This window comes from Schistocerca nitens, chromosome 9, assembly GCF_023898315.1.
Source record: "Schistocerca nitens isolate TAMUIC-IGC-003100 chromosome 9, iqSchNite1.1, whole genome shotgun sequence".
NCBI lineage: Eukaryota > Metazoa > Arthropoda > Insecta > Orthoptera > Acrididae > Schistocerca > Schistocerca nitens.
In genome coordinates, this window is record NC_064622.1 from 113,929,213 (window position 1) to 114,217,570 (window position 288,358).

The 288,358-nt window shown below is 40.3% G+C and overlaps 2 protein-coding genes and 1 non-coding gene across 3 annotated transcripts; 2 read left to right on the forward strand and 1 right to left on the reverse strand.

Annotated features, from left to right (window-relative positions):
• The first annotated feature begins 71,771 nt into the window (after positions 1-71,771).
• On the forward strand, positions 71,772-74,753 carry LOC126203331 (innexin inx2-like). Its single transcript, XM_049937601.1, has one exon. It carries the CDS (start codon positions 72,323-72,325, stop codon positions 73,403-73,405), a length of 1,083 nt encoding a protein of 360 aa, XP_049793558.1. The 5' UTR covers positions 71,772-72,322; the 3' UTR covers positions 73,406-74,753.
• A 37,000-nt stretch (positions 74,754-111,753) lies between these two features.
• Positions 111,754-111,828, forward strand: Trnas-uga (transfer RNA serine (anticodon UGA)). The gene has a single exon. It is a non-coding gene; the product is annotated as a tRNA-Ser (tRNA).
• Positions 111,829-115,109: 3,281 nt separating this feature from the next.
• Positions 115,110-237,073, reverse strand: LOC126203329 (integrator complex subunit 10). The gene is made up of 13 exons (XM_049937600.1): positions 236,862-237,073; positions 230,947-231,014; positions 230,746-230,873; positions 217,000-217,115; positions 187,091-187,172; positions 182,199-182,326; positions 176,732-176,838; positions 176,491-176,642; positions 156,273-156,548; positions 149,203-149,402; positions 136,817-136,996; positions 127,322-127,578; positions 115,110-115,485 (listed from the first exon to the last, which is right to left on the reverse strand). The coding sequence occupies exons 1-13, from the start codon at positions 237,009-237,011 to the stop codon at positions 115,326-115,328; spliced, it is 2,004 nt and encodes a 667-aa protein (XP_049793557.1). The 5' UTR covers positions 237,012-237,073; the 3' UTR covers positions 115,110-115,325.
• Between the last annotated feature and the right edge of the window lie 51,285 nt (positions 237,074-288,358).

The window sequence follows — 288,358 nt, forward strand, 5'->3', positions numbered from 1 at the left end:
CAGTGTCTTAGATAATGCGTCATTACAGGTTCAGTCAACAAAGCATCTGGCTTGTGTTCTTGTATTAGAGTGTAATTCTGGTTTTCTTGAGTAATTATGGTATTTCTATTTCCTTTAATTAATTCAGTATAAATGATATTTAAAATTTCTTGTGTTGTTGAAGAAGAACCGTGCCAGATGCGTATGTTGAGTCATACTTCCACACACAGAACAGTTACACTTGTGCTTGGGTTTCGTAGGTTTTATAGTTGCTGGGGACTTAATTAATTAATTGTGTTAATGAGAATTTCCATTTCATTCTTTGTTGTTGTTCTATGCAGTCAGATTGCGTACAAATACTAGTCAGGGCCAACCGTTTACGAGACTTCGTAATCGGACAGACAGCTACTAAAACAAAAAATTAAAATTATTTTCATTGTATTTTAATTAAGCCCCCATGCACGTGGCGACCGCTGCTTCGGATCGTCCCTTGGAATTTTTCTGATTGTAAAAATAGTAGACAGTAGTATTGTTGTAGTAATTTGTAGTCTAGTAATTGTAGTCTATATTGCATGTGTAGATTTGGTAATTAGCATTCTTCTAATGGTATTTTTCAAAATTTAATTTTTATTGCCTTGTATACGCGTTTGACGATTTAGTGCAATTATTTCAATTGTTCGTTAATCGTGTTTGAGGGAAACATTTCGAGTGAATGGTATTGTTGGAGATAAGGAGTCATTGTGTGTAAATTTCCGTACAGTGACGAGTTTTGTATGTTTTGTAAATGATTACGCGGTCGATGAAAAAGGCAAAAATGATGGATAGTCAGAATGACGAAATTGTTAACATGGCGAACTCGCCAACAGAGGAAAACAGTATGATGGATAATGAAGTGGAAAACAATGTAATAAGTCGGGAAAATAGTCCGGGACCATTTCAAAATTTTTCTCAATCAGAAAATTCACAGAATACGAGATTAACGACAGAAGATTCTGGAATAGTATCGAACACAGATAGCTTTACAGCGATGACGAAGGAACCTGGTTTTGCGGGAAATGTTAGGGGCGAAAAGAATTTCGAACCAGTTACTATGGAGCAGTTGATGAGTGCAATATTAAATTTGGGATCTCGGTTAGACTCACAAAAGGGAACAATGGAATCATTGGGATCACAATTAGGAACAATTATAACTGAGATGAAAGCAATGACAACACAGTTAGGCTCACGAACAGGGACATGTTTCAAAGACATGAAAGATGAATCAAAGAAAGAAATTAGAGAAGAAGTACAACCGATTTTGAAGGCTCACAATAATAGCTTAATTTCAACAGAAATCAGACAAGAGGAACAGGACAGAGAACGGGAAGAAAGAGATCGCGTGATAGTACAAAAATTTTCAGAATTAAATTTACAACGTGCACACGATAAGGAAGAAATATTTTAGAGAATCGAGGAATCCGTACCAAATGACAGATTAAATAACCTAACACAACAATATGAACAGTTAACTACCAAATGTGTCAACACTGAAACCCGAGTCGCGACACTTACGAAAGACGTAAAGTTATTGGAAAGAGATGAGGAGATCTCAGATAAATTGACAAGTGTTAGTTTAGCAGAAGGGTTTGAAGAAAAAATTTGTTTCATTTACGTGATGCAACAAGAGAGCGCCAGGCGCGCGAACTTGACAATAATCGACATTCAAACTGGGACAGACGCGGTAGGTCTTTGTCGCCACGAGGCGAAAACTTTGACTATAAACACTTTTTGACTGTTCTGAAATTTAAGATCTTCCGCAATTCTAAGAATGACATACATCCATGTTCATGGTTAGATCAATTTACGTACGCACTTCCGCCAAATTTGCCACTGAGTCACAAACAGGAAATTATGTGCGGCTATTAAAGTCCTCAGGGGATTCACTACACTAAGTGAATATGTGCTGTAGCGTTCACAGGGCCCCGAGCTGTAGTGGTGCTATTTCCCTTTTAGCTTTCTGCACCGCTGCCTACTCTTATACTATTCTTTGCATCTATAAAAACAATTCTTCTACTATCCTTCTATCTAGACAGTAGGTAAAGAATAACCGGATTTGACTGTTTTACCCAAAAGTGACTTCGGAAATTACCGTTTGGACTTACTATATTTTCTGCAGCATTCATTCGTAGCTTAAATGAAATTTTACCTGTTTATCTTCGTGACAATATTACTTGATATGTTGACGATATTCTTATTGCTAAACATTCTTGGAGTGAGCACAACAAAATTTTGGATTCATTATTACGTATTTTTGCAAGAGTTGGCATTACAGTGAACTTGGAAAAATCTGAATTTGGTCGTTCTCAGGTGAAATTTCTCGGTCACATTATTTCTACAGACGGTATTCTTCCTGATCCAGAGAAACTAGACGCTATTCGTAATTATGCTGTTCCTTCCACAAAACGTGATGTTCGTAGTTTCCTTGGTGTCTGTAATTTTCTTAGACGCTTTGTTAGATTGGATGATTTGGCCACACCTCGTTTACACATTTCAGTTATGCACATTTTGGTCCCAGAAAATGCTTTCATAAATTACGAGAAAATTGCTACTTCAGTAATATGGAAAAACGTATTCGATCTGTTCTTGCCAAATGCAAATTATGTCAACAGGCTAAGCCGCCAACTATTTCTCACAGAGCACCGTTGTTTCCTATCATTCCAGCGAAATTAAAGGACATGGCTGCAGTCGATTTGTTCGGTCCAGTGGTTCGTTCTACTAATGGTTTTGCGTACATTTTCGTAGCAGTGGAATTGACATCAAAATATGTGTGTTTTACACCTTTACGCAAGGCAACAGATCGTTCAGTATCTAACGCTTTCATCAAACATTTTCTTAAAGAAGTTGGTCATGTTGATAAGGTTATATCAGATAATGGATCACAGTTTCGCTCTAAAATTTGGCTTCGTACTCTACGGCGTCGTAAGATTAAACCAATTTTTATTTCACTTTTTCACCCTCAATCTAATGCTTCAGAGAGATGAATGAAGGAAATCAATAAATTGTGCCGTCTTTATTGTCATCAGAATCACAGAACTTGGGATCAGTATCTTCATATTTTTCAAAACATTCTGAATGAACTTCCTAATGACTCAACTTCTTTACCGCCTCTATTGATATTAAAAAATAAAGCACCGACAAATCGCATTTCTGAAATCGTTCCTTTTCCGCCTACACGGAAACTGCGGCATTCTGAAGTTGTGAACCTGGCTCTGCAAAATATTGCATCTGCGGCTGCTAGAAGAGAGAAATCAGCTAAACGTCTTGGTCGTTTAAAAATCTTGTCAGTTGGTCAAAAGGTATTAATTAAGTCCCACCGTTTGTCTCATAAAGGAAAAGGCTTATGTCGCGAATTTTTTCTGCTTTATAACGGTCCATATAGAACTCGCAAAATTATTCATAGACACAAAGCCCATGCCTACTACAGTAGTACAAGTTTATATGCCAACTAGCTCTGCAGATGATGAAGAAATTGATGAAATGTATGACGAGATAAAAGAAATTATTCAGGTAGTGAAGGGAGACGAAAATTTAATAGTCATGGGTGACTGGAATTCGTCAGTAGGAAAAGGGAGAGAAGGAAACATAGTAGGTGAATATGGATTGGGGGGAAGAAATGATAGAGGAAGCCGCCTTGTAGAATTTTGCACAGAGCATAACTTAATCATAGCTAACACTTGGTTCAAGAATCATAAAAGAAGGTTGTATACCTGGAAGAATCCTGGAGATACTAATAGGTATCAGATAGATTATATAATGGTAAGACAGAGATTTAGGAACCAGGTTTTAAATTGTAAGACATTTCCAGGGGCAGATGTGGATTCTGACCACAATCTATTGGTTATGAACTGCAGATTGAAACTGAAGAAACTGCAAAAAGGTGGGAATTTAAGGAGATTGGACCTGGATAAACTGAAAGAACCAGAGGTTGTAGAGAGTTTCAGGGAGAGCATAAGGGAACAATTGACAGGAATGTGGGAAAGAAATACAGTAGAAGAAGAATGGGTAGCTCTGAGGGATGAAGTAGTGAAGGCAGCAGAGGATCAAGTAGGTAAAAAGACGAGGGCTAATAGAAATCCTTGGGTAACAGAAGAAATATTGAATTTAATTGATGAAAGGAGAAAATATAAAAATGCATTAAATGAAGCAGGCAAAAGGGAATACAAACGTCTCAAAAATGAGATCGACAGAAAGTGCAAAATGGCTAAGCAGGGATGGCTAGAGGACAAATGTAAGGATGTAGAGGCTTGTCTCACTAGGGGTAAGATAGATACTGCCTACAAGAAAATTAAAGAGACCTTTGGAGAGAAGAGAACCACTTGTATGAATATCAAGAGCTCAGATGGCAACCCAGTTCTAAGCAAAGAAGGGAAGGCAGAAAGGTGGAAGGAGTATATAGAGGGTTTATACAAGGGCGATGTACTTGAGGACAGTATTATGGAAATGGAAGAGGATGTAGATGAAGATGAAATGGGAGATAAGATACTGCGTGAAGAGTTTGACAGAGCACTGAAAGACCTGAGTCGAAACAAGGCCCCGGGAGTAGACAACATTCCATTAGAACTACTGATGGCCTTGGGAGAGCCAGTCATGACAAAACTCTACCATCTGGTGAGCAAGATGTATGAGACAGGCGAAATACCCACAGACTTCAAGAAGAATATAATAATTCCAATACCAAAGAAAGCAGGTGTTGACAGATGTGAAAATTACCGAACTATCAGTTTAATAAGTCACAGCTGCAAAATACTAACGCGAATTCTTTACAGACGAATGGAAAAACTGGTAGAAGCGGACCTCGGGGAAGATCAGTTTGGATTCCGTAGAAATGTTGGAACACGTGAGGCAATACTAACCTTACGACTTATCTTAGGTGAAAGATTAAGAAAAGGCAAACCTACGTTTCTAGCATTTGTAGACTTAGAGAAAGCTTTTGACAATGTTAACTGGAATACTCTCTTTCAAATTCTGAAGGTGGCAGGGGTAAAATACAGGGAGCGAAAGGCTATTTACAATTTGTACAGAAACCAGATGGCAGTTATAAGAGTCGAGGGGCATGAAAGGGAAGCAGTGGTTGGGAAAGGAGTGAGATAGGGTTGTAGCCTCTCCCCGATGTTATTCAATCTGTATATTGAGCAAGCAGTAAAGGAAACAAAAGAAAAATTCGGAGTAGGTATTAAAATTCATGGAGAAGGAGTAAAAACTTTGAGGTTCGCCGATGACATTGTAATTCTGTCAGAGACAGCAAAGGACTTGGAAGAGCAGTTGAACGGAATGGACAGTGTCTTGAAAGGAGGATATAAGATGAACATCAACAAAAGCAAAACGAGGATAATGGAATGTAGTCAAATCAAATCGGGTGATGCTGAGGGGATTAGATTAGGAAATGAGACACTTAAAGTAGTAAAGGAGTTTTACTATTTAGGGAGTAAAATAACTGATGATGGTCGAAGTAGAGAGGATATAAAACGTAGACTGGCAATGGCAAGGAAATCGTTTCTGAAGAAGAGAAATTTGTTAACATCCAGTATAGATTTAAGTGTCAGGAAGTCGTTTCTGAAAGTATTTGTATGGAGTGTAGCCATGTATGGAAGTGAAACATGGACAATAACCAGTTTGGACAAGAAGAGAATAGAAGCTTTCGAAATGTGGTGCTACAGAAGAATGCTGAAGATAAGGTGGGTAGATCACGTAACTAATGAGGAGGTATTGAATAGGATTGGGGAGAAGAGAAGTTTGTGGCGCAACTTGACTAGAAGAAGGGATCGGTTGGTAGGACATGTTTTGAGGCATCAAGGGATCACAAATTTAGCATTGGAGGGCAGCGTGGAGGGTAAAAATCGTAGAGGGAGACCAAGAGATCAATACACTAAGCAGATTCAGAAGGATGTAGGCTGCAGTAGGTACTGGGAGATGAAGAAGCTTGCACAGGATAGAGTAGCATGGAGAGCTGCATCAAACCAGTCTCAGGACTGAAGACCACAACAACAACAACAACACTGTTGAAGTAGAAACTCTTAAATCTCGGCGCTCTAAGGGAATACATCACATATCTAACGTTAAAATTTTTGTGGAATGACATACTTGTAAGAAACTAACAGCTACATGTAAACATGCAGAGAATACAAGGATACCGCGCTGTGTTTTGGCGGCGGCACATACTCAAAGCAACAGTCAGTCTGCGCGCCGCACAAGGCAGTCGTTGACCGCAAACAATTACTTCCCACGTCACGCGCCTACAGCTGATCGAGCGCTCAGTGCGAATGCACTGACAGACGTAAACAAATACACAGTCTAATTTCTCCGATTAAATTCAGTATAAAGCGATAGTGACTTGATGAATTATGTTATTAACGTTCAGTATTTTTCAGGGTACGGTTGTGTAAAATATTTAAGACCTTCAGGTAAATTCTGTGCGTGTCCGACGTTAAGACGACTTGCTATGGAGAAAATTTCAGGAAGAATGTAAATTCGAAGAAAAAAGTAATAAACTAAAAAGGGTAACTATTAATTGAGTTTATTTTTCAGGAAACATATTTCCACTTAGGTACGTACTTTAGACGTAATTTGCTGCTCGCGATTACGTGATTCATACTTTGTGCTAATTTCATGTTCTATGAATTTACTTGTGAAGCGACGTGCTTGCGTACATTAACTGATTTTGACAATACTTGATTAATGAACAGGGTTGTTATTTGTATATATTATGCATCGCTTGGCTGCTATGCTTTTTCACTGATGTCATATTTTTTAATTATGTGCCTGCTGTGCTTATTTATTTAAATTGTAATTGTCAACTGATTAATTGTGCTGATATGGTTATGTATGTAGGTTATACTTTGTGATTTATCTGCTTGCGCCTTCATGTTTACTTATTAAGGTCACATATGAACATTTATTTGCTTATGCTGATATGATGATGATGACCTGTTTATTATGTAAGATACATATTTGCTGCTGTGCGTATGGATTGCATATTTACACATTTCTGTTTTGTTGTCATAACTACTCTTCAATTTAGAATACAGCAATGCTGATATACTGTGTACGAACATAGAGTTTAGGTCACACTATTGTATTAATTATGGATTATTCGCTTGGCAGAGCCTCGTTATAGGAATTGTGCTGCATCCACTTGTTGACATTCTGTTCTCTACTGGTATATTTACTCGCTATTGCATGTTTTGCTTACGCTCAGTGCCTTATATTTTTAAGATAAGAAAATGAACTGCTAATTCTACGAACGACATTGGTACAAGAAACTGCATAGAAGTCACATGAGCTGGAGGTTTTATGGAAGCTGTATAAATTTATGTTACTAGGAAGGAAGCTATCGACATGACACACCAACATTAGGTTAGACCATTAACAGTTATTACACTGCATTCTTCGTGAGCAATTGAAATAGGAAGTGACACTTGACACAAAAAATACTCCACATGTTTGCTTCTGCCATGATTCTTGAAGTGGTGTACACACTGTGAAATATTATGATCATTCACACTCCGTAATCGTACTTAATTACTGAGAGTTATTCGAACTAAGTCTGTTAGAGGTCACGTATGCATTTCTTTTATTTAATGATGGACAAGGAACCAAAATGTATCTTATAATTTATAATGAGTAGAAAATTTGGGTCAGATGGATTATACAGAGGTTGTGTGTGGACACTGTGTCTTCGGATTGTATGGGATGCTGAATTGAAGTTGCACTAGGATTTTGTCTGTACTTGTTCGAGGAGACTGACTAGAGGAAAGAGTTCTTATGGAAGTAACATGATATTGGTGCTGAGGTTTATATGTATTGACGTATTGAAGAGGTATTCTTGAAGTATTGAGATTATGTGATGCTGATGATTATTGGAGTTTTGGTGGATTAGAGGTAAAGTAAGTGAGGAGCATTTTTTTTTTGTTGGTCTATATGGAACAAGAAGGATGAATATGGCAGACTAGAACACTCAAGTAGAAGGAGGATTGTCTACACACACACTTTGTTAAATCACTAAGCAGTATAAACTTTTTTTGGAGAGAGGAAGTAATTGCATATCTTGGCTCACTGACAGTTGTTCAGCAACTGTACATTTTGATCTGGCTTGGCAAACATTGGCCTTGACATGATGACTATGACGTTGACTAACTATTATTGACTGTTATACATTGCTGCTACTACTACTTGATACACATTATGAACATAAAATTTTGACAGAATTGCATTTACACAGTTAACACTATTCAACTACACAGTAGCACTAAATGTGGATGAAAGATGAGTGAGTGTGTTTTGTGTGTTTTCCTTTTATAATCCCAGAGAAGTGATCCCAACCTATCTCCTAAATATTATTTTACTTGTTTGTTGTGGCTTGCACTGACACCCATAAATATTATAGGTTTACTGCTATTTGTGTATTGTAATAGTTAATGTGACAATTATCTGATATCATTTGTGTGTTTATTAGAATTTATATGTTTAGTGTGTAAAGCATTTGTATGTGCATTCAAACTATTGTTCATGCCTGAACTGTGTGATTAGTGATAGGGAATATTATGGACTGTTATTTGCACTTTTTCTACATGATTGGTGCCACTAGGACATGGTTAATTTCTGCTGATGAACAGTGTGATTAGTGATAGTGAATTTTATGGACTGCGGTCAGCACCCGGTCAACATTACTGGGTGCCACTGATGGACTGCTTCTACCGAAATGATGTCACTTGTTGGTGTCTGCACCTATTCAACATTACTGGGTGCCACTGATGGACTGCTTCTACTGAAAAGATGTCACCTGTTGATATCTGCACCTGTTCAACATTGCTGGTGCCACTGATGGAACTGCTTATACTGAAAAGATGTCACCTGTTGATGTCTGCACCTGTTCAACATTGCTGGGTGCAAGTAATAGATCTGTTTCTACTGAAATGATGTTACTTCTTGCTGTCTGCACCTGTTCTACATTTCCTGGGTGCCACTGATGGACTGCTTCTACTGAAATGATGTCACTTGTTGCTGTCTGCACCTGCTCAACATTGCTGGGTGCCACTGATGGACTGCTTCTACTGAAAAGATGTCACCTGTTGATATCTGCACCTGTTCAACATTTCTGGTGCCACTGATGGAACTGCTTATACTGAAATGGTGTTACTTGTTGATATCTGCACCTGTTCAACATTGCTGGTGCCACTAATGGAACTGCTTATACTGAAATGGTGTTACTTGTGGGTGTCTGCACCTGTTCAACATTGCTGGTGCCACTAATGGAACTGCTTATACTGAAATGGTGTTACTTGTTGGTGTCTGCACCTATTCAACATTACTGGGTGCCACTGATGGACTGTTTCTACTGAAAAAATGTCACTTGTTGGTTTTTGCACCTGTTGACCATTGCTGGGTGCTACTGCTGGAACTGTCAACTGCTTATTCTTGAGCTATGGAAAGCGTTTATGTGAATATTTGTATAAACTGATTTTTTGTGTATTACTGTTTGTGAAAAGTTATGAGACTCTTACCTGCACATATTCGTCATTGCTGACGCTATTGATTGAACTGTTTAACCACATAATATTGTGTAAACTATTATGTAAAGTCACATGTATGAAAGAATTTGTATTGCTTACTGTATTTTATATATTAGGTTATTGAAAGGTCAGTGCAAAGCCAAAATTTTATCTAGTTATATGATATTTACGCATTAATATTATCTTTTATTTTTGTCTGCATTTTTTTGACGAATTTGGTGGTATTTTCACCACCAATGCTGGCAAAAATACCATCAAATTCTAACCCGTGGAGGAAGGGCATATGAAAGGTGGCTACACTGAGCCACAGCGCCAGAGATCGCGCTAGAGAGTACTGTTCCGCCGCCTCCACTGGCAGTGATTATTGGGATGTCGTAGTGGGCAGTGATTATTGAGATGTCGTAGTGGTCAGTGCTTGGGAAGAGCTCGTGGTAGTCAGTGCTTGTCGAGGACTCGTAGTAGTCAGTGTGTGTTGAGATGTGCTAGTGGGCAGTGTTTGTCGAGATGTTGTTCCATGTTTTATGTAGTTGTTTGATGGGTTGGACAGCAGATGGTTCAAATGGAAATACTGTAATGATCAGAGTGCTTTTCGTCAATATATATGAAGGTAAAATATTCTGTGTTTTTTTTTCATTATTTCAGTGTCTTAGATAATGCGTCATTACAGGTTCAGTCAACAAAGCATCTGGCTTGTGTTCTTGCATTAGAGTGTAATTCTGGTTTTCTTGAGTAATTATGGTATTTCTATTTCCTTTAATTAATTCAGTATAAATGATATTTAAAATTTCTTGTGTTGTTGAAGAAGAACCGTGCCAGATGCGTATGTTGAGTCATACTTCCACACACAGAACAGTTACACTTGTGCTTGGGTTTCGTAGGTTTTATAGTTGCTGGGGACTTAATTAATTAATTGTGTTAATGAGAATTTCCATTTCATTCTTTGTTGTTGTTCTATGCAGTCAGATTGCGTACAAATACTAGTCAGGGCCAACCGTTTACGAGACTTCGTAATCGGACAGACAGCTACTAAAACAAAAAATTAAAATTATTTTCATTGTATTTTAATTAAGCCCACATGCAATGTGTATAAGTCTTTATGGAAAAATATATGTGTATATAGAAAACTTGGGAACTGTTTATTACGTATATTACAATCTATATCCAGAATCCCTTATACGCTATTGCAGTTTCCCTGGTTGTGTAAATTCGTGAATATAATGAGATAAATTGTTGTAATAAAACAATTTTTCTACGAATATATGCAGCGAAACATCGTCACAAGCAATGTCTGCCATCTTGTCAAACTTTCCCTCAGTTAAAATTTCTGGCAAGCACATCAAACACGTTCTATGTTTGACAAACACGTCAAACAGCAGCATGTTGTTGTTGTTGTGGTCTTCAGTCCTGAGACTGGTTTGATGCAGCTCTCCATGCTACTCTATCCTGTGCAAGCTTCTTCATCTCCCAGTACCTACTGCAACCTACATCCTTCTGAATCTGCTTAGTGTATTCATCTCTTGGTCTCCCTCTACGATTTTTACCCTCCACGGAGCCTTCCAATGCTAAATTTGTGATCCCTTGATGCCTCAGAACATGTCCTACCAACCGATCCCTTCTTCTAGTCAAGTTGTGCCACAAACTTCTCTTCTCCCCAATTCTATTCAATACCTCCTCATTAGTTACGTGATCTACCCACCTTATCTTCAGTATTCTTCTGTAGCACCACATTTCGAAAGCTTCTATTCTCTTCTTGTCCAAACTAGTTATCGTCCATGTTTCACTTCCATACATGGCTACACTCCATACAAATACTTTCAGAAACGACTTCCTGACACTTAAATCTATACTCAGTGTTAACAAATTTCTCTTCTTCAGAAACGATTTCCTTGCCATTGCCAGTCTACATTTTATATCCTCTCTACTTCGACCAACATCAGTTATTTTGCTCCCCAAATAGCAAAACACCTTTACTACTTTAAGTGTCTCATTTCCTAATCTAATTCCCTCAGCATCACCCGACTTAATTTGACTACAGTCCATTATCCTCGTTTTGCTTTTATTGATGTTCATCTTATGTCCTCCTTTCAAGACACTGTCCATTCCGTTCAACTGCTCTTCCAAGTCCTTTGCTGTCTCTGACAGAATTACAATGTCATTGGCGAACCTCAAAGTTTTTACTTATTCTCCATGAATTTTAATACCTATTCCGAATTTTTCTTTTGTTTCCTTTACTGCTTGCTCAATATACAGATTTAATAACATCGGGGAGAGGCTACAACCCTGTCTCACTCCTTTCCCAACCACTGCTTCCCATTCATGCCCCTCGACTCTTATAACTGCCATCTGGTTTCTGTACAAATTGTAAATAGCCTTTCGCTCCCTGTATTTTACCCCTGCCACTTTCAGAATTTGAAAGCGAGTATTCCAGTCAACATTGTCAAAAGCTTTCTCTAAGTCTACAAATGCTAGAAACGTAGGTTTGCCTTTTCTTAATCTTTCTTCTAAGATAAGTCGTAAGGTCAGTATTGCCTCACGTGTTCCAACATTTCCACGGAATCCAAACTGATCTTCCCCAAGGTCGGCTTCTACCAGTTTTTCCATTCGTCTGTAAAGAATTCGCGTTAGTATTTTGCAGCCGTGACTTATTAAACTGATAATTCGGTAATTTTCACATCTGTCAACAACTGCTTTCTTTGGGATTGGAATTCTTCTTGAAGTCTGAGGGTATTTCACCTGTCTCATATATCTTCCTCACCAGATGGTAGAGTTTTGTCATGACTGGCTCTCCCGAGGCCATCAGTAGTTCTAATGGAATGTTGTCTACTCCTGGGGCCTTGATTCGACTCAGGTCTTTCAGTGCTCTGTCAAACTCTTCACGCAGTATCTTATCTCCCATTTCGTCTTCATCTACATCCTCTTCCATTTCCATAATATTGTCCTCAAGTACATCGCCCTTGTATAAACCCTCTATATACTCCTTCCACCTTTCTGCCTTCCCTTCTTTGCTTAGAACTGGGTTGCCATCTGAGCTCTTGATATTCATACAAGTGGTTCTCTTCTCTCCAAAGGTTTCTTTAATTTTCTTGTAGGCAGTATCTATCTTACCCCTAATGAGACAAGCCTCTACATCCTTACATTTGTCCTCTAGCCATCCCTGCTTAGCCGTTTTGCACTTCCTGTCGATCTCATTTTTGAGACGTTTGTATTCCTTTTTGCCTGCTTCATTTACTGCATTTTTATATTTTCTCCTTTCATCAATTAAATTCAATATTTCTTCTGTTACCCAAGGATTTCTATTATCCCTCGTCTTTTTACCTACTTGATCGTCTGCTGCCTTCACTACTTCATCCCTCAGAGCTACCCATTCTTCTTCTACTGTATTTCTTTCCCCCATTCCTGTCAATTGTTCCCTTATGCTCTCCCTGAAACTCTGTACAACCTCTGGTTCTTTCAGTTTATTCAGGTCCAATCTCCTTAAATTCCCACCTTTTTGCAGTTTCTTCAGTTTCAATCTGCAGTTCATAACCAATAGATTGTGGTCAGAATCTATATCTGCCCCAGGAAATGTCTTACAATTTAAAACCTGGTTCCTAAATCTCTGTCTTACCCTTATATAATCTATCTGATACCTTTTAGTATCTCCAGGATTCTTATAGGTATACAACCTTCTTTTATGATTCTTGAACCAAGTGTTAGCTATGATTAAGTTATGCTCTGTGCAAAATTCTACAAGGTGGCTTCCTCTTTCATTCCTTCCCCCCAATCCATATTCACCTACTATGTTTCCTTCTCTCCCTTTTCGTACTGACGAATTCCAGTCACCCATGACTATTAAATTTTCGTCTCCCTTCACTACCTGAATAATGTCTTTTATCTCGTCATACATTTCATCTATTTCTTCATCATCTGCAGAGCTAGTTGGCATATAAACTTGTACTACTGTTGTAGGCATGGGCTTTGTGTCTATCTTGGCCACAATAATGCGTTCACTATGCTGTTTGTAGTAGCTAACCCGGACTCCTATATTTTTATTCATTATTAAACCTACTCCTGCATTACCCCTATTTGATTATGTATTTATAACCCTGTAATCACCTGACCACAAGTCTTGTTCCTCCTCCCACCGAACTTCACTAATTCCCACTATATCTAACTTTAACCTATCCATTTCCCTTTTTAAATTTTCTAACCTACCTGCCCGATTAAGGGATCTGACATTCCACGCTCCGATCCGTAGAATGCCAGTTTTCTTTCTCCTGATAACGACATCCTCCTGAGTAGTCCCCGCCTGGAGATCCGAATGGGGGACTATTTTACCTCCGGAATATTTTACCCAAGAGGACGCCATCATCATTTAATCATACAGTAAAGCTGCATGTCCTCGGGAAAAATTACAGCTGTAGTTTCCCCTTGCTTTCAGCAGTTTGCAGTACCAGCACAGCAAGGCCGTTTTGGTTAATGTTACAAGGCCAGATCAGTCAATCATCCAGACTGTTGCCCCTGCAACTACTGAACTCGCATTCGGGAGGACGACGGTTCAATCCAGCGTCCGGCCATCCTGATTTAGGTTTTCCGTGATTTCCCTAAATCGCTCCAGGCAAATGCCGGGATGGTTCCTTTCAAAGGGCACGGCCGACTTCCTTTCCCGTCCTTCCCTAATCCGATGAGACCGATGACCTCGCTGTCTGGTCTCCTTCCCCAAACCAACCAACCAACTACTGAAAAGGCTGCTGCCCCTCTTCAGGAACCACATGTTTGTGTGGCCTCTCAACAGATACCCCTCCTTTGTGGTTGCACCTACGGTACGGCCATCTGTATCGCTGAGGCACGCAAGCCTCCCCACCAACGGCAAGGTCCATGGTTCATGGGGGGGGGGGGGGGGAACAGCAGCATACACGCTCAAATATTTGACGAGCACAGTTACGTTTGACAAAATGTTTGATCGTTTGCGGGATCGTTTAAAAACACAAACATGTAATTGTTTGTTTTATGCTATTAAAATTCACAAAAGTGTTTGGTAAATTTACACAAACGCCGATTTTGCAATTTGTAAGTGCTCGACTAAGCCAGTGACTAAAAAGGCCAGTCAGTCAAGACCAGTATAAGTCGAATGCGGGGAATAATTCGTGCAGTCGCAAATTTTTGTGCAGTGGTATCAGGAAGTACCATGAACGACATACTAGAAATCCTGTGTGACGGGGGCTGAGTGTAGGAGTGGGGGTGCTTCTGAAGGTCACTTTTCCACTTTTTTTTGTATAACTGGAACATTAAGGCTTCTACTGTAAACGTATGCCAGTACAAAATTTAATTACGTTAAATTTCCTACAAAAATGTCCCATTCAATTTTCCTGTAGGACTAAAGACTTGTGCCTAGCGAGCAAAATGTAAGAAACTTCTCTTTCATGGTTTTCTAAGGCCAGATATAAAATTGTGGGTTGCAAAAAGTGACATTAATAGGGGCAGCTGAATCGCCCTGTCGGCCTATAAACTGAAAATCTGCTATTTTTAATGGTGTTACTTCCTTATTTCCCAGGCAGTAAATGTGGCAGCGACTTTTCCAATAAGAATAGGTAAACGTAATTAGAGTATTGTCTTCCATTAATGTCAACACATGAAGGGTTGGAGGAAAAGCCAGGCAAGTAATTTTTTTTATATAAAACTCCAGAAAAAGGCGATTTCAATGTATGGATTGTGATTACACCAATACGTAAGTACATATAATAGGTTCGGTTCTATTTCATAGATTAAACATCCTTGGTGCACTGAACGTGGGAGCATCCTTCCTGGCATCCAGTGTGTTCCCAGAGTGAAGTAATTTCCCAAAATTCTGTCAAATGTCACTCTGTAAGACGAAAGAAGCAAGGAAGACAAGCGAAAGAAAGTTACAATTAATAGTTACGAATAAATGAATTTCTGACTCTGATAATACAGTAATAGTACTCTCATCACGAATTTGTGTATTTAGTTATGTGTGGCTACCTGAAGAACTTTACAGCACCAAGATGGCAAACTTCGTCAGGCTTTTCAAATGTTTATACTGTATTTCAGCCTGGAAATTGGAAGGTAATCTAGAATAAAAACCGGAATTGTTCAAGTTTGATTACGGTGAACAAAAGATAACTGCAAAGCTATTGTGTACTAGACAGGAAAGGAATTCTGAAGTTAAATATACTGTTGCACAGCAAAACAGTTCAGTTTGGGAAGACAGAAAAATTCTAAGTTCACCAGCTGAGTTTTGTGTCCACAGCGGGGCCAGTGTGTCAACAGCTACAGCAAGTGCTATAAGCGAGCACTCTTGGCAAACAGGCTGGCAGAAATAGCAACCTCAACAAAGCAGTATGTGACTGCGAGCAATTCAGTAGGGAGTGTGCGACCGAGAGAGAGCAAGGCATGCCTCAGTGCGCCTCCTTAAAATTATGTAAGAAGCTTGATTCACTTCACAAGTTCACTCATTTTGGGTTTACCAACATGACTAAAGCGCCAAAATGAATTGTTAAGCAAATGTGCAGTGGGAGTGACTGTTGATAGCTAGGAATAAAAGAGGACATTTCAGTCATTACAAATGACATCTCATAGCAAAACCCCTCCCCAACTATAATAAATACTCCTCCTGGCGGACAAGTAGTCACTTGATCAGAATGCTTGATGGCATTCACTTAGTTCTCTGATTACTGTTACCTAACAATTTGTACAAGATCATTTCAGTTCTCTGGTACATCTCATCTACACGATTGTGTGAGGATGACTGCATCTACATGAGCTGCCAGGAACCATCATTAGACCAGAGCGACACCTACCGCTGATGAGCCACTCAGGAGACACCAAGCTGTGCTAAGAGCTGCTCTAACATCATAGCCTCTGATCCACCACCGACTTGCTGAAGACTGAGTCAGGACTGAAGGAAGGGAATGACAGCACAGTGATCTGGTGGGCAATAGTGTTGGTCATCACGGCAGCATGCAGTGCCTGGTAGGGCAATAGCAGTGTCAGGTATCATGGCATCTGACAACTCCACAATGCAGTGTGGGAACATGAAGAGGAGATGCAAGAGGGACTGAGTATTCCTGCATCATCTGAGAGGTCCAGTCAGAGGACCGCAGCAGCAGATAGACGTGATCGTCTGTCTCCAGGACCTAACAGAGGGTGGAAGATGCCATCAGGATTGTAAGATTACTGAATAAACATGTCTTACAGTTGATCCTTCTCTTACTACTTATGCTGGCATGTCCACGAATCTACCAGGACCATCCTGAACATAATATGGGCACCAGCTGGGCGTGCTGGCCTCTACAGTTTGGCATCAGAAGTGCTCATATTGGCTATCACCACCATTTAAGAGCCTCATCTGTAGTAGCGCACCAGCAGCCAACACCTGCAGTAGTTGTTGGTTGAGAGGGCAATAACAACTAGTGCTTATTGGGGGTGTGTTGTTATACCATGTCCAGAATAACGTTTAGGGACTGGAAAGTTCCGTTTGGAAATCAACTAAAGCAGTAGACCTATCTCAGTTTAGTGAAAAATGTTCTCATGATTATTTGGTGTCAATTAGATGTGTGGTTTGTAATTTGACAGGTCACTCCCCTCCTTGTGATAAATTCGTACCTTCTACATGTACCACCTGCAGAAGATATGGTTATATAGCAGAAGAATGTTCAGAACATCTATGGAGTAAGACCAAGTACATATTTGCTTTGTCAATTTTCCAATAAAATACATTACTTTTACTAATTCTAACTATTGTTTTGCTAAGATAACTAATAAATTTTAGCCACAACATTTCAGGAAATCAACATCATAGTTACAAAATTTTAGATACTGTAAACTGAACGGATTTTATGAGGCATACGTAATATATGTACCTAAATTACAGAACATTTAATTGCAATAATTCTATGGTATGGGTCCATCATTTTATATATACGGTATAATACAGTCACTTAGCACAAACATATTCTAGATCCCATTTTGTTTACATTTATAAAAAATTTATCAGCAATAAAACTGTAGAAAAACAAAATCTTTAGATAAAACAATGCTGTTAAGAAGTTAACACATTTTACTTTTTCTTTTTCTCTATACTTGTGTCCATTTTTCTTTTAGTGTACTATGTCTGTTTGCTTCAGTTATTTTCGTTTGAAAGAAATTCTCTGATTGAATATAAGGGGGTCCGCAGCTTGTGGTCGTGCGGTAGCGTTCTCGCTTCCCTCGCCCGGCTTCCCGGGTTCGATTCCCAGCGGGGTCAGGGATTTTATCTGCCTCGTGATGACTGGGTGTTGTGTGATGTCCTTAGGTTAGTTAGGTTTAAGTAGTTCTAAGTTCTAGGGGACTGATGACCATCGATGTTAAGTCCCATAGTGCTCAGAGCCATTTGAACCACTTTTGAATATAAAGGGGTTTCTAATAGTAGTTGTTTGATTGACTGTTTCAGCTTATCCTTTGATTTGGCATTAGTGATGTGTGTTGGTAAAGAGTTGTACAACTTTACTGCCATGTAACCATTGCTTCTCTCATATTGAGTTGTGTTATGCTGCAGAATTCTTAATTTCTTGGTGTTTCTGGTGTGGTGGTGGTGGTGTTCATCTTTATTCTAGTTAGATTTATCTTTATGAACCCAAGTAAGGAGCAGAATTTTATATATATACAAGTTGTAGACGGTTAGAATCTAATATTTTTTGAAAACAGGCTTGCAACTATCTCTTTTACTTTTGTTTCCTATTATTCTAATTGCTCTCTTTTGTAATTTGAATATTTTAATTGCCTCAGTCGAGTGGCCCCAGATTTCTATACCATAGCTCATTATAGCATTGAAGTATGAAAATTACACCATGTGCACATCATCTTCAGTTATTAGTGGCTTGATTTGTCTCAAGCAAAAACAGCACTGCTAAGTTTATTGCTTATATTGGAAGTATGATCTGATATTGGAAATATGACCTGATTAATTTCTTAAATGTAAGTGAAACACTATTTTCTCATTACGAAGTTTTTCTCTGGCCACTGAATGTATTTTCGGTTTATGTACTTTAACTTCTTGGAGGCAATACCTTATTGAGCCCATAGCATTTACAGTCCCTACTCTATAAATATTGTAATACTTACTGTACATTTTTTGGACTTGAAATAAAAACATTTCATATGCTGACAAACTATTTTTCACCAGGACATTCATGGCAACATTTTATCAGTCAGCTATCTGTGTTCCTCTTGCTTTTGTTTCAAATGGTTGCTGCCATACCATAGAGCGTGATTTTATTTTATGGAAATTTGATCACAGCTGTCTCTGTACCTTTTGCTTTAGTTTGAAATGGTTGTTGTAGTACCCAACAGCATTAATTTATTTGGTAGGCCTTTGATGACAGTGAATTCAACTGGAAAGTTGCAGGTCATTCATTGCAAATATCTTGACATTTCAAAGCGAATCTTGAATACTGAACTAATACTGTAGTCATTACTTATTATTGACATTCGTTTTTCTTTTGGCGCTGACTGCAGTTACCCAAATCTCTACATATACGAAAAATAATGTTTTAAGACTGGGTTAAAGTTAATCATAAGGATAATGTAACTTTCTAAAATTGTTAAAAATGAAATTTTATTCTAAAAGCACAAATGAACTTGTATAAATGAAAAATGGTATTTTATTTTAATTTTTAATTACAAAATGAATAACTTTGCATATTAATTATGTATTAATTGCCACTGGCATTACTGACAAGTGATGCAAGTGACTCTGAACTGCTTCTGCCCACGGTTGCACAGTAATTGCTGTACAGCAGAGTGGAGACTGCACTCACATCGTAAATTGTGTGGGTGGGCTTCAACTGGCCCATTTCAGCCATGAATAGCATATCATTTATAATTTTTTCTGCACACCAGTCTTTGTTTGTGGTCCAGTATGTCTCTCATTTTAGCAGCACCCGATTTCCCAAAAATTTCATGGTGGTCCTCATCTTTCTTTTGTTTTGTCTTTGGAAATGTTCACTAATAACTCCCAGAACAGAGTCCATTTCAGTACCCCTTCTTTTACTATTTGGCCTACTCTGTTTATTTTTTGAAAGAAAAACTTCTGGTGACCCTCCATCATTAGTACATGGAACAGTGGAAATTTCATATTGCTGTGAATGAGGTAGAGGCACTACTTCCACCTCCAACTCTTCCTCCATATGCTGTGATATGGGGAGTGGCATGGTGGTAATTTTCATTCTGCAAATAATATTGAACACTCATGAATACTGAACATTGAAAATGCAAAAAATAGCTATATCACACAAAACAACATTTTTTTATAAAACAGTAAATAACAATGCATGCAGTGTTGGAAATCAAATGAGATTACTATTACAATGTAAGTATAGTAATAGGGGCAAATATTACTTTCATGTAGATAAACATGTTTCATGCGGGGGAGGGTGGGGGTGTTGGGAGAAGTCACGTAGATGTGTTTATAGTCCCAAAAAATTTAATAGATTTAAGAATTCTCTACAGTACTTTTTATAATAATATATTTTAATCTAACATGTTTAAAATTGTGGTTTTTCATTTTTCAGGTTCCTGAAACAGTGGATGAATGGGCCAGCATTGCAAAGGATTTTGAAAGTAGGTGGAATTTTCTACACTGTCTTGGAAGAATAGATGGAAAGCATGTAGAGATTGTACCTCCAGCTGGAAGTGGATAATTTTATTTCAATTACAAACATACACACAGTACAGTTCTACTTGAATAGCTGATGCAAATTATAGATTTATTCTGTACGATTTTGACACAAATGTCAGAATAGCTGAGGTGGTGTTCTTCGGAATATTGGATTTTTTAGGAGACTACAAAGTAACACCCTCAACATTCCAAAAGAGAAAAAAAGTAGCAAACAGTTCACGAAAACTACCATATGTATTTATAGGAGATGATGCATTTCCTTTGAGGACTGATATGCTGAAACTATTGCAACAGAGTGACTTGAACTGCATGGAAAAGAAAGTTTACAACTACAGATTATGCAGAGCTTGGCGCATTGTTGAGAATGTATTTGGTATCTTGGCAGCACGCTTTAGGATTTTACACACAGCTGTTAATTTGGAAGTCGGCCGTATCGATAAGGTGGTAAAAGCAACAGTTGCTTTACATAATTATTTAATGACTACTGTGAATCAAATTTATGCCCCACGTGATTCTCTTGGTTTGGAGGACATAGAATATGGCTTGTTCCATAATGGCTTAACAACAGAGGATTCTAATATGCTACCATTGCAAAGGTCTACTGCAGGAAACATTCCACTTGATGCCGAACATGTGAGAGAGGAGTTTATGAACTTTGTGAATGAAGGACAAGTTCCTTACTTACTTACTTACCCACTGGTCATACCGGACTCGAGAGTCCGTTACTGCAGCAATGTATTTTCGCCATCTGTCCCTGTCTTGGGCTATTTCCTTCCATTCACCTTCAATATCTAGGCTCCTCAAAGCAGCCTTCACATTGTCCACCCATCTACCCCTTGGTCTCCCCACTGGACGTTTTCCCTCTATGTGCCCTACCAGTACTCTTCGAGCTACGTGACCCGCCCATCGTAACCTACGGGATTTAATAATACTGGTTATGTCAGGGCTTGAATAGAGTTCGTGAACCTCTTCGTTATGCAGTTTTCGCCACTCTCCGCTAATGTCATCCCATTTGCTCCGAAAATTTTCCTCAAAATTTTGTTTTCAAATACGAGAAACGGCTTTTCATTTTGCACAGTGAGAGACCAAGTCTCACACCCATACAGCATAACTGGTAGAATAATAGTTTTGTATATTCTAATCTTTAAATTCCTAGACAATATCCGTGATGAAAGTAATCTATTCAGTGAGACGTAGCACGCATTTCCCACCCGTAATCTCTTCTTCAGTTCGAATTCAATCTCATTTGTCAAAGTGATGTCCACGCCTAGATACTTAAATGTGTTCACTTTTTCAAACTGCATGTCTCCAAATCTTAACATTTCCTGACCTACTGCCGTTGGCATTCTAGTAGTAACCAGGTATTTAGTTTTATCTTCACTTACCCTTAGACCTACATCTTCACTAGCCTTGATTAACGCATTCGCATTTGCTGTTAAAGATTCTTTCCTATCGCTAATGATGTTTAGATCATCTGCATAACCTAATATCTTAATATTTCCATTTAACTCCACACCCTCTGAATTATCTGCTGCCATTTGTACAATATATTCTAGGACTAAATTAAAAAGTAGCGGAGACAGGGCATCTCCCTGCTTAAGTCCATTCTTTATTACAAATTCTTCTGACTCCAATTTCCCCACGTGTACTCTACCTTTTGTGTTTTCCAAACTCGCTTCTATAAGTCTAACATACTTCTTTGGTAGTCCAAGTACCAAAAGAATTCTATACAATTTTGATTGAATACTGAATCATATGCTTTTGTAAGATCTATGAAAAGATTATGAAATGGGTTTTTGTATTCCTATTTCTTTTCCAAAATTTGACGCAGGGTGAATATTTGGTCTATAGTTGATCTGTTCCTCCGAAAGCCAGCTTGATAATCCCCCAGAATCTCATCTGCATATGGTGTGAGCCTGTTTAGCAGAATATTCGAGAAAATTTTGGAACATACTGGTAATAGCGATATCCCTCTATAATTACTACAACCCATTTCGTCGCCTTTCTTAAAAACTGGGTTCAGAATCTCTGAATTCAATACTTTAGTTATCAGTTTGTGAACTACTTCCACCAATTTCTGTCCCCCATTTCTTACTAATTCTGCAGTTATGCAAGCTGATCCTGGTGCTTTATGGTTTTTCAATTTGTTGATTACATCTCTTACTTCCTTTAACGTTGACTCAGGTATCTGGGGTTCTGCTGTGTGCATGTCGTACGCCTGCTCATTCCCTGCATCCTGGTGTACATTTAACAGATGGTCAAAATACGCCCTCCATTTACTTAATATAGCACTGGAGACTGTCAGTATTCCCCCGGCATCCCCTCTAAGTGCATTTGTCCTAGCCTTGAACCCCTTCCTATACCTATTTATGTCTAGGTAAAGCTCCTAATGTTTTTTGTTTTACTGTTTGTTTCCATTTTTTTAAATTTGATTGTTCAAATAATCCCTCTTCTTTGCCCATAGCCTATGACCAACTTCCCTTCTCATGTTCAAGAACTCCTCTCGTTTACTGTCTCCCATTCTATCCCAGTCTAATCGCGCTTTTCTCCTTTCCTCTACCAATTTCTTGCATTCATCATCAAACCACGGTTTCCTCCTGTTCTTCTTAATTGTACCTATTGTGACCTTCGCTGCCTCTTTGATATTATTCCTCACAGTGATCCACTGTTTATTTACATCCTTGTCTTGATCTTCGTGTGTCCTGAGAGCATCAAACCTATCTGAAATTTCTATCATGTATCTTCTTCTAAAGTTTTCATCATTTAGCTTGTCAGTGTCGAACCTAACAAGTTCTGCATTGTGACACCTTGATGTTGCTGTAGATAGCTGTTGGTGAACTTTGGCAACTACAAGAAAATGATCAGATCGCAGTCTGCTTCCCTGAAAGACCTAACATTTTCTGTACTAGTGTGCTGTCTCTGATCTTTAAGAACATGATAAATTTAGTTTCAGGTGTGTCCATCCAGAGAGACCAAAGTTGCTTTATGAATGTCCTTCCTTTAGAAATATGTGCTCTCAACAATCATGTCTTTTGAAACAGCAAAATTAACCACCCTTGTGCTATTATCATTCGAAATGTTATGAAAACTTTCTTTCCCAATTGTAGGCCGGAATGCTTCCTCCTTCCCTATCTTTGCATTAAAATCACCTATGATTAATTTTGTATCGTATGAGGAGAACTCATCCCACAGTTGATCTAGTTCTTCATAAAAGCTGTCTTTAACAACCTCTTCAGTGTCCTCAGTTGGTGCGTGTACATTAATTACTACTAGTCTATTCCACCTGCCAGACAACACTATAACTCATAGTCGGTCACTAATAAACCTTATATCTCTAATAAACCTTATATCTCTGACTGCGTGAAGCACTTTTCTCTGTACTGCAAAACCTGTTCCGAAACTGTGAGCTTCCGCACCTCCATAGGAAAATGTACAGTTACCCCTCTTTATGCTACCCTCCCCCTGCCTCCGAGTTTCTTGAATAGCTGTATATCTACATTGTATCTATATAATTCGTCTAATAACGTCTGGAACGTTCCTGGCCTGTTCAAACTTTTAATGTTCCATGTTCCCAACCTGTAAGTTCCTTTCGGCCTGAATCTCTTCGAAGTAGGTTCCGCCCGGAGATCCGAATGGGAACCTAGTTTACCTCCAGAATATTTTACTTCAAAGGGACGAATGCCCATTAATGTTGCTGATCCTTGATGAATAGATCTGATAGTAAGAGAAGAAGAAACAGGGATGGTTCATCACGCCATCGCCTGCTCCCCACCGGCTGTCCACGACTGCTTATTTTTTGTATACGCAGCTACTCTTCATATCTGAAGGCCGTATCCCCTATCCGCAACCTGGGACACGTTGTGCCGTGGTGGTAGGAGCCCATGAGACAGGACAGGTTCCTTGGCAACATAATTTTGTGCATTAGCAATAAAGAAAAATGTAAAAGAAAACAATGTGTATTGTAGTATAGTATAAACAAATAAAATCATAGGCATATATCTTAATTGTAACAGTCCTACTATAACTAAATACCAGTACCAACCTGTCTCACTTACCTCTATTGGTTCAAATGGTTCAAATGGCTCTGAGCACTATGGGACTCAACTGCTGTGGTCATAAGTCCCCTAGAGCTTAGAACTACTTAAACCTAACTAACCTAAGGACAGCACACAACACCCAGCCATCACGAGGCAGAGAAAATCCCTGACCCCGCCGGGAATCGAACCCGGGAACCCGGGCGTGGGAAGCGAGAACGCTACCGCACGACCACGAGATGCGGGCTTACCTCTATTCCTTGTAAATTACTCGAAGAGCATCTTGGTGTCTCCTGTTCATTTAAAAAGATGAAAAGATCAAAGTACCACAGAACAGATCTGTAAACTTTGTCTACTGCAGCCCCTGATTTGTAAGTGCTGTGACGTTTCATTTTTTCTCGTCTGTAATTCGTTCGTAATGTATTAATTTTCGTAGTAATAGTATCTTTAGTTTTCTGCTGGCTCTATTTCTTTGTACTTTGTGAGAAGCACCTCATATACCGCGTCTCTTTTCATTTTATCGTGCTATTCTTTCCTTTTAATATTCCATGAACATGGGTGTCTTTCGTAGCACCTAATAAATTCTTCCAACACTTCCCGGTCCGACATCAGAACGAAGAAGGAAACGACACAAAATCTAAATAAACGCGTGCTCTCCACAGTCTGTGTCCGAATGACAAATGTATGCTTGTTCAAGACTCCCTACTCTAGGCGCATACGAGCAAGCATGGACACGCCTGTTGAAGGCTTGCACAAGCACGCGTTATCGAAATTTGGTCAAGTGTCAAGCTGCTTGTGCAGGCCTGATGCTTGCGCTAATTTACCCTACACACGGTCAAGCAAGCTTGCACAAGCACTCTTGCGCAAGGCTGACTGCCAAGCATGCAGTAGCGTGTGTGGGGGCCTTTACACTATCTCTGCTATCCGACCAATCCAAACTCTGTAAGTGTAGCTAGCATGGCTGAAATTTGTGACATTTTCTTCCTTCCATGGCCTTCTATTTACCAGAGGCATAGAAGTAATAAGCTCTGACAAATATGAAATCTGGTGTAATATATCTTTGCTGTCACTGACTAGTGATGTGGCAGTCAGATCACTTATACAATTGCAAGGGAGGCCAAAAAGTTTAGTTTCATCTTTACCTCTGACATCTGCCCAGTCTTCTTCCGTTTTGTGCTTCATTGTGAACATTAACACAAACATCTGCACTTGGAGTCATAATTTCACTTGTGGCACACAAACAACACGTTAATACTGCATAATTGCTCTGCTGTCTTGTAGCCGAATGTTTCACCACTGACTTGCCCACTTTTTTCCTTAGCGTGAAAAATAGTAGCGAACGAAGGAAACAGGTAAGGAATCTCCCATGCTGCAACCAGCGATCACCTTCTACAGCGTCATCAACTTCTCATTTATACTCATCATTCGCTACACCAGTCTATCCTTCACTTTTTTTTATAAAAAAATCCTGGTGTCCCAGGCATGTTGAGGTACTGGTTGTTGATACAACAGCCCGCCTTGGTGACGAAAGCCTGCAGTTGCTACGTCGTGATGTCCCCTTTTTGGTGCCGGGTTGAGTGAGTGTCTCTTCCACTTAACGCTGTCGGCCAGTCGCAGTCGGTAGGTGTGCCTACCTGTTTACAACGTACTGCTCCCACCTTGTACTGGTAACATGGTTTGAATCGTTCAATATTTCTTGTTTCCCATTTACGTCTAATGTATAGATACTGCTTCCTTTGTTAAAGCTTTGTAAGAAGTCAAATAAGGTGGTTTTAGCGGGGATCGCATGGTGTCATCAAGAAGCCAGACGAAGGGGCATGTTTGTAAGTCTTTATGTAGACAACCTTTCCATCCCCATGTCTGACGGGTGGCTCTGCCTGTAAATGTCGCGTGTCATTGGCTGAGCTGCGTAACAACTTCTATTAACGGCTTTTGTGCTGCTGAAAGCGTCGTTGGCGTTATTAGTCCTCGAAGAACTCGCAATCCTCCATACACAAGTTATGCTGGCGAAGTTAGTATATCTTCCTTCCCTGCTGTGTACAAGCCCAGTAAATGCGATGTAACCGGCCGGTGTGGCCGAGCGGTTCTAGGCGCTTCAGTCTGGAACCACGCAACCGCTACGGTCACAGGTTCGAATCCTGCCTCGGGCATGGATGTGTGTGATGTCCTTAGGTTAGTTAGGTTTAAGTAGTTCTAAGTTCTAGGGGACTGATGACCACAGATGTTAAGTCCCATAGTGCTCAGAGCCATTTGAACCATTTTTTTGTAAACACAATTACTGGATTTCTAGTTTCGGCAACAAATATTTTCATCCTCAGATCCATAAAACCGGGCAGTGATAGAATGCTTAGACTATTCTGTCACATGAGGACTATACAATATGCATAAAAGAATCGAGGCGTTACAATGACATGTGAAATGAATGGAACGTTTATGGATGATAATGAGTCACGTCATCGAGTCAGAGTTCTTCGCAACTGGTTTGAAAAACATTTTGGACAGTTCGAGCGAATGATATGGCCAGCTAGTTCGTCCGACACGAATCCCATCGAAAATTTATGGGACGTAATCAACGGGTCAGTTCGTGCACCAAACCCTGCACCGGCAACACTTCCGCAAATATTCGAACAACTTGTTCAGTCCGTGCCACCTCGAGTTACTGCACCACGCCTGGCAAAAAAAGGCGCGATACAATATTAGGAGGCATCCCATGACTTTTGTCATCTCAATGTATGCGAAGATTGTATTTGAAATGACTCAGTGCACAATTCGACCACAGCTACTACTAGACTCCTACACAAGTTCATTCCTGACACGGTAGTCACTAATTTCAGTAATACCAGACACTGTGCTACGTACTATAGTTTGATTAACGGCGAACGAAGACTTGCTATCTGCTGAGTCCAGAAAATTTTCTCGAGACTTGTTTACAACATTTTTATAGCCTTGAAACTTATCCCTCTTCAGTTTTACAGTTTTAGTGAAGATGTCAGCTGTAGTTTCTTGTAAAAAAATTAAAAAGAAACATAACTTAGATAAAATTTTACAATGATTTATTTTTTATCCTATTTTGGTGTGGGAATGTTATGTGTAACAATAAGCTTATACAAAAGTAGATGTTCAAGTAGTGCAATACAAACTGTCTGAGTATCATAGAACTCAGCTAAGTGAACTAACAGCCGTGAAAGACACATACACTACTACCGGGTGATCAAAAAGTCAGTATAAATTTGAAAACTTAATAAACCACGGAATAATGTAGATAGAGAGGTAAAAATTGACACACATGCTTGGAATGACATGGGGTTTTATTAGAATCAAAAAGAAAAAACAAAGTGTTGCTAGAGGCGTGAAAGATCTCTTGCGCGCGTCGTTTGGTGATGATCGTGTGCTCAGCCGCCACTTTCATCATGCTTGGCCTCCCAGGTCCCCAGACCTCAGTCCGTGCGATTATTGGCTTTGCGGTTTCGTGAAGTCGCAAGTGTATCGTGATCGACCGACATCTCTTGGGATGCTGAAAGACAACATCCGACGCCAATGCCTCACCTTAACTCCGGACATGCTTTACAGTGCTGTTCTCAACATTATTCCTCAACTACAGCTATTGTTGAGGAATGATAGTGGACATATTGAGCATTTCCTGTAAAGAACATCATCTTTGCTTTGTCTTACTTTGTTATGGTAATTATTGCTATTCTGATCAGATGAAGCGCCATCTGTCGGACATTTTTTGAACGTTTGTATTTTTTTGGTTCTAATAAAACCCCATGTCATTCCAAGCATGTGTGTCAATTTGTACCTCTCTATCTACATTATTCCGTGATTTATTCAGTTTTCAAATTTATGCTGACTTATTGATCACCCGGTACATACAACGCGATGGATTTCACAAGAAAACCTTCCACAAGATTGAAAGCATTTCCCTGCAGTTCCTATATAATGTAATGGTACAAATCAAGTCAAATAGATCTTCCAGACAATACATATCACTGACGCCAAATTCGTAATTTTTAATGTTTGAAATGCAAAGCGGGAACGCGTAATAAAATATATCATTCAACGAACCGAAAGTAAATAATAAAATGAAATAGGAAATAAATCAAAGGAACTACGGGATTTATGCTTTGGTTCGATTGTTTTTACGACTGACTTCCCTTTTTTGTTGTTTGGTTCAAATGGTTCAAATGGCCAGAGCACTATGCGACTTAACTTCTGAGGTCATCAGTCGCCTAGAACTTAGAACTAATTAAACCTAACTCACCTAAGGACATCACACACATCCATGCCCGAGGCAGGATTCGAACCTGCGATCATAGCGGTCGCTCGGCTCCACACTGTAGCGCCTAGAACCGCACGGCCACTCCGGCCGGCTTTTGTTGTTTAATTCTCATTAACACATGTTAGTAAAGCACAAAGCAATATGTTGTTCAACAGCTCCACAACGTTACATACCTCACAAAATGTAACCTTTTCATTGCTTTGCCATCTTAGAGAAATACTGTGCTAATACGCCGATGTTTTACTAAAACGTTTCGCACATCTGCGAACGAATGGGGGTAAATTCCTACAATTCCCGAAGAAATGTAATGTCCTTTACAGAAGCTAATGCGTTTCTGGTCTCTCACACATTATGAAACACGTATGTCGTGCGGCAGCGATGCTGAGACATTGTAGAATCTCTGACCAGAGCAGTTGCGCTCGACTCGCAGTAGCGAGCAGTCAGTCAGTCAGTCAGTCTGTAGTAGTCAGTCCTCAGTAGTGCTTGGAGTCGGTTGCTAGCAGTAGCGGAGAGCAGTCGACGGGCGTCGGCATCGCAATGGTCGAGATTCAGGACGAGGTATAATTTATTTAAATAAATAATCATGCAGCTTTGCGCTCATCAGATAATGTAACGAACAGTCATTGTAATTTAACTTTCAAAAATCGCCCCCAATAATAATTTTGATTTAAAAGCAATTTTAGAGACAATCATTCAAATTTCCTTCCATTTCCTTTTAACAAAGATTTTTAAAAGGTACTTCCAATGCTTTTCATGCAAGCGCCAGAGAACAATAAGAGCAGAATTTTGACATGCAGTTTCACTAAGGTAAGAAATTTATTCTCGTTTCGCACAGGGCAAACACCGACTTTTCGGTTGAATTGAGTTTAGGTTATCATTACAGTTTCATTATCATGGGATTAGCGTTCATTATTTAATGGGAACTTGTACTTGAGTCAGATAGCGAGCTTTCATTTAATTGTCTTTGCCATTAGTATTCTTGTGGGGAGTTCACACTTAGCTGTGGCACCATTACTAATAAATATAGTATTTTTAGAATTTGTTGTGGGGAGGTTACACTTGGCGACCCTGCCAGGATCGTATTTCGTAGAGAATCTTTTGAAAAACAGTCAGATATCTGCTCTTATTTATTTAATATAATTAGGGTTTGGCGCAACGCTTTTACTAATCTTGTGACTTTCTTTCCTCAGATCATCGGCAATTCTTTGCTCTGTTGTATTTGTGTGTTGATTTTGCATTGTGCTTATTTGTTTTGTGATTAATTGTGACTATTGTGAAAATGCCGCGAAAGACTGTGAATAGTGTATCGCGAGGTATCATGAACGAAATGACCGAATTAAATAACTTCACCAATAGTACTAGTGACACGCAGTGCAATGATGACAATCCTGCGTTCACTAACAGTCAGTGCGTTCCAATCGCGAATGACGACTTTTACCTTAATGATGAACAAGAGAACTCAATTGTCTCCTCTGTTAATTTGACGACAATTGATGACGCGGGGCGTTCTGTTGGAATGAGCGCTGCCCAGCTTAATACACCCGGTTTGAAAAATTCAAATAACGTACAGACAAATTTGTGTAATGAAAATGGACAGTGTACTGAAAGTACGACGGATCCATTTAATTCCGGAATAGTGACCGACAGTGTAAATTCGACTGGCAAACCTTTTTGTAAATCTCAGAATAACCAAATGGTTACAGAAAGCGATTCAATTCCAGATCCACCATTAAACAGCAATGAGAATAGAAATGCTAATTTTGGCTCGGATCCAATTATGGCAATACTGCTACAATTTAGGGAAGAATTCAAACAACTTAATGAAAAACAAGACAAACAGAATAAAAAATTAGACAACAATGATGTAAATCTCAAACAACTTAGTGAACAGGTCAAACAACAGAATGAAAAACAAGACAGTCTTAAAGAAGATCTCAAACAACAACTTAGTGAACAGAACGAACAGCTAAATGAAAAATTAGATAACAATTCCAGACAGTTAAGTGAACAAATTAGAGCCGTTGCCGCGCAGTGCCATGACACTAAGGAACAGTTACGCGAGGAAATCGAGGCTTGTTCGCGAAAAAGTAGCGAAGAAATTAAGTCTGTTGCTCAGGAATTAAGGGAATTGCAAACAGCTGCAACAGAAACACTTAGAGCGGAAATCAATACAGTCGCTAAACAATGCTCTGAAAAAGCTACACAATTACGGGACGAATTTAAAGCAATGACAATAGAACTTTCACGCACAATGGATGAAAAGATTGACGCAAAATTCAAACAACAGAACACACAAATTAACGAACGTCTTAGTCTTCACATAGAAAACAGTAATACGCGTTTTCGTAAATTTATTGATGATCAAAATAAAGTAAAACGCCAGGTAATGGAAACAATCACTGCACAGAGACAAGAAGACAAACGTAAAATGTTTGCGAAGGCAAAAACGTATGTAGACAATAATATTGCCACAGTTTCGGACAAAATTAATACCATCAAACGGTCAAACACAGAATTACGTGACGAAATTTCTGATCTGAAATCGAAAACAGACACATACATAACAGATTTTCAAACAGTGACCGATAGACTCGAACAATTAGAACTAACACAGGATTCCGATGTCGTGAAAGCTGATGTTAAAAAACTGAACGAAACTACACGTAAATTGCAAAATCAGATTAATGCCAATGACACTAAAACCGATGATCAGGTAAAAATACTGACTGAAAAATGTGATGAATTGGCCAGTCGTATTGACGTCATCGAAACTACTAATGACAATAAATCAGACGATACTTCACCGGTTGCATTTAATCAAACACCGGAATTTCAAAATTTACAGCAGACAATTAATGAGATTGATTCGTCTAATAACACATTGCGTCGAAAACTGTCAAGTTTACAGCAAGAAGTAACAGAGATGAAAAACACTTCAGTTAATAACACAGCACAGCAGACACCACTTTTCGAACATTTGCCAGACTCGCGCAACGCGTATAATTTGGGTAATCTACAGAGAGTACGGGACTTAGATTCCGAACAATCACAGTTCAACAGATTCTCTTACAACCATGAACCTGTTCCATCACACAGAGACGATAATTTCGATTACAAACATTTTCTGTCAGTGAGAAAGTTTAAAATATTTAAAAACGACAGAACACAGATTCACCCGCTAGATTGGATCCAACAATTTAGCTTTGCTTTTCCACCGACTTGGCCTGTAACGCACAAACTGGAATTTATTTGCAGCTTCCTGGAAGGCGAACCGGCAACTCGTATGAGGCCGATCGCGAGACAATGTTATTCAGTAGAGGAATTTCAGAATGCTTTTCTGTCAGCGTACTGGTCGAAGACGACACAGCGCGGAATTAAAGATCAGTTAATTAGTTTACCAAATTATGAAAACTCCAATTTTCCCAGTGTGACGCAATTTTTTGAGCACATGGTGCAACAAAATCAGTACCTAAGTGAACCATACAGTGAATCTGCACTGATACAATTATGCATTTCTAAACTACCAAGGTCATTGAGAGTGTCACTCCTAACGGGTCAGCAAAAAGAAAACATTTCGGCATTCAGAGATCTGCTGCAGCTTTTAGAAGTGCAGCAATCTGATTATTCTTTTGTAAACAAAAAGTTTTCATATAACAACCAAGGCCAACAAACGTACAGCAATTACGGTCAGTCACGTAATTTCAATAGTAGAAGTAATAGACGTTTTAGGAATGACAACCGACCGAACTTTAATAACAGGCAAAATTCTCATTATCAACATAATCAAAATTTTCAGCAACAGGAACCACCTTTTAGTAACAATAAACGTTTTCCACCACAACAGCGTGAAAGTCAACCGGTTAACATACCTAACCAACAATGGAATGCACAAGGTCAACCCAACTTTAATGTTTCGCCGCGTGAACGTATAGTCCCAGATCCAACAAATAGTAACGCACGGCAGCAAGGAAACAACTATGTACAAAGAAGACAGTATTTCAATTCCTATCGCAATGCACCGTATAGGAATGACTATTACGATAGACGTAAAAACGATGAGCACAATTTTCAGCGTACATCTAACAACAGTCGGTCATACCAACAGCAAAATTATCCACAAGAACCTATTCTCATGAATGAACCCGACAGTAGGTATCATCCAGAGCGTAACACGTCTGGAAGAAGTAATAGAACGGTTCAAATTGTAGAAATGCCACATCCTTCTAATAATAATAACACGTCAGATAGAATCTGACTAGATACTGTACAGGACGCATCTTCAAATAACACAAGCACTACTTTCGACACGCAAAATGTTGTTCACGAAAATGTAATTACGTTTGACGACATCAGAGACACTCTTTTGCAGGAAAAACCAGTTATTCAGAAAACTATTTCACATCCTGTCATCGAAGTTAAAATAGGTTCATCGAAATTTTCAGCAGTAATTGATTCTGGCTCACCTATGTCAGTCATTAATGAGGAAACTTTCAACGAGTGCAACAAAGAGAATACTTATCCTACATTACCTTTAGGCAAAACGAAAGTGAAAGGAGCAGTATCGAGTAAAGGAGTAGATGTAAAATTACAGACGCATTTATCATTTTGTATTGGAGGTCATACTTTTCATTCAAATTTTTGGATTGTTCCCTTATTGACAACAGACGTTATTTTAGGTACTAATTTTCTCGTACAACACGATGCAGTGGTTGATTTCCAAAATTCTTATTTAATGTTGAAGGACGAAAATGTGCAATTGGCTTTAGAATTTCAGCACTTATTATCATCAGAAGAGGAAACAATTAATTGTACAGAGGTCATTTCAGTATTGCGTAACATAGACTGTAATCCCACATTGTTCACGGATACGTACGTACACAACTATAATACTCCAGACGAAACTGACTACGACGTAATGCAGATGATTACTGACAAAGTTAAACAGAGCAGTGCAAATACAGACGACGAACGAACGCAATTACACAAAATTCTTTTTCAGCAAGCTCCAGTTTTCGATAACATTCCTGGTACTATGTCCGGCTTTATGTACGAATTTCAAGTCAAACAGCACGATACATTTAAAGCAAAGCATTATCCCATTCCATATATCCACAGAGAACAAGTTAAAAAAGAATTGCAGGATATGCTCGACCAAGGAATTATAGAACCGGCAGTTAGTCCGTACATAAACCCGCTACATATTGTTAAGAAAAAAGATGGCTCACTTCGCCTCGTACTTGATTCACGTCACATTAATGACATTATTATTAATGAAACCGATCGACCACAGACACTGGAAGAACTGCTACAGAAATTTCACGGTACAGCTATTTATTCCACATTAGATTTGAAATCGGGATTTTGGCAAATTCAACTTCATCCAAATTGTAGAAAGTACACAGCATTTCTCTGTTTTGGTGATTGCTATCAGTTTTGCAAATTACCATTCGGCTTAACTATTTCCTCTGCAGCTTTTATTCGCGGTTTGAACACAATACTTCCGACAGAACTGAAAGACAGAATTACGACGTACGTAGACGACATTCTTATCGCAGAAGCTAACTGGTCTGAACACAATCTGATTCTTGAACAACTGTTGCAAACTTTTCATGCACAAGGACTTACAGTGAATCTCAGTAAATCACATTTTGGTAAAACTTCTATAAAATTTCTTGGACACGTAATTTCAGCAGAAGGCATTGCGCCTGATCCAGAAAAACTTCAAGCTCTACGTGACATTACTGTTCCCACAACGAAGAAACAATTACGCAGCTTTTTGGGGTTAATTAACTTTTTTCGCAAATTTATTCATCATTCTGCTTTAGACACGCCTAGATTATGCCAATTAACAGGTAAAAACACTATTTGGTCTTGGGATAAGCAAGCACATTCTGAATTCGTGAACCTGAAACATGCTTTGTTGAATGCTCCACTTTTATCGCACCCAGATCTTACCAGAAATTTTTCCATTGCCACTGACAGTTCCAACACCGCTTTAGGCGTACATATTTTTCAGGAAATTGAAGAACATGGCTCTACAGTAATCAAAAACATCGCATTTGCAAGCCGCATTTTGTCACCTGCTGAGCGAAATTATTCCGTCACAGAATTGGAAACGTTATGTGTTGTATGGGCTTTCACAAGATTTCGGCACTTTCTTTATGGCAGACATACCACCGTATACACAGACCACAGAGCGATACAATTTTTACTTTCAGCTAAATTCACTCATGACAGGTTAAGCAGATGGAAACTGTATTTACAGGAATTTAATTTTACAATAGTTCACATTCCCGGCACACAAAATGTAATAGCAGACGCATTATCCCGTTCTCTCAGCAACAATCAGCAAGACGTCGCAACCAACTTCTGCAAAGCAAATTTCAGCGTCATGTACATTCAGCAAGTCGCATTTGAAAATTTTATTTCATCGTCATTACAGGACATAGCACGAGAGCAAAGCAAAGACAATGTGTGGAAAGAAATTAAACACCTTTGGCAAGATAAGAATAATGTTACGATTAGAAACCACTACACTGTACGCAATGACATTCTGTTTCGCCGCTCTCATCCTGACAGCAACAACTGGTTATTATGCATTCCTGACGAACTGGTTAACAAATTAATATGGTACACGCATTTAAGTTACGCACATTATGGAGCTAGAAAATGTTTTCTTATACTGAGACAGAACTGTTATTTTTCAAACATGGAAAAACGTATACGACGAGTTTTAGCGTCATGTAAAATTTGCCAGAAAGCTAAGTCTGACACCACTTCACATATTCCTCCATTATATCCCATTGTACCTGTTAAATTAAGACATATGGCCGCAGTAGACATTTTTGGTCCAATTCCGAGAACTAATAGAGGTTTTTGCTACATCTTTGTCGCTGTTGAACTCACTTCAAAATTTGTTACTTTCACTCCGTTACGCAAAGCTACTGCTAAAACTGTTTCGAAAGCATTTGTAAAGCATTTCTTATTTCATATAGGGCATGTGATGAAAGTAATTTCTGACAATGGATCACAATTTCGTTCTGTCATATGGACACGCATGTTACGAGCTAGAAACATTTCTCCGATTTATATATCTAAGTACCACGCTTCTTCGAACCCTTGTGAACGACTAATGAAAGAAATTGGTAAACTGTGTAGAATATACTGCCACAAAAGACATGTTAATTGGGACACACACGTACACTCATTTCAAGATGTAATTAATTCCATTCCAAATGAATCCACTATGCTATCTCCGTCTGTTATACTGAAAAACGTTGAACCACCAAACAAAATCAAAGAATTAGTAACATTTCCTACATCTCGTCGATTACGACACCACGAAATAATTGACATTGCGCTGAACAACATCAAACGTGCCGCAGAGCGCCGGAGAAGACAGCAAAAACAGGTTTGTAGACACCGAGACTTTCACGTTGGACAGAAGATATTAGTACGTACACACTATTTATCGAGCAAATTAAAAGGTAAGTGCAGTAAATTTGAACTTCTATACGCAGGTCCATATCGGGTTCGCAGCATTCCTCACCCCAATGTTGTACACGTCGAAACTCTGAGAACTAGAAAATCGAAAGGCAACCATCATGTGTCAAACATTAAACCCTTTATCGAATGAAACCACTTTACGATGTAACATGCTATGAGGCCGTTTACACATTTTATGACCACTTATGCAATTATATTCACATGACTAATTACTGATGATTATCGTATTTTTTCTTGGCAAGTGCCCGGCAAGGTAAGGTTAGCAGGTCGCTTTTCTTGTCGTTACACATCAGACCGTGCACATTTTTTCAGATGAACTTACACATTTTATGACCACTTATGCAATTATATTGACATTACTAATTACTGGTGATTATCGTATTTTTTCTTGGCAAGTGCCCGGCAAGGTAAGGTTAGCAGGTCGCTTTTCTTGTCGTTACACATCAGACCGTGCACATTTTTTCAGATGAACTTACACATTTTATGACCACTTATGCAATTATATTCACATTACTAATTACTGGTGATTATCGTATTTTTCTTGGCAAGTGCCCGGCAAGGTAAGGTTAGCAGGTCGCTCTTCTTGTCGTTACACACTAGACCGTGCATTTTTTCAGATGAACTTACGCATTTTATGAATAATTATGCAATTCTCTATAATGACGCATTAATTTTATCAAATTCTCTCTCCATTGAAGTCTTTAATTATCGCATCTATTAACTACACTACATATAAGCTGAACACAACGAATGTCACATTTTGTCTTTCTTATGTATGTACGATTGTTTTCATGTTTTGTTTGTATGCACTGTGAACTAGTTAAGGTATAACACACACCATTTGACTTTGACATTTTGCCTTGTGATATCTCAACATCGTGACTGTTTTACATTTTCCTTTTTTGCTGCTGCATTACGATATTCTCTGTACACTTTTTGCCTTTAAACACTGTCTGTGCTTTGAGATATTACGTTTTCTGTCATGTTATGTTGTATGCTTAATTGAGTCACCATTAACCAGTCACTATTTAATGGGTATATGATTTAAATGCAAGACATTAATCTTTGTTCATCAATTTTAGAAATAAATGATGCGTACAGAAAATGAATTAAACAGAAGTGGGAATTTCACCTATGGAATAAACGAAAGAAGATGCAATAAGCTAATGAGGACGAGTAAATGGATCAGAATTAACAAGCATTAACCAGAATATATTATACACATCGCAGAATAGCAGTCTTAACTAATTTTTTCTTTCAGAATACAATGCGATTGATGCAAGCTGTCAGACAGAACTACACATTTTAGTTTTAAGTGATGAAATATGCTAGGGATTAGGAATAGTTGTGTGATGAATAATGAAATGATTTTTGCAGATGATAATGAATGCTGATAATGAACAATGATGAAGAATATGGTACTATGAATAATGAAGTTTTTGTTTACAGGTGATGATAATGATGGAGTTATGATGATATGAATAATGAAGTTTTTCTTTACAGATGAGGATAATGTTGAAGTTATGTATTTATGCTATGTAGTTATTTAAGTATTTGTTGCAGTTTACTTTGACAGCAGGTGTTATATTGCGTAGTAGGATGACTGAAGGTTTTGGAAAGGACAGCTATGGAACACATTTTTTTATACACATTTCACTACCTGTTAATTCGAAGTTCACTACTTTTCAGCATAGTCTGCGTTTCTTCTTTCAGCTCAATAATCCATTTTGTATTTTTCTTTCAGGAGAAGCTTTTTATGATACTTACTAAACTTGTTACTTATTATACCTGTTCTAGTACTTGCATTTTTTTTGCCCACTTGTGTCTATCATTTATAAATGTGATAACCTTGCTACAGCTGACTCATGACGAATGACGTTACACAATCCTTTCATTTATAGGAACAACCTAGAAGCAATTTTTTCTCTTATTTCTTCTTGCTTTCCATTGTAATTACCCAAAGCAATGCATTGCTAGCAGAAAAAACAAAATGTATTAACAGTCCCAGATAATGTCACTAGTTTATGATAATTCTGAATAACACTGATCAGCTCTGAATTGTATGTCACTTGAATAATGACTTCTTAATGATACCTAAACATAATTGCCACTATCTATTGTAATGAGAGTACTTATTATGCCCATGCTTACTAATGCTACTAATGTTTTATACTATTCAATACTTGCTGGCCACTGAGTGCCCATAATTAATGTAACTTATAATGCCCATGCTTATTAATGCTATGACTGTAATTAACTGATTTTTCTAATAATGATTTCTTAATGATATGAATAATACTGAATGATGAATAATGTTTTATACTATTCAATACTTGCTGGCCACTGAGTGCCCATAATTAATGTAATTACTTATTATGCCCATGATTATTAAGGCTATGACTGTAATTAACTGATTTTTAATAATGATTTCTTAATGATATGAAGAATACTGAATAATGAATAATGTTTTATACTATTCAATACTTGCTGGCCACTGAGTGCCCATAATTAGTGTAACTTAACGTTTTGTTAGTGTTTTCAATGATGACTTCCCATATTAATACTGAATGATGATAAATATTTTGTACTAATCGAAAGTTGCTAGGCCACTGAGTGTTAATAGTTACTTGTAAATATGTCATTTGAATGAGGAAAAATGTTTTGTAATACTCAATACTTGATGGCGATTGATTACCACTCTTGTCTTTAAATTAATTAATGAACATTTTTCTGTAATACTACATTCATGGTACAGAAATGTTCAATGACTAGAGTATGGATACCGCAAACTACTTATGTAATCACTAATCAAGACTTGTGTGTTAGTTAATGTCCTTCACCTTCTGACCTAACTACCTGAAATTATTGTAACATCCATTTGTCTTGTCCATCCTCATTATCATGGAGCACTATATTTGGTTTTTGCACTAATTCTACGTTGGTGTGCCGCCTCTTAAAAGCGTGGTGTTGACACGACATGCTGTCCACCACTGTAGGCGAAGAAACTACTTATGTAATCACTAATCAAGACTTTGTTATGGAGCACTGTGTGCCGCCTCTTAAGAGCGTGGTGTTGACACGACATGCTGTCCACCACTGTAACCGATGAAGACGTTATTATGGTCCCACTGTTTGGTGTACCTGGTATACTGCCAAATGATAGTATGGAATACTACTACGACGTTTCACTGTCTTGATACGCTGATAAATACTTCTGGGAACGGAACTGCAGATTGTATCACTTAGTTGTGATTCTGTGGAAAGATATGGACTTTCAGTGCAGCTATGTGCAAACTAAAGTGCTACAACCATGATGCAATCCTTTCTTTTCCTATCCTAATAGTGAAAATCAATTTTAACTAACACCATGTATGTTCATGGCCTATACATTTTTTCTCGATTTGTTGAACTCCAGTGCGAGTACACTTATGTCACTTGTCGACATGATTTTTGCCATTTGTTGTCAAAATACTAAAGACATTTTCGATTTGTTTTGAAGTGCAGTATGTGTGCACTCTTGTCATCTATATTGTATATACTTTTTGTGATTTGATGATTTTTTCTACTCTTGCGTTTATTTGTTATAAAAATGTTCAAAAGTTTTCAGTGCATGTGCACTTATGTGAATATGTTTTCAACTGAACTACAGTGCCTGTGGACTCTTCCCAATTTACGATATGATTTGTGTTCATTCTGTATACCTTTTATGATTTATGTCACTTGTTACTCATTGTATATACATTTCGTTTTTTTACTGATATGTTGTCCACTGCAGTGCATGTGCACTCATGACACTTGTCAACATGATTTGTTTTTGCCTGTTATGAAAATGCTACAGAATCTTACAGTGCGTGTGCACTTTGTTATTTGTCAAATAATTTGTATATACATTTTTCTGATTTTCTGATACGCTCTCTACTCATTGTACTTATATTTTGTCTTGTCTGTAATGTTTTGTAATTGGTGCATGCGCACAACATTTAATTCATGTATTACATCCAAATATTTTGTAAATGTTAATTAATTAAAGGAAAAATTTGTTACGATGGCAAGTCCAAATGACTCACCATCGCTGCCAAATTTTTGCCCCCCCAGTGGAGGGTTATGAAACACGTATGTCGTGCGGCAGCGATGCTGAGACATTGTAGAATCTCTGACCAGAGCAGTTGCGCTCGACTCGCAGTAGCGAGCAGTCAGTCAGTCAGTCAGTCTGTAGTAGTCAGTCCTCAGTAGTGCTTGGAGTCGGTTGCTAGCAGTAGCGGAGAGCAGTCGACGGGCGTCGGCATCGCAATGGTCGAGATTCAGGACGAGGTATAATTTATTTAAATAAATAATCATGCAGCTTTGCGCTCATCAGATAATGTAACGAACAGTCATTGTAATTTAACTTTCAAAAATCGCCCCCAATAATAATTTTGATTTAAAAGCAATTTTAGAGACAATCATTCAAATTTCCTTCCATTTCCTTTTAACAAAGATTTTTAAAAGGTACTTCCAATGCTTTTCATGCAAGCGCCAGAGAACAATAAGAGCAGAATTTTGACATGCAGTTTCACTAAGGTAAGAAATTTATTCTCGTTTCGCACAGGGCAAACACCGACTTTTCGGTTGAATTGAGTTTAGGTTATCATTACAGTTTCATTATCATGGGATTAGCGTTCATTATTTAATGGGAACTTGTACTTGAGTCAGATAGCGAGCTTTCATTTAATTGTCTTTGCCATTAGTATTCTTGTGGGGAGTTCACACTTAGCTGTGGCACCATTACTAATAAATATAGTATTTTTAGAATTTGTTGTGGGGAGGTTACAATTATTAGCAACATCGATAAAGAGTTTTATTTTGTAGGGAAAAGTAATGCTCGTGTGTATTTCCATCTATTTAATTTTTATGCCGCTAGACCCGTGTGTCTATGACTGAAGCTCTTACAGTAAGCCGTAACGTAGCCAGAAGATTTAAGAAGAAAAAACATAACAATAATAAAACGTTGAAATGCGAAATGTCAAAATGAAAATAACAATCACAATAATCACAGCAAGAATAATAACATCATCACCATTCTTATTTAGTCCACTGTGGCAATAATAACGAAATTATTACTAGCCAATTGTTTGTAGCGCTCTATTATCGCACTTATTTTCACAATGACGACCGGCTTCGTTCAGTCACAGAACATCTTAACATCAGTCGTAGGTGCAGAAAACCTGTCAGTTACGAATGTTGTACACCGTGTCAGTATGTGACTTCTGGACGCCAGGAAAAAACAGGTTGACCTACAACCAAGCATGATGTTAAGACATGCTGTGACTGAACAAGGCCGGTGATCATTGTGAAAAGACACTGAAGAGCCGAAGAAACTGGTATACCCATGCGTATTCAAATACAGATATCTAAACAGGCGGAATACGGTGCTGCGTTCGGCAACGCCCATATAAGATAAGGGGACTGATGACCTCAGATGTTTAGTCCCATAGTTGCTCAGAGCCATTTGAACCATTTGAAATGCGGTGTAATGCCTTGGTCCATGTCGACTTGTAGCACATTAGCACTGTCTTTGACGTCTGGTGAATCGTTTCCACCACCCCATTACTTACTGGATGGTAACTGGTTGTATATAGATGGTTGCAGTCACAGATATTTATTACTTCCGTGAACAGTTGTGATTCGGATTAACGACCTCTATCCGTTGTGTTCGAATGTGGAATTTCGAAACATGCGAACAACTGTTGTACTAATACCTTCACCACAGTTTCTGCTGGGACGCCTGCTACCGTTGTTGCTTCTGGGCATCTTGTGAAAAGATCCACGACTGTCACTATGTACCGTTGTCTATTAGAAGAGGATACTGACCGTACTACATCCACATGGGTGTGCGCGAATCTTCTAGTCAGTTTTGGAAGCTGTGAAATTGGTGGAACAGAGTGTTGGCTGATTATGTTATGTTGGCATTCTAAGTATGGTTGTGTCCAGTTTCTGCAATCTTTTTGAATGTCTTGCAGTACGACTTTGTTTGGTAATAGCTTTGAAGTTGCTCTAATACCTGCTCTAATCCATGCAAGTTCTTAAAAATACTCCATCTAAACCTTGACATATCACACCAAATCCTGATATCGCCGTAAGGCCCAGTGTGCACCGTAGCGACAACGCCATGTTTTTACTTCTTCACAGGTCTTGCAGTTCCCTATCCTCTTTTTATTTATCCACTATTTCTTACCACAGAATTTTACTTAAGGTGGCACTGTTTTGTGATATACAATCTGCCCTTTTTCTGTGCCCCTGAGATATTATGTATGTCGGCCATAAATTGAGTAAAGACTTCCGCCTCTCTGGAGTGTCTTAGAGACTTGTGGTCTGTTACGCAATGCTGGCCGCGGTGGCCGAGCGGTTCTAGGCACTTCAGTCCGGAACCGCGCTGCTGCTTCGGTCACAGATTCGAATCCTGCCTCGGGCATGGATGTGTGTGATGTTAGGATTAAGTAGTTCTAACTCTAGGGGACTGATGACCTCAGATGTTAAGTCGCACAGTGCTTAGAGCCACTTGAACAATTTGTTACGCATTGAAAAACACACGTCTGATACCGCGCACTGCGGAATTTGAATCCGCGCCAGACGGCATGGAAGACGAAGACCCCTAGAGGTGTCTGCACCATCGCGCCGTAAGCCGTGGCGGCGGGCGCCTCCTGGCCCACATTTAGTGTGAGGACGCCACAGTGGAACACGTGGTCCCAGCAGCCAATAGCGGTGCCCCCAATCATGTACACTCCTGGAAATGGAAAAAAGAACACATTGACACCGGTGTGTCAGACCCACCATACTTGCTCCGGACACTGCGAGAGGGCTGTACAAGCAATGATCACACGCACGGCACAGCGGACACGCCAGGAGCCGCGGTGTTGGCCGTCGAATGGCGCTAGCTGCGCAGCATTTGTGCACCGCCGCCGTCAGTGTCAGCCAGTTTGCCGTGGCATACGGAGCTCCATCGCAGTCTTTAACACTGGTAGCATGCCGCGACAGCGTGGACGTGAACCGTATGTGCAGTTGACGGACTTTGAGCGAGGGCGTATAGTGGGCATGCGGGAGGCCGGGTGGACGTACCGCCGAATTGCTCAACACGTGGGGCGTGAGGTCTCCACAGTACATCGATGTTGTCGCCAGTGGTCGGCGGAAGGTGCACGTGCCCGTCGACCTGGGACCGGACCGCAGCGACGCATGGATGCACGCCAAGACCGTAGGATCCTACGCAGTGCCGTAGGGGACCGCACCGCCACTTCCCAGCAAATTAGGGACACTGTTGCTCCTGGGGTATCGGCGAGGACCATTCGCAACCGTCTCCATGAAGCTGGGCTACGGTCCCGCACACCGTTAGGCCATCTTCCGCTCACGCCCCAACATCGTGCAGCCCGCCTCCAGTGGTGTCGCGACAGGCGTGAATGGAGGGACGAATGGAGATGTGTCGTCTTCAGCGATGAGAGTCGCTTCTGCCTTGGTGCCAATGATGGTCGTATGCGTGTTTGGCGCCGTGCAGGTGAGCGCCACAATCAGGACTGCATACGACCGAGGCACACAGGGCCAACACCCGGCATCATGGTGTGGGGAGCGATCTCCTACACTGGCCGTACACCACTGGTGATCGTCGAGGGGACACTGAATAGTGCACGGTACATCCAAACCGTCATCGAACCCATCGTTCTACCATTCCTAGACCGGCAAGGGAACTTGCTGTTCCAACAGGACAATGCACGTCCGCATGTATCCCGTGCCACCCAACGTGCTCTAGAAGGTGTAAGTCAACTACCCTGGCCAGCAAGGTCTCCGGATCTGTCCCCCATTGAGCATGTTTGGGACTGGATGAAGCGTCGTCTCACGCGGTCTGCACGTCCAGCACGAACGCTGGTCCAACTGAGGCGCCAGGTGGAAATGGCATGGCAAGCCGTTCCACAGGACTACATCCAGCATCTCTACGATCGTCTCCATGGGAGAATAGCAGCCTGCATTGCTGCGAAAGGTGGATATACACTGTACTAGTGCCGACATTGTGCATGCTCTGTTGCCTGTGTCTATGTGCCTGTGGTTCTGTCAGTGTGATCATGTGATGTATCTGACCCCAGGAATGTGTCAATAAAGTTTCCCCTTCCTGGGACAATGAATTCACGGTGTTCTTATTTCTATTTCCAGGAGTGTATTTAAGTGCCTGCCTCTCGCTCAGACCGTCATCTCCGGCGGTAATTCGGTTGAATACCGCCCTTCGATTGTGCTCTTCTGGTACCAACCGAAGTGTTAGGTGTTGCAGGTTCCCGCCAGCCAGCCAGCCCGTCGGCGTGCAGCAGTCCAGCCAGCAGCGGTCCCCGCCAGCAGCCAGCAGCGGTCCCCGCCAGCAGCCAGCTGCGGTCCCCGCCAGCAGCCCGCAGCGGTCCTCGCCAGCACCGGTCCCAGCCAGCAGCCAGCACCGGTCCCGGCCAGCAGCCAGCAGCCAGCGGCCAGCAGCAGTCCCCGCCAGCAGCCACCAGCGATCGCAGCCGGCAGCCAGCAGTGGTCCTAGCTGTCCCCAGCAGCAGCAGTAGCAGCAGCAGCAGCAGCAGCAGCGCCACCAGCAGCAGCAGCAGCAGCAGAGGCGTCCCCACCGTCCTGCCAGCTGGGTCGCCCACCCCGCCAGCAGCAGCAGAGTGGGACTTCGGCCCCAGTCTCCCTCGTCCTTCGTCATTCTCCGTCCCTTTCTACTCTGTGTCTCTCATCACCCTGCCCATCTCTTTATTGCTTCTTGTCTTGTCCTGTGTTTTTTTCCCCCTTCTCATAATGTCGACCCCCACCACCACTTCTACAGCGACCACCACTGCCATCATATACACCTCCCGCTCCGCCGCTGCCACCACTATCATGTGGTGTGCCGCAACACTCCCCCCTCAGTCCATCCCCCCACTCCTCACTCTCCCGTCTCCCTCCCTATTTGTCGCCCCATACCCGGCTCCTCCCTCCCGTGCCTCCTCTGATCCCTTCCCTCCACTCCCTCCCTCTGCTCCTTCCGTTTCTGTGGCCCCTGCTCGGGTGGTCGCCCAGAGTGCTACGGTCCACGCTCCACTCTCCCCTTCGCCTTCATCGACATCGTCTTCACCGTCGCCTTCGCCATCGCCCTCACCATCTCCGGCGCCGCCTCCAGCACCGGGACCTGCCACTCCCCGCCACATTCCAGTCGCTCCCATCCCCCACACCTCCTCCTCTACCCCTTCCTCCTACCGCTACCTCCTCTCTCGTCCTGATCCCTCCCTTCTTGAAGCCCGGAACCTCACCCTCTTCCTTCGCCAGAATTTTCCTGGTGCCTCCATCTTCCTCCTCACTCCTCGCCGTGATTCGGTGCTCATCTCCTCCCCCAGCCCTACCCTCCACACAGACCACCTTTCCCGCATCCCTGTCACCCGCTTTGGCCCTAATGCCTCCCTCACCCCTGCTCCTTCCCCACCTCTCTCCCGCCAACCCCATCCCCCGCGTCGCCCACCGACCCTCACCACCCTGATCACTCGGCTTAGTCCGACGATCACGGAGGAGGAGGTGTTGGCGGAGCTTCAGGCACATCCCCATCTGGAGGTGCGTGTGGTTCGTCGCATACACACCGCTGCCGGCCCCACCCGCCTTATGTGGGTCTTTTCCGAGCACGCCCCCTCCATAGACCATCTCCTGAAGGAGGGTGTCCTCCTTTTAACCAATGTTATAAAGTTGACCCCTCCCGTTCCCCTCCTCAATCCCTCCGCTGCCAAAGGTGCTTGCGGTATAATGCACACCCAACATCTGAGTGCCGCGAGGCCCCCACCTGCCCGCACTGTAGGCAAGCCCATTTTTCACGGCAGTGCCCCAATCTCCAGTCCCCCCCCTCCTGTAATACCTGTAACCTCCCTCATCCTACCTACTCCCAGAAATGTAAGGCCCGACCCCCTCCTACCACTCCTGAACTCACCGTTCTTGTCCACCCTCTGGACGCCCCCACCCCTCCCGGCAATTCCCTTCGCCCACCCCCTACCGCTGAGGACATCATCAGATTCCTCACCATCATCCTTCAGAATGTTCATCCATTTCAGTGCCCGCACACCCTCCAACAGATCTCCCTCCCCGCCCGTTCCATTTTCCAACTCAAAATGTACGCCACCTACTCCAACAACCAGGCCCATTTCACCTTCTCTCGTCTTGACACCCTCGTTTAAATCCCTGTCATGGCGCGACAGCACTGTATCCTTTTCAACAACATCCGCTCCCTTCCCACCAACAAGAACCTCTTCCTGCACACCCTTGCCACCCACCGCGTGGATGCATTCCTCCTCAATGAAAACTTCCTCCAACCCCACCACACTGTCCACACTTCGCCCTACCTCCTCCACCGCTCCGATAATCCCCTCCCGATTGCGCGTGGCGGAGTTGCCATTGGTCACCATCGCCAGATCCCTGTTCGGCTCCAACCTCTCCTTCACGACCCCACCGAACACCTGATCCTTAGTCTCTTCTTCCCCGGCCTTACCATTACCTGCGCCACCATCTATGTCCGCCCTAACGCCCCTATTCTCTTCGACTTCCTCTCCCACATTGACCGTACCTTCTCCTCCTACGTGATCGCCACCGACCTCAACATCCATAGTCGTTCCACCCCTCAGTTACGGCGGTGGCATCGGTTCCTCTCCTCCCTTCAAGGCGACCTCATCCCCATCCCCCAGCACACCCGTCCCGAATCCAACTCCACTCCTGATGTTATCCTTTCCTCCCCCAACCTCCTTGGCCACATAACGGTGGATGTCCTGGAGCCTATTGGTAGCGACCATCTCCCTGTCCTCCTCACCGTTTCAGACGGTCGTCGCCCCCGCCCTGACTCTCCCCCTAAGTACATCCATGACTATTCCCTTGCCAACTGGAATACCTACCGGGATACCCTTTCCACCCAGGTCGATAGCCACCCTTTCACCTACCACCACCCTGACGATGTAACCCATGCCGCCTCCTTTCTCCAGCAGACCATGTCTGAGGCCGTGGAGGCCCACGTCCCTACTGTCGCCGTCCACCCCCACCGTCCTTCCTTATCCCCACAGGCCGTCCTCCTCCTCTGTGAATCCCGCCGTCTCTACTGTGCCTTCCTCCGCACGCGTGACCCGGACACACTACGACGCCACCGGCAACTCCAGCGACACATTCGTAATTTGCTCGCGGCTAAGAAACGCCGGGACTGGCGACAGACATGCACCCATTAAAATGCTACCCTACCTATCAACTCGTCCAAGTTCTGGTCAGCCTTCCATCACCTTACTGGAACTAAACCCCCCCCTTCTATCCTCTTCTCCATGATGATCACCCCTTCCCTGACTCCCTTAGTAAGGCCAATCACTTTGCCTCTTACCTCTCCGATGTCTTTTCTATCCCCGATGATCCCCAGTTCGATTACTCCCTCTTCCCGGATGTCCGCGATGAAACTGACACCTCTGTCCCTCCCCTCGCTCCTGGTTTCCAGTACTTGGACAACATTGCACACACGGAACTCAGTGCCCCTATCACTACACAGGATCTCATTGCTACACTCCGCACGAAACACAACACCACTCCTGGTAACGATCGTGTCACTTACCGTCACCTTCGTGAAGCTCCTGTCTCTTTCCTCTCCACCCTGGCCAGGCTCTACAATGTAGTCCTGTCCACCGGTTACTACCCCGACATGTGGAAAACCTCCCGTATCCTGATGTTCCTTAAACCTGGCAAACCGCCGTCCGCCATCTCCTCCTACCGTCCCATCAGCCTTACCTCGGTCTTCAGCAAGGTCCTGGAATCTATCCTCACCAGCCGCATCCACCAGCATCTCCACCAGCACCGCCTCCTTCCCGTTACCCAGTGTGGCTTTCGGCCGTCCTTCTCTTCCGACGATCTTCTCCTTCACCTCACTCATCTCCTTTCCGACCAGCTTAATTCCCGTAGCTCCGCAATCTTCCTCTCTCTGGACCTCGAACGAGCTTATGACCGCGTATGGCATTCCGGTCTCTTCTTCAAGCTCCAAACCTTCGCCCTTCCCATTAACTACGTCCGTCTGATCGGCTCCTTTCTCTCCCACCGTCCTTCCTACGTCACCATCCATAACACCGACTCCTACACCTTTTTCCCCTCCGCCGGTGTGCCCCAAGGCTTCGTCCTCTCCCCCCTTCTGTACCTTTTGTATACGGCGGACATGCCGCCACCGTCACCCCCCGTCCACCTCCTCCAGTTTGCCAATGACACCGCCTTCCTTGCACTTGCCCCCACCCTGCAGCGCTCCCAACACCTTCTCCAATCCCATCTTGACCGGTTCACCTCTTGGTGCAACCAGTGGTTGCTCAAGGTCAATCCCTCCAAAACCCAGGCGATCATTGTAGGCAAAACCACCCCTTCCTTCCGCCTCCTTGATTTCTATCTCACCATCTATGGCTGTCCTATCGCCCTCACTCCCACCCTTAAGTACCTTGGCCTCACCCTCGACCGTCGCCTCTCCTGGACTCCCCATCTCCAGACAATCCAAGCCAAGGCACACTCCCGACTCCGTCTCCTCAAGCTCCTTTCCGGCCGTACGTGGGGTCTGGACCCCTCCACCATCCTCCACACCTATAAATCACTCATCCGCCCTATCCTTTGTTACGCCCATCTGGCCTGGATCTCCGCCCCCCCTCCTACCTTTTATAAATCCCTCCAAATCCTTGAACGCCATGCTCTCAGCCTCGCCTATCGCATCCGTCTCCCCTCCCCCACGCGGATCCTGTATGATCTCATCCCCTTCCCCCACCTCCTCCTCTTCCTTGAAAGGATACGGATCCTGTACACCTCCCGCAAACTCGATCCTCCTCATCCACTTGTCTCACCCATCCTTTCCCACCCCCGCCCGCTGCCGCGCCTGTATTCCCACGTCCCACCCGGTCTCCATCTCTCCACCCTCCTTACCCTCTCCCAAGGTGGCTTCCGTCAGCTCCCCCTCCCTGATGATGTCCTCCTTCCCTCCATCTACCCCTCCTATCAACTTTGATCCTCCCCCCCCCACTTCCTGTGTCCTTTCCTTTAGGCACCCTCCCTCCCTTCTCTTTCCTTTTCCCCTGTCCCCTCCCTCCACCCCTCTTCCCCCGGGCTTCCCCTTCCCCTTCCTCCCTTCCCCCTATCACCCCTGCTCTCCCCTCTCCCTCTCCCACCCCCCTCCTCCTCTCTTGGCAGGTCGCCGGACTCGTACACGGTTAGTGAACATTCACGCGCCGGAGATCAACACCTCGTGTTCTGTGTGTGCCGTCGTTTGTGCTTAAGTGGTTCAGTGTTATTCGTTTTGTGCACCTACGTTCACGTGTGACAATTTTCATCTCTGTCTGTGTCCAAGTGTCTGAACAATTTTATCTTGGACTCTACGCCTGTGAACGGCACCTTGTATTTTAAAAAGTGTTTGTCTCCGTTTATATGTCCACCATATTTTTTTTCTCTAATTGTCTTCATTTGTATCTTTGTGTTTCTCTGCGGCCAAAGAGAGTGTAGTATGCTGCTGCAGGCCTGCCTGTAAACAGGTTTCAAAATAACAATAAAGAAAAAAAAAAGCTCAGCCCGTCAGTTCAATCTTGCGTGCGTCTCTGGACGTATCGCCTCGTCTGAGACAGCGTATTTACTTTCTTGTTCTGTGTACGAGTAGATGTGGTTGTCTAGTTAGGTTTCCTTGTGACTTGGTTGTTCCAGCCTTGTTGTTGTTCTTAAAAAAATGGTTCAAATGGCTCTGAGCACTATGGGACTTAACATCTGAGGTCATCAGTCCCCTAGAATTTAGAACTACTTCAACCTAGCTAACCAAAGGACGTCACACACATCCATGCCCGAGGCAGGATTCGAACCTGCGACTGTAGCGGTCGCGCGGGTCCAGACTTAAGGTCCTTCGTTGCCTTGTCTGTCGTCTCCTGTTGTGTTGTTGTTCGTGGGCCACTCCATGGGTCCCACCATACTTTCCATCACGTCAAACCCGCCACCGTTCCGGTCGCAGTTAAAACAACATGTAAGTGGCTTATGTTCAGGAAAATTATGAAATGTCTGCCTTCCACTGTTGGACAGAAATGTTTAAATGTCGCAAAAATTGTCCATAGTTCACGATCGATTTGTGCTCTATTTTCTTTGTTGACATGAGAGATTTTGCGAACAAAAAATGCTAACGGTGCCATTGTACGTCTGCACTTTATTACAGCACTGTGCCATTTGCTTTCTTGTTCGCATCTACCATGAGAACTATTTGAGCCTCGCTACAGGGGTGGCCAGCCGCTGTGACCAAGCGGTTTTAGGCGCTTCAGTCCAGAACCACGCGTCTGCTACGGTCGCAGGTTCGAATCCTGCCTCGGGCATGGATGTGTGTGTTGTCCTTAGGTTAGTTAGGTTTAAGTAGTTCTAAGTCTAGGGGACTGATGACCTCAGTTGTTAAGTCCCATAGTGCTTAGAGCCATTTGAACCTACAAGGGTGTTCTAGAGTTGTGCCCTGTGCTAAATACAACTTGATCGCGTTAAAAGCATTTTCGCATGATGGCGTCCGCGGGATTTAACGGTTCCCTGAGGACTGTTTGCCAGAGAGTAATGCATTAAGCGGTTCTTGTTGTTGTGCCAGATGTTGAACATGACATCATTAATAATTGTCCAATCCAAGGAATCTATGTAATTCTTTGAAAGTTGCCAGTAGCTGCATAATTCATATTGCCTCTGCTCGGTTCGGAAGTGGCGTCAACCCTTCCTCAGATACCATGTATCCTAGGAACTGCACTTCACACCTACCTAGTATGCATTTGGCGACACTGACCACTGTTCCATACTGCTGCAGCCATTCAAAGCGTAGGCATAAATGTGTCCTATCTTTTTCCTTCGACTTCGAGAAAGGGGGTAAGTCATCCATGTAGCAGAATAGAAACGAAAACCCATGCAATACCTCATGCACGAATCTTTGCCTTGTTTGTGCTGCATTTCTTAACCCAAACAGCACGAAATTATAGTGGAACAAGCCAAAGCGTGTAATTTCTGCGGTTTTCTATATGTCCTCTTTGGCTACTGGTATCTGTAAACATTCTTTTGCAAAATCTATTACGCTAAATACTTTTGCCTGTGCAATAGCGCTAGTAAAGTCTGTGGCATTAGGTACGGGGTATCTGTCAGGAGTCGTATGTATGTTAAGTGTCCTGTAGTAACCACATAACTGCCAAGACGTGTCTTTCTTACATATCATATGTAATGGTGAAGCCCAAGGACTATTGGAACAATTATGATGTCTTTTATGGTTACTTTTCAAACCTGGCTTGTGCCACTCCTAGTTTTTCTGGTGGCCTTGTGCTCAGTCTGGCTGCTACTGGTCGTGTGAGTGCTCTGTTCGAGTGGTGCACCGTCGAGTGTCTGTATCTTCTTTTTGCTCTAAAGTGCTGTGTGATCTCTGAGTATTCGTGCCAGAGATAATAGAATCCTTTGTCATTTTAATTTGTGTATTCATTTGCTGAACCTTTCGCACTGTCCCCTTGATGGCTTTATTGCCCTGCTCAGAGGTTGCACCAATTGCGACCAATTTTCTATTGCCCAGGCCTGGTGTCAACCAAAAATGCGATAAAAAATCGGCCCCAATTAATGGATCTGTGACATTGGTGATGGTCAAGTTCCACTTTAGTTCATGCCAAAGTACAAGATCTACACTCCTGGAAATGGAAAAAAGAACACATTGACACCGGTGTGTCAGACCCACCATACTTGCTCCGGACACTGCGAGAGAGCTGTACAAGCAATGATCACACGCACGGCACAGCGGACACACCAGGAACCGCGGTGTTGGCCGTCGAATGGCGCTAGCTGCGCAGCATTTGTGCACCGCCGCCGTCAGTGTCAGCCAGTTTGCCGTGGCATACGGAGCTCCATCGCAGTCTTTAACACTGGTAGCATGCCGCGACAGCGTGGACGTGAACCGTATGTGCAGTTGACGGACTTTGAGCGAGGGCGTATAGTGGGCATGCGGGAGGCCGGGTGGACGTACCGCCGAATTGCTCAACACGTGGGGCGTGAGGTCTCCACAGTACATCGATGTTGTCGCCAGTGGTCGGCGGAAGGTGCACGTGCCCGTCGACCTGGGACCGGACCGCAGCGACGCACGGATGCACGCCAAGACCGTAGGATCCTACGCAGTGCCGTAGGGGACCGCACCGCCACTTCCCAGCAAATTAGGGACACTGTTGCTCCTGGGGTATCGGCGAGGACCATTCGCAACCGTCTCCATGAAGCTGGGCTACGGTCCCGCACACCGTTAGGCCGTCTTCCGCTCACGCCCCAACATCGTGCAGCCCGCCTCCAGTGGTGTCGCGACAGGCGTGAATGGAGGGACGAATGGAGACGTGTCGTCTTCAGCGATGAGAGTCGCTTCTGCCTTGGTGCCAATGATGGTCGTATGCGTGTTTGGCGCCGTGCAGGTGAGCGCCACAATCAGGACTGCATACGACCGAGGCACACAGGGCCAACACCCGGCATCATGGTGTGGGGAGCGATCTCCTATACTGGCCGTACACCACTGGTGATCGTCGAGGGGACACTGAATAGTGCACGGTACATCCAAACCGTCATCGAACCCATCGTTCTACCATTCCTAGACCGGCAAGGGAACTTGCTGTTCCAACAGGACAATGCACGTCCGCATGTATCCCGTGCCACCCAACGTGCTCTAGAAGGTGTAAGTCAACTACCCTGGCCAGCAAGATCTCCGGATCTGTCCCCCTTTGAGCATGTTTGGGACTGGATGAAGCGTCGTCTCACGCGGTCTGCACGTCCAGCACGAACGCTGGTCCAACTGAGGCGCCAGGTGGAAATGGCATGGCAAGCCGTTCCACAGGACTACATCCAGCATCTCTACGATCGTCTCCATGGAAGAATAGCAGCCTGCATTGCTGCGAAAGGTGGATATACACTGTACTAGTGCCGACATTGTGATGCTCTGTTGCCTGTGTCTATGTGCCTGTGGTTCTGTCAGTGTGATCATGTGATGTATCTGACCCCAGGAATGTGTCAATAAAGTTTCCCCTTCCTGGGACAATGAATTCACGGTGTTCTTATTTCAATTTCCAGGAGTGTATATTTCTGAAACTAATAAACATATACAATGAAAATTTGTTTTTTGACAAACAGGAAATTCAAAACTTTTTTCATACCTTTATATAGGTATTCAATACGCCCTCCTTGAGATGCACAGCATATGTCAATGCAGTATTCAAATTGTTTCCACATTGTTTGGTCCAGTGTGAACGATCCATAGCTCACCATTCCTTTGATTTAAAAATTCCTGCATTTCCAGATGCCAGTGTGGCGATGCCCCTTCCTGTTGGTCTCAAGGTGTGGCAGGGGGCGAAAGACATTCTGGAGGGCTGAACGGAAGGCCTCTCCAGTTTGTCTGACGAACCGGTTTCAGGCTCTGTCTCAGGCTGATACTGATCTTCGGCCTGACATGGCTGCTTGTCCTGTTCCAGAGGTTGCCCCTCAGTCTGCAAGATTCGGGCAGTCGCAGAGGGTGGGCTTACTGGTAGTTGGGAGCTCCAACGTCAGGCGCGTAATGGGGCCCCTTAGGGAAATGGCAGCAAGAGAGGGGAAGAAAACCAATGTGCACTCCGTGTGCATACCGGGGGGAGTCATTCCAGATGTGGAAAGGGTCCTTCCGGATGCCATGAAGGGTACAGGGTGCACCCATCTGCAGGTGGTCGCTCATGTCGGCACCAATGATGTGTGTCGCTGTGGAACGGAGGAAATCCTCTCTAGCTTCCGGCGGCTATCTGATTTGGTGAAGACTGCCAGTCTCGCTAGCGGGATGAAAGCAGAGCTCACCATCTGCAGCATCGTCGACAGGACTGATTGCGGACCTTTGGTACAGAGCCGAGTGGAGGGTCTGAATCAGAGGCTGAGACGGTTCTACGACCATGTGGGCTGCAGATTCCTCGACTTGCGCCATAGGGTGGTGGGGTTTCGGGTTCCGCTGGATAGGTCAGGAGTCCACTACACGCAACAAGCAGCTACACGGGTAGCAGGGGTTGTGTGGCGTGGGCTGGCAGGAGTCCACTACACGCAACAAGCGGCTACACGGGTAGCAGGGGTTGTGTGGCGTGGGCTGGGCGGTTTTTTAGGTTAGATGGCCTTGGGCAACTACAGAAAGGGCAACAGCCTCAACGGGTGCGGGGCAAAGTCAGGACATGCGGGGACCAAGCAGCAATCGGTATTGTAATTGTCAACTGTCGAAGCTGCGTTGGTAAAGTACCGGAACTTCAAGCGCTGATAGAAAACACCGAAGCTGAAATCGTTATAGGTACAGAAAGCTGACTGAAGCCAGAGATAAATTCTGCCGAAATTTTTACAAAGGTACAGACGGTGTTTAGAAAGGATAGATTGCATGCAACCGGTGGTGTAGTGTTCGTCGCTGTTAGTAGTAGTTTATCCTGTAGTGAAGTAGAAGTGGATAGTTCCTGTGAATTATTATGGGTGGAGGTTACACTCAACAACCGAGCTAGGTTAATAATTGGCTCCTTTTACCGACCTCCCGACTCAGCAGCATTGGTGGCAGAACAACTGAGAGAAAATGTGGAATACATTTCACATAAATTTTCTCAGCATGTTATAGTCTTAGGTGGAGATTTCAATTTACCAGATATAGACTGGGACACTCAGATGTTTAGGACGGGTGGTAGGGACAGAGCATCGAGTGACATTATACTGAGTGCACTATCCGAAAATTACCTCGAGCAATTAAACAGAGAACTGACTCGTGGAGATAACATCTTGGACCTACTGATAACAAACAGACCCGAACTTTTCGACTCTGTATGTGCAGAACAGGGAATCAGTGATCATAAGGCCGTTGCAGCATCCCTGAATATGGAAGTTAATAGGAATATTAAAAAAGTGAGGAAGGTTTATCTGTTTAGCAAGAGTAATAGAAGGCAGAGTTCAAACTACCTAACAGATCAAAACGAAAATTTCTGTTCCGACACTGGCAATGTTGAGTGTTTATGGAAAAAGTTCAAGGCAATCGTAAAATGCGTTTTAGACAGGTACGTGCCGAGTAAAACTGTGAGGGACGGGAAAAACCAACCATGTTACAACAACAAAGTTAGGAAACTACTGCGAAAGCAAAGAGAGCTTCACTCCAAGTTTAAACGCAGCCAAAACCTCTCAGACAAACAGAAGCTAATCGATGTCAAAGTTAGCGTAAGGAGGGCTATGCGTGAAGCGTTCAGTGAATTCGAAAGTAAAATTCTATGTACCGACTTGACAGAAAATCCTAGGAAGTTCTGGTCTTACGTTAAATCAGTAAGTGGCTCGAAACAGCATATCCAGACACTCCGGGATGATGATGACATTGAAACAGTGGATGACATGCGTAAAGCTGAAATACTAAACACCTTTTTCCAAAGCTGTTTCACAGAGGAAGACTGCACTGCAGTTCCTTCTCTAAATCCTCGCACAAACGAAAAAATGGCTGACATCGAAATAAGTGTCCAAGGAATAGAAAAGCAACTGGAATCACTCAACAGAGGAAAGTCCACTGGACCTGACGGGATACCAATTCGATTCTACACAGAGTACGCGAAAGAACTTGCCCCCCTTCTAACAGCCGTGTACCGCAAGTCTCTAGAGGAACGGAAGGTTCCAAATGATTGGAAAAGAGCACAGGTAGTCCCAGTCTTCAAGAAGGGTCGTCGAGCAGATGCGCAAAACTATAGACCTATATCTCTGACGTCGATCTGTTGTAGAAGTTTAGAACATGTTTTTTGCTCGAGTATCATGTCGTTTTTGGGAACCCAGAATCTACTATGTAGGAATCAACATGGATTCCGGAAACAGCGATCGTGTGAGACCCAACTCGCTTTATTTGTTCATGAGACCCAGAAAATATTAGATACAGGCTCCCAGGTAGATGCTATATTTCTTGACTTCCGGAAGGCGTTCGAGACAGTTCCGCACTGTCGCCTGATAAATAAAGTAAGAGCCTACGGAATATCAGACCAGCTGTGTGGCTGGATTGAAGAGTTTTTAGCAAACAGAACACAGCATGTTGTTATCAATGGAGAGACGTCTACAGACGCTAAAGTTACCTCTGGCGTGCCACAGGGGAGTGTTATGGGACCATTGCTTTTCACAATATATATAAATGACCTAGTAGATAGTGTCGGAAGTTCCATCCGGCTTTTCGCAGATGATGCTGTAGTATACAGAGAAGTTGCAGCATTAGAAAATTGTAGCGAAATGCAGGAAGATCTGCAGCGGATAGGCACTTGGTGCAGGGAGTGGCAATTGTCCCTTAACATAGACAAATGTAATGTATTGCGAATACATAGAAAGAAGGATCCTTTATTGTATGATTATATGATAGCGGAACAAACACTGGTAGCAGTTACTTCTGTAAAATATCTGGGAGTATGCGTGCGGAACGATTTGAAGTGGAATGATCATATAAAATTAATTGTTGGTAAGGCGGGTACCAGGTTGAGATTCATTGGGAGAGTGCTTAGAAAATGTAGTCCATCAACAAAGGAGGTGGCTTACAAAACACTCGTTCGACCTATACTTGAGTATTGGTCATCAGTGTGGGATCCGTACCAGGTCGGGTTGACGGAGGTGATAGAAAAGATCCAAAGAAGAGCGGCGCGTTTCGTCACAGGGTTATTTGGTAACCGTGATAGCGTTACGGAGATGTTTAATAAACTCAAGTGGCAGACTCTGCAAGAGAGGCGCTCTGCATCGCGGTGTAGCTTGCTCGCCAGGTTTCGAGAGGGTGCGTTTCTGGATGAGGTATCGAATATATTGCTTCCTCCCGAGGAGATCACGAATGTAAAATTAGAGAGATTAGAGCGCGCACGGAGGCTTTCAGACAGTCGTTCTTCCCGCAAACCATACGCGACTGGAACAGGAAAGGGAGGTAATGACAGTGGCACGTAACGTGCCCTCCGCCACGCACCGTTGGGTGGCTTGCGGAGTATAAATGTAGATGTAGATGTAGATGGTCAATGAAGTCATTCGAATCACTCTCCAACTGTGGGAGAAGAAAATTCTCAAGCATATTGAGATATGTGCCTGTTGAAACATTGTTCTTGGCAAAGAAAAATGGACCATACACATTTTCCCGTGAAAGTGTACAAAACACATTAAATTTTGGAGAGTCCCTCTCATGTTGTATAACTTCATTTAGTTGTTTTGTACCTCATACTCTCACATTACAACACTTCACCATTACATTTAAATGGAATGTTGCCACATTTCCATTTAAATGGAATGTTGCCACATTTCCATTTAAATGGAATGTTGCTCCACACGTTGTTGTTTGTCACCTTCGTGAAGATCTTGCAGTAGCTGAATTCTCTATGGTTTTATTTGTAAACATTGATGCATCGCACACCAGACAGACATTGGGGGCATGTTGAGCTGTCTAGCTGCACGGCGAACGGATTTTTGTGGACTCCTTCTGAAACCATGGCTGATGTGTGCAAAGTCTGTGTCAGACACTCGGGGATGGCCCAGTGGTTTGCCTTTACACCAACAACCGGTTTCTCGGAATTGTTCATGCCACTGTCCAATGCTCTGCACTGTAGGAGGATCCACGCCATACTTAGTTCGAAAGTCACGCTGAACAGTTATTACTGACCCCCATTGCGCAAAACATCGAACACAAAATGCTTTCTGTTGTGCCGACACCATTTTTACTAGAACTGAAGTGGGTGCACAGTGTTGTTACCTAGCGGGAACCACTTAAAACTCGAGAGTTTGCTCTTTCCAACAGTACATTGTTCACACACATATCATATATAACATAATAGTTATGATTTTTTAAAATCGGATTATTCTTTTTGATAAACCCCGTACTTTGTCTTACAGTTCTTCTTATCTTTAGTGTAAATAATAGTAGTGAAACCATCAGGGAATATTTTTATACGCAACCAAACACAAAAATCAACTAAGGTACATCAAAGAATAACAAGGACAAATTTCCATCCATAATAACCTAATAGTTCCATGCTGCAATCAGCAATCGTCTTCAACTACATCATCCGTTTGTCATTTATAATCGTCCATTGCTACAAGTTTCATATTTACCTCTGACATTCATGGAGTCTTCTTCCATTCTTTTGCTTCATTGTAAACACTGAGTCAAACAACTGAGCCAAACATCTGGGGCCTAGTGAAGCAGGGGATACAACCCGTCGGCTTTGACCAATGACGTCATACATTAGTCATAGATACTAATGTCTTCACTTCGAGGTCTAGATAATAAAACACTTCTGTGTTCCGGATAAGCGCTATCATTGTACATTAAAATAATTGAATGTGAATCTAAAAGTGATCGCTTGGTATTCCTTAAATTATTCATCGTGTGATTTAATTAAATTAATTGGTTGTTTCTTATTCAAACGGTACTTAATTTTATTCGAAATGATATTGAGGTAATTCGGAGTATTAGTTTGATATTGTAGCAATTTTTAGTGTCTTATTTTCGTTTATAGGAATGGATTTGTCTGTTACAATGAATCTTGACGATTTAAGAGAAGCTATGGGCGAATACATGTTGACCACAATTTGTTCCTTGCAGATGTGTGGTCTTATTGCTGAATACGTCCGATGTCGTGAGTGCGGCGAACATATGCGCCTCACCAGTGTATGAAGTCGCCGTACTCACGACTTATTTGTATGGAGGTGCAGCAGAGGCAGGTTGTGGCGATCTATTAGGAGGGTAACGTGGTTCGAGAAATCTAAGCTCGCCCTGAGAGACATAATGAAAATATCACTTACTGTTGGTGTTTAAGATATCCTGTGATGCTCTGTGTGCATGAATGTCGTGTGAGTAAGTGTACGGTAGTGGACTGGTACTCATTTTATAGGGAAGTTTGTGGGGAATATATGAAATACAGGGAGCCATTGCGGGGGTGTGGGGTGTTATGGTCGAAATCGACAAGTCGCATTTTGGGAAAAGGAAGTACAACAGGGGGGGGGGGGGGGGAACCTCCAGTGGGATTATGGGTGCTGGGGACAGTAATTTCAGGTCAGCATTGTGACGATGTAGTGTTCAGAGTAGTACCAAATAGAAGTAATGAAGTTTTGGTTAGGTTAATTGACGATCAGGTTTCAGAGGGTTCTATTGTTATTTCAGACGGGTTTTATTCATATAGGGATTTAGGGGATAGGGGTTATCAACATCTTGTAGTAAACCACAACATTGAATTTAGATCATTATCCACAGGCGCCTGCACAACAATATTGAGGGGTACTGGTCAGCGGTGAAACCTCTTATAGGGAAAGGGAAACGTCAGTTTTCGACACTTCAAAGCCACCTAGATGAGTATTCGTGGAGACAATGTATTCCACGGACATATTGCCCGTTTAAATGTTTTATTAAACATGTTGGCAAAATGTACCGTCCCAAACATCTCAGCTAATTTCGCAGTGAGGGGGGGGGGAGTTGGTGAATGTGTGTGTGTGTGTGTGTGTGTGTGTGTGTGTGTGTGTGTGTGTGTCGGAGAGGGAGAGAGAGGTTTCGTAATGTTGTGTTTGTTGTGAGTGTGGGTATGTGATTTTACTGTCTGTCTAGGCGAGCTTCGGTTATTCTTCGATATTTCCGTGTGGTACGTTCACTTTTCCATTTGCTTCTTTCACTATATTTCACTATTTTGACATATTTCACTGTTTTATTCCGCTAATATGTGTATTTTCGTGTTGCGAGTATGTAATAGAAATTTCTCAGATGTCGATCTTCTTTCGTTTCCCAGCTCTAGTATCAGTACGACATATTCGAATGTATACTTGCTATATTAAAGGCGAAACCCCCGACACAACTAAAATTTGTATCCTGTCCTTCACTTCGCCTTTACACTTCGCCTGCATATCTCAATTGGCGAGCAAGATACAAATGTTGCGTATAGCCATATAGCTCAAGTAACGAATGGGATACTATTAGCGTCCCATAGTGAAGTACGGGATACAAATTGTACATGTGTCGTCTTCTTGTTTCCGTGTAGTTCAATTGAGGTACAGGTTGCAAATGTAACGTACGTCTATTTCCACCTTTTAGTTACCAGTGTACATATATAGAGGTCAACGGAAGTCTGGTATACATATATTACATACCTAGGTCCTTCTGACATCAGTAGTACTGAAATGTACCTAAGAAAAGACTCTTAGTAATAGCGGAGACAAAATAAACAACACATCTACAATTTGTATCCCGTGTTCCATGTAGGGTTTACTGAAGCGGAGGATACATCGTACAGGTGAAGAACAGGCAGTAGTGCTAGTGAAAACGAAGAAATCGACTTACGACAAACTCGTATTCCGTACTGTACTTAAGCAACACAATTCGAATGAGCTTTTAATTTGTATCTGGTGTTTAATTTGCTGTTTAGTGAAGCAGGGGATACATAGTTCAAGTGAACAACAGGACAGCAATGTTAGTTAAAACTAAGAAATCGAAGTACGCTTAGCTTGTATCCCGTACTGCACTTAAGCAATACAGTTCGAAAGAGTTTCGAGATACCACTGACATACATGTAACGTGATGTATTCTTTGCTAGTAATATATTTCATTCATTTCTTTCCATTGTATTTTGCGGAGAAATACTTGCTTTAAATCGTCTGCTACAATGGCTACTGCACTGGATATACTATACAGTGCTCTAGCTACTGCAGTACTGTCACAACGACGTGTATTGGTGACTTCGAGAGTATATACTTTATCTTTGAAAGGATTGTAGCCATGGTGCCTCTCGTGATGTATATGCAAATAATCTTCAAAATTCTCTTACGCAACTGTAACATTTTGTCGTACAATATGTCCACTTGTGACGCTTTCTTCTCAGTTGTGTGCAGATAAACTGCAGCTAGAACATGTTGCATAACATTTAGCACAAAATGCAATTCCAGTTCATTTTCGGCTACCACTTCTGCATCATAAATTAATCGTATTGTGCTAATTTTCTGTGCATGACAAACAATAACAGTCCTTTACCTGCCTACCTCACTTTCTTTCTAAAGTACAAATTAAGCATCAGAGGTGACAATGAACGTCCTTGGACCATTCCTGGAGCAAATTAGCTCAGTAGATTGAAAAATAGAAAAGACTGATCCACTTATAACTGAACAAAGTATCTTAACTAGTAAGGAACCCCAAATTAATAAAAATTGAAAGTTAAGTTTGATGAGCAAGTTTCTTTTACATGAGACCACTTGTCCAACTGAACTGAACAAGTAAGCAAACAAATAATCGAGACAACTGATGACAAAGTTTCCTCTATGGAGCACGTTCATAAGGAACATATTGACCACTGGTGCTGTAAACAGAGCAAACAAATTTATAGCAAAGCCGGAACAGCAGTCCAAAATCGAAATATAAAAGTGTGCACTCCTTAGGTCACAGGAAAACGATCTGAAAAACTTGATATTGGCCACAAGAATCACACAGACAATCTGACCAAAAAAGTTAAATCTATTCACTATACAATTACAGAGCTAAAAAAATAACTTAAAACTGTTGGACACTAGCACGTCTATTTTCATAAAATATAGTGTGTACAACAAAGGTGGTCATGTCAGTGCAAAAAACTATATGCCAGTGGACAAAACCAAGCTGATGCAGCCCATTTACCACATGCTACTGTGATGCTACCACGTTGCCCTGCATATTTGATGGAGGAAAATTTTCTTTGACAATGACAGTGCACAAAATTTTCACTTTGACGACGTGAAACACATCACGTTGTGTCCATAAAATCAATTCAGGGTATCATTCCAAAAATTAGCATGATGTGCAGGAAATTAAGTTTGTAGCAGTGCATGTGCAGGGAGATTCATTTATTTTGGGCTACTGAAACATCAGTTAAATATTAAGTTTTCAATGATTTTGGGAAAGCATTTTCAGCCAAGTACTGATCAGAATTACATCAAGAGAGATTGTGTAAGGTAGTGTTTAATCCCATCATGTGACGAAGTAAGCAAGGCACTTTCCATGCTTACTCTGAGAATATTTGGATAAGACGAAATAATGGGATCAGGAGACAGCACCCACTGATGTATGAAAACTGTTAAAGTGAAAACTACCCATTAACATCAGAGAAAAATTAGAGACCATTTCTGATCACAATGTGGTCGAATTTCCGTCTACAATCCGTACCATCGATCTGATAAAGGAGAACTGATATGGCGCCAAAACCAAAGGTTGTGTGTCATTCGGTAACAATTGTGGGTGAAAAAACATAACAGACTAAGCTCCTGCAAAAGATAAAGAGAATGACAGGCATCACGAATGTATGAAAATATGTGTGCTGTGTGAGAATATAATAGGAACCATGATGAACGTAACTTATAGAGACCAAATAATGGTAGATGTAAAAACAAACACAATGGGCATTCCCACCCTAGTTAATAACAGGGCTCACAATCAAAAAGCAGTTCAGATAAATCCACTGATTGCAACTCACAGGAAAGCTAAATGCGACCAGGCAAGTTAAACTCAGTATGCTGGATAAAGGGAATGTGATGGTTGCATATTTAGACGCCTACAAGTTGTGCTACAGTGATGGCATGAACATGCTGGATGAACTACAGGCTATCCACGAAAGTTGGCCTTGGTTTGAACCCACACTTAGAGTGACAGAATTCCTACAGTGATAGTTATTGATTCCAGAGCTGAGTTGATATGAATCTCAATCACCCTGTTCAAATTAACTTCTCAACGCAAGAAGATGTCTACATTGTCTGTTAGCACATGCAGAATCCTCAGTCCTGGAGGTACATAAAGTAAAGCTGTTAAACTTGAGTACAGGTAGCTGGTGATACCTTCCTCATCGTCGACAGCCTATGATTGACTGCATCCTATGTGCCAGTTTCCTTGTGGAAGGAATGAAATGATCAACTTCACTGTTAGAACATTTATTCTAAAATTAGGGGGCTGTACCTTAAAGGTAAATTAGCTGGCTTCATCTGAAGGTCGTAGCTAGTTCCATCCACAGTTATGAGTGGAGAGGGTGGGGACCAAAGTGGACCTACACAGCACTTTCAAAACCTACAGTGTCAGTGATACAATAACAGACATTGAGGATAAAGCATCTGAATCAAGTAATATTGATAACCAGCAGCGATCTGATCTTTCAGGGATTGACTGCTACAAATGCAACCTAGAAGTTGTGTACCTCCAGAATCATTAAACCTGCTGTCACAATCCATCTATTGGGCAAAAGACGTGCTGCCTCGAAAGAAATAAACCGGATGTTTCATTGGGGAATTACTGAATCATCAAATAGCGCTTATGAAAGCCCATTCTTGACCTAGTAGTGAAATACAAGTAGTGCATGTTGCCAGGAGTATCAACAAAATACTCGTATCATTCAGGATCAAGCTTGAAAATTTAAAGAACAATTACAAAAAAATCACAGATCAAAGTATCTGAGGAGCATCAACTTGACGCGATCTTACTGTCAAATTCCGTTTGAGAGCAGATCACAGCAATACATTGTCTTTGATTATGTTGGTTGGAGCTACCAGTCTAAAGGTATGCTATTTGCTCTGTTGGTAGCTCATGTATACTTATTCCAGGTCTGGAAAAGGCACTTGGCCCTGAATATCTGGAATAAGTAATATACTGTTAATAATCTATTAATTACCACTACCACCTGGACAAAGCATGTTCCTCTTACCCAGTAAGTATTACAAGCCTTTAGGGAAGAAAGCGTTACTGCTAAATTGCATAAATCTAAGCCTGGGCAGGTCAGATTTAAATTTATTGGGTATCTCACTAATGAGCAAGGCATTCTGCCTTATAAAGAGAAAATTAAAGCAGCCACCAATATCTCATATCATCAAATGAGGAAACAACTCAACTCTTGTTATTGTTACAGAGATTTTGTCCATGGCCAAGCTCTTTGTAGGGTTGCATTCACCAATTTATTACAGAAAAATGCGCGTTGGTAGTGGACACCTGAATTCCAAGTGGTTTTTGAGAAATTCAAGACCAGCTTGTCTGAAAAACAGATGCTATTTCATAGTGATAAGAATCTAGATTTTTGTGTAGCAGCTGATGATTCAAAAATAGGAATAGTATGGTGCCTACTCCAAACTAAAAAAGTGAATGAGAAAAATAGTTGTCCAAACTAGAGTCATTAGCAGTGGTGTGGTCATTTAAATTTCTCCACTATTATATATTAGAACATCGTACAAAAGTTTACAGTGACCACAAGGCCTTATGATTTTTGCTTGGTTTCAGACTGCTACACCTGTGTCTAGTGCATTAGTCATAATCACTGCAAGAATATGAAGTTGAATTTTGAATACTGTATAAAAAGGAACAGACAGTTTAGTTGCTGAAAAACTGTTGAGGCTACCACAAGGTTTATAAAATATCTCCCATAACATAGGCAATGAAAACAATGTCCAAGGATTGGTCATGAAAGATGTAACACACTGGTGGTATTTTCTTGGTCTTTGCAAGAATTTGTCAGATCTGCAAAATGCATATCTTACATGACAAAACATGAAGGAAAAACTAATAGAAGGGAACCATGTGCCGCTCACATCCCACTGTTTCACTGTTTGGTAGAAGACAATGTATTGTACTAATGGAAAAATTCGAAAAATTAGCAATAGCGAGTGTGCTTTGCTCTTTAATCCATTGAAAAACTAATCTGGCACAAATAACAGATGGCACGTTAAAGTGTGCAAACAAAGTTAATGAAAATTGCTACTTTCCCAGCACACAATGCAGAACTCAACAGATTACCAAGACTTGTTTGATATGTCAGAAAAGAGAAACTCCCAACTTCTGCCACAAGGAAACATTGTGTGGTATTGATCCAAACAAACCAATACAACTTGTCACCATAGATATCTGTTGACCTCTCCCACAAATGAATAATGGTGTCTGCTATGTGGTAGAATTGTATGATGTGTTTAAGTATTTACGGCTGTATGGTCAGGAATGTGACAAGTACACTGTTCATTAGACCCATACAATGATTATTTTCTGAGAGTTAACAAGCCTGAGGTACTTCTCTCGAACAATGGCACACAATTTACAAGTGACAAAGGTAGGTATTTTCTTTGGAAAAATGGGATAAGACAAATGTTTATCACAAGATACTATCCTGAAGGGAATCCCACGGAACTGTCTCAGTTGATGTGCATGTATGTAGTGTGGGACCATTAACAGACTAAATGGTTAGAATATTTTGAACCATTTGAAATAATAGTAAATGATTTACCAAATACAACTAGTTACACATAATGTGAGTTGCTGCCTGACTACCCGGAGTTATGAATGGCGCAAATTCATTCCATAATTACTACAAGATAGACAGTCTCATGCCAATAAAGTTCCTTGAGTGTAACACCAATCAGCTGCAGCTGTGGGCTATTTGAAAATGGTTTACTATGTTGTTCTTTTCAGATGTGATTGTGCCCTGTCTTTCTTCTTATTAATAAACTTAATCAAAGGGAATCCTATTTTGATAAGAAAGTCATTCAGACCTGTGACTTTAAAGTCAGTGGCTTAGTCCTGGTTCACAGTTATCATAAGTCTTCCCTATTAGCTAAAAACCATAGAAATGGGAATTTCCATAGACTGAAATATTTGAGATACACATATCCAACATCCAGTATTGCCTTTACTCAGCTTTCCCAGTTCAGGGTAAATAAAAGGTTTGTATGTGTGTGAGAATATGAATCTGTATCATAAATAAAGAAGTGCGTTCTGACATATATTGATATTGTGATTTATTGTTTAGCATAACCTTATTTTTCATGACTGTGTTAGCAGGTAAGATTTCCTTTTACTATTTTGTCCTGATCGGACGAGATTGTGCCCCATCTTTCTTCTTGCAATTTCGAGGATAAACTTTGTGAAGAGTTTGTCTCAGAAGGACTGATAGCCTTATCAATACAAAAATTACGATTGTCTTTGTCAACTTGTAGCAGTGTGACAAAATATTAAAGTGGATTTTCCGACTGACAAAGAACTCTATGTACCAAGAGGTGTGACTTTATAGTAAGTTTGGTTTTGTTCGAATTAACCATTCCAGTTCAATCTGATTTGCTATGATACAGTAGGGCAGGTTGACATGTAACTCATTATGATTATCGCTACAGACGAAACGTTTCTACTGACAAGCATGTGTAGGGGGCTATGATGTTTACATTACAAGTGTCATTGTGTCCCAAGTCATACTGCTGTGCTTGTGTTTATTTTGCTGCCAGTACCGAGTTCTTGAAGCCTAACTTATTTAGGATGACCTGGTTCGCCATGTGAGGTTCGTAGATTGAAGACTCACTGGAAGTGCATGGTTGGTAATGAACTTGTGAACCTTCTCAAATGCAACATAACGAATCACCTGCCACATAACTTGCACACACATTCCTTCCATGCTGCAGAGATGGTTAAGTTCCAAAGATATGTCTGGAAATACTGTGTATGTGTTGACTGTTTTGATGGAGTGGTCGTGTTGTGTTTATTCAGCTGCTTTCAAAGTTTAGCAGGAAATAAGTGCGAGAAGCGAGCTGTAAATTCACATCTCAGTGATGAACAAATAGATGACGTGGAAATACGCTGAACTGTTTGTCTTTCTCGCAGCAATCAATTTTACCTACAGTTTCAATGATTGGAAAGCAATATACAAACAAATCTATTTGATAAACCAATGTTTAGCAGTATAAATTGCACCTTTATGTTATTTATGTTTATTGCATTTGTTTTTTATTTTGTTTTGCCAACTCTTGTGCCTCTTTTATGTAAAATGCGGTAGATGATAAGTATTTGCCTCTGTAAGGTCATTGAGACCAGTATATTACCTCTTATGAGTTAAACTAATGGTTGTTGTATTATTTAATTCATGTACACCACAGTGAGATGCAAAACTTGAAATCCAAATTACACTTTAAAAAAATCTTTATTGGTTTAATATGTTACTGTAACCGTGTATACTGTGCTTAAGTATGTTCGAAGTGGTACAGTAATATTTTAATATATTGTCTTTCCTTTTTAAAAAATTAATCATGAAAGTGTCTCACTGTACCCATGAATTTTTAATGGTAGGTACTCTGAGTCAGTGCATTAAATTCTAACGACCATCATAAGAAGCAAAGTTGATCTCAAATGAAACAACAGATTGTTGTCTTTTTGTCTTGCTATGTGTTGTAGTAGGGTTAGGCAATAACATTTTTATGCATTTTGTGTCAATGAACGAAATATCTGGAACTACAGGCATCACAAATTTGTTCCCTAGTTTCAAACTTCGCATTCAGATGACTCTCCTACAATTGAAAGAATTTTTCCTATATAATATATTTTCTTTTTTGCGTCAAACTCTACTAAAACGAAGTCACCCACTTTGGGTGACCGCTGTAAGTTTTCAAATCAGGTGTGTCTGATCAAAGGTCTCATCATCTGAAGAACCTTACAAAATTAATTCACTTTTGTCAGCATCAGTTTCATCAACGAGGAATAAAGTTCACTTTGCTTTAGGTCGCTTAATGTCTTTTCGTTTCCTTTTCATTTGTAGTTCATTCCTTTTTGGTGTGTCAGTCGCAATCATTGTTCTTCCTTTAGGCCGTCGGCGACTGCAACTTTTTCTTGGTTCTGCCTTTGGGAAACCTTGTATGTCTTCTGGAGAGAGATAAGACATTGTGCACATTTTCTATGTGATTGTGAAGAACTGGATGCTATAGACTTTGCTTCACTTTCATCATGTGATGGGTGTCCCACATCAGTTTCAGGTTTAAGGTCTTTTTCGGGTGATATGTGTGTTTCCAGGCTTTCATTTAGAGGTCTGTCAGTAACAGAGGATGGAAGAAAATCATTCTCATTGAACACATGGCGATCTAAAGGAAATATTTCTGTCTTCTTAAATCTGGCAATGATATTGACAGGAGTAATTCCTCAGGGACATGCTATCCCCACACAGTGAGTAACATTGTAAATTGAAAATGTTTCACCTGGATGAGACATAATACATGTATGTACAGCAGCATCATAAAATGTATGGAAAGATTTCATGACACTGACATCTAGAGGCTGCAGTTTATTGGTGCAATGAGGTGGAATTGTCAGAATCGTTATCCCATTCTCTTTGCACAGGTCTATTGCCTTTATTGAGAGGTGACTCTCATGATCATCCATTAGTAACGAAGATGGATTTGCTTTTGAGCTGGCAGAGAACTTGATGAAGTGATGAATGACCTTTACAAAACATTCTGAGTTCATCCAGCCTCCTTTAATGGCAAGCCCTAATGTGCCAGCAGGTGCTCCTAATAACATATGATCTTTAAAATTCATACATGGAAATATCATGACAGGGAGTAGGCTGTTACCGAGAGCATTTATAATACATGCCATAACCAGTGTTCCACGTTCTGCACTGGTTGCCTTGTTAACTTGTTTTATACCCTTTAAGGCCAAAATCTTTTGTGACTTCTGCACTGTTGTTGTTCCAGTTTCATCAAGACTGAAAATACGCGATCCATCAGCAAAATTTTGATGACGTTTGATTACTTCTTCCAGTTTATCGAAGAAATTTGACACATTAAATTTATTTCAGCCTGTAGCTCTAGATAAATAAGCTGTATCCTTCCGGGGTTCGAAGAGACAGTTGAAGGAATCTCTGTCAAAAACCTTTCATGCAGTCGATAGATGCTTTCTCACTTTCAGTCCACGTTTTGGGCAAAACAATGTTATTTTTAATACCTAATTCATAAGCTAAGGTACAGCAGTCATTCATAGTAAGTCCATAAAACATTTTAGAACACACAACTGGATATTCACACAAACTAAGGTCCAATTCTGGTGGAAAAATGGTTGGGACACATGTTTGAAGTGTTATCCTCACGATATTTCATAATGCATCGACTAAGTGTTTGAAAGGACAAGCCTTTCAGCTCAGATGCACTCCCGATGCTCATTTTATTTTCGATCACCAGCATGACAGCTTCCGTCACTGAAGATTCTGTAGTCCTTCCTATTTCCTTATCAGTCTTCTTTCTCCTGGGCATTTTATAACGTTGCACAATTAAATCTACAGAAATCACTGTTTTATACAGCAAGCACGCATTGTTAGACACTACGAACAAGCACTGAGAACAGTGAGACATGTCTCTCTGTACCGTCAATATTCATGTCTTAAGCCCGGTCCACACGCAACGATATGTCTGCGCAGACAACGGCGCAGATTTCTGTACATGCAAAAGATCGCTGCAAATGTGGTGTGTTCACACGACACAAACCCCAATCGAATACTCGCCCGCCATCTGTCGATGTAGAAAAGAAATACCAGTGGCAAGCGACTATGCTCCCCGTAAACGTCAAAAATATAATTCAGTTATTTTGAAATATAGAAATGGAGGAAGTTCTGTTGTGGTCTGTGTTCGCAACTTGTGTTGCAAAAAGAATTTTAATGAAGCCATATCGCCAAGAAAAATTATCAAAGGAAAAAAGAATCTTTAATTACCCCCTCTCTAGGGCACGCAGAGTTGTTGAAAATACGTTTGGAATATTGACATCAAGGTTCTGCATTTTCCATACAACCACAAACTTGAAGCTGGAGAATATTCACACTGTGGTATTAACTTGCTGTGTTTTACACTTTTTGCGCAGAAGAAACCCGCAATTGTACACACCATGTGAGTCACTGGATCGCGAAAATATCATAGAATGTTCTCTTGAACTGGGCGAAAGATGTGACGAAGAAATAATGCACACCCTGCAGCGTGGAAGGAGTGGACAAATTTTTGAAAGCGTAAAAAGTTTTAGAAATAAATATAAACATTATTTCAGTACTACTGGAGCTGTTCCATGGCAGGATGGATTTCTGTCGTAAGAAACTTTGTTTTGTAAAACATGGACAAATATATTCATGTTTCTTTTTATAACAGCTGTTAATTTTCTATTATGTTTGCACACAAATATATTCTTTTGAATAAACTTTTGATAAACGTATGTGAAATATATTGTTTTACATCCATTTCGTCGCACATTGACACTCCAATTTCATCTTCAATTGTACTCCTTCTTGGTCTTGGCGTTTCTTGACCACTAAGAAAGCCAAGCAGATCAAAATACCATAACGGTGGCTGGTATACTTGATCTACCTCTACACCAGATCTTCTAGATTTCTGAACTTTGGATAACTCTTTTCGGTAAACAGTGCGCAACGAATTTTTTTTTATTACTGTTTCTCTGTTTGCCGAGGCGTCAACTGCCCGCAATTTTTCAAGTAGAACATTGTATGCTGCTGTCTTTTTGTCTCGGTCACTATATTCTTTACTTTTAATCTTCCACAAACATGGGTGGTTTCTATATAGTGCAAATGAATTCACTTACAAACTCTCGAGAACACATACGAGTATCAACCATTTTAATGCCCTGTGCGCTGAAATACAAACACTAGACTGAGCAAACAGCTGTTTCGCGCCAGATTTGCGGCGATCTCCTGTCCACACGCTCCAAATTGTCTGCGCAGATGTGGTTTGAACCCACAGATTTGAGAGGTTTCGCTCAAACCTCCAACTCCAACTTCCAGGTTTGCACACACCTCAGGTTGGTGCAAATCTTCTGTCCCCACGCAACGATCTGTCTGCGCAGATGTGATGTGCACAGACATTTGCGCAGACAGATCGTTGCGTGTGGACGGGCCTTTACTGTTCCAAGTTGCAAACTTTTTTCAAAATGGTTCCAAACACATTCAGCTTAAAGCAACATTTCAATGAAGGGGATTTATATGTCTTGGAAAAACCGTAGTTTTGAGTGACTAATGAAATTATTTGAAAATACCAAAGGTCTGCTCAGAAACCAGCTACGTATATTTAGTAAAAAGATATTTTTCTTACCTCTGAGCACAAATATACCAACAACGAAATCACAACAACAATGCCAAGTACGAAACATGGAAATCTATAAACTAAATAATAGGTACCAACAACTGAAACCAAAATTCCAGAGATTAAACTTATGTCTCACTGTTTCTACTGTCTTACTTGTTCCCACTCTTCCTCTATACTACGAGAAAGCAGATCTACCTTCCTGATGGCACTGCATCCTGTCACACCAATTTGGTGTTATCATGACATCCTACCTGGCTGTTCTCTAAGCTGTACGAAGACAGTGTAACTTGATGAAACAGTGGTACCAGATGCCGCTCTGCTGTTGGTTTTTCTGATGGTTTTCCACTGAACGAATGCCGGGTAGAAGAAGGAGCTGTCATACACAAGCAAATCGACCTTGCCGATACCTGGCATAAATAAAAACAGAATTGTAGTATTGTTAAAATATTGTACAAAAAATACTCTTATAAAAACTTGTAACCGCAATATCTGAAACAGATGTAACGGAATGTTACTGAAAACCAAGAACCAGTATGGCCTCTAGGGCCAACAGGCTCTATGTATAATACGAATCTTCCTGTGTATTTACGTATCCTGCCCGTTGCCCTGTATGTTATTTTTGAATAACCCATTTCCAAACAAGCTATACGCTGCACAAGCAATATTCTTGTAATAGTGTATGCAGTGGAGTGCATAGAGAGTCATTCTCATTTGTGTTTTAATTGCAGTTACGACGTCCATTTTCAACAAGAGAAAACGCCAGCAAATATTTTTTATAATGTTTCTTCACATATTTCTAGAAATTTGTGTACATTAACTTTGATCGTGCAAACTCTCACATTAGTAATACGTAGCTTTGCAAGACCTTTCAAAGTAAACCGAATCCTGTCTGTACCTAACTACGGGAACTACATGATCGTTCGATTTCACTATGAATGTTCCAATTCCTCTCGGACTAAACATAGCTGAAACTCGATTATCAGGATAGAACTTATGACGTATATTTTATCTACTCTTTGACTACATATTTTACAGTTCATTGAGGTATTTGTGTTCACTTCGCTTTGTTCGTATACCGCAAATTAGGAAGGTTCTTTGGCGGAAGTGTGAAAGGAATGTTTCATAGATGAACAGGCAGTGGGTGAGTGCGGGTATTAAGGTTGTTGTTTCCTGTGAATACCATATCTACTGTGGAATTCTGCCAGTTTGATTTACATTGCGACTTTCAGCATACCTCGGTGCATCTTCACATTGTGTCTGAAGAACGTAAGCAGTTTTTCTTTTCTTTCTTCGAAGAACATTGGACGAGTCATGGACGATGTTAGCTTTGCGGTTTCTTTATGTTGAATGGAAGACGTAACTGCAGCTGCAATCCAGTTTCTCTGTATAACATAAAAGTGATAATTTTGCTGCAGCCACGAGAATAAGTGAATTGTGGAATATTCCTTTTTAAACACTGCAAACAGCTTATTCCTAGAAAACCATCATGTTTGATGTATTCGGCTCCGTGAAAGGGCTTCTAAAGCTCGATTCTATTTGTATTGACAATAACCTTTTCCGCTTGCATTACAAAGCCACGGTTATCATTCTAATTGCATTTTCTTTGCTGGTAACTTCACGCCAATATATTGGCGACCCGATAGACTGTATTGTAGATGAAATTCCACTTCATGTAATGGACACCTATTGCTGGATTTATTCAACATTTACCATTCCTAATCGTTTGAATGGAAAGGTAGGCAAGGAAGTTGCACACCCAGGAGTGAGCTCACACGTGAGTGGCGAAGATGAAGTGAAATATCATAAATACTATCAGTGGGTGTGCTTTGTGCTGTTCTTTCAAGCAATTTTGTTCTATATCCCAAGATATTTGTGGAAGACGTGGGAAGGTGGGCGTCTGAAGATGCTTGCCTTCGAACTGCATAGTCCAGTTGTGCCTGAACAGCATAAAAACGAACAAAAGAAGCTGTTGGTCGAATATTTTTCTACCACTTTGCATACCCACAATTTCTATGCCTACCGGTATTTTCTGTGTGAAGCCTTGAACTTTATCAATGTTCTTGGGCAGATTTATTTTATGGACTTTTTTCTGGATGGTGAATTTACAACATATGGTGCAGATGTTGTCAAGTTCACAGAGATGGAGCCTGAACATAGGACAGATGCAATGAGTAGAGTATTTCCTAAGGTAACCAAATGTACATTCCACAAGTATGGTCCTTCTGGATCTGTCCAGAACTTTGATGGGCTCTGTGTCTTGCCTTTAAATATTGTCAATGAGAAAATATATGTGTTTTTGTGGTTCTGGTTCATAATATTGTGTGTTCTGTCTGGCATTGGTGTTGCTTACAGATTTGCTGTTTTGTTTGGCTCTCGTATGCGTATGTATCTTCTTCGTGCCCGTTCTCGCCTTGCCCTGCAAAGCCAAATAGAAATAATAGCTAAGAATTGTGAAATTGGTGACTGGCTGCTTTTATACCAACTTGGGAAAAATATAGAACCTCTTTGTTACAAAGAATTCATTGCGGATCTTGCTGGAAAATTGAGTACCATGAAGCAACCTGCTTGAGACTAATGCTCCGTTTTACACTTGTGCCTCGGCTTTTATCAGAGCAAATTTTTTTTTAAAGGTTTAGAATCTGAAAGTGTGTTAAATTTTTGAGTCTTGTTAAATTAGTTTGAAAATGCTGAGATGTGAACATACAATTTTCTTTAGTACATTACAATACAGAAAACTTTGAAAGCTCAGCATTATGGCAAATGTGCAAAAGATCTGCTTAAGTTATTAATTTTTCTTTTGAGAACCATTCAGTTCAAATTTATTGTTTTACAGTTTTAGATGTCTCAACCCAAAATTCTTTTTCTAGTCACCGTCAATATTGCTGACTTAAATGTGTGCACAGATGGAATGTAAAAGTGTAAATCATTTTAAGTGGTCGCTTGGTTATATGCAGCTGGAATTTCCTACTTACCTGTTTTGTTTTATTCTTGCGGGCCACTGGCGTGTATAGTGAAGGAAAATTAGTGCTGTGATGAACTAAAGACTGTTGTATGCAATTTATTAATTTTTGCATAGATGTTGAAGTCATTATTGACACAAGGACCTGATGTCCTGGAATATTTTTTCTTTTATTTTTATGTTTTTTCTGAGTCATTTTTCCCTAATGCAGGGATATCATTAGAATATTAATCAGAATTTTAGCGCTTAATCTTGCTTCTATTGTATGTTCTTGCCAAAGTGTTAAGGGGCACATAATTGCTATTGGACTTCTATTGTTTTAGTTTAAATTTGTTAAAACTTTGATTCCTTACAATTACTTTTCATTGCATAAAGAACATTAACACATTCCTGCTTTTAAAGAAGTGGATTTACATGTCATTGTAATTATTTTGCTTATAGCTTTTATCCGTTTGGTGGTATACATGTAATACAAGTAATGAACTGTGCCGAATATGGTAAGACTGTTTTACGTGAAGCGTTTTACAAGGCAGCTGTTGATGCATTTTACAAGGCAGCTGTGTAATTCCAAAGTAGATTCAGTGGACTGTGTAACATTCTTAAGAATTTATTTTTGTAGATCTTGCCACTGATTGTTGTTGGTTATTTCATTTTTGAAAATGACTTTGTGTATTTTTGCCAAGATAAAAATTTTGTTGAGTAACCAATCATGAAAGTTTTATGTTGGTGATGAAATGTTTTTGAAGATCTGCTCATGTTTGTGTTCATCTGTTCCTGATTAAAGATGTACATGTAATCAGTATGTTTACATCTTAATGTCTTCCAAGCAATATCTTTACTTGTTAATCCATGTTTTACATGTAGGAAGAAAATTTTCTATAAATTTATTGAGACAGTGTTTACTTTTTGTACTTTTATATAATAAATTGTGTAGAAATAAATTTAATTGCTCATTTAAGGTGTTTACATTACTGCCCTTCCCATTTAACAGGCTAGTGCAGACATGAGTACACTAGATTAGATTAGACTTGAAATATTCTGCTCATTGCAGACTCCAAAAATAAGTACTATTGCAAGATTAATGAGATTAAACAGTTGGTCCTATATGTTTGATATATGTATTGTTGCAACGCCCTTGAAATGTTTGTGAAGATTATTATTTGGGCAAGAGAGTTATTTCTGAAATGTTACTTCTGTGTTGCACTGACAAAGTGGAATGTCAGTTTGTCCACAAATGAGTTTATTCTCTTTGCATATTTATGTATCCTATAATGAAACTGACAAAAATGTGTGTGGGACAGTTAGACAAACCTAGATCCTTGCTCTTCTAGCAACTGAGTTGTCAAAATGTGCTCTTTGGCTTGATGCAAAATGTCAGTCTAATGGCTGTCTTGTACTTTATAAATTCCACGTGTTATTGTACAGTCCTTGCTGCACTAAAATACTGTGAAAAAGTATACAGTAGAAAATGGTGTAGCCACAGGGTAGGGATTATTTTCAAAATGAGGTATTAACAGACTGAGGAGCTATGGTGCATGTGCAGTTGCTAATAGTGTTGAAGCTCAGGATTTTAATTCCAGAAAATTGCTTTGTTAAACAAAACTACAGTATGGTCGGTGCAAGGTCCCCAACAGCTGACAGTGCAGTTGACAGCTTTCATCATTGAAGCACAAACTGCTGTATGTGAAACATTTACAGAGTTCTGGCAACACTAGACGTGTTGTCACATATACGTTTACAAAATGTTATGTGGTTGGTGGAGGTGCTGCACGAAGCTCGCTGCAATTATCACAGGTTTTCTATGCCAAGTTGACTGTAGCTGTAAGTCATAAATCAATTTTTTTAAATTACTTTCGCTGTCCATTATGTCTAATTTTGTAGTTGGATTTTAGAAAATCCTACGAGTACTCAATCATTTCGCAGGTGCCAGGACTAAGGGTGTTGATATGTTATCAGTATTAATGGAACTGTTTTAAAAAGTAATTGCTGATTAATTTCATTGTGATCATGTCATTTGGAAGAAGATATATATCAAATATTATCCTTTATCATGTTTTCTCACTTTGAATGATTGTGGATTTTTTCCTGGTTTAAGAGGCTGTTGACTTCATTTTTATCAACATTTTGAAAACCATTCTTGACACTCTCTGAAGACGACTATGCCATTCATTAAAATACTGTGTGCCTCCTTGTGCACAATTATGTTGTAATTGATATGCTAAGTAGAAAATTCTTCTAAAAGATCATTTAGTGTGACACATTCAATGAAAATCTGACACTTATTTTCAAAAGCCAGAGAAATTTGAGCATTAAGTGTGAACCTATGCAATTTTGAAAATTTGGAACACTTTATTAGACACTTTTCTGCAACTTGAACTGTATGCAAAATAGCATACCATTCATATTGTTTCCATTGTAGTAGGACTTGGTGGTAGCCTACATATGAGTTTACATGTGGTGTCTGTGATGCATTTTGTATATGCTATAGCGTGCAAAGTATTTAAGAAAATTGCATATCTGTGGAATGTAGTTTGATACAAGAGTGAAGCACAAAAACCTCATAAATGCAGTGTTTAAAAAATGAGAGACTGAGGAGGAGGAGGGGGGGGGGTCATGCAGAAATTAGGGGACCAACTAGGGTGGATCCCATTTTACATTTCATTCTGTACATTTATCTCATATCACATCCACAAGGTAACAATCTTGATGGATATATAGTGGATGCAGATAATGCGGCGCATAAAGTTCTGCTGCCGATTAGGCTAAAAACATTGCAAGTTGCACAAAGACTGACTCTTAAATGAGGGTATGGACTGGAAGCTTGAGGTCTCTAGATTCCTGTGATTTCATCTCTGATGGGACTGAGTGACTGTACTTATTGATGTCCAAGTAGTGTTTTTTCCCCCAAAGTAGTAATCTAAACTAGAAAAGGATACAGTAAAACAGTGACTGCCAGTTTTTCTGCAGTAAACTATCTTTCATGAAATAGATGTGAGCCCATTAATAAATAGTTTACCTGACCACAATGGCCAGTGGCAGTAAAAAAGCATACCCATAAATCAGATTTAGCTAAGAAAGGTAAAGTTTCACAGAACTTTGAATATTAACTTGACTACATTATTCAAACAGAATTTACAGGATGAGCAATAGGAAGTAGTTTACCAAAGATGCACAGTAGATGAGAAATTTCATTAAATCTGGGAAAAAAAATGTTCTTGCATCATGAAACATAGTTTTCTTTTATAGTGGGTCAGGGACATTAACAGAAACTGAGAGAAAGGGTAGAGCACATTTTGCACCATGAAGTTAGGATTCTATTTTACACAGGACTTATGACCACTAGAAGCACTATTGCAAAATGCTGCTCTTTGTCCTAAAAGAGGCAAAGATCAGCTAATATGCACAGGAAATTAAAAATTCCAAGTACAAAAGCAAATTGGAGCATTAAATGAATAAACCCAGTAAGGCAAATTGTATTAAACTCACTGATGACATTAGTCAGAAAGACTTAGTTGAATTCGAATAATTTGCCAATGAAGTCGGTAAATTCTTAATAAGTCTTACAACTGGCTCACAGTAAGCTGATTAAACTCTACTTTTATATTGATACTACACAATTACAAAAAATTATGATGCAACAGTAGAAATTAATGACATACATTGGATAAGGCCCGCACTTACGAATCTCTCTTACTGTATTGACCTACATGTGGGATCACTAAGACCCTTTGTGCACTTTTACACAATGTTCTATTGCATTTAATAATGCAGTAAATGTAAAAAAGAAAAAAAGCATTTATTCCACAGAAGTGTGCAGTAGGTACTTTCTGTTTAGTTGATAACCAGTCATCTTGTGGGAATAGCTTTAGAAAGAGAGATTCGGACACTTAAGTGACAGGTATTTCCTAAAATTATTTGTGGTTAACAACACAGATGCATTCATGGCAACACTATTTTACAGAGGTAGCCTGCAGTGGATTCTGCTGCCAGTTGACTCACTCCAAATAGTTTTTGATGGAATCTGAGTAATACAAAGTGTTAATAAATGAACTAGAAGTACTCTGGTCTGGGTTGATACTGCTGAGAGAATAGCTCTGGCAAGGTATAGCACTGGTTGGATCAAGATAAATGTTTAAGGGTCATCAGCTTTGGCCAGTAACGTAATCTTAAAGGCTGTTGTCACATCATCTTTTGGTGCATATATTCACAGTTTTGTTCTTAGTTGGCAAAGCCAATGAATTTGAAAACTTAAAAGACTGGTTGTGGTGACAAATTGATATATAGCTTAGCCCGAGATATAAGTTAGGTTGGAAGGTGACAGTTCAGTTGTGAACTGGTGAAGCAAATGAATGTGATACTAAAAAAAATCTGGTTGTGATGTCACACATCTGTTGCTTAACCCATTTGAAAAAATTTCCAGTAACATCACATTAGTCACCATATTGTTTATGGTGTTTATCACATGTTGCCTATGTCACTGGTCAAAAGCCGATGGCTTGTATCAAACATTCCTTTATATCCAGCTGATCAATAGCCTTGCAAAACTCTTCATGCTCTGGTAGACTAGTATATTGCAGGTAGGATTCTTTGAGCCCTACTACCAGTAGGTATGTTAGTATTCATCCTCAAAACAGAACAGAAATAGTACTGAAGGGGAACTCGGGCAATGCTAGTTTTTTATTTAGGTATCAAAAAGTACAACTTTTATGAGCCAAAGAGAGGCAAGTGGAGTTGCAGAAATGCAATCACATCAAATGGAAATATTGTAGAACAGAATTGTGGTGAAACAAGAGGTACCAAGTATAATTAGAATCGGGACATGCTTTATTGTAGATGGCCAAAGTGAGGCTTTGAGTGTAAGAAAATTAAGAACATTACATATATTGATGGAATGGTAGACAGAATGGGAAGATTTATTTTAAAAATAAGATATTCCATGAGAATCATAGAAGTCTATGCCTAAAGACATGCTAATGAGGAGGTAGCAGACCGCTACAATGGGTTACATTAACTGTTAAATGAAAAAAAAATCGCACTGCAAGATAATAGCAGTGAACTTTAATGTGAGCATAAGATGAACATAAAGATTCGTCAGTGAGGAACTTTGAATGTGATGTTGGAAATGGCCAAAGTCAGTGGGGAGAGAACTTTTCTGAGAATGTCACTTTTGTCCTTCTCCTCCTCCTCTTAAAAGAAAACAGGCAGGAAATTGAATTTCCAATGACCAAATGCAACAAAAAATAAGCTAACTGTAAACTGTCAAACAGTAAGAAAACTGTAGATGATGTGATGGCCTTAAAGACATTCAGAACTTTGAATGATCATACAGAAGCAAAATAACTGATGGAAGTAGGGAGGATATAAATGCAGACTGCCAAAAGCAAGTAAAGTGTTTCTGGAAAAAAGAGAGATTTGTTAACCTAAAACATGAATTTAAGTGTTACAAACACATTTCTGATAGTATTTGTAGGAAGTGCAGTTTCGTATGGAAGTGAAGTGCAGATCATAAGCAGATCAGACAAGAAGAGAATAGTAGGTATGATGCTACGGAAGAAAGCTGAAGATTAGGTAACTAAATCAAATAACTAATGAGGAGGCACTTAACAGAAGAGGGAAAAAAATTGTGGCACAGCTTGACTAAAGGACACATCAAAGTACTTTCAATTTGATAATGGATGGAAGTGTGTGGAGTAAAGATTATAGAGGTAGACCAAGGGTTGAACAGTGGTATCCTGGCCTGATGACTTTGAAAGTTCATTGAAGAACACAGATTTACAGTGCCAGGCATAGCACTCCACCACTGATGACAATCTCTAATGAATGTTCTTCCTTTCTTCCCCCCCCCCCCTCTCCCCCTCCGGAGATGATTTCCTCACATGTGAATTTGGTGCCTCTCTGAAATTCCATTGCCCTCACATTTGCGAATGTGCACATATTACTTTCAAATTATTATTCACACAGATTGCATATTATTGTATTATGATTAAAATTTCATCAGTACTGCAAACAACCTAGCTTCTGGGTGATTGATTTATGGGGTTAAGCCGCTAAAGTGATTTCATTTGTGCAGGCTAAACATGCAAAACATAATATGCAGACCCCTTAACCCTTTACGTGGGCATAACGGGTATGTCAGTCATTGCCTGCCTGTTTTCAGTTAAATCAATGGATATGTTCTTCCGCAGCATTCTGTGGCTTGTAGCCAGCTTGGCAGGTGTTGTAGCACTATTAGTTAATGCATTCTCTTCTAAATTATTCCTCTCATTAGTCAAGGTAATGCATTCTTGGTCAGATATGATGTTTTTCATTGTTTATACTGGTAAATCACCGTTTGTTCAGTAAAGCTTATTGTATTTATGACGATGCCTGGGGCACTATCCAGATTTGGTTGCCAAACACACCATTGTTGTTGACACAGCGTAACAAAACAGGAGTTTCTCAATGTCGCAAAAAAATGAAAAACCAAAGAGGGAGAATAAGTGACAGTGTGCAGAAACAAACATACACTGGTGCAAAGGAAGGGAGAGAGATGTGTGATGGTCAGCATGTTCCACAACGATACATTTATAGAAGTAGCTTCAAAGAATGGTATTGTGTGAAGGCCTAGCATTGTCTTGGATTAAAACAAGAATTGGTAGACGTGGACAGGAGCGGTTTCCAGTTACAAAACTACCAAATGGACAGGAGCAAAATAGTAAAATTCATCAGAAGGTTTTTCACCATTTACTAGACTTTTAGGTTTGAATGTTCCATATAAAAACATTACAACAAATAATGAATGAACAGTTGCCTGTATCCTATCCACAACAAAAACCATTAGCTAGATGACCATCTCGAACACCAAAAGCAACTTGTCTTATAGCCACAAATTTTCCAGAATTTTAGCCAAGCACAATGAAGAAAAGAACAACTGGGAGGTGTAGAGTATGCATGAGTAGACATCAAAAAGAGACATCTCATTAATGTTAAGAATGTAAAGTTCTTCTCTATGCATCACTGTGTTTTAAAATATTTCACACAGAAATGTTGTAATGAGTGAATGGGGCACACAGTGTGACTACACCAGCCAATGCTAGGGGGAATTGCCTACTGAGGCAGAGAAGTGTGCATGGAAAGTACCCACTTAGGGGGTTAATTAGAGAGATATTGGTCTATTTGGCTCCCAAACCAGACGTACACGTCAGCCCTCAAACTAGGCAGCCCATCATTGGAAGATATTTTGACTATTGCACACACTTTCAAAATTGTACAGGCAGCAAACAAGTGCCACATTGTCTGACCACGAGTAGTATCCAGGATCTATGAACAGCCAGTCGTACTCCACATCACACCACGGGAACCGAAGTATCAGATGCGTTCCATCAGGTTCAAATCAGGCAAATGTGATGGGCAAGACATCAGCGTCAGTTCACTATCATTCTTCTCAAACCACTGCGGTACAGTTCTAGTCTTGTGTCACAGACAGTTATCAGCATAAAGATGCAATTGCCATATCACTATCAGGGAAGACATCAAGCACGAAGAGATGCAGATAGTCCACAATAACACAGCTGTCATGGCACCTTCAGTTACTACTAAAGATCCTATGGAAGCCTATGTTCCCAATAGCATGGTACTGGCCCCACAAGCTTGTGTCCGTGTTATGGTGCAAGTTTAAAGCAATTGTTCGCCTAGATGACAGTGTATCTTGAAACAACCATCAACCAGGTGTAACAAGAAATGTGATTCATCTGATCAGGCAACATGTTTCCATTGATCAACAATCCAATCTCGATGATCTTGTGCCCACTGCAACTGTTATTGATGATGTCATTGGATCAGCTTGGGAACGAGTAGCAGTCATTTGCTGCAGAGCCCCATGTTCAATCATTTTTACTGAACAATGTGCTCCAATACACTTGTGCCTGCACCGACATTGTACTCTGTCATACATCTGCCACAGATTGTTGTTTGCCCGGCTGTACAGAGGGGGCAAGCCTTTGACCTCATCATTCTGTAATGAGGTGTGGACTATGTCACAGCTTGTAGGACACCTTGTCACCTACTTATGGTTTCACTGTCCTTCAGGCATTATATATATATATATATATATATATATATATATATATATATATATATATATATATATAAAGAAAGATGATGAGACTTACCAAACAAAAGTGCTGGCAGGTCGATAGACACACAAACAAACACAAATATACACACAAAATTCAAGCTTTCGCAACAAACTGTTGCCTCATCAGGAAAGAGGGAAGGAGAGGGAAAGACGAAAGGATGTGGGTTTTAAGGGAGAGGGTAAGGAGTCATTCCAATCCCGGGAGCGGAAAGACTTACCCTAGGGGGAAAAAAGGACAGGCATACACTCTCGCGCGCGCGCGCGCGCACACACGCACGCACGCACACACACACACACACACACACACACACACACACACACACACACACACACACACACACACACACACACACACACACACAAGCGGACATATTTAAAGACCATATAGAAGCTCATGACAGTAGATTGCAAACAGCCGACCAGCTTTGCCATTTCTGAGATGTTCATTCCAAGAGCTGAGCTGTAAAAGTGTGCCCTATGTTAGATTTGCTTATGTCAGTGGATTTCATCATTTACGCCCTGTATCATCACTAGAATGATTCTCCATTTATCTCGCTTCACTTACATGCATACTTTGTTTACCACATCGCGTGTCTGCAATGCCCCCAGGCAGCATTCAGTCTCGTGGTGGGCTGTGGTAAAAATGTTTTGGTTCAGCAGCTTATAAGCATATGATTTGAAGACGTTAATCCATTCTAGTCAGATTTTCTGGCTGTGGGACCATGTCATAATATGGTAGCTTTATCGTATTGGGCAATTCCATGTCAAATCAACAAGTGCTACAACCTTACCCTCTTGGATTTAAATGAAATTAAGTATGCCTGTAGTACTCATAAATAGTACCACAAATTAATTTTTTCACATTTTTCTGATAAAATGTTACCGAGTAATGGACTTTCAAAAATTGAAAAAATGACAAATTTTTGACTAGTGGAACAATGTTGTTTTCTTTATAACTCGTGTTCTAATTAAGCTAGAACAATAAAATTTACTTCATTGGAAAGCTCTTTTAAAGAGCTTTTATACGATACCAAACATCATTAGTTTAATACATATATACACATTGTTTATAAAAACAACATTGTTGAATTTATCGAATTTTGAAAAACTGTATTTTTAACATTCTCAAAAAAATATATGTGAAAGATACATTTTACATCTACATATTCTGAAAGTTTCAACTTGGGGTGAGCATGGGATCACTATCAAAAGCAATTTTACGTTAAGGGTGGTGCTTTAACAATTCGTAAAAACTAATTTATTTTAGATATTAGGCCTACTTCTCACCAGCTGTATGTTGTTGTAAAATGTGGAAATTAAAAATAACTTATAAATGACAAAAGAACATATGTTTTGTGCTTCTGTAATTAATAAATATAAAATGAAAATTTAAAAATAAATAAATAAACACAGAAAGATGAAGACCTGAGGTCAGACCTAGATTCTGTTAGTAATTACTATTATTTACAAATAGGCATCCTATTAGTGCACTTCTTCATACTTCAAACTAATCAGTCTGTTGCACATCAACATTTATGCACTGGATAACTTATATGTTCGCCCTGTAGCAGTTTCAGGGTTCGCGATTGCCACTACTTCCCTACTGCTTATGGAACGAATGTCTGGATGACTCAGAAATTTAAAAGATGGTGATGGTCCATGTGGATGTAAGAAACAGTGATTTCATCCTTCTGATTTTTTTTTCAAGTACACAGGTTAACCACCAGTGTCCATTATAATCACAAGCAACATATCCTTTTATGTCTTTGAACGGTATTGTCACTGTCAGAAACTGTCACCAGTTCAATTTTACTATCATCAGTTTGAATACACTTTTGTTATTATTTTGTCCTTGCTAACAGGAATAAAAGTGTGAAGTTTTTGTGTCCCTACAATTTTGCAGCATTTCTCAAATCTCTCCAAAAGTTTCATTTCTTCATTTTTGTGTTCTTCTTTAGTAGCATATTTGAAGTTCATTCCTTCTATGTTATCCTTGGCAAACACATAAAGTTGTTTTGGTGTCATTATTTGATCACTGTATGGCCGTTGCAGACTTGCTCGAGCTGCAAGTCGTTTAACTGTTCCAAGAACGCCATCACTAGCTCCCTTCCCATGCGAGGTGGCTGAAAAATGCCATTCAGCTTCTGTTTGTCATGATGGCACAGGTTGATAAAGTTCTTCCTATTTTTATAATGAGCTGCTGCTCCATCAGAGAAACAATATATTTTTCTTGGTTTTCTACCGAATTAACAGTCAGGAAGTCCAAGTACGACTGGGACAAATGCACAGCAACAGTGTCATGCGTTAGGCATTCTGATATGATTACAAGACTTGTGTGCTCGAGTTTGTTCCCATCCTTGTAATAAGCAACAATGGGATGAATCGTTGCTTGCATGTTTGTCCAGTGATAGCCTTGAACTTTGTCCTGGATGACAAAGGAGTAATTCTCAGAAAAGTCACAGATCGCTAAGACCTCGCCTTCTTTCTCAGTCTCTTTTGAAGGTTGATTGTTGACTAGCAACAAATGAATGTCATGTAAGCGATTTTGATTTATCAAAAAAACAATCAATAAAGTTGTCAGATGATTTTATGATTGTTTCTAGAGATGTGTGATAAACAGAAACCCATTGCTGATAAGTTATATTATCAATATCATTAGTATTCAACAAATCTTGTAAATATGTCTTAAATGTTTCTGGGCCAGGGCAGAATTTACATTCACCAAAATGACAAGCAGGTAATGACAGATTACATACAACTCTTGCAATGCAGTCTTTGTAAGTTTTTATTGGATTATCTTCATCCTTTGCCAGCTGAGGAATGTTACATCCAGTCAGCATGAGTTTGAAGTTTTGATGGGTAGTACATACACAGACACTATGTGTACCACTAGTTCCAGCTAAAACACAATTTTTGGGACGTAGGTCTGCAAACTTTGAAAATCCAATGTGGAACTCCGGATGGTTGTCTTTCAAGTTCGCGTAAATTTCTTTCAATTTACTTAAAACAATCCGTTTTTGTATTTGCAGTTTTTCTCCATTATCTCTCACAAGCACAAAATCTTTTTTTGCAGGCATTGCCCTACTTATCTCATCAGAACAATAAAAGTTTCTAACAAAATCAGCAGTTGTTTGATCAAGAGTCTTGCCAGGTTTTGGGTTTGGTGAAGACAAAATTCCCTTGGCCTTCACCAAATCTTTTACTCTTCGAGCCATGTAATTTTTTACGTTAAATTCATCATGAAGCTTCTTAATACTCCAGCTTTTGGGAAAATTGTAAGAATTTCCATGTGTTTACTTCGAGATGTACATGTACGAAATTTATCTTTTAGCTGACTGATCATCTCAGATTCTGCATGATCATGTACCTCTTCTTTTTCGGAAGGAAGCAATAATACCTTTGTTTGAATTGTTGAAATTAATTTAATTAGTTTTTCCTTAGGATATTTTGCTTCACACAGTCGTTTCTTCTTAATTGGTGATTCACCAACAGACTGCAAAGAAGCATTCAGCCTTTCTAAGGCCTCACTTGCCGCAATACCTTGTATGTCACTATCACATAAAACCTTTTCACTTTCTTGTTTCACCGCAGAATACAGTAGATCATTATCATTTTCTGTGCTAGATGTATCACAAATTTCTACTCTTGCAATTTTTTATGGCAGGTGTCTCACACTTTTTGATTTAAAGTTAAGAAAGGTTTTCTTGCTATCATCCATTGTGAAATAGGCCGTAAGTTTTTCTTGTGGTTATTGTGGCCCTTTTCATTAAATGGATTACAGCACAAAGCTGAAATTTTAGGCATTTTATATTTCTCAAGTGAACAAACTAATTTAAGAAAAATGTTTTTGAAGTTGAATGCCCCAGCTTTCTATATTCAATACTACACACTATTACTCCTGTATTCTTTCACTTCCTGTAAAAAAATGTTTCATTATGTTAATAGTATGCAAATATTAACTGGTTGTAGGCATACAAACTTACAGACTCTTGTGAGGTTTGTACAAAAGTACCTTTAAGCTAGATGCAAAACACATTTCAGAGTTAATCACATAATTTCACTACAGCTGCCTCACAACAAAAGAATGTGTGGGTCACTTTCAACAATAGCTGAAAATTGCTGACAATATTAACCAGAGATAAAATACTGAATAGATTGCAGATAGTAACACCAAAGAATCATTTTATATATAATCTTTAAAATGAGAGATAGCTTCCTTTTTTTTCTTTTTTTCCCGTGATTTTACAGCTATTAATAAATAGTTAGCACTAAAGTTTAATAAGCAGTTATTCATTTCAAAAGTACAATTTTTGAACCATGCAACAATATCTAACACTGTAATATTTTCATGTGTAGCAAAATAATAGAAATTCACCTATCTGACTGATTTTGGAGAATCATGGTAAACATAAAATTGCTTTTGATAGTGATCCCATGCTCATCCCAAGTTGAAACTTTCAGAATATGTAGATGTAAAGTGTATCTTTCACATATATATTTTTTTGAGAATTTTAAAAATACAGTTTTTCAAAATTCGATAAATTCAACAATGTTGTTTTTATAAACAATGTGTATATATGTATTAAACTAACGACGTTTGGTATCATATAAAAGCTCTTTAAAAGAGGTTTGCAATGAAGTAAATTTTATTGTTGTAGCTTAATTAGAACACGAGTTATAAAGAAAACAACATTGTTCCGCGAGTCAAAAATTTGTCATTTTTTCAATTTTTGAAAGTCCATTACTCGGTATCTTTTTCTCAGAAACATGTGAAAAAATTAATTTGTGGTACTATTTATGAGTACTACAGGCATACTTAATTTCATTTAAATCCTAGAGTGTAAAGTTGAAAACAATGGTTTCATTTGTTGTTTTGACGTGGAATGACCCTATTGTGACATGGCCGACACTTAGAAGAACCTTATTGAAATTAGTGCTACGACTTCATGAAGGTAGTAGGAAATTCAGAAATGAAAGAGGGGTTGGCAAAATAGCACAACAGTTCTCAGAGGCCTTGTAAAAAGTTTTCAGAATCCTAAACTGGGAAAACAGAGAAGGGATGTGTGTTAATGGTGTATTGCTGAACCTTGCATTTTGTTGATGATACTGTGTTATTCACTTCTAATGCAGATAGAAATCAAAAGTGTTGGTCTGAACAACAACAACAACAACAATAATAATAATAATAATAATAATAATAATAATAATAATAATATGAAAATAATTCATAATCAGCACATGAGAAGGAAGTCCATAAATATTTATTGTAAAAATGTTATTATAGTATAGATGAATATCTCAAAACATAAAAATTTATTTCCAAGGTTAAATACAATGTATGGAAGCTGAAACTTTAGTTGTGATGATATTAAACCTAAATCAATGTAAATATTCTCGTATGATTTAAAAACATGTATTGTAAATCACAATGACTTATCCAAATCATATTGTATACCTTGTACAACAAATGATCAAAAGGACCAATAAAAATGTAATGTAATGTAATGAACAGAGCCAGCTGCGCAGTTTTTGAGGAAGCTGAAGATGATTGGATGAATGGGCAGCAAAAGAAATCAACAGGAGAGTAAAAACAGTGTAAAGTGATTTTGGTACACTAAATAGCTTCCCTGGGCCCACCTGGATAGCTGACTATGTTAAAGCACCCACTTCTGGGCACAGGGAGATGCACCGGCCTGGATCAAAGCGGCCTTGTGGATTAACGATGGAGGCTGGCGTGCTCGCCAGGATGGATATTGTTTATGTGCTATTTTCTACATCCACTTGGGTGGTTACTGGGCTGGTTTCCAGATTTGCCTCAGTTGTGTATTGTACAAACATTTTGAAAAAAAAAAAAAAAGAAACAATAGCACATTTGAGCATGCAGTTTCACCAGATGCAGACAGGAGGGGTGCATTGTTTCCTCCCCGCATTAAAACGCCTTTGGCAACAGCATCATAATAATAGCTTATACAGAAGTATTGCTTTCTGCAAGTATCATACGAGTCCTGATCCAGCATTGGCTGGAAATGGGGCACCAGAATAAATGGGTGGAAATAGCTTCCCTTAAATGGAATATTCATCATCCCTGTGTATTCCCATTCCTGACATGAAGTGAGACATAGACTTTTAATGTCAAAACCATTCAGAACTAAGGGTACTCGCTGAGCAGTGGAGAGATGGATGTTGGGTCTTTTAGGAGAAACATGAGAACAAAGAAATGGATTTGGAAACCAAGTGACATAAGTGATTATGACTGTAGGTTGGTGGAGCATGTAATCAATTGAATACATGATAGATGGACTGAAGAAGTATGTTGCTGAATTTTAAGAGAAAAGAAAAGACCACAGCATCTCAAGAACAGTGGATATATGATGTTAGAAAATACTGTACGCAGTAGCAACATGGGTGTATATGGTGTGCAACATAATGCTTGGAGAAGTCACAAACTGATAATGACATACTTGGATCTTTAATTTGTTGGCTTCATCACGGAATAATTCATTTATGCAGCAAAGCAGGAGGTTGCTGAGAGAAGGTGAGAACATACAAGAGACCATTGGGATGCAAAATGCACAATAGATGTGCATCCCAGCAGAAGATGGTAGTGATTTCAGTGGTGCTTTATCTTGGTAAAAACAGTGATCTACATTGTATTTCCAAGATTTGCAGCTAAAGTATTCTCTGTTTGTGTCCTTTCGATAATAATGTGAACTGAATGTGGCAAAATGTGCACAAACTCCAGGTTACAATACACACATGGACAGGTTAAATTGTTGACAGTCACTTATTCTCATGAAGTTTCCGATAATGAAACAACAAAACTTTGCTAGTTTAATTTGAATCTGTCCAATAATAATATGTCAAATGACCACTGTTAAAGATAATGTAGCTGACATATCCACTTTTGTTTTTCAAATGGTTGATATTACCATTATTTGAAACAAGAAATGACAATCTAAATATAGTATTGCTCCATCAGTGCATTTTTTTGTTCCCCTTCCCAACCCCTCACCTCGAATTGAGATGCACGAACTGTGCTTCTCATCTATAATGTCAAAGAAGTCTTAAGAATATCGGCTAAATTTGTAATAATATGACTTGTATCTTTTTTTAAATATAAATATTGTCATCTTCAGTGCTTCTTTCTCTTTTGTCACTATTCCATAAATATTTTACTTCATAACTAAATCTGTGAGTATAAATGTGATCCAGATACAAAAGAAGTATGATTGGCAAGGCATTTAGAGTGCAGAGAGAATGAATCTCTCAGATTTAATATATTATCAGGAAAATAACTGAATGCATACATTTATAAGCAAAAAGTAATAATAAAATAAAATAATTTTAATAAGAAGATAATAAATCTGTTATCCTGATCATTTCATCTTGTCTCCATTGACACATGAGGTACCGAAATAACGTCTAACAGAAATACTTGCACCAGATGGCAGAACAAACTCCGATGGGGTCTTCCAGCCAATAATGTCATAAGGTCATTTCATTTTAATAAGTTCATATGCACACTGTCAAATTTCAGATGTAGAGTAAGCAAAAGTAACACAGAATTAAGAGGAAGGCAGACATGAATTTGTATTAAAATTAAACAAGGCTCTAGAACCCAATGGAATCCCTTTCAGATCCTATAAAAAATGTGCAAGTGAATTAGATTCCATTTTAACTATTGAAATATATTGTAGATCCATGGAACAAAAAATTGTGCCCAGTGACTGAAGGAAAACACGTATCTCAATCACTAAGAAGAAGGGTTGCAACTGTGATCCACAGAACAATCGTCCAATTTAATTGATGCCCATCTGCTGTAGAATCTTTGAACATAATAATAACTCAAACATAATGTGTTATCTCAGACTGAATGTTCTCCTCCATGCCAACCTGTATGGATTCTGGGAACATCAATCATACACAGATCTTGGCGGCCGAACTTCCTCGAATAGGGCCTCCTGGCCAACGATGCCATACGCTCATTTCATTTTATTTCATACACAGATATCCCAGAAGCCATGTATTAAGGCAATCAGCTGAATGCAGCATTTCTTGACTTACAAAAAGCATTTTACTCGGTATGAGATGAGCATTTTACTCGGTATGAGATGAGCAAACACATGTGGTGTTAAATCAAATTTTTGAATAGATTTTAGGATTCATTTGTAGGGTGATGCAGCATGTTATCATGGATGGAGAGCCATTAACAGAAGTAAAAGTAACTTCTGATATGCTCCAGGGAAGTGTATTGGGATACTTTCTGTTCATGTGCAGTCAGTTCCACAGGAAAGTGTACAAAGTTACCTGTATGAAATAAAAGACACTATTATAAATATATGTTTACATGAAAAATACATGTTATTAATAATTGCACAAATACCAAATAGTTCATCTACATCTACATTTATACTCCGCAAGCCACCCAACGGTGTGTGGCGGAGGGCACTTTACGTGCCACTGTCATTACCTCCATTTTCTGTTCCAGTCGCATGTGGTTCGCAGGAAGAACAACTGTCTGAAAGCCTCTGTGCGCGCTCGAATCTCTCTAATTTTACATTCGTGATCTCCTCGGGAAGTATAAGTAGGGGGAAGCAATATATTCGATACCTCATCGAGAAACGCACCCCCTCGAAACCTGGACAGCAAGCTACATCGTGATGCAGAGTGCCTCTCTTGCAGAGTCTGCCACTTGAGTTTGCTAAACATCTCCGTAACGGTATCATGGTTACTAAATAACCCTGTGACGAAACGCGCCATCTCCTTTGGATCTTCTCTATCTCCTCCGTCAACCCGACCTGGTACGGATCCCACACTGATGAGCAATACTCAAGTATAGGTCGAACGAGTGTTTTGTAAGCCACCTCCTTTGTTGGTGGACTACATTTTCTAAGGACTCTCCCAATGAATCTCAACCTGGTACCCGCCTTACCAACAATGAATTTTATATGATCATTCCACTTCAAATCGTTCCGCATGCATAGTCCCAGATATTTTACAGAAGTAACTGCTACCAGTGTTTGTTCCGCTATCATATAATCATACAATAAAGGATCCTTCTTTCTATGTATTCGCAATACATTACATTTGTCTATGTTAAGGGTCAGTTGCCACTCCCTGCACCAACTGCCTATCCGCTGCAGATCTTCCTGCATTTCTCTACAATTTTCTAATGCTGCAACTTCTCTGTATACTACAGCATCATCCGCGAAAAGCCGCATGGAACTTCCGACACTATCTACTAGGTCATTTATATATATTGTGTAAAGCAATGGTCCCATAACACTTCCCTGTGGCACGCCAGAGGTTACTTTAACGTCTGTAGAGGTCTCTCCATTGATAACAACATGCTGTGTTCTGTTTGCTAAAAACTCTTCAATCAAGCCACACAGCTGGTTTGATATTCTGTAGGCTCTTACTTTATCGCCATTATCAATGACAGCTTGCCACCTCAACCCTTTCTCCGGTAAATCATCCACATTTTCAACCTCTAAATATAATTTGATCACTTCACAATGAATGTCTTTGACTTTCTAGGAATTTTAGCAGCAGTTTCTTATGAAAGATTTGGCCCCTTGGGATGATTTACAAGGAACACTGCCTCATGACACTTCTGATGTTTTGAACTCAGCTCAAACTACAATCAACAAAATCAAACATTCAACTGTCACACTGTTTATCTGTACACTGTGCAAAAGCACATGGATTACAGATTCGAGACCACTACCAGAGGTGTTTTTTGTGGACATTCCATTTAAAATTATTGTGTACACTTTTTTGTGGAACTGACTGTAGTATATTAAGGGTGTGGCAGATAATATTCATAGTAATGTCAGTCTTTTTGCAGATGATACAGTTATTTATAATGAAGCACTATCTGAAAAAACACTGCACAAATATTCTCTCAAATCCCAATAAGATTTCAAAGTGATAAATAGATTGGCAACTTGCTTTAAATGCCTTTGTCAAAAATAGACAACATACACACACTCCTCCATCCAACTATGATTACCCTCACTGTCCCCAAATGAACCTCTGTTAACTTTCCATAATTTCTTAACCTTGAACCTTGTCTCACCACCCTTCCTCAAATCTCTCAACATGCAAACTAACCTTACATCCACAAAAAGATCCACAATCCACCACCTAAAAGCTGATCCCGACCTTATAATCCAACCTGCTGACAAAGGCTCCACCACTTGTTTTGAACCGCAAGGATTACCTGGCAGAAGGAATCCGCCATTGGTCCGATTCATCCACCTACAAACCCTGCCACAGTGACCCTATTCCAGAAATCCAGCAGGATCTCCAGTCTCTTCTCAAATCCTTAGGTGCATCCCAGAACCTCTCCCCAAAGTCCATCTCTCTGCTCACTCCTACCAATCCCCACGCTCATATCTTTTGCATGCTTCCTAAAGTCCATAAACCCAACCACCCAGAATGTCCCATTGTGGCCAATTACTGTGCCCCCACTGAGAGAATCTTTGCTCTCGTAGACCAACAACTTCAGCCTATTACTTTCAAACTACGTTCTTATATAAAACATACCAACCATTTCCTCCGCCAGCTCACCACCATTCCTGTTCCTTTACCACAATGCCCTGCTCATCACTATTGATGCCACCTCCCTTTACACTAACATCCCCATGGCCTTACCACTATTGAACACTACTTTTTCCAGCACCCGATGGAATCCAAACCAACCACCTCCTTCCTAGTCACCATGACCACCTATATCCTCACTCACAATTACCTACAAACAAATCTGGAGTACGGCTATGGGCACCCGCATGGCACCATCCTGTGCCAACCTATTCGTTGGCCATCTAGAGGAATCCTTTCTAAACACCCAGAATCCCAAACTCCTCATCTGGTTCAGATGCACTGATGACATCTTCGTGATCTGGATCAAGGGTGAGGACACTCTATCCACATTACTTCAGAATGTCAACCCATTCACTTCACCTGTCCTCCTCAAGCCATCTTCCTCGATGTTGACCTCTACCTCCAAGATGGCTATATCAGTATCTCCGTCCACACAAATCCTACAAACCACCAGCAATACCTCCACTTCAACAGCTGCCATTACTCCATACCAGGAAGTCCGTTCCATACAGCCTAGCCAACCATGGCCATCACATCCATACTGACAAGCACTCCAGGGCTACCTGTGAAACCAGTCATGTGATCCACAAGCTAAGCTGCAACCACTGTGCTGCATTCTACATGGGCATGGCATTCAACAAGCTGGACCCAACAAACAACTGAGCGACTCTGTTGCTGAGCACACAGCCCAAAACAATGTTCTTCATTTAAATGTTTGCTTCACAGCTTGTGCCAACTGGATTCTTCCCATCAACATCAGCTTTTCTGAATTGTGCAGGTGGGAACTCTCCCTGCAATATATCTTAAGTTCCCATAACCCTCCTGACCTCAACCTTTATTACTCATTGTCCTTACCCATCTATCCCCTTCCCTGTTCCCATTCCAGCACTACACAGCCCTCTATTCCACCAACACACCCAATCTTTTTACTTCTCTCCTTTTTCTGCTACTCCCTTCTCTCCCCTGCCCTCTGTCTAACCTCCCGACTCCACCTAGCTGCCCTACTGTCCAACTCGTCCCTGCATGCTCCCAGCAGCACTTTACCATCCCCCACCTTACATCCCTCTCCCTCCCTGCCCCCCAGTTGCCTCTCCCATAATGTGCTGCTACTCACAGTCTGGCTCTGGCTGCCAGATACTGTAGTTATGTGTTTGTAAGTTGCATTTGTATGTGTGTGTGATTGTTGTCTATTTTTGACAAAATCCTTGTTGGAGTTGGCCAAAAGGTAACGTTCCAACAGTCTTTTTGTTGTACCTTTCTGGAACTCAGCATCTCCACCGTATGGTGAGCAGCAACTATGCTTTTCATTATATTGTAACATTCCTTCCTGAATTTTCCATTGTTTGATTCTGGCAAAAATGTAAAATTGTGCACTTCACAGAAAGGAAAAAGAAGAAGAAACAAAAGTGTCCTCTGCCTACTGTATCAGTGAGTCACAAATGAAATCATTCAATTCATACAAATATAAGGGTCTGGCAATTTGTATCCTGTAGGTAAAGCAGTTGGGAGACTTCCCAGCAGTTGTGCAAAGTGTGTATACAGATAGATGTAGATAATATGGCGATCAGCCTCTGTGCAAAGAGCCATTGGGTGTGGGAACAAAATGAGATATGTCTCTAAAGGAGTATTTATTTATAATTTAGAAATAATATAACAACTCACTGGATAGTGGAGGCATTGAGATGCGAACAGGCACAAAAACAAGACAGGAAACTTTATTATGAAAAGGATAGAGTGTTACTCATCATATAGTGGAGATGCTGAGTCGCTGACAGGCACAAGAAAAAGGCTGCTAAACAAGTAAACTTGTGGCCAAAAGGCTTTCTTTTGAATTGGACAACATGCACACAACACATATTCATGCAAAAGCAACTCCCACATACATGACCATATCTCTGGCTGCCGAAGCCAGACCACAAGCAACAGTGCATGGTGGGAGAAGCAATTTGGGTAGGAGGCGTAAGGAGGTTGGGGCGAGGACTGGGAGGGATAGCAGGGTAGGGGTGTGGGATGGTAAGTGCTGCCTGTGGGACACACAGGCCTGAGGTGGAGAGAGGTAGGGCAACTAGGTGCAGTTGGAAGGTAAGATGGAGGGGAGGGCGATTGGGGGGGGGGGGGGGGGAAGAAGTTGAAAGACTGTGTTGGTGGAATAAAAGGCTGTGCATAGCTGGAGTGGGAACAGGGAAAGGGATAGGTTGATGAAGGACAGCGACTAATGAAGATTGAGGCCAGGAGGATTACGGGAACATAGGATGTATCCTATTTTGCTCTAACCCTCCTGACCTCAACCTTCATTAGTCACTGTCCTTCAGCCACCTGTCTCCTTCCCTGTTCTCAATGTAGCACTACACACCCTTCTATTCCACCAACACATCCACAGTATTTTTAATTCTCTCTCTTTCTGCTCCCCCTCCCTCCATCTAACCTCCTGACTGCACCTAGCTGTCCTACCCTCTCCCCAGCTCATCCCTTTATGTTCCCACAAGCAGCATTATGGCATAATTTTTTGGGGAAACTCAGGAAATGTTACACGAATTTTAAAGTTGCAAAAAAGAATCATTCACAACATATGTTCTGCACAGCCGAGGGCATCATGTTGACCATTATTTAAAGACCTAAAAATATTAACTGTCCGCTCTTTATACATCTTTGAGGTGGTTTCTTCCTACACAGCAGATCTGATCTATTCAGAAAAATCATTTTGAACACTCTTATGACACAAGATATAAAGAGAACTTTATGCTCACCTCTCATCACTTAAAACTGCGTGCTCAGACTCCTCAGTATATAGCCATGAAAATTCACAACACAATAAAAGGGTGTGACACAATGAATAAGATGATAAATATTTTAAAAAGCAAGTTACATTATTTTCTAATTGAATGATGCTCCTATTCTGTGGAAGATTTCATGAAGGACGGAGTGATACTTTGCGCTGGATACCTAAAATGGAATAAAAGTTTATGATAGTTATAGTAGATGTAAATACTGTAAGTTTGACAAATTTCAAGTAAGTAAACTCTACACAAAGTATTATTGTAAGTGTGACAAAATTTTAAATAAGCAAATTGTAACCTTGATATGTCTCCTGTACATCAGACATATGTTCTGAAACTGTGTATGTTATGAAATGAATAAAACACATTTCACATTTATCACCCCTCATCCCTAACCTGATATCCCTCTCCCTCCCTGCTCCAACCTCCCCTCCATATCTCCACCACCAGATTGCTTCTTCCATAATGTGCTGTAGCTTGCAGTCTCGTTTTGGCAGCCAGAGACAGTGTTCACATGTGTGTGAGTTGCATTTGCATGACTATGTTTGTGTATGTTGCCTAATTTAAAAGAAGGCCTTTTGGCCAAAAGCTTTCTTTGTAACAGTCCTTTTGTTTTGCCTGTCTATGACTCAGCATCTCCTCTATATGATGAGAAACAATCTATCCTTTTCATAATATTGTCATTCTTTCACCCTGGAATTGTTCAATTTAGACAGAAAACTTAGCTAGCTTTTGAACAAATCCTTTTTCAAGCTAGAGTAAACACACGCATCGGTAATGTTACATTGTGCTGAATACAATGTGCTAGGACTGCATTTCTGCAACTTGACTGGGGTAATAGATTGGGTGCAGGGTTATTACAATTTGTGACCCAAAAAAATGTGAGTATTATTAAACAATATTTTATTATGAAAATATAATTAGCATATAAAATATTACATAATTAGCCTTACAAAAATTAAAAAGAGCTACCCTACTTATTGAAGACAACTATTTACAGTCAAAGGAATTTATTTTATTAATATTGTGTCTTAATTTTTCTTGCAATGTAAGAAACATAATTAAATAACATTTAATTTCCAGAAAAAACTTCAACTTGATGTAGAATCATGATGGCTGTAAAGTACAGTTTCGTCCTTTTTGGAAGCAGGTAGAAATTTATAGACTTTCGCTAATTCCTCGGGTATTTTCTCTCCTAAATTATTCTTTAATTTTGAGCAAATGAGCCCATAGATGGAGAATATTCTCTCAATAGATGCAGCACTGGCAGGGGAGGAAATGAGGTTTTTCACAAAATTAATAAATTCTGTAGGCAAGTTTCCTTTTTTTTCCAGGTCCATTGTCTTCCACCTTTTGTTTGGCTGGAACTGTGTTATGACTGGATCAGAAAACATTGTGGCAGGAAAAATATCAGAAACAGCAATCCTAAAGACATAACACTTGCAATCCACTCTGGCTGCATCTCTAAGAGTCAGTTTTCTGCACTTCCTTCTTGTTCAGCAGTTAATCTTCTGCCCTTAAATGTTGGATCTAACATATTAGCAAGATAGTGAAATGGTTCTAGTGCCATTCTGTGTCCGGACTTCTTTCTAAAAGCACATTTCATAGTTTAACAGTGCGTGCAATATTTATGCTATCTGCTTGAAAAGGTAGTTATAAACTTACTTTTTCTCAATAAATGACAATGCCATCACTTGTCTTATGGAATCTATGGCGGGATGTTTCTAGAGTATAATGAATACTATCCGATGATATCTGGTCTAACAACAACCACATGATTTTGTTACCAAAGCCTTATACAGGAAGCAAAATTGATAAATGACTTTTGTGAAAATTTAAATCTGTGTTAATATGTTGTAGAAGACAAAAAAATAATTGTGATGTGGAACTAGAATTCAATAGTAGGAAAAGAAGTAACAATAGCTGGAGAACATGGACTGGGGGAAGGAAATGAAAGGGGGAGCCAGATGCTGGGTTTTTATATGGAGCACAACTTGTGAAAGAAGGTTTTGTGCATAGAAGAGACCTGGGGTTTCTGGAAGATTTCAGATTGGTTATACAGTGGTAAGGCAGGGAGTTGGAAAACAGATTGTTAACTGCAAAACATTTTTGGGAGCAGGTGTTATTTCTGATCATAATTTATTAATTATGAAATGCAGATTAAAGCTGAAGAAATTCTAGAAAGGTAGGAAACCAAGGACAGGAGTTGAAACAACCTGAGATTGCTGAGAGTTCCAAAGGGAACATTAGGCAATGACTTGATGGAAGCACGAAAAAGAAATACAATAGAAGATGAATGGATAGCTTTGAGAGATGAAATTGTGAAGAGAGCAGAACAACACCTAGATGACAAGACATGGTCCACCAGAAAGGAGATAACACAAAAATGCATTAAATTAAGCATAACTAAAAGAAATGAGATTTACAGAAAGAGCAAAGTGGAAATGGCTAGAGAATAAATGTAATGCTGTAGATGCATGCATGACTATGGGAAATATAAGAGTAGTGATCAAAAAGTAATACAAAACTTTTTTTTTCTGAAAGCAGGTTGGTTTATTTCAGGATTCCATTACGCCATATACTAGGTCTACAACTTTGCTTCCAACGTTTTTTCTCAAAGTTCGGGGCTTTATTGCGAAAAACCTCCCAAAAAAATATTATGATTCATAATATTGCCCATCACTGGCCACTACATTCTCCCATCTTTTGGATAGCATACTAATCCTGTGGCGGAAGAACTGGGCGTCTTTTGTGGGATTCCAGGAATCAATTCAATTTTGCACTTGTTCATATGATTGGAAGTGCTGGTCAGCCAGACCGTATGCCACTGATTGAAAAAGGTGGTATTCAGAGAGAGCAACGTATAGAGAATACACCGGGAGGGATAGGACTTCTCATTTCAACGTTTCCATGTATATTTTGACGGGTTTTGCGACATGGGGTCGAGCACTGACCTGCTACAAAATTACCTGTACGTGTCTATTGCTGTATTGTGACCGTTTGTGTTTCAGTGCTGGGCTCGAACACATCAATTGCTTTCGATAATGATGTCCTGTGACTGTCTTCATATGTTTCAGTAGCTACGAAAACGTTTGTCTTTCACCACCATGCCAGTCTTTGACATCAAAATCACTGTTCATAAGGCATTGAAAACATTCTCTGCACATTCTTCCACTAATAGCTTCCTCACCATAGATCTTACCCAGCATTTTAAGAGCCACAGCTGCAGATTTCTTCTTGTTAAAGCAGAAAATTAAAACTTCCCACAAATTGTGAGAAATGGGTACGTAAGTTGACGTATTTAATCAAGAATAACCTTATGATGCAATGACAAATCGACTAATATTTTTATGGCATTATGTTTACAGATGCCTAAGCTTATTGTATTACACCTATGACCAACCACCTGAACCCCACTTGCCACTACTGCTGTCTATTGCAAAACAGCAGAAGCAAAGTTGTAGACCTAATATTATTCCTCACTCTTTTGGCCACAAAACACTATTCAACGTAAACTCCATTCATTCAATGTGATGTCCTTACACCACCTTATCGCGAGGGCCTGTATGCCTGCATGGCACCACTCTACTGGTCAACATGAGATCTTGCTGCATCAATAACCTCCCTATCACCCACATACTGCTTTCTTTGGGGTGCATTCATCATTGAGCCAAACACATGCTTCAGTGTTAATTGTAGTCTTCTGTTAGCAGTGAGGAACCCAGCGGGCAGGCACACACTTTTGAGTACCCCAACTGTTGAATGAGTGCAGCAGCACTATAAACTGAGGCGTCCAGTTATGCAGTGAGGAAGCTGATTGTGATTCCTTGATAACATCAAATGAGAGTGTCTGCATGTTCCAACATTGCAAGAGTCACAGTTGGGTTGGCTGGCCGGCACGAGGAATATCAGACAGGTTTGCATGACCTTGTTGCGATGATGCTTTCCTCAGTGACTCTTCCATGCTTTTGTTTAGTGTCAGGTCTCTGCAGACATTCTACAAGCAATTATGAATATCTATGATGCTCTGGTTGTCCGGCAAAATAAACTCAATGACACCTCTCTGCTTGCACCTGTGTTGCAGAGGCCATTTTGAAAGCTAAGTATAGTGCAGCCACCTGTCTGAACTTCAAGAGGCTGAAGTGGGGATATTCCAGAATGCCCCACAACAAATACTGCATTGAAATTGGCTGAGAAAAAAAGTGTTGCATTACTCGCTGAACACCCTTCATAGACATCATATAAATGAAAACTAAAGAAATCTTTGAGAAAACAGAAGCAACAATTGAATATTCAAATTTCTACTGGATGACCAAGGCACAACTATGGTAAGCATGTTCAAGTGGATGTAGGTTGCAGCTGTTATTCACAGATAGACTAAAGTATGCAGCTGCATCAAACCAGTCTTCATGTTCTTCAGTGTCCATCCCTCACTGCCTAGCTTCTCCTTCAACATGACTGTTAAAGTGGGTTTTATGAACGTATCTCTTCTATTACTTTCCCCAAATTAGGATAACACACATGACAAGCATGAGGTCTGATGACATCTCAATCATGAGCTACGCTGAACTATTTCATGCACCATGGTAACAAGGGTGCTCACTCCAACAAAGCACCTACGTCTTTTTCAACTGCTCATGACTGTAGCTCCACATGTTTTATCCAGTGATGCTCATAGTTACACAGATTTACGCATGCAAACATCTTCCTGAGCACAGCAGATATCTTTGTAATCTCTGTTTTCATTGTTAATGATTCAAAGAAGCTTCACTTTTGTTGCAATACCCTCGAACAGCTGCACTAATTCAGAGTAAAATGTTATACAACTGTGTTGATTGGTTGGTAGAATTGGCGGGGGGATATTAAACAGCGAGGTCATCGGTCCCATTTGGGAAGGATGGGGAAGGAAGTCAGTTATGTCCTTTCAAAGGAACCATTCCCACATTTGCTTGAAGTGATTTAGGGAAACCACAGAAAACATACATCAGGATGGTCAGACGTGGGTTTTAACTGTCGTTCTCTCGATTGTGAGTCCAGTGTGCTAACCACTACAATCAGTGTGATATAGGCAGCAGATGCATGTGATGGAAATGTGGAAAGGAGAGGAAGTTGTTGCATGGCATAAGAATGTGTAGCTTTCTTCCTCTCTCCTACTCCACTTGACACAAGCAGGGTTGAGAACAGTTATTTAAAAAAACCTCTATGGTTTAAATTGGTTTTTAGGGGACTTTTTCAGGTAGACAAGTAGTTTAACTTAAATTCTAGTGATTAATTTATTCATAACACAAACCCAATCTAACAATTACCCAGAAATTGTAACAGAGCATTTTGAAGAAGTCCCTAGTAGCATTAGCAAAATCTTGGACAATGTCATAATTTATAAAGATGCCACTCATGTTCTCTGACAACCATCAGAGATTTGTAGAGTCCTGTGAATGCGTGGTGTCTATTCTTTTGGACAGGTCTTAAACAACATAAACCATATGGAATCTGCAGCTGTGATACTTTATATGTACACCCAGGATCTCCTGCTTACTAGGCTGTTGCGTTAACACTCTGCGCCAACCGGACACAGTGTTTATCGCAAGTGTGTGGACTGTCAAGGAATGGCTCTTGGCCAACCCACACTACCACTTAGCATGCCGAGACAGTCTGCGCAGTTGTGATAAACACTGATTCATGTGATACAGTGGTTAATGCAACTGCCTAGTATGCAGGAAATCCTGGATTCGAATCCCAGTCCAGCACACGTTTTCACTTGTTGCTGCTGATTCTGTGTAAACTCCCGATGCAGCTCACATCAGTAGCCCCTTCCCTTTCATTTCCTTTCTCCTCTATCCACATGTGGAAATCTCAATGTTTATAATGTAAGAACATGAATAGCATGTGATGTAGTCTCAAATTTTAGTGAATTAAGGGATAAGAAACTCAACAAATGCAAAAACAGTACACCCTGTGAAGCATCAACATTATTTCACAAGATAACGGAATAAATGATGATTACGAAACAGTGCTACTGCAAAAAATGTCCTACTAAAGGTGTAATGTTCACAACATGTAAAACAGTGTACCAATAGTTGTGTGATTGTGAATCCTGGATTTGCACTGTATGCTTAAACTTCACAACAAAGAAATAAATCAGAAATTACATCGGTGTTAATTCAAGAGAGTCATGCTTTACAGCATAGATGTGGGTTGTTATTGCAACAGAAACAACAAAACATAGCTGAAGTACAAGATGAGTGCCTCAATTAGCAAAATGCATTAGTTAATCAACGCAAACAAATCACAGAACTACTCATGAAAAAAAGGTAAATATCAGAAGCAAAATAACAATGTTGGCGAACAGCCACGTTGTTGTGGACTAGCGGAAATTTTCAATAAGTCAGTTTAGCTAAAAGCAACAAGTGTTAATACACCAAACACCCCATTCTCAAAAGTAGGGAAGTTAGTGCAATCTGCTGATTGTACCAATCTTAATCAAAATGATTTTGTTGTATTATTAGGAGGATCGAACAATGTGCATAAAAATGAAACTCAAAAAGCCATACAAAATTTGAAAAGATGCTTAAGCCACCTTACTCATATAAACATACCACATAGATATGACTTACAATGGTCCTGTGTGAACAAAGAAACTGAAATGGCAGATAAACATCAGAAATTTGCAGATTATAGACATTAACAGTATTGGGCAAAGATTTCATACTTTGCATGGCCTGCATCTTAACGATTATGGGAAACAGATGATAGCCAAACAAATAGGCAATATTGTGTTAGAAAGGCAGAACAAATCCTGTGATAAAAAGCTGACCCTCTGTTGTTGCAATTCAGGTACACAACAACATTTAGCAATCGCTAAACCACAACTACAAAATCATTCTCCACTGGAGAAAATAAAAGAACCAGAACAGAATACAGAAGTGCAAACTGATCAAATACCTCCAAAGAAGTGAAACTGGCATCAGAAACATCAACTAACCTTCTGCACAACAGAAAGAAGACAACATCAAAATCACCATCTAATGAAGACCAGCAGAAGCGGAGAAAGACACAGTTCCAGCACAGAGTGTGAAGATACAGCCTCACCAGAAGTGAAGTTCTCAACATAAAAAGAGCCACCAATAATTCATTTACAGAAGAGTAACTCCAGCTCACTTAAGAGATTTCTTCTGATGGGAGCTATAAAAATGGCAAAAAGTTAAGTACAGGAGAAGTAAATACATCACTTAATCAGATAATAACTACACATCAAACCATAAAGTCCATTAAAAATAAGCTTGTAAACTTACAATTAGCTATAGAAAGCAGTGATATAGAATTAAGATTAGATTAGAGTAGTACTTGTTCCATAGATCATGAATACGACACTTCGTAATGATGTGGAACGTGTCAGGTTAATAAAAGGTGTCTATACAAGATATTACTTTTTTTTGGGGGGGGGGGGGGGTTGGGAAATTACCCACTTACTATATCCAAAAATTCATCTAATGAGTAGAAGGAGTTGCCATTAAGAAATTCTTTTAATATTTCCTTTTAAATGCTATATGGCTGTCTGTCAGACTTTTGATGCTATTAGGTAAGTGACAAAAGACTTTTATGGCAGCATAATTTACCCCCTTCTGAGCCAAAGTTAGATTTAACCTTGAGTAGTGAAGGTCATCCTTTCTCCTAGTGTTGTAGCCATGTACACTGCTATTACTTTTGAATTCGTTCGGATTGTTAATAACAAATTTTGTAAGTGAATATATATATTGTGAGGCTACAGTGAAGATTTCTAGCTCTTTAAATAAGTGTCTGCAGGATGATCTTGGATGAGCTCCAGCAATTATTCTGATTACATACTTTTGTGCAATGAACACTCTTTTACTCAATGATGAGTTATCCCAGAATATGATGCCATACGAAAGCAGAGAATGAAAATAGGTGTGGTAAGCTAATTTACTCTGATGTATATTGCCAAAATTTGCAATGACCCTAATAGCATAAGTAGCTGAACTCAAACATTTCAGCAGATCCTCAGTGTGTTTTTTCCAGTTCAACCCCTCATCAGTGCATACACCTAGAAATTTTGAATATTCTACCTTAGCTACCGATTTCTGATCGAAGTCTGTATTTATTAATGGGGTCATTCCATTTACTGTGTGGAACTGTATATACTGTGTTTTGTCAAAGTTTAATGAGAGCCCATTTGCAGAGAACCACTTAATGATTTTCTGAAAAACATCGTTTACAATTTCACCAGTTAATTCTTGTCTGTCGGGTGTGATAGCTATACTTATATCATCGACAAAAAGTACCAGCTTTGCATCTTCACGAATATAGAATGGCAAGTCATTAATATATATTAAGAACAGCAGAGGACCCAAGACCGAACCTTGCGGCACCCCGTTCTTGATTGTTCCCCAGTTTGAGAAATCACCAGTTTTTTTGCATATTATGTGAACTGTTTATATCAACTTTCTGCACTTTTCCAGTTAGGTATGATTTAAACCATTTGAGCACTGTCCCATTCATACCACAATACTTGAGCTTATCTAGAAGTATTCCATGATTTACACAATCAAAAGCCTTTGGTAGATCACAAAAAATCCCAACGGGTGACTTCCGGTTACTCACAGCATTTAATGTTTCATTAGTGAAAGTATATATAGCATTTTCTGTTGAAAAACCCTTCTGGAAACCAAACTGACATTTTGTTAAAACTTTATTTTTACAAAGGTGTGAAGCTACTCTACAATACATTACTTTTTCAAGAATTTTGGATAAGGCAGTCAGAAGAGAGATTGGGCAGTAGTTGTTGACATCAGATGAATCCCCTTTTTTATGCAGTGGTATAACAATGGCATACTTCAGTCTATCTGGGAAAATACCCTGCTTCAGAGAGCTATTACATATGTTGCTAAGAATCCCACTTACTTCTTGGGAACAAGCTTTTATTATCCTGCTGGAAGTGCCATCAATCCCATGTGAGGTTTTATTCTTCAGAGAGTTTATCATCTTCCTAATTTCAGATGGAGAAGTGGGTGGAATTTCAATTGTATCAAATGGTGTGGGTAAGGCCTCTTCCATTAACTGCCTTGCTTCTTCTAATGAACATTTAGATCCTATTTTATCTACAACATTTAAAAAATGATTATTCAAAATGTTTTCGACTTCCGGCTTGTTGTTTATCAAGTTTCCAAATTGTGCTGTTGTTTGTGTAATGGAGCACAGGTTCAAAGATAATGAAGTAATTTGTACACTGAAGCACCAAAGAAGTGCTGTCACAGGTTTATCCTATCCCATCAGAGGCTGGACCACCTGTGAAGGGAGCCATGTAATTTACCAGCTCTGCTGCAATCATTGCACAGCTTTTTATATTGATGTGACTACCAACAGTTGCCCACTAGGATGCATGGCCACCGCCAAACTGTGGCCAAGAGCAAAATAAACCCTCCTGTGGCTCAACATGCAGCTGAACATAACATGTTTGATTTCAATGGCTACTTCACTACCTGAGCCATATGGATCATCCCCTCTACCGCCACCTTTAAAATGAAAATCTATGTTGTTGTTGTGGTCTTCAGTCCTGAGACTGGTTAGATGCAGCTCTCCATGTTACTCTATCCTGTGCAAGCTTCTTCATCTCCCAGTACCTACTGCAACCTACATCCTTCTGAATCTGCTTAGTGTATTGATCTCTTGGTCTCCCTCTACGATTTTTACCCTCCACGCTGCCCTCCAATGCTAAATTTGTGATCCCTTGATGCCTCAGAACATGTCCTACCAACCGATCCCTTCTTCTAGTCAAGTTGTGCCACAAACTTCTCTTCTCCCCAATCCTATTCAATACCTCCTCATTAGTTACGTGATCTACCCACCTTATCTTCAGCATTCTTCTGTAGCACCACATTTCAAAAGCTTCTATTCTCTTCTTGTCCAAACTGGTTATCGTCCATGTTTCACTTCCATACATGGCTACACTCCATACAAATACTTTCAGAAACGACTTCCTGACACTTAAATCTATACTCGATGTTAACAAATTTCTCTTCTTCATAAACGATTTCCTTGCCATTGCCAGTCTACATTTTATATCCTCTCTACTTCGACCATCATCAGTTATTTTACTCCCCAAATAGCAAAACTCCTTTACTACTTTAAGTGTCTCATTTCCTAATCTAATCCCCTCAGCATCACCCGATTTAATTTGACTACATTCCATTATCCTCGTTTTGCTTTTGTTGATGTTCATCTTATATCCTCCTTTCAAGACACTGTCCATTCCGTTCAACTGCTCTTCCAAGTCCTTTGCTGTCTCTGACAGAATTACAATGTCATCGGCGAACCTCAAAGTTTTTACTTCTTCTCCATGAATTTTAATACCTACTCCGAATTTTTCTTTTGTTTCCTTTACTGCTTGCTCAATATACAGATTGAATAACATCGGGGAGAGGCTACAACCCTGTCTCACTCCTTTCCCAACCACTGCTTCCCTTTCATGCCCCTCGACTCTTATAACTGCCACCTGGTTTCTGTACAAATTGTAAATAGCCTTTCGCTCCCTGTATTTTACCCCTGCCACCTTCAGAATTTGAAAGAGAGTATTCCAGTTAACGTTGTCAAAAGCTTTCTCTGAGTCTACAAATGCTAGAAACGTAGGTTTGCCTTTTCTTAATCTTTCTTCTAAGATAAGTCATAAGGTTAGTATTGCCTCACGTGTTCCAACATTTCAACGGAATCCAAACTGATCTTCCCCGAGGTCCGCTTCTACCAGTTTTTCCATTCGCCTGTAAAGAATTCGCGTTAGTATTTTGCAGCTGTGACTTATTAAACTGATAGTTCGGTAATTTTCACATCTGTCAACACCTGCTTTCTTTGGGATTGGAATTATTATATTCTTCTTGAAGTCTGTGGGTATTTCGCCTGTCTCATACATCTTGCTCACCAGATGGTAGAGGTTTGTCATGACTGGCTCTCCCAAGGCCATCAGTAGTTCTAATGGAATGTTGTCTACTCCCGGGGCCTTGTTTCGGCTCAGGTCTTTCAGTGCTCTGTCAAACTCTTCACGCAGTATCTTATCTCCCATTTCATCTTCATCTACATCCTCTTCCATTTCCATAATATTGCCCTCAAGTACATCGCCCTTGTATAAACCCTCTATATACTCCTTCCAAATTTCTGCCTTCCCTTCTTTGCTTAGAACTGGGTTGCCATCTGAGCTCTTGATATTCATACAAGTGGTTCTCTTCTCTCCAAAGGTCTCTTTAATTTTCCTGTAGGCAGTATCTATCTTACCCCTAATGAGACAAGCCTCTACATCCTTACATTTGTCCTCTAGCCATCCCTGCTTAGCCATTTTGCACTTTCTGTCGATCTCATTTTTGAGACGTTTGTATTCCCTTTTGCCTGCTTCATTCACTGCATTTTTATATTTTCTCCTTTCATCAATTAAATACAATATTTCTTCTGTTACCCAAGGATTTCTATTAGCCCTCGTCTTTTTACCTACTTGATCCTCTGCTGCCTTCACTACTTCATCCCTCAGAGCTACCCATTCTTCTTCTACTGTATTTCTTTCCCCCATTCCTGTCAATTGTTCCCTTATGCTCTCCCTGAAACTCTCTACAACCTCTGGTTCTTTCAGTTTATCCAGGTCCCATCTCCTTAAATTTCCACCTTTTTGCAGTTTCTTCAGTTTCAATCTGCAGTTCATAACCAATAGATTGTGGTCAGAATCCACATCTGCCCCTGGAAATGTCTTACAATTTAAAACCTGGTTCCTAAATCTCTGTCTTACCATTATATAATCTATCTGATACCTATTAGTATCTCCAGGATTCTTCCATGTATACAACCTTCTTTTATGATTCTTGAACCAAGTGTTAGCTATGATTAAGTTATGCTCTGTGCAAAATTCTACAAGGCGGCTTCCTCTTTCATTTCTTCCCCCCAATCCATATTCACCTACTATGTTTCCTTCTTTCCCTTTTCCTACTGACGAATTCCAGTCACCCATGACTATTAAATTTTCGTCTCCCTTCACTACCTGAATAATTTCTTTTATCTCGTCATACATTTCATCAATTTCTTCATCATCTGCAGAGATAGTTGGCATATAAACTTGTACTGCTGTAGTAGGCATGGGCTTTGTGTCTATCTTGGCCACAATAATGTGTTCACTATGCTGTTTGTAGTAGCTAACCCGGACTCCTATATTTTTATTCATTATTAAACCTACTGCTGCATTACCCCTATTTGATTTTGTATTTATAACCCTGTAATCACCTGCCAAAGGTCTTGTTCCTCCTGCCACCGAACTTCACTAATTCCCACTATATCTAACTTTAACCTATCCATTTCCCTTTTTAAATTTTCTAACCTACCTGCCCGATTAAGGGATCTGACATTCCACGCTCCGATCCGTAGAATGCCAGTTTTCTTTCTCCTGATAACGACGTCCTCTTGAGTAGTCCCCGCCCGGAGATCCGAATGGGGGACTATTTTACCTCCGGAATATTTTACCCAAGAGGACGCCATCATCATTTAATCATACAGTAAAGCTGCATGTCCTCGGGAAAAATTACGGCTGTAGTTTCCCCTTGCTTTCAGCCGTTCGCAGTACCAGCACAGCAAGGCCGTTTTGGTTAATGTTACAAGGCCAAATCAGTCAATCATCCAGACTGTTGCCCCTGCAACTACTGAAAAGGCTGCTGCCCCTCTTCAGGAACCACATGTTTGTCTGGCCTCTCAACAGATACCCCTCCATTGTGGTTGCACCTACGGTACGGCCATCTGTATCGCTGAGGCACGCAAGCCTCCCCACCAACGGCAAGGTCCATGGTTCATGGGTAAATCTATACCCTTTTATTTAAAACAAGAGATGAAAGGAAAAATGGAAAACATGGATAGGTTGCACAGACAAACTGCAAGTTATATAAAGAACTCTGTGAGCATAGTAAATATCAGCTCTGCAAATAAATCAAGAAATTAAAAGCAGAAAGAATTAACCAGCAGAGATGAAGCTCAGATAACATTTCAAAGTCTTGCTGGTCAATTGTAAATAAAATCTGAAATGATGCAAGAGAAAATAAAATGAATAAAGGAATATGAGCTGTGAATAATTAAGACATTTCTGAACCTCTAACAATTAGAATATTTTTAATGATTACTTTACATAGACTGCTAAAAGTGATGTCTGCATGAACAGAATGCACAGCATTCGTATGAGACAATTAAAAAATCGAACTGCAGTACACTATCTGAAGTATACACTGACAACATCCTGCAGCTTATCAATAGCCTCAGAAGCAAAAAATCAGCAGGATTAAATAAAATTTCTCTGTTTCTACTGAAGAAATGTTAACACGAGTTAGAGAAACCATTAGTAAATATAAGAAACTGTATTTTTGAAGACAATGTGTTACCTGACTGGTTAAAAGTTGTTGTTGTCAATGTCTTCATAAAAAAGGGTAAAAAGCATGTTCAGTATTTCATGCCTATTCCCCTAATCTCAACATTCAGAAAAAGATTGAGTAATGTACCACACGTAAGATTTTCAAATTAGGTTTGAAAATCTATGGTTCATCATTCAAAATTTTCAATTCTACTAAAGGCCTACAGAAAATGCAACCTGCTGAATAATGGATTATGCAAATGTTAGTTAAATGCCAATAATTGTTTTGGTGAGTGTATGTAGAATGAATGTCGCAGTTCCCTGTGATGAGTCCTTGTTACTAGCCACAAATGCTGTGAGAGCGCATTTCCAAGGTGCAGAGGTATCTGGAGGAAATACTCGGTTGAGTGTGTACAGCATGTGTCACTAAATTAAGGAATATTCTTCAAAGAATCCCAGGTATGACACTATTAAGAAAGTGACCACCACTGTAAAAAGATCCTTCTCAGCCTACAAAAATGTACTGAGAGAAAACACAAGAAGTTTAACTTTACAAAACTTTTTGTTGTTGTTGTGTTCTTCAGTCCAGAGACTGGTTTGATGCAGCTCTCCATGCTACTCTATCCTGTGCAAGCTTCATCTCCCAGTACCTACAGCAACCTACATCCTTTTGAATATGTTTAGTGTATTCATCTCTTGGTCTCCCTCTACGATTTTTACCCTCCACACTGCCCTCCAATACTAAATTGGTGATCCCTTGATGCCTCAGAACATGTCCTACCAACTGATTCCTTCTTCTAGTCAAGTTGTGCTACAAATTTCTCTTCCCTCCAACTCTATTCAATACCTCCTCATTAGTTATACGATCTACCCATCTAATCGTCAGCATTCTTCTGTAGCACCACACTTCAAAAGCTTCTATTCTCTTCTTGTCTAAACTATTTATCATCCAAGATTCACTTCAATACATGGCTACACTCGATACAACTACTTTCAGAAACGACTTCCTGACACTAAAATCTATACTCGATGTTAACAAATTTCTCTTCTTCAGGAATGCTTTCCTTGCCAATGTCAGTCTACATTTTATATCCTCTCCACTTTGACCATCATCAGTTATTTTGCTCCCCAAATAGCAAAACTCATTTACTACTTTAAGCATCTCATTTCCTAATCTAATTCTGGTAGCATCAGCCGACTTAATTCAACTACATTCTATTATCCTCGTTTTGCTTTTGTTGATGTTCATCTTACATCCTCCTTTCAAGACATTGTCCATTCCATTCAGCTGCTCTTTCAGGTCCTTTGCTGTCTCTGACAGAATTACAATGTCTTCGGCAAACCTCAAAGTTTTTATTTATTCTCCATGGATTTTAATACCTACTCCGAATTTTTCTTTTGTTTCCTTTACTGCTTGCTTGATATACAGATTGAATAACTTTGGGGATAAGCTACAACCCTGTCTCACTCCCTTCCCAACCACTGCTTCCCTTTCATGCCCCTCGACTCTTATAACTGTCATCTGGTTTCTGTACAAATTGTAAATAGCCTTTCGCTCCCTGTATTTTACCCCTGCCACCTTCAGAATTCGAAAGAGAGTATTCCACTCATCATTGTCAAAAGCTTTCTCTAAGTCTACAAATGCTACAAACGTAGGTTTGCCTTTCCTTAATCTTTCTTCTAAGATAAGTTGTAGGGTCAGTATTGCCTCACGTGGTCAAACATTTCTACGGAATCCAAACTAATCTTCCCCGAGGTCGGCTTCTACCAGTTTTTCCATTTGTCTGTAAAGAATTCGTGTTAGTATTTTGCAGCCGTGACTTATTAAACTGATAATTTGGTAATTTTCACATCTGTCAACAACTGCTTTCTTTGGGATTGGAATTCTTCTTGAAGTCTGAGGGTATTTCACCTGTCTCATATATCTTGCTCACCAGATGGTAGAGTTTTGTCAGGACTGGCTCTCCCAAGGCTGTCAGTAGTTCTAATGGAATGTTGTCTACTCCCGGGGCCTTGTTTCGACTCAGGTCTTTCAGTGCTCTATCGAACTCTTCACGCAGTATCATATCTCCTATTTCATCTTCCTCTACATTCTCTTCCATTTCTATAATATTGTCCTCAAGAACATCACCCTTGTATAGACCCTCAATATACTCCTTCCACCTTTCAGCTTTCCCTTCTTTGCTTAGTACTGGGATTACATCTGAGATCTTCGTATTTATGCAAGTCATTCTCTTTCCTCCAAAGGTCTCTTTAATTTTCCTGTGGGCAGTATCTATCTTACCCCTAGTGATATGCTCCTCTACATCGTTACATTGGCCTCTAGCCATCCCTGCTTAGCCATTTTGCACTTCCTGTCGATATTATTTTTGAAACTTCCTGGCAGATTAAAACTGTGTGCCCTACCGAGACTCGAACTCGGGACCTTTGCCTTTCGCGGGCAAGTGCTCTACCAACTGAGCTACCGAAGCATGACTCACGCCCGGTACTCACAGCTTTACTTCTGCCAGCTGTGAGTACCGGGCGTGAGTCGTGCTTCGGTAGCTCAGTTGGTAGAGCACTTGCCCGCGAAAGGCAAAGGTCCCAAGTTCGAGTCTCGGTCGGGCACACAGTTTTAATCTGCCAGGAAGTTTCATATCAGCGCACACTCTGCTGCAGAGTGAAAATCTCATTCTGGAAACATCCCCCAGGCTGTGGCCAAGCCATGTCTCCGCAATATCCTTCTTTCAGGAGTGGTAGTTCTGCAAGGTTCGCAGGAGAGCTTCTGTAAAGTTTGGTTGGTTGGTTGGTTTTTGGGGAAGGAGACCAGACAGCGTGGTCATCGGTCTCATCGGATTAGGGAAGGATGGGGAAGGAAGTCGGCCGTGCCCTTTCAGGGGAACCATCCCGGCATTTGCCTGGAGTGATTTAGGGAAATCACGGAAAACCTAAATCAGGATGGCCGGACGCGGGATTGAACCGTCGTCCTCCCGAATGCGAGTCCAGTGTCTTACCACTGCGCCACCTCGCTCGGTTGTAAAGTTTGGAAGGTAGGAGACGAGGTACTGGCAGAAGTAAAGCCGTGAGTACCGGGCGTGAGTCGTGCTTCGGTAGCTCAGTTGGTAGAGCACTTGCCCGTGAAAGGCAAAGGTCCCGAGTTCGAGTCTCGGTCGGGCACACAGTTTTAATCTGCCAGGAAGTTTCATATCAGCGCACACTCCGCTGCAGAGTGAAAATTTCATTCTGGATATTATTTTTGAGACGTTTGTATTCCTTTTTGCCTGCTTCATTTACTGCATTTTTATATTTTCTACTTTCATCAATTACATTCAATATTTCTTCTGTTACCCAAGAGTTTCTACTAGCCCTCATCTTTTTACCTATTTCATCCCTCAAAGCAAGCCATTCTTCTTCTACTGTATTTCTTTCCCCCATTCCTGTGAATTGTTACCTTATGGTCTCCCTGAAACTCTGCACAACCTCTGGTTCTTTCAGTTTATCCAGGTTCCATCTCCTTAAATTCCCACCTTTTTGCAGTTTCTTCAGTTTTAATCTACAGTTCATTACCAATAGATTGTGGTCAGAGTCCACATCTACCCCTGGAAATGTCTTACAATTTAAAACCTGGTTCCTGAATCTCAGTCTTACCATTATATAATCTATCTGAGACCTTCTAGTATCTCCAGGCTTCTTCCATGTATACAACCTTCTTCCATGATTCTTGAACCAAGCTATGATTAAGTTATGCTCCGTGCAAAATTCTACCAGGCGGCTTCCTCTTTCATTCCTTACTCCCATTCCATATTCACCTACTATGTTTCCCTCTCTACCTTTTCCTACTGTCGAGTTCCAGTCACCCATGACTATTAAATTTTCGTCTCACTTCACTATCTGAATAATTTCTTTTATCTCGTCATACATTTAATCAATCTCTTCCTCATCTGCAGAGCTAGTTGGCATATAAACTTGTACTACTGTGGTAGGTGTGGGCTTCGTATCTATCTTGGCCACAATAATGCGTTCACTATGCTGTTTGTAGTAGCTTACCCGCATTCCTATTTTCCTATTCATTATTAAACCTACTCCTGCAATACCCCTATTTGATTTTGTATTTATAACCCTGTATTCACCTGACCAGAAGTCTTGTTCCTCCTCCCACCGAACTTCACTAATTCCCACTATATCTAACTTTAACCTATCCATTCCCCTTGTTAAATTTTCTAACCTACCTGCCCGATTAAGGGAGCTGAAATTCCACACTCCGATTCGTAGAATGCCTTCTTTCTCCTGATAACAGTGTCCTCCTGAGCAGTCCCCGCCCGGAAACCTGAATGGGGGACTATTTTACCTCCGGAATATTTTACCCAAGAGGACGCCATCATCATTTATCCATACAATAAAGCTGCATGCCCTCAGGAAAAATTACGGCCGTAGCTTCCCCTTGCTTTCAGCCGTTCATATTACCAGCACAGCAAGGCCATTTTGGTTAGTGTTACAAGGCCAGATCAGTCAGTCATCCCGACTGTTACCCCTACAACTACTGAAAAGGCTGCTGCCCCTTATAAATGTGATTATGTACTGCAACACCAAAATGTAATATAATATTCCATGGAGCATGGAGAGATGCATCAAACCTGTCTTCGGACCGAAGACAACAACAAGAAGCTGAAATTCCTTCTTAAGTGTAGCATTAGGCCATTAATTGTGGTCATATATAGGTACACATATGAAGTGTGCGTTTTTATGTGAGTGACACATGAAAAGAATTTTTCAGTAAAAGACTTTTCATTAAAATATTATTTAAAAAGAAAATAACTGTAAACTGGATAAACATCCCCATTATTTATGCTTTTTTTTTTAGTGCCAGTATAAGGAATTGTTAATTGTTTATTTTTCACAAAGGACTGGAATAAATGTGTCAAAATCATAAAATTTTCTATGCTAATCTTAGTGTTCGTTATATTTTTCATTGAATGACTCCAGAAAGGTTAAAATAGTTTGTTTGAATCTAGAAAGGACTATTCCTAGAAAATAAAGGGGCTAAAATCCATTTTATAAAAACCTAAAAATCCGAGCACTAGTTATCAGCTATTATGTACTTTGCACATCTTTACATTTTTTTAAGTATCAGCTTTACTGTCTATGTGTTAAAATGCTGGCTGAAAGTATATACACCTACCACCAATAAACAAATTAAAAATATAAAAAATCCTCTCTCATACATTGCCGTGTTCAAAACATTGGAAAATACAGGTTGTGATTGTTTACATTATCCCTTTCACACTTTTTATTAATCTAATCTATTAATGAGGATTTTAATCTATCTGGAAACTGATTGAATTGGAAAGATGCTTTCCATAGGTTACTAACAACTAAAGTGCTAATGTATGGCACAGATATCCTTCATCAGCATACTGAATGTTTCATCACATCGATATTGAGTTTTGACTTTTCAGCGGTTTAAGGGATTAAATTTGCTTCTTGCTGCCAGCAGGTGACATAATTATCTTGGGACATCAGCTTTTAAGGGTGTTGCATATTTTCATGTATCAATAAAATTTTGCTTTAATTTGCCAACCAATGACAGGAAATGGCTGTTCAATATTTTGCACAACTCTGATCAATCGCTGACATTCCTTGCATAGAACAGATGTATTATCTTTAAATGGCCACAATTTTCCCTTACACTTTTTCCACAACTGACCATATTGTTTTAGTATTGTTTGGGTAGCTCTCTATTCTCTTAGTAAGACTAATGATTTCTTTAAGCCTGTCACATCATGTTCTTCAGCATTTCTCATTATTGTCTAGTAAATTCTCTGCTTAATTTGTCTCTGGCCTTCAGACTATGATGCAGCTCCCATTCTCCCTACATGTCATTAGTTATCCAAACTGATTGCTGATTAGTGTTACATACTTGCTGCATTTCTCAAATACAAACAAGTTGTCATAGAAATTGACGATTTTAGAAATGCACTATATTGTCATTTAAGTTGTCTGAATTACAGACTTCTATCAAGTGTACCCTTTGAACTTTTAAAAGGTTTTCATCACGAGTGAACCTCAACATCTGTAGCTGGTGCCAAGATTTTTTCTGCCTCTTAGACAGAGTTTCACTTAAGATGAATCAGGTTGTTTTATGTTTTATAAAATGGAGAGTTGTATTTGATGAGGGTATGACTATATAATTGATATAAATAATTGTTAATTCAAATATTACTGACAATATTTCTGGCACAGACAGCTACTACTGATAACACTATTGTAATGTGCTAAACTAAATCTAGGGCAGTTTATCAAGAACGATAATTATCATGAACAATACTGGCATTATTGCTGTAAGTAAAAGTGTCTGCATACAAGATAAGTCTGTAATATACTGTATATTTAAAACAACATGATAGAAATAGAAATGAAAACACCTCCATCAATGACATATTTTGTTTACTCTTCCTGGATAAATTCATTTTTAATAACAAAATATTGTCAAATATACTGAGCAATGACAATGAAATTCTAATCTTACACTGGAAAAGATTTCATTGTTTACAATAAAACTTTATGGTGACAAAATCTGTGTTTATGAGATTTTAAACTTTGATATCAACTGGAAAACTGTCTTTATTTAAGTATTCTAAATATACATTTTAGCTTTTTTGTAGTTTGAAGACAAAACTACTGCAGAGCTTGAATTAGTAACGTCCTCTCCGAAGTAAGAAATCTGATGATCAGTGGTTCCAGTGGCTCAATGCTTCTGGCTGCTTGTCGCCTCATTGCTTGCTTAAAGTCTTCTTTCACACCCTTATCCGCTCCTCGTGTAGAGATGCGCCGCTGACTGTAGAGAGAATATAATTTGCATCATTTTGATGAATTTGATATTTTATGAGAAATATGAACTACCTCGGGAGTATTTGTTATTGTGTCTGGCTCACTAATTACCCAGAGCATGACACTGCAATAAAGACTGTGGCGTGATGAGCAGCCTCTACATTCTTTTTACAAGTCTTTCTTGAGTGATGTTATTTGGCATTATTGCTGCATATTTCCAACCACAATCTCATTACTGCAAGTTCTACATCCTATATTACAAAAAATACCAGCACAATAAGATCCAAACAATCTAGCTCTGATATTTTTCTTCTCAGGTCGTTGGAGCATAATAGGAACTGCTCCACATGTCATAAAGTATACTGACGTGGTTAAGAAGGCCAATCTTGTACAATGCATGGTAAACTTACTTCTCTTTTTGTTCCCCCTCCCTCTTCTCTCTCTCTCTCTCTCTCTCTCTCTCTCTCTCTCTCTGTGTGTGTGTGTGTGTGTGTGTGTCAGTCAACATCTGATGTGGAAAAATCCCCTTAACAATTTGTTGATGTTGTATTATCTAACAGCTTGTTGGTATTCCATTAGTTCAGTTTCTACACAACACACAACGCACCATTCTTACCTTGTTTAGAAAGGTTTAATAGAAGCCAGGAGTACTGAAGAATTCTGCATTGGCCACGGTAAATGACATCCCAAAAAGCTTGTTTCTTCGGTGTTCAGTTCTCATAAGGAACTGAATATAGTCAAAAACAATGAGACAACAGAATAAAATTTCAAGAAGAGTGTAAATCATCTCTTAAAATGTGTGCAAAATATTCCTCCAGTTTCTGTTCAGACATGTTGGCAAAAACTGCAATTAGTCTTGACCCCAGCCCAACTGGAACCAACCCTGATCTTAACTAGAAACAGTGGATTAACACTTTAACACTTGTGAAAAAGAACTGGATTTATAGTTTCACGCTAATGCTGTAACGGTGACTTCCATGAAGTTACAACATTCTCACAAATAATTAAAATATTAAGAACTTCTATTCAGACAGAACAAAGTGTGTCTGTCTGAAAAAAGAAAGAAAAATCAGCCGACATACATAACCAGCTTTATGATGGTATCATATGCAGCCTGAATTTTCACAGTGGAAATGATATTAATAACAAAACATTTAATATTTTTACAAAGTTTTATAAATGAATATTACTTGTTATTGTAATTGTGGTGGTGGTGGTGGTGGGTCTTCAGTCCAAAAACTGGTTTGATGCCACTCACCACCCTAATCTATACTTTGCAAGCCTCTTCTGCATAACTGCTGAAAAGTACATTCATTTGATCCTGGTTACTTTATTGAAGCTCTGGTCTCATTCTACAAGTTTTATCCTCCAAGCTTCCCACCATTACTAAACTGACAATTTCTCGATGCCACAGCTTGTGTCCTTCCAACTGGTCCCTTCTTTTTGTCAAATTGTGCCATAAATTTAAACCTCCTCATTAGCAATGTGACTTACCTTTCTAATCTTCAGCACTCTTCTGTACCACCTCACGTCAGAAGCTACTATTCTTTTCTAGTCTGAACTACTTGTGTGTTACACTGCCCTGCAAGGCGTCACTTTAGACAAATAGTTTCAGAAAAGATTTCCTAGTACTCAAATTTATTTTGGATAAAATAGTTTTGCATATTGGGGCATGACACTGTAAACTACTAAAACAACTAAAAACTACTAAAACAACTAAATTGCCGACATTTTGACCGACTTGATGTGGTCTTCTTTAGGGCTATTCACTGTTGTGTGCTGCTGAATGCCTTCCTTTATATACTGATGAAATTTCTTTATATACTGTCATTTTTGGTTATCTGGTGGATACCAATGTCACATATTTAAAATGTCACTCCACAATTTGAAGAGGTTGTTATGGAGGGGTGACTGTACATTACACTGTTGCTTCTGTTACCCTCATGGCTGACTGGAAGAAAATCTAGTAGATGATTGGCAGAAGGCAGTGTATTGGTTGTTTGTTGCCTGTAACACTCTGATAAGCGATCGGTGGGAAAACTCTTGTTGACGATGTGAAGGCAATAACAAATCAGCAGCTTGCATCTGGTGGTAGCATTTTCCTGCGACGAGGCGTTAAAACCGCACAGTATTTCTCTCACAGCCGCTTTTTATATTATTAAACTGTGTCAAATGGTGCTGCTGGCTGGAAAACACACACTGTCCACTGGCCTGGAATTGCTGGCAGCCAGGCCATAGGTAACCTGTAGCCATTCTCTCTGTTCATTCTGTTAGGGGGTTTAATTATTTCAATAGCCTCTCTTATTTTCTGTTTCCGTGTCCACAGCTGGGGAGCAAGCACACAAGGTTCTTGAAAATTTATGGGACAGCTATATTCCTGGTAGTGTTCTGCTACAGCTGACTTGCTATTCTGTCCCAGTTGTACATAATGTTCATGCTCTGAAACTAAGGATCCAGTGAATGGTCGCCACACTGCAAGTGTCTACAAGCTTCAGTGTGAATGCAGTGCAGTCTATGCTGGTGAAAGGGGGAGACCTATTAGCACTTACATTTAGGAACATGAACTTTACATGTGACTGGTACAGAACAACACGTCAGCTGTAGCAGGACACCACCAGGAATACGGCTGTCCTATCAATTTTCAAGAAACTCGCATGCTTGCTTATCAGCCGTGGATGTAGCAATGGAAAATAGGAGAGGCTATTGAAACAATTAAAGGCTCTCATAACATGAACAGGGAGAATGGCTACAAGTTACCTATGACCTGCCTGCCAGCAATTCCAGCCTGGCAGACTGCGTGTGTTCGCCAGCCACCAGCACCACTTGACCTGGGTTTAACAGTATAAACAGGGTCCGCAAGAGAATTGCTGTGCGGCCTTAACGCTTTGCTGCAGGAAAACACTACCCCCTGGATACAAGCTGCTGATTAGCTATTGCTTTCCAGTCACCAATGGGAGTTTGCCAACCAATCAGTTACCATAATGGCAAAGACAACAGACAGGCAATATCCTACCTTTTGTCAATCACCTACTAGAGTTTCCTTCCAATCAGCCACCGGGATAGCACAGGCAACAGCGTACCATACAGCTACCCTGTCATAACAACCTATTCAAATGACAACTCAGATATGTGAAGTTGGTAGCCAGCAGATAAATAACATGACAGTACATAAAGAAAGACACGGCGCTGAACTGCTCCGAAGAGGACCAAAGCAAGTTGGTCAAAATGTCAGCAGTTTAGTTGTTTTAGTATATAACAATGACACAGCCCAATACCCAAAATTATTTTATCCAAAATGACACCGGCTGTGGAAACCTGTGTACTGAAATTTATATAAAATGTCAACAAATTTCTCTTTTTCAGAAATACTTTTCTTGATATTGCAAATCTGCATTTTATCTCCTCTCTATTTTGGCAGTTGTCAGTTACTTTACTGCCCATATAACAAAACTCATGAACTTCTTTTAGTGTCTCATTTACTAATCTAATTTCCCCTGCATTGTCTAACTGAACTGCACTGCTTTGTTTTAGCTTTTGTTGGCATTTATCTTGTAACCTCTTTTCAAGAAACTATTCATTCCATTCAGCTGCTCCTGCAAGTCCATTGCTATCTCTGACAGAATTACAATGTTACTGGCAAAACTAAAGTTTTTACTTTTTTCCTTGCACTTAATTCCCTTTACAAGTTTCTTCTGTGTTTTCTTTACTGCTTGCTCTCAATAAATAGATTCAACAACACTGGGGATAGATTACAACCCTGTCCCACTTCCTTCTTGACTACTAGTTCCCTTTCACATTCTTCAACTCTTATAACTGCAGTCTGGTTTCTGAACTAGCTGTAAATAAAGTATAGCTCCCTGTATTTTATCTCTGCTATCTTCAGAATTTCAATGTTGGTATTCCAGCCAACACTGTCAAAAGCTTTCTCTAAATCTATAAATGCTTTAAACGTATGTGTACCTTTCTTCAGCCTGTCTTCTAACATAAGTCATAATGTCAGTATGCCTCACATTTAACTACATTTCTCTGGGACCCAAACTGATCTTCCGTGAGGTCGGCTTCCACCTGTGTTTCCATTCTTCTGTAAATAATTCATGCTGGTATTTTGCAATCAAAACTTATTAAACTAACAGTTTGGTAATATTATTAAATGTCAGCATTTGCCTTCTTTGGAATTGAAATTATTTAATTATACTTGAAGTCTGCAGGTATTTTGCCAGATTCATATACCTTGCACACCGGGTGGAATGGTTTCATTATGTCATGTTTTTTCTAGGTTTTCAATAATTCTAAGGGAATGTTATCTACTACTGGAGGCTTTTTTCAACTCAGGTCTTTCAATGCTCTGTCAAATTCTTATTGTAATATCAAATCTCCCAGCCCATATTCATCTACTTCCTCTCTCTTTCTATAATATTGCCTTAAAGTTAATTTCCCTTGCATAACTTTTATACTTATTCCTTCCACCATCCTGCTCCCCTTTCTTTGCATAGTACTGGCTTGCCATATAAGCATGATGGTTGGTTGATTTGTGGGAGGGAACCAAATAGTGAGATCACCAGTCCCAAGATCTGGGATGGCAGAAGTGAAGGGAGGAACAACACAAACAGCACAGTCCAGTCAAGGGGAACGGAGAAAGTGCAAAGAGGGAAAAGGAATGTTAGGAAAGCAGGAAGAGGGCAGAACAAGAGGAGATGGGTGTGAACGGGGAAAGCTGGGATGTTCCGAAATGCTATGCGCAGTGGAGCACCAGCACTGCCACTGACTCATCCCAACACCAACACCATATCATACCTTTATCACGACACAAAGAGGCAACATGAGGGGAAGAACACAAAAGAAAAGAGGAAACAAAACAGCACAACAGATCAGACAAAACATAGGGAAAAGGTGGGGAGAACCTGTCCAGTATAGAGGCAAGGCCAAAGACTCTATAACCACCACCTACACTACTGAGAAACTCAAATGCCAGAGGAAAAGTCAAGGACTTATATCTGCAAGTACAAACCACTTTTGTGAAGAAAGCCAAGGCTGGACATAACCACACGAGGATCGTCCCCTGACACACGAGACAAGGAAGGTGGGAGGACATATTCAGTATGCTGGGCTGAAAAGCGGCATAGTCCAGCAAAATATGGATAATTGTGAGCGGAACCCCGCAACTACAGAGGGGGATGGGAGGGTGGCTCACTCATTGCAGAGTAAAACACAACGGGTGAACCTAGTACAGCCAATATAATGATGACAGAGGACGGTAGATTCCTGCCGGGAGAGGCAGAGGGAAGAACAGCACATGGTGGGAATTTCTTTGGTGGCACGAAGTTCATTAGACAGAGGGTAGCTTCCCAGGAGTCACCCCACGATTGAGCGAAAAGAGAACTGATGTAAAGCCGCAAATCTGCTCCTGGAGGGGTCACGGAGAATGGGGGTAGTTGGCTGTGGTCGCCCTCCAGTCAGATTATCAGCAAGTTCATTACCCAGGATACCCGGCAGTTACCAGTGGCTAAATGGATACCACGATGGTGAACTGAGTCCAAGAGCAGCAGTGTGGAAGGAGCAGCCAATCTATAAACTTGACAACCACAGTCTGGGTGCAACAGAACTAATGCCCAGTAAAGACGGAGAAGAGTTGAATGATTTGTGCCCCACGAGGTGGTGTGGGCAATGAAGTGAAGAACATTGAGTTTACAAAAACTGCCAACCTTCAGATGACGAATCTGAGGGAACCAAGTAAGCTGTTCTCAAAAAGAAGACCCAAGAAATGGAACTGGGGGACCACGGTCAGTTGTTGGGCATCGAGATAAGAGACCTGGATAGGATGGACCTTAGTCTGGTGGCAGAAATGCACCAACCTCAACTTAAGGCAAGAGAATTGAAAATCATGAGTGTGTCCACAGGGAAGCGCACTGGAAGGCACCCTGGAGCTGTCGTTCCACAGAGGCCACCGAGCAGGAGCTAACACAAATATAGAAATCATCCACAACAGAGCAGAGTTGACCGCTGGTCCAGCAGAGGCCCCAAGTCCATTAATGGCAATTAGAAAAAGAAGGACACTTCATATGGATCCCCATGGGGTGCCATTTTCCTGAATCTGCAGAGATCTGAGAACAGTGCCAACCCAGACTCGGAACAACTAGTGGGACAGGAACTGGCGAATAAAAATCGGGACGGCGGCCCAAAGACCTCACTCATGAAGCATAAGGAGGATGTGACAGTACCAAGCTGTGTCATAGGCCTTACGGAAATCAAAGAAAACTGCGACAAGATGGGGTGCTGAGAAAAGGCCTGCCAAACTGTGGATTCTACTCAAAGCAGATGATCGATCGGAGACTGTCTCTTTCGAAAGCCGCACTGGCAGGAGATAAAAGGTCCTGAGCCACCATCTGTTCTAGTAACTTGCAGGGGACATTTGTCTGGCTGATGGGCCAGTAACCATAAAGAGATGACGGGTTCTTGCCAGGCTTGCGGACAGGAACCACGATACTGTCTCTGCATCGAGAGGGGAAAACATCTTGGAGCCAAATACAGTTAAACACCTGGAGGAGATACTGACATTGTGAAGGGCTGAGGTGTTGAAACAATCGGTTGTGGATGGAGTCAGGGCCAGGGTCTGAACTGTGAGAAGAAGAGAGGGCCAAAAGCAGCTCACTTTCAGTAAAAGCTTCATTGTAGGATTCCACCTGACAAGCAGTAAAACAAAAGCGGGAAGCTTCAGGCAGCTATTTCAGATGGAGGAAGGCAGCCGGAGAGGAGGCTGTCGCCGATGTTATTGCAAAATGGGTCAGAAAGTGTTCCGCAAGAATGGATGGATCTGTACAAAGGCCACTTGGAAGGGCAAGGCCCAGAATGTAAGACTGCCACTGACAACCTTGGAGGGTGCAGACTATAGCCCACACCCATGATGAAGGGACAAATGAACCGAGACAGGGGACAAAGCATTCACAACACACCAGTTTGCTCTATTTGATCAAGTAACGGGCTTTGGCATGAAGACAAGTAAAGGTAATAAAACCGGCTGAGGATGGGTGCCACGTAAGATGCTGCAAGGTGCAACAACAATCATGGACAGCAGTGGCAATAGCCATGCTTCAATGTGGAACTGGCTAACAGTGAATGGGGCCTGTCACGCGGAGAAAGGCAATGCCAGCAGCAAGGATTATCTTATCAGACAGATCACAGACAACTTCATCAATACAACCTGACGAAGAAGGCAGATACATGACCTGGGAGGCATATGAAGGCCAGTCAGCACGTTGGAAAGCTTGGCAGAGAAACCTGGTCATTGGGGGGAGGGAGGGGGGGGGGACGAGAGAATCAATGGGGAGTGGTCACTATCACAGAGTTCATCGTATGATGACCAGTGTAAGGTAGGGAGAAGGGGAGAGGAAGAGAGTGAAAGCTCAATGGCAAAGAAAGTGCCATATGCAGCACTAAAATTAGTACGGGAACCATCATTAAGAAGGCACAGGTTGTGGTCCACTAGAAATTGGTCAATGAGGAGTCTCCCCCCGACTAGATGAAGAAGCAGTGCCCCAGAAAGGCTGATGGGCACTAAAATCCCCAAGGAGGAGGAAGGGAGGGGCAGTTAGGGTAGCATACGCAGGTGGCCTGTCAGGAGGGAGATAGAGATTGCAAAGATTTCAAACTGTGATGGCAGAGTCTAAGTGGACCAGATCAGCAACTGTTTCCAACATGGTACAAAGTGGGATCACTGTACTAACAATATCCATATGGACCAATGTTCAGGCACCACCGGAAGTTCTCACAGGGCCAAACTGGTACCATCAGAAATACAGTACCCACAAAGGGTCGGCGAGAGACCATCAGTAGAATGAGATTCCTGGAGAATGACACTGACAGTAGTATCTGTTAAAGTTTCATTGAATAATCACAACAGCTGGGTACCTCTCATTGCCTGTGTGTTTGGGTGATCTGCCCTTCCTTCTTCTTAAACTTCCCTGACCTACCTCCCTCCTTCCTTGAGGGAGGAATTAAGAGCTCTGAGAGCTAGGATACTGCCTATCGTCAATACTAAATATTATGCTTATTGAAGGTAAGTACTTGCCAGTACTTCTGTCTTAAAATTTCATACTTTCCTTAAATGATATAACACAATTAATTATTTCAAAAACAAACTGGCAGTGAGGAAAAAAGCTGTATCCATCACTATGAGCATGATTACATTCCTAGATGCCATTGAAATATTAATTAAATAGCATTTTTGCTGTCACAATAAACAGAACAATCATGAGAAGCATCACAATTCACATATGAAAGAAGAAAAGAAATTTTGAGGGAGCTATGACCGCCACAGAACGCTGCAGAAGCAGAATGCTGGCTCCGAGTACAAATGTTTCAAGTTCCCATTTTTTTGGATAATTCCCATGCTTCTATACACCAGCAGTGCACTTAGTCACAAGCAACACTCATACATATTTAAAATTTTCTGCATATTCTATGTTCTTTTTCAGTTTCACTAATATCTGGCTACCCTGATTGGGGTTTTTGTAGTGTTTTTACAACATTACAGACAAATGCTGGGATGGTTCCAAAATTCACCAAAACTGTGGCCAACTGCTTTCCCTATCCTCCATCAGCTAGTTTTCACCTCTAATGATCTTGTCATCAATGGGAAACTTAATTCTAACATATCTTTCTTCTAGCCACACATGTGAAACTGAGGAAAAGCCATCTTGTGAGCCATACATGTAACCTGTCTTGGAAGACTCATTCAGCACAATATTTACATGATCATTACTTAGCTATGAGAGTGAACTGCCACACTGGTTATTTTGCTGCAGAGTTTTGCCTTTTTCCTCTTTTACATAATTCATAATATTCTGTGGATCCTATCAAAATGGATAAGCTTCAGGGGTCTGGTGTGAGTCAAATGTGCATTAAGAAAGAGAAGTAACTGTTACAAATTGCATTAATAGTTAACTACTGTTAAAATACTTTATTTGTGTTTACTCAGGCTAAATTCAGCGTAATACAGTCAGCAGAAAAACTGCCATTTTGGGAGCAAAAAGAAAAGAAAGGAAGAAAAAATGCTCGTACTGTTCTATTGTTAGCTTAATATCTACATAGTCTCATTGCTATTTATCATAAAACCACACTTAGCTATTTGCCGCAAGAAGAGAGGCTTTTTTACCACGAGTATTGCTGCTAGTCACCTATCTAACAAAAATAACAAATCCTTAATTAAATTCTTTGTAAATTTACAAGTAGGCTATGTTTTTAATCATTTAGTCGAACAATAGAAACTCCAGATAGGAATATGAGCAATGTAGGAAAAGACAGATTACTACTTGAAGAATGAGATTTTCACTCTACAGCGGAGTGTGCGCTTATATGAAACTTCCTGGCAGATTAAAACTGTGTGCCCGACCGAGACTCGAACTCGGGACCTTTGCCTTTGCCGCGAAAGGCAAAGGTCCCGAGTTCGAGTCTCGGTCGGGCACACAGTTTTAATCTGCCAGGAAGTTTCATATCAGCGCACACTCCGCTGCAGAGTGAAAATCTCATTCTGGAAACATCCCCCAGGCTGTGGCTAAGCCATGTCTCCGCAGTATCCTTTCTTTCAGGAGTGCTAGTCCTGCAAGGTTCGCAGGAGAGCTTCTGTAAAGTTTGGAAGGCAGGAGACGAGATACTGACAGAAGTAAAGCTGTGAGGACCGGGCGTGAGTCGTGCTTCGGTACCTCAGATGGTAGAGCACTTGCCCGCGAAAGGCAAAGGTCCCGAGTTCGAGTCTCGGTCGGGCACACAGTTTTAATCTGCCAGGAAGTTTCAGATTGCTACTTACCGTAAAAAAGACACGTCGAGCTGCAGGCAGGCACAATTAAGACTCACATAAAGCTTTCAGCCATAGCCTTTGTCAGTAAAAGACACCCCCCCTCCCCCCTACACACACCACAAAAAGGAAGCACACCTCACACACACGAGCACCAACTCCAGCATCTTGGGCCGGAATGCTGCATCACGTGGGATGCAAGCAGAAATCTGGAGGGGGCTGGTGAGGAGAAGAGATATTAGTGTATGAGTGGAGAGAGAGAAAGAGAGAGACAGACACTTCCTGGTGGAGAGTACAGGGATTAAATTGCCAACAGGCACAGTGTCAGGAGGTTGTGGGACAAGGAGGTGGGGAAAAAAAGAAGCAAACAAGGAGAGGAGTGGGGAAGAACAGGCAGATGCATTGGCAGAGGGCCACAAATAAACAGGGTGGGAGACGAATAGGGAGGAGATGATAGGACATCCTGATGCTGCACCTGTTGGCTGTCTAGTCCCTGCACACTCCACAAGACAGCATTCTTCTTTCTCCCCACCCGTACACTACTATCCCATCCCCTTCCCCGCCCCGACCAGATTGCTGCTTGCAACCCACGTGATGTTGCATTCTGGCCCGAGCTGCTGCAGTTGGTGGTTGTGTGCGCATGAGATATGTTTGTTTGTGTGTGTGTGTGTGTGTGTGTGTGTGTGTTTTACTGACGAAGGCTGTAGCCGAAAGCTTTATTAGAGTGTATTTTGATTGTGACTGTGTGCAACTTGACATGTCTTCTTTACAGTAAGAAAAAAATATTTTTTCTTACATTGTTGTTTTTAATTATTTATATATGTGGACTGAAGTGACAAATGAAAATTCGTACCAAGGCTGGGATTCAAACTGAGGTCTCCTGGCCATTAGGCAGATGTGCTTACCACTACATCATCCCAGCACAGTGGCTTCGCACAACTGCACAGACTACCCTAGTGTGTCTCCCTCCTCAATCCAAATTCCCATTCATGCTTCAGTCTGATTCTTACACAGTTGGAGAGCCGTTGCAATGCTGCTCTAGTTAAGGGAGAATACTAAGTGGGCTGCAGTGTGAATGGGAATTTGGACTGAGAAGGGAGGCGTGCTAGGGTGGTCCGTGCAGCTGTGCAAAGCCTCTGTGCCAGGGTGGCGTAGCGGGTAGCACATCCGATTAGTGACCAGGAGGCCCGGGTTCTAATCCTGGCCTCAGCACAAATTTTCATTTGTTGCTTCAGTCTGCGTGTATACATCACAGATGTTTGAGACTTTAAAATATCTCTGGAACCATATAGTTCCACTTGGTTTTTAATTATTGTTTAATTTCTAAGGCTTCCCATTTTCCTGTTGTATGACTGTATAAATAAGAAAACAGCAAGGGCACTACAGCACTTGCTTTCTGCTGTCCACATCATTGCTAAGCTTTCAACATAATGTTCTTTTAAACCTGAAAACTGAAAGTTTCTTTCTGGCATACCATTCACAGATTCAAAAAACCTTTTTAGATGTGCTTTTTGGGTGGAGTCCGCCTTTAGCAAAACACAATTTTGTCTTCTGTCCCAGACATGTTTCACTGTAGTTGCAGCATTGTCAGGTTTATTTTATTATTATTATTATGGATTCTTACCACATGGTGTGGTTTTCCTCCTGTATTACGTTTTTACAGTGTCTGTTTTTCTTTACAGTTTGTCATCCGCAAGCTTTCTTTTTATGTCATCTTCTTCACTGTCAACTTCTGCGTATTGAGAAGCTCTGTGTATTGGTAAGAAGCCATAATAATAAAAAAACATTGATGATGCTGCAACTGCAGTGAAACATGTCTGGGACAAAAAACAAAATTGTGTTTTGCTAAAGGCGGACCCCACCAAAAAACATCTGTTACTGTTAAAGCAAACACAGACAAAAGAGCTTCATTCTCAAGATGATTTTTAGATGTGTGTGTTTATAAGTCAGTTATTTTTGTTTCACAGGCTTCTAAATAAATAGTCACATTTTAGTACATGATATCTAAAAGAGGTTAAACACCACTTTCCATGAGAATATTTAGATTTATTACCTTGATGGTTGTGTGCTGGGCACAATTTCAAGTGGAATAGCTCCACCTTGTTCAGTAGTGAGGTACACAAATTCTTCAAGGAGATCAATGGAAATAACATAGTGCTGGAACGGAGAGTAAGTAAAACTGCCCTTGTGATGAATCCGTTGCACCAGTTGATCCATAAGCTCTTCTTCCAGAGGCCAGTCTAACTGAACAAGAACTGTCATGTGCCCAATTATTAAATCCGTGTCACAGTCAGGTCTTTGGAGACATTTCTGTAAACAAATAATCTGTCACAGTTAAAAGGAAAAAAAGCGTGAATTAGAAATATCACCAATCAGTTATAATCTTACAACACATTTCACTTAGCATACCTGCCCACTTGTCTTACAGTTCCCTCATTATCAATCTGAAAACCACATTGGGACTTCCATTTCCAACAACAGACAAGTAAGATAATGCATATGTTGTGTGTCTTTTTCATGTGATTCATCTTATGTACGAAAAAATGTGCAAATCATCACTGAAAAGGATCATATAGTCCTAAAACTTCAATCCTGTTAGATAGTAGCACAGGAAGAATGAGGACATGTTTCCAACAATAATGTTAGTGACTGATGACATAACAGTGCAAAAGGGGATGGGGGGAGGGGGAGGGAGGCATAAATCAATGATAGACCTTAAAATACAATGACTACAAAGAAAGTTCTTTTACTCCATTTTCATCTAGGAATTCAGAAATAAACCAGCTACTGGATACCACACGACACGTAATTTTAAGAAAAGTACTGAGTGATGTCAGCAGTGTACAAGTTCTCTAAGGAAATAATTTAATAATGAAGACTTGCTATCATTATTTGAGCAGAAGTCAATGTGGCCTGGTACCTCAATTATTCAATGAGGACAAACATCGGTAGTCAAGGTCATTTCACATTCCAGGTTACATGGCATCATTAGTTTTGTATGTAGCTCACCAAAGTCTAAAATATACAGAAAAGAGATATATTGCTACTCACCATAAGGATTACATGCTGCATAGCACATGTCATGCATGCATGAGTGCCATCTCCGGCAGCTCAGAGTGGAATGCAATTTCACTAGAATGAAAGCAGCAATCTGGAGTCGGCAGGAAAGGGAAAGGGGTACCAGGGTACAGTTGAAGGGAGAGGAGGTCTCCATCCGGCAGAGCGTGCAGGGACTAGATGTCAGGCACAACGAGACTGTCACCAGGTGCAGCATGTAGAGGCAGTGGGGCAGGGAGGTGGGGAGGAAACAAGGAATGGAAAAGGAGAGGAGCAGGGAAGAGGAAAGACGGGTGCACTGGCAGAGGGTGGCACACAATGAGGGTGAGTTGATGTGAACAGGGAGGAGATGCTAGGACAGACGGGATGGAAACTATTGGGTGGAGGGTACCGGAATAGTAGATTACTGTAGGTTGAGGTAAGGATAATTTTGGGGGTGGAGAATGTGTTGTAAGGATAACTTCCATCTGCACAATTAAGAAAAGCTGCTGGTGGAGGGAATGGTCAAGATGGTCCAGGTTGTGAAGCAGCCACTGAAAAAAAGTACATTATATTCACTGCATATTATGATACAGGGTGGTCTACTTTGCTCTGCCTCACAGTTTTGTGGTAGTTGTTCATCCTGGTGGACAGCTCGTTGGTTGTTGTTGTTGTTGTTGTTGTGGTCTTCAGTCCTGAGACTGGTTTGATGCAGCTCTCCATGCTACTCTATCCTGTGCAAGCTTCTTCATCTCCCAGTACTTACTGCAGCCTACATCCTTCTGAATCTGCTTAGTGTATTCATCTCTTGGTCTCCCTCTACGATTTTTACCCTCCACGCTGCCCTCCAATACTAAATTGGTGATCCCTCGATGTCTCAGAACATGTCCTACCAACCGATCCCTTCTTCTAGTCAAGTTGTGCCACAAGCTCCTCTTCTCCCCAATTCTATTCAACACCTCCTCATTAGTTATGTGATCTACCCATCTAATCTTCAGCATTCTTCTGTAGCACCACATTTCGAAAGCTTCTATTCTCTTCTTGTCTAAACTATTTATCGTCCACATTTCACTTCCATACATGGCTACACTCCATACAAATACTTACAGAAACGGCTTCCTGACATTTAAATCTATACTCTATGTTAACAAATTTTTCTTCTTCAGAAATGCTTTCCTTGCCATTGCCAGTCTACACTTTATATCCTCTCTACTTCATCATCATGTTATTTTGCTCCCCAAATAGCAAAACTCCTTTACTACTTTAAGTGTCTCATTTCCTAATCTAATTCCCTCAGCATCGCCTAACTTAATTCGACTACATTCCATTATCCTCGTGCTGCTTTTGTTGATGTTCATCTTATACCCTCCTTTCAAGACACTGTCCATTCCGTTCAATTGCTCTTCCAACTCCCTTGCTCTCTCTGACAGAATTACGTCATCAGCGAATCTCAAAGTTTTTATTTCTTCTACATGGATTTTAATGTCTACTCCGAATTTTTCTTTTGTTTCCTTTATTGCTTGCTCAATATACAGATTGAATAACATCGGGGAGAGGCTACAAACCTCTCACTCCCTTCCCAACCACTGCTTCCCTTTCATGTCCCTCGACTCTTATAACTGCCACCTGCTTTCTGTACAAATTGTAAATAGCCTTTCGATCCCTGTATTTTACCCCTGCCACCTTCAGAATTTGAAAGAGAGTATTCCAATCAACATTGTCAAAAGCTTTCTCCAAGTCTACAAATGCTAGAAATGTAGGTTTGCCTTTCCTTAATCTTTCTTCTAAGATAAGTTATAGAGTCAGTATTGCCTCACGCGTTCCAACATTTCTACGGAATCCAAACTGATCTTCCCCGATGTCGGCTTCTACCAGTTTTTCCATTTGTCTGTAAAGAATTCGCGTTAGTATTTTGCAGCCGTGACTTATTAAACTGATAGTTCGGTAATTTTCACATCTGTCAACACCTGCTTTCTTTGGGATTGGAATTATTATATTCTTCTTGAAGTCTGAGGGTATTTCGCCTCTCTCATACATCTTGCTCACCAGACGATAGAGTTTTGTCAGGACTGGCTCTCCCAAGGCCGTCAGTAGTTCTGATGGAATGTTGTCTACTCCGGGGGCCTTGTTTCGGCTCAGGTCTTTCAGTGCTCTGTCAAACTCTTCACACAGTATCATAGGTCCCATTTCATCTTCATCTACATCCTCTTCCATTTCCATAATATTATCGTCAAGTACATCACCCTTGTATAGACCCTCTATATACTCCTTCCACCTTTCTGCTTTCCCTTCTTTGCTTAGAACTGGGTTTCCATCTGAGCTCTTGATATTCATACAAGTGGTTCTCTTTTCTCCAAAGGTCTCTTTAATTTTCCTGTAGGCAGTATCTATCTTACCCCTAGTGAGATAAGCCTCTATATCCTTACATTTGTCCTCTAGCCATCCCTGCTTAGCCATTTTGCACTTCCTGTCGATATTATTTTTGAGACGTTTGTATTCCTTTTGGCCTGCTTCATTTACTGCATTTTTATATTTTCTACTTTCATCAATTAAATTCAATATTTCTTCTGTTACCCAAGAGTTTCTACTAGCCCTCCTCTTTTTACCTATTTCATCCTCTGCTGCCTTCACTATTTCATCCCTCAAAGGTAGCCATTCTTCTTCTACTGTATTTCTTTCCCCATTCCTGTGAATTGTTACCTTATGGTCTCCCTGAAACTCTGCACAACCTCTGGTTCTTTCAGTTTATCCAGGTCCCATCTCCTTAAATTCCCACCTTTTTGCAGTTTCTTCAGTTTTAATCTACAGTTCATAACCAATAGATTGTGGCCAGAGTCCACATCTGCCCCTGGAAATGTCTTACTATTTAAAACCTGGTTCCTAAATCTCTGTCTTACCATTATATAATCTATCTGATACCTTTTAGTATCTCCAGGGTTCTTCCATGTATACAACCTTCTTTCATGATTCTTGAGCCAAGTGGTAGCTATGATTAAGTTATGCTCTGCACAAAATTCTACCAGGCGGCTTCCTCATTCATTTCTTAGCCCCAAACCATATTCACCTACTATGTTTCCTTCTCTCCCTTTTCCTACTCTCGAATTCCAGTCACCCATGACAATTAAATTTTCGTCTCCCTTCACTATCTGAGTAATTTCTTTTATTTCATCATAAATTTCATCAATTTCTTCATCATCTGCAGAGCTAGTTGGCATATAAACTTGTACTACTGTAGTAGGCGTGGGCGTCGTGTCTATCTTAGTCACAATAATGCGTTCACTATGCTGTTTGTAGTAGCTTTCCCGTACTCCTATTTTTTTTATTCATTATTAAACCTACTCCTGCATTACCCCTATTTGATTTTGTGTTTATAACCCTGTATTCACCTGACCAAAAGTCTTGTTCCTCCTGCCACCAAACTTCACTATTTCCCACTATATCTAACTTAAACCTATCCATTTCCCTTTTTAAATTTTCTAACCTACCTGCCCAATTAAGGGATCTGACATTCCACACTCCGATCCGTAGAATGCCAGTTTTCTTTTTCCTGATAACGACGTCCTCTTGAGTAGTCCCCGCCTCGAGATCCGAATGGGGGACTATTTTACCTCCGGAATATTTTACCCAAGAGGACGCCATCATCATTTAATCATACAGTAAAGCTGCATGCCCTCGGGAAAAATTTCGGCTGTAGTTTCCCCTTGCTTTCAGCCGTTTGCAGTTACCAGAACAGCATGGCCATTTTGGTTAGTGTTACAAGGCCAGATCAGTCAATCATCCAGACTGTTGCCCCTGCAACTACTGAAAAGGCTGCTGCCCCTCTTCAGGAACCACACGTTTGTCTGGCCTCTCAACAGATACCCCTCCATTGTGGTTGCACCTATGGTACAGCTATCTGTATCGTTGAGGCATGCCAGCCTCCCCACCAACGGCAAGGTCCATGTTTCATGGGGGGAAGAGCTCGTTGGTAGTCCATTGGAGTCCGGGCCACATATGAAAGCAGCCGTGTGATATACCAGCTCTGTTGCGATCATTGCACAGCTTTTTATATTGGTATAGCTCGTTGGTAGTGATACCAATATAAAAAGCTGTGCAATGATTGCAACAGAGCATGTATATCACACGGCTGCTTTCATATGTGGCCCGGACTCCGATGGAGTAGGGTAAGCTCGTGACAGGACTATAGTAGGAAGTGCTTGGAGGTGGATTGGGCAGATCTTGCAACAGGATCTTCTACAGGGAGCGGCTGGGGGTTGGGACTGGGAGTGGCATAGGGACAGACTAGGATTCTGTGGAGACTGGTCACTTTAGGAGGGATGGGAAGGACCTCGGTTATCCCTCATTTCAGGGCATGATATGTAGTTAATCAAAGCCCTGATGAAGGGTCTGGGACAGTACTGGGTGAAGAAGAGGGCACTCTTTAGTAGCTGTTTCTTGGGGATGGTGGGAGGATTGGGGGTATGTGGGGAAATGACATGGAAGATCTGTGGACTAGGTCTGAGGGGTAGTGCCTGTCTGTGAAAAGGTGTTGGTGAAACCTTCAGCATACTGGGCAAAGGAGTACTTATCACTGCAGATATGCCTCACCCAGGTGGCCAGGCTGGTGTAAAAGGGGTAACAGTTGTTGAAATGCAGGTACAGCTAGGAGGTTGGCGGGTTTAATGTGAATAGAGGTGTGGATGGAGCCAGCAGAGGAGGAGGCCAACATGCAGGAAAGTGGCACACTGAGTTGAGGAGGATTGAGTGAAGTGGATAGGAGAGTCTACATCTGAAGAATATGGTTTTAATAATTACTTGCATCTTAATTTGTTAGATATAAGGCTTGTAGGTACCTAAATTATGGAAAGCGTTCAGTGTTTTTTTGGCACTAATTTCCAGTATTTCCACACTGCTAAGCATATAGTATTGTTAGCAGATTTATTTATTTAACCTGGTCTCATTAGGTCCATCAAGCCCTCTCTTACATCAGACCATGGTTTCTCACACACAGTACTTCTTTTTATTCACTTTGGGAATAACAATTTTAATATGACAAATAGTATTAAAATGATTTGAATGTTTACAGAGACAAGTCAGTAAATAGTACTGACTATGAACTAATAAAGTTAATACTGGTAGTACGTGTACTACTACTGCTGCAGCTGCCACTAATGGTGGTAATAGTAACAGTTATAATGACAACAATAACGATAGTAGCAGATATAAAAAGAATTTAAAGGTGTACAAAATAGATGTTTTCTGATATAGCGTGTTCTGAGGAAAGGAAATTTAAGGAGACTAAGAATATTGGAAAATGAGGAAGATCTGATTGGAAAGAAGGGTGTACATGGACAATGACAATCATTACTGGAGCTTCAGCAGATATGTCATTAACTGTCTTCTGATGCTGGAGATGTTATTGGTTTGTGGGATTAAAGGGACCAGACTGCAATGGTCATCGGTCGGAGATGTTATTCAGTTCTGTAATATAATGTGGGAGGTTATTCCAGAGTCAGGTTCCTGCTACTGAGGACTTTGAGGAAGTGGCTAACAACAGAGTGGGACACAGACGATTTTACTCTGATGGGAAGGGATTTTTCTGCCAGAGCATTAAGATCAAGGAGAGATATGGGAGACCTCTGCATATTTGAGGTCTTTTAAACAAGACCACAACACAACTCATCAATAAAATATGACAAGATAAATAAAATATCTCCTGTATTATCGTCTTTGCAGTTACCTGGAAATTGAAGCATTCAACACCAGGGATTCAATATATTTCCATATGATTATACAGGTGTCTCATGAAAGACAACCTGGAGGAGTCTGCAGGTCTTGCTGCATGTTTGCCAGCTGCTGATGCTGCATCTGCCAGTTGTCGCTATGTGTAGTTCTCGGACGCCAATAATTTGCGCATGCTCCCTACACTGCCCATCTGGTATACTGGTGTTTTCTTTTGAGTTCTTTTGTTGTCAATTTTAATCTCTTCAAATATTGTTGCTAGATGTAATTATTATAACTATGCCAAATCTGTGGTGCTCATATGCCACTGGGCCCAGCCCTCAGACAGAAACCTTGCGCGCGTCTTCTACACTGAGTGTTAAGGTATTTTGTTTTGGGTTTCCTGTCGAGTTTCCATTCGGTACGGTATACATGAAGGATCAATGAGCATTTCTTGTGTTGAACTATGCAAAAACAGAATCGTATGTGGAATGTCAGCTTGAATTCATACAAAAATTTCCCAGTGTACATGTTCCCAATGATTCAATGATATGCAGATTAATGAAGAAATTTCATGAGACTGGATCTGAGTTACAGAACCGTATGTGGAATGTCAGCTTGAATTCATACAAAAATTTCCCAGTGTACATGTTCCCAATGATTCAATGATATGCAGATTAATGAAGAAATTTCATGAGACTGGATCTGAGTTACACAAACAAAAGGCCTATAGAACCTAATCTTTTAACCAAAAACAAATTAGATAAGATACGGGAGGCCTTGAAAAAAATCCAAGTAGATCTCTGCACCATTTGGCACTTCAGACTGGTGTGTCACGAGCATCTGATCACAGAGCTGTGCACAAACTGAAATTGAAACTATACAAAATAACGATAGTGCATTAATTGAGGAAATCAGATACTGTTGCGTGACATCATTATTGCAACTGGCTGTTACTGTCTGTGCACAATGGGGAAGTTGATCCTGAGAGGCTTTTTTTTTTCCGATCAAGCATGGCTGCATTTGTCAGGGTATATAAATTCTCAAAACAATCGATGTTGGAGCTCCAAAAATCCTCACGAATTACATCAACAGCCTGTGCATGATGTGAAATGTGAAAACAGGAGTGTGGTGTGCAGTTAGTGCAAGATGAATTACTGGATTAATCTTTTAACATAAAGCAATACATTCTGACAGGTATGTGCACATCACCAATGCTTCTATGACAGCAATACAAAGTGTGTTGATGATAGGACAATTGACTGGCGTCCTCATTCTCCAGATCTAAATTGGTGTGATTTTTATATATATAGACTGAATAGAATTCCAATGGAAAGAGAGATACACAGAATAACGAAACATAATTTAAAAGGTTGGCACAGAAAATTGTTACAAAACAAACATTGTAGATACTCTGAAACACAAAATAAGAACACAACTAACATGTAATACACGCAACATATTACAGCACAACACACCAGTAACAACCACACAGAAGAGAACACACACAGAATACAAGACGAAAAAACCACAATCAACAAGAATACATATCATGTACCATGATTTGATAACAAAATAACACAGAATTGGAAACAATAAAAGAAATATGGTATAAATGTGACAAACAGAACAAACAATACTCTGCAGAAAAAATTAAAAATACCCAACATCACCATAGATAAATATAACACAGTAGGTATATACTAATTAACCTGCAAAGACGATGCTTCAGTATACATCAGACAGATAAGTAGAAATTTCAGGGCAAGACACACAGAACATTTAAGAACACTTTCTTAATTTTTTTTGCAGAGTACTGATTGTTCTATATGTCACATTTATACCTTGTTTTCTCATAATGTTTCTGGTACTGCATTATTTTGTTGTCAAACCACCTCATTAAAAACAGCCACTTCTCCAGTGGTATAGAAACAGACATACAGATCCTAAAACAGCAATCATTTGTACCATTTTTTTACAATAGAATGAAACTATGACATCCACAGAGCTATCACACAGGGCTCAACACTCTAAATGAACTACATACCCCTCATCTCCCCCCCCCCTCCAATATACAAAGAAAACAAATGAAACAAATCAAATTTTGCAGCTTTCAATCGAAAACAAAAGAGTGAACCAAAGGCCGTCAAACGCATATCAAAAAACTGTACAGAAAAATTTGTGCACAAGCCCAGTAATATAACAAGACACAGAATACACCAATTAACAAGACAAAACATGAGTAAACTTTGTTAAAAATGAAAAATAATCCATGAATAACAATCACATCAAACAGTTCTCCATACCAACTGCTCTCAAAAATTTTTTACCAATGTGCAGAAGTAATTCTAAACACACAAACAACAACAAGAACATGTTTGGCATGCAAATAAAAACCACTCACAGAGCAGGAAAGCCAAACACAGCAACTGTAAAGCTAAAAAAAGTGCACAATCTATGTTTTTACCGGAATGTGTTTCTAAACAAAGATTTAGTGCAATCAATGCCCTAACATCCTTTATGTTTCCAGGTGATACAGTGTATTACTTTAAACCTGTGGCTGACTTTGGTTTGCAGCTACAGGAGACACACAATGTAAATCAAAGGTAAAGTGCATAAGATTTAAATAACAACAAAATCCAATGTAACATATTTCTTAACCTAAATAAAATCTGTATGTATCTCAGGAAAAAATAAAAGAAAAAACACACTGAGGATGTCACAATTGTGGAAAAACATGTTTGGATATTAAAGAAAAACACTAGCGGACCCTATTTAATTCATTATTAACTAACTAAAGCTAATGAAGTACCTTAAGTGTAGCTAATACTAGCTTCACACAGTAGTACAGCAGATGAGACCTCCCTATGGGAAGGAAGTGCAGGTGACGACCAGAGCGGGATACTTGCTGTAAGCTTCCCGGTACAAAAGGAGAGGAAGCAGGCACTGCTGACAAAATAGTGACCACTTGCATCACCTGTTCCACTGCTGCCTGGAACAGAAATGGGGAACACATTCTATCAATGCATACCATAGAGAAAATACATGCCTGACAAGCTGTGTTGATTAAATGAAATATTCTGCAACATTTCAACAAATGCACAATTAACAGGGATATATTAGTTCTTAATTGGTTCACAGTTAACCGAAGTTTACTCTTCCACATAAAAACGAACAACAAACATTGAAGCTGATACAAGTAAACAGTAAGAATACAATCTGAGAGCAAGTGCCTGCTGCATTGTACTTATATGGAGGAGGGCTCCAATAGATGGAGTGGTGAAAGTCAAGCCATGCACATGAGACATGTGGACCACTGCAGACAGCCTCTGGTGGCCAGTCCGCACAGTTTCCATTGGTGGACTATTGGTGGTTTAGCGCACCGGAGGCCTAGTTTTATGCCACGTATCCAGGTATTATGCACAGAGTTATAACATCCACCCATCTTTGGGGAAAGGGCACTCCTACAATAAGGGCATCAGGGCGACTGTTGAAACAGGCACAGCCTCTGCGGCGGGTGCCGCAGGTGATGACGATGGCAGAGGTGGCATGAGATTCCTGGTCAGAACTGGTGAACAGGAGTGGACATTGCGTGTCCAAGGACATGTGCAGTGGCCAGTCCCCCTTGAAGACATGTAACAAAGGGAGTAGTAGTATCCTGAGGTCCAGGTCCTTTATGTGGTGGAACTGCACTGACAGAGAAGGTGCCAGCCACTTTGGCGGGGCTGCCAGGGATGCCAGAGTTGGAGGACTTGACAGCACCAGTCCTGCCAGTGGCAGAATAGCAGGACGGGCTGGCAACAGTTACATGAGGGCCAGACTTAAGAGGAGAGACAGGAGGTGGTGACATCCACAAGGAGGGCAGGTCTGCCCCCACAGCAGGGATGCCTCGTGAGGCCTGGATAGGCGCTGAGGGAGAAGGTCATGGTGGCAAAAGACGATCCGCAGCCCTCGCCATGGTGCGAGGATGCAACTGGCCACGGTGGCATGCCACCAGCCTCTCACTGTTGCACACCATACAGAGTGACACCTGTGGCAGCTCTGGACTTTGACCAGAATCCACTTGGATTCGTTGCCAAACCCTTCGAACTCAGACTGTGGATCCAAGAGCAAACCATGACAAGGAATATGCCAACAGTTGGTGAAGCGGCATCAGCAGATGCAGGAGGGCGTGTGGCTGATAAGTGTGGAGCATCTCGACTGGACTCGGACCACTCACTGGCGTAGACCTGTAGGTACTCAAGAAATGAGGCACGGCATCATGAGGCACGGCATCATCTGTGGAGGAGTCTGTGACATACTTCTTCATGGATGAGACATTCTGTCTTGCCATTATATTAGGGGCAGTCACTTGGCGAATGCATTGATGGGTGCAAAATTGTGGAAGGTCTGAACACAGACTGTGGGCCATTATCTGTCATTAGCATATAAGGCAATCCTTCCAGGAAAAAAAAAAATCAGAGATGGCCTAAATAGTAGCTGCAGCTGACATTGAAGGACAGCAGATAACGTATGGAAATTTAGAGAAAGCATTGACAACCAAAACCCAGTAAGAATTTAGGAAGGGTTGCACGAAATCAACATGGACGCATTCCCATGCATGCCCATGGCTCTGTCTATTGGGTAACACATCGAGGGGAAGCCATGACAAGAGCAAAATGTTGCTATCAATGACGGGTCAAAACACTTGCCAACAAGCCAATGATTTGGTATGTGACACTCTCTAATGTCCCTGATGTAGGAATTCCCCAGGGCAGTCAGAATCACAACCCTGGGTGACAGGCTGTCCATAACTAAGAGAACACTATCAAATACCGAAAGGCGGTGACAAAGTGCAAAATAGTTACGCAAAGGATCAGAGGGCCTGGCCAACCATTCTGATTGAGGCAGACAACTTAACACAAAACCGGATAAGATGCAATCTGGGAATCCGTAATAGGAAACACTTTCACTGTACATTGTGCTGCATCTAAGTGGAAACAAAGGAGTTCAATCTGGTCAAAAGTTGGATCCAGTCCCATCAGAAGCTGGGACAGTGCATTGGCATAGGCATGTTGTACACAAGGTTGAAAATGTATTTTATAGTTGTAGCGAGACAGAAACAAGACCCAATACTAGAGGCTATGTGCCACTGTGTTGGGCAAAGAAGCAGAAGGATTAAACAATGAAACTAAGGGCTTGTGGTCAGTAATGATGTGAAATTCAGATCCATACAGGAACACATGAAACTTTGTTAGGACATAGACAATAGAAAGCACAGCCTTTTCCACTTTGGAGTGATGTTGCTGAGTGAAGTTGAGTGTTTCTGATATGTAATGTATTGGACATTTGGAACCATCTTCACAGCGATGTGCTAGAGTGGCCTCGACGCCACACTAAAAGGCATAAATATCCAAAACCAGCCATCAGTCAGGATGCAAAATAGCCAAACAAGATGCAGAATGTAAGTTAGGTTTCAAAAGTGTGAACCTGTGCTCACAGGCTGGCAGCCGTCAAAAAGGAATGTTCTTGTGGAGCACCTCAAGGAGAATATTGGCCAATGTGGCTGCACCCAGAACAAAGTTATGATAGTATGCAATTTTGCCTGAAAATTCTTGGAGTTATTCGATATTGATAGGGCGAGGCAGAGCTGTGACATGGGCAACATGATGATATAAAGGCTTAATGCCTGAAACTTCAAGTACACAATGGATGGCTGAAAAAATTTGACTGGCCAAGTAGCATTTCAGACCTGCAGTATGGATGACTGCGAACAAGATGCTTAAGTTATGTAAATGCTCCTCAATGGATGCACCCATAACAGCAGTATCATCCAGATAGTTGTTGCACCCTGGAATGGTTATCATCACTTGTTCCAAAACACGCTGAAAAATCACCGGAGCACTAGCTGCACGAAACAGGAGGTGCTGCCATTGGCACAACCCGAATGGTGTGTTAAATGTGAGGTTTAGTATCCTCATCCAACGGAACCTGTAAATAGGCTCCAGATACATCAATTTTGAAAAAAATTTGCCCCCCCCCCCCTCCCCCAGTGAATCTGGCCAATAACTCATCCTGACAAGGCAAAGGGCAGGTGCCAATTGAGTATGAACTGAAACTTTAAAGCTGTCACAGAAGTGAAGCAGACTAGTTGCTTTTTTAACAGTCACAAGAGGGGATAGACCAATTACTCAACATAATAGGCTGTACAACCTCCAATGGCATCGATCTGTCCAATTCTGATTTCACTTTATTGCACAAAATCAATGGAATACAGAACGCATGGAAAAAGTGCGGCTGCACCAGAGGTTTCAGGTAATGTGGGCTACAAAATTAGTGGACCATATTAACACACCCAAAAAAGAGATGAGAACTCTGAACACAGGGAACCTAACTACTGGTAAGGGACCTAGTCAGAAACAAGGTGCATCGTATCTGAAATGGAAAAACCAAAGGCACAGAAAGCATCCAGCCTGAACAAACTGTTGGCTAGTGGATGGAACTGGTGCTGACAGTTTGACAAGGAACGAACCACAGTTTCATAGCTAGTGGGAGCTATAAATTGTCCCAAAATGGAAGTATGCTGCTTCTCGTAACCCACCAAATGTTGAGTAACCGGAGACAACATCTGAAATCCCAAATCTACACAAGTTTGCGAGTTCAGTAAAGTCACACCTGCACCAGTGTCCACTTCTAGTCCAAGCACTTTGCCCATCAATTGCACTTCAATAAACAGTTTTTTTTTAGTCATAAGCACTGGAAACACATAATTGACATTGACGTCATGTCTACAGGAAGGGGCCAGGAATGACACACTGACACGTAGTAGTAGTAGTACTATTAAGTGGTGGTGTTTGGCATGTTGCTGTCCAGTGCAGCATAGAGGGCATGTTTGTATGGTTGTTACATTGCCTTCCCCCAGAGAGTTAACTGACGTCTGGCAACTACGAACAGAAGCCGCTGCACTGATGTCACACCAAGCCTCAATCTGATTCACAAGCAGCATGAGATACCTCAAATGACTGAGCAATATTTAACACTTCAGCTTAAATATGGATTCTCGCACAGTAGTGTGCACTGATGCGTGTCCTCATCAAGAGTCAATCGAATGATGGCATCTTCACAGACCATAGAATCAACATCGGAGCCCGGATGAGAAATGGTAACAAAATGACATATGCTACTGCGGCCATGGAGTTTGGGCACCCAAGCCCTGTAGGACTGGAGAGGCTGTTTATGACAACAGTTCAACTCTGCACACGCTGCAATGACATGCATGGGTTTATGGTCATAATTTGACAACAACTTACACATTTTGTTGAACAAAATCAATGTAGATTCCTGGAGTGGAGGTAACTGGTACACCTGAAGAAAAATTCAGAAAGGAACAAAGCCTAATACATGTTCTCATCAGTGACACAAAAAGTGAGGAAGTGTTGCAAAAGTCACTTCGCGTAAACCTCCCACTCTTCAGCCACAACATCGTAAGGGAGACAAGGTGGCAGTAAAAAATGCCGAGAGCCTAGAAGCCTGCATTGTGGCTGACAAGTTTGTGATAGCAGCCATAAGAGCCTCCACTGATGGAATAACCAAATAGACTGAGCACATGAAAGTGAACACCATCCTCGTCATCAGTTGCGTTGTAATGCAGTACACAAACAACAGTGCAGCTGCAATTAACCCAAGTTTATTCTTCTACATTCAAATGAACAGCAAACTTAGAAGCTGATGCAAATAAACAGTAAGAACACAATCTGAGAACGAGTGCCGGCTGCACATTGCTTATACAGAGGAGGGCTCTCGTAGACGATGCAAAGGATGTCTTGAGGTTGAGGTTGTTGTCGAGGAGGAGACCAGACTGCAAGGTCATCGGTCTCATCGGATTAGGGAAGGACGGGGAAGGAAGTCGGCCGTGCCCTTTCAAAGGAACCATCCCGGCATTTGCCTGGAGCGATTTAGGGAAATCACAGAAAACCTAAATCAGAATGGCCAGACGTGGGATTGAACCATCGTCCTCCCGAATGCAAGTCCAGTGTGCTAACCATTGCGCCACCTTGCTCGGTAAGGATGTCTTGCCGTGTGCACTAGTTATGTGGCCTCTGCTGGCTGGCCCATGCAGATGCCGCTGGTGGACTGTTTGGAGTGTAGTGCACCAATGGACTGGTGCTGGGGCATGTATCCAGGCATTATGCATTGGGTTATAGCAAAAAATTATAATTATTATTGAATGTTAATTACTACAGCAGTCTATGTTGTCAATATGCAGTGTCATACAAAACACTCTTTGGAACACATCAATATGAAGCTGAACACTCTATTTAGAATCTGAATCATTAAGCACCAATGTCCCAGCAGCCATACTGGAAAATCCTGTGTCCTGGAATACACTCTTCCATCGATGAACTAGACAGACTTTCCTAGACTTTCCTTTCTCTGTCTGTTCAGTTTTACATCTCTTCCCTTCATCCTCTTATCATTTTACCCTAAAACGTTACTCCCTATTTCACTATCTTTTTATTTTTGCATATTTATAAATTCAATACTTACCTACATTGCCTATCTTTGCATATTCATATTCTGCAGTCCTAATATCAGTCCCTCCCAATCTGCTTCTCTGCACAATGTGTGTGTTTTCCACATACCACGTCTTGCTGCTAGGCCTTCACTGAATGCTCTCATTATTGAGTTGTGTGTTCCTCAAACTTTACTCTTGAGTGTCTTTTCCATATAATATTTGTGTAGTTTGCAACAGAAGTTCTGTTTTATTTATTTATATCGGTTTTGTAATTTGATATACTAAAGCAGGAGTGCTCCATCTTTGTATGCTTTAGATTTACTACACACAATTTAGTCCTAGAGATCTACTGACTTAAAATATCATAAGGGTTTAAGCAAAAAAGAAACCCCATAGCCACAATTAACACATAAACCACATGAAAACATATAAAAGGTAATTTTCTCTCTGTAACAAGTTGCAGGCCTACTACTAAATTTTCAAGATATTACACATTTACATCATCATAAATGTTGAAAAAGTTTAGTGAAATACTTGGCTTTGCATATCACTGGCAAGTTTATTATAATCTGGTAAATAATTTGTTAGAGACAACCTTACTCAGTCAGTTTATTTCACTATGTTCATCACTATTTCACAATGTTCATCGTTGAAAACACTGTTTCACATAGATAAGTTGATCCAAAAAATGATAAAACATATGATGCCTCTTTTGCAATGCTAGGGTGGGTCTTTACACAAACACTAATTTATAAAAAGTTATCTTCATTTTATTCTGACTTTAAGGAAAAGTCATTTTGAAATTGTATTATTTTCTCTTCAAGTTCAGTCTCACTGCAAGAGAAAAAGAGTACTCATTTTTCCTGAAATATCTTCGACATCCACTTTTTGGAAAGGTTGATTTATGAAAGCTAGAACCGGTTCTACTGCCCTGAAATCTGAAACTCAGTTTTAAAACTCTGTCTTTAGTGCTAACAGGTTGGCCATACACTTCTTTACAGCTTCGTGATCCAGCGATGCTCATTGATCCAACAGTTTTGACTGTATCTGAAGAAAGTGTTCCACATTTAATTTCTGTATCTGCGCAATCCAAAGGTCAAGTTTTGTAAGAAACACTTAACAGAAGACCTCAGAGTTATGACAATTATGTTTTTCCCTTTAAGTTCTTTGTTTAGTTCATTTAATTCAATTGACATATCTGTTACAAATGCTAGGTCCAACAACTAGCTCAGCTAAAGCAAAATTGTTGAGGCTTTCGTGGCCACTTGTTGACAAACTGCCTATTGGCTTCTGTCTCGGGTTCTTCGGCCGACGTTCATCTAATGATTTTTCTGACGTTTCGCCAGCACGAGTGGCTGGCATTGTCAAAGCTTCACCCTCCACCACCGGCAATGGAGGGTGAAGCTTTGACAATGCCAGCCACTCGTGCTGGCGAAACGTCAGAAAAATCATTAGATGAACGTCGGCCGAAGAACCCGAGACAGAAGCCAATAGGCAGTTTGTCAGCTAAAGCAGTTGTGAGTAGTTTTCCTCTATTTCAGACACAAAAGAGTTTATAACTGGCAGAAGTTCTCTAAATCTGTTTACAAGCACGCCTCTACTCGACCATCAAACTTGGGCTTGCAGATAGCAAGCCTCCAAAGCTGGTTATCCAATTCTTCTAATAGCACTCTGAACTTTCTTTGCTGTAGTGACTGAGAGTGAACTGAATTCATAATTTTTGTGACAGTACTCATATGTGCCAATTTAAAAATAGGTCCACAAAGCACTTTCTGACACACGATACAATTATACTTAAAGAAAGACAGGAAAGATCGTCATTCACACTCAAGGTAATAAACCCTTTGTGTTTGTCTACCATGCAAGGCACTCCATCAGTAGTAACATGTGCAAGTTTCTGAATTGGCAAATCACCTTCAGAAATGATTTGAATGCAGTGCAAAACTTTTTCTTGTGTAGAGTGTTTCAAGGTCAAAATTGGAAACAAGTCTTCTTTTACATGGAAATCTGAAAACATCAATCTTACAAAAATCATAGCTTGAGGTGAATCAACTTCATCTATGGACTTGTCGAACCACAATGAGAAACGCATGCAGGATTCGAAACCTATCATCAGCAGACCTTTCATAATTACTGCCATTAAAGGCACTTTTCTTATTATAGTTGACCTGAAAGAGGCATGTCTTTGATGGTTGATACTCTGACTTGTTTTTGCATGTGGAAAGAAGGACTCACCAGCTGCCAGAAAGCACTCTTTAACAACTGAGCTATCATCAATTGGTTCATGTTTCATCAGTACTTCTGATACACAGAATAATGCTATGTTTGATGAGAGACTCTTTCCTTGAAAAATTAAGCTTATTTTTGTTTTGTTGTTGATGGCATTTACTTAAACTTATGGACTGATGTTTTTCGGGTTAATAAACATTTATTTTTATCTGTTATTACTTTTATGTTGTAATTTCATGTAATGACACGTTCCATGACCTTGGAGATTTGCTCCTCAATTTGGTCCTACGGAACATGATGGGTAAATAATAAAATAAATTCATACAGGCCTTATAAAAAAACGATTGCTGTGATTGTAATATACTTTTAAGATTAGAGAGTTTCTTCTTCTTCTTCAACTCACTACCAATAGCTGCTTCTGATTCTTTGTGACTTGTTCTAAACTGGCATACAGTATTTATCTTTTTAGGTATGGCTAAAGTAGCATTACATTATCAAACATATACACCTATCTTTACACAGAGTAACAAAAAGCTATTCTCCCACTCACAACAGAAGTGGTATGTTTTCCAGTGTTTAGCTGTACTCATTTTTCACAAACATGTTACTGTGGGAGAACTATAACATGGCGTGTGGATTCCCTAGTTCTGATCAAGAGCACTTGGCAGTAATCAGGAGACTTCACGCTGTAGCGGTTAGGATATGTTCACTGCCAAATGTACAGCATACTATTCACCGTATTTGACTGCAATGTTGCTGTTGCTGTGGTATGTACTATTGCAATATTTTGTTCGCTATTGTTTCAAAAATGAGTGATGAGGCAATTACCTGACATGTCAATACAAACAACAATCTCAGTTTTGATAACACAAAGTTTTTAACTGATCATTACTTCTGTTGTGCGCATTATTGTTTCATGGAAGCTCAAAAACAGCAGTTTGTGTTGCCTACTGGAAGCACTGTGTGTATGTGTGTGTATTCCTAAAGGACCAATCTGCTGAGATCATCGGTCCTTAGAAGTATTGTTGTCACAGTTACCTCCTACAAATACAGTGCAAAATGCTCATTGTCAACAAATTGGTGTTTTACCAAAACAGCTCATTTAAACAGAGTGAAATATCGCCTTCCCCCCATGAACCATGGACCTTGCCGTTGGTGGGGAGGCTTGCGTGCCTCAGCGATACAGATAGCTGTACCATAGGTGCAACCACAATGGAGGGGTATCTGTTGAGAGGCCAGACAAACGTATGGTTCCTGAAGAGGGGCAGCAGCCTTTTCAGTAGTTGCGGGGGCAACAGTCTGGATGATTGACTGATCTGGCCTTGTAACACTAACCAAAACGGCCTTGCTGTGCTGGTACTGCGAATGGTTGAAAGCAAGGGGAAACTACAGTCGTAATTTTTCCCGAGGGCATGCAGCTTTACTGTATGGTTAATGATGATGGCGTCCTCTTGGGTAAAGTATTCCGGAGGTAAAATAGTCCCCCATTCGGATCTCCAGGAGGGGACTACTCGAGAGGACGTCATTATCAGGAGAAAGAAAACTGGTGTTCTACGGATCGGAGCGTGGAATGTCAGATCCCTTAATCGGGCAGGTAGGTTAGAAAATTTAAAAAGGGAAATGGATAGGTTTAAGTTAGATATAGTGGGAATTAGTGAAGTTTGGTGGCAGGAGGAACAAGACTTTTGGTCAGGCGAATACAGGGATATAAATACAAAGTCAAATAACGGTAATGCAGGAGTAGGTTTAATAATGAATAAAAAAATAGGAGTACGGGAAAGCTACTACAAACAGCATAGTGAACGCATTATTGTGGCCAAGAAAGACACGAAGCCCACTCCTACTACAGTAGTACAAGTTTATATGCCAACTAGCTCTGCAGATGACGAAGAAATTGATGAAATGTATGATGAAATAAAAGAAATTATTCAGATAGTGAAGGGTGACTGGACTTCGAGAGTAGGAAAAGGGCGAGAAGGAAATGTAGTAGGTGAAAATGGAGTGGGGCTAAGAAATGAAAGAGGAAACCAGATGGTAGAATTTTGTGCAGAGCATAACTTAATCATAGCTAACACTTGGTTCAAGAATCATAAAAGAAGGTTGTATACATGGAAGAACCCTGGAGATACTAAAAGGTATCAGATTGATAATATAATGGTAAGACAGAGATTTAGGAACCAGGTTTTAAATAGTAAGACATTTCCAGGGGCAGATGTGGACGCTGACCACAATCTATTGGTTATGAACTGTAGATTAAAACTGAAGAAACTGCAAAAAGGTGGGAATTTAAGGAGATGGGACCTGGATAAACTGAAAGAACCAGAGATGAAAGGAGAAAATATAAAAATGCAGTAAATGAAGCAGGCCAAAAGGAATACAAACGTCTCAAAAATAATATCGACAGGAAGTGCAAAATGGCTAAGCAGGGATGGCTAGAGGATAAATGTAAGGATATAGAGGCTTATCTCACTAGGGGTAAGATAGATACTGCCTACAGGAAAATTAAAGAGACCTTTGGAGAATGGAGAACCACTTGTATGAATATCAAAAGCTCAGATGGAAACCCAGTTCTAAGCAAAGAAGGGAAAGCAGAAAGGTGGAAGGAGTATATAGAGGGTCTATACAAGGGCGATGTACTTGAGGACAATATTATGGAAATGGAAGAGGATGTAGATGAAGATGAAATGGGACCTATGATACTGCGTGAAGAGTTCGACAGAGCACTGAAAGACCTGAGTCGAAACAAGGCCCCGGGAGTAGACAACATTCCATTAGAACTACTGATGGCCTTGGGAGAGCCAGTCCTGGCAAAACTCTACCATCTGGTGAGCAAGATGTATGAGACAGACGAAATACCCCCAGACTTCAAGAAGAATATAATAATACCAATCCCAAAGAAAGCAGGTGTTGACAGATGTGAAAATTACCGAACTATCAGTTTAATAAGTCACGGCTGCAAAATACTAACGCGAATTCTTACAGACAAATGGAAAAACTAGTAGAAGCCGACCTCGAGGAAGATCAGTTTGGATTCCGTAGAAATATTGAAACACGTGAGGCAATACTGACCCTACAGCTTATCTTAGAAGCTAGATTAAGGAAAGGCAAACCTACGTGTCTAGCATTTGTAGACTTAGAGGAAGCTTTTGACAATGTTGACTGGAATACTCAATCTGTATATTGAGCAAGCAGTGAAGGAAACAAAAGAAAAATTTGGAGTAGGTATTAAAATCCATGGAGAAGAAATAAACACTTTGAGGTTCGCTGATGACATTGTAATTCTGTCAGAGACAGCAAGGGACTTGGAAGAGCAATTGAACGGAATGGACAGTGTCTTGAAAGGAGGGTATAAGATGAACATCAACAAAAGCAACACGAGGATAATGGAATGTAGTCAAATTAAGTCAGGTGATGCTGAGGGAATTAGATTAGGAATTGAGACACTTAAAGTAGTAAAGGAGTTTTGCTATTTGGGGAGCAAAATAATATGATGATCGAAGTAGAGAGGATATAAAATGTAGACTGGCAATGGGAAGGAAAGCGCTTCTGAAGAAGAGAAATTTGTTAACATCGAGTACTGATATAAGTGTTAGGAAGTCATTTCTGAAAGTATTTGTATGGAGTGTAGCCACGTATGGAAGTGAAACATGGACGATAAATAGTTTAGACAAGAAGAGAATAGAAGCTTTCAAAATATGGTGCTACAGAAGAATGCTGAAGATTAGATGGGTAGATCACATAACTAATGAGGAGGTGTTGAATAGGATTGGGGAGAAGAGAAGTTTGTGGCACAACTTGACTAGAAGAAGGGATCGGTTGGTAGGACATGTTCTGAGGCATCAAGGGATCACCAATTTTAGTATTGGAGGGCAGCATGGAGGGTAGAAATCGTAGAGGGAGACCAAGAGATGAATACACCAAGCAGATTCAGAAGGATGTAGGTTGCAGTAGGTACTGGGAGATGAAGAAGCTTGCACAGGATAGAGTAGCATGGAGAGCTGCATCAAACCAGTCTCAGGACTGAAGACCACAACAACAACAGCAACAACAAAGCATGGTGATCAACCAGCTGATCATGATTTATGGCTTGAGAATCCCTGTATTAAAGACACACATGGATTTTGAAAATAGGAGTAAAAATAATTGATACAGGTAAGAAATTTTAATAGCATCAACTGGAAATTATCACTGTGTCCTTTAGAAAGAAATAATATGTTGCACACTATAAAGCTGGAAAATCTTTGTATTCACAAAAAAAAGGGGCCATTTTACTAGGCACAAATTCGTTGAGGCTTTCATGGGCACTTGTTCACAAATTGCCTGTTGGCTACTGTCTCAGGATCTGCTGTTGATGTTTGTTTAAAAATTAGTTTTAGCAAGACATCAGCAAAATTATGAATCAAATGGCTGAAAATCTGGAGACAGAAGTCAAAGGCAACATTTTACTTATTACTATTACATTCAGTCATCCTTACCTGATACTGGCCAAGACAATAGCAGATACTCGCAAGTCGAAGATGACGACGTAAGGCAGCAAGTGATGTAGGAGGGGGTTCTGGTTGACTTCGAACAAGAGACAGTGCACTTTCAAAATTTCCACTGTAGAGAGCAGCATCCATGAGAAAGCCTTGCAACCACACATCTAATTTCAGGTGTTGTGCTAAACGCGAAAACTCTGTTCAAATGTAAATAGTTCTGTTAGTGATGACATATTCCATTCAGGGAACACTACTACTAATTCAATCATGAAAGAAAGACATGTCTAACTGATGACATCAAAATAGGTTACAAGAACAATGAGTCATTAACTGCATAAAATTGTATCATTGTCTTTGAAGGTGCTGTTCCACAGATTCTAAGTAATGGAAAAAAGAATACATGACTGCTGAGATGCTGAAATATGAATGTTATGTTAGTTAACTTGTTCTCTGTTGGGCCCACACCTTGCGTAAGATCACAATATGACATTTTCTTTATACTTTTACAAAATTAGCTGCAAATATTTTTATTGTTGTTTTTACATACGTACATTACAAGCCTGTTTTGGCAGTTGCGTCATTTTGAAGTGTTCCTGATGACATTACATTTACAAAACATTTTATTCTACATCTATGTAAACTATTATGAGACTTTTCTCTTATACGTGGGTGGTTTTGAAAAGTTCTCGGAATCACCACGAGAGGGCTGCCCTAGTGCAACGAGTTGTTCATGTGATATTCATTGGACTGTTGCCTGTAAACACGTGGCACGTCAGTGCTCTTGGAAGACAGCTGGGGTGGTGACATGGCTCTGTTGTCCCAGCATACTGATTTGCGAAAATGGAAAAAAAAAAAAAAAAAATCAAGATTCAGGCAGTGATTGAGTACTTGGTAAAGAAAGGTGTGAAAGCAAAGGACATTCATGCTGATTTCCAGAATACACTGGGGGACTCTGCTCCTTCATATTCAACTGTTGCCAAGTGGACAAATGAATTTAAATTTGGTCAGGAGAGCTTAGATGTTAATCCGTGCAGTTGTTGGCCAAGATGTGTCACTACTCCAGAAATCATTGTAAAAGTGCACAAAAGGCTCATGGAGGACTGCCGATTGAAAGTGCGTGAAATTGCTCACGCTTGCCAGATGTCATCTGAAAGAGTATATCACATTTTAAATGAAGAATTAGAGATGACAAATTATCCGCAAGATGGGTGCCGCGGCTCTTGATGCTGGATCAAAAATGCATGAGAATGGACATATTGGAACAACGTTTGGCCCATTTTAGAAGAAACAAACAAGATTTTTTGCCCCGTTTTGCGACCACAGATGGAACTTGGTTGCACTACTATACACCAGAGGGAAAACAAGAGTCAAAGCAGTCGAAACATGCTGATTCTCTGCCACCAAAGAAAGCAAAGACAATTTGTTCGGCAGGAAAGGTTATGGTACTAGTGTTCTGGGATGTGAAAGGAATTCTGTTAGTAGATTATCTCTCCACTGAGCAAACAATTACTGGAGAACACTATGCTAAACCCCTGGACAAATTGCAACAAAAGATATGTGAAAAAAAGTCAGGTTCAGAAAGGAAGAAAGTCATGTTCCATCAAGATAATGCGTACCCGTACACATGTGCTATGACAAAAAGAACTAAGGTATGAATTGTTCCACACTCACCTTATTCACCTGATATAGCTCCGTCAGACATTCATCTCTTTCCAAAACTGAAAATTTTTCTTGGAGGATGAAGATTCACTTCAAACGGAGAATTGATAGCCAGAGTTGACAACTATTTTGCACACCTGGAGGAAACTCATTTTTGAGATGGGATCAAGGCACTGGAACATTGTTGGACCAAGTGCATTAATCTACAAGGAGATTTCATTGAAAAATAAAAAATGTTTCAGTGATGTAAGTACTTTTTTTTCTATTCTGTTCTGAGAACTTTTCAAAGCACCCTCATATTATTCTCATATCTAGATGGAGTGATGTCCATAAGACATCTTGGAACATAATGTCTTTTATTTACAGTGTTGTTAAGATAAGTCATATCTTCATCTTCTATAGAAATTTTGTGTTACTTTTTGACAGTTGCCAAATGACAAATTGTTCCATTGATGCATAGTGTTTACAAGCAAATTATGTCAAACACTGGAAATTCTAGTCCGGAATATAAATACTGTAAGAAAAGATAGAGTGCTATTTATCGTAAAGATGACATTTTAAGTTGCAGGCAGGCACAATTAAAAGGTGCCAACACATAAGCTTTCGACCACAGCTTTTGTCAGAAAAAGAGAAACATACACCAATGATTCACACAAGCAAGAACACCTCACGCACACAACACTGCCAACTTCGACAGCTCCGAACAGCTGGAGTTGTTGGTCACGTGTATGTGAGGTGTGCTTGCTTGCATGAATGAATGGTGTGTGTTTGTCTTGTCTTTTTCTGACAAAGGCTTTGGCCAAAGTGTAAGTGTCTTTTAATTGTGCCTGTCTGCAACTTAATGTGTCATCTTTACAGTAAGTAGCAGTCTACCTTTCTCTACATTGTTGGAAGTAAATTATATCCTAGGTAGTCAGAGACTTTTTGCCAGAGATAATTTTGCATATGTATTTATTGTGTTGTGTTCACTCCTTTTTCTATATTGTTAATAAAGTCTTCTAGATAATTTTTATGTTTGATGTCAATTTGTTCGTTTAGGATGTCACTCAGATATCTGTTTGCATGTGTATAAATTTCTAGTTCTTCGAGAATGTTTACGGTTTGACCTTCTGGTAGCCTTTGCAGAATTTTCAAAGTGTTCACTTTATGATTCTTATTTCTTAAGAGTAGATAAAAACTTGAATGGTTTGATAAGAAAATATACAACTGGAAGATGGAGTAGCAATGGGATATTGTATAGTAGGTTCTATCACAAACATATTTCTCAATGCATAGAAGAAAAAATTTTCCCCTCCAATTCTCTATCCCTTAACAAAACTATCTACTACTACCAGTACATAGATGATACATCACTACTAATAAATGGAGACAATAAGGATATACACACTATTCGGCAGCAATTAAGCAATCTGCATCCAAAAATAAAATTTACAACGGAAACAGAAAGCAACAAATCCACCAGTTTCTTACACCTAATAATAAGCAATGGTAGTAACCAACAAAAATTTGAAATTTACACGAAACCTACAACAGACACCATAATCAATAATAATTTATGCCACCTGATTGGATAAATATGCATACTTTACATCAGTGATCAACAGAATTATAAATTCACCAATGGAAGAACAAACAATAAAAAATGAAACCACAACACTACAAAAAGTGGCACAGAAAAATAATTTTGACCCAGATACAGCACTCAAAAACTATCAAAATCATACTAAACCTAAAACAGACAACATACATACAGAAATAACAAAAACAAGAGATAACAAAACCGACACCAAACTGATATATACAGGGTGATTATAATTAAAGCTAAACTTTCAAAACGTTGTAGAAATAACACCACTGGTCAGAATGACGTCAAATTGCAATGGAATATTATTGGAGACGAGAGAAAACGTACGAAAGTGCTGGCAGGTCAATAGAAACACAAACAAACACACGAAATTCTAGCTTTCGCAACCAATGGTTGCTTCGTCAGGAAAGAGGGAAGGAGAGGGAAAGACGATAGGATGTGGGTTTTAAGGGAGAGGGTAAGGAGTCATTCCAATCCCGGGAGCGGAAAGACTTAAGAAACAAAAACCAAAGAGTGAACTCCATCAAAAACAATTTGAAAATTCAACATAGGACAGAAAAGGTCAGATCATGAACATTTTGAAAGAACTGGAAATTTACACTCACACATAAACTGATATCCGATTGACATCCTAAATGAACAAACAGACTTTATAAACATAAAAATTATCTGGAAAACTTTATTAACATAATAGAAAAAGGGATGAACACAATACAATACACAAAAAACAATTAACAACATTGAGATCACACAATTGCATAATGCAAAATTCTCTCTGACTACGGTACCTAAGATATGATTTACTTGTACACATAACGCATCAATGGATTGATCTCTCATTTGACAACTGTCAAATAGTAACATGAAATTTCTATAGAATGTAGGTATGTGACCTATATTGACAATACAGTAAATAAAAGAAATTATATTCCAAGATGTTTTATGGACGTCACTTCATTTGGACATAAGTATAAGATAAAAATCTAATAATAGTGTTACACAAATGTAGAATAAAATGCTCTATAAATGTAAAATCAACAGGAACATTTGAAAATGGTACAAATGCCAAAATAAGCATGTCATGTACCTGTGTGAGAAAAACAATAAAAATATTTGCAGCTAATTTTGTGAAACTGTAAAGAAGAATGTTGCGTATTCAATGACTACTTCCAATACCATAATCATCTTCTGGTTGGCATTATCACTCATACTAATTTTCTAAGCTGAGCCACAGTCATCATACACCATGAAACATTCAACGTTTACAGATGCTTACAACTTTTAATGCTGTGTGGTATATGACGACAATGGTTCACCCTATCAAACCAGTCAGATCACATCAACCACAAGATGATAGCTCTATTGAAACCAATCACTGAATAAAGGCATACTGCAGCTTCTCAACAGTCACATTTTCCCTTTTTATCTCATGCTCTGGCAAAGACATTATGAAGATCTATATTTGTTAAAATATTTATTACAGCATTGAAATCTGCTCAGATGATCAACATACTGAAATTTTAATTCAACCTCTCACCTACAGTAGACTGATGCGTGGAGCACAGCAACACATAACAGAAAATAGCATTTACGCTACCTTTTTAAGCACTAGCTCTTTTTCTAGCAAAAGTACGCATTCACATAGACAGCAACATAGACACCCAAACATGCAGATCCTTGACCATGATAAAACTAATTACAGGTACTTCATTACTGAAAGTAATTGCCTGAGCTGATGAAAGTGGAGAGGGAGTAGGACAGGATGCAGGGGCGGGGCGGGGGGGGGGGGTTACGGGAAAGATGCAGGTCTTTGAACAGATGGCTCTGTGGCTGTGCAGTAAGATGAAAATACAAGAGAATACCGTACTTACTCGAATCTAAGCCACACCTGAAAAATGAGACTCGAAATCAAGGAAAAAAATTTTTCCTGAATCTAAGCTGCACCTGAAATTTGAGACTTGAAATTCAAAGGGGGAGAAAAGTTTTAGACCGCACCTCCAAATCGAAACAAAGTTGGTCCATTGTAACACGAGACACAATTTAGGTAGAATGGATAAAGATACAGCTACAATAGTTTGGTTCGAGTCATAAGCTTAACAGTTAAGCTTTACCAAGTAGCCATTGTTATGTGTCAGGTGCTCCGTCCGTATTTATAAGGATATCCTTCCTTTTTAATGTGCTTCATCTGGTTTGAATTGATTGCTTATTTTGCTTTGATCTGATAAGTGCGTTCTGTTTGTTATAGGTGTTTGTGTCACTCTAAGCTGAAAATGCATCATTGTACTGTGTCATGCATTGTTTGTCGCATTCTGATAATGAGTGTTTATGACCTGTCGCTGCTTGCGGCAAGGCTTGCTTTTGTGCGCGCTACCGCGGCTTACAATAAAACAAAAGAGAGGAATTGTCTCGTAAGCGAAACAATGGCAATAGACTGCTATTTGTTGCTACTTACACTGGTACTTTCTTTGATAATGATCAACAAGAACCAAATAATAAACTGCGTATAATAGAAGATGTTCTGAACGAGAGTTTAGCGAAAATTTTTCTCCATTTGAAAATCTCTGCAGACGCCTCTTTAGTACATTACATTCTGCACAGAAATAAGTGTTATCTTAGATTTAAAAATCTAGTCAGTTGCCGTGCTTCATTTCTGACTGTACCACTATTCAGCATAAGAATAATACAAATATAAACATGACATGATATGTATATTCTTCTGTGTTTGCCTGGTTAGTGCAACCATGCCGACTGCTGTTCATCGGTGACAAATGTTGGAATTTGCATGCCAATACTGCAACTGGATGTCCACTGAGTAGTGACAGGTGGCCTTTTCAGATTGATCATGTTGTATGCTCCATTGGACAGATGGTCATTGGTGTACACAACATGACACACCCAAAAGCAAACACTCTGCAACAATTGTCGGAAGGGTCCAGGTCAGAGGACGGAGCATTATGGTCCAGGGAATGTTTTCATGGCATGGAAGACACAATGGATCAACACAAGTATGCATCTATCATTGGGGACCTACATGCCACTTGCTTTTCCTCAGAATGACAGCATCTACCAGCAGGACAACACAATGTGTCAAACAGTTCACAGTGTAAGTGTGTGGTTCAAAGAGCACCAGGATGAGTTACCAAACTCCCTGCATTTAAAACCAATCAAGAATCTGTGGGATTACCTCAATCGAGCTGTTCGCACCATGGATCCCCCCCTGTGAGAAACCTAAGTGCAGCTGGCCACAGCAATGGAGTTGGTATGGCTCTACATCTGCATCGGTACCTGCTAGAACCTCACTGACTCTCTTCCTGCACATCTCACAGTTGTCTGTGCTGCAAAATGCAGTTATTCAGGCTTTTGACAGGGTGTCACACTAATGTTGCAGGACAGTTTAGTTTGCAGTAGCCATATGACAACACTAGAAGTTGAAATCAGGAATGAAATCAGGTAGTAATATACTTCAGAGTAATAATTTATAATTTAGCACAAATTTTTAAAGTTTGAAATAAACTTACAGGAATAACTGAAGCAATTTTCATTACGTACAACTATCAACCTGGTCTTAAAAGAAACATAAATATTTTACATTTGATATAGAGAATGCATATGAATATATAAAGTCACAGTTGCGATCAGAAAGTGGAAAGTACACATTAATTCATCTTCGACATTTTCTTTTCTCCAATCAGATTGTGCACTACTAACATGCAAACAAAGTTGCATGCATTGTGAAAGTGGTGTGTAAAATTGACAAAAGCATTATAAATAAAGATACAACTGCAAACCAGAGCACTTTATACAACAAAAAGCACAAACTAACCCCTCTCCAGGCTTTCTGTACTGTAAAGTAATTCCCAGCATCGCACAGCCATAAGGAAACTATGCACAACAGGCGATGATGTCAGTCCTGCGCCTACAGTAGTTGCCGTCGAATTCCCGACAGCACGTGGTGGGCCTGTCAGTATAGGTGCTGCAACCTCATCAGAAGCTTCCAGCTTCCGACGCTTTGCTTTAGTTTCTCCACTGTCATCACTGGATGACGATGCTGTAAGTGGTGTGAAAGCCTCCAACAAAACTAATGACTGTTCTCCACCACCTGTTGAGTAATATAATTTATTGTATTAAAGGATGACTTGGCCAGGTTATTACATGAAAGGTAATACCTCTGTTGTGTCATGTAATACCAATTATTTTTAACAAAGCTATATGAAGAATGTACATCAGGTATGAACAAGGAATGTATTATTTTCTAATATGCTGATCTTAAAATTAACATGATGTTCTGGTATTTCTATGCTATCTTCACCTGTTGGATTTTATATTAATCTCCTGTTCTGCACATATGTACAGCAGACGCACCCTCTCTTCCATCGCCTGCTTACTGTAGGTTGCCAGAACTGTAGTGTCTACTATGTAATTATAGGGAGCACAAATTGTGGCACTGTGATTAAAAACTGAAGAGCTACATACCTAAGTTAATAAGACCAGTTTGTTCCGGAGCTCTGAAATCCCCTTTTTATTTATACAAATTACCAAACTATCAGTTTAATAAATCACGGCTGCAAAATACTAACACGAATTCTTTACAGACGAATGGAGAAACTAGTAGAAGCCGACCTCGGGGAAGATCAGTTTGGATTCCTTAGAAATATTGGAACACGTAAGGCAATACTGACCCTACGACTTATCTTATAAGCTAATTTAAGGAAAGGCAAACCTACGTTTCTAGCATTTGTAGACTTAGAGAAAGCTTTTGACAATGTTGACTGGAATACTCTCTTTCAAATTCTGAAGGTGGCAGGAGTAAAATACAGGGAGTGAAAGGCTATTTGCAATTTGTACAGAAACCAGATGGCAGTTATAAGAGTCAAGGGACATGAAGGGGAAGCAGTGGTTAGGAAGGGAGTGATACAGGGTTGTAGCCTCTCCCCGATGTTGTTCAATCTGTATATTGAGCAAGCAGTAAAGGAAACAAAAGAAAAATTCGGAGTAGGTATTAAAATCCATGGAGAAGAAATAAAAACTTTGAGGTTCGCCGATGACATTGTAATTCTGTCAGAGACAGCAAAGGACCAGGAGGAGCAGCTGAATGGAATGGATGGTGTCTTGAAAGGAGGATATAAGATGAACATCAACAAAAGCAAAACGAGGATAATGGAATGTAGTCGAATTAAGACGGGTGACGCTGAGGGAATTAGATTAGGAAATGAGACACTTAAAGTAGGAAAGGAGTTTTGCTATTTGGGGAGCAAAATAACGGATGATGGTCGAAGTAGAGAGGATATAAAATGTAGACTGGCAATGGCAAGGAAAGCATTTCTGAAGAAGGGAAATTTGTTAACATCGAATATAGATTTAAGTGTCAGGAAGCCGTTTCTTAAAGTATTTGTATGGAGTGTAGCCACGTATGGAAGTGAAACATGGACGATAAATAGTTTAGACAAGAAGAGAATAGAAGCTTTCGAAATGTGGTGCCAAAGAAGAATGCTGAAGATTAGATGGGTAGATCACATAACTAATGAGGAGGTATTGAACAGAATTGGGGAGAAGAGGAGTCTGTGGCACAACTTGACTAGAAGAAGGGATCGGTTGGTAGGACATGTTCTGAGGCATCAAGGAATCACCAATTTAGTATTGGAGGGCAGCGTGGAGGGTAAAAATCACAGAGGGCGACCGAGAGATGAATACACTAAGCAGATTCAGAGGGATTTAGGTTGCAGTAGGTACTGGGAGATGAAGAAGCTTGCACAGGATAGAGTAGCATGGAGAGCTGCATCAAACCAGTCTCAGGACTGAAGACCACAACAACAACAAAGTTAATATGACCAGTTGACTCTGAAATCCACTTTTTTATTGATATAACGGTTGTACTGAAGGCTAAGCAGCTTCTCTGAAGAAACTAGCACAGTTTTTTGGAAATGACAGTAAGGAGGAACCCAGAATGCTTTCTTATTTCACAAGATTCTGAAGGCTACAAATATTACACAGTTGACTTCAGTGTTTGTTAAAGTTAAAAGGCTGTCACACATTTCCAAATTATCACATTTATTATAAGTATTTACAGAATTTATGACTAGATATGCCTCAGATTAAGGATTTCTTATTTTGTACAGTAACATTTGCTGTTGTAACCAGTCATATTTGGACTCACTGTAACCCACTATAATATGACAGCATTAGATAAATAACATTCATTTAAAAAAACAATCAAAAGAAAGAATTAATAATTTTTTAAAGCTAACAACAACTCATTTTTCTATGCAGTCTTGATATAAATTCAAACATCTGTCACACAATTCAGTGGATTTTTGTATTAAAGTGTCCTCTCCCACCTACTTGTCAAAAAATACAGTAACTATCTTCTCTGAGTCATCATCATTCTGAAAACATTTTCTTCTAAAGAACTACTTCAATTTTTAAAAAATAGTTTATCAGAAGACAACGAATCCAGACTGGAGAGTAAGTAGCCACATCAACTTAAAAATTTGTCAATGAATATTGTGCTTGAGTTGTTACAGAGGAGGCTAAGGGAAGTTGCCAGAAGACATAGGAACCAATTTTGAATGGCTCATTGCAATTTCGTTACAATTTTCTTTTTCAAATCATGTTATAAGAAATCACCAGTAGCACACTGCATCAAAGTCTTCCATTGTTTCAAAAATCTAAATAAGTTAAAAGTGGCACCCTTTTCATATTCATTTTAAAATAAGAGGAAAACTGACATTATAAAATATTTCAGGTTGTCAAATAGCTCACAATAATTGCAGGACTAATGGTACATGAAATATGTGTGACTCAATCACTTATGGCATCAAGTGTAGCATACAAACATTCTTCAAAATTCGTCAACTGAACCCTGAACACCTAGAGAGTGATTTAAAAAAGGCCTTGAAGACATGAAGCCAATACAATGAGTGCAGAAGAGATGGATTTATCATTTTAAAAATAATCTTGCAGAGTGATTTATTTATTCATTCATTGCATTTCACAGATCCCATCAAAAAGGAGAACCTCCAGGGATGTGGAACAAATGTAGGTATACATTCACATAATATAAATACATCATAGAAACAAAAATATGAATTTACAGAAAATTACACCTACAGAACTTACTGGTGTATAACATTCACTCACCCAATCTGGGAACTAGAGCAAGTTCAAGGAGGATGAGAAGAAGAAGAAGAAGAAGAAGAAGAAGAAGAAGACAGATGTCCTGTTACTTCTCTGATCTGGAGTTGAAATTTCAACACCTTAGCCGAGAAAATGACTTATCAGTAACATGGTCCCCATAAGCTACTTTGATTCCATACCAAAAATCTCTGAGACCTTAATAACCCAATCCCTGCCACCCCATCGTTGAAGTGTTCCGAATAGGCACTGCATGAAGAGAGCTGCATGCCACCTAAACAGCTGGATGAGACAATCTGACTATTGAAGCTGTTTGCAGAGTACACATTTGTTCTTAAGAATTAGAATATGGTGACAATATCAATCAATGTTTCTTTTACGTATACTATTTTTTCTACACAGTCTCAATCATATTCTATAGCCTTAGCCAGAGACGTTTAAGAGCAAGTATTCTGTGTTGGTTAGAGCTCTTGTCCTGTGTTCATAGCTGGTTCGCCATGCATGACTTATACTGTCATCATCTTCAAAGAGTGTCCCACATAAAGACTCCTATAATGGATGGAAGTCTTAGGGCGCCAGGGTTGGAATATAGGGTTGGGGAGATAATGATGTCCATCTAATTTACTGATTTGTTTCCAGGCTTTGAGACTTGAGTGTTTGTGTGCATTTTTGTGTTGGAGCATGATTTCTTTTGGACTCTTTTCAGACTGAACACCTCAGAAACGGTTCAGACTCTAAATTAACAGTTGACCCTTCAGGCAACACATTCATGAGAATGACACCATCACTATCACAAAAGACTGTCATTGTGATTTTGCCAGCAGAAGAAGCTGCCTTGAATTTCTTCTTTTTTGGTTATCTCTGATAGTGTCATTCCAGTGACATCGTTTTTGGGTCAAAAAACGATGCACCTAGGTTTTGTCACTTGTAATGATTCATGACGGAAAGGCCTCTCCACTGACCTGAAACTACAATAACAGGTTTTCTTTGAATTTTGTGGCTTACTGTGATAATTCGAAGACCCCCTTCTTGAGCGTATCTTTGAATATTCAAGAATCCCAATCACTTTACATGCACTTCCAATGATCGCCAATAACTGTAGAGTCAACTGTCTAGTCATGGTGCACAGGTATGCATGAATAATGACTCCCTGCAATTCATAATGTTGGGAGCAGTGATGATGATGATGATGATGATGATGATGATGATGATGATGATGATTGGTTTAAAGGGACTAAATATTTTGTTTGTCAGTTCTTCTTTTCACTGCAAATTCACATAAAATGATGTGAAACACGAGAACTATCAGCTCTAGGGTCTGCGACCTAGTCATCACAGTTGAAAATTTGCCTGACAGTAGCTCAAGTCAGATGGTTAAAAGTGAGATAAAACCCAAGCAGCTAAAACTGTAGCTGGGCACTGAAAATTATACCAAGAAGGCTCATCATAGTCAGTATGATGAAAATGAGGTGAGAAAAAGAAGATTGTTTGGATTTGAGAGCTAATTAGCTGAAACAATTACATTAATAAAACATATACATAAACATTTTAAAACATATGACAGTGCAGAGAGAGAAAGTAGCTTGAGGCCAAGAGGGACGCATGCCACAGTGAGTGGTACCCCCCACTTCCATACTGTGATGGTCGCCTGCTTTATTTCCTCATTGATTGTCCTTGGTGTCAATGTACTGCATTGCTATATTGGCTGAAAAATGGGGGAAGGCGGGGGGGGGGGGGGGGGGGGGCTGGAAGTTCAACACTGATCACTTTAAATGATGAAGCCAACAGATGCATATTTGCATTTCACAGTTCTTTACTTTCACTGTCCACAAACCCCCAATAATATATAGTTATATGGCCAGCTACCTATTGGCAACCTCCTCAGGGGACACTGCCTTAACGTAGCACTGTCCGTGCGGGCGAGGAGATTTGTGTGCTCTGGATCCGGAGGGCTATTCTGGCGGTAGTGTAGCTACCACCAGGGTCACCAATGCCGGACAGGCCAAAGGGGAGGAGCCAGACGAAGTGTGTCCCACAACGACCTATCAAGCTTGTTTCCTGTCTTATCCTATCCTAAGCCTATCCTTTTCCCTTGTTATTTTCAATTCCCTACAACATAGGGCAGGGAGGGCTCTAGAGATGTGGTGAAGCCAGTCTCCCTAAGAGAGTAAACCCAATACAAATCCAGGTTCTCCAGGATGGGGGTTGATCATGGGCCTAACAACCCCATATCGGGAAAAAAAACTCACTGTTCAGCAATCAGTTCACAGAGGGAACCAGACTGCCTCAAAGTTACAATAACCAAGGCACGTCAAACGGCAACAATTTTGGTATATCGGAACATGGAATGTAAGAAGTATCTATCAGGCGGGAGCCAGAAGGAAGCTTGAGGAGGAATTATCAAGGTACCAAACTGAAGTTGCAGCATTGCAAGAGATAAGACGGAAACAAACAGAGGTGGTTGATCTCCAGCATTATACCTCGATCAATAGCGGGGAAGAAGAAAATAGACTGGGAATAGGTTTTATGGTAAAGAAGTCCATCAGTCATGCCATGGTGGAATATGAAACAATAAAGCCTAGATTATGTCGATTGAGGCCAAAGGGAAAATTCTCCAACTTGTCGCTGATTAGTGTGTATGCCCAATGGAAAACGCAGCTGAAGAAGAGAAAGAAGAATTTTATGAGAAATTGGAGCAAGTATATGATAAGCTGCCAAAGTATGATGTCAAAATTATACTGGGGGATTGTAATGTTAGAGTAGGTAAAGAGAAAGAGAATCAACCGGTGGCAGGTCTTGATAGTAAAAACCTGGAATCAAATAACAATGTCTGTATATGTGTGTGTGCGCGCGAGTGTATACCTGTCCTTTTTCCCCCCTAAGGTAAGTCTTTCCACTCCCGGGATTGGAATGACTCCTTACCCTCTCCCTTAAAACCCACATCCTTTCGTCTTTCCCTCTCCTTCCCCTCTTTCCTGATGAGGCAATGTATGGAAACTGATTGAATTTCCTTTTAGGAAAGGACTAGTGATTAAAAGCACGTGTTTCCCACGCAAATACATTCGAAAGGAGACTTGGATATCACCAGATGAGTTGACGAGAAATCGAATAGATCATGTACTGACAGATGGATGGCATGCCACAGGTATTTTGGATGTGATTAGCTGCCGAGGAGTGGATATTGACTGATACCATATTTTGGTAAGAATAGAAACCTTAGAAAGGATTGCAGTTAAATCCAGAAGGGATGGGTTGGAGAAAAGTAAGCTCTACAATGTGGAGATGCTCAAATATCAGAAGAAAAAGGAAGAGTATAGGAACAAAGTGCAAGAGAAGTTGCAAAAGATCAGCGGCTTGGAGTGAAAGGATATCAACGTACTATGGGAGGAAACTAAGATAGCTTTAAATACAACAGCTCAAGAGGCACTTGGAGAAAGAGGAGAACAGAAAAGAAATGGATGGTTTGATGAGGATATGTCAAAGGCGCTAGATGACAGAAATCAAGCTCGAAAAAGAATGTTACAGAGACCTACATGAAATAATGTGGCTATGTTTAAAGAGAAGAGAAGGGTAGTGAAGAATTTAGCATGGATTAAAAAGAGAGTAGAGGAAAGGGAAAGGATGGATGAAATAAAGAAGAACTTTGAAAATAAGCAAGGGAGGAAATTCTTTTATGGGGTGGGACAAATAAAGAGAGGATATCAGCCAAGGGTGGACATGCTCAAAGATGAGATGGGCAGTTTGATAGTTGGAAAGGAAAAAATAACAGAAACATGGGCACAACATTTTGAAGTGTTACTGTCAAACAGACACATCGCAAGTAAAGAAAGAAATGGAGGGGCTAGAGAAGAAACTGAAGAAGAACAAGAGGTGGATGGAGATGATGATGCAGTGGACACAGAACCACCATCAATACAAGAGATAAGAGTAATTATAAAGCAACTTGGGAATAACAAAGCTCCTGGACACGACCTGGTAAAGGCGGAAATGATAAAACACGGAGGTGAAATATTAGTACGGAGGATACGTAAAATAATTACAATGGCCTGGGAAACAGAGAAAATGCCAGAGGACTGGACATTAGCAACCATCTGCCCTACACATAAGAAAGGATCACACATGCAGTGTAAGAACCCTACCGATGAATATCTCTGCTTAATATCTTCTACAAAATTGTTTCCACGGCTATAACAAGGAGAGTAAGTAGTAGAGCAGAAAAGATTCTAGGTGAGTACCAGGCAGGCTTTAGAGCTGGGAAGTCTACAGCTGACCATATCTTTACAGTACGTATGATGCAGCAGAAGACTTATGAATATAATGTAAGATTAAAACATCTCTTTACAGATTTTAAACAGGCCTATGACGGATTTAAAAGATCAGCACTGTGGGAAACAAAGCAGACATTCGAATTTCCTAAGGAGCTACTAAAAGTAACTAAGATGACTCTGGAAAACAGGAAAACAGCAAAAGCCTGGTTAAAGTTCAGGGATGTCTGTCGAGATCGTTCCCAATGGAAGAAGGACTAAGACAGGGAGACCCACCATTCCAATTACTATTCAACCTCGTATTAGACAATGCAGTAAGATCAATAACCACAAACCCACAAAGCAATATTTACAATAGCTTCTGCAAATCTTAGCCTATGCAGATGATGTAGTAATAAGTGCTGGAAGTACAGAGGTGCTCATATCAGCCTTCAAAAAGATTGGAGCCGCTGCCACGAACCTTGGTTTAGAAATTAGTGAGACAAAATCTAAGTATATGGTAACTGAGAGAGATAGAAGAAACACAGACGATCTACAGTTAGAAGAGCACAACTTTGAAAGTGGCTCGGTAATAACATCAGAAAACAAAGTGGAGGCAGATATAACAAATCAAATTATGGCTGCTGACAGATCATATAGAGCACTATATACCATGCAGTAAAAACCTAACCACACAGTTCACAGTCTCTCAGAATACTATGGAGTGTATTGAACAGATACTGTCATTGTTTTAACACATGGCCTATTTGTGTTACACTTATTTCACAGTTAAGTTCATGCACTGTTGTTGATCTAACCATTATGTGTTCCTCGTCTGAAACTCTGCCATGGACTGACTGTCTTGGGATTAAAAATCAAGCCCTTATATATACTCACAAAAATAGGCACTGAAACTATACATTGTTCAATGTTTAATTTACAGAAATTACAATTAAAACATAAATCATTAAATTAAATGAATACATTGAAAACTTCCTTCTTTTTAGCAGTTTCTTCTACTACAAAAGTTAAGCTGAATTATTTGTTTAAATCATGAAATTAACAGATATAGTTACGCAAACAATACTTTTGCCAAAACTGGTAATTACTTTGGAATTAATTAAGGGCTGGCTTTGCTAACACATTTTTAATAGAGCCAAACAGATCCTTTAGGAATACTATTAGTTGTTCCTCCAAATCTTTATAATTAGTACAGAATTTATATTTGTTTATAAGTCAACAATAGAATTTAAATTACAAAACAATTACTGACTTCACCCTATAATAAAAGTATTAACTAGGTATAGTCAAAATAAATCAAGAAATCAATTACATACATAAAATGAAGCACAAAATTAGATCTGGTGTTATATTCTTTGAAACTGAGGGCCAACCCTTCTCTTTTATGTAACTGCAGACTATACTCACATATGTTAATGGTTGTTGTTGTTGTGGTCTTCAGTCCTGAGACTGGTTTGCTGCAGCTCTCCATGCTACTCTATCCTGTGCAAGCTTCTTCATCTCCCAGTACCTACTGCAACCTACATCCTTCTGAATCTGTTAGTGTATTCATCTCTTGGTCTCCCCCTACGATTTTTAGCTTCCACGCTGCCCTCCAATACTAAATTGGTGATCCCTTGATGCCTCATAACATGTCCTACCAACCGATCCCTTCTTCTGGTCAAGTTGTGCCACAAACTCCTCTTCTCCCCAATCCTATTCAGTACCTCCTCATTAGTTATGTGATCTACCCATCTAATCTTCAGCATTCTTCTGTAGCACCACATTTCGAAAGCTTCTATTCTCTTCTTGTCCAAACTATTTACCATCCATGTTTCACTTCCATACATGGCTACACTCCATACAAATACTTTCAGAAATGACTTCCTGACACTTAAATCTATACTCGATGGTAACAAATTTCTCTTCTTCAGAAACGCTTTCCTTGCCATTGCCAGTCTACATTTTATATCCTCTCTACTTCGACCATCATCAGTTATTTTGCTCCCCAAATAGCAAAACTCCTTTACTACTTTAAGTGTGTCATTTTCTAATCTAATTCCCTCAGCATCACCTGACTTAATTTGACTACATTCCATTATCCTCGTTTTGCTTTTGTTGATGATCATCTTATATCCTCCTTTCAAGACACTGTCCATTCCGTTCAACTGCTCTTCCAAGTCCTTTGCTGTCTCTGACAGAATTACAATGTCATCGGCGAACCTCAAAGTTTTTATTTCTTCTCCGTGGATTTTAATACCTACTCCAAATTTTTCTTTTGTTTCCTTTACTGCTTGCTCAATATACAGATTGAATAACATCGGGGAGAGGCTACAACCCTGTTAATGGTAATTACTCCAAAATGACAAAATGAATTTAAGAAGGCAGATGGCAAAACAAGAGGGGAAGTAAAAATATCCCAGCTTGCTTCATCACAACCCCATACATCTAATGTTGAGATGCATTGAATTTTGTTGTAAAATTCACTTTCCCTCACAAGTGTATCACTTTTTTACCTGCTATCCCATCATCTGCAAACATCTGGGGTAGAGAGATGGCTCATCTCAGATCAGTCAGCAGAGCACACATCGTGAGAACAAGGGCTATCATGAAATGACTATCTCAGCTGGATTGGAGGAGAGTCCTCTTGACATAGAAGAAACTCATGTGTAAGTCTGGCATGGCCAATACACAGTTGGCACAATACGATGTCATCTTTCTGAGAGGCTCAGAGAGGAGTATATCGTATCTTGTTGGCCACTTGGATTGTCCTCGACTTCACGAGAATCACAACTCTGCTATTTCATATTCTAGATTTTAAAAATTTTATTGCACAATTGCAATCTGAGGTCTGTGCCCAGTACTCTGAGTTTGAGTTTGACTGTAGTTGCTTCCTTAGACAATTTGTCAGAAAGTTGATTTCCCCGAATACCCAAGTGGCTCAGTAGACAGATGAACGTTATATTGATTCTGGAGCTGTGAACATCAACTGATAGGTCTTGGATGTTAGTGACCAAACGTTTTGTGGGGTAGCACTGAGTTATGCCTTGTAAGCAGCCCATGGAGTCACTACAAACCAGGAAGTCCTTTGTTGCAGAATCGTGAGCAACTCTGCCGTGTACACACTGCATGCACTTGATACAGAATACTTGTCATACCCCGTATGTGTGCAAAAGCATAACCAACCATATTGTGTACAAGTATACTAAATTGGTGTAGCCAAGGAGAACTAAACAGAATAACACTCTTGAGAATGGTGGGCCGGTATTTTTCTTTGGATGGCACAATAGGTCCACCCTCATTAAAGGACTGAGTATACACCACATGGGAGTTGGGGGAGGTAGAGGGGCATGTCAGGAGGGAACCCTATGTATACAAACAAGGGGTAGCTGAAGGTCCTTGCATAAAGCATCCAATCGTATTCCAGCTGGTCTATTCATTATTCATTTTTCGGCGAGACAGCAACAGTCTGAACTAATGGCTGTGAAATAAGAGTTGAATAACAGAGATGGGTAGGCATCTTAGAGATTGTGACCACACAGTTCACCATGAGTTGATGGCACCTGACCTTCAGTGGTGGGACACTAGCTTTCACCAGGAAGCTGTGTACAGATCTCAAATAAGAAGGCGCTAGTTGCCAACCAAACACCACTTTATGGACACGGTCTAACATGCGCAGTACTGATGGTGCTGCTGACCTTTGTGTTTTACGCCGTTGTTGCTAAGGTGTTCAAGCAATTGATTGTGGACTTTTCTCGCATCCACGGACTGTGTGTTGATACTCTGCTAAAGTGCTGCAGAGCTCCCATTCGCTAAATGGAGCACTGTATGAGTCCAGGCAAGGCCTCGTGTATGAAAGGATAAGCAGTTTCATTCTGCCAGGCATTTCTGTATTGGGAAATTAGTAGGATGTTAGTTGCTGCACACGGATGCTTTGGCAAAGGGTACCATGAAACATTCAATGATGACTGGGATCAATACAGACGTCACCACTGTGGGTGATGCCAGGAACTACCGTGGGTGTTGTGTGGACCCAAATGCAATGATCATAGATTATTCACACTGTTCTCAATGCAGCTACTTTCTCTCTCTTTTTTTTAATTAAAACCTGTGCCTTCATTTGAAGTTCCTTGAGTCTATTAAATGCTTCGTAACAGAATGGTGTTTGTTCACTGAAGCATCCTTTGATGATCTCTAATACTTACAGCTATTCCTTCAGGCTGTCACAGCACAGGCATGTGGTGAGGAGGTCCTGAAGAACAGGGCATTGTTGCTTTTGCAGTGTGTATAACTGTGTCAATATGTACCATTTATTCAAAATATCCTTCCTCAACTGGTTTCAAAATTTGCTTTGGAGATGACAGCTTGACTTTCTGAGGTGACCAGTGTGGTGTGTATACCAGTGGTCAGTGGTTTGAGAACGAGTGAGTGACAGGAAACCGGTCACTGTTGCGCACATCGCCATGGAGAAGCTACTGCATCAAGTGTGAAGTGCTCGAGCTGCAGACTGTAATATCTATGGCTGAATATGTTTCATGGGCTATACTGAAATGTGTTGCAGGTTCAATGGGGGCACTGAAGTCCCCCCGTAGGAGGAAGGATGGAGGCAGCTGTTCCACTAGCACAATCAGCTTGTGATAAGGTATAAATCTGTCTTGGGGTGGATAGATTTTACCTATTGTTACTGTAACTGATAGGTGGACACAGACAGCAACAGCTTCTAATGCAGTTATTAATGGGACCTGCTCACAGAAAGAGTTGAAGCGTATGAGTGTGCATACTCTTCCACATGCCCCCTCAGCAGTGAAATGATTTTTAAGGTAGGATTTATAATTTTTAATAGTGGTGAGTTCAGTTTCTGAAAACCGAGCCTCCTGAAGATCCACACCAACTCCAAAGCAATTAACCATTAATTTATGGAGTTTGGCCGGATGGCAGCATTAGCCGTTGCAGTTCAAATTGAAGGAACATCAGACTGGGATCTGAGAAAGCAGTGAAGAGGAAACAGGAGAACAAATTAGTTTGATGTTGAGTCATTCTTCTCCTGTGTTTGTGATTCTTCATCGGTATTCACAGGCTTGACCTCAGGGGAGGACGGATATCAGATCAACTGGAGCAGCAGAATTCAGTTTAACTTCTAATTTTTCTTTCTTGTCCCTGTGAGGTTTTGGTTACTGTGGAGATATTCCTATCTTGATCTTTTCTTTGATCTGCAGTGCATGGATCTTTCAGCCATTGCTTGATGGTAGGCTGCTGGTCTGCTTTGCCCTGGGAGGGACCACCTAGGCAGGTGTCCTCTCCTCTGGTGACAAAGGAGGATGAGGCGTCTTTGGCTGTGCTGATGGGGGTGGTTATCACTGGTGCAGTGAGCTTGTGGGTCAAGGGAGTTGATTCCCCCTCCACGACTGACAAACAGGCATTGACATGTGGCTAGGGTCATGAGCCACTGTTTGAGACCATTTCATCATGCTAGCTGCAGATTTTGACACATTGTTTTCAAATTTTGGCATCACAACAATTGGATGGAGCTGTTCAAAACTTTTTTCTTAGCATCTTGAAAGACAGGCAGTCAAGTATTTTATATTCCTGGATTTTCTTTTCCATCATGAAAACTGAACATGTTGGTGAATAAGGTGGGTCGTGTTCTGGGCAATTTACACATGTAGGAGGTTGTTTACAAGGACTGCCCTTATGCATTGTCCTTCTGGATGTACCACGAGTAGCCTCATTAGTAGAGCAGGAGGACCTGTGTCGAAGCCTCCGATGCCTAAGACAAATAATGTTGTTGTTGTTGTTGTTGTTGTTGTTGTGGTCTTCAGTCCTGAGACTGGTTTGATGCAGCTCTCCACGCTACTCTATCCTGTGCAAGCTTCTTCACCTCCCAGTACGTACTGCAACCTACATCCCTCTGAATCTGTTAGTGTATTCATCTCTTGGTCTCCCTCTACAATTTTTACCCTCCACGCTGCCCTCCAGTACTAAATTGGTGATCCCTTGATGCCTCAGAACATGTCCTACCAACCGATCCCTTCTTCTGGTCAAGTTGTGCCACAAACTTCTCTTCTCCCCAATCCTATTCAGTACCTCCTCATTAGTTATGTGGTCTACCCATCTAATCTTCAGCATTCTTCAGTAGCACCACATTTCGAAAGCTTCTATTCTCTTCTTGTCCAAACTAGTTATAGTCCATGTTTCACTTCCATACATGGCTACACTCCATACATATACTTTCAGAAACGACTTCCTGACACTTAAATCTATACTCAATGGTAACAAATCTCTCTTCTTCAGAAACGCTTTCCTTGCCATTGCCAGTCTACATTTTATATCCGCTCTACTTCGACCATCATCAGTTATTTTGCTCCCCAAATAGCAAAACTCCTTTACTACTTTAAGTGTGTCATTTTCTAATCTAATTCCCTCAGCATCACCTGACTTAATTTGACTACATTCCATTATCCTCGTCTTGCTTTTGTTGATGATCATCTTATATCCTCCTTTCAAGACACTGTCCATTCGGTTCAACTGCTCTTCCAAGTCCTTTGCTGTCTCTGACAGAATTACAATGTCATCGGCGAACCTCAAAGTTTTTATTTCTTCTCCATGGATTTTAATACCTACTCCGAATTTTTCTTTTGTTTCCTTTACTGCTTGCTCAATATACAGATTGAACAACATCGGGGAGAGGCTACAACCCTGTATCACTCCCTTCCCAACCACTGCTTCCCTTTCATGTCCCTCGAATCTTATAATTGCCATCTGGTTTCTGTACAAATTGTAAATAGCCTTTCCTCCCTGTATTTTACCCCTGCCACTTTCAGAATTTGAAAGCGAGTATTCCAGTCAACATTGTCAAAAGCTTTCTCTAAGTCTTTAAATGCTAGAAACGTAGGTATGCCTTTTCTTAATCTAGCTTCTCAAATAAGTCGTAGGGTCAGTATTGCCTCACATGTTCCCATATTTCTACGGAATCCAAACTGATCTTCCCCAAGGTCGGCATCTACCAGTTTTTCCATTCGTCTGTAAAGAATTCGTGTTAGAATTTTGCAGCTGTGACTTATTAAACTGATAGTTCGGTAATTTTCACATCTGTCAACGCCTGCTTTCTTTGGGATTGGAATTATTATATTCTTCTTGAAGTCTGAGGGTATTCCGCCTGTCTCATATATTTTGCTCACCAGATGGTAGAGTTTTGTCAGGACTGGCTCTCCTGAGGCTGTCAGTTGTTCTGATGGAATGTTGTCTACTCTCGGGGCCTTGTTTCGACTTAGGTCTTTCAGTGCTCTATCAAACTCTTCACGCAGTATCATATCTCCCATTTCATCTTCATCTACATCCTCTTCCATTTCTATAACATTGCCCTCAAGTACATCGCCCTTGTAAAGACCCTCTATATAATACTTCCACCTTTCTAATTTCCCTTCTTTGCTTAGAACTGGGTTCCCATCTGAGCTCTTGATATTCATACAAGTCGTTCTCTTTTCTCCAAAGGTCTCTGTAATTTTCCTGTAGGCAGTATCTATCTTACCCCTAGTGAGATAAGCCTCTACATCCTTATATTTGTCCTCTAGCCATGCCTGCTTAGCCATTACGCACTTCCTGTCGATTTCATTTTTGAGACGTTTGTATTCCTTTTTGCCTACTTCATTTACTGCATTTTTATATTTTATCCTTTCGTCAATTAAATTCAATATTTCTTCTGTCACCCAAGGATTTCTACTAGCCCTCTTCTTTTTACCTAGTTCATCCTCTGCTGCCTTCACTACTTCATCCCTCAAAGCTACCCATTCTTCTTCTACTGTATTTCTTTCCCCCATTCTTGTCAATTGTTCCCTTATGCTCTCCCTGAAACTCTGTACAGCCTCTGGTTTAGTCAGTTCATCCAGGTCCCATCTCCTTAAATTCCCACCTTTTTGCAGTTTCTTCAGTTTTAATCTACAGTTCATAACCAATAGATTGTTGTCAGAGTCCACATCTGCCCCTGGAAATGTCTTACAATTTAAAACCTGGTTCCTAAATCTCTGTCTTACTATTATATTATCTATCTGATACCTTTTAGTATCTCCAGGGTTCTTCCATGTATACAACCTTCTTTTATGATTCTTGAACCAAGTGTTAGCTATGATTAAGTTGTGCTCTGTGCAAAATTCCACCAGGCGGCTTCCTCTTTCATTTCTTACCCCCAATCCATATTCACCTACTACGTTTCCTTCTCTCCCTTTTCCTACTACCGAATTCCAGTCACCCATGGATATTAAATTTTCGTCTCCCTTCACTATCTGAATAATTTCTTTTATTTCATCATACATTTTTTCAATTTCTTCGTCATCTGCAGAGCTAGTTGGCATATAGACTTGTACTACTGTCGTAGGCGTGGGCTTCGTGTCTATCTTGGCCACAACAATGCGTTCGCTGTGCTGTCTGTAGTAGCTTACCCGCATTCCTATTGTTTTATTCATTATTAAACCTACTCCTGCATTACCCCTATTTGATTTTGTGTTTATAACCCTGTATTCACCTGACCAAAAGTCTTGTTCCTCCTGCCACCAAACTTCACTAATTCCCACTATATCTAACTTTAACCTATCCATTTCCCTTTTTAAATTTTCTAACCTACCTGCCCGATTAAGGGACCTGACATTCCACGCTCCGATCTGTAGAACGCCAGTTTTCTTTCTCCTGATAATGACGTCCTCCTGAGTAGTCCCCGCCCGGAGATCCGAATAGGGGACTATTTTACCTCTGGAATATTTTACCCAAGAGGACGCCATCATCATTTATCCATACAGTAAAGCTGCATGCCCTCGGGAAAAATTACGGTGTAGTTTCCCCTTGCTTTCAGCCGTTCGCAGTACCAGCACAGCAAGGCCGTTTTGGTTAGTGTTACAAGGCCAGATCAGTCAATCATCCAGACTGTTGCCCCTGCAACTACTGAAAAGGCTGCTGCCCCTCTTCAGGAACCATAAATTTGTCTGGCCTCTCAACAGATACCCCTCCATTGTGGTTGCACCTACGGTACGGCTATCTGTATCGCTGAGGCACGCAAGCCTCCCCACCAACGGCAAGGTCTATGGTTCATGGGGGGAGGAAGACAACTCATAAGAGGAGAAAAATTGGGTTTGACATCACACCTATAAACCGTGATCTTAATTTCTTAGGTAAAACATTCCCACTGAAGGCTAGAATGAAACCTCCAGTGTTCACCCTATCATACCAAGGTTCATCTGAGTGTGATGAACAAAATGCGCTCCACACTATTCTAAGTTAGCGTGCAGTTCTTCATCTGTTTATAGCATTAAGTCTCAATAGAAGATGACACCTTGAATCCGGTTGAGTTTGTTATGAGGAGAGATAGTAACTGGAGCACCCTCGAGCTTGTCACAGGCCTGAAGTGCCTTCAATTGGTTGGTATTCAGAGTTTGCATCAGCAAAGAACCATTTCTCATTTTCTCTACTGCAGCAACTTCTCCAAACTTATGGTCAATATTTTTCAGCAAGAAACAATTGGCTTCACTGTTGCAAGAGTATCTCTGTCCCTTGTGGAACATACCAAGAACCGGGTGAGCAATCCACTTTCCTTTCTCCTTGTCATCCCTTAGTGTAGCCAAAGACAGAAATGCCACGGGGTTGTAAGCCGCTGCATATAAAATCTTGTTTTCTATCTGCTGAGATGGTCACGTTTGACACAGTCACTAGTATGGGTGAGTTTAATCTGTTTCAATGCGGATCATTTGTCCTGATGCCACGCTCTCTGATCGGAAGCTCTCCCTGTGGGCACCAACCAACCCACCACGGCAAAGACTACCTGGCTTAGTAGCTATTGCCTGGAGTTCCAATGCTCTGGATTGGACAGGCACCTACTTCTTAGCATACATATGGAGATTAAAAATCAGACATCAGTAATGCAACCCTCTCATTGTCAGAGGATACAACCATGAGGGTGGATGACGACCCTCCACAATGGACTGGCTACCACACTTGATTTTGGATACAAACATAAATCCATTCAAATAATAGATGCAGAAGAGCACTGTGCATTGTGGATGGATGATGCATCATGCAAAACATCCTTCCCAAAGAGGTCCACACATCTGTAAAATTTAGAGAAGTGAGGACAAAGCCTCAAAGGGAACCATAAGTAAGCAATCCAACAAGACTGAGGGAAAGGTTGTAAAATGAGCTAAAATTGATTGGTGGTCTAATAATATCAAGTTGTCAATGTAAAAGCTTCATTATGTATAAGACTCCTATGAGAGGCAAGGAATTACCATGGGTCTCTTCTACTCCTGACACTGCAGGTGAAATTGTGAGAGGGCATCCTGAACATGGCTGGTCAGGGAGCTCAGTTTTTGCACCTCCTGTTTCTCTTTGCCCATGGCCCAGCATCAACTGCATCATTACAATACACTGCACACTAACTTTTAGGGAAGTTCATCATAGTTTCTTTTTCCAAAACCAAGAACAATTACAGCAGGTTCCTTGTAACACGTGCCTTGTGTAGATGCCATTTTGACAGTTCGATGCAGCTCTGCCATCTGTCGGCATTGTTTGAAAATTTGCACACACACAAAAAGTATCATTAAATACAGAGTACCTAAAATGAAGTTTTCCTATACATATTAACAGCTGTAAAACATTATTTACCGAATGACCCTCATAAAAACAGATTAGTGAGTAATGCAGCCAACTTTCTAAGAGATTCTTCAAAGGTAATGTTGTTAATTATTGCTCATCGTGTATTCAGCCAAACTCTTACTTTCTCCTCTGTGAATTAAGAGTACTGCAGTCTAAAATATCTTGCCAGATTAAAATTATGTGAAACATCAAGCACAGATCCAGAACCTTGCTTTTATAGACAACACATTTAGCAAACTGATCTATCAACTCATGACCCTATTCAAGGCTTCAATCTGCTAGTATCTTACTGCCAATTCAAGCTTTGAAACCAGTTATGAGTTACACTTGAATATTGTGAGTTGTTAAGGGCATTTCTCATGAGAACAAGGGTTTGCATTCAAGTGTCAGTGCAGGAAACAGATGCAATCAGTCAGAAACAGTTTGTTTGCCCTGCTGCTGAGAGCATCACAAAGGGCCTTTCAGTAAAAATACATTCACATCTGTATTACAGGATATGTACTTAACCCTTTCTGGCCCAGTGGTTTCAGTCTGAAACCATATTTTTATTTCACTTCCTTATCTGCCCCAGCCAGCACCGCACCTGGTGTCACGTTGCATCAGCACAGACAACTAGCTGCAGTAGCAAAATGATTGCTGAAAGTGGACCGCCTTTTCAGTGTATTGTTGCAATGAGTACAGGGGTATGCACCACAGTCTTAATTACATACTTAATTTGTAACATCTCTACAACAGATGTTTGGAATTTCAGGTATTGCTTTGATCTTATACTTCACATAGCAAGATATTTTTATTGATAATTATAATAACTGGTTTCTTTTCTTACAAAGATGCTGGTGGTTTGATTCTGAAACACTGGGAGGTAATGACCTTCATGTAAACACTGGGAGGTAATGACCTTCATGTGCAGCCATTAAGATCATCATAACATCCCAGTGGCTTCAATTTGAAACCACCAACAATATTTCATTATGATGTTCAAGTTTTTATTGTTATTCAATCAAATTACTGGTTTTTGTGACAATAAAGCCAGATTTGGTTCCAGGGAGAATTCCAGTTTTGATGTAGCAGCCAAGATACCACAACAGTGGTTTGGCAAGATTGCACACTATTACAGTTTGATTCAGATTTCCACAATATTTAAAACAGTAGAACAGCATCTCAGAAATGTACAGATGGTTATCATGTAGAAACTTCATCCCCAGATATTGCAAAGGATTTCAATGCCTATATGTTCAAATCAATCTACAAGCTTCATAGGAAAAGCAAAAAGTGGTGGCACAGAATTTTCTGGCACTTTCTTGATGTCACTGCTGTAAATGCCTTCATCATTTATAATGAATATTGCAATCATGAGCAAATATGCTTGAAGTAATTCAGACTGTCTATAACTAGTGGTCTAGTTGGAGCATCTTCATCAACTCCTACTCACACAAGAGGTCTCAAGATTCAACAGTACAGATTCAAGCCATTCGCTGCAACAGAAAAGCGCTTTCACAATGCATCCCATACGCTGGAAAGAGGACCATCTCAAATATGTGTGCACTGTAGTACTGCTCAAGGGCCATATCAAACAAGATCAGTGTGTAAAATATGCAACATGGGTATGTGTATAACAAAAACAAAGAATTGTTTCAACAAAAAAATATCACCATTAAACTCATCATAGCAGCCCTTCAACAAAAAAATATCACCATTAAACTCATCATAACAGCCCAGTGGTTTCACTTTGAAACCAAAATATTTTATTATGAAATTAAAATTTCACTGTTATTATATTGCATTATTGCTTTCTGTGACAATAAAGCTAGATTTTGAAAGCAATTGTTTAATTTTTCTTCTTATGTTAATTCACAGATCATAAAGGATTAAAACAAAGAGTATGTATTAGTTCTAAATGTAAAAAATAAGATGAATGTAGACTCAGTAGGCTGTAATAGCCCTCATTTATACTTTATGAGTGGAAGAACACCACTGTTACATTTAGCAATGACCAGTTATCCTACTTTTATGTACTTAGATGAATCATACCTGGATCCAACATCCCAACATACTCATGTAAGCAGTACAAGAAAAATGTTGTGGTGCAGTACAGCATCTGCTTATGGTTGGCATAATCATCAGGAGTGAGGGGGTGGTCTGCACGAAACTGAACTATCTTCTGCCAGTAAATCTCTTTATTCCTGCATACACAGTAAGACAAATGCAGGCTGCAGAATTTGAAATGAGACACTGGCTGCTGAGTTAAATGATAAATATTCACATTACTTACCAGAATACAGTACTTAATTCCCAGTTCAGTTTCTTGCCTGTCATCTCTTGTATGGCAAATAAGTTTTTCCACGGATCTTCAATTTTGCTCTCCAGTTCAGGCAAGTCCTGAAAATTATAGCACTGTAACATTGCTTACAGACACAAATACAAACAAAAATGATACTGTTTTAACTAATGTTTGATATATAAACTCTTTGTATAGGTTGCTTGGACAATCATTGTTTAAAAACTTGATTTAAAAAGGAATATTACAACATAGGGAATGCCAGAATGGGAAAAGTAGGATAGATAATTGTTCATCTGCAGCTGTTTGATACTTTGTGCACAGAATTAAGTGACAGCATAAAACTTTTGATATATTTTTTTCCAGTTTTAGATTGATTGGTTGGTTGGTTAGTTAGTTAATGTCCCCCCCACCCCCTCCCACTCTCTCTCTCTCTCTCTCTCTCTCTCTCTCTCTCTCTCTCTCTCTCTCTGTGTGTGTGTGTGTGTGTGTGTGTGTGTGTGTGAACTGGAAATAGAGTGGTAACTTGAAAACACAAAATTTGCTATCCTGTTACTCATACGTATGCATCAAGGATCAATTATTTGCAAGCGAGTAGCTGCCTACTTTAGAAATTCGACGAACGAATTATAAGTTAAAAAGTTTTTGTGCCAAATTTGTAAATGTAAAGCTCATAGATATTGATACTTACGAAAGAAACTGTTTAACACGCCATGGAATGCATCACAACGAACATGGTAGGGAAAGATTAGCTGTGAATATTAACGATGTACTTGAACTGATATCTCATGATAACGAAAACAGACCTGTTATTGCAATGGAAGCTCCTTCACAGGGAAACTAATACGGCGGACCAATTCCTATGGAATTAGGTCCAAAATAACTAACAAAGCGAGGGACCATAAATTTGCAGTAAAAACTCACATCGGTGTAAACTTTGCCGACAGTTTAATAGATACTGTAAATTCTTTAGTCAGTAAAAATAGCTTCATAATGCTCTTAAACATAGGTGGTGTGTCGGGAGAAATGATGAACAAACTATATGACTTAGAAATACTCTTAGGGCAAATTAACTCTGTAAAAGTCATACGTTTGAATGAACATTGGCTTAAATGGGACAATGTCAAGCTACTAAATTCACTCTCAGGATACAAGTTAGCATTGAGTTTTGCAGGAAAAAGGGGTATGGGGGATCATGTACATTAGTTGAACAGACACACAACTTCGAAGCCAAAACGACATTCGATTGTTTAAATGAGGTATTCGAAAGCTGGTGCATTGAGCTGTCTGAATACGGTTTACTAATCATAAGCATATATCATGTCCCGGAATATTGGGCTACTAGGGCATTTCTAGAGAAATTTGAAACTCTGCTAAGTAGGTTGCCGGTAGGGAAACCATATAAACAGATTGTAATTTGTTCTGATTTTAATATAGATATAAGAGACGAAAACAGATTTGTTACCACCCTGAAGGATTTGTTGGCTACAAACGGCTTAACATTAAATTTTACTGAGTATACCAGGGTAACAGCCACTTCTGCCACAAGCATTGATAATAAGTGAGCAGAAAAAATTATGGGAATACACAAAAACATGTATTAGACTTAGGAATATCTGATCACTCAGCACTTTTTATGTCATTGCCATACATAGACAAACCATATAGGTCCACAGTGAACTTGGTCAGAAATTTCAGCCAGCCAAATATAAACACATTTATCTTGAAATTAAAGGAAACCCATTGGAACTTCAGCAACCATTGTTCAATAAACAATAATTACAACACTTTCATATCTGAATTCAAGAACATTTTCAATGAATGCTTTCCCCTCATATCAACAAATGATAAATACAAAAAAAGTAAGACATGGATTACGGAAGGTATCAGGATCTCTAGCATTAGAAAGAGGGAAATGCATAAGGAAGCGAAAACCAACCGTGATGCTGAATTTATTAGGTACAAAACCAAATACAAAAAAATATTTGATCGGGTAGTTAAACAAGCAAAACAATTGGCAAACAGAAAATATATAGCTAATGCCTCAAATAGATCAAAAGCAGAATGGCAGGTTGTCAAGAAAGAAACAGGTACTGAAGAAACAAAACATTTTAATTACAAACTAGAAATTCGTGGGAATACTGTTACTAACACTCGGCACATCTGTGAAGAATTTAATAAGTACTTCATAACCACAAACAAAATTCATAACTTCTTACTTCCACAAATAAGACCTGATGCAGTACTGCAAGAATCAAGAGAGTTTAAATTTACTGCAGTATCATGTCATGAAGTAGCTAACATCATACAATCCCTAAAAAATCTTAAATCTGTGGACTGGGATGAAATTCCAACAAATATCATAAAGGCAGGAAGTGACAGCATTGCACCTCAACTCTGTAAAATAATAAACCAATCATTTGATGAGGGCTGCTTTCCAGACAGACTGAAATATGCTGAAGTCTGTCCAGTCTACAAAAAGGGAAAACAAGATGATTTAGTAAATTTCCGCCCAGTGTCTATACTCCCAGTTTTCTCTAAAATAGTTGAACGAATAGTATGTAATCAATTAGAAAAGTACAATAAGGAAGGCAATATTATTCTCAATAACCAATATGGGTTTAGGAAGGGACGAAACACTTTACAAGCTGTAAATGAACTAATCTCCAAAGTAAGTAAATGCCTTGACAACAAACAAAGTGTATCTGGTATTTTTTGTGACCTCTCAAAGGCGTTTGACACAGTAAACCATAAGCTACTGCTCCAAAAATTGGGTACCTATGGCTTCCATGGAAAATCTATAAGATGGTTTTCATCTTATCTCAAAAGCAGATACCAAAGGGTGGTGATACATCAAAAGGGAGAGAAAACTTGCTCTAGCTGGAAAGAAATTCAAGCAGGCGTGCCTCAGGGCTCGATATTGGGACCACTTCTGTTCTTATATTACATAAATGACATGCCTAGCAAAGTAAATACAGATACAATACTTTACGCAGATGACTCAACTGCTGTAGTCTGCTGCAAAAACACTGACGAATTAGTAAGGACCACGGAAAAAACTCTACAAGAACTTTAACAATGGATAAAAGATAATGCTATGAAATTAAATCTTGAAAAAACCCATATCATACACTTCAGGACCAAACAAACTACTGAATGTATATCGCAAATAGAATATTCAGGTAAAGAACTGACCACAGCTGATTCTGTAAAATTTCTTGGGATAACTTTAAATAAAAACTTGCAATGGACCGACCATGTGGACCGTTTACTGAAGAGATTAAATAGTTTAGTTTATGCAATGAGGGTACTACACAAAGTAACGGATTTAACAGTGAAGAAAACTGCGTATTTCATAACACTTATAAGATATGGAATAATATTTTGGGGTGCTGAAAAGACAAACCTCCTTCGAATCTTCAAACTACAAAAAAAAAAAAAAAATAATCAGAGTAATGACAGGAACCAATAGTAGACATTCATGCAAACCACTATTCAAAAGCCTGGACTTCATGACAATCCCTTCCATCTTCATATATGAAATACTTCTCTTTGAACAGAAAAACTCACATCTGTTTGAAGGAAATACATTCACACATGCCTATGAAACTAGACATAAATTGAAATACATGCTACCTTGTCACCGACTCACAGTATATGAAAATACTCCATATTACATGGCTCTGAAGATCAGAAATAAGATAAGGTCAATATTTGGTGAATCCACATTGGGAACCATTGGCACATACGTAAAAAGTAAATGTTATTAGAGTATAGAAGAATTTCTAAATGAATATAAAGAAATATTACAGTTTAGAAGAATTTATAAATAGGAATAGGGAGTAAAGATGCAAGTACAAATGGTATACTTTCGAAGCCATATAGATTTAAAGTATACACGTTCACTTTATATTCATGTTTATATATAGAATTATAGGGCGGTTTGTATCCCGTTCAGTACATCCATACTTCATATAGGTGTGTGAAGGCTATAGTAATGATTCGATGAGTTACGAAAAGATTTAAAATATAATGTTGTATTTTTATTATAATAAGCAATGTATGTATGACGTATTTCCTGTAGTATATAAAATACTGTAACAACTTAGGTTAAAGACTGACGAGTCACCAATGTTCTCAATCGAATGATTGTATAAAAACATGTTATGTGACAATAAAGTATCTTATCTTATTTTTTGCTATGATGTAGAAGAAAGGTTGCAAAAGTTCAAGAGACAAGATGAAAGCAATCGAGAAGATTATAGGAAACACAGCAAAACTTTTTAGCCCTCTCCCCTTTGCATTATGGCTACAATGAAGGATGAAACAAGTTTTACAATCATGTATATAAGTAATTCATTTCACATCATTCTTCTCTCAGTATAAACACATTTTCCATTACATCATGTAGCTCCTTCCACAAATGGATACACAATAAATGCGGTGGTGGTTTCTGGGTTGGGGCACTCCACAATGAGATTCTCAGTGTCCATACGAAAATTAGGAGAAATGAATGTGTTTACAATAAAAGAAAGAAAAAGCAATCTGACATAAAATTACACTCACTCTTTCCTAGTCTCACCCAAGATCATCTGCACAGTCACACATCATGTAAGACAATGTTAAAAATGGTCAGATGTTCTAAAACTTTCAAGTAAAGCACATGTAAGATAAGAGGAAAACTAAAGTAGATTCACTGGAATATGTGGCTGGCTGATCACTTCTGCTGTCCTCTTGTCTGAATACAAAATACAGTCTACTTTTTCTTCACCCTTCTTCCTTCCCCTTAAATCCTTCTGCCTGAAGTAGGAGCCACTGGCTCCGACAGCTTGCCAATCACAACAGTCTTTCATGTGTGTGTTCTGCCGCTGCTTGGTGAGTAAAGCTTTTTATCTATCCAATTAAATAATTTTATCAATAATTGATTGTTTTCATTGTTAGTCTACTGATATGTGGCACACTGTGATCTGCACGCCACATGCACCACACATAGGGGGTTCTCTCACCAGAGCATGAAGCCATGCACCAGAGGGCTGTGTTCTATGTGAACCTGAGTGAGGAGGCCCTCTTCCTGTCTGTGTGCTTGAAAGAAGGTTCACCATGGCCACACTGTAGACTTTACTGGACACAGTTTGCATAATAAATCAATCTTTTTTTATAAACAATACATATTTATATACAAAATTTCCATCCTGTTCAACAAAATGGTTCCTTTTACTGGACTTACAGTTTGACGAACACGCACAGGCATTTGCCTTACTCAAGTTCTGACTGTGCACATAATGGAAGCAAAAATCTTGTCAGTTTTAAACAGCGTATCACTGGCTTCATTTACAAGCAATTCTTTTTTTTGTGATCTATAATACTGTACACAGTTTCTTTCCCAAGGTATTTGCTATTGCTGAGCACATATTTGTTACACACAAATAAATTTCAATAAATTTACTCAAATGCTGATTACCGGTATTGATTTATTTGGTAGCATGAGGTAAGCCAGATAGAACTCAATAGACTTCTGCAGCATTCGGAAAAGATGTTTTGGAGGCAAATCAACTTGGCTGGTCCCAAGCAAAGGCAGCAGATCATAAACTGAAAAGCAAATACCAGATTCAATACATTATAACTGCATAAAAATTTACAAATAAAGAAGCAACAAACAAGAAACAGCACATGTAATTACAGTTTACAATATATGACACATACAAATTGTTTCATGAGATGGCATGTCCTTACTCTCTAGAATAATGTATGCTTCAACACATGGTATGTTAAAACTTTGTGCTGATCTTTTCCAGTCACCCACCACCTGCACATTCCCACTATCCAGCCACAAAGGAGCAGACCTCTCAGCACTGGAACAACCGAGTCACATTCTCTGCTAGGGTTTAGACTACCTCTCGTCAAGCCCTGAAACACAAAATATCCTACCCACTATCCCTCCCACAGTTGTATTCCACTGCCCACTGAACCTATGCAGTATCCTTGTCCATCCTTAAAGCACCCCTGCTCCCAACCCCTTGCGTCATGGGTCATATCTCTGCAATAGAACTAGATGCAAGAAGTCTTCCATACATCCTTCCACCACCACCACCTACTCCATTCTGGTCACGGGCACAACCTATCCTATCAAAGGCAGGGCTACCAGGGAAAGCAATTGTGTGATCTACAAACAAAGCTGCAACCACTGTGTTGCTTCCTATGTGGGCTGTCTGTCCGCACGAATGGCCACTGAAAAACTGTGGTCACAAGACAGCTGGATCACACAATTTGCTGAACATGCTGCCCAACACAATATGATTCACTTCATTTACTGCTTCGCAGGTCGAGCCATCTGGATCCTTCTTACCAACACCAGCAGTACACTGCCTTCTATTCTACCAATGCACATGCTTGTCTTTTCCCCCTCCTCTACTTCTCACCTTTTCCACCTCCCGCCTCCCAAATAAAGCATTCTGACTGCACTTAGCAGCCCTACTGTGTCCCCACGACATCCCTGCATGCTCCCACAAGCAGCAGTACATCCCCAAACCTACCCTGCTATCCCTTCTCCTCACCACCATAGCATCCTCCTTACCCTCACTACAAACACAGACTGCTTCATCCATTCACATATCAAGCACATTTTCCGTACACAGTATTGTGTCAGTGACCAAAGACAGTCATCTCGTGTGTGTGTGTGTGTGTGTGTGTGTGTGTGTGTGTGTGTGTGTGTGTGTGTGTGTGAGGGTTGGGAGGGGGGGGGGGGGCCATGCGCGTGCATGCACGCAGTTGCGCATGTGCTTTGTGCTGGTGTGATTGTGTGTGTGTTTCCTACTTTAGAAGAAGGTCTTTTGGTTGAAAACTCAGAATATATAGCAGTCTCTTTGCTTTGCCTGTCTACGACTCAACATCTCCTCTATATGGAGAGCAGCAACCTAGTCTTTTCAAAATACTACCATTACAGTGGTGCATATGTTAATTATTGATATTAAACTACCACCTAGCCCAGGACATCCCCCCCTCCCCCATATTTCATTTATTCCTGTTGACCTATCATTTCCGTGATCTTTCACACGATATTTTCCCTTCAAACAATGGAAAATCCAGGATGGAATAAAATAATATTATGAAAAGGAAAGCTGCTACTCACCATATAGCGGAGATGCTGAGTCACAGATAGACACAACAGAAAGACTGTTCCAAATAAAGCTTTCAGCCGTTAAGGCCTTCACCAACAGTAGACAGTCATACGTGCACACACACACACACACACACACACACACACACACACGACTGCAGTCTCAGGCAACTGAAACCACACTGCGAGCAGCAGCACCAGTGCATGATAGTGAAGTGCTGCAGGTCAGACGGTGAGCAGGGGAGAGGTGGGGGGGAGGGGGGGGATTAGTGGAAAAGAAGAGAAATAAAAAGACGGGTTGTGGTGGTGGAATGACGGCTGCGTGGTGCTGGAATGAGAACAGGGAAGGGGCTGGATGGATGACAGTGACTGACGAAGATTGAGGCCAGGTGGGTTACAGGAATGTAGGATGTATTGCAGGGAAAATTCCCACCTGCACAATTCAGATAAGCTAATTTTGGGTAGGATCCTTATCACACAGGCTGTAAAGCAGTCATTGAAATGAAGGATATCATGTTTGGCAGTGTGTCCCATACATCCACAGCTGCAACCACTGTGCTGCGTTCTATGTAATCATGACAACCAACAAGCTGCAAGTCCGCATGAATGGCCACAGACAATCTGTGCCCAAGAAGCATCGTGCCCAAGAAGCAAGTGGATCACCCTGTTGTTGAACATGCTGCCAAACATGATATTCTTCATTTCAGTGACTGCTTCACAGCTGGTGCCATATGGATCCTACCCACCAACACCACCTTTTCTGAATTGCGCAGGTGGAAACTTTCCCTGCAATACATCCTACGTTCCTGTAACCCTCCTGGCCTCAACCTTTGTTAGTCACTGTGCTCGCCCACCCAGCCCCTTCCCTGTTCCCATTTTAGCACTACACAGTCGTCATTACACCACCACACCCAGTCTTTTTATTTCTCTCCTTTTCCACTTCTCTCTCTCCCCCCCCCCCCCCCTCCACCTCTCCCCTGCTCACCGTCTGGCCTGCAGCACTTCACTGTCTGCCACCCCCAGCATATTATCGCTCCCCCTCCCTGCCCAAGACTCCTCCGTACCTCCACCCAGTCACCACTCCCATCATGCATTCGTGCTGCTGCTCACAGTGTGGTTTCAGTTGCCTGTGTGTGTGTGTGTGTGTGTGTGTGTGTGTGTGTGTGTGTGTGTGTGCACATGTCTATGAGTGTCTAGTGTTGACTAAGGCCATAATGGCTGGAAGTTTTAATTGTGAGAGTCTTTTTGTTGTGCCTATCTGAAACTCAACATCTCCACTATATGGTGAATATCAACCTTCCTTGTCATAATATTATTAATGTTAATCTCCTGTGTTGTATGGCTGTTCAATGTGGGAAATAACAGTCATAATGTGTCAACACTGTTGGCACTTTCTTTAAATGGTCATATGGTCCTTTTAAACGTCCTAGGATCCATGTTAACAAAGAAACACAATATGTGATTGTTTCAGAGCAATTGTAAAGCAATACTCTATCACATAAAGTTCCTGCACTTTTCTTGATAGAAATTCTCTTAAGTGAAGTTACAGAGTGAGACAAACATAAATTACCTTTGAATGACTTTAAAGGGCAGTTAAAAAACTGTAATGTTTGCTGATGACACAATCACTTAAATTATGGGCTCAAATTTTACCATAGTAGATGCAGTTCAGATGACAGCTGAACACACCAACAAGTTGCTTAACGCTAACAGTTTTAGTCTTAATTTCACAAACACTCATATTAAATAACAGAAAGTCCAAGAAGGAATAATCTTAGCACATAAAGATATTGCCCAAGTGTTAGTCAGTTACTTTCATGCTCCATGGATCATTTGTATGATAAATAATAATGACACAGAACAAGTCATTTTGTTTATAAGTTGTTCCTGTGTGAATGTCAGTGAGTTTTTGCTTCTGCATAAGAACTTTGTGCACAAGCTGAAATATTTCTAGCATTCTTTTTCATTGTGCCTGTCTGCAACTAATACCTATACTAGTCAATGAGTAGCAAGGGCACGTTATGCAGTTTCACATAAGTATTAATGGTCTCTCAACACCACAAGCAGATAATAATGGTCATACACTGAATGAAATACAGCATGTAAAATTTCTTGGTGACTAGCTGTATAACAAGATCAGTGCTGCATGTTATGCCATTAGAAGCAAATATCATTGTGTTGACATCAAGACAGGAGTGTTAGATTATTTGTGATATTTTCATTCGCTGCTGTGCTATGGAATCATATTATGGGGCAGTGTACCTAAAATAAATAAAATGTTTCTTCACTAAAAGTGAGCAGTGAGAGTTTTGTGTAACATAGGTAACCATACATCTTGCAGAAGCTTTTTTTAAGGATCTTGGAATTCTTACATTCATTTCCCAATTTATTTGCTCCTTAATGGTTTCTGTTGTTTACAATAAAAAATACATTTCAGTTGAACTGTGATTTACACAATCACAATGAGGATGCAAAAATAATTTTCATACAGACTTAAGCTCCTCTTCTGGGGTGCAGAACGGAGTTGTATACTCTTATGGAAAGATAATTAGTAAGCTTCCACCCAACATACAGCAAGAAATTGGGGATTCCTAAAACTTCAAAGGAAGATTAAAAAGATGTGTTATTATGCAATTATATCAATATCTACATTCAAGAACTGGAAAGGTCTGTTAGCTACATGGGGAGTAGTGGTATACATTGAAAATCTGCATAAGAATTAGCAATGTATTGTAAATAATAACACTGACTTTGAAAAATCCCATTGCAACAAAGTAATATGAAGCTACCAATAGCAGGTAAACAGCAGCTATGTAGTATAATTGTGGAGGCAGCACATTATTTAAGTAACAGCTTTATTTCTAATTTACTCGAAACTAAATTTGGCTGTCATAGGCATGAACAGCATTAAGCAGTACAGTGACAGTTTGCTGTTGATAGAGTATACAGATCAAGGTCCTATGATTTTCTTATCTTTTGTTAACATATACCTTGACTCATCCCACATCCCTGAAGGTTATCCTTCTAGTTGGGATCTATGGAGAACAATGAACAAATGAATGAATGAATGAATGCAAACACAAAACAAGACATACAAAAGAACAAGCAGATCAAGGACAGTATTTAATATACAGTTACACTGAACAAGAGGACCAAGGACGGTATTTAATGTACAGTTTCACTGAATCTAGTAATTACTTTAGCACTGAATTACAAGAGAAAATTGTAAGTCATACCAAGGAGCTTCCTGTAACAGTTCACAGCATTCTGGTAATGACAATGCTTCTCTGCGGTCATCAATGTCTCCACAAGTTTAGGCTAAGGGGGGAAAAAACAAAAAAATCTGCTCTTTAACATGTTCTTGTCAAAGCAAATGTTACTGAACCTCTCAGGTTAAAGTGTCAGATGTGTTAATGAAACACATCATCACTGTTTTTGCCTGAAGATCATAAACAAGCACTCTACTGAAACAGTGAAATGTTTCTGTGACACCATCTGACATTACACCCAAGAGCCTCACCAATAGAGTGGTACAAATTAAACAACTGTAAAGATGCGCTTCTAATAACTGTGTGGGCACATTAATCAGGAAGCCAAGTAGGAAGTCAAATGATGGACCTATTATTGCAATGGGTGTTTACATTAACACATCAATATGGTGCACAAAGTAAAAAATAAGCTTTCAAAAGACATTTCCACTTATCTGACAAACTCCCCCCCCCCTCCCAATCACTCTCTCTCTCTCTCTCTCTCTCTCTCTCTCTCTCTCTCTCTCACACACACACACACACACACACCTACCGTATGGGCAGTAACCTTCTGTTTATGTGCTTATCCACAACTCTACTTTTCTTTTACATAGTAAGTGGTTGTCTATGCTCCTTGAACTCATTACCCATCCACCTCTCCCTCTTTTGTGAAAATATTCTAAACCATCTTAGAAAAAAAACTGATTTCAACACGGGAAAACTTTACACACTGTCAATAATGCAGGTTATTTTAATTAACAGTGTACAAATTTCACAAAAACTTTAACACTTACATAAGAATTTCAAAGGAGTAACTGCCTTGATAAATAAACTGCCTGTTGACTTCTGTCTCAGGTTCTTTGGCCAACATTTGATTCAAGATTTTTCTAACGTTTCACCAGCACGAGTGGCTGGCATTGTCAAAGCTTCACCTTCTGTTGCTGGTGTTGGACTGGAGTCAAGCTTGCAGCTGCAGGTTATATGCAGCTGGCACGCCATGTCCAAGGGCTTTTCCAAGGACATTTCCAGTGTGGTTCTCTCCTGACTATCTGCAGTGGTCATTCGCTGCAGCATGGGAAGCCAGGAACCGTTCACCTTGAGGCTTTCTTCTTTAAGCTGTTCTCATATTTTTATAGTTTTTCTGAACAAGCAAGTGTGAAGCTCTTCTGTACAGAGCAAGAACTTCCATGTCAGTGAATTCTACTGTGGTCCATCTCACACAGCGCATGTTCCACCATGGCCAGTTCCTCCACCTGCCACAACCTGCAATGCTGCTTATGATGGAGATTCTGGTACTGATTGATCATCCAGTCATTCCAATATAGATTTTTCCGCATGTACATGGTATGTGGTATATTCCTGATATTGCAAGTGGGTCCCTTTTTTCCTTTGCTGATCTGAGATGCTTTTTGATCTTCTTTGCCAGTTTATAAACGGTCTTTACACCGTATTTGTGCAATATGAGGCCAATTCTGTCCATTAGTCTGGGAATGTATCACAGGAAGGCCGTACACAATATTTCTTTTTCTGGTGTATCACTTCACCAAGTTTTTTTTTTTTTTTTTATTCTGTGACACTTCTTGTGTAACTAGTATAATATCTATTGCTCATCAGAATGCTTTCCAGTTGCTGCATTTTGTGTCTGAGGTGCTATGGCTCACAGTTGTAGTAGTAGTAGTAGTTGTTGTTGTTGTTGTGGTCTTCAGTCCTGAGACTGGTTTGATGCAGCTCTCCATGCTACTCTATCCTGTGCAAGCTTCTTCATCTCCCAGTACCTACTGCAACCTACATCCTTCTGAATCTGCTTAGTGTATTCATCTCTTGGTCTCCCCCTACGATTTTTACCCTCCACGCTGCCCTCCAATACTAAATTGGTGATCCCTTGATGCCTCAGAACATGTCCTACCAACCGATCCCTTCTTCTGGTCAAGTTGTGCCACAAACTTCTCTTCTCCCCAATCCTATTCAGTACCTCCTCATTAGTTATGTGATCTACCCATCTAATCTTCAGCATTCTTCTGTAGCACCACATTTCGAAAGCTTCTATTCTCTTCTTGTCCAAACCATTTACCGTGCATGTTTCACTTCCATACATGGCTACACTCCATACAAATACTTTCAGAAATGACTTCCTGACACTTAAATCTATACTTGATGTTAACAAATTTCTCTTCTTCAGAAACGCTTTCCCTGCCATTGCCAGTCAACATTTCATATCCTCTCTACTTCGACCATCATCAGTTATTTTGCTCCCCAAATAGCAAAACTCCTTTCCTACTTTAAGTGTCTCATTTCCTAATCTAATACCCTCAACATCACCCGACTTAATTCGACTACATTCCATTATCCTCGTTTTGCTTTTGTTGATGATCATCTTATATCCTCCTTTCAAGACACTGTCCATTCGGTTCAACTGCTCTTCCAAGTCCTTTGCTGTCTCTGACAGAATTACAATGTCATCGGCGAACCTCAAAGTTTTTATTTCTTCTCCATGGATTTTAATACCTACTCCGAACTTTTCCTTTGTTTCCTCTACTGCTTGCTCAATATACAGATTGAATAACATCGGGGAGAGGCTACAACCCTGTCTTACTCCCTTCCCAACCACTGCTTCCCTTTCATGCCCCTCGACTCTTATAACTGCCATCTGGTTTCTGTACAAATTGTAAATAGCCTTTCGCTCCCTGTATTTTACCCCTGCCACGTTTAGAATTTGAAAGAGAGTATTCCAGTCAACATTGTCAAAAGCTTTCTCCAAGTCTACAAATGCTAGAAACGTAGGTTTGCCTTTCCTTAATTTTTCTTCTAAGATAAGTCGTAAGGTCAGTATTGCCTCACGTGTTCCAGTATTTCTACGGAATCCAAACTGATCTTCCCCGAGGTCCGCTTCTACTAGTTTTTCAATTCGTCTGTAAAGAATTTGTGTTAGTATTTTGCAGCTGTGGCTTATTAAACTGATTGTTCGGTAATTCTCACATCTGCCAACACCTGCTTTCTTTGGGATTGGAATTATTATATTCTTCTTGAAGTCTGAGGGTATTTCGCCTGTTTCATACATCTTGCTCACCAGATGGTAGAGTTTTGTCAGGACTGGCTCTCCCAAGGCCGTCAGTAGTTCCAATGGAATGTTGTCTACTCCGGGAGCCTCGTTTCGACTCAGGTCTTTCAGTGCTCTGTCAAACTCTTCAACGCAGTATCGTATCTCCCATTTCATCTTCATCAACATCCTCTTCCATTTCCATAATATTGTCCTCAAGTACATCGCCCTTGTATAGACCCTCTATATACTCCTTCCACCTTTCTGCTTTCCCTTCTTTGCTTAGAACTGGGTTGCCATCTGAGCTCTTTATGTTCATACAAGTGGTTCTCTAATCTCCAAAGGTCTCTTTAATTTTCCTGTAGGCAGTATCTATCTTACTCCTAGTGAGATAAGCCTCTACATCCTTACATTTGTCCTCTAGCCATCCCTGCTTAGCCATTATGCACTTCCTGTCGATCTCATTTTTGAGACGTTTGTATTCCTTTTTGCCTGCATCATTTACTGCATTTTTATATTTTATCCTTTCGTCAATTAAATTCAATATTTCTTCTGTCACCCAAGGATTTCTACTAGCCCTCGTCTTTTTACCTACTTGATCCTCTGCTGCCTTCACTACTTCATTCCTCAAAGCTAGCCATTCTTCTTCTACTGTATTTCTTTCCCCCATTCTTGTCAATTGTTCCCTTATGCTCTCCCTGAAACTCTGTACAACCTTTGGTTCTTTCAGTTTATCCAGGTCCCATCTCCTTAAATTCCCACCTTTTTGCAGTTTCTTCAGTTTTAATCTACAGGTCATAACCAATAGATTGTGGTCAGAGTCCACATCTGCCCCTGGAAGTGTCTTACAATTTAAAACCTGGTTCCTAAATCTCTGTCTTACTATTATATTATCTATCTGATACCTTTTAGTATCTCCAGGGTTCTTCCATGTATACAACCTTCTTTTATGATTCTTGAACCAAGTGTTAGCTATGATTAAGTTGTGCTCTGTGCAAAATTCCACCAGGCGGCTTCCTCTTTCATTTCTTACCCCCAATCCATATTCACCTACTACGTTTCCTTCTCTCCCTCGAATTCCAGTCACCCATGACTATTAAATTTTCATCTCCCTTCACTATCTGAATAATTTCTTTTATTTCATCATACATTTCTTCAATTTCTTCGTCATCTGCAGAGCTAGTTGGCATATAAACTTGTACTACTGTAGTAGGTGTGGGCTTCGTATCTATCTTGGCCACAATAATGCGTTCACTATGCTGTTTGTAGTAGCTTACCAGCGTTCCTATTTTCCTATTCATTATTAAACCTACTCCTGCATTACCCCTATTTGATTTTGTATTTATAACCCTGTAGTCACCTGACCAGAAGTCTTGTTCCTCCTGCCACCGAACTTCACTAATTTCCACTATATCTAACTTTAACCTATCCATTTCCCTTTTTAAATTTTCTAACCTACCTGCCCGATTAAGGGATCTGATATTCCACGCTCCGATCCGTAGAACGCCAGTTTTCTTTCTCCTGATAACGACATCCTCTTGAGTAGTCCCCACCCGGAGATCCGAATGGGGGACTATTTTACCTCCAGAATATTTTACCCAAGAGGACGCCATCATCATTTAATCATACAGTAAAGCTGCATGCCCTCGGGAAAAATTACAGCTGTAGTTTCCCCTTGCTTTCAGTTAACAAATTGAAATAACATCACTATAGCCATCATCAAAACATTGTTGAGTTTTACTCTTTAGCAGAATCATGTATTTTACAACATATGTGAGCTGCAGCACCTCAGATGCAAGACGCAACAACTGGAAAGCATTCTGATGAGAAATGGATACTCCACCTGTTACATAAAAAGTGTCACAAAATCAAAAACTCGGCAAAGCAACACATCAGAAAAAAAAAGGTCACTTAAGGCCTTTCTGCCATACGTTCCCTGAGTGACAAACAAAATTGGCTGCATACTGTGCAAACGAGGAGTAAAGACTATTTACAAACTGACGATAAGACTAAAGAGTGTCTCAGTTTCGTAAAGGTAAATACGGACCTACTTGCAATATGAGAACAGCTTCCACAGGAAAGAAGAAAGCCTGAATGTGAATGGTCCCTGGATTTCCATGTTGCAGCGATTGACTGCTGCAGGTAGTAAGAGGGGAACCACCCTGGACTTGTCCACAAAAAACCCCTTGGACGTTTGCGTGCCAGGTACATATAAACTGCAGCTGCGAGCTTGACTCCAGTACACTACCAGCACTGGAGAGTGAAGCTTTGACAATGCCAAGCACTTGTGTTGGCGAAGTGTTAGAAGAATCATCAAACAAAGATCAGTCAAAGAACTCAAGATAGAAGCCAACAAGCAGTTTGTTAACAAGTAGCCATGAAAGTCTTGGCAATTTTGTGCCTTAAATAAAATTCAACATCCATAAACATTTAACAAACTGGGATAACATTATATATCCCTCATTAAAACACTGTTCAGTTTTACTCTTTAGCAGAAACATGCAATTTGTTAAGTAGACAGTTAACTAATGAAAGATAAATTATTTCTGAAGTGAAAGACAAATCAGATCATTAAGGCTAAAAGAAATATTAAAATTAACAGGAAAAAATAATTTAAGGTGAGAGTTTGATTAATAATTGTATAAAAACTAGTAACCTCATTCTGAGACAGTGAAGCAGTGAAGAAAATATTGGAATGTCGAACATGTTAAGTAAGACATGATGCAGATTCAAGCAGTTGTTCAAAGATTATAATTAACGATTCACTCTTTACCCAGCTTATTGACCAGAATTTCTTTAAATTTCCAAAAATATCAGTGAAGTACTCAAACAGTCTTCTTTGTAAAAGCAATTGGTGTTTTCTTTCTTGAAATGTGATTAATTCAACTTCACTCCCCTTGTTACTAAACCAAATTAAGCTTACGCATCCCCCTACTCTACTACAGGCCATTAACTGATCTCACAAGTAATTTGATTTAAAACATAGTCCATGACATTTAAAATGTTTAGTAGTGACAATCAAAGTAATCTACAGGAGCAAAGAGAAACTTTCTCAGCTTCATAATAAAAAAGAATGATTTTTAGTTATCAAATACACTCATTTTTTACTGTAAGCTCCTTTCAGATCAATGCACTTTGTGAAAAATCTCTCAGGCAAGTAGAGTCCATCGCTGGAGGAAGATTCTGACAGGGCTGCCAAAAACCCATATATAAGGTGATCCACAATTGTGGACTGCAAGGTTTACCAGTGGAATCTACACTAAAACGTAAACTAAAAGTTTCTCTACAACTTATTGCCAGTAATGCTTAGTAACAGAATGAGACTGTCGCGTATATACCGTGAATTAATTCTTCTCGGCTAACAATTCATATCATTTCAAATGAAGAATTTGTTTTATCTGAAATTAAGTTGCTTGTGAACCGAAAAGAGTCCCCCCCCCCCCAGGAATGCTGCCACCACAAAAGACTCCAAGGATGTGGAGGTACATTATTCATCATACTGAGAGATTACATGTGACACTGACAGGATGCTAAATTTTCTACAGCAGATGTCAAAAGTATCCACCATTGCATTCAGAAAACAGCTCTGTTCTTTTAAATCATAACTGACAGACATGTTACAAAATCTTTGGCATATCCTGGATTGTATTTGCAACAGCTTCTATTACATTTCACAGATTTTCTCTTAAATTACATCACTGGGAGGACACTAGGTCTTTCATGTGGCCCCATATCCAGAAGTCACAGAGTGTGAGATCAGGAGAACATGATGGTCATATAACAGGTTACATTCAATCCACCTTCCGAGACAATGATCACTCAAATATCGAGCCACGGCAGGCTGATTATGTACATAGGCTCCATAATGTAGCAACCACATGTTCTGTCATGTTGCCGCCAGTGCAACATCCTCCAATACACCCGAAAGAAATGTCTGAAGATACTGCAAGTAGTAGACACCTCATAGTCATCCCGGCAGTTCAAACTTTCCAAACAGCTATCACCAACGATTAGTGCCTGAACACTGATGAACAGCTGATGCTGGGAATTTACCTCCAAGATAGCGTGTGGATTTTTGTCAGTGCAAACATGGTAACTGTGTTGACTGAAAATGCCATTTCTGGTGAATGTTGCTGCATCCACTGCCAGTACTCTACTGAGGAATTATTGATCTGTGGTGTGTTGGTTCAGCAGCAAATCAAAATGTTGTACGGCATTGAAAATCAGGATTTGGATTCATTGCACATGGAAGGGATACAGTAATTGTTCATTTACTGTTCTCTACACAGACTGCTGTGACAATTGAGGTATGCATCTAATCTCAAAGTACTGGTAATTAGTCAGAGTTCCACAAAATGCAGAGATTCTCCCTCAACTGCAACTGTCCTGTGACACTGCAGCCTAGCAGCATTGACTATTACAGGTGCACAGTGACCTATGCCTCTCTCAAACACAAATGTTCTTGGAGTGGGATGTCGTCTGCCAGGTAAATGGGCAGCATACATACATACTGACATACATGCAGCAGCAGCAGAATTCTGATGTTCCTAACTGTAAATCAAAGCGACATCAGTCAATTCAACATTTCCATATCCATCATCTTCTGTCAACCACAGCAACTAACTGAAAGTTAACAGTACATGCCAGTGTACTGCAGCTGTGTGTTGCATTAACGTACATAGTACCAATGACAAGGCCATACATTAAAACACGGTGTTTCCAGCAATAACTTATAATGACACTTTCAGATCATTTTCAGTGTAGATCTCACTCTTAATCTTTGTAGGCAATAACAACAGATCACTCTGTATAGTAGTCATAATGTCTTTATTGGTCAAATTACTTATGCTTTCCAACTACAAATTTCTTTGGGTGTAGTGTACATCAAATACCCTGAGTTTGCCGAAACACCCTTGTCAGGATGTGAATTGTCCGGTCTGTTATCACAATGTTTTTCCTCTAGTTGATCCAGAAGACTTGCATAGCATATGCCAGCTAATTTGTTAATAATTCTATGTTTATAAAAACAAAGAACAGATTAATCATACCAGAAAATGCTGGTTATAGAGATTGGAAATTTTCCTGTGAATGTATAATTTCATTTCTTCTCAAGTGTTCTGTTTAATTAAATTTTTGGCAATGGGGCTTGCGTCATCTTCAGACTGCTAAGGAATTATGGGCTGGTCCACTGGTGTGGACTTCTACACAATTATTGTTTCCCCTGGGGTAGTGCTATGGAGAATTAATTGCTACCATATGCTTTCACTAGAGTCATATCCTCATTTGTGTTGTGCCCTCAGTATTCCGAGGTCTCCGTCTTTAGCGGAAGCTGATAAACAATGACAGTAGATTATGTTGCAATGAGGTACGAGATCGAGTGTTTGGCTTACTGATAGTCCAGAGAGAAGTCAAATGTGAACTGAGTGAAGTCACAGCAACAACAAATCTTCAGAGTAGGGACCCATTCCCTCATCACAAGGCACCTGCCACCTGTGTGCTGACAGAATATCCTTTCCGGTACATGAGATTAACTTCACCTTTGTTGCAGGACCGTAAGCTTCAACCCATTGCTTTGACTGCTGTTTCACATGTGATGTGAAGTAATGGACTCATGTTTCATATGCAGCAATACATTGGTGCACAAAACCAATTGGGTTCTTTTTAAAATGGTACAATTTTTCCTGAGAAACTCATTTTTCATTTGCTCACTGTCAGCAATAATTAACAACGCATTCACTTTGCACAAAGATTCCTCATAGTTCACATAAAATAGACCATAATATTTCTTCTGATATCTCTACAGTGTCATGCATTTCATATACCTTCAATTGCCTTTTCTCCCCTACCATATAAAGCACTTTCTTGGTGTTTTGCTCAGTGGTTGCCATTTTGGGACACTGTTTGTATGAATCAACTACAAGATTAGTATAACATACAATGTCTGCCAAAAAAAAACAAAAACCCAGAAGACAAGGTTGGATGTTAATGTAACTTTGTACACATACACACCTTTGGTGCATATGTAAATGATTGAGAGTTTCAACTGTAACAGGTAGAATGGTCACCAGAATGCATTAGTTTTGTTCATGTTTAGTATTGTTGCCAGCCAGGTAGATTATATAAGAGGCGTGAACAGCATCAGAAGTTGTGTGAGCACTGTAGACATCAAGATGCTGCATACTCGTATGAGACAGCATTATGAGCACCTGACAGAGTTTGAAAGACGTATCACTGAAGGTCCCCCTTTTGGATGTGACAGCAGCATTATGTTGGACTGCACGAAAACGTGAGGGCAGGCATACTCTTCATCAAGGTCCTGGTAGATTTTGTCGGAGCGACACAGGGAAGTATCGCTGTACTGTGTACCTAGCACATTGTAATCACTTCACATCTGTGCCTGGCATCTGAGTACAAGTAATGGACTCCCTGAAACATTCTGTGTCATCCCACATCATTGACTGCAGTTAGCAGCAGCTGGACTAGGGAATCACCACTCTATGCGGAGGCTGCCATTAACACTTTTCAGGAGCATATACTGTACAAGGGGATGTCACACCAGCTATCCTGCCCAGTAGCAAACACAAAGACAAAGAATGAAATGTAAGTAATTCTGTAACTTCAATTACATAAATGCATGCTTACTAAATTCTGAGTTGACTGATACTATGTGCACACGTGTCAGCTAATTAATTTAAAAGCTTTCAAATTAAATTAATGATTTTATATACCAAGATTAATTTTCCCCAGCCAAGAGACCCCACCAATACCTTGCCTGCTTAGAGGACTATAGCTTTGATAGGACACAGTACTTTTCTCATTCTTCAATTAGTTAATCTAATACATGACAAAAATGCTCAGAATTTGTAGGCTCTGCATTCAAAATTAAGCAATTGCCACGCCAACATTTAGGAACACCAACTGTTTGCATTTTTGGAGAAATGGCATCAAATCATGCCTCCCAACTTGAACTTCAAACAGACAGACCATCCCACTGACCTGGGGCACAGCAACTGGTACCTCCTTCACCCGCGGTTATGTTTGCTACAGTAATCTTTTTACTACCCGTGGAAGCACACTACAGAGTGGCACCACAGTTTGCATAAGCATGGAGAGGTGGCCTCTGGCCCCCATGCGAGTGCAATCAGTTGCAGAATTTGGATGTATATCATTTTAGATGGCAGAATAGCAGAAATTACTGTCATCTTCAAATGCCTTTGTTGTTTTCCATTCTTTGGAACTACCTATTGTGAAGACTGGCTGCTATTGTACAATGTGGCAGGAAACTAGCAGCAACTACACTGGGTGCTACTGTGCGTCATACCAACTGGACCAAATGCATTCGGTATAGCAACTGCACTGGAGTAATCTGATAAGCTTCTATGTGCCACCCCTGCTGCTGCATTCATTTCAGAATCTATGGCTTGCAGCTCTTCGTGCTCCATCTCCTATAATCTGTTCTCACTCTGTTTTGGGACAGGGCTAAATTATTGTGCCTTTTCCCCACACATTTGACTTTTTTTTAATAATCTGTCCTACAGCAGGTCAGTAGCTTGCCAAGTCACTCAGAATTGTGGGTGGGCTATTTGTTTTTCAACTTCTCCAGTTGCTACAGAATATGGCGAACATGATAGGACTCTAATCAGTTTCACATGACAAAATCCACTAGGCAGTCTTTGCCAGGTGTCTTTTTCTCATGGCTATGGGAAATGGAATTCACTGTTGGCCATACCTGACCGAGCCATTAGTGCTATTCCCATTATAGATGGCAAGAGCAATGTTTTTCTTAGTCCAGAAAAATTAAGAAGAGAGATCTTTGTTTTTCCTTCATTGCTCATTGCAACCTTTTCTGGCACAAGGTAAAGATTATAGAGCAGCACAGACATCTCAGCTGAAAAAGACAGGGACTGGTCATATGCTCCATGAGGGTCACTGTCTTACACAATGCCTTTCGCCGAAGCCAATGTTATTATCGAGGCCATTCCTGCTACCTGTGGCAGTGTAACAGCCAATGCTGAAGCACATATGCCCGGAGCTCAATGGCTCACTTTCTATTGACATCCTGTCTAGTGACAGCATGTCGACCAGCTGTGTGTTCAGCACTGATGTTGCAACCGCTGCTGGAGGTGTCTACTTTGCCACCAATGCAGACTCCTGTGCAGATATTGTTGCTGATACTGACACCAACACGTCGCAGCAAGCAGACAGTAAGGGGACTGTTGCATGGCCGTCAACACCACCACGTGCAGAAACAACCATTACCAAGGCAAGTACTGCTTTGCAACCAGCTGTTGCTGCTGATGTGATGCAGGCTATGTCGGGTCAGCTGTTGGCAGCTATGGGCGTACTGATCGTGAAGTTAGACGAAATGTTAAATGCTCAAAGTAGAGAATTACACACATCTCTGGAAGAAAAATTAGGGAAACAGTGTGACAAGCTAAGCTCAGCATTAGGCATAAAATTCGAATAGCAGTTGTGAGTACCTGGAGCAATGAAAACCCGATTTTAGGATGCTCACCATGATGAATTTTCGAGGCACCTAGACAATCAAACTCAGGGTCTTCAAAACAGGGAGAGCTTTTGGATCAGGTGCTTGTGGCAAATAAGGAGGCACAGGTGAAAGTCTGATCGAGATTGATGGATGTGAGGATAAATTTCAGGGGACTGACGAAACATTGTGACAGCTGCTTTCCAAATAGAGGAGCAAAAAGCTACACTCGAGACACTTAGTGAACGAGTTGGAGAAACTGGTATGACTATTTCAGGGCACACAGAACCCCTTTCATAATAGAAATAAAGGTTGAATTAACAGAGGGAATGATGGAGAAATTCCATTTAGGAGCTGCAAAAAAGATGAAAGATGATGTTGCAGTATGCTGAGCGACAAGTACGATTAGTTGATAATATCATCCATATGATACACAGCACAACAACTGAATGGCGAGTCTCTGAACACGGTGCGGACAGGCCTATCTATAGGACGTCAGGTAATGCCTCCTACAAAGCTGCTACTAACAACACAGAGAAAGGCAATGGATTGGCAGTAAGGGCACTGCTGATAACCCCTGTGTCTGATACCAGCAAGTGTACAGGTCAGCTCTGAACCACACTCACCAAGACACCATTAAACTTACTCTCTACAGTAGTAGCTGCCCCCTGAGTGGGAGGAAAGAACCAAGCAGGTTAGTTTACAAGAACAGAAAAAGCAGCAACTGTTCCTGCAGGAAACTATTTGTGAAGTGTAATCAGAGAAGAACCATTCCATGGCCAAGTTATGAACAGTTCACAGTTTTGGCACTCCAGCATACCGTTCACTTCTCCTAACTGGGAACATTTTAGTGGCCTATAATAAAAAATACACCCTGTTGACTTCTTACAGAACTACTAGACCTGGTGCAACACTCTTAATATCAGCTACTGTCAGTTGACGCATGCCTTCAGACAGCATGTTGTTTCCAAGGTGAGTCTGTGGTGGCATATAATGGGGTCATTACTGTGCAGACTTTGCACAACTGAACAGGGAATTCTTAGGCCAGTTCTGGAATGGGGCATGTCAGTAGAGAGTTAGATGCTCTTTAATGACTGGTCCAGCATACAGTCCTAGTAGCGGAACTCTCCTCAGTTCTTCCGGTGCAACATGTCTAAAATGTGACACCTGGAATGACCCATAGGCCCCAGAGAGACTATTCCTTTAATATGTGGGCAACGGACAACTACTCATTGTTCCAACAGTTAACACTAAGCAATCCCTAAAAAATTTGTCAAAATTGGATGATTTCTAAGAGAAGAGAAATTGTGAGCTAACGAACAATGAAGGATTAAATCACAGCAAATAAGGGCCAGAATACAGACAGGTTGGCTCCCGCTGTTCTACTTTGTATGCAATCCTATTTAATGTGTTAAGGTCTATATAAAATTTTCACTAAGTTTTTCTTTCAAAATTCCGATGTTACAGTTCTTGCACTGAATACATGGTGTGGAAATTATCAAAATTCTAGAAACAAATTCCCTCGCAAAACTTTATTATTCAGTTGGTTATTCAGATTGTAATGAATTAAAAAGTTTCATTAGAAATGATGGTGACCAAAAGTTATCACAGTTACAAAATTTTATGCAGCTAGTCATAGGCAAAATCTTATGCACTTACACATAGATTCAAAATGAGGCACTACTTAATTTTTCCTCTTTTCAGTAACATATTTACATTAGCCCAAAACTTAATGGTCAAAGGATGATGTTAATTAATGATATCACATGGTCTGGACTTTCAGTGCCAATTATACTATTGTAAATTTCTAGGATGTGTTGATAAACTTTTGATCACCTCATTTTTCTGAATCCAGTGACACCCATATAGATGAGCAAGAGTCTCTGATGAAAAACTACAAAATTTTAACACACAAGATGAACCCCACGTTAATAAACCAAAGATTACACAGCATGAGCATAAATTAGTACTGTATATTTTAATAGATGTTGCTCCTGTCAAGTAACGTACAAACAAAACACAATGACAGGCTTAATAGCAAATAAAAGGCGAACTTTCTAACATGCAGAATTTATAAACTATTATAAATTAACATAGTTCATTAATACCATGGAGTGAATCTTTATAAGGTCAACACTCATGCCACTTCAGTCAGTCTGCTCTTAGTGTTTGTTTAGTTCTGCTTTAATCTTCTTCAGTCTAGCATCACTATTAGCTTGGCATCTGTTACGCACAGTCCAACCGTGGGACCTGTTTATGCTCCTTCTACATTTGGTTTAATTAAGGCTGAATGGACATATTTCATTGATATGAGCAGTATCCATTACAATGTGCAGGTTTGGTTCAGCTGCAAAACATTGGTAATTATAAAACCTGTTCATTAAGAGTGATGCAGTCTCACAGTGTTTCATATGTAAAGTGCTCAATTCTATTTCTGAAAGAAACAGTGACTATTAAGCTCCAAATATGTCCATACTAACTACCTGTGTGTAAACATTGTTAGACTGCATGAGACCTGGGTTTTACTGGCAGGATCTCAGTGAATTATCATTTCGAACTTCCAAAGGAGACTTTTGACTTATTTTGGTGTAGAGCCTGTAATATTTAATTTCAGATGCTGATTCAGTGAAAGAGTGTGGCTACCAAAGGTTTGTACCACAAAATGTAGGTCTAGTAATGTGACAAGGTCAGGTCAACTAAATGACCAGTCTGGATGGAATCAATGCAGTAATTACCTTCAAACCAATAAAAATGGTAGGAACTTCATCACTGAACAATTTACAAACACCAAATATACTGTTCAATGAGACAGATGAAACAGGGTCAAATTTATCCCACAGTTTCAAGACATCATATATAATAATTTATACATGACTCCACTGGTTGTACCCTGGCAAAAACAATTTTGGGAAGGTCTGTAGTCATGCAATTACAGACGAGATACCCCATACACAAGAAGAAGATGTTCAAACAAAGCCAACAGTTGCTCTAAGAAGGCTAAGGCACAAAGAAGCATTAGGAAGGTCTGGCACGACACAACTACATAGAAACCTGCCATCAAGGAAGGGGATTTTGGTACTGGTGACCAACCAACATCGATCTGATTTAACTGAAAATAAAATTGCAAAATTATGTTATATGAGGGACACTATCAAGTAGAAAAGGTTGTGGTGGACACTACCGCTTAGTTGTCAATCCAGAAATTGATCAGAAAAGGGCAATCAGAACACTGGGAGCATCAAGCTGTTTATCAACTAAGACAGCCATCCCATTAGATTTATGTTTCATTCATTGCTTTCGAGCATTGTGATTGTTATACAGTTGCATTGCCCAGCAGATTTTCCTATCATGTTTAGAAGAGTGAATGTTATTCTGTGTATTTTGTGTTTGTGACCACATATGGTATCATGTTCATTTCTTGCTGTTGTTACTGTCAATAAAAAAGTGGAAATGTTTAGCACTAATAGTTCTAACATGGGAATGGAAAGATGGATAAAGTGAAGCCTTTGTCTGTGACAGGCTTTTGAAGCACCTGAGAAGTGACCGAGTTCGCTGAGGAGTAGGGAAAGTGGAAGTACGGAAGCATGTCGCGGCATGGGCTGGCTAAATAGCAAGAGTAGTAAGACTGGGGCCTGAACCCTTTGAGGAAGGTGTACCTGGGAAGTTACTGCCTGGCATGCCTGGCACCTTGAAACTCTCCTCTCTCCTCCTCCTTATGCACACACGCAGTTACTTGCCAGAGGCAGACTGGACCTGGGGGTCTACTAAACAAACACACACACACACACACACACACACACACACACACACACACACACACACACACACACACACAAAGACATGAACTGAAGCCAACCAATTAGAATGAGGGAGATTTAAAACGGAAAACCTTAACATACTCGAAAATAAGAACAGAGGATGGCATATCCAAAATATTAGAGAAAGATTGAGCACCACAACATAAATGGCTGTGTTTACAGTGGTCCCATGACTGAAAAGCATGGAATGCTGATGAAAGGCATCAGACTGTGTTTGGCGATGAGTCGTAGTTCTGTGTGACTCCAAATGACCATCATCGGAGAGAATGGTGGTGACCTGGAGAGTGGTCCATTTCTTCCAATGTTTTGGAGACATACTGTGATATTAGTCCTGGTGTCATGGTGTGTGGAACCATTGGGTGTGACTTCAGGTGACAGCTGGTAGAGATACTATGCAATCCACAGTACGGCGTGTGGTGGAGGTACGTTGTATCACTAATACTTATTTCCTTTCCTGTTCCACTCACAAATAGAGTGAGAGAAAATCAACCGTCTATATGTCTCTGTATGGCCTCTAATTTCTCTTATCTGGTCTTTGTGGTGCTTATGCAAAATGTACATTGGCAGTAGTAGAATCTTTCTGAAGTCACCCTCAAATACCAATCTCTAAACTTTCTCAATAGCAACTCACAAAAAGAATGTCATCTTCCCTCCAGGGATTCCAATTTGAGTTCACAAAGCATTTTCATAACATTTGTGTGTCAATCAAACCTACCAGTAACAAATCTATCTGTATGCCTCTGAATTGCTTCAATTTCTTCCTTTAATCTGACCTGGTGGGGATCCCAAACGCTAGAGCAGTACTCAAGAGTGGGTTGCACTTGTGTTCTATATATGGCCTCCTTTATTGATGAGGTACACTTCCCTAAAATTCTCCCAATACACCTTCCCTACTCCTGTCCTTAGATGCTTATTCCATTTCATATTGCTCTGTACTGTTTGGCCTACATATTTAATCAATGTGACTGTCAAGCAGCACATTACTTTTAGTGTATTTGAACATTATGGAATAATATTTTCTACTCATCTGCACAGAGAAAGCAAACCATTCATCACACCACCTAGAAATTTTGTCCAAGTCATCTTATATCCTCCCACAGTCACTCAGTGATGATACCTTCGCGTACACCACAGTGTCATCACCAAAGAGCCACAGACTGCCGCTTACCCTGTCCGTCAGATCATTTATGCATATAGAGAAGAAGAACAGTCTATCACACTTCCCTGTGGCATTCCTGATGATACCCGTGTCACTGACAAAAACTCGCTATCGAGGATGACATGCTGCGTTCTACTGCTTATGAAGTCTTCAAGCCACTTACATAACTGGGAACCTAATTCATATCCTCAGACCTTCATTAACAGTCTACAGTGGGGCACTGTGTCACACACTTTCTAGAAATCTCGGAATACAACAATTGTCTGTTGCCCTTCATCTGAGGTTCACAGGATATCATGAGAAAAAGGCAAGCTGAGTTTCATATGAGCGATGCTTTCTAAATCCTTGGTGATTGGTGGGCAGAAACTTTTCCATCTCAAGGAAATACATTATACTCCAACTCAGAATATGTTAAAGTATTCTGCAGCAAACGAATGTTAAGGAGATTGGTCTGTAATTTTGTGGACCCATTATTTTAACATAGTTATACACATTAGTCACCTGTGCTTTTTTTCCATTTGCTTGGGACTTTGTACTGGACAAGAGATTCACAATAAATGCAAGCTAAGTAAGGGACTAATGCCATAGATACTCTGTGTCAAACTGAATTTGGGATTCCATTCAGAGCTGGTGATGTATTTGTTTTCAACTCTTTCAGTTCTTTCTCGAGCCAAGTATACCTATTACTATGTCCTCCACATGGGAATCAGTGCTACGGTCAAACAGCACTATGTTAGGACGGTTGTTCTGCATGAATGATTTCTTCTAAAGAGAAATTTAGAACTTCAGATTTCCTTTTGCTTCTTTTCTTCATATGTTACCTCTCATGCAACAATACTGTAGTGCCATTTTTCAATAGGACAATACTCATCCACACATGGCATTTGTTTCTATGAACTGTCTGTGTTATGGTACTTCCATGGCCAGCAAGAACCAAAGATCTAACCTTGACAGAACATATATGGAACCAACTTACATGTCAACTTCATCCCAGTGTCAGTATCAAGGAAATAAAGGATCAGTTACAACAGCTGTGGGTCAGCTCACCTCAGGAGAGGACACAACGGCTTTAAGACACCTTTCCGAAGGAAATCAATGCATGCATCCAGGCCAGAGGGGTGTAACATCATACTGATAAGTGAGCTCATACTATCAAATTCTTTGTAAATTTGACTTGATTTGTGATCACTGAAATAACATCACATACCAACTGAACCTGTGCAGTTTCATTTTGTTCCCTCCTCCCCTTCTGGGTGCTTCACTTTTTTTGTCAGGCGGTGTATCTGAATTCAGCTAGCCAAACTGGAAAATGAAGGAACATACTTCTTATAACATTTACCAAACTTAAGATGGATTTCCATTGATAAAAAACCATGCATTAAAGTATTTGATACTTGATTTACGCTGTGCAACACAAACCAACATATAGTACAACCCCATTTTATGTTTTGCTTTATGCTTTTCTGCTTTTTACGTTCATTTTCTTGGTCCCAACAGAAGTCCTATTCTCTCAGTACAATCCTTTCCCATCATTAATGACTCCTTGTTACAATATTTCAGGTTTTTAAGTTTTCTTTGATACTACCACAACCTTTAACACTGATTTTCATACACATTTCTGCAAAAGTGCTTCATATTCCCGCTCAATGTCAGCCTTGCAACAAATCAGAAAATGCAGACTATAAGCAAAATCATTGATCACGTAATGTAGCATTAGTTAGCACAGTACAGAAAGCAAGATTTTCTTTGTCAGCATGTTGGGTCACAGCCACCTGTATTACAGGTTCACAGTGTTAGGAAGGGTGGGAAACTAGCAACCTTCCTTCTGCTCACTGCATTATATTACCACAGCTGTAATTTAATTTTTACAAAAGACATTGCTTCTCAAGATGGCCATCTCTATAATGGGCTTTCACGAATTGTTGTTACTTATGTATGAAATACACTGCTCTGTACTAGACGCACATTCTTAGGTTGGTACAACCTAATGTCAGATGTAAACATTCCTCCTCAAGATACTCCATAACATGACAACAATTTCCACCATCTTTCTCAAACAGGACATACCCTGAACCATATTACCTCCTAGTCAGCAACAAGCTGTAGAATTAGTGCCTGCTGTTCTATGTTTACAAAGATTGCCACCTTTTGTGTTTTGACCAATTTTGTGCTACAAGTTTTATTTACTGTGATCTTATAACGGTTATCAATAATAAGTTTCACATTTCATGAGAGACTTTTGCTTCTGTGGTTTATTTACACCACTGGACATAATTGGAACGAAGTTTATGTGTCAGCACTCAGCTATTGCCTTTGTGACTGATGCTTTGTATACTGTGGAGAGACAAATACAGCTAACTGCTGTTAGAAAGAAACAAAAATAATTAATTACTTTAGATATTTTTCGATATGCAAAATTTAATTCATTCTTACTTGTTGTGTTACAAGTGTTTTACACTTTCCTGCATTTTACACTGTTCTGGGTCAGTTGGTTGAAAAGCATAAAAAGGGGGTTTTATTATATCATCATCATCATCATTATCATCACTTCATCATCATCACCATTTTCCTGTTCCAATGAGCCTGATGTATTTGTAGATAAGCTCCTTTAACTTTTCTTCCCCTTACAATGCTTTCGTTCATAATATGATGCCAGCTGGCAACTCACATTTTCAGGCCTGTTAGACTTTATTTCTCCCAGGCGTCACAAAGTCTTCCTCTTGGTCTCTCCCCAGGGACATTTTGATCAAAGCAAGCCCAGAGTGTCATATGGGGAGCCTCTCTTCTGCTCTCAGCTGATACATGTCTACAGGACAGAAAGTTAAGTGTTAATCTTTTTCTGTGTTTGCCACAAAGTACATTTATTAAACTTTGTGCAGGTTTCTCTGTCTAGCAAGTTTAATCTCACATGTTTGTAAGTGTAAATTCATTCAGTCTGTAGCGCAATAGTTGCTCACTGAACAGACAGCTATGTAGCTCATTAATGCATCAGTGTCTATTGGTGACACATCAGGAGGATAGCAAGCTGCATATCTAGGATTGTCTGCTTTTACAGTTCACTTCTTCAGTTAATCTTGATAGGATGGCTAGGATGTGTGCATGCTGTGTGCAGCCACAGGAAGAGCTGGCCGCAGTTCGCGAACAGCTGAATTTGCTCTTGGATTTGGTCAGTAACCTTCAGGCTGTTACCTCGGCGTGTAGTGTTGGTGAAGACTCTTGCACATTGCATGGAACGCTTCAAGTGTCGCTTGTTTTGCCCACAGAATCTGCTTCCAAGGCACCTCCTAGTGCATCCGACGCGGTGTATCCACTCTCACAGCAGGGTTAGAGGAGGGGGTGACACGTTCGCATCACTCTAAGCGGAGGGCCAATGTGAAGATTTGTCGCCTGGCCTTGCCCATTCAACACCTTTAGTGTGGACAGGTGGCTGCTCCTTCAGTGGGGTCTGCAAAGGCACACAGAGGGAAGGGTTTGCTAGTTATTGGGGACTCCAATGTTTGTTGCGTTATGGAGCTCCTTAGACAGATAGTGTTCAGGGCTGGAAAGAAGGCCAATGTGCACTCAGTGTGTCTGACGGTGGGGGGAGGTGGGGGGGGGGGGGGGCGCCTCATCTGAGATGTGGAGGCGGCCTTGCCTGTGGCTACTGAGTGTGCAAGGTGCAGTTATCTGCATGTGGCTCATTTTGGTGCCAACGATTCCTGTTGCATGGATTCTAAGGCAATCTTCAGTTCATACAGATGGCTGGCGGAGTTGACGAAGACTGCTGGCCTTGGGTGCACAGTGCAAGCAGAACTCACAATTTGTAGCATCGTTACCAGAGTTGATCAGGGCCTTTGGTCTGGAGCTGAGTGGAGGGTCTCAACCAAAGGCTTCATCAACTCTGTGACAGTCTCGGTTGCACATTTCTATACATGCATTATTGTGTAGGAATTTGTAGGACTCCCCTTGATAGGTCAGAGGTGCACTACACAGAGGAAGCAGCTACTCAGATACCAGAGTACTTGTGGAGTGCACATGAGGGTTTTTTAGGCTAGGAAGTAGTTTGTGATGCCCTGATGAACACTCGCCAGTCAATATGCATCAAGGGAACTCAAATGGTGTGCAGAAGAAAAAGACTTTAACTGTCACAATTTTATCAGTAAATTGTGCAAGTATCTGTAGTTAAGTTCCTGAATTTACTGCCCTCCAGGAAAGTTCTCATGCTCAAATTGTTCTTGGGACCAAGAGCTGGCTGAAATCCTAAGTGGAAAACTCCAAGATATTTAGCAAGTTGTTGAACGTATATCAGAAAGAAAGATTAGAGGCCATAGGGGGGCAATTGTTCATTGCAGCTGACAAAAATATTGTCTATATTGAGGTCAAAGTTGAGTGTGACAGTGAAGTCATCTGGTCACTTATAACAGGTGTAAGTGAAACCAAGTGAATTGCTGGATGTTTTTACTGGCCACCCAATTCTACTGTGACAGTTCTAGAGTCATTCAAAGAACATCTACAGTCAACAGTGTGTAAATAACCAGATCATGCAATACTTGCTGGAGGCAACTTCAAAATGCTAAGTATAGAGTAGGATGTCTATGGATTCATTGCGGGGCTACAGATACACAGTCATGTGAAATACTTTTGAACACGTTTTCTGAAAAATGTCTTGAGCAGCTAGCTCAGCAGCCCACACGCAATTGAAATATCTTAGACCTTGTAGCTACAAATAGGCCGAACCTAATCGACTGTGTCAGTGTAGAAATGGGGATTAGCGATCATGATGTCATTATAGCAACTACGATTATGAAAGTAAATAAATCAAGCAGGAAGGCTAGGAGAGTGTTTCTGCTAGATACAGCAGATAAGAAGTTATACATATCTCACTTAGAAGTCAACTGCCGCCATTTAGTTCCAGTAAGATGGATGTAGAGCAATTATAGGTAAAGTTCAAGCAGACTGTAAATCATGGTCTAGAGTGGATAAAGGTTGGAAAAGACCCATCCTGGTTTAATAAAGAAATTCAGTTGATGCTGAGGAGGCAGAGGCTGTTGCACTATCAGTTCAAAAGTGAACTCATAAATAATGACAAGCAAAGGTTAGCAGAGATTCACGAGTCTGTGAAAAGACCTATGCGTGAAGCATACAACAACTACCACTGTCACACCTTGGCTAAAGATCTGGCAGAAAACCCAAGAAAATTCTGGTCTTATGTAGAATCGCTAAGTGGGTCTCGGGCTTCCATTCAGTCCCTTGTTGACCAAACTGGTATGGCAGTTGAAGATAGCAAAATGAAAGCCAACGTTCTAAATTTCACATTCAAAAAATTGTTCACACAGCAGAATTTTACAAACATACATCATTTGACCATCGGACAGACTCCTGTATGAATGACACAGTAATAAGCATACATGGTGTAGAGAAAAACTGACAGATTTGAATGCAAATGGATTAACAGGTACAGATGGAATCCCAGTTTGATTTTACAAAGAGTACTCTATGGCACTGACCCCCTTACCTAGCTTGCATTTATCGTGAGTCTCTCGCCCAGTACCAAGTCCTACACAATTGGAAAAAAGTGTAGGCGACTCCAGTATATAAGAAATGTAAAAAAGTGGACCTGCAAAATTACAGACCAATATACCTGACTTCTGTTTGCTGCAGAATCCTTGAACATATTATCAGCTGGAATAGAATAAACTTTCTTGAGATCGAGAAGCTTGTGCACACGAATCAGACAAAATTTCTAGTTGGTGTGATGAATGGCAGCCATCCCTAAATATGGAAAAATCTAAGTTAATGCGGATGAGTAAAAAGATCAAATCTGTATCATTCGGATACAACATTACTAATGTCCTGCTTCAAAGAGTCAAGTCATTTAAATATCTGGACATAACACTGCAAAGTGATATGAGGTGGAACAACATATGAGAACTGTGGCAAGGAAGGCGAATGGTCAACTTCGGTTTATTGGGAGAATTTAGGTTGAATGGTTGGTTGGTTTAGGGTATAAAGGGACCAAACTACGGGGTCATCAGTCTCTTTTTACTGGTGCACGCAAGGCTCAAGGTACAAAACACTCAACACCACACCTAAAAAGAAAACGAATCAAACAAACAAAAAACAAGGAAAACATGCACCACAAGGAAAAGTAGAAGAAGGTAATAAAACCATAGAGCATATGGTCTGGGCTGGCTGATCACAATAATAAAAGAGGATGAGCCAGCTGCACTGCAACTCATTAAAATGTCCACCCCAAAAAGAAAATGTGAGATGAACACATGTATGGAAAAGACGACCACCAAGACAAACAAATGCAAAGAAAGTGTGACAGAGTTAAAATGGAGGGAGGGTGGCGACCTCAGAGAGAAGGCTAAATGCCCACCCTTAGATGGTACGATAAAAAAACCCCTCACGAATAAAATGTAAAACTAAATCTGCTGTTGAGGCATTGTCGCCCAACATGAAGCTAGGGTGCTGGGAAGGTTAAAAGTCCAACGCAGAGCAGCTAAAAGTGGGCAGTCCAGCAGGATGTGGACGACAGTCATATGTGAGCCACAGTGACACCGAAGTGGGTCCTTGCGACGGAGGAGGTAGCCATGTATGGCTAATGCGGAGCTGGCAGAGAACTACAGAGTCTCCGCAAGATGTCCGCATGGAGGTCTTCCACACATTCATAGTCTCCTTAAGGGCACACAGTTTGTTGTGCGTACTGAGATGACGCCATTCTGTCTCCCAAAGCTGAAAAACCTTGTGGCGTAATAATGATCGCAGGTCAGTTACAGAGATGCCGATCTCCAGAAGCGGTTTCCATGTAGCCTGTTTGGCCAGCCTGTAGGCAAGTTCATTTCCTGTGATTCCAACGTGGCCTGGGGTCCCCACAAACACCACGGAACGACTGGACCATTCCAGGGCTTAGATGGACTCCTGGACGGTCACTACCAAAGGATGGCGGGGGTAGCACTGGTCGATAGCTTGTAGGCTGCTCAAGGAGTCAGTACAGAAAAAGAAACGACTCACCACGGCATGAGTGGATGCACTCAAGAGCACGAGAAATGGCCGCCAGCTCTGCAGTGCAAACACTGCAGCCATCGGGCAAGGAGTGCTGTTCAATATGTCCTCCATGAACATACGTGAAGCCAATGTGACCATCAGTCATCGAGGTGTCAGTGTAAACCACTTCCTGGTCCCGGTACATGTCAAGAATCGAGAGGAAGTGACAGCAGGGAGCTGAGGGGTTAACTGAGTCCTTAGGATCATGTGAAAGGTCCAGGCGAAGCTTTGGCCTACGTGTACACCATGAAGGTGTACGTGAATGGACCTCGAATATAAGTGGTAAAGGCAAAGACTCCACTTCAGACAGAAGAGATCGGATGCGAATAGCAATCTTAAGCACTGACCTGGGATCTGATGCAGGAGATGAACCGCTGGGGATGGGAAAAGGAGACGGTAATTCAGATGCTCAGGAGAACTATGAATGTGTGCAACGTAACTGGCAAGCAGTTGTGCATGCCTAATCTGCACTGGAGGGGCTCCGGCCTCCACCAGGACGCTGGTCACCAGACTCGTCCTAAAAACTGTTGCAAGTCGAATGCCACAGTGGTGCACTGGGTCGAGTACACGCAATGCAGAGGGTGCCACCAAACCATAAACAGACTCCCACAGTCAAGATGGGTTTGAACACGTGCTCTGTAGAGCTGCAGCATAGAGTTATCTGCACCCCAGTTGGTGATGCTCCGACAGAAGAGGGCACTGAGGTGCTGCTGGCACTTCCACTTCAGCTTACGCAGATGAGGAAGCCACGCCAATCGGGTGTCAAAAACCAGTCCTAAGAATCAATATGTCTCCACTACAGTGAGTGGATCATCATTAAGGTAAAGTTCTGGTTCCGGATGAATGGAACGATGCCAACAGAAGTGCACGACACACGACTTCACGGCTGAAAATTGGAAGCCGTGGGCTGAAGCCCATGACTGCGCCTTGTGAATGGCTCCCTGTCAGTGCCACCCGGCAACACCAGTAATGGACGAGCAGTATGAAATGCAGAAGTCGTTTGCATACAGAGAAGGTTAGACCGAAGGCCTGGCAGCTGCTGCTAGACTGTTAATGGCCACTAGAAATAGAGATACACTCAATACAGAGCCCTGCAGGACCCCATTCTCCTGGATATGGGGGGAACTGTGGGAGGCACCAACTTGGAAACAGAAAGTATGAAGCAATAGGAAATTTTGGATTAAAATTGGGAGCGGGCCCCAGAGACCCCACTCACATAATGTGGCAAGAATATGATGTCACCAGGTCATGTCGTAAACTTTTGGTAAATCAAAAAAGATGGCAACCAGGTGTTGGCATCTGGAAAAGGCTGTTCGGATGGCAGACTCGAGGGAAACTAGATTATCAATGGTAGAGCAACCCTGGCAGAAACTGCCCTGGCATGGAGCCAGTAGGCCACGAGACGCCAGTACCCAACACAACCGCCGACTTACCATACATTCTAACAGCGTACAAAGAACGTTGGTGAGGCTGATGAGCCGATAGCTATCCACATCAAGTGGCTTTTTACCGGGTTTGAGACTGGAATGATGGTGCTCTCCCGCCATTGTGATGGAAAGATGCCATCACACCAAATCCAGTTGAAGTTAACGTGGAGATGTCACTTGTAATCGGACGACAGGTGTCTGATCACCTGACTGTGGGTCTGATCTGGCCCAGGAGCTGTGTCAGGGCAATGTGCAAGGATGTTGAGGAGTTCCCACTCTGTAAATGGAGCATTATAGGGTTCACTGTGACGTTCAGTGAACGAAAGGGCTTTCCTTTCCATCCGCCATTCGAGGGTGTGAAATGCTGTGGGGTTATTCTGTGATGCACAGGCTTGAGCATAGTGCTCAGCAAAGTGCTCAGCAACTGCGTTTGCATTGGTAGATAACACACCATTGATGTAAATGCCAGTAACACCTGTCGGGGTCTGGTACCCACAAGCACATCTGATCGTTCAGACTTGGGAAGGTCATGTATGGCACCCAATGGTCGAGACGTACCTCTCCCAACATGCCTGTTTCTGTCTTTTTATAAGCTGGCGAATGTGGGCATGGAGCTGTTTAAAAGCTATTAGGTGCTCTATGGAAGGGCGCTACTTATGTCGCTGTAGAGCTCACCAATGCTCGTTAATGGCCTCAGTGATTTCCGGCGAACACCAAGGTACTGACTTTCGCCGGGGCCACCCTAATGAAGAAGGGATCGTGTTTTCCACTGCAAAAATGATCGTTCTAGTGACCTACTCAACTACCACATCAATGGTACCATGTGGGGGAGATTAAATGGTGACACCAGAGGTAAAAGCTTCCCAGTCTGCCTTGCTGAAAGCCCATCTTGGTAGACATCTAGGGGAATGGAGCTGGGGGAGTGACAGGAACATGGGAAAGTGGTCACTATCACACAAGTCATCATGGGCTCTCCAGTGGACAGATGGAAGAAGTCCTGGGCTGCAGAGGGTTAAATCAATGGCTGAGTAAGTGCCATGAGCCACACTGAAAGGTGGGGGCCCTAGTACTTAAGAGGCAGAGATTGAGTTGACAAAGGAAAGTTTTGACATCTCTACCTCGGCCAGGGGATGAAGGGTTATGGGCGTTAAAATCTCCCAAAAGTAGGAAAGGTTTAGGGAGCTGATGAATCAGTGCAGCCAATGCATTCAAGGGTACTGCACCATCTGGAGGAAGATATACATTGCAGACAGTTATTTCCTGTGCCATCCTTATCCTAACAGCCACAGCTTCAAGAGGGATTTGAAGTGGCACAGGTTCACTGCATACTGAGTTCAGGACACAGACACAAACTCCACCTGACACTCTATTATAGTTGCTATGGTTCTTGTAATATCCCTATAGCCGCAAAGGGCAGGGGTCCACATTGCCAGGAACCAGGTTTTCTGGAGGGCAATGCAGAAAGCAGGTGTAAAGCTTACCAGTTGCCGTAGCTCGGCCAGGTGGTGGAAAAAACCAGAGCAATTCCACTGGAGGATGATGTTATCGTGAGGCTGGGAAGGCATGAAGCATGCAAGGAGGCAGGTTATGCCTCAGGGTCACCTGCTGCCACCGACTGTGTATTTGTATCCATCCCTATTGTGTATGAGGCATTAGTGAGATCCAGGTCTTCAGGGGATGCTGAGATCTCCACCTCATCCGCAGGTGATAGGGAGTGGCAGTGGTGGGGCCACCAGAAGGTCCTTTTTCTTAGCAGACGCCTTTGTTTGCTTGCCCTCTCACTTCTCTTTAGGGGCTTGCTGGGCAGACTTCTCTGAAGTAGCTTCAGGCACAGAGGAGGACCGTGAAGCTCTTCGTCCAGCAGCTTTTGGCTCCTTTAGCCACTGGCGAGTTTCCGCTGTGGCATTAGTGGAGACCTTGGGAGAGAGGACGAGAGGAGCCGCAGGAGGCTGCTGCTTCTCCAGCTGGGGGGGGAGGGGACCGATGCCCTTGCGTTTGAGGGGGGGGGGGGGTCGTCTTGCTCCCAAAGTAGGTACTTTGGAAGCAACGGAAGGAGATTTTCCCCCTAACAACAAGGGGGCAGTTGTATTCTGGAGTCCAGGAGGGCCCAAAGTTCGTGGCACAGAGTGTAGTACGACTGGTACTTGTGATGGTGATGGTAATGTAGCTGCAGCGTATGTGGATGTCAACCGAAAGAGGCATAATCGTTCAAATTTACGTTTAGCCTCTTGGTAAGTCAACCGGTCCAGGGCCTTGTACTCAATGATTTTCCGCTCCTTTTGAAGTACTGTGCAGTCTGGCGAGCAGGAGGAGTGCTGCTCTCTGCAGTTGATACAAGTGGGAGGAGGCACACAGGGAGTATCTGGATGCAGTGGATGTCTGAAATCTTGACACGTGGCGTTGGAAGGGCAGCGGGAAGACGTGCCCGAATTTCCAGCAGTTAAAGCAATGCATAGGGGGAGGCACATATGGTTTAATGTCACAATGGTAAACCATCACCTTGACGTTTTCAGGCAATGAATCACCCTCAATGGCCAAGATGAAGGCACTGGTAGCAACCCTGTTGTCTTTGGGTTCCCTGTAAACACACCACATGAAATGAATACCCTGCCGTTCTAGATTGGCGCAGCGCTAGTTGTCGGACTGCAAGAGGAGTACGCAATGGAAAATAATCCCCTGGACCATGTTGAGGCTTCTATGGGGAGTGACAGAAACAGGAATATTGCCCAGCCCGTCACAAGTGAGTAACGTCCGGGATTAGGCTGGGGATGCTGTATGAATCAACACTGCACCGCTTCTCATCTTTGACAGCGCTGTCACTTTCCCAAACTTATTCTCAAGATGTTCACCAAAAAATTGATGCTATATAGGTAGAAAGGAGTCCCCGTCCATTCTGTTACAAACTAAATACCAAAGCAAATATGGCTCTCTTCTTTCTGTGGCCCTATGTTCCTCCCATGCTGTAGCGAGGAAGGGAAACGATTTAGGGTCATATCTGTCAGCATTGTACTCGATCTTGCCCTTCTCAGAGACTGCTGGTGCCATACCGTCACCAGCAAGAGATGACTTAGTCCGCTTCATTGTGGGTCATCCGCCTTGATGCCGCCCAGTCCCATTAGCGCCTCTCCCTACGGGCACCTTGCAACCACAGGAAAGGCCACCTGGCATGATGGCTGTTGCCAGGAGTCCTGATGCCCCAGGAAGACAAGCATCTACTCCTTGGCATAGGCGGGGAGTTTACAGATCAGGCATCAGCAGTGCGATCCCTGTGTTGTCAGGGGGCTACCACCAAATGGGTGCATGACGGCTCAAACACAACGGACTGGCTACCGTGGTGGATATTGGGCGCAGAGAAATCCATTACTGTCATGGGGGAGAAACAGGACAGGAGACAATGGAGGAAGATTACAAAAGTGTCCTCGCCAAAATAGTTGAATTGCAGGTGGAGATGCAAAGCCATGACAAGAGGTTCAAGAGATCGAATCTAAGGGCACTATGGATAACTCATGCACCACATAAGGCATCCTTTCCCATATGGCCTGCACTTCTGTAGAATTTGGAAAGTGGCAGGTCACATCATAAAATGGGACTTGAACTTATAGGACTGAAAAGTATGAGACTCCTTTTAGTTCACCTCTTACGACAGGCAGGGATACCTCGGGTCTATTGTAACCTCAGACCCACAGTGGGAGAGAATTTTGGAAAGTGTGGTCCATCAGTAAAGGAGACTACATATAGGATGTAGGTGAAACCTATTCTTGAGTACTGCTAGAATGTTTGGGATCCGTACCAGGTCAGATTGAAAAAAGACATCGAAGAAATTCAGAGGCCAGCAGCTAGATTTGTTACCAGTAGGTTTGAACAACACTTAAGTGTTACAGAGATGCTTCGGGAACTCAAATAGGAAACCCTGGAGGGAAGGTGACATTCTTTTTGAGAAACACTACTGAGGAAGTTTACAGAACTGGCATTTGAAGCTGACTGCCGAACGATTCTACTGCTGCCAACATACATTGCACGTAAGGACCATGAAGATAAGATACAAGAAACTAGGGCTCATACAGAGGCATAAAGACAGTTGTTTTTCCCACACTCTATTTGGATGTGGAACAGGAAAGGAAATAACAAGTAGCGCTGTATGGTGACTTGTGGAGTATCTATGTAGATGTAGATGCAGGTATGCCAACAGTGCTGCAATTTCTTCAATTCAAGGGTCTTCAGCAGGCTATTTCTAATCCTAACTGTTGTCCGATTTCCTCATTTCTGTGAATTTTATCCATAGTGGATGCTGTTAAGTTCTTACTTTATTACTTTATCCCCTTTTTTGTATTCAACAGAGAAGAAAAGAAAAACTTTATTTCTGTTGCCCGTTTATTGTTTTAATTCAGTCCTATTACTGCTGCTTTTTTAGTTCATGAATTAGTACAGGTAAAAGGTATGCTTTGCATATGCTGATCTTAGAAGCTTGTACAAATGTTTAATCCTAAAGTACCTGAAAAACTGCATCATAGAATTTGGAAGCTTTTCATACTCTCGTATCGAATCTCTTGGTATGTGATGTTATCCGACAAAACAGCACTATGTACTGGAACTTGTCTACCATGTTTATTCCTTTTCTCAAAGGTTTAGATGACTGCTATAGAGTTCCTACTCAGCACCAAACCAAGTCTTGTCCTGAATACTTTAAGACCCATTTTCATTAATTCTTCCCCCAGTACTTAAGTTTAACTTGTATCTCCACTTCTGTCTCATCCCACATTGTTATATAACAATATTTCACTGATTTCTGTACGATTCTGTGTGGCAGGATGAGAAATTTTCACTTTGCTTCTTATACAAATTAGTGTTAAAGTAAAAGGACAAAACAGAGGGGAGAGTTATTAACAGTTTCATTCACATTCAGTCTATTTTTTGCTCTGAAATATCTTTATTTGATACAGACCCCATGCTGCGGAATTGTAGCTGGGAACTGGCGCAAGAGAAGCAATAGTAGTCGGCAATGTTCCATTGTATCTTCACTGCGACTTGCAGTCTGTAACAGCAACTCATGCTGCACGTCTGGAAGTTATAAAGAAAATTTAGGACTGATAAAGATGATGTTTTAAATGGCCAGAATTTAACCTATGATGTATTAAATGATAAGACTCATACTGTTGCAGTATAATCACAAAGAAATTTGACATAATTTTAAAATCCCTAGCATATGTGAATTGTGATTTACTCATCTCATAACATACATAAACTAATCATTTGATGGGAGTACAGGAGACACATCAAAATATGGTTACTACAGTTTCTCTGATATAAAGTTAATAAGATGTAACAGTGTTTAATTATTAATGTAACTTCTTTTGTGAGAAGCTAGATTTACATATTCACATAAAAAGATAACTGATAAACTACACCCTGCTCAAATATTCTGTTCACTGTTCATGAAATCTTCAGCTGTGTAATAGCATCACTGAAGCAGAGTACCATATAACTTACTTTTTGGTGAATCTAGGTTCAAGCTTAGAATGTTCTTGGCTTTTAGCTTGTTGTAAATTTTCATTCCCATGTACTGGAGACTCTGAGCATACAAATTTAAACGATGAGCAGGGAGCATAAAATTTTCTTTATTTCTTATATTGTAAGTGTGATCAAACAAGTTCTCCTTGCATAATTCTAAACTGCTACACAAAAAAATTAGAATGTCATAAATATATAGTGAGGCTATTGTTAATAATTTCACTTTTTTAAATAATGGGTGACATGATTTCTTGGATGCACAGCACACATTTCTAATAATTCTTTCCTGTAACTTCAGTATGCGCATTAAGTTGCTCAAATACAATACCATATCTTATAACTAACTGGAAGCAGCTATGGTAGGTAATTATCCTTGTGTCCATGACAGTGGTATTAGCTAATATTTGCATTGCAAATGCAAAACTACATAGTTTGTTTACTAGATATTTCACATATTCGTTCCAATTTAAATTCTTGTCTTGGTTTAATCCTAAAAATTTCATGGAATCCACTTCTTCTAGATTTTGATTTTGTGGTTTATTTTGATTTCCTGGGATGTTTATTGTTTTGTTCTGATCTGGATCACATGAGTTTTTGGGATGTTCAGAGTTAATCCACTGAGATGAAACCATGTTTCTAAATGATCTATTGTATTCATGAAGTAGGTAGGGATAGTTTCTAGCTCATGCTCCTCAATTAATACAGATGTGTCATCTGCAAATAAAACAGATGGGGCATTTATATTGATTGATAAGTAATTAATGTAGAATAGAAACAAAACAGGTCCAAGGGTAGAACCTTGGGAGACGCCTTGAGCTATTGCCTTCCGTTTGGAAGAATAATTTGCTACATTTCTAAAGACAACCACTCTCTGTTTCCTGTTGTACGTGTATGAAGTAAGCCAGTGTAGAACACTACCTCTAATTCGATACCTGTGATGTTTATGGATATTTATTTTTTTAGCGTATGGCATTTAGGTACATTTCAGTATTGGATCACATTATTCTACATTACATAACATTACATATATTCACAGACAAATATCTAGTCTTTGTATATATTCAATGGATTTTTGGGATGCCATGAGGATTTCTTCAAAGTCCCCACTAAACGCTGTGGCACTGCATTCATCTCTGATGTGTTGGATGGTCTGCTTAGGCATGCCGCAGTCACATGCTGGCGAAGACAGCAGTCCTTATTTGAAGAGTGGGTCAGCATATCTTCCATGCCCAGTACTTAGGCAGTTCAGAGTTAACCATATCTTGCAGGGCTGTTCAAACCCAGGAACTGCTTCAGTAATACAGGCATTAGGTGGCAAGTTGTTGGGGCATTTTGGAGCCATTCTCTTCTCCAAGAGTTGACGTCAGCCCCAGTGAGGCTGTCAAGAGCAAGAGGAGGATGTCTTGAACGAAATCTCTTGATACTCAAATCAGGTATATCGATGTGTACCGGCAGTTCAGGGTTTGCTTCAATCTTGTTGTATTTCCTGACCAAGGTTCATCTCATCATATTTTTGGGGGAGGTACATGACTCAGGACAGGTAGCCATATGTTAGGTGTAGACCTAACGGTTTCTGAAATAATGCACACGGTGTTGTTAAGTTCGACATTGATTTTGTTCACATGACTACTGTTTAGCCATACTGGTGCACAGTACTCCCCTGCAGAGTCTACCAGGCTCAGCGCAGACATCCTCGAAGTTGTTGCCGTTGATCCCCAGGTGGATGAGGTTGTTTCTTGTTCTCACCTTGTTGTTGTTGTTGTTGTTGTTGTTGTTGTGGTCTTCAGTCCTGAGACTGGTTTGATGCAGCTCTCCATGCTACTCTATCCTGTGCAAGCTTCTTCATCTCCCAGTACCTACTGCAACCTACATCCTTCTGAATCTGCTTAGTGTATTCATTTCTTGGTCTCCCCCTACGATTTTTACCCTCCACGCTGCCCTCCAATGCTAAATTTGTGATCCCTTGATGCCTCAAAACATGTCCTACCAACCGATCCCTTCTTCTAGTCAAGTTGTGCCACAAACATATCTTCTCCCCAATCCTATTCAATACCTCCTCATTAGTTACGTGATCTACCCACCTTATCTTCAGCATTCTTCTGTAGCACCACATTTCGAAAGCTTCTATTCTCTTCTTGTCCAAACTAGTTATCGTCCATGTTTCACTTCCATACATGGCTACACTCCATACAAATACTTTCAGAAACGACTTCTTGACACTTAAATCTATACTCGACGTTAACAAATTTCTCTACTTCAGAAACGATTTCCTTGCCATTGCCAGTCTACATTTTATATCCTCTCTGCTTCGACCATCATCAGTTATTTTACTCCCTAAATAGCAAAACTCCTTTACTACTTTAAGTGTCTCATTTCCTAATTTAATTCCCTCAGCATCACCCGATTTAATTTGACTACATTCCATTATCCTTGTTTTGCTTTTGTTGATGTTCATCTTATATCCTCCTTTCAAGACACTGTCCATTCCGTTCAACTGCTCTTCCAAGTCCTTTGCTGTCTCTGACAGAATTACAATGTCATCGGCGAACCTCAAAGTTTTTACTTCTCCTCCATGAATTTTAATACCTACTCCAAATTTTTCTTTTGTTTCCTTTACTGCTTGCTCAATATACAGATTGAATAACATCGGGGAGAGGCTACAACCCTGTCTCACTGCTTTCCCAACCACTGCTTCCCTTTCATGCCCCTCGACTCTTATAACTGCCACCTGGTTTCTGTACAAATTGTAAATAGCCTTTCGCTCCCTGTATTTTACCCCTGCCACCTTCAGAATTTGAAAGAGAGTATTCCAGTCAACATTGTCAAAAGCTTTCTCTAAGTCTACAAATGCTAGAAACGTAGGTTTGCCTTTTCTTAATCTTTCTTCTAAGATAAGTCGTAAGGTTAGTATTGCCTCACGTGTTCCAACATTTCTACGGAATCCAAACTGATCTTCCCCGAGGTCCGCTTCTACCAGTTTTTCCATTCGTCTGTAAAGAATTCGCGTTAGTATTTTGCAGCTGTGACTTATTAAACTGATAGTACGGTAATTTTCACATCTGTCAACACCTGCTTTCTTTCGGATTGGAATTATTATATTCTTCTTGAAGTCTGAGGTTATTTCACCTGTCTCATACATCTTGCTCACCAGATGGTAGAGTTTTGTCATGACTGGCTCTCCCAAGGCCATCAGTAGTTCTAATGGAATGTTGTCTACTCCCGGGGCCTTGTTTCGACTCAGGTCTTTCAGTGCTCTGTCAAACTCTTCACGCAGTATCTTATCTCCCATTTCGTCTTCATCTACATCCTCTTCCCTTTCCATAATATTGTCCTCAAGTACATCACCCTTGTATAAACCCTCTATATACTCCTTCCACCTTTCTGCCTTCCCTTCTTTGCTTAGAACTGGGTTGCCATCTGAGCTCTTGATATTCATACAAGTGGTTCTCTTCTCTCCAAAGGTCTCTTTAATTTTCCTGTAGGCAGTTGTAGTAGCTAACCTGCACTCCTATTTTTTTATTCATTATTAAACCTACTCCTGCATTACCCCTATTTGATTTTGTATTTATAACCCTGTATTCACCTGACCAAAAGTCTTGTTCCTCCTGCCACCGAACTTCACTAATTCCCACTATATCTAACTTTAACCTATCCATTTCCCTTTTTAAATTTTCTAACCTACCTGCCCGATTAAGGGATCTGACATTCCACGCTCCGATCCGTAGAACGCCAGTTTTCTTTCTCCTGATAACGACGTCCTCTTGAGTAGTCCCCGCCCAGAGATCCGAATGGGGGGACTATTTTACCTCCGGAATATTTTACCCAAGAGGACGCCATCATCATTTAATCATACAGTAAAGCTGCTCACCTTAGCAGCTGCTTTTGTAAGGCGTGATTTAAACGACAAGGTTCTGTCTAACGTGACCCCTAGGTACCTTGGCTCCCTGTTGTTGTTGAGGCATGTGTTGTCAAGGTATACTTCCAGAGCTTTGTCAGCTTCTCTGTTATTGAGGTGGGAGCAAGTTACTTCTGTCTTTGTGGCGTTAGGCCTAAGCCTCCATTTATGGAAGTATGCTGCCAGGGCAGACAGACCGGAAGTCAGGGTTTCTTCCATTGTACCAAAATCGGTGTGCCTTGTTGCAAAGGCCCAGTCATCAGCATAGCCAAATTTCCTACAAGCTGTTTCTGGCATTTTAGCAATGTATAGGCTGAAAAGCAGTAGGGCTAATACTGAGCCTTGAGGTAAGCCATTTTGAAGGAATTTCTGGCTGCTGACTTTGTTTCCCATGACGACCTGGAATCCTTTGGTTTTGATTGGTAAAATCATGTTACCAATAAGCTTTGTCACTTTTTGACACAGAATTATTTTCATCAGTTTATAGAGTAGTCCTTGTCTCCAGACGGTATCATAGGCTGCTGACAAGTCAATGAAGGCCACAGATGTTTTTAATTTCTTTTGGGATCCCACTTCAATGTGTGTTGTAAGGGCCAGGACGTGGTCTGCACAGCTTTGGTTGGAGCGAAATCTGGCTTGTTCTACTGGGATGACTGTGAGTATTGCCTGACCGAGCCTGTTAAGTAGTACTCATTCCAGAAGTTTGTACACCATGCTAAGCAGCGCTTTGCTAACCTATTTTCACAAAATTCTTCAAATCACTACTGCAGACAGGAAACATACCCCAAGAACTTAAATGTGCCAAGATAATTGCCCTCCTAAAGCCACGTAAACCAGGAAATATTCCACAAAACTACCGGCCCTTACCACTGCTTAGCATGGTGTACAAACAAGTTTATGGATAAGAATTGCATAATTTACTGAATCAAGCCATTTGCAAGGTCACAAAAGATCCCTTAAACTTTATATTTTTGCTGTCTAATGATGTGCTAATTCTGTCAACAAACTCGCTAATTGCATCTATAATGCTCAAAGTCAAATTAATTTTTCAAAATAATCTCATATTTTTCAATAAAATTTTGAATCTGCATGGCAGCTGCTTTTTCCAATACTTCTGACAGGTCTAGAAGAAGAGAGATGGGATGATAATTTCCCATATCCTCTCTTCATCATTTTCTGAACAGCAGTTTTAGTTCTGCATACTTCAGCACCTCTGGGAAACATCCATGTTCAAAAGATTTTGTTTTAGTATTATAGATAGTGGATGTCCTATTATTTTACACATAAATTTGAGAACTTCTGTCGGTATCAATCTGCAGAATCTTTGTTTCTCAGTATTAGTATAATATGTTCCAACTCTACTGATGACACTGTTTTAAATTTTGTGAGGCATTCAGACATCTGATCTAGTATGAAGGGACGTACTTGGTTGTCGTAATCTCCAACATTGACATCTGATTTGGATACATTAATGAAGAATTCATTGAAGCATTCCGAAACATGAACTGGATTTACAATCCTACTTTCAAGCTTGATTTTACAGATTTCGTGACTAGATACTTTAATACCTAATTCAGATATCACAACTGACTACATGCCTTAGATTTATTCTCATGTCTTAAAATAAAACTGTTATTTGCCATTTGCTTTTGCTGCCTTGACAACTTTCTTAAATGTACGTTTATATCATCTCACATACTCAAATAAGTCAGTATTTTTATTATATCTTAGCTCATTATGTAGCTGTCTTTCCTCAACACTAGAGATTTTCATACCTTTTAGTGATATGTTTCAACTTATTTCTTCTTTATTAAAACAAGTTCTAGGTGGAAATATTTCCTTGAAAATATTCAAAAAACCACTTAAGTATGGTTCAAAGTTTCCACTGACTGAAATATTTTGCTATTCTGTCTCATTCAGCTTGTCATAAAATGAAATCATGTTTTCCTGATTAAAGTTTCTTTTTATGAAGACTTTTTTACACAGAACTTGCTTACTTTATCTGGGCGGCTCAATTAATAATGCTAGGTGATCAGAAATTCTTAAATCCAAACAAAATTTATATGCATCTTCAAAAACATAATTTGTTAAAATATTGTCAATACATGTAGCTGACAGCATTGTCTCTCACTGTTTCCAAAAAATTTAAACTGAAACCTATTTTTTTTATTAAATCAATGAATTTTGATGCTTCACTACTTTCACTCAACACAATGATGTTAAAATGAGCAGCAATTACATTTTTTCCCCCTTTTTCGCTTTACTGACGTGTTCTATCAAACACAAATTTATGTAGGAAATGCTCAATTGTGACTTTTCCTGGGATTCTATAAATTGGTATAACAACAACAATTAGGTTCCTTAATATGACATAGGAACCCTCAAGATTTCAATTTTGTTTAAGATTTTTACTATAACTTCACTAAGCCAGTGTCCATTTAAACAAATAAATTTAATACTTTTAAACTCACCAAAAATTTGAAGCTCATCTATTTTGGAACTTTTGTCATCTGAGTATTCAGCATTTAATCCATTTACATATATGTACTCTCAGTTCTAGTTATAATTTTGGTCAGTTCTAGTTATAATTTTGGTCAGTTCTAGTTATAATTTTAGGTTTACCATTGATTGGAAGTTATTTTGGTTCTTTGACATCTCCATCAGCACTCATTAGTTTCTCTTCTTTCATGTGGTATGACAAGTATCAGTGAACATTTTACTGTGTTTTGCAATCCAGTGTATTAAGATGTAAAACATTTGTTACTTAAAATTTATTAAGATCTACAAATATTGTTCACAATCTGTTGCAATGCTCCTTGATACCAGAGTTTATTCTAGCTATATACTGATCTTCTGTATATTATGCTGCTCATTACAATCCTAGAAGCATTGCAGAGATGTCTTGCCATTTGAATTATGTTTCTTGCCCTGCTGATGATTTCTTCCTCACTGCTGATTTGAAGAAAATTTGTCCCTGTATGTAGGTATAAAACTTTGTAGTTCCAGCTGGATTCATCTCTTGAAGTTTCTTCTGAACATAAGATTTTATTCAGATGTTATCTCATTTGCTGAGACTTGATCCCTGGGTGTATAGCAATTTTTGAATTTGACATTTCAATGTTTTTCAGCATATTGTCACCAGCAACAAGAAACTTGACCTTCACTACTACATAGCTCATTATTCTTTTGATGTATGTCACTTTCGTTTATTCAGTGATTTAAAGTCCAGTTCTTTTTTCAAAACTGCTACATATTCTTTTCAGGAATGTGGCATCATGTCATTCTACCGATTTTTGCGTCTTTGTTAAGAGAAAATATATTAGACGATTCAACCAAAATTTTATTAATACGATGCAGACAAAAAAAGAACGATTGTTCCTACGTTTCTTCCCACAACCCAGCACAACATTCTGAAGAGTTCAGCTCAATGTGACTGAAAAATCAGTTACTCCCTGAGAATTGATACTGCCATGATAGCAATTATTTTCCCTGTAATATTTATTAAATTCGTAACAAGCCATCATGGAATAACTAAGTCAAGAATTGGAATAATCCACCAATTGTTTGTCTGCCTGTTGTAAAGCTGGTTTGAGACAAAGTAACTATGTCCACAGCATCATCAATTCTGTGACAGATATAATGAATCCTTTCACTGACTAGATCAGACTGACTTGTCTTTTGATCTGCTGGCCAACAGGAGTATGGATGTGGCAGAACACATATGTAGATGACTGTGTGATGTGACCATCTCAGCATTTCATTAGAAAGAAAGAGAATCACTGACAGTTTTCTAGAATTACAGTTACAATTTGAAGATTTAGCATACCCTTAGATCAATTTGATGAGGACAAGAGAAGCCTTATCAATAGGATCTATCCATTACACATGAAAAACACTGACAACATACAGCAGAATTAACAGACACACAATCTTCAATTTATTGGGTAACCATCTATGAATAACAAAGCACTTTTAGACTCTGCAATGAAGAACTTAAGATGCTAAAAGCTAATTGTGACAAAAATTACGTGGAGCAAACACATTGAAATGTTGAAGAAAGTTCCACAGAATGCATACATTGCAAAGCTTGTAGAAACCAGAAAGAGTCAACTGTGGTAGAGCCGGACACAGTTTATTCATACAGTACTTGTAATACATGCTAGGGTTCTCACAGCCGCTCTGCCCAGTTTTTGAGGGGAATATTAACTGTGCAGTTTTGAATTAAAAAGACTAATATTGTTTAGGATTATGTGTGCATTATTGTGCCATACTTTTAAAACACTGGCTATAAAACATCATCGACACATCATGGCATTTTTTAATGTTCGAAGAATACACCTGCCATAATTCTATTTTATTAAACCATACTTTACATATTACAATTTGAAACATGAATTTTATTAACAAGTTTCACTCCACTCTGGTCTGCCATGAATTATCACAAACTTGTGGCATGAAATTGTTGACACATACTGTTTTCTCAATACTGTTAACAAAATTCACCAAAAATTCATTTCATGGTATTACTGCATCAAATGACATAGACCACTATGTGGAGCAGAATACTCTGAAAGCGGTTCATCTGAATTACAGTCAGAGATAATACAGTGCCATTAGCACTGTTTTTATCTTGTTTTATGTTTCTTTCACTAATATTACATTCAGTCACAGTCTGTCTTCACAGTATGTTTGTCTATGGCATTTCATTGCACTTGTGTAAAGTTCTAAATCATTTTTTAATGTTTAATCTATTCAGATAGTCCATTGTGTTCATTCTTTCTTGCCAAATGCCTCAGTGTTAGGTTTCCAGCTTCCACCACTAAGCACATCTTAGACCAGGCTTCCTCAACTGGCATGTCACAATGTTTTACTGTGTGGTAAATTTCTTTGTTTTATCCACAATAATAAACTTTACAAGTTCTAAAATAAATCATTTCATTCTTTATGGGAGTTGTAACAATTTCTCATCAATTTCAAGACAGTCAATAAAAGTCAGCACTCGCTTGTCTATAATTCAACTGATTGTAAAAAGTAGAACACCAGCTACCTTACTCCTCCAATTCAGTGTAATTTCAAGATAAGAGAGCTTCCTGGTTGCAATGTCTTAAGTAGGCAGTGATCGAAAATATTTATTTCAGTTTTACGATGGAGAGGCTTGTTATCTGTAAAAAGCAAGGTGAGTAACTTTTCGGACTTGACAGTGCCAGATTGTCCACACACGAAAGAAGAATCCAGTTCTCTTCAGCATTTACAAGAACATGTTGCATGTCATAAATATACTTTATTTTATTAATATAATAGAGGGAGACATTCCACGTGGGAAAAAATATAAATAAAAAACAAAGATGCTGTGACTTACCAAACTAGAAAGCGCTGGTAGATAGACACAATAAAAAACACACTAACACACACACAAATTTCAAGCTTTCGCAACCCAAGGTTGCTTCATCAGGAAAGAGGGAAGGAGAGGGAAAGACGAAAGGATGTGGGTTTTAAGGGAGAGGGTAAGGAGTCATTCCAATCCCGGGAGCGGAAAGACTTACCTCAGGAGGAAAAAAGGGCAGGTAGACACTCATGCACAGACACACATATCCATCCGCACATATACAGACACAGGCAGACATGTCTGCCATGTCCTTTTTTCCCCCTGAGGTAAGTCTTTCCGCTCCCGGGATTGGAATGACTCCTTACCCTCTCCCTTAAAACCCACAACCTTTCGTCTTTCCCTCTCCTTCCCTCTTTCCTGATAAAGCTACCTTGGGTTGCGAAAGCTTGAAATTTGTGTGTGTGTGTGTGTGTTTTTGTTTTATTGTGTCTATCTACCAGTGCTTCATTTTATTTTATGTGATATAAAAAGTACTGTAAGTGTGAAACCCAAATCTGGAGTAAAAGATGGCCTGAAGGCCCATATCTGATAAGATTGAATAAAAAAGAATAAAATACAAATATTTCCCAGTCAAAATGGGTGCTGCTTTGCTGAAGACATCCCTTTCAGAACTTTACCACCTTTATTTCCAATCCACTGTCAATACATTTTACCTGATTATGTAATATGTTTCCTACATACAGATGATGCAGGGAGATTGCAGTGTCACTGGTTTCCAAGGAGTGGGTTTATGAAACAGTATTATCTTAACAAAATGCCAAACTTCAGTGCTAATAACTGACAAGGGAATGGTCTGATCTGACATGTAGATACCTGCCCTGAAATTTTTTATACAGGAAGTACACACCAAAAGAAACTAATGTCAAAAATTTAGCTGCTAAGACACATTGAAAGTATTTCTTTTTATTATTTCTGAAAACTGCCAAATTCAAAGCTCACCAAGTGGTTGGAGAAATGTACACCCCAACTGTAGCTGTAACATGCAGCACATGTGCAACGCAGCAGGCACATATCCCTGATTGTCAGCACATCAGTAAGCAGATAATACAGCATGGCGCGACCATGATTTGTAAAGCAAATTTCAGTTTTCCTCGACAGTTTCAGTGTCACAATTTTTAGCAGTTACAAAAATGGTTCAAATGGCTCTGAGCACTATGGGACTCAACTGCTGAGGTCATTAGTCCCCTAGAACTTAGAACTAGTTAAACCTAACTAACCTAAGGACATCACACAGATCCATGCCCGAGGCAGGATTCGAACCTGCGACTGTAGCGATCTCGCGGTTCCAGACTGCAGCGCCAGAACCGCGCGGTCACTTCGGCCGGCTTAGCAGTTACAGTCTCCAGAATCCACAACTCATTTAATATCCATAATAATTAGCAGCTCCCTTTGCCGTATCACTAAATGTTAACGATGGAGATAAAACTAAATTAATTTTCTTCACTTTTTTTTTTTTGTATACGCTTGCTAATAGCGTCTGTCTTTGTTCAGGTTCCAGAGTCTCACAGTAATGATGTTTTAAACATTTTAAAGATGAAATGTGAAGAACATGGTATGCAATCAAAATCACCTATTTCTCCTAAAGACCTACATATGTACTATATATTAATTAATTTCTTGGAAATTCATTTTAATATTGACATTTCATTAGAAAGTGTGTTAACATTTGATTCAAATGGTTCAAATGGCTCTGAGCACTATGGGACTCAACTGCTGTGGTCATAAGTCCCCTAGAACTTAGAACTACTTAAACCTAACTAACCTAAGGACAGCACGCAACACCCAGCCATCACGAGGCAGAGAAAATCCCTGACCCCGCCGGGAATCGATCCCGGGAACCCGGGCGTGGGAAGTGAGAACGCTACCGCACGACCACGAGATGCGGGCTGGTAACATTTGAAGGAGCAGGAAATAACTGACAGTTCTAGACAAAGAAAAGGCTGAAAATCTTTTGGTCAGGCAAAGCAGAGAGAAAGCACTTACAGTTATGCAGGGTTTTGTTTCATAAAATCTGAATGTAAATTGTATAAACAGAAGAAAGATTTACATTAAGTACAAAATATGAGCCAGAATGAAACTTGCAGAAATGTGAAAGAGAAAATATTCAAAAGATTTAGAACTGCTTATGATAGTCAATGCATCATTACCAAGAGAGATCTACAAGACCGTGCCCTCTGGTTACACAGAGCTAGGAAATTATACGGAAAAGAAAGTTGCAAAATCATTACATTTACTTAAAAGTAAAAGTGTCATTAACAGGTAATACTATAGAGAAATTCACAGCTGATGTGAAGAAGAAGCTTCTCGTTATCCCTTAAAATGTTGTGTATATATGGAATCAGTCAAGTTTTGTGCAATATCTATATGCAAACCACACTTTCTTATTAAAAAAAAGACAGTCTCCACATCTGTATACAAGAATATATGTAGCAGTGTACTAATGTTTAAGCAGCTTTATATCTATCTTTGCAAACCTCATGGCAAATTAAGACCAAAAATTAACAGAAAGGACTGTTTAGTTGCAAAAATCTTGTAATCACTGCAACAAAATCTGGAAAAATGGGAGAGAATAATTTTCAACATTACAAGCGAAACGTTTCCTTACCAGTTGTAGAAATTAATTCACTGCTTTTGTTGGACTCTTGGCCTGGACATAATGACACCTCTGTCTTTAAGAGGATGACAAAAAGACTATTAATGTAATTCAGATTCCACTCTGAACTAATAGTGTAAGTCAGCCTCTTGATGAAGAAAGGTCTCCATGATGTACAGCATTTTTTTTTTTTTAACTGTCAGACAAATACAATTTCCAACAGTATTCTTAAACATCAGTCATTTTAATCAAGTATACCTGATACACAGTACAGTATGCAGAACAGACATGCCCATTTCTTACTCCATCCAGCTGCATCCAAACAAAACTAACAATTACAGTGAAGTGGCTGGATTAATTAATTTTCCTTTTATCAGATGTGTCTGATGGAAGGAAAATGTTTGTTTTAGTCATCGAATTCGCACTTTGCATTTTTGTGGCGACTGCAGGAAACAAACAAGGAACTGCTTCATTGTTAGTAAAATATACAATATTCACAAATTATTATAGGAACTGTGCTACAGGAATTGTTATCAAATATCTAATGTGAACAAATTAAAGTTCCAACTGATGGAAGTTGTCTGCAATGTAACGTCTTGATTTTCTAGTCACTTGGGTAACAATTACATCCACAACAGCTTAGCTGTTGAATCAAATTGAAAGTTATTCAAAATATTAAAGATATGAGACATTTTTGGTGCGGTTTAACTGGTTAACATTTGTGTGAGTGCACTTTGGACTCCACACTATGTTCTCTTGTTGCGCCTTCTTACTTGCCAACTCACATGCTTGGCAGGAAGGACTGCACAAACTGCTGTTATAAGTGGTCCTTCGTGCAGTAAAACCTTCAACACTATTATTATTACGATTTTTCAGATATCTGCAGTGCGCCTTATCTGCTGAAACTTTGGTAGTACATTTGTTTCAGTGTATTCTACCTGTGGAACAAATTTCAGTGTAGCTTTCGACATGATGATTTGGACCATTCCCTTGTTAGTTTTTCATTTATTGCAATTTTTTGTTTTGTTCTTCCCTAGTTTATGAAAACCAGCATATAATATTTTCACCAGGAAAATACAACTTCTCTTTTGTTAGCATGTCTAGCAACAATAAGTGTATAAGAATATCCCGTGCTTTTTCAATCTTTCAGAGCAGTGGCCTTCACGGAAATGTAAATAAATAAATAAAGAGAATACCGAAATCAAATCAACTCCACTCAGAAAGCATTCTGACAGTTCATCTACAGTTTTCTTGTTCTGATGTTTATTTCAAAACAGAACTTCTTTTTCATTTACAAGCCTCATACCTGTAGGAATATGGCTGAACATATCTCGCAGAAAAACCATATTTGGATCACCACTGTCACTTCGCAATGCCGATGTAATTGCTTCAACTTCGAGCCATAGTTCAGATTCATCTTGAAACTTCTGAAAACTGAAAGAACAGCTCTTTTAGACTAATGCCAATAAGTGTTTCATAATTGTAAGACTGCAATAATGACACTCACATCTGGCTTATGCATTTTGCTGCTTCTTTTACACTCCTTGCTGACTTTTCAATCTGGTACGCTTCAAACTGCAGACATAAAAAAAGAAAATTAATTTTAATCAAAATTAAATGTTAATATTAACAGTAAAAATGAAAAAAAATAATAATTCTAATGCCACACAACAGAGAACAACAGATCCATGATAGATCAACAAACTCCTTCTAAGGATTCCAGCAACATCAATTCATGAATTGTCCATGTTGTTTCTTCCCATATTTTGGTGTGGTATCGGTGTGTTATGATTCACCACCTTACACAGGAATTGGTGAAGTTTGAAGCACCTCCAACTAAGACTGAACAAAAATGTATTTTCAGTTGGTGTTTGGGGAATAATGGTAAAATGGTTACTCCTTTCATTCCAATTTCATGGTAAATTTTCTTTGTGATTAAAAATATCTTCAAATGGCACTTCTTAGCACAAAGCTGTCAATCATATGTAGAAACATAAATAGATAATGTCACAACAAATGTGCCAAGCCATGCATGTAGTATTCCTAGCAGCCAAGTAAGTCACTAAAGCAATAGCCAAACTAGAGCACAATATACACTTAACTATCTCAATATTAGAAAAGGATGGATTGCTGCTCACTATAAATCGGGACACTATGAGCTGCTGACTGGAATGATGAAAAGACTCTCATATAAATTTTTGGCCAAAGCCTTCTTCACAGAAGAGGAACACACACATTCGCACATGTAAGCATATATCAAACCAACATGACCACTACCTCCAGCCACCCCGGCTAGTACTATCATATTAACATTAAGATAAAGACCATGCCAAATATGAGGGGTGAATGAAGAGTAATGCCTCTACCTTCGTTAATTGGGTTTGGATGTGAATATTTTAATAAATCAAATGCAGAAATAATCCTTAGAATGTGATCGTTAATTACCAATATTCATGACTGCATGTTGCTTAAATCACATTGACCGACTGACTGCACAGGGTTCCATACTTTACACTGTAACAACGCAACCATTCATTCCTGCCAACTGGAGCTGTAAGGAAGAGGCTACGGAACAAGCCAGTACCTGATGTATATCAATGCTGCCAACTGTTGAAGAGTTACAAAGGTGGAGGCATTACTTTTCAGTCAATTATATTAGGCATATATGTTCCCTTGAAAAAGGAATTTTGCGAGCCACATATTTACAGAAAAATATATCCTTTGTAATTTCATCAGAGAAAGAAGACAACAAAACCATCAATGAATGTCTGCTGAACTTTCAAGACTTTTTTAAAAAAGAAGGGGAAAAAATGTGGTTGTATTCAATCAAAGATAGCTACACGAAATTTCAGTACAGTATTTGTATTTCATAAGCCAAAAACCTGAAGTTATGAAAATGTTGAAACATGTTACTTAACATTAAAAGACATTGGGCCATCCAATCAACTTTTTACTAAGAAGTAGTTGGAGCACTGATGTACCTGATGCTTGACTCAGCATCAACAGAATACATGGTGAGAGTAAAACTAGTATTCTGGAACACAGCAGGTACATGTGAGCCAGGTATAATCTATTATCCTGACTTGTGCAGTGGCATATTCGATTGTTACAATGATGTAGACTTTAAAAGGTGCAACAAAACTGGTCAGACAACATCTGGTGTCCTTGTTACTCATGCAAGTAGATCTCTCTCTTGAGTCAGCAAACGACAGGCAAAGGTTGCCATATCTGCAGGTGTAGCAGACGGTACCTGCAACAGGAGCTGCTAAGGAAACAATTTATCTGTATAGAGTTTTTAGAGGTACGAGAAAGTTTGCGGAATTATCAGTCACCAAGGATGATAATATTGGCAACAGTGAGAATCACACAGAATCCTGAATTTGAGAATCACACAAAAATTTAAAAATAAGGAACTTTTTATGGAAGAAAAAGTAATATGACAGTCAGACAGGGTCAACAAAAGTCTGTGTTACCACCCACCAATTTTGGCCCATGAGGTAACTGTGCTGTGTTATGTGACGTCATTGTGGTGTGGCATCTTTGAAATGGATCGTGTCTGCAGAAGGATTGTTGGAGTAGGTGGTGGCACACACTAGTGTCAGATGTTTGTTGTTGTTGTGGTCTTCAGTCCTGAGACTGGTTTGAGGCAGCTCACCATGCTACTCTATCCTGTGCAAGCTTCTTCATCTCCCAGTACTTACTGCAACCTACATCCTTCTGAATCTGGTTAGTGTATTCATCTCTTGGTCTCCCTCTACGATTTTTACCATCCACGCTGCCCTCCAATACTAAATTGGTGATCCTTTGATGCCTCAGAATATGCCCTACCAACCAATCCCTTCTTCTGTCAAGTTGTGCCACAAATTTCTCTTCTCTCCAATTCTATTCAATACCTCCTCATTAGTTATGTGATCTACCCATCTAATCTTCAGCATTCTTCTGTAGCACCACATTTTGAAAGCTTCTATTCTCTTCTTGTCTAAACTATTTACCGTCCACATTTCACTTCCCTGCAAGGCTACACTCCATACAAATACTTTCAGAAATGACTGCCTGACACTTAAATCTATACTCGATATTAACAAATTTCTCTTCTTCAGAAACACTTTCCTTGCCATTGCCAGTGTACATTTTACATCCTCTCTACTTTGACCATGATCAGTTATTTTGCTCCCCAAACAGCAAAACTCATTTACTACTTTAAGCATCTCATTTACTAATCTAATTCCCGCAGCATCACCCGATTTAATTTGACTACATTCCATTATCCTTGTTTTGCTTTTGTTGATGTCCATCTTATATCTTCCTTTCAAGACACTATCCATTCCATTCAGCTGCTCTTCCAGGTCCTCTGCTGTCTCTGACACAGTTACAATGTCATCGGCGAACCTCAAAGTTTTTATTTCTTCTCCATGGATTTTAATTCCTACTCCAAATTTTTTCTTTTGTTTCCTTTACTGCTTGCTCAATATACAGATCGAATAACATTGGGGATAGGCTACAACCCTGTCTCACTCACTTCCCAACCACTGTTTCCCTTTGATGTCCCTCAACTCATAACTACCATCTGGTTTCTGTACAAATTGTAAACAGCTTTTTGCTCCCTGTATTTTACCCCTGACATCTTCAGGATTTGAAAGAGAGTATTCCAGTCAACCTTGTCAAAAGCTTCCTCTAAGTCTATAAATGCTAGAAACGTAGCTTCGCCTTTTCTTAATCTATTTTCTAAGATAAGTCATAGTGTCAGTATTGCCTTACATGTTCCAACATTTCTACGGAATCCAAACTGATCTTCCCCGAGGTCGGCTTCTACCAGTTTTTCCATTCGTCTGTAAAGAATTCGTCAGATGCTTATGTTTCTAAATTGTTTGTGTGTGGTGTTTTTAGTACAGCACTGGACTTGGTGTATGTGTTACTTTGTGTTTCGGGAGTTCAGTTTTTTGCCTTGTCAGTGACATGTTTTCAGCTTTGAAAGAGTAAGTTTATTGTGTTGTTAACGGTTCGAAATAAATTTTTTTAAGTTTTCATGTGGTACCAGGTACAGAGTTTATGACAAAATTTACTAGCCAATTGTTAGGTGCTGCTATGGGTGATGATATGATTGCTGCAACTAAGTTTCTCCAGTTATATGGCCTTGTGGCAGAATGTGTGAAGTGTTAGCAGTGTGGGAATTTATGAAATTGACCAAAGCCACTGCTTTTCAAACCAGTGACAAATACATGTGGTAGTGTTTTCATTAATAGTTATTTCGATTTTTTAGAGAGAGAGAGAGAGAGAGAGAGAGAGAGAGAGAGAGAGAGAGAGAGTAGGAGTATCTACATCTATACCCTGAAACCACTGGAGAGCATGGCAGGGAGTATGTCCCAGTGTACTAATTATTATCACTTTCTATCATTCCATTCCCACATGGAACGTGGGAAGAATGATTGCTTAAATGCCTCTGAGCATGCTGTACTTACAACTAAATCTTGTCTTTGTAATCCCTATAGGAGTAGTATGTAGGGGGGTTGTAACATATTCCTAAATTCATCACTTAAAGTTGCTTCTTGAAACTTTCTAAGCAGGTTTCCATAGGATAGTTTGCATTTCTCTTCCAGTGTCTACCAGTTCAGTTCTTCTAGCATCTTTGTGACACTCTCCCATGGGTCTAATAGACCTGCGACCATTTGTGCTTCCATTCTTTCTATCCACTCAAAAACTCCTGTTAATCCTATTTGGTATGTGTTCCACACAACTGAACAATATTCTAGTACATGTTGCACACATGTTTGTACGGTCTCCTTTGTAGATTGACTGCATTTCCCTACTATTATAGAAATGAATTGAAAAGATCAGCCTCGCGCGTGGAGTTTCAACGAAGCTCACAATTTGCAGCATTGTCCCCAGAACTGATTGTGGTCCTTTGGGTCTGTGTTGAGTGAAAGGGCTAAACCAGATATTTCAAAGGTTCTCTGACAAGCTTGGCTGCCACTTCCTGAACTTGTGCCATATGGTTGAGAACTGCGGGGTCACCCTAAATAGGTCAGGTAAGCACTACACATCAGAAGCTGCTACACAGATAGCTGACTGTATGTGGGGTGCACACAAGGGCTTTTTAGATTAGGCAACTCTCCATCCAATCCAGATAATTATAGCTGTACAAACCCATAAGGATCAGTGTATGATTGAAAGAAAAGCCTCCCACAGGTAAGAGTATTTAAATCGTAATGGTAAATTGCTGAAGTATTCACAACAAAGTGAAAGAGTTTGGAGCACTCATGAAAAGCAGTGAAGCTTAGCTGATACTAGGTACAGATAGCTGGTTGAAACCTGAAATTGACAGCAGGGAGACTTTTGGGGAAAATTTACGTGTATATACACACATACACCACAAAAAGTTTTGCATTACCTCGTTTCCAAGAGTTCCGGAAACTGTACAGAAAATTGGAATAGATATCAACATAAGCATCATTACTGCCCTTTTTATTGTTCATAAAAGCCACACATTGCATGTTGTACCACCATATAGTGAGGCCTTCAGAGGTGGTGGCCCAGATTGCTGTACACACTAGTACCCCTAATACCCAGTAGCATGTCCTCTTGCAATTGCTTCATGCCTGTATTTGTCGTGGCATGCTAGCCACAAGTTCATCAAGGCGCTGTTGGTAAAGACTGTCCCACTCCTCGACAGTGACCACCTGTTCTAGGGATAGAAGGCATTTTGTAATATTTCAAAGGATGTCTTCTCTCACCCAACACTAACAAAGCTGTAATTATCCTATTTGTTCATTGGACAACGTATGGCTCTTCTGATAATTACAGTACGACCGGGTAACTTGCATACTAGTGAAATTAGGTTTTCTTGAAACTTTTCGGTTGTATGAAAAGGTGAGTCTGGCAGTCAATAGAAGGATCGAATTACAATTTTATGTCCAATCATGATACTAAGTCTTGTCCAAAAAATTTCGCATGTTGTGTCAAATTCTATCTCAATAGATTTGAGTTTCTTATCTACTAAGACAAATACACCTCCTTCGTTACTCATTAGTCTGTACGCTATCTTCATGAAGTCACGGGGAAAAGCCGACGTATGGTACCACCACTAACTTCGGTATTCCCATCAGACAATCAGCACATTTAAAATTAAGATCAGCTGGTCTGTACACTGACGAAGCCATGGAAAACCCAAGATTGTCACTTTGGTGTCATAAAATGTGTGTTTCATGTTGAAATGGGTTGTTTCTTTTTTTTCTATCTTCTCTTAATTATACAAGAGAAAGTCTTAGTGCGTTTAATTTAGTAGCGAGCAAGAGTGGGTAGCACTTCGTGCTAAGAATAGCATCTACATGTATAAGTACAATTGTTTCTCCTACAACGTTTGAATGTGAATGAAATGTTAAGCGCAAATGAATTAAACTACACACTATTAAATTTAACAATTACCTGAACACCAAAATTGTCTGGGAATAATGTTTTTGCCGTTATCATCCATGACTTCGCTTCATATCGATTAAAACTCAACGATTCTTTGGCTCTCTCAACCAGATATTCTTCATCCGAAAGCGTCTCTGGCACTAATACCATTGTCGGCATGTTTGTTTTTATACGAATAAACACACGCACTGACGCACGTGTGTTTTCTATTTACAAACTTACTCACATAATGTCTATGACAAACCTTTCAGAGATAACTGATGCCACATCTGAAATTGAAGATCGATGCCACACTGTGATCGATGCATACTTGACAAGACTGTGGTATGGAACCACAGTCTAGACTGTGATAGAACTTAAAAACAGTCAGCAATATTTACACACCGCTCACAAATATTTATTCTCCATCTTTAATTCTTCAAGTATGAATTATTGATCTTAATACAATAATACTGCACACTTATTTTGAAAACACTGTTAATGAAATTGAAAGGCTCCATATCACTCATTGCTAATACACATAATTCATTCCAAGGTTTCCTTTCTGAATTACGAAACTTTCTTCCAAGCATAGAAGCTTCTATTACAATTTCTCGCAACATAGGTACATTTTCTGAGTTGTGAAAAATATAATCTGGTGATAAACGATAACGTGAAAGAATATAACTGATTTTTTCATTTCTAAAATGTAAAATAATATCCTCTTTCAACAGATCCGGAATATTTAAGTCAATTGAATGGAGAGCATTGTCCAGGTGTCCTATTATTACAAATCTCCTCAATTGGTACAAAGTAGAAACCATTTCGTAGTGTACTTACGAAAAATTCACGAAGTGCAGCTTCGGCGAGGTCAGAGGTAGACGCAGTGTTCAGTAAGTTGTCAGAAGACATGGTTACTAAGACCCTAACATACCCCTTTATATAGTGCATGGCGCAAATGGCTGTGACCGATTACGCGCGATTTCTTTCTATCGCCAACCTTTTACTGGCGTGGGTGCTTGCCCAGATAGCCGGCTTGAAAAGCCAACTATCTCAGCACCACAGCCACAGGCGCTATCACGCACATGTGCGCCGCACGTGCGTCATGATTCATGTTGACCATAGACTCGATCTCCCCCCCCTCCCCCTGGGTCCCCTGGTGCCAAGTGTATGGTCAACGAATCGACGCACATGTGCGGCCGCACGTGCGTCATGATTCATGTTGACCATACACTCGATCTCCCCCCCCCCCCTGGGTCCCATGGTCCCAAAGTCGCCATGGCGCCTGTGGCAGTGGTGCTGAGATAGTTGGCTTTTCAAGCCGGCTATCTGGGCAAGCACCCACGCCAGCAAAAGATTGGCGACAGAAAGAAATCGCTCGTAATCGGTCACAGCCATTTGCGCCATGCAGTGACAGATGTTGCTGTCAGCAGGCTGTCAACGAATTGCAATGGAGCGAAATGGGATGGCAATGTCAAAGTTACACAGAAATGAAATTTTGCTGTTGATGTTGATCAGTGGACATTGGTGTCGCCAACTAACATTTACTTATTTATTTATTTATTTATTCGTGTTCCGTAGATCCGGTATACAAAGGAATTGCATGGATCTGTAACGAGTCACAATATAAATTAACACAGTAGCCTACTTGTACATGCTAACAAATGTAAATTGCAATTGGTGTATAAGAAACAATATATGTTAACAGTTACAGGCTTAAGCATTTTCTATGGTAAAACAGAGGTAGAAAACTATAAAATAATAAATAATAATTTTCTACATTAAAAACTACACATTAGCAGGAATTTGATAGTGCCAATTGCCTGAACACGAATTCCCATACTGGTGTAAGATGTATTAAGTTACAAAGTGGCAATAGCAAATATTACAAGTAAAGTATTACATCTAAGTTACAATGTTGCATTAAAGAATTGATTAAGAGGGTAAAACGCTTTTCCCAGAAAATATTCCTTCAATTTACTCTTGAATTTTGGCATTTCACTGGTAAGATTTTTTATGTCAGACGGGAGTGCATTAAACACCTTTATGCTTGAGTAGTATACTCCCTTTTGTAACAGACTCAAGTTTTTTCTGTCAACATGAAAGTCATGTTTTGATCTTGTGTCATAGTCATGATTAGAAGAATTGGTTTTGTACATGTGTAGGTCCTTAGCTGAAAAACACATAAGGGGTAAGATATATTGTGAGGACATTGTTGTATTTCTGTGTTTTAAAATGATTTCTGTGTGAATGATTCCTGTTAACTCCAGTTAAAATTCGAATTGCTCTTTTCTGAGTTACAAATACTTTATTTGGCATTGGGTGGTTACCCCAGAATATTAAGCCATAGGATAACAATGAATGGAAATAGCCAAAATAAGCAGCCTTAACAGCATCACTATTAGCAGTTGTTGCTATAATATGTAGAACATATGTGTTTTTCTCAAGTCCAAAATATGGCAAGACCAATTTAATTTATTGTCATTGTGGAGGCTTAACAATTTTGTTGAAAAAACTTGATGTATATCTTGATCATTACAGCTTAGACTTATGTCATCCTGACCCATGGAAATGTATAAACTGGTTTTTTTTCTATAGATTTAATGTTAGGCTGTTGGATCTGAACCACTTATGGATGTCATGAAACACCAAGTTGGCAGATATCATTTCCAGGTGTTTTTTCAATTACAAGGGATGTATCATCTGCGAAAAGAGTAAATTTGATGGTAGCCTTAAAACAGGGCCAAGCACCAAACCTTGCAGCACACCTACACTAACTGTTCCCCAGCCAGACGAAGCTATTGAGCCATCTTCATTATTCAGCAATACCCTTTGCTTTCTGTCAGTCAGGTATGATCTGAGCCACATTCCCACTGTGTCAGTTAAATCATAATAGGATGCTTTTGAAAGGAGGGTTTCATGGCTCACATGGTCAAAGGCTTTGGTTAAGTCGCAAAAAATACCAACTGAAGCCAATTTAGTGTTCAGTGCTTCTAGAACATTATTAGTAAAGGAGAATATGGCATCATCAGTTGACAGGCCTGATTGGAAACCAAATTGGCATTGACTAAGAGCCTTGTGGAAATCCAGGTGTTCTACAATTCTGCTATGCATCAGTTTCTCTAGAACTTTGGAGAAGCATGTTAAAAGGGATATAGGGCGGTAGTTAGAAGCATCAGTTTTTCCCCCTTCTTGAACAATGGTTTCACATCGGCATACTTCATTCTATCAGGGACAATACCTTGTTGAAGGGATTCATTAAATATATAGCAAAGTATTACACAAATGGCATTATGACAATGTTTAAGTACCTTAGTGGAGATATTATCAAAGCCAGATGACATTTTGGTTTGCATTTTAGTGATGATCCTTTTCACTTCAATGACTGTAACTGTGGTTATGAGCATTTGATTAATTTTGCACAGACCAGATCTGTTCAGCAGGTCCATAGCCTCGTTCACAGAACCCCTACAACCAGTTTTCTCAGAAGCTGTTAGAAAGCGCTCATTTAAGACTGTTGCAACTGCATTCGTTTCTTTAATTAAATTACCACACTGTCTTATTTCTACGCTGGATACACCTCCTCTTTTCATCTCAGCTCCCTTTTGATGACATCCCAGATGGTTTTTATTTTGTCGATTTCACTTTTAATATGTAAGGTTTTGGAGCACTTTATAATTCTTTTTAAGATTTTACAATATAATCTGTAGTGTTCTTTTATTGCAGGATCTTCAGAACATCTTTGTGACATATATAACCATTTTTTGTATTACATGAAATTTTTATCCCTTTTGTAACCCAGGGTTTGATTTTGCAATTCTGGGGGTTAATTTTAATAGTTTTCTTGTGAAGTACTGCTTCAAAGAGGGATATGAATTCATCTGTGAATAGGTTGAATTTAATATTGACATTTGTTTCTTTGGATATTGGGCTCCAGTCAGTCTGCTGTAAGAGCTGATTGAAATTTTCTAAAGTGTCCACATTGATTGTTCTGAAGGACCTAAAAACTGGTTTATATTTTTTAATGCCAGAACATAAGTCATTAAGAAAAACCAACTGCCCATCATGGTCTGACAGACCATTAAAAATTTGACACACAGTACTGAGACTACTACTAAACTTATGAATAAAGATGTTGTCAATAAGGCTTACACTGGTATCTGTCACTCGGGTAGGAAATCGAACTATTGGAGTTAAATTAAAGGTTTCCAATAAATGTTCCATTTCTCTTCTACTGGTGTTTATATATATATGGTAGCCTTAAGGGAAGTTTACATTAAAGTCACCCATAATGACTAACTGCTTAGCCTTTGAATATGTTTTTACCAAAACTGATTCAAGCAATTTTAAGAAAATACAGATTTTCCCTGCAGGAGCCCTATAAATTGTTACAGGAGCAGACTTATTATCAGCAAAAATTTCAGATCCACATGCTTCAAAATTAAATTCTTCGCAATACATACTTAAGTCAAGTGAGTTGTGAGGTATACCCTCTTTGACATAAATTACAGATCTACCTTTCTCTCTGTTTAATCTACAGTAACTATCAGCTGAAACATAACCTGCCAGATGGGTCATCAGCATGGCAGACCTTACATGGTGTTCTGTAAAGCACAATATATGAGGTTGGTTTTCTTTTAACATGAGACCCAAAAGCTCCAATTTCCGTCTAAGGCTCCTTTTGGTGCAATATACAGAATTTATCTTTCAATACAAATGTAAAGCTGCAGTTTATGGGTGTTGAATTAGAATCTCTCAATACATCAGGATTGATACTTGAGTTACTGACTGGTTCCCTGTTAAGGGGCCTGTGCACACATTACTTACGATTTGACTTGTGCTTTCCTCTATTTCTTGATGTGGCACTGATCCCATAAAAAATAGTCTTCGTGAACAGCAGGTCTTGTACTTCTATGGCTTTTTCTAGGACAGGGGCGGGCAGGAATCCTGCACGTGTGCGGTGCACTTGCACGTGTGCAGTAAACAGGTGTTCTGCGTGCACACAGGGGCAAGCTGGCCATCCGCTTCTTCACCCTCCCCACCATACCGTCCCTCCGCTACTTCCTCTGCAATGCGTTGTTTTTCCTGGCCTGCTTTATTGAATGAAGGAATAAGGTTAGTACGAGTGCTTGAAAGAAATCATGGTTTGAAAGAGTACCTATTACCTACGATACGTTGTATTTAATTATCACAAGTGGAGTTTACAATACGTTTAATGTCTGGAACAAAATTTCTACATACAGTAAAAACGCAAACAGTTACGTAAATTTTCATTACTGATGTTTGCTCTTAACCGAGACTTATCAATTTTCATAACAGAACAAAATCTGTCACAAACGTATGTCGAGCCAAACATATTATCTTCGCGGCTTCATGATGGAGACGAGGAAACTCTTGCTGTGGAAAGTCGTGATAAAAATCTATTACACGTCTTGCCAAAAGGAACTTGTCTCTCATACAAGAACTACGCTGTAGAATCTACAGTGTAGATCTATTAATTCCATTTGCAACTACAGAAACAGCAAATTGTCTCGAGAACTATTCAAAACCTTGGGATAAGTATGATATATCCCCAAATCGCTTGAGAAATTCCTCTTTTATTGCACTAAGTACGGGAACTTATTGAAATTTATTATAATGGCGTTCAATATTAAACTTCCGCTGACCAGCAAGAATACTGTCACATATTATACATTTCGGATTTTCACGTTTTTGCACAAAGAAAAAATGATTCTCCCATTCCTTTTTAAAAGATAGTAAATCTCCACTTCTGCGTTTCCTTGATTCATTCTGCATTTTCCGGTTCTTGAAATACAACGCTCACTACGTAGTGGTCGCTTCGCTTCAACGTCCGCAGCTTAGCCTGGAACTACACTGCCGCAACCTGTCGGCTGTCGCCACTGCCCCATTCGACGATTGCACGCGAGCAGCACACGTGCAGCGCTGTGTGCTCATGAGCCGCGTGCAACGTTTGCCCGCCCCTGTTCTAGGATAAGTGGAAGCAGACATTTCAGTGGACGGTAGAAGGTTTGAAAAAAGTGTCTCATTGTTCATCTCTTCTTTTTCTGCTCCTTCAGGTGATGCTTGGAGACTATGGTTGTGGCCTGTTGAGATGTTGATCGTGGGGTACAGGAGTCTTCTACTGGTGCTGCTATTGCTATAGTTTCTTCTTCTACCGAAGTTGTGGAGGCTGATGCTTCTGTCATTGGTGATGCTGCCATAACAACTGACTCTGGTAATAGTAGTTGTGATTTTTTTTGGGGTGACAATAAAGCTTCTTCTGTAATTGCTGTTGTTTCTAGAGAAGGAGTTGGTGACATCTGTGTTTTATCAGTAGATAGTGTCGGTTTTGCTGCTACAGTTGGTAAGGTTTGATGAGCTATTGTATGTGGCTGGCAAGCTAAACGTGGTTCTCCTGCTATCAGCACATTATTAATATTATTTCTGTGAGCTGCAACCAACAATTCCATAATTTTATAACTGAGAAGTTTCTTGCCCTTACCGTTAAGGTGCAGTCCATGTCTGGTAAATCATTTTCTCTCCAGGTAGTTCAGAGGCAAGAACTGTATGTTTTGATGCATTGTACAGAGCTTCTCAAACTGCATGTTGGCTTCATTGATTTCTTTATTAACATACGAGTCATTTATAAGGTCGTGTTTGTGAGGTATTCCAATGATGATGAGCTTGCTTTTTGTATTAGATTCCAACACTAACTTTAAGTTTAGTACAGCTCAAGATAATTCATTCTTGTAGACATCATTGGCACCCCCCATTTTTACTGTACACTCATTTGCATTTCGTGAAGTTCCAGCTTTTACATTATTTGTGATTTCGCACATAGGTGCTCCAGGTTTAACATAGCTACAAGAGTTAACATCATAATCCCAACGCAGAACATTCGCGAGTACGCGTCCGTGACTATCTGAGTGAATATTTACATTAAAAGATTGCTTTCCTATCATTCTTGTCACTTCTGTTGACTCTATTGTGTTTGCAGTTTCATTTGCACACTTATCTTCTGCACTTTTGATAGTCTCTAAGTCATTGCGAATGTTTATTGGTGTATCGGTAATTTGAAACACTGTTTCACTTTGAAATGGGCGAGTGAACTTTTTAGGCCTAAAATGATCGTCATAATAACTCTTGTTTGTTACCGGTAAAGCTTGCAAAATATTTGCAGAGTTTGAAGATTCCAAATAAATCAAGTTCTTTTGCAGCTTAATTATGTCATCACACAGAGTGTTGATTATTTTTTCTTTTGCAGCTATTTCACAACGGATTTCTTCAATATTTCGCTGCAAAGATGCACGTTTTGCAAGTGGATATGAGTCCCTTGTACTTACATGTGGTTTATCCAGTAATTCATCTTGACTACCAGTGTTTTTTATTAAAATATGGCACGGCACACACAGATTATCATAAACACAGAGAACACTTAAATACGCGTTTTTTTCGTTAAAAGAGGATCTTACGAATTGTACACCTTTAGAAGTTAACCTAGTGTCATAGCGTTCACTCTTTGCTATAAAAGTGAATTTCGTGTATTTGTGTCTTCATAGCCCTGCTTTTTATTATTTGTTTTCCTTTCGCCACAGGCTGAAAGAATTTAATGAGGACGGATATTATTCCTATAAGAGATCGCGAAGACAACATTAGACTCTAGCCAATTCGCAATGGCTGCCACCGCACGTCAAATCATTTCACATCCTATTTCAAATGACGTAGTTCACATAGGTCGTTAAGAAACCGTCACGTCACGTCACATCACGTCACGTCAAGCTTCTCGGGAAATTATTTTTGACGGTGGCGTCGTCTGGTAACATTGAAAGTCAATCTATTTTCATCGAGATCATTCATTTTATAGTGGGGATTTTATGCTTTTGTCTCTCCTTAAGGCCCCAATTCACACTTGTCACGGCTCAGCCACGTCACGGTACCTACACGGCGGAGTCTATGCAAATTGCCTGCAGTGAGCTCAATACAATTAATATTGAGGTTAGTGACTGTCTTTCACATCACGTCCCGTCAAGTCAATTGAAATCACGTGATATCAACTGGTATTCCTGTTCCTCACTGTATTTTTGCGGGAATTGTTGGCTTGAAAGGTGATTTTTAATTGTTTTTACGCGCGAAGTGCACATATAGGCGGCGTGGCTCATATACATGGTCGCTGGAGTCAACATATATAAGAAAATGACATTTATCTGACTCAAACTGTTTGCAGCTTGCAGGTATATTAGAGAAGAAAGACCAAAATGCGAATCAACACTAAAAAGAGTATGAATCCGAAAAATGTCATCAGGAAAGGAATTTCACACATTCTAGACGCTAAAGAAAGAGGAATTTGCATTTTACAAATATTTTAGAAAGTTAAAGTACCAATTTTTGCATTTGTTACACATATTTGCATCAGAAATTACTAAAAGGGACACAGTGTTGCGAGCTGCCATCAGCCCTAATGAAAAGTTGGTTCGTTTAAGGTTAAGTTTAATTGCCAGTCCAGTCTAAATTTTTGTGCAATAGGCATAGCTCCCTCAATACCTTCCCTTCAAGATTTTAAGGTTTCCTTTGTATCTTGTATCTGGCTTTCTATAGTGCCTTATTTGCACTGAGATTAGCTAGTGAAACCACATCAATATTGTCCACTGATGCTTGCAAAACAGTTTGACACGCAATCGAGAAAGCTGCTTAACAATAAATAAGCCTGCCACGAACACATATTTAAACATGTAGCTTTATATTACTTCATATACACTTAAAAAATAAAAGCAATTTTTGCAAAAACAGACATAATGTCTGAAGGAATACCACAATCACTGGTTATATACTGTTTCTTACGTGAATAAACAATGTTATGTGAATAAACATTTTTGCAGTCAAGACGGATTATAAGCAACATTGTAAAAGCAATTTTGACAGTGTTGTAGTGTCTGAATATTTCAAGGTCAGTTCATACAGACTGCCTCATAGTGTCACGTCAGGTTATATCAAAACATTTTGCAATGCATTTCAAATGGCAGCATCCACACCTCATATCAAGTCACATCATGTCATGTCATGGCATCGTTAGGGTTTCTCAAAAAGAAAGTTTTGACAGCTGACATCATCATCTGGTGTTGATCATGTGACCACAAAGGTCTTTTCCTCCCAATACACAGTTGTGACAGCTGTGTGCTCATCCTACACACTTCGTTCCATCTTGCTTTTTATCGATGATATCAGTTTTCATTCTGTCTTTGTTATTCGTTATTTTTGTTATTTGTCCTTAATTGTTTGTTTTCGTTATCTCTTTTACTAAAATTTATACTTTTACAATATATAACCCCCCCTCTCCCACCCCCCATTGAACCATTGTCACCATTGTCATTGCTGTTGGTGGGGAGGCTTGGGTGCATCAGTTATACCGACAGAATACTGTAGGTGCAACCACATTGGAGGGGTATCTGTTGAGAGACTAGGCAAACGTGTGTTTCCTGAAGAGGGGCAGCAGCCAATTCAGTAGTTGCAGGGGCAACACTGGATGATTGACTGATCTGCCCTTGTAACATTAACCAAAACAGCCTTGCTGTGCTGGTTCTGTGAATAGCAATAAACAAGGGGAAACTACAGCTGTAATTTTCCCTGAGGGCATGCAGCTTTACTGTATGGTTAAATGATGATGGCGTCCTCAGGGTGTAAAACATTTCAGAGGTAAAATAGTCCCCCATTCGGATCTCCAGGCACAGACTACTCAGGAGGGTGTCATTATCAGAAGAAAGGGAAGTGGCATTCTACCGATTGGAGCATGGAATGTCAGATCCCTTAATTAGGCAGGTAGGTTAGAAAATTTAAAAAGGGAAATGGATAGGTTAAAGTTAGATATAGTGGGAATTAGTTAACTTTGGTGGCGGGAGGAAAACGTTTTTTGGATAGGTGAATACAGGGTTATAAATACAAAGTCAATGCAGGGGAACGTTTAATAACGAATAAAAAACAGGAACATGGACAAGCTACTATGAACAGCATAATCAACACATTATTGTAGCCAACATAGAAAATGGTTCAAATGGCTCTAGGCACTATGGGACGTAACATCTGAGGTCATCAGTACTCTAGACTTAGAACTACTTAAACCTAACTTACCTAATGGTTCAAATGGCTCTAGGCACTATGGGACTTAACATCTGAGGTCATCAGTACCCTAGACTTAGAACTACTTAAACCTAACTAACCTAAGGACATCACACACAGCCATGCCCGAGGCAGGATTCAGACTTGCAACCGTGTCACCAGCACGTTTCCAGATTCAAGTGCATAGAACTGCTCGGCCACAGCAGCCAGCAGCCAACATAGACATGAAGCACAAGAATACCACAGTAGTACAAGTATATATGCCAACTAGCTCCGCAGATGATGAAGAGATTGAAGAAATGTATGATGTGATAAAAGAAATTATTCACATAATTGAGGGAGACGAAAAATGAATAGTCATCTGGGACTGAAATTCTATAGTAGGAAAGGGAAGAGAAGGAAAAGCTGTAGGTGAATACGGACTGGGGGTAAGGAAAGAAAGAGGAAGCCGAGTGGTAGAATTTTTTACAGAGTGTAACTTAATCGTAGTTAATCACTTGGTTTAAGAATCATAAAAAAAGGCTGTATAAGTGGAAGAGACCTGGATACATTGGAAGGTTTCAGATACATTATATAATGGTAAGACAGAGATTTACGAACCAGGTTTTGAATTGTAAGACCTTTCCGGGAGCAGATGTGGACTCTGACCACAATTCATTGGTTATGAACTGGAGATTAAAAGGTGCCTCAGACTGCATGGTTACCCCGTATGGCTAAAGTAGGCGAAAAGAAATACAACTGTCACAAAAATGTGATCGACATGAAGTGTAAAATGATTAAACAGGGATGACTAGAGGAGAGATGTAAGGATTTAGAAGCATATATCACTTGGTGTGAGATAGATACTGCCCACAGCAAAATTAAAGAGACCTTTGAAGGAAAGATCACCACTTCTATGAATATCAAGAGCTCAGATGGAAAACCAGTCCTAAGCAAAGAAGGGAAACTAGACAGGAGGGAGGAGTGAATACATAGAGGGTCTTTACAAGGGCGATGTACTTGAGGGCAACATTATTTAAATGGAAGAGGACGTAGATGAAGATGAAATGGGACATATCATCCTGCGTGAAGGATTTGACAGACCACTGAATGACATAAGTCGAAACAAGGCCCTGAGAGTAGACAACATTCCATTAGAACTACTGATAGCCTTGCGAGGGCCAGCAATGACAAAACTCTGGTGAGCAAGATGTATGAGACTTCAAGAAGGATATAAAAATTCCTGTCCCAAAGAAAGCAGGGGTTGACAGATGTGAAAATTACCGAACTATCAGTTAATGAGTCATGGTAGCAAAATACTAACACGAATTCTTTACACACAAATGGGAAAAGTGGTAGAAGCCGACCTTAGGAAAGATCACTTTGGATTCTGTAGAAATGTCGGAACACGTGAGGCAATACTGAATCTGCGATTTATTGTAGAAGATAGATTAAGGAAAGGAAAACCTACGTTTCTAGCATTTGTAGACTTAGAGAAAGCTTTTGACAGTGTTGACTGAAATACTGTCTTTCAAATTCTGAATGCGGCAGGTGTAAAATACAGGGAGCGAAAGGCTATTTACAATTTGTACAGAAACCAGATGGCAGTTATAAGAGTCAAGGGGCATGGAAGGGAAGCAGTGGTTGAGAAGGGAGTGAGACAGGGTCATAGCCTATCCACGATGTTATTCAGTCTGTATATTGAGCACATACTAAAGGAAACAAGAGAAAAACTTGGAGTAAGAATTAAAATATATGGAGAAGAAATAAAAGGTTAGCCAACGACATTGTAATTCTGTCAGAGACAGCAAAGGAGCTGGAAGTGCAGCTCAACATAATGGACAGTGTCTTGAAAGGAGAATATAAAATGAACGTCAACAAAATCAAAATGAGAATAATGGAATGTATTCTAGTTGAATCAGGTGATGCTGAGGGAATTAAATTAGGAAATGAGAAGCTTAAACCAGTAAATGAGTTCTGGTATTTGGGTAGCAAAGTAACTAACGATGATGGAAGTAGAGAGGATATAAAATGTTGACTGGCAATGGAAAATAAAGCGTTCCTGAAGAAGAGAAATTTGTTAACATCGAGTATAGATTTAAGTGTTAGGAAATCTTTTCTGAAAGTATTTGTATGGATTGTAGCCATGTATCGAAGTGAAACACAGAAGATAAACAGTATAGACAAGAAGAGAATAGAAGATTTCGACATATGGCGCTATAGTAGAATGCTGAATATTAGATAGTTAGATCACGTAACTAATGAGGAGGTACTGAATAGAATTGGGGAGAAGAGGAATTTGTGGCACAACTTGACTAGAAGAGGGGATCGGTTAGTAGGACACATTTTGCGGCATTAAGATATCACCAATTTAGAACTGAAGGGAAGTGTGGAGTGTAAAAATCGGAGAGGGAGACCAAGAGATGAACACACTAAGCACATTCAGAAGGATGTAGGTTGCAGCAGTTATTCAGAGATGAAAAGGCTTGCACAGGATAGAGTTGCATGGGAAGCTGCATCAAACCAATCTCTGGACTAAAGACCACAACAACAACAACAACAATATATGACAAAAGACTGATTGAAGCAGTGAGGCAGCAATCTGACTTACATGACATGAGTGGTAGGAGGTACTCAAACTCTGTAAGGAAAGAATCATTGTAGAACAAATAAATAATGTGTGAGGTTTGATTCCTAACTATCTTAACCTTCTCACACTTGTATTGTAGTTAATATGTGCAAGAAATGGATTTTGAATAGTACATATAAAATATATGCGTTCTACTACATTCATGAAGTGGGTTTGTATACATATTGGTATTTAATATTCAACAATGAAAAAGGTTGCAGTGCGCCAGCAATTTGAAGTGAAAAAGTGTTTTGGGTAGAATCAGGCTGATTAGTAAGTGAAATTTATTGGTACATTGTCAAGTATTTGTAATGTTTGATAAAGAAGTGGACTAAAACTGTCAGACACTACAATAGTGGCAAAACGCTTTTTTTGTGAAGTATACATCGAACAATATATTAGAATAGTTTGTTTAAATATATATTTGTGGCATGCTAATTTTTATTAAGTAACTCTGTCGACCGCATGTGAGACAGGTCACTATTTATGTAGTTTCACTAGTTAATGCAAATACAATTATGGCACTTGATCTATTAAAAGCCGAATACATAATGTAAATAAAACCTACAACTCTTGAAGAGCAGGTTATTGAGGGAGATATGCATGTTGCATAAAACACTGTGCTGGACTGGCAACTAAACTTAACCTTAAACAAACCAATCTTTCATAAGGGTGATGACAGCTCTTAACACTGTGTTCCTTTTAGCTATGTCTAATGCAAATTGATGTAACAAATGCGAAAAATTGGTGCTTTAACTTTCTAAAATATTTAAATGCAGATTCCTCTTCCTGAAGTACCTCATAGTATGTGTGAAATTAATCGTCTCTACACCTTAAAGATATTTTTCAGTCAGATGCTCTCTTTTTTGTGTTGTTTCGCACTTCAGTCTTCCTTCTCCAATATAAAAACTATCCATAGTAGCTGAAAACTATATGAGTCTGATAAGTGTCGTTTTTGTACAAATCTAGACTCCAACATCCATATATATATAATCAACCATATTGTGCACATGCACTTCCAGCCCAAAAACAGTTGAGAACCACCTAGTGAAGATATGCAATTCCCACGAGAAAGTAATTGAGGACACCTGCTAATTGAGATCATGTGACTTGAATTGACTTTATGTGATGGACAGAAGGAGAGAAATACAGTAGTTTATGCTATTATTAGATACATCAGGAAAAAAGTAACGATTAAAGTATGCAGGTTTCCTTGTACGTATCTTTTTATGTGTTTGAACGTATATATTTTCGCTTGCAAATAAATGACACAGTTTTAATCTACCAGGAAGTTTCATATCAGCGCACACTCCGCTGAAGAGTGAAAATCTCATTCTGGAAACATTCGCCAGTCTGTGGCTAAGCCATGTCTCCACAGTATGCTTTCTTTCAGGAGTGCTACTTCTGCAAGGTTTGCAGGAGTGCTTCTGTAAAGTTTGGAAGGTAAGAGACGAGATACTGGTAGAAGTATAGCTGTTAGGACTAGGTGTGAGTCGTGCTTCGGTAGCTCAGATGGTAGAGCACTTGCCCACGAAGGGCGAAGGTCCCGAGTTCGAGTCTTGGTGGGGCACACAGTTTTAATCTGCCAGGAAGTTTCAATAAAAGTCATGTTGCCTGCTGGCATGCCTTTTATGTCTTCAGATTACATTCAATTCGTTCAATTCTTTATCCTTTTCTGCATTTGTTATCAACTCTGCTGAAAATACAAGCGTCATTCAATGTCTCTCAGCACCCTCTTTCCCCTCAACATTCTAGGTCAGGGCATACGTTGCCTGTACATTAATTCAGCTCTGCTAATAGCACATATCACCATCTCTGTATGAAGAAAAATGCAGTGAATGATTCAACTGTGATTCAGCAGTCTTTGAATGTGCTCATGGTTTCTGGCCCCACTGAGTGTTTCTGAATGTCAAAGAGTTATTGTGGTCTCTTGCCTGGTGAGAGAGATGAAAGACAGAAAAAGTTCATGTGGAATGCCAGTGTGGAAACGCTGAGTTTAGCTCAAGCTTATCGAGTGCCAGATGTACTGCATAGCACATGATTACTCGCCATCTCTATAAAACCTGTTCTACATGAGAACTTTCTGGTCAAAACTGGCTTCTTGTAATGAGGGCATGTCACTTACAACATGTAATTGTAAAAGAGTAGATGTGAGCTCTATAATGGAGCATAAATTACATAATGTATTATTGCTGTATCAAGATCCGCTTGTCATGACTAATCGTTTTGAAATATCTCATTTCTAGTCCACTGACACATTAACCTAGCTGCTTCTCAGTAAAGTTCTGTCTCACATCTTTAGCTGCCATTTTAAAGAAATGTTGTTCAACATACAATTACTGCAGCATAAGAACAACTGGAGACACATTTAGAATATTGTTAAGTACATGCTGCTTAAGCGATAAATATAGTGCTTAGAGCAAAGACCAAGGTAAAAAATATATTTCTTCCATTATTTATCTGTCTCAACTAATCTCCCTCAGTTTTATTTTCGTAGAAGACACTACTAAGCACCAGCAGAAATAAAAGAATTCAGCGTTCTCATGTTTTTGGAAGAATGTTTTATTTTATTAAGTGTCACTTACAATAAATTATTATTCATTCACACAAACCCTTGATTTAACCATCTTCTCCGAGTCGAGACAGTTTACACTGATGAGAACACATGCAAATAAGCATTAGCAGACAATTCACCATTTTTCACTACCCCATATGTAGGAACAAGTGTCTACAATGGAGGGGTTCTAAGGAAAGATGACAGAATGAACTCTAGAAATGCTGCATTGTTTGTTTATCTTTGTATTGACAAACTAACATCACTTAACGACTTTAATTCCCCTTCTTTCCTTAATTTTTCTGTTGTTCCACTACTCCTTCATTTTGTTGTCATTTTGTCTTCATATATATTCTCTCCAAGTTGCTCATAATTTTCTATATATTCCGCCTAGAGAGCGTCCTAAATACAGTATTTTAGTCTTAAAAAAATTCTTTCACATTATTTCCGATTTTTATGTAGCTTCTTCCTAATTCCTTAATTATATCTGTAATCCACGTAATTGTTGACTTCGTTTTCCATAAATACAGGAATATTAGTTTTGTTAGCCTATTCCTATTCATTTGGTAGAGATGCCCAAAGACGATTAATCTTTACTTTGCCATAACTTCTTATGTTTACTGTATGGCAGACCTCCTCTACATGTCTCATTTTCCAACCATGTATAGTTTGTATTGCACACGTAATTTTTGATAATCTTTCTCTCAAGTATTCTGTTCACTTTATAATTCCTAGTTAATTATTCACATGCATATAAACATTCTTTTCTTAAGTTTTGTACTAATTTCTTGTTATAGATACTTTTAGTTACACCACACACTTTTGTCATTTTATGAAAGTCGAGTTCACACATGCAACTAATGTGATGTCACAGCTTGTGACTTCCTGCATTTGGCACTATGAGGCACTGTTTACACAGAATGTTACAAATTCCACATAATTTCATAGTTTTCAACATGGCGTCAACAGAAATCATGTAGGTGGGTATTAATGTTGTAGTGCTGGCTATGGGATTGGAGCTGTGACAAGAGTTTAACACAAGGAATACGAAACCCAAATGTTTGTTCTGAATATAGACTTCACACAGAAATATATTTTGTAAATTTATGGTAAGATATTATGGGTCTAAACTGCTTAGGTCATCGGTCCCACACAGAGATAAATCAGGGGCCACAAACACATTTACAAAGGAAATAACACTCGAAGATGAAAATGATATATGCTTCAGCAAACTAACCAACAGCTGTCAGGTATTATTTGCAAACAAGCCACTCTTGCAAGATTCTACAATCTTATTGTATTCATTGATCTAGGACTTTCAAATAATTAAATTTTATTTTAATAGCTGCTAAATCCCACTCAGGGACTCTTTCCTGCATATAATCCACAATTTATACAGTACTTGTTCTCACAAATCACAATGGTAGACAATTCGATTTTTTGATTACATATTAAGTTTATTTATTTAGTCATCCAATAATATTTCAAAATTTACCTCTAGGCCTACGTCACTGGTTTGCAAATATTGTGCGGAACGATACACACACACACACACACACACACACACACACAAACACACACACACACACACAAAAACACACACACATACACACACATACACACCCACACAAACACACTCACACACAAACACAAACATAGACAAACACATTACTATAGAACATTAAATATAGGTCGTTCTTACTGTAGTTCCAGATGCTGCAAATTTGTACCTGCGGACCACTGTTTTGACTTTTTTCTGTAATAAAATGAAAACACACTGAAGTTCTATGGACTACAGCAGCTATTACTGCAAGATAACTGTGATAGAATGCTTGTGTCGTTTCAAAATACAGTCATCCAGGAGCATTGGAGAAAGGAAAGAGGTGTAACAAAATACAACCAAGTCGAACTTGTCATGGCAAGTTGTGTCTCTTAAGTTACACCGCTGAAAACTGGGAAATCACACATGCAACTGCAGTATTCAGCTAGCTGGTTCAAATGGTTCAAATGGCTCTGATCACTATGCGACTTAACTTCTGAGGTCATCAGTCGCCTAGAACTTAGAACTAATTAAATCTAACTAACCTAAGGACATCACATACATCCATGCCCGAGGCAGGATTCGAACCTGCGAGCGTAGCGGTCACGCGGTTGCAGACTGAAGCGCCTTTAACCGCACGGCCACACCGGCCAGCATTCAGCTAGCTGTGGTAACACTTTTATTGCATGTGTGCATCCATCATGAAAGGGGAGTACACAAGCTAGTGTGAGTATAAAATGTCGATTTTTGTTTTTTCATGGAATATTGTTGTTTGGAGGTTTCTCTTTTACTTGTTGTATTTTTCGTTGATTTTGGGTGACAATAAGCGTTTTTAATTTAGTTTGAAATAATTTACTGCACAAGTAATTTCTACAGGTTCCATGATCACTTGTACAGTTACAACACGATATCTCAGGTATTGTTTGCTCTAGAAGCAGTATTTTTGTTGATTTGTAGTAAACATTCTGACGCATAGCTTGGCTACATTGTTTACTGTGAGATGTATTCCTATTTGTGGTGTAATGCATGGTATCAGCCACATTTTGTAAGGTGCATTAAACTTTTAACACTTTTAGTTGTGTATACTCTTATTTTGACCTGTTGCTCATTGAGTGGTGTTCTTCTCTTTAACATGATTCCACCGAAGGGAATATTTAAGAAGCGAAGAAATAAGGAAAATAGATTCTACAGAACATATCCTGCTGGAAGCTTACAAACAGAGAATGAATTTAGATTAAGCAATCCTGAATGAAGTCGTTCACCATCAAGTGCTCCCAAGAAGAAGCCCGTGAATGGAAATGAAATGTACAGTGAAACCAGTGCCAGCGACATCAGTTTATATTAGATTTAAATGTACTAAACACGATGTTTACTCAAACTTCATGCTGTAATTTCTGTGATTGAGAGATACTAATTTCTGAAAATGTTTTCAAAAGATATGGCTTAGTTCTTAGTTTGGAAGTCTCTTCTTCGAGTTGTGAAAGTAAGAAAGAATTTTAGAGGTCTGAAAAATTTAAAAAGAATAATATTTCGGGGGCTATCGACTACAAATATTAACTCTGCTGTTTGATTCTCATTCTTCTGATCAATGTTTTTTGCTTTTGCTTCTGTTCACAGTCTTTCATATGATTGTTCACTTTGTTATTGTTTCAAGTGAATAAAAGTGTATTATGATTAATCAAGCGTTGGTAATTTCTGGCTCCCTCATCACACTACTAAGGGACAGAATTTGCCACATCGGTGACCCTGGACTATTTTCGTTTCCATTCATTGTTTCAGTGACCATTTACTGTGAAGTGTTGCACCTTGTAAACAATGAACCAACCATCATTCGACTCATGACATCGGTATTCTCACACCACATTCAGACTGTGAAGCTCAAGTGTACTACCCTCTACAAGCTGTTGTTAAAATGGAAAAAGAATGCTCACATCTTTCTGTAACACAACTGAGCTCCCTAACCCCATCACTTTAACTATGACGCGAACCAAATGCATTTTCTTGCATGCTTTCCCCAGATCACACTGCCAGTTGCATTACACAAGCTCCACAATCTGCTGCTTACATGTGTAATGGACCAGGTCTCACTGCCCAGTGTGGGGTAGGTGAGTTTCATACTTTGCCGTCCACCTTCAGTGGCCACAAAACAGTGAACTGCTTTGCTCAACTTACTGCACAATTCTACACAGCTTCCATTAATAATTTTCACAGCCATGGCTGTTCTATCCACGAGAGTCGACCACACTCCTGCACCTTCCACGTTGCAATTTATCACCCCCATCTCCCTGACAGGGGTCTTGGGGGATGCATCACACTCTACTTGTACATACATCGTCGGCACACTGTGCAACATATGTCCTCTCTGCTGCGCCAGTTAACCGCGTTTCTGCATCGTGTTCTACATATGGTCACAACCTCGACTCCCCCTCACCCCAATGAAAACGTTGTGTTGCAAACCATGCAACACTTCACTGCTCTCAATGAGGATTTCACCACTCATTGCAGCTTATCACATACACTCCCTCCTCTTCTTCCGATCCACCTTTCACCCAGACAACAGGTAAAGAAAGGCAGGTTTCCTAAATTACCTCCGCTGTTGAAAGAAAACCGTTGGACCTGGTTCATTCTGGCTGACGACATCTTCAGCCTTTATGGCATTATGGGTGGTGACTCGAACTTCATCTGTCTCAGTCAGCCATTTATACAAACATATGGACTTGAGCACCGATTTGATTCTGTGTCAACCCACCCATCACAAGTACTTTCTTGCAAAGGCCACCCTCACCCGGCATTTGTCGCAACCGCCATCTGAGGTGTTACACCACACCATACACGAAGAGAACCTGGGATCATGGATTCAGCTCTGGTGACCTCTACATACACTGCTCAATGCTGATTTCACGCCAGACGTTGTGCTATAGACATTATGGCGTGTCAAACTCCTATACTAGTTACAACTGCAATTACTGTCTCATGGATCACATCCTTTGGAGCCTAAGCTACACCTCACTGACCGAGCTTACAGCATTCTCTGGCATCAGCATCTATTCACCAACACAGGCACTCACTAGGAGGGTAGGGATGGTGCCAATGACTACCTTCGCCCCCTCCCACCCCCTTCCCCCTGCTCCCATGCAGGTCGATGGAGGCCACTCAAGAATGCACACTGAATGAAGTTTCTTCCAAAGAGACAGCGAACACCACTCAGACACAAGCCAATGGTGCGCAACTAGCACAGAATACACCCACCCCATGGATTCATTGTGCTAGTTTCACAATACATCTGGAGATGCATCACGAAACTGCTGACCATGCTGTGCATTCCTGAACTCCTCTCGCAGAGCAGTTTGGGCACAGCTGCCTGTGTCACCTGCTCATCACACCTCATCAAGCAACAGTTAGCATATGCAATATCCATGCCACAGGGTTGTCTATACGTATTGGGCAGCACATAAGGCCTGAAATATCTCACTGGTACTGGCACAGTAGCCAGTACCATTCCTACTGCGTTGGCCCCTTTTCACACATCTCTGACCAAACTGACTTTATACGTTGTGAACACCTCCAGTATCAATGTCCAGGGTGCTAAAGATATTCAAGTCCATCTCATGGGTGGCTTGAGTTTTTCATGGACCTTACACATAGTGGATGTCGACGAACCTGTGTTAGACATTGACTTCATTAAACATTTCGGATTTTCCCCTAACACAGAGGATGCAGCATTACTACACCATGCTTCGTACTCCCTGGTCCCAGGCTCATCTGGCCTTTCTTCTCCCTTTAACCACCTAAATAATCCCCTCCTTAGCTCACCTTCCGAGTGCTCTTCTCTGATGGCTAAAATCACCACTGCACTGGTAAAGCTGATGTTTGAGAACTCTGTTTCTGACGCTCTTTAAGTTCACAATGACGCTCTTCCCCAACAGATAGATGCAGCATCTTCACAACTGGCGCAGGCTCACTTGATACTACATCAGTGTCTGACGCAGATTCAGCACACCCAGATGACACTTCGACAGCCACCCCTTGTGGCGCTGCCTTCTACACAAGTGGCTCAGGCCAGTGACATCGCCCCTCCCAGTACAACCTTCCTAAGCAAACAGACAGTATCGTTCTTCTTGTAGACTCGAATGATGCCCTGGTAGCTAGCATTACTAATGGTACTAGTCACAAGATCATCACTACAAAGGGCCCCCCCCATTTGTCACAAGGATATGCTCCTCAACTCGAAACAACTGCGCCATGCTAAGGCTATTGTTAGTGAACTGTTAACTGCAGTGCAGTTAGTAAATGGTCTTCCCCCATCCACCTTGCTCAAAAGAAAGGTGGGTCGTTCTGCATCTCTGGGGATTACATAGTCCTCAATGCCTGAGCTATTACTGACAATCATCCAATCCCTCATATTCAGGACATCGCTGAACTACTCAATGGTGCACAAGTGTGTAGCATACTTGATTGTAGCAAGGCCTACCACCAAATACCTATGTCCAAAGATAACATTGCTAAAACTGCTCTAACCACTCCTTCAGGACTGTTTGAATACTGTTTCATGCTATATGACCACAGAAATGCATCTTGGACGTGGCAATGCTCTATCGATTCTATACTTTTTAACCTTCCATTTGTATATACATACCTCGACGAAATTCTAATGTTCCCTCCACTGTTGAGGAACATGAACCGCACCTGGCTCAAGTCATGGAAACACTTCATAAGAATGGTGTAAAAATCAGTAACGATAAATCCCATCTAAGTAGTGCCGTTAGACCTTCCTTGGAAATACCTTAACAGTTGAAGGTATTCTACCAACATCCAACTGTATCGAATTTATTGATAATCTCCCTGTACCCACAGACTACTGCAAGCTGTGCAGATTCCCTAGTATTATTAACTTCCCCACGCTACCGCCATGCAAGCCCTTCTCACCGATGCTCTGATAGGAAAAATCACCTCGGGTGCAAAGAAACTGCCATGGACAGACGAGATGCATCAAGCCTTTAACAACCTTAAGTCCAACTCCACTCTCACTGTAAATTAGCTCACCCAGTACCCGACTGCTGCAGCTGAATCATCATTGACACAGGCAATACGTCTATAGATGCAGTGCTGCAATAGCTCACCACTGAACCTCTTAGATTCTTTTCCAAAAACCTCTCACTCCCCCAGCATAAATGGTCAACATTTGACCGAAAACTCCTCATGCTCTATGAGGCGGTCAGATTCTTCTGTGAGGATACTGAGGGGCATGAGTTCACTATTTTTACCGACCACCATCCGCTCGCTGACGCCATTCGCAGTTCCAGCAAAGATTGGCCCCCTGAAACCTACACCAAATGAATCCAATCTACCAGTATTCAACGGATGTTCGCTGTATACATGACTCTGACAAAGTGGTTGCCGACTAGCTGTCCTGGGTGAGCATTATCACATTCCCTATTCACATGGATAAACTAGTGTCTCTACAAATGACGACACCGAGTTGGTACCACATGTTCAGAGATACTAACTGATCATTGAGTCCTCAGCCTCACCTTCTATCTAGTTCCCCCATGTCTATTGTGTGACACCTTAATGGGTAACCTTCGCCCAGTAGTACCCCCACCTCTTCGACAGACAGTGTTTGCATCACTATACAATCTAACCCTCCCTGGCGTCAACGCCACTACCAAACCGGCCACCAATCTATTCATCTGGCAAGAGTGAAAAGTAACCACTGTGAAAGGGCATGCTTGCAGTCCTTGCCAGTGGAACAAAGTCAGCAGACATACTCACTGTCCGCTAGGGACATTCGGCATCCCAAATGAATAATTGTGCCACGTCCATATTGGCATCGTCAGCCTGCTTCCTTCCGCTGATAGCTTCTGCTACATAGTCGATCTAGTTATGAGATGGGCCAACGCCAACCCGCTGACCAATATCACAGCCAACACAGTTGACAAGGCTTTTGTCAACTCTTGGATTGCTCACTTAAGCTGCCCCACTTCCACTACCTCTAACCAGGGCCATCAAACTGAGTTGTCACTGTTTGCCAAGTTATGCAAACTTTTTGGTGTTCACAATTTCCACACCACTGGTTACACCTGCAGAGCAATGGCCTCGTTGAACATTGACATCGCACTCCTATTGCAGCTCTCATGTGTCACAATGGTTCCTGGCTGGAGGTGGTTCCATCTATTCTTCTCGGAGTATGCACCAGCCACAAAGAAGATTTACAGGATTTACTGGCTAATGTTCTCTATGGCGATCCCCTAATCCTTTCTGTCAAGTTTGTTGAGCACATTCCCATCCCAAATGATAATGAACTCCCAGTTCTGATTGAGCAGGTACATGATCATATTTCCCATATTTGCAGTGCTCCATCGAGGCCTCACACCATCCCATGAATCTTCGTCCACACAGACCTCACACACTGTGATTTTGTCATTCTGTGAAATGACTGTGTGTGACTCCATGCAGCCACCATATTCAAGTCCTCACAAGGTCCCAGTTGCGAGCAGAATACCTTGGACATTTCCTTCAATGACAAACGTCAAACAGTTTCTGTGAACACAGTGAAATTGGCCTGGTCGTTGGTCGACTCCCACCTTCTTCCCGATGGTACCTACAGAGACATCTGTCATGGTTGAGGAGACCTATGCCTCCAATGATACCACCACCTCCTCTCTACAAAATGCAACACCTGATATAAACGAGGATCTTGCAAACCCGTATGACATGTCTCTCTATGGGTTGTCTCCCCTTCATCCCATAGTGTTTACCACCTCAGTCTGGAGTACTTCTCCATCGAAGTTAGAAAGTACAGTGTTCATTTTCTCCATACTTTCATATACGCAATGAGATAACTCAATGACACTCATCAGGCACCTGTTGGGGTCTTTCAAGTTCTGTAAAGATGCTAACCACGACCTCTTCACAGATAAGGTCTTGGGTGATAACACCCTCTCAGTTACCATTCCTCGCCAGTCCCAGTTTTTGGAAACTACTCCAATCGACGAACACCCCTTCTGTCAGTCACATGTGAGTGGGAGGTAAGCGGGTGCTCTGTCACGACTATCAGCCACAAACGTTAACTCTGCGATTTGACTTTAACTACACTCCTGGAAATGAAAAAAAGAACACATTGACACTGGTGTGTCAGACCCACCATACTTTCTCCGGACACTGCGAGAGGGCTGTACAAGCAATGATCACACGCACGGCACAGCGGACACACCAGGAATCGCGGTGTTGGCCGTCGAATGGCGCTAGCTGCGCAGCATTTGTGCACCGCCGCCGTCAGTGTCAGCCAGTTTGCCGTGGCATACGGAGCTCCATCGCAGTCTTTAACACTGGTAGCATGCCGCGACAGCGTGGACGTGAACCGTATGTGCAGTTGACGGACTTTGAGCGAGGGCGTATATTGGGCATGCGGGAGGCCAGGTGGACGTACCGCCGAATTGCTCAACACGTGGGGCGTGAGGTCTCCACAGTACATCAATGTTGTCGCCAGCGGTCGGCGGAAGGTGCACGTGCCCGTCGACCTGGGACCGGACCGCAGCGACGCACGGATGCACGCCAAAACCGTAGGATCCTACGCAGTGCCGTAGGGGACCGCACCGCCACTTCCCAGCAAATTAGGGACACTGTTGCTCCTGGGGTATCGGCGAGGACCATTCGCAACCGTCTCCATGAAGCTGGGCTACGGTCCCGCACACCGTTAGGCCGTCTTCCGCTCACGCCCCAACATCGTGCAGCCCGCCTCCAGTGGTGTCGCGACAGGCGTGAATGGAGGGACGAATGGAGACGTGTCGTCTTCAGCGATGAGAGTCGCTTCTGCCTTGGTGCCAATGATGGTCGTATGCGTGTTTGGCGCCGTGCAGGTGAGCGCCACAATCAGGACTGCATACGACCGAGGCACACAGGGCCAACACCCGGCATCATGGTGTGGAGAGCGATCTCCTACACTGGCCGTACACCACTGGTGATCGTCGAGGGGACACTGAATAGTGCACGGTACATCCAAACCGTCATCGAACCCATCGTTCTACCATTCCTAGACCGGCAAGGGAACTTGCTGTTCCAACAGGACAATGCACGTCCGCATGTATCCCGTGCCACCCAACGTGCTCTAGAAGGTGTAAGTCAACTACCCTGGCCAGCAAGATCTCCGGATCTGTCCCCCATTGAGCATGTTTGGGACTGGATGAAGCGTCGTCTCACGCGGTCTGCACGTCCAGCACGAACGCTGGTCCAACTGAGGCGCCAGGTGGAAATGGCATGGCAAGCCGTTCCACAGGACTACATCCAGCATCTCTACGATCGTCTCCATGGGAGAATAGCAGCCTGCATTGCTGCGAAAGGTGGATATACACTGTACTAGTGCCGACATTGTGCATGCTCTGTTGCCTGTGTCTATGTGCCTGTGGTTCTGTCAGTGTGATCATGTGATGTATCTGACCCCAGGAATGTGTCAATAAAGTTTCCCCTTCCTGGGACAATGAATTCACGGTGTTCTTATTTCAATTTCCAGGAGTGTATTTTTGACCAATATTATATGTTTTTACTTTGGTTCACAGACTTTCACATGCTTGTTCAGTGTGTTATTGCATCAAGTGAATAAAAGCGTTTTATGATTAATCGAGTGTTGGTGATTGCTGACTCCCTTCATCACATGACTAAGAGACAGAATTTGCCACAACCTTTTTGTGACGAACGTTAGATATTTCTATACGCTGAGATGCATCAGTAAAGGCCCTAGGGCTGGAAAAACGCTGTGTACTGTCATGAATCTGCCATGCTCCGAACTAGTGTTCTAAGATACACAGATTCTTTAGGGGAAAGAGTATAAGTAACTGTAGAAGAATCAATGGACTCTGCAAGAGTGGAAGTAGCTGAAGAAAATGATCATAACAATGAAATTTGCACAGCATTTGATGGATCATTACAGTAAAAAGGAAATCAGTCCAAATATTCTTTTACAGCTGCCATAAGTGTTGATACCGGGAAGGTGCTTGATGTTGAAGTATTGTCAAAACATTTCCATGGATGCACAAAAGTGGGTACCAATAATGAGAAGAAACAACTGTATGAACACAACTGTCAGAAGCCATATGAGGAATCCAGTGGAGGAATGGAAAGTATCTCAACTCTGTAGATCTTTTAGTCTCTGAAGAACATTGTGGGGTTCGCCATGCTAAATTCATTGTTGATGGTAATTCCAGTTGATTCAACTCAACAACTGACAGCAGGCCCTGTGATGGTCTAACACCCCAAAAGTTAGGATGTATCTATCATCTTCATAAACAAATGGGTACCTGACTGCATAAAATCAGTCAGAGCTTTTTTAGCAAAAAACTTGAAGATGGCAAGACTACTAGAGAATGTTTGACTGACAGAACAGTCAGTAGCTAAGTGATTACTATGTCCAAGCCTTCAGAAAGAATACAAACACATGGAAGGAATAAGAAAAGCAGAATGGGCAAAGTTTTCCACAAGATGTTAAATGGTTACCAATGGGTGAATGGTTATCTGGAAAGTGCTTTTCCAAGAGAAACTGGGATAGTTAGACAATGCGGTACTCTGCATTGTGCTGTAAGTTCTGCGAGGCACAAATTTTTGCTAGTTTGCTACACAATTTAATTAAAACTGGGAAAATTTAATTACTGGACTGGAAAGCATTTCTAACATGTTAACATTAATTAAACTTTCCATGTGAATAGACGTAATGAGCACGTTGAAACAATTTAAATACATACTACAAATCATATAATTCAGAGCAAGCAGGAGCTTAAGCCTCAACAAAGAATAAGATAATCAGACAAAAATCTGGAAGTATAAGGTCTGTCTTTTGTGATTCAGAAATATCAGGTTCTATGTATTAAAATAATCTTACAGAATGGAAGGAACTCTTTCGAGGAACAGGCATCACAGTTTCACATAGTTTACTGAAATAAAGTATCATATTAAAACTTCACAAAGTAATTTTAAACTATAGTGTGTAGTAACCTTATATTTAATTATTTAATTCTCTTATTATTGTACTGAGTGCTGAGCTATGATGCAATGATAAGTAAAAAGTCAATCTTAGGTGTGCATGGGAAAGGTTCATACATACATACAAGATTGACACACACAAAAATAGAATAATGCCCATCACAATAACTCAAAGGCTCAGAGGTTCATCCCTATTGCTATGATTGAATTAATATGAGTACGAATACTATGGAACACTTCAAATGGCTCTGAGCACTATGGGACTCAACTGCTGAGGTCATTAGTCCCCTAGAACTTAGAACTAGTTAAACCTAACTAACCTAAGGACATCACAAACATCCATGCCCGAGGCAGGATTCGAACCTGCGACCGTAGCGGTCTTGCGGTTCCAGACTGCAGCGCCTTTAACCGCACGGCCACTTCGGCCGGCCTGGAACACTTCCTGGCAAAGAAATTTATCTGCACGATCTTCCATGTGAAACTAAGGTTCGCTGGCGAGAAACACCTCCAAATGCAGTGAATATTCAACAAATTATTAAGACTCGTGAAGACACCAGAAGGCTCCTTTCCACTGCAACTTAACTACTGTCCAATGACTACCGAAAAAGTACAATCTCTTTACCTTGACTGAGAAAGCTGCATAGACTATGCTGTTACTACCACAGCAGACAGCTACATGCTTTACTGCCAGCATATAAAAGAAAGATTCAACATGCACACTCACTCGGTCATTCAAACAGAGGATGAAGGGAGAACCGAATTTTGGAATCACAACATATACGTAATATGCATAAGACTGGGTGCTTACTGGAAAAATCGATACTGTTACTCAGTATCACTGAATGTGGACAAACACGAGGTACAAAACAATATCACAAATGAATAAGCATGAACAGCATGAAATATAAGTTAAATAATATGAAACTAATCTTACAGAGACGTTTCAACATCAAGTGATGAGAGCCACTACACAACTTGTGTTCAATTAACCGGTGTAAACACCGAATATACCCAATCATCCCTGAGTAGTAATAAAGCCAGTGTATTGGAATCTAGCACATCCAGAAATGCCTCACAGGAAACACTCAAAACGTAAATGAGTCTTTGAACAATCTTGTATGGACCAGTATGCACAAAAATGTATTGTGGGCTTGAAAATACTGAATATTGGGGTCAATGGTGTTGCGATCACGTTCAGTTATAGAAATATAGGTAGAATAAAGATTCTAAAGCAATTTGTAATTAAATCTGGTCATAATACAGGAGCAGTCCTATAAGAACTAGATAGATAGCAAGTCTCCAAGGCAGAAATTATGGTTAAAAATACACCAGAAGCAGTACGATCCTTCAGACAGAGAAAGAGACTGCATGTCGTTGATCCTCAAGAAGATAAAGATTGCAAAGCTGGAGAGTTTTAGGTGTCTCTTCATTCAACAGTAAGATATACTTCATTTAAACTTCCTGAAATTTTTTTTTGCAAATGTTTCCGATTATCAGAAACTACTTATGCTGAAACTCTGAACTTTTTACTTGTTATTGACAGCGATATTACTTTGACATAGATCTTCAATGGTAGAAATAGCACCTTTAGTTTGATCATAAAAATAATTTTTAGAAAATTGCATAATTTCTTAAGACCTTGATTAAAAAATTCAAGTCTTATTCCTGAGAAAATTAGATACTTGATATTAAATCTGGGGATTTTATTAAACATGGCTCTTTATCCTGGCAAAGCTTTGCTTTATTACCTAAGATAATTCCTGAGAAAATGGGAAACAAATATATTGAATTTAAATTATTAGGATAGGACGTTGATACTCCCATTAACTCTTACATCTACTATAAATTTTTCTTGTCCATAGTGTTGCATGATTTCTCCAAGATATTTAAATTTACTACCAGTCTGTCGTTGGAAGAATTTTGCTACATTTTCAGTATAGATAACGAATTTTGTTTTTTCAAACAAACTCCATTGGCTATACTTTACAGAAGATTTATATCAGTAACTTCTTCTGTTAGGTTTTCTGAAGCTATTACAAAATCGTTTGAAAAAGATAGTTGAATTCCATTTGATTTTGTTCTCAGAATTATTGTGATTTATTTTTAGCACTAAATTCGAGATACTTGCATTTTTTCTCATACACACCTAAACAGCAATAACAATGATTGTTGTCCCCTCATCAAATGACAGACATATACTTACTATAACTTTCCTATTTCTTAGAATTTTATAAATTGTGTTCGATAATTTTGCTTTAACACCAAAACTCTCTTATAATGCTGTCTATTGTTTCTCTGGCTACAGAAACTAATGTAATTTTGTAATCAATGAATCATACTATTGTAGGTTTGCTGCTTAACATTCTGCAGAGAATTTTTTAGTTTGAGTTAAAAATCTTTTCTGAGCAAGATTTTCTCTTTAAAAAAACCAACTTGATATTCATTCAGCTAGTTCTGAGGTTCCTTCCGCTCCATTCAGAAGAACTTTTGGCAATATTTTTATAGTAGTGGTAGAAGAATTTGTATCAACCAAATGACTTATTTATGTAACTAAATCAGCTTATTTTACAATTGTTGGCTTATGATCATGAACACACATAATGAAGAAAAACAAAGAGTAAATTTATGCACAACTGTGAAAACCAAGAAATTTATCTTGAGACAATTGAAAATCAATGAAAATCTGTGAAACATTTTTAGTAGAAATTACACTCGATTTTGTTCATCTGCCTTTTATGTAAAGGGAGGATTGATGCTGTTTTCTACTCTTCTGGAAAGTTTTATGTTTTCGAAGTATTCTGAAAAAATAAATTTTGATATATTATATTCTTTGGTTATGACCATTCCAATAATCGCCTTGTAAATGAGTCTTCGCCAATTGCTTTGATAGTTTAGGGTATTTTGATTTCTTCATGAATTTCTAGCTATATTGGTGGGCCTCAAGATTTTTTGCTATTGCTGAAAATTCTAATTCAACTGCTGGAACTGGAAAGTTTAAAGCTCTGCCAAAATGTTGCCAATATTTCACAGTTTCCCATTTCACTAATTTAATTTTTAAACCAAGAACTTGGTGTTTGATACCCTAAAAGTATATGTCTGATAAGAAATTATAATAATATTTTTCATGACAGTTTCTTTTGTTCCTATAAATTAATTTTTCAAAGGTTCTTTTTCATGTTTCTTTTCTCTCTTGTCTGAATTTTCCTAGGTGATTTTTTTATGACCATCTCCATTTTCTAAAGTTGTTTTCTTTTTATTCTTGGCCAATCCTAATTTTTCTCTGCGACTTTAGAAAGTTATTATAGATCATTTCACCCACAGTTTTGATAATTCTGTGTTATTGTTTGTTTAATGCTGTCAGAAAAGAAAAATATAGTTGCATTATTTTCTATGCAAGCAGGAAAGGCGTTGAGGTAATCCACATATCACTGAATTGTGGCCTTAGTCTTCTTCAGCATTATCCCAAAACATTGTAAGTATGTTAGCTGACTTTTTGGTTTTGCCTTCGTATTGCAATTGAGAGTGAAATCTGAAGGCAGGACACTATTTACCAATGAGTAACATAATCTGATGAAAGTCTATCATTTATGCACTGATTAAGTATCTGTCTCACATTTCAGTAGCTATTATCTCTTTTCTGTTTCCTGACATCTGCAGTAACATTTGTGGAACACTCAAGAGCTTTGTTAAAGTATACAGAATGAAAGTTGTTTCAATAAAATGAGATTAATGGAATGTAACATATACTTATGGACTGAAAAAAACCTTCTACATCGTTCAGAAGAGGGATGTCATGATTAAGAGAAAAATTATTTTTATTTATTTGGTTTGTTGAAAGAAGTACATTTAGTGTCAGTTTCTTTGAAGCATAAAGATCCTAATATTTAGAGATGTGTGCACTCATTTACTCTTTGTGTTTCATCATTATGAGTGTATTTAGTCTTAAGTTAACTGTTGTAATGGGCTTAAGCTTAGTCAAATATATAAATCACTTAGTCAGTACAAAAATGTTAATTCTCTCTTCAAATACTTCATTAAGTTATGGTCCTAGGCAAATACACAACTTGTTTTACGAGTATAGTGATAAGTTCCTGAGAAAAACTTTGTCAGCACCCATTACTAGGCGTCATTACATTATCTCAATCGCGATATCCTCAGACGAAAAGTAATCTACGTTGGCTGAAGAAGCCTCTATGAAAGATCTCGCGAAATTAAATAGGGATAATTCTCAAGTTTCAAAATTACAGATGACTGCATTTCTTAGTGCTTAAGAAGTTTTTGATGACGTAATTGGAACATGAGTTCAACTGGCTAAAACTGATGATACGGTCTGAAATCGTGAATAAGAGGAAATTTAAAGGCTATGTCCCCAGTTTCCTCAACAGTAGAGGAAAATCAAATGTAAAATCTGTCATATTGTGAGGTAGCTCATAGAATGTGCAAAAGTTGAGATTCATACATGAGCAACGATCAGACATCAGGAAGTTAACTATAACACAGCCTTTTCTTGTATATCGGATGAATGGGAATGATTCAGTCGTTGCTCACCTAGCTTAAGTTGAAAACCTGGCACCAGAGCTTATAAATGTTGTAGAAAGTGTGTGAAGTGTAGTGTCAAGGCAAAAATTATTGTGTAACTGGCACCAAAGTACAATGTTTAGCCATATGGCTGAGAACTGGCCTGTCCAACCAGTTAGCCAGCTTAGTTGACGACAAATAACGCACAAACGTTATCTCCTTTGCAGGGATGACAAGAACTTTATTTGTTCGTAGGTCAAGTAACATATAACATCTCTTAGATGCTGTGTACGCCAAGACAAGACTTGTGAGAAAACGAATAAGACTCTTGAGGACTGGTTACTATGAGCTATGAAGATGGCAGTCATGACAGAACTCAACTCAGCGTAAACATGAACATAATAAATTGCTATAACCTATGAGTAAACAGCATGGAGTTTATAGACAAAACACAGCACTCCTGGCGGCCAGTGTGATACTAATTTGACAGTGTGAAAACGAACACTCGTGGCACGACACATGTGTGAAACACTCATGCAATACACTTTAGAGAATTGCTGGCCAGGTCTCTACATCTCCCTCAGGGGAAGCAGAGCCCCGTCCAGGAAGCGCACTGAGAAGTTGTTGCATCAACCAGATCTCATGGAAGTGATTGCATCAACCAGATCTTGTGGTGTGCTGGTCCCCCTGGAGCCAGCGTCCTGGTTGATGCTGGTACCGGTGTTGTTGTTACTGGATGAGGTGTGTCCACCGAGTCTTGGGGAGGGGGGATGTCAGCTTGACCCTGTTGATTATAATGCTTGCAAGTTTTCTGTTGATCGGAACGTTGAAAGGTGGCTACACTGAGTTGCAGCGCCAGAGATTGCGCCAAAGAGTTTTATTCCGCCGCCTCCACTGGCAGTGCTTGTTCAGAAGTTGTGGTGGTTAGTGCTTTTGCTGAGAGGATGTCGATAGCTGTACTATTTGAGGCCATGTCGTGTGCAGTTGTTTTGATGGGCTAGACAGCAGATGTTGTTCGAATGGCGATGTTGTAATGATCAGAGTGTATTTTTCGTCAATATATGAAGGTAAAAAACTTTCTTTTTATTTTTTTTAAATTTCCTAACTAACAATGCCTCTTGGTCACAGGTTCAGTCAACAAAGCATCTGGCTTGTGTTTATGTATTAGACTGTAATTCGGGTTTCTATGTGAAATTATAGTATTTCAGTTTTATTTAATTAATTCAGTGTAAATGGCATTTAAAATACCTTGTCTTATTGAGGAAGAACCGTGCCAGATATGTATGTTGAATCACACTTCCACACACAGAACAGTTACACTTGTGCTTTGTTGTTCCGTAGTTTTTGTTTCGTAGCTTTTATAGTTGCTGGGGACTTAATTAATTAATTGTGGTAACGGAAATTTCCTTTCATTCTTTGTTGTTATTCTATGCAGTCAGATTGCGTACTAATACTAGTCAGGGCCAACCGTTTACGAGACTTCGTAGCCGGACATACAGCGACAAAAACTAAAAATATTTGCATTATATTTAATTAAGCCCCCATGCAACGTTCAGGGGGCAGTTCCCCTATTGATAACTCTATGTGGCCCAACGTATTATGATTGGGGGCCAGTTTGATACCATCAGTACGTAACAGAATATGTAGACATGTACTCTGTGGACAAACGTGGAAACAGTTCTGTGTCTAGACGGTTGCACAGGTCGGATTTTCTTGGCCTCGTCGCTGAGACGTCCAACAAAGGTAGATGGGTTTGTACCAGGCTGTGGAGCCACATATACAAATTCGCCAGGCAGTCGTAACAACTCTCTGTACACTAGTTCTGCGGAAGAACCGTCCAGATCGGGCTTGTACTCGTATGCGTTTTGTAATTGAAGCTGAACCATCGGTAGAGCTTCTGCCCACCCAGCATCGTCGTACATCATGCTACTTTTCGAGTTCGGTGCCCACACTCTATCATTCCATTGCTGGTCAGGTGGCAGCTGGTTGTTTTGTGATGACTCATTCCACAGAACGCTGTTAACTTGGTGTACAAATCCGACTAGAACCGTTTACCATGGCCTGTAGTTATGTGCAGAGGGCAGCGGAATCGTGACAATTTAACACGAAAACACACGCAAAGATTTCCGCTGAGACATTGTCGACAGGTGTACCTTCTGGCTAACGTGTGAATCTGTAATCATAGTCAGTAGATAACGTTGACCATTTGAAGGCTGTAATGGTCCCACTACATCGACATGTACATGCTCGGGCGCGTCACGGAAGTTTTTGATTGGCGCATGCACGTGCCAGTTAACCTTGCTCCGCTGGCAATGTATGCAGCGTCGTTAGCACTTATGGCAGCCTTTCTTCATAACTGGTCACTCACAGCAATCTAAGATTAGGCATATCGTAGGCCGCGGGCCCGCTTGGCATAGGTTGTGCAAAGATACATCCGCATTTTTCCTGATTCTTACCAATAAAAACAGTGCGATTTTGCTGTAGACGTGTCGCAGACAGCTTGCTGACAGTACTGGGAATGTTGAATAACTGCAGGTCCAATGATGACTTGTCCTGCAACAGCTCTTGCAATTCCAGGTCTGTACATTTTGCTGGTGCAACATGCACATAGTGTATGGCAGAGACGCTGCTGACGCGGAAGAGACTGTCTGCTACTATATTCTTGATCCTGGATATGTGTTTAACGTTGGTGCTGAACTGTGCAATATCAAGTAGCTGGTTGTGCTGCCTCGTTGGACAGTTGATGTGGTACTGTCAAAAGGCATACATCAGTGGTTTGTGATCTGTGAAGGCGGTTAACTCACAGGCTTCCAGCTGACGACGAAAGTTTTTGATTATCTCGTACATTGCTAAAGTTCTTGATTGTTTGCTCTCAACTTTTGTTGGGATGTCGACAGTTTCCGTGAAAAAAGGCTGGAGGCTGCCACAGAACACTGCTGCGTTGGTGTAACACAGTGGCACTGCCATCTGGCTTGCTTCTACCACGAGTGTTAACAGTGCCTAAGCTCAGGGTGCGTCAATAATGAAGTGTCTGTTATTGCATGTTTGGCTTGTTTGAATGCAGCAGTTACGAGGTCTGTTCGTGTAATTGCCGCCTTCCCTTTGCGTTTGGACCTACTAGCACAGTCATTAACGGCTCTTGAATTCCCGCTGTATTTCGTTGATGTTGGCGACAAATATTCAACATCTCTACGAATCACCACAGCTCCTTAAACGTGGACTGCTGGGCGATCTGCTGGATGTGCTCCACTTTGTCAGGTATGGTAGGCAGCCTGACAGAGAGATTTGGTGGCCAAGGAAATCGACTTACGGCTGTGTTCAGAACAATGCCATATTCGCCCAGCCGTCTGAAAACTTCTGCTGGTGACGTTCTTCTGGTGACGCTGTGAATGTCAATATGTCATCAAGGTCACCGAAACACAATGACGAGTCTTGCAGCACTGTATTGATAAATCTCTGCCATGCCCGTTCAGGGCTCCTGAGGCTGAATGTCATGATTTTGCTTTCAAACAGGCTGAATGATGTAATTATGGCCATCTTCAGGATGTCTTTCTCAGCGACAGGTATCTGTGTGTATGTCTTGGCCCATACAAAACACTGTACAAGCGGATGCTGCTCAATGTGTAGGTGTAATCATGGAGTAACAATTCTGGATAACGACCCGGTACTCTACGGGCATTGAGCACTCTTAGTCTCTGCACGGACATCATGCATCATACATCTTCGGCAAGGGATACAATGGCGAAGACCAGATACTATCAAATATTTTTTTCTGTCTATTGTCTATAATGGTTAAATACCTTTTTCTACTTTCCCCAAATAGAGTCCAACAGATTATACTCATCTAGATAGACATAATACAAGTGAATTGCATCTCTGAACTGTTACTCTTACATAGCTTACAGATAATTGTTATTACCGCTATCTTCTCTTTTCTTTGCATAATATTTAAGATATCTTTTCTTTTATTCTTTCGTTGTTTGTGACTCAAGATTAATAAAGGCCAAATTCTATTTTATTTCAAATAAAGAGTCAGGATCTCTGTTTTAAAATTTCACCAAGCAAGGTTTTATTTCTTCTTTATTTTCTTACAGCAAGTTTTCATCAGTTGCAGGCGAGCAACAGCAAACCTAAAGCCCAAACAACAAAGATAATGAATCATAATAAAATTCAAACAAAAAACCCATGCTCCACCACCAGCATGAGCCCTGAAGATAAGCAATTATTCAGAATTCTGTCTTTTCAGATGTTGGCAAATGTGTCCCAATAACGTCTTATACATGAATTTTCATTTGAACAATAATGTAGCAAGCGAGGGTAATTCTGCACGAAGCTCAATTAACACAGGGATGAGTATTCACTCTGCAGCGCCGTGTGTGCTGATATGAAACTTCCTGGTGGTTTAAAACTTTTGAAAATATCCTGCAGGCTGTGGCTAAGCCATCTCTCTACAGTATCCTTTCTTTCACTATCGCCAGTCAAACAAGTCTGGCAGGAAAACTTCTGTGAACTTTTGAAGGTAGGAGATGGGGTACTGGCGAATGTAAAGCTGTGAGGACAGATCAAGTATTGCACTTGGGTAGCTCAGTCAAGCACTCGCCCATGAAAGGCAAAGGTCCTGAGTTTGGGTCTTGGTCTGACGCATTGCTTTGATCTGCCAGGACGTATCACATTAATGGCTCCAATAGTGTACAACTATTGAATAATTCAGGAAAAGATGTTTGCGAATTTTTGGACAATGTACACTGTATGACTAAAGAGAAGTTCCATTTTAAAGTTTCTAGTGCCTGTTAAACAACGGTTCGGTTGTTTGGGGAAGGAGACCAGACAGCGAGGTCATCGGTCTCATTAGATTAGGGAAGGATGGGGAAGGACGTCGGCTGTGCCCTTTGAAAGGAACCATCCCGGCATTTTCCTGGAGCGATTTAGAAAAATCACGGAAAACCTAAATCAGGATGGCTGGGAGCGGGATTGAACCGTCGTCCTCCCGAATACGAGTCCAGGGTCTAACCACTGCGGTTAAACAACGTATCTTGCAGTTAAGTCAATACCTCGCTCAATGCAAATCGTGAAACCAACCTCCCAAACACCTAAAGTAACAAGTCAATTTCCTTAGATGCAACCAAATTCCAGCATGAGTACTGCATCCAGTCAATTACTGCAGAGAGTGCTAAATTTGTGGTGTCACCGCCAGACACCACACTTGCTAGGTGGTAGCCTTTAAATCGGCCGCGGTCCATTAGTATACGTCGGACCCGCGTGTCGCCACTGTCAGTGATCGCAGACCGAGCGCCGCCACACGGCAGGTCTAGAGAGACTTATTAGCACGCGCCCCAGTTGTACAGCCGACGTTCATAGTAGTGGTTCACTGACAAATCACGCTCTCATTTGCCGAGACGATAGTTAGCATAGCCTTCAGCTACGTCATTTGCTACGACCTAGCAAGGCGCCATTACCAGTTATATTGAACTTATTATACTTTTGTATCATCAAGAGCGATGTACTCCAATTATGGATTAAAGTTAAGTATTACATCATCTACGTAATTTATTTGCAATTCTCAAGACATTGTCCTGTTCCAGACCTCACGCCAGTCTGCGTGTAATTAAACGCGTGCATTTCGGCCTCCTCTAGAAACACGGTGTTGGCTCTTCTGCCAACACTTCAAAATTCAAACGCAAATACATTAGAGGGTGCCAAACAGGACCACTAGCTGCAAGATACAGATAACCTTCACACTAAAAAACAAAAAAAATACGATAATATTTGCTTGGTCAAGATACAGATCTATCAGCCCAGTACTGTGATAATGTAACAGTTCATATATACCTGCACTCTTTATACTGTTACTTTGCAAAATCTCCAATAGTAGCAGTGCTAAGTAGTGGGATGATGGCAATATGGTTCTTTTTTTGATTTCAAATTGATACCAAATTAATTATGCAAATTAATTAAATTGAACAATTAATTACCCCTCAGCCCCACCCACAGATGACATCACGGGGTTTCCCCAGCTGGCACATGGTTACCTGCCTCCTCCCCATCCTAATCTACTGGCAGGAATTTCGAATTTTGGCGGGAATTCCGAATTTTCGCTTCGAAGTTCAATCGTCATTTCGGGGAACGTAATGTTAAAAGAAACTGTTGATGGAGATTATTTATAATACAGAAATTTTTTGATCGAAATTGTTTATAAAATGGGGATAGGACGTAGAATTGAAAAAAATCAGGGGACAGGAAATTGGGGAATTATGCACTACAGAGAATATAATTCGTATTTTGCATGGCATGGATACACTTGTTTAACTTCTTATTACTTCATATCCTGTCGTTTCCCCACCATTAAGATACTCCACAATGCGCCATCGGGTGCTACACATAGCGCTCATAATCGCATGTTTAACATGCAGCACAGCATAGCATGCCATAATGCCTGTCAGGTGATGGGTGTCACCTGCACGCTTTTCTATGGCTGAATGAACAACCACGCGTGCCATACCACGCGCACCACTTGGCGCGCCCTCTGGTAGCTGGCAGCAGAACCATGGGACCCGCCGTAGGTCGGGTTGTAGATGCCTCGTGTGACATTGAGAGCTCACCTCACAGGCACTGGGCCGCCTCCCCCGCCCCCACCCCCCTTTTCTGCGCCACGCCTTTCGTCTCACATGGGACGTGAGCTGTCCCACCTCCTGCTGCCGCTCAGCGCTACACCACACGCCTTGCAGGGGGCCACAGCTGTCTCGCGCCCAGCCAGTGATCAAAAGTAAGAGGCATACCACTGTAATTTGAGCCACTATCCGCGGAGCATGCGGTGGTGGGTGCCTGCCGTACCCTCTAGAACAGGGCTTCACAACATACGTGCTCGCGGAGCAAGCTGTGAGCAGCAAGGCGGGAGCACGGAGCAGCGCGAGCACGCTACCCCCACTACCGGACCAGAGCGGAGAGTGGGGAGAGTCACGTGGGGCACACAACAGCTGCCGCCAGTCAATGTAAATCCACGGCCACCTGCAGGGATATCACTCACGAATTATTACTGCGACAAATGAAACAAATAAAGGAGAATGTACACGTGCCACATAATTTTATTAGCTTTGCATTAATTAGTGAACTGTTACACAATAAAAGGTGTCACTGAAGTGTGGGATTCTCGGTTATCTTGTACATTTTGCCCTTTACAATTGCGTCTATGTTCGGAGTAATTGTTCTTGTGCATTTTAGGCGCAGCGTGCAGTTTAAATTTCGATCAGACAATTCGTTTCTCAAGCGCGTCTTGTTACATTTCATTGCAGAGAACAGTTGTTCACAAACATACGTGGAACCGAACATTGATATTATTGTAGCCGCCAGTTTGTGCAAATGAGGAAATCTATCCTGAGGGAAGTGTCTGTAGAATTCCAAAATGTTTTTCTTGTTCTGAAAGTTGTCTCTGTATTCTCCGTCACACTGCAGGTCAATAATTTCTTGTTGCAGCTCAGGACGAATCTTTTAAATATTCGCTGAATATGGAGAGAACAGATCAAAATCACTGTCTATTGCTGTCAGATCTCGAAAGCGCTGATCAACTAAACTATGTGAATAACGTTCACAGTCTTTGTGAACATCTTGCATGGATGATAATTTAGGAAAATGAGCTAGGTTTCCTTTTTCCAGCTGACTCACCCAAAGTGTCAATTTCATTTTAAAACCTCGTATTCGATCTATGAAATGAGTAATTAGCAGATTTTTACCTTGTAGTAAAATGTTCAAAGCATTCAGATGGCTAGTTAAATCTGCTAAGAACGCGAGATCACATTCAAACGTGCGCGCGCATTTCCCCTCCCTCCCTTCCCTCCCTACTCCGCGACCTTGCACCTGCTCGCGAGCACATGCCTGAGCAGACGCGAGTACTCGCGCTCAAAACCGGCCAGTTGTTAAGCCCTGCTCTAGAACAAACAATAGATTTGTTTTCGAAAGTTAGTGTCTTCCTCATACAGCTGTGCCCTGACGAAAAACAACATGTATTTCAAGGGATGTAGCCAACACCGCAAGTGCCAGGCTATCTGTTTGTGTCTGAATGAACAAATGGTGTTTTTGAAAGATATCAGCTGTGTCCTACTTTCGTGCTACATGCAGTCGCTTGCCAGCAAACGAAGGACGTTTTCGAAAATTCCCTCTATCTTTTTGTCCCAGAAATTTTTTGAAAGATAGCTCTCGACTCACAGCAGTGTTCTGTTTTCTCAGCCACCTGCACCAAGTCTGCTCCAGCCTGCTCGAACAAAAAGAAGGCATGTTATAACTTGCTGGTATGGCGTTCTGAATTCCTATTGGTGTTCTGGAAAGTAGAGGGTGGAGCCTGAAGGTATATTAAGCCCATCCACCCTCCCACACAACCATCATCAGTGTGTCTTGCACAGTGCCTAGTTGTGCTCACGTGCTTGTTGCAGCCATTAGCAGTGCCAGTGCCAGTGGTGATGGAAAATGTCCAATCTAGGACCAATTGCCATGTAAGTGTGCCGGCCGGAATGGCCGAGCGGTTCTAGGCACTACAGTCGCAGGTTCGAATCTTGCCTCGGGCATGGATGTGTGTGATGTCCTTAGGTTAGTTAGGTTTAAGTAGTCCTAAGTTCTAGGGTACTGATGACGTCAGAAGTTAAGTCCCATAGTGCACAGAGCCATTTGAACCATGTAAGTGTTTATACGAGGGCTATCCACAAAGTACATTACATTTTCGTTTGTGTCCGTTACGGGCGGGGCTAGCGCGGCCATCTTGGTGTCATGGTATTCCGCCGCTCAGTCAGCATCCTGCCGTGCTAGTGAGAGGTTCGTGCTGTACTCCGTTGAGTTACTGTGACAGTTTGAAATGTCAGCGTTAATTGAAAATGCCGCGAAGTGTTAAGTGCGTGCTGTAATAAGGTTTCTGACTGCAAAAACTGTACACCGATAGAAATCTATCGGCAGCTTTGTGAAGTGTAAGGGGACAATATAATCACTGAAGGTGGAGTGCGTCAATGGGTCATAAAATTTAACAATGGCCGAACTAACGTTCACGACAAGAGCGAAGTGGAAGACCCAGCATAGTGACTGCCGAACTTGTCGAAAAAGTCGATGCCGCGGTCCGTGAAAACCGTAATTTCACAATAACGGAACTCTCTATGAGTTTTCCACAAATTTCACGACGTTTGTTGCACGAAATCATTACCGGAAAAGCTTGGTTACCACAAGTTTTGTGCAAGATGGATACCAAAAATCTTGACAGAGATCCACAAAAATCAGCGAATGGCTGCAACGTTAACGTTTTTGGACGCTTACGAGAAAGATGGCGACTCATTATTCGATCGCATCGTTACTGGTGACGAAACATGGGTTAAGCATGTGAACTGCGAGACAAAATTGTAGTCAATGCAGTGGGGGCACACAAATTCCCCCCAAAAACCCAAGAAATGCATGCAGACATTATCGGCAAGGAAGGTGATGGCGACTGTCTTTTGGGACAGAAAAGATGTGATTTTTGTGGATTTTCTGGAAAGAGGCACTACAATAAACTCTCAAAGGTATTGCCAAACTCTGCACTTGCTTATTCACGACAACGCCCGGGCCCACAATGCAAATGCCACTCGTGAAGTTGTCGAATCTTTTAAGTGGGAGTTGTTTCCTCATCCGCCGTACAGTCCCGACCTGGCACCGAGCGACTTCCACTTATTCCCAGCAATGAAGAAGTGGTTGGCTATGCAGCGTTTTGATGACGACGCACAGCTTCAAGAAGAGGTAATCACATGGTTGAAGGCGCAGGCGGCCGAATTTTAAGACGAAGGAATTTCCAAGCTCGTCCATCGCTACGATAAGTGCCTTAATTTAAATGGCAACTATATAGAAAAGTAGTATTTAAGTGTGGCTTTCATCTGTATATAATAAAAAAAATTCCAATACTTTATTTATTTTTAATTCCAAAACGTAATGTACTTTGTGGATAGCCCTCGTAAAAATAATATGAGTTAGAACTGTGACAACTATAAAATTTCGTAACAAAGTCTTCAAATTTTTCGAGATTGTGACACATTTTCGTAAGAAGTGGTTATAAAAGTTCTCCTCATAGAGCGTCAGCTTGAAGCTGAGGATCAGCAATGTAATCACATTTGCAAGTTCTGTGTGTGACAGTTTACATCCTCAGAAAATTTCTCTTAAAGTATTCAGATCGTAACAAAGGCTTATAACATTTCAATTGTCGTTCTAGAATTAGAGCGGCAGCTGGATGATGAAAGTCGGCAGCAGCATCAAGCTCGAGAGGTTATGCTACCATCATCTAAGGTACATCTGCAAATTCTGTGTGTGTTTGATTGTTTATGTGTTCAGAAAACAGCTCATGATGTATTCAAATCGTAACAAGTGTTTTCTAAAGTTTTGGTCTAGCTGTTCCAGCAGTAGAGTGGCAGCTGACTGAACTTGAGCAGCTGCTGGAGGCCGAGAGGCAGTGGCAGCAGGAACGTAAGTACATTAGTAATATATTGCCGTTAGACTTTTGTTTTCATCGTACACAGTCATGTGAGACATATAGTCTTCATTGTTGTAGTTATTGCAATGAAGAAAGGGGAGAACCTGGCAGGGGTATGCGTAGACATAGAGGATTATGACCAGGAGTCATCACTTCCATATGGTATCTACCTTTTTCTTCATAGTTATGTGTAATCAACATCTCATTGTAGATAGTTTCACTGCCGATTTTTGTTGTTATTTTCTTATAACCAGTATCGTGTTGTAGACAACTTCAGTCAGATGGATCAATGGCTCCAAGGCAGTTCTGACAAGGGTGAAATACCAGAGTGGGTGCATGAGTGAGTTGGCGGCTGCTGAGGAAGATGGAAGGGAGGAGGAGGAAATACTGGACTGGGTGGGAGAACTAGCAGAAGACCAGACTGAGCTGCTCAATCCACAGAGCCAGAGCGTAAAAGGTGATTATAATGCAACTGTCATCGTTGCAGCATATAATTATTATTATTCTGGAATGTTGATGTACTTAATTGTTGTTATTTGTTTACAGTATATATGAAAAAACCTTGAGTGTTATACTTAATTTCTTTTGTTATTTGTTTGTTACAGAGGCCTCACCAACTCTGCCACCACAACAGCTCTCTGTGCCACAAGTGCCTGGAGTGGTGGTTGTGGGGACAGGTGTCAAACATGCACCTGGTTGGTGTGCATTACCATACAAAGCAGCACTTATGGCTGGTGGAACCAGTTGTGACTGCTGCAGTGCAGGTCCCTGAACAATCGCATACCCTCTGGCGTTCGTGGGTGGTTCAGTCAAAAGAACAAGAACAACAATCTCCAACCCATCTGTCTGGCAGTGGTGAAGGCTCCAGCATGCAGCAACATCAACAAGTGCCCTCTTCACAGCCAGAGTGCTCCCAAGTACTTCACTGCCGCCACCTCCTTCTACCCCAGCTCAGGTTGATCGCCCTTGCCTGAAATAAGTGGTAAGTGTGCCTCGGCACATACCCCTCACCACATCAGATGCCTCCTCCCCAAAACAATCATCCAACAGGTGGACACAGTCGTTGGATTACCCTGGACATAGTTTTGTTGGTAGTGTTAATTATAGTGTTAATGATAATGAACCTGTGGCTGGTGGTTGTTTTCTCTCCCAGCCTAATAGTGAAGGACACCAGATAAGCGGCCTCATGACCCCTCTAGAATACTCGGTAGTTGCTAGGGCCTTTGAAGGCCGGATGTCATTCACTAGAATTGAGAATCCAGCCAGGAGGTGTTGCGACTCAGATGGGTTTCTAGAAGTGTACCTCCAGTGCTGGAGACAGAGCTGCTCAGAGCCACGGATGATCTGAGATTTAATGCCATTAAATGCAGTGCAGTGCTCTGCTGCAGAAGAGAGAAGCATGCACTACATCTGGGGTGATAATGGCATTACATCTCGGAGCACCTCAGTTGCTGAGTGGTATGAATCCATGTTGGGAGCTATACTGGCCCAGCTTTCAGAGATGCAAGTAAAAGGTTCAGCTAAGGCACTCAGCCAAATACCACACCTCGACATCCATATTCATGTCTATGATCCGTTAAAAGGAGGGTCCAGTTTTATCAAAATCTACCTGAGGATATTACGAACAAGCAGGTTTGTACTAACTTTGAAAATGAAAAGGATAATGCCTCTTTTGCATGGTCAATCCTGGCTTGTGAAAGAAAAATTAAACAGAATCCAGAGTGCACATCTCGATACAGAATAGGCCTTAACATTTGTGAATGTTAGAACTTTGATGGTATCGAGTTTCCCATAAAGATTCAGGACAGACCAAAACTTGATGCACAAAGTCCTAGAATATTGGGTCACATTTATGGCCTGAAGAAGCAGAAAAGCGAGCCAGATGAACCTGTTGATAATGATGATAATTAGCAACAGACGCAGGACAAATATACTGTAGTTGGACCACTCCCTTTTTACAAATATGCAGGTCAGTGTAATCTATATGTAAACATGCTGCTCTTGTCTGAAGGTCATAATCAGCATTTTGTCTGAATCAAAGATATGTCCCACCTCCTTTACTGACAGTTGTCGAAACACAAACATAAAAAACACGTTTGCTTCAGGTGTCTAAAAAGCTTTTCAGAAGAAAAGTATTTGAAAAGGCATCTGGAGGATTGTGAATACAAGGAAGCAGTACATGTTGTTATGCCTTCAGAAGAAAACAAGTTTATTATACTCAAGAATGCTCACCTCCAGGAACGATGTCTGTTTGTTGTATACACTGACTTTTAATGTCTGCTTGCCCCTGTACACGCTGTGAAGGGAACACATTAGCCCCACATACCACCTTCATGCAAGACACACTTACCGTATGTGGAAGCATACCAACTTGTATGCTCATATGATTCAAGACTTAACCACTAGCAATCTTATTTTAGTGATAATCCTGTGGTTTGTTTGCGCACTAAGCTTGAAAAACTCTCAGTGGATGTTAACAGGCTTTACAACATGAACATAATCGAATCAGAGGAGATAAAATTTTATACAACGATGCAGTCAGCTGTCATATTTCTGGGCTGCCGTTAGATATAAAACCTGAAACTCCCTGTAGTGATCATTATCATCTTACAGGGAAGTTCTGCGGTGCAGCTCACAACACATGTAGTTTAAAGTATAAGTTATCACAACACATACCTGTCTCGTTCCATAATTTAAGTGGATATGATGCTCACTTCGTAGTTGAGCAGTTGGCTAATAGTGGTACGAAGAAAAATCAGGTCAGTGTCCTGTCTGAGATTGTACAGAAATTGCTCAAAACGTGTGACGCCAAAAATTACGCTCCACTTCCTTCCCTCGCTACGATTCATGCAGACTTCACTCCACAATCTTGTTGACACTCTACTTCAGGAGGATATGCGCATTGCCCGATCTGCATATCCCAATGAGGAGAAGTTTCAACTTGTGACTATGAAAGGAGTTTTCCCTTATGAATAAAAGGCAAAACTCAACGAAACCAGGCTACCCAACATATCTGCATTTACCAGTACTCTCACTGGCGATGCCATAACTAATGCAGATTATGAGCATGTCGTGAATATCTGCAGGAATTCAACAGTTCCACTGTGGGTGAATATACAAGACTATACATGGAAACTGACATGCACTTGCTCGCAGATGTTTCTGAAAATTTCCGCAGTGTATGCTTGGCCATGTGCTCTCTGGACCCTGCCTTTTAATACGTGTCACCTGGGCTGCCCTGGGACACAAATGATCAAGTACATGAGATGCAGATTCAAAATTTTGACTGATGCTGCTATGCTTCTTTTCTTTGAGCTTGCGATCCATGGGGGACTTTGCCAGTGTGTCCATAGACATGCCAAGGCAAATAACCCATGTATGGATGTAAGGTTCAATGCATCCCTCAGTTCAAGTTATATTCTGTATTTGGATGTGAATAACTTATACAATGAAGCAGCAGTGGGTTCTATGGGTGCCGAAAACGAATTACAGGGATTAGGAGGAAAAATAATGGGTCTGGCAGCTAATTCTGATGTAGAGTATGTGGTGGAGGCAGACCTCATATACTTTGTTAGTATGCATGAAATGACGAACGACTTGCTGCTATGTCCAGAGCAACAAGTTCTGCAAGAAAGCACTATCCCTAAACTGATGGTCACTGTTGGACACAAGCAGAAGTACATAACTCATTATCATAATCTCTAGCAGTGTCTCAGCTTAGGGACGGAGCTAGATAGAATCACCTGGGCTATCTTTTTCAATCAGTCCCTGTGGCTGAAGGAATATATTGAATTGCATACCAAAAGGAGGGCAGGCGCGACTAGTGATTTCGAAAAAGATTTTTTAAAAAACAATAAATCATTCAATTTTCTGTAAAACCATACAGGATGTAAGAAATGAACGTGATATTTTGATTAGGACTGAAAGGGAGGGACCGTGGGGTGTAAGAATATGCATAGCAAGACCAAATTTTAAGCAGCTCACTATTTTCAATGAGAACTTTTTTGCTGTGGAGATGTCAAAGGTTTCAGCAGAGTGTACGGACCTATCTATTTGGCTATATGTGGATATTGGGCATCTCCAAGCGCCATGTGCACTGATTCCACTATGAGTTTGTTAAAACTTATTTCATGGATCCAAAGTTACTTTATAAGGATACAGATAGCTTCATCTATTGAGTGAAGAACTGCAATACATGTGAAGTAAGGAGGAGTCATAGTAATGAAATCAGTACATCTGGATACGAAGCCAATAATCTTTACGATATTGTTCCTCAGTACAAGAAGATTATCGGCTTAATGAAAGCTGAGGTGAATGGATTTCCGGTTATGGAGTTTTTGGGTCTAAGAACCAAAAATATGCATATCCTACAATAAATGGGGCCACCTGAAGGCAGGCTAAGGTCCTGCGACATGTGGCATCACGTATCGGTCGAAGACTACTTGCATTATTTTTATGCGGTTATTGCAGTGCTCCACTGCAACCTCCACGTATGTTACGGCAAACTAGCATTCGATCTTGAGGTCATGAGTTGTACACTGTGCTGCAGTCTGAAGTCGGATTGTCATCTCATGATGATAAAAGAACCATTTGTGAAGATGCGGTTGAAACCCTCCCATACCCACACCATTTACTTGACGTGTGAGAGGAGGGTGAGGGACTCCAATGGTGTGAATGAGAGAGAGAGTGACTGACTGAGTGAGAGCTTGTGCCAAATAGTATGGCTCTTTTATCATAGTATAAATATTGTATGTGTGCAGTGTATGGTGTGCCTGCATGTGTGGTTGGCTTAAATGGTTCAAATGGCTCTGAGCACTATGGGACTTAACTTCTAAGGTCATCAGTCCCCTAGAACTTAGAACTACTTAAACCCAACTAACCTAAGGACATCACACACATCCATGCCCGAGGCAGGATTCGAACCTGCGACAGTAGCGGCCACGCGGTTCCAGACTGTAGCGCCTTTAACCGCTTGACCACACTGGCCGGCATGTGTGGTTGCTTATGTGTCTATGTTATGCATGTAGGTACGTTTGAGTGTGGAAGCCTGTGTAAATATGTATGCCTGTGTGTAAATACTTTCTGTTTATTTTTTTCTTAATAAGTATCATACTATATGTATAAGCGTGAATGTCTAAGCACCAGGTGTTGGAAAAAAATATAAAATTATAAAAATTATTAAAAAATTTAAAAACGTGCAAATTATATATGAAAAAGTTCAAAAATTGTTGAAAAATCATCAAAAAGTTAAAAATTGTAAATGGAGAAAAAATATACTTTTACAGTATTTCTCTCTTTTGCACTTCATGTGCTTGTGTCAGCGTATGTGTAAATGTTTTTAAGTTTCACCTGCCACTAGCTGCCCAAGTGATACTAGTTTTAAGTGTGAGTTCCACCCAGTTCATTTTAGTGCAGCTGTTTGGGATGAAGATTTTTAGAGCCACCCACTTCATTATAGTATTAAATTACTTCAGCCACTTGAGGCGAGAAATGTTTAGAGCTTCATACTATAATGTATAAATTAAGTCTTCTGTTTGGGTGGAATTTCACTAGTAATAGCAATAGTAATACTGTAAGAGAAACTGCACCTCTGCAATAGCTGCAATCAGTGCTGCAATGTAATGTAGAAATTTTCACCAAGAACTGTTAGTGATGCAGGAATATTCAAACAGTACTGCAATGTAAAGTAAAAAACATTTTAAACCAGTACTGTTATTTGTAAAACGTGTAGAAAAGTTTCAAACAGTAACAAAAACTTTAAATTTAGAAGCAGTATTACTTCGTGTATTGTAAAAACGACAGGATTTGTGAATGTAAAGCAGGATTACTACTGCGAACACTTGTGTCTGAATAAGAAAAAAATTGTTATTCGTTACCACATATTTATGTTGTTTTCCCACAAATCCCTACCCTCACAAATGTAAATAAAGGCTGTGCAAGACGTACAAGGTATCAGTTTGAAGTATGAGGGAAGTGACGTTTAAGATGGAGGAAAACAAAATTACTTAATGATTGCATGCAATTTCGCTTATCGTGCTGCATGTATAGGTTTTTGGGAAGAGGCAACGTTTCATTGTGTCCGCTTCCAAAGGCGTGTAGCAAAAATGTCTGAAATTATATCACCTGTATTTGAACAAAGCCATAGACTTAGGATCTGGGCAAAACTGTCTAAGTGGAGCTAGGCAGAAAGAAAGATAAACACAGAATGTAAAGTAAAAAATTCATTTATTTTCATTAATTCAACTTAGAAGCAATTTTCTATTTTCATAAGCAAAAGCAACACTATTTTCACACAACACCTTCTTTTGTTGAGTTGACAGAAAGCAGAAGACCCGAAGAATTCCAGGTTTTGAATAGATACAAATTTGAAGATTCGATGTATCCACGTGATCTTCGCCCCAACCTTGGTGTTGATGATGGTATCATGAAGACAGACTATTCGAAGTTGTGACGTCATATCTTTACAAGGTATATTAAGATCGCCCCAGTGGAGTCCATGAAAGAAACCTTTTAACCACCTTGCATTCCACCGTGTTTTTGCACAATTCACATTTCTGAAAGGCCACGGCGATGCAATGCTCGCTGCGAATGTCTCTATTATAGCGTCATCTTCTGTGTATGCTATGAATGCAACATCTTTAAATATGAATTGTCTGCTCTCATCATCAGAGAATCCTTGAATGTCAGCAACAATGTTGCCATTGCGAAATGCTCTGGGTATGACACAGCACTTGGTCATTCACACAGCAAGTTGCTCGACAGCAGTAAGTGGACAACAGTTAATCACATGCCCATGTAGAGCTGCATCATACGCTGCAGTGTGTTCTGGGAAATCTGATGAGGATTCACATTCGATTCTTACATCTGTTGGTCCTGATTTAATTAGCTCATTCTGTTGAGAACAGCCTGTTACAATGACCGGTGCCAGATCCTTGAATTTCTGTGAACTGAGTAGGCATCCTTCCTCTTTAACACCTTCATAGTAAGAAGTGTGGAACCTTGCATACATGTCAAATGCTAGGCTGTATACATTCTGGTCCCACTGTAGCAGTAAATTATCAAACAGATAGAATTCTGATTTCAAGTAGACTCTGGCATTAGTTAAATTACAGTTGTCAAATACGGTGGAATCATTTGCTATATTCAACCTTCTATTGGTCTGAAATGCAAGTATGATAACCTGCACAGAGGGTTTAACAGCCCATGTTTGTCTGCTCGCTGGATACTCAAAAAGCTCTCATGGGCCGAAAGCTAATAACAGATATGTACCGGTATTCAGAACTTTAAAAAGCTTCAAACGGTCCTCGCCTGCCACAGTGATGTGTGGCAGTTTCCATATAATTTAATTGATGATGATCTCACTCTCCTCTAAAGCTCCTTGAATGTGTGAGTTACTATTCGTTTCACTCCGTACCAGAGTAAGTTCCTGTTTAGCATACATAATAATTCGTTGTATGTACGCCAAGTACCCCAGTAGCCTTTTTAGAGGTATACATGCAGTAAATCGGCGGTACTCTTCTGCTGTTCTGCCCACAGGCTCCTCTATAAACCGTCCTGCATTTTGTATGCCATTCAAATCCGAGGACGGTGATGAAACATGTGTTTTAAGGGTTGATGCTATGCCGACATTATGTGTACGATCAATCTTTACCCCATTAAGTCCATATCGTATTACCTGGAACAGAAATGTGAAAGCATTACGTGTAAGCTTTGATCACACTGTATGACTACCATCCTTTTTCTTAAATGACCCATCTAAATATATGAAACTCTTGCATGAAAGCGTATATTAAGATCGTGCGTCTTGGTGCTGAATGACAATCCTAATTTCACCGTTCTAGTTCAATGTCGTTGAAGCATAAGGTTTGTGAAAGAAGTATTCCTGGTGCATGATTTGCTCATTATATTCCACTGGGTGAGATATACTGAGCGACGACGTCATTGCAAGGCTTCAAGCCAACTGGCTTCAGAAACTCGTAGTACGTATGTGTGCGAAGTGCTGTGCTGTGTGCGCTGATTTTATACATTATTCCCATCCTGCCTCAGATGTAGTTGTACAATGATTTCCTCACGCTGTACGTCAACAACATAGTTATGCTGGTCCACAATACGCCGCTCCAGGTAGTCCAATATCTGAACTGTCACTGAAGGGTATACAGATTAGGTAGAAGTCTCAACAATCTTATATCCTGTTCCAATTGATGAGAAGAATCTGTAAACTGAAACTTCCTGGCAGATTAAAACTGTGTGCCGGACCGAGACTCGAACGCGGGACCTTTGCCTTTCGCAGGCAAGTGCTCTACCAACTGAGCTACCCAAGCACGACTCACGCCCCGTCCTCACAGCTTCACTTCTGCCAGTACCTCGTCTCCTACCTTCCAAACTTAACAGAAGATTCTCATTCTGGAATCTGTAAACTGAATGAATTAATCTATCATTGAGATATAAATTCATTGCAAAGTTACACTCAACATGGATTGTACTGACAGGGAGAATATTCAGTGTCTGATTAGATTTGTAAAATTTACAGGGATCCGTCTTCAAAACCTGTCCCTTTGCGAAACCCAGTAATGGACCTGCTGAACCTTCCTGCTTAAAGTCAATCGATGCATTCACCGTCCTTATTTCAGATTTAAGTGTACTGATGCTCGCATGGAGATCAATCCCTTCTCCAGGCTGTTTTAGAACTTTGTTTAAATCGCCAATATCGTATGGGCCAGGTTCAATTTTCACAATTTCGTTTTTAGCTTTATTTTCCGTATACAGTTTATTCCTAGCCTCTGTGATATTTGGAATGGTGTTGTCTGTCTCCAGTCCAGTCAACGCGATAGTCCAATCTCCAGTGCTTAAATCAGTTGGTGGGAAGTAATTCGCACGTAATAGAGACGATCGTTCTTTTAAAGTCGGAGTGTACAACATTGCATCTATTCATCAACTGGTGAACGGATGCTTAATGGCCGTCCTTAAATATTAGCCGTAAATGTCAGGAGGTACATGATTCATAGATGACCACACAGGAATGTATCAAAGTCTTGGCAGCGTCAAAAATTGTAGAACACATGTCTTGTGCCTGCGAAGTATCGCTGTAATTCTTCTAGGGGTTGCAGGTCGCCGAATGAGTCGGAATAGCAGACGTTAGCTGTATTTATTTTTTTAACATATGCTATGCACGTCCTCCAGCTACATCTAGATTAACATTTCCGGATTTTCTGATTTCCACATAATTTTCTGTAATGGATTCTGCATAAACAGACCTTGGAATCTTGGGCTGTTGAATTTCTTCGTCACAAACTAAAGCAGATTTGTATTTGTAAGAGCCCTGTCTGTTAGGACTGCTAGGGGGCTTTTTTTTTTGTTTGTGTAGAGACATAGTCCTTTTTTCTATGGGTTCAAGTACAGACATTTTCCGACAGCTGCTGTCTCCATCATGAGGTTATGTCTTCGTCCCTGCTGCAGTTGATCCTGGGAGTTTTGTGCATTCTTTACTGTCCTGGCAACAGCCACAGCGCCCACAGCCTGTGAACCGATCGCCGAGAGACCGGTGGTGGTGGTGGTGGGTAGTGTTTAACGTCCCGTCGACAACGGGGTCATTAGAGACGGAGCGCAAGCTCGGGTTAGGGAAGGATTGGGAAGGAAATCGGCCGTGCCCTTTCAAAGGAACCCTCCCGGCATTTGCCTGAAACGATTTAGGGAAATCACGGAAAACCTAAATCAGGATGGCTGGAGACGGGATTGAACCGTCGTCCTCCCGAATGCG

What these genes read in the sequence shown, in the direction of transcription:
- LOC126203329 (XM_049937600.1), bottom strand. Translation starts at nt 237,011, where the DNA reads ATGCCGACAATGGTATTAGTGCCAGAGACGCTTTCGGATGAAGAATAT. An exon ending in GAATTAAGTACTGTATTCTG is followed by an intron (nt 176,643 to 176,731) that starts GTAAGTAATGTG and finishes CTGTGTATGCAG; the next exon opens with GAATAAAGAGATTTACTGGC. An exon ending in TACAGAAAGCCTGGAGAGGG is followed by an intron (nt 149,403 to 156,272) that starts GTTAGTTTGTGC and finishes ACATTTGAACAG; the next exon opens with AGTTTTCGCGTTTAGCACAA.
- LOC126203331 (XM_049937601.1), top strand. Translation starts at nt 72,323, where the DNA reads ATGTTTGATGTATTCGGCTCCGTGAAAGGGCTTCTAAAGCTCGATTCT.